The 243,793-nt window shown below is 44.8% G+C and overlaps 5 protein-coding genes across 14 annotated transcripts; 4 read left to right on the forward strand and 1 right to left on the reverse strand.

The window, feature by feature from the left end:
- Positions 1 to 22,561: 22,561 nt before the first annotated feature.
- Positions 22,562 to 124,114, forward strand: LOC139545327 (EMI domain-containing protein 1-like). Of its 3 annotated transcripts, XM_071352969.1 has the most exons (17): positions 22,562 to 22,954; positions 23,126 to 23,322; positions 38,289 to 38,402; positions 38,552 to 38,655; positions 96,514 to 96,624; positions 96,864 to 96,925; positions 97,224 to 97,356; positions 102,990 to 103,034; positions 103,133 to 103,222; positions 109,208 to 109,324; positions 111,818 to 111,907; positions 112,771 to 112,823; positions 112,970 to 113,032; positions 113,145 to 113,189; positions 113,498 to 113,542; positions 117,449 to 117,539; positions 122,551 to 124,114. In XM_071352969.1, the coding sequence occupies exons 2-17, from the start codon at positions 23,135 to 23,137 to the stop codon at positions 122,688 to 122,690; spliced, it is 1,491 nt and encodes a 496-aa protein (XP_071209070.1). In that variant the 5' UTR covers positions 22,562 to 22,954; positions 23,126 to 23,134; the 3' UTR covers positions 122,691 to 124,114. The 3 variants fall into 3 exon arrangements, with proteins under 3 accessions (XP_071209070.1, XP_071209069.1, XP_071209071.1); XM_071352968.1 differs by having other exon boundaries at positions 22,563 to 23,322; XM_071352970.1 differs by lacking the exon at positions 117,449 to 117,539 and adding an exon at positions 117,173 to 117,257 and having other exon boundaries at positions 22,566 to 23,322.
- rhbdd3 (rhomboid domain containing 3) lies at positions 123,456 to 128,324 on the reverse strand. 2 transcript variants are annotated; one of them, XR_011669041.1, is made up of 6 exons: positions 127,505 to 128,324; positions 127,019 to 127,402; positions 126,781 to 126,907; positions 126,349 to 126,594; positions 126,033 to 126,223; positions 123,456 to 124,470 (listed from the first exon to the last, which is right to left on the reverse strand). XR_011669041.1 is itself a non-coding variant. In XM_071352971.1 (5 exons), the coding sequence occupies exons 1-5, from the start codon at positions 127,665 to 127,667 to the stop codon at positions 124,302 to 124,304; spliced, it is 1,089 nt and encodes a 362-aa protein (XP_071209072.1). In that variant the 5' UTR covers positions 127,668 to 128,324; the 3' UTR covers positions 123,456 to 124,301. The 2 variants fall into 2 exon arrangements, 1 of the variants encoding a protein (XP_071209072.1); XM_071352971.1 differs by lacking the exon at positions 126,033 to 126,223.
- A 3,038-nt stretch (positions 128,325 to 131,362) lies between these two features.
- On the forward strand, positions 131,363 to 142,293 carry ewsr1b (EWS RNA-binding protein 1b). 4 transcript variants are annotated; one of them, XM_071352973.1, is made up of 17 exons: positions 131,363 to 131,647; positions 132,408 to 132,444; positions 132,606 to 132,657; positions 132,826 to 132,958; positions 133,096 to 133,110; positions 133,611 to 133,806; positions 134,637 to 134,902; positions 135,033 to 135,198; positions 137,811 to 137,848; positions 139,246 to 139,278; positions 139,478 to 139,593; positions 140,223 to 140,352; positions 140,520 to 140,639; positions 140,760 to 140,892; positions 140,987 to 141,072; positions 141,569 to 141,821; positions 141,918 to 142,293. In XM_071352973.1, the coding sequence occupies exons 1-17, from the start codon at positions 131,632 to 131,634 to the stop codon at positions 141,952 to 141,954; spliced, it is 1,827 nt and encodes a 608-aa protein (XP_071209074.1). In that variant the 5' UTR covers positions 131,363 to 131,631; the 3' UTR covers positions 141,955 to 142,293. The 4 variants fall into 4 exon arrangements, with proteins under 4 accessions (XP_071209074.1, XP_071209075.1, XP_071209076.1 ...); XM_071352974.1 differs by having other exon boundaries at positions 131,364 to 131,647; positions 134,643 to 134,902; XM_071352975.1 differs by lacking the exon at positions 133,096 to 133,110 and having other exon boundaries at positions 131,365 to 131,647.
- A 129-nt stretch (positions 142,294 to 142,422) lies between these two features.
- On the forward strand, positions 142,423 to 195,149 carry gas2l1 (growth arrest-specific 2 like 1). Its single transcript, XM_071352972.1, has 6 exons — positions 142,423 to 146,941; positions 147,948 to 148,916; positions 172,475 to 172,582; positions 175,762 to 175,858; positions 186,337 to 186,643; positions 188,494 to 195,149. The coding sequence occupies exons 2-6, from the start codon at positions 148,233 to 148,235 to the stop codon at positions 190,631 to 190,633; spliced, it is 3,336 nt and encodes a 1,111-aa protein (XP_071209073.1). The 5' UTR covers positions 142,423 to 146,941; positions 147,948 to 148,232; the 3' UTR covers positions 190,634 to 195,149.
- Positions 195,150 to 195,750: 601 nt separating this feature from the next.
- On the forward strand, positions 195,751 to 241,258 carry ap1b1 (adaptor related protein complex 1 subunit beta 1). 4 transcript variants are annotated; one of them, XM_071352978.1, is made up of 22 exons: positions 195,751 to 195,833; positions 198,230 to 198,290; positions 201,907 to 202,012; positions 203,913 to 204,048; positions 204,196 to 204,441; positions 204,680 to 204,870; positions 205,041 to 205,262; positions 205,552 to 205,672; positions 205,838 to 205,933; positions 206,239 to 206,354; positions 211,126 to 211,291; positions 213,581 to 213,679; positions 214,589 to 214,848; positions 215,244 to 215,451; positions 216,665 to 216,694; positions 216,805 to 216,942; positions 217,134 to 217,279; positions 217,412 to 217,541; positions 222,219 to 222,303; positions 222,934 to 223,020; positions 235,031 to 235,185; positions 239,348 to 241,258. In XM_071352978.1, exons 2-22 carry the CDS (start codon positions 198,254 to 198,256, stop codon positions 239,420 to 239,422), a joined length of 2,850 nt encoding a protein of 949 aa, XP_071209079.1. In that variant the 5' UTR covers positions 195,751 to 195,833; positions 198,230 to 198,253; the 3' UTR covers positions 239,423 to 241,258. The 4 variants fall into 4 exon arrangements, with proteins under 4 accessions (XP_071209079.1, XP_071209081.1, XP_071209082.1 ...); XM_071352980.1 differs by lacking the exon at positions 195,751 to 195,833 and adding an exon at positions 195,857 to 195,993; XM_071352977.1 differs by lacking the exon at positions 195,751 to 195,833 and adding an exon at positions 196,021 to 196,109.
- Positions 241,259 to 243,793: the final 2,535 nt, after the last annotated feature.

Consider the following 243,793-nt stretch of genomic DNA (forward strand, 5'->3'; position numbering starts at 1 on the left):
TAATGAGTCAAAAGTTGAGATTTTTGGATCCAACCGCTGTGTCTTTGTGAGACTCAGCCTAGGTGAACGGATGATCTCTGCATGTGTGGTTCCCACCGTGAAGCATGGAGGAGGAGGTGTGATGGTGTGGGGTTGCTTTGCTGGTGACACTGTCAGTGATTTATTTAGAATTCAAGGCACTGTTAACCAGCATGGCTTTCACAGCATTCTGCAGCGATACGCCATCCGCATCTGGTTTGCGCTTAGTGGGACTGTCATTTGTTTTTCAACACGACAATGACCCAACATACCTCCACGCTGTGTAAGGGCTATTTGACCAAGAAGGAGAGGGATGTATTGCTGCATCAGATGACCTGGCCTCCGCAATCACCCGACCTCAACCCAGTTGAGATGGTTTGGGAAGAGTTGGACCGCAGAGTGAAGGAAAAGCAGCCAAAAAGTGCTCAGCATATGTGGAAACTCCTCCAGGACTGTTGGAAAAGCATTCCAGGTGAAGCTGGTTGAGAGAATGCCAAGAGTGTGCAAAGCTGTCAAAATATATTTTGATTTGTTTAACAATTATTTGGTTACTATATGTATTATTTTATCGTGTTGATGTCTTCGCTATTATTCTACAATGTAGAAAATAGTAAAAAATGAAGAAAAGCCTTTGAATGAGTAGGTGTGTCCAAACCTTTGACTGGTACTGTAGGTCTGACTTTTCTGCTGCTAACATGCTCTTTTGATATGTTGTCCTTCTATCCCTGAGGCTAAGTTGTAGGCTCTTCTCCATGCCCAGAGACTAAGCATTTGTGTTGTGTGTTCCAGAACCTGGCCACCGTGGCAGACTTTGCTGTGATTCTGGACACCATCCCTCTGATGATGAACTGTCTGTACATGGTGTGGATCATCTCCAGCTACTACAACAAGGACGAACGCATGGAGCCCTTCACGGAGCGCATTGCCCGGGAGCTGTCTGTGTGCGTGGCTCATATCATCAATGTCCACGTGCTCTGTTTGTGCACCAGCTTTCTGCTATGATTATGAATACATGGGGCTGAATGGTCATCTGGTCATCACCCAGCTGACTGACCGCATCTACCTCACCCTCACACAGGTACATTACCTGAACCTCAACAAAGATTTTGTCTAACTTAGCTACTACTGTGTTTGTGCTTGCCTCAGGCCCTGTCCATGTACCTGGGTGGAGCCCCTGCAGGGCTGGCTGGAACAGGGAAGACAGTCCACCAAGGACCTTGCCAAGGTTCTGGTCCTCACGGCAAAAATAAAGTTTTATTTTCTCTATAATATCATATTTAAAAAATGCATAATATGCTTTTACATTATTAGCGCTGTTGCAGGTATGGTTATAACGGCAATTGTAGTCCATATTAATGGTTTCTTTATTTACCTTATGTATTAATTTCTCATATTTCTCCTCTCCTCTGTCTTCCCCCTCTGTGTCCAGGCTGTGGGTAAGATTTTGTCTGGCCTGGCCCAGTGTGTTGCCTGGGGCTGCTTTGATGAATTCAACCTCATCGATGACTCTTGCTGTCTGTCATCTACTCCCAGATCCAGACCATCCGCAATGCTCTCATCCTGCACCTCAAAGTGCTTCCATGTGGGTTATTATGGCACACAGTCATTTCTTTGATGTCTGGAGACTGCCTGGACAGTTCTGGATTGGGAGAGGCTGTTACAAAAACATTGCAATTTGAGTAAGTAGCTAGAAACAATTGCGACAGAACATCAATGATGTACTTATGGCAAGGTAATAACAATTTTAAGACGTTTTCCCTAAAGACTGTTGGTGACATTGACTCAGGAGGCTTTGAACTCAGTTGTGTTGTGGGTGTCAGTTTTCAGGGCCTGGAGATCAGCATGGACGACCGCATGGGAATCTTCAGCACTATGAACCCTGGCTACGCTGGACGCACAGAGCTGGACGCACAGAGCTGGACGCACAGAGCTGGACGCACCGAGCTGGATGCACAGAGCTGGACGCACAGAGCTGCCTGAGTCAATCAAAGTCCTGTTCAGACCTGTGGTGGTCATGGTGCCTGACCTGCAGCAGATCAGTGAAACCATGCTCTTCTCAGGGGGATTCCTCTTGGCCAAAATGAGCAGCATATCCTCTCATCAACACACACACACACACACACACACACACACACACACACACACACACACACACACACACACACACACACACACACACACACACACACACACACACACACACACACACACACACACACACACACACACACACATGCATACACTCACATGCACACACACATACACTGTTATAGATAAATAATGTATCTGACATTGTTAGACAGTCACTTTACTCAGTTAGTGATCTTCATTTGAATGCAGATTCTGGCCAAGAAGATGACAGTGCTGTACAAGCTGGCCAGGGAGCAGCTGTCTAAGCAGTTCCGCTTTGACTTTGGACTGCAGGCTCTGAAATGTGTGTTAGTGATGGCGGGAGAACTGAAGAGAGGCTCACCAGATCTCAATGAAGACCTGTGAAAGTCCACTGTTATCCATCCGATTCCTCTGTATTTTATTTACAGTAAGTAGACAAAGAGAGCATTCATGATTTTCTGGAAATTGTGGGTGGTTTTATTTCTATGCCCTTGAAGACATCTTAGACAATTGTTCTCTTTCTCTCTCCCTCTGTTTTTTTTATTATCTTTCCCCTTCTCCTTCCCCAACTCCTTCTCACCCTCTCTCTCTCTCACTGTTTCTCTCTCAGGATGTAGTGTTGATGCGTGCCCTGTGTGACATGGACCTGCCTAAGTTTGTGTTTGAGGAAGCGCCTCTGTTCCTGGGGCTGATCTCAGACCTGTTCCCGGGGCTTGACTAACCCCGTGTGCGCTACCCCAGCTTCATCGATGCTGCAGAGCAGACCCTTCTCTGTCTCAACGTTAAATCTCAGGGCATAGGAAACTTTGTGAAAATGACCATTAGCATTATACAATTGAAAAATGACAAATTCTGTTATTATTTCAACACATGAAACTGGAGATGTTAAGTCCCTATCCTAATGCTGTGGTGTGTCTGTGATGTTCAGGTGGACAAGGTGGTGAAGATGTACGAGACCATGATGACCAGACACCCTGCTATTGTCACGTTCGTCGTAAGGAGGAGACCAAGGCACAGCGTGATATGCATACATTCTTCTTTTAATGAAGAAATAACACAAAACAAACGAACAAAGTAACAAAACGATAGTGAAGCTATATAAGACGAGTGCTGACAGGCAACTAAACATAGACAAGAACCTACGAAAAACTAAAGGGAAAATGGCAACCTAAATATGATCCCCAATCAGAGACAATGATAAACAGCTGCCTCTGATTGGGAACCAATTCAGGCCACCATAGACCTACATATGCCTAGACTTACAATCACACCTAGACATACAAAACCCCTAGACAATACAAAACAAGCATACCCACCCTCGTCACACCCTGACCTGACCAAAATAATACAGAAAACATAGAATACTAAGGTCAGGGCGTGACAGCTATGCTGGTGGGCCCCACAGGTGGAGGCAAGTCAGTGGTCATCAGCACTCTGTGCCAGGCCCAGACCAGGTCAGTGTCACTCAGACCACTGGGACAGCTGGCTTCCCAACAGCTTGGCTTCTCAAAGCATTCAAAAGAGAGTGTTTTGGGGGATAGTAGCCCTCATGAGGTTATTTCGTACCTACAGGTTAGGCTTGGTGACCAAGCTGTACTCCCTGAACCCTAAAGCCATGAGTGTCATCGAGGTCTATGGCATTCTGGACCCTGTCACCAGAGACTGGACTAATGGGATCCTGTCCAACATCTTCAAAAACAATCAACAAGCCCACCGACGGAAAGGAGAGGAGGTAAAGATCATGTCTGACTGCATCCCAGTTGGCACCCTATTCTCTTTATAGTTCACTACTTGTGACCAGGGCCCATAGGGATCTTGTCAAAAGTATTGCTCTTTAAAGGGAATAGGGTGTAATTTGGGTTTCAACCCTTGTCACTGCCATCCCCTTGTAGAACCTAACTCGACTCCACTGTATGAAGCTTCTTGGTATTTTGTTAGAGCTGTCACGCCCTGACCTTAGAGAGCTTGTTATGTCTCTATTTTGGGTTTGGTCAGGGTGTGATTTGGGTGGGCATTCTATGTTCTATTTTCTATGTTTTATAGGGTATGGTTCTCAATCAGGGACAGCTGTCTATCGTTGTCTCTGATTGGGAACCATACTTAGGTTCCCTCCTTTCTGTGTGGGAAGTTGACTTGTGTTTGTGGCACTTAGCCCTCGTGAGCTTCACGGTTGTTTTCTTCGTTTGTTGTTTTGTTGGCGTCATTTTCTGTAATAAAAGGATAATGTACGATCACCACACTGCGCTTTGGTTCACTTCCTTTGACGGCCGTGACAAGAGCATAGTATCCAATGCTGTATATATACATATCTTGTTGAGACATGGCCATGACCTACAGGTACATTCTGTTTGATGGGGAAGGAGATGCTCTGTGGGTGGAGAACATGAACTCAGGAATGAATGACAACAAACTGCTCACCCTGGCCAATCGAGAGAGGATCCGTCTGCAGAACCACTGTGCTATGCGCTTCGAGGTTTGTCAGTATATGATCACGATGGTCTCTTCAGACCAAACGTTATTTGCACAGTTGTTAAGAATTTCTCCATGCGAATTGTAAGTCCAATTGTCCAGCATGTGTTGTAGGTTGGAAATCTGCAGTATTCAAAAATATTCTCTATACCCCCTACATGAAGAAATGGCTCAGCAACAGACCTCCAAAGGTAACGAACCTGGCATTATCAAAATGGATGTTGAAATGGCTCATCTTGCATCGTCTTGTGTTTTCCTGGACAGGAACCACCACACCTGGACAAGCTGTTTGTGTAGTACGTGCCCAACACTATTGACATGATAGTGGAGGGTATTGTTGATGGCAAATAGGTGGAGAAACTGAAGACCATCGTCTTTCAGACAGATTACAACATGGTTTGTACAGCCTGGCCTTCTCGAGTATTATAACACGTTGCTAATGATAAGAATATCTTAATTAAGGCAGAGGTTTTTCCCAAATTGTCTGTCTGTCTGTCTGTCTGTCTGTCTGTCTAAAGCATTGATGTACAGTTGAAGTCGGAAGTTTACATACACTTAGGTTGGAATCATTAAAACTCGTTTTTCAACCACTCCACAAATTTCTTGTTAACTTCTCTGCGCTACGGACCCATTTTACGGGATCATTTTCCTAAACAACCGCTGAATTGCAGGGCGCAAAATATTACTAAAATATTTATAATCATGCAATCACAAGTGAAATATACCAAAACACAGCTTAGCTTGTTGTTAATCCACCTATCGTGTCAGATTTTGAAAATATGCTTTACAGAGAAAGAAATCCAAGCTTTTGTGAGTGTATCAATCAATGCTAGAACAGCTAGCCCCAAATTAGCATGGTCACGAAAGTCAGAAAAGCAATAAAATTAATCGCTTACCTTTGATAATCTTCGGATGTTTGCACTCACAAGACTCCCAGTTACACAACAAATGTTCTTTTTGTTCGATAAATATTACTTTTATAACAAAAAAACGCCATTTGGGTTGCGCGTTATGTTCAGAAACCAAAGCCTCGTTCCGTTCGACGAAAATTCCAAAAAGTATCCGTAATGGTCGTAGAAACATGTCAAATGTTTTTTATAATCAATCTTCAGGTTGTTTTTAACAAACATAATCGATAATATTTCAACCGGACCGTAACCTATTCAATAAGAGAGAAAAAGAAAATGGAGAGCCACCCTCTCGCGCGCAGGAACTAATCAGAGGACACCTGACTGGTTTTAAAAATCTCGCTCATTTTTCAAAATAAAAGCCTGAAACTATGTCTAAAGCCTGGTCACAGCCTGAGGAAGCCATTGGAAAAGGAATCTGGTTGATACCCCTTTAAATGGAAGAAAGACGGGCCAGGAAACATAGATTTAAATTTTAAAAAATCACTTCTGGGTTAGATTTTCTCAGGTTTTCGCCTGCAGAATCAGTTTTGTTATACTCACAGACAATATTTTGACAGTTTTGGAAACGTTGGAAGGTTTTCTATCCTAATCTGTAAATGATATGCATATTCTACGATCTGGACCTGAGAAATAGTCCGTTTACCTTGGGAACGTTATTTACGTTTAAAATCTGAAACCTAGCGTCAAGAGGTTAACAAACTATAGTTTTGGCAAGTCAGTTAGGACATCTACTTTGTGCATGACACAAGTCATTTTCCCAACAATTGTTTACAGATTATTTCACTTATTAATTCACTGTATCACAATTCTAGTGGGTCAGAAGTTTACATGTACTAAGTTGACTGTGCCGTTAAACAGCTTGGAAAAATCCAGAAAATTATGTCATGGCTTTAGAAGCTTCGGATACGCTAATTGACATCATTTGAGTCAATTGGAGGTGTACCTGTGGATGTGTTTCAAGGCCTACCTTCAAACATCAGCCAAGACCTCAGAAAGATAATTGTAGACCTCCACAAGTCTGGTTCATCCTTGGGAGCAATTTACAAACACCTGAAGGTACCACGTTCATCTGTACAAACAATAGTACGCAAGTATAAACACCATGGGACCACGCAGCCGTCATATCGCTCAGGAAGGAGACGTGTTCTGTCTCCTAGAGATCAACTTACTTTGGTGCGAAAAGTGCAAATCAATCCCAGAACAACAGCAAAGGACCTTGTGAAGATGCTGGAGGAAACAAGTACAAAAGTATCTATATCCACAGTAAAACGACTCCTATATCGACATAACCTGAAAGGCCGCTCAGCAAGGAAGAAGCCACTGCTCCAAATCTGCCATAAAAAAGCCAGACTATGGTTTGTAACTGCACAGGGGGACAAAGATCATACTTTTTCGAGAAATGTCTTCTGATCTGATGAAACAAAAATAGAAATTTTGGGCCATAACGACCATCCGTTATTTTTGGAGGAAAAAGGGGGAGGCTTGCAAGCCGAAGAACACCATCCCAGCCGTGAATCACGGGGGTGGCAGCATCATGTTGTGGGGGTGCTTTGCTGCAGGAGGGACTGGTGCACTTCACAAAATAGATGGCACCATGAGAATGGAAAATTATGTGGATATATTGAAGCAACATCTCAAGACATCAGTCAGGAAGTTAAAGCTTGGATGCAAATGAATCTTCCAAATGGACAATGACCCCAAGCATACTTCCAAAGTTGTGTCAAAATGGCTTAAGGACAACAAAGTCAAATTATTGGAGTGGCCATCACAAAGTCCTGACCTCAATCCTATAGAAAATGTGTGGGCAGAACTGAAAAAGCGTGTGCGAGCAAGGAGCCCTAAAAAACTGACTCAGTTACACCAGCTCTGTCAGGAGGAATGGGCCAAAATTCACCCAACTTATTGTGGGAAGATTGTGGAAGGCTACCCGAAACGTTTGACCCAATTTAAATGATTTAACGGCAATGCTACCAAATACTAATTGAGTGCATGTAAACTTCTGACCCACTGGGAATGTGATGAAAGAAATAAAAGCTGAAATAAATAATTCTCTCTACCATTATTCTGACATTTCACAATCTTAAAATAAAGTGGTGATCCTAACTGACCAAAGACAGGGAATCTTTACTTGGATTAAATGTCAGGAATTGTGAAAAACTGAGTTTAAATGTATTTGGCTCAGGTGTATGTAAACATCCGACTTCAACTGTATGTGTGCTCAGCAGAAACAAATAAATAAGCCATCCACTGGATTCCTACAAACAGCAAATGTACTCTTTTTTCAAACCTAACTTTTTTCTCCCTCACCATAATTTTTATTTTCCCTCTTCCTTCCTTCCCTCCCTCTCTTTCTCTCTCCCTCCTCTCTCTCCATCCCTTTCTCTCTTCATCTCTCTCTCTTACAGTCCCTACCGTGGACACCACACAAGCCAGCTGGCCAATGGAACAGATGGTGAAGAGCAAGAGGCCTGTAGTTCTGGTGGGAGAGTCTGGCATCTCCAAGACAGCCACCACCCAGAATTTCCTGAAGAATCTCAACATGGACACTACTGTGAGTTTACATCATAGGATGTCACAGAGACACAGACAGAGCCAAAGGCTCTAAAATGGCAACCTATTTCATTCCATATATAGTGCATTACTTTTGACCAGGGCCCATTTAGGACACACAGCATGTGTATGAACTATGTTTAATGTTGCTTCCTTCAGCCTCCAGATGATGCTGATCATCAACTTCTCATCGCAGACCACCTCCATGGACCTCCAGAGGAACATTGAGGCCGGCGTGGAGAAGAGGACCAAGGAGATATACGACCCTCCCATGGGCAAGAGACTGCTGGTCTTCATGGATGATCTCAACAAGCCCAGGGTAGGTACCTGCCTGCTCTGGCACACCATCACCCTCTCTTCCATTCCTCAACTTTCTTCATCCTTTACATGTGTCTGTATTGATGTAGGTTAACATGTTTGTTTGGTTGTTTGTATGTTGGTGTATAACTTTATCTGTGTCCTATGAGGTGGATGAGAATGGGACCCAGCAGCACATTGCCCTGCTGAAGGAGGAACGAGGTGGGCACTCACTTAATTTCCCTCTTCAGGGTCTTCAACATCCCCTTTCCAGAGGAGGAGTACTTCCATCTCCTCTACTCCTCCATCCTCAAGACATACCAGGGTGAGACTGTCACAGCTTCCAAAACACAGCTGTTACCACCAAAAACAGCATTACCACACGTGAACTAAGAAGATGTTACTAACACCAACAAGCTCATGTTAAGTGTTGTGTCATGTTAAGTCTCTGAACGTTTCTCATTTACATTTACATTTTAGTCATTTAGCACGACTTAAGTAGTGAGTGCATACATTTTCATACTGCAGGTTTCTGACGGGCATCCAGTTTGTGCGTGTGTGGAGGAACAAGTGCCTGAGGGTGTTCCTTGACAGACTCATCAATTAAATAGACAAAGCTCTGGTAAATTAAGCTGCATGGTTCTGTTCTGCTTAATATTGAAAGTGACTTCAAAAGTTAGATTAAATTCTCGCTCTCAACAAGTCTGAGCCACGAGTCTATGAGGACATACAGGAATATGATGCTTTCAAAGCCTTGTTCCAGGTATTCAGAAGTCAGAATGATTACTTTCAAACATGTTTGATTTGTACCTTTTATAATTCGAGAGCTTCGAACTATAAGGTTCTATCTACCAAAAGATGATTCTGAGAAAAATTGCTTTAAAGTTCCGAACCCTCATTTGTTTGAATGGTGTCAGCAATTTTTATATTGTATTCTTGTAACAACATGAATTGAGGTATTTAGAGTACACTGAAAAAAATATAAACAAAATATGTAGTTGGTCCCATGTTTCATGAGCTGAAATAAAAGATCCCAGAAATTTGCCATCTGCAAATAAAGCTTATTTCTGTAACATGTTGTGCCCAAATTTGTTTACATCCCTGTTAGTGAGCTTTTCTCCTTTTCCAAGATAATCCTGGCAGGTGTGGCATACCAAGAAGCTGATTAAACAGCGTGATCATTACACAAGTGCACCTTGTGCTGGGGACAATAAAAGGTCACTCTAATGTGCAGTTTTGTCACACAACACAATGTCACAGATGTCTCAAGTTTTGAGGGAGCGTGCAATAACATGCTGACTGCAGGAATGCCCACCAGAGTTGTTGCCAGATAATTTAATGTTCAGTTCTCTACTATAAGCCTCCTTCAACGTCGTTTTAGCGAATTTGGCAGTACGTCCAACTGGCCTCACACCCGCAGACCATGTGTATGATGTTGTGTGGGCAAGTGGATTGCTTATGTCAACGTTGTGAACAGAGTGCCCCATGATGGCGGTGGGGTTATGGTATGGGCAGGCATAAGCTACGGACAACGAACACAATTGCATTTTAGCGATGGCAATTTGAATGCACAGAAATAACGTAATGAGATCCTGAGGCCCATTGTGAGGCCCATTTTTTTATTGTATCTGTGACCAACAGATGCATATCTGTATTCCCAGTCATGTGAAATTCATTGATTAGGGCCTAATGAATTTATTTTAATTGATTTATTTCCTCATAGTAAAATCTTTGAAATTGTTGCATGTTGTGTTTTATATTTTTGTTCAGTATATACAGTGCATTTGGAAAGTATTCCGACCCCTTGACTTTTTCCACATTTTGTTACGTTACAGCCTTATTCTAAAATTGATTGAATTAATATTTTCCTTGTCAATCTACACACAATACACCATAATGACAAAGCGAAAACAGATTTTGGGAAGTTTTTGCAAAATTATTTAAAAAATCAAAAAACAGAAATACCTTATTTACATACACTACCGTTCAAAAGTTTGGGGTCACTTAGAAATGTCCTTGTTTTTGAAAGAAACGCACATTTTTGCACGTTAAAATAACATCAAATTGATCAGAAATACAGTGTAGACATTGTTAATGCTGTAAATGACTATTGTAGCTGGAAACGGCTGATCGGAATATCTACGGAATATCTACATAGGTGTACAGAGGCCCATTATCAGCAACCATCACTCCTGTGTTCCAATGGCACGTTGTGTTATCTAATCCAAGTTTATCATTTTAAAAGGCTAATTGATCATTAGAAAACCCTTCTTCAATTATGTTAGCCCAGCTGAAAACTGTTGTTCTGATTAAAGAAGCAATAAAACTGGCCTTCTTTAGACTAGTTGAGTATCTGGAGCATCAGTATTTGTAGGTTTGATTAGAGGCTCAAAAAGGCCAGAAACAAATAACTTTCTTCTGAAACTCGTCAGTCTATTCTTGTTCTGACAAATCAAGGCTATTCCATGCGAGAAATTGCCAAGAAACTGAAGATCTCGTACAACGCTGTGTATTACTCCCTTCACAGAACAGCGCAAACTGGCCCTAACCAGAATAGAAAGAGGAGTGGGAGGCCCCGGTGCACAACTGAGCAAGAGGACAAGTACATTAGAGTGTCTAGTTTGAGAAATAGATGCCTCACAAGTCCTCAACTGGCAGCTTCTTTAAATAGTACCCTCAAAACACCAGTCTCAACGTCAACAGTGAAAAGGCGACTCCGGGATGCTGGCCTTCTAGGCAGAGTTCCTCTGTCCAGTGTCTGTGTTCTTTTGCCCATCTTAATCTTGAATTTTTATTGGCCAGTCTGAGATATGGCTTTTTCTTTGCAATTCTGCCAATTCACCAATCAGACCTCTATGGTAGAGTGGTCAGACGGAAGCCACTTCTCAGTAAAAGGCACATGACAGCCCACTTGGAGTTTGCCAAAAGGCACCTAAAGGAATCTCAGATCATGAGAAACAAGATTCTTTGGTCTGATGAAACCAAGATTGAACTCTTTGGCCTGAATGCCAAGCGTCACATCTGGATGAAACCTGGCACTATCCCTACAGTGAAGTATGGTGGTGGCAGCATCAAATCAAATCAAATTTTATTTGTCACATACACATGGTTAGCAGATGTTAATGCGAGTGTAGCGAAATGCTTGTGCTTCTAGTTCCGACCATGCAGTAATATCTAACAAGTAATCTAACAATTTCACAACAACTACCTTATACACACAAGTGTAAAGGAATGAATAAGAATATGTACATAAAAATATATATGGATGAGCGATGGCCGAACGGCATAGGCAAGATGCAGTAGATGGTATAGAGTAGAGTATATACATATGAGATGAGTAGTGTAGGGTATGTAAGCATTATATAAAGTGGCATAGTTTTAAGTGACTAGTGATACACTTATTACATCCAATTTGTAATTATTAAAGTGGCTAGAGATTGAGTCAGTATGTTGGCAGCAGCCACTCAATGTTAGTGATGGCTGTTTAACAGTCTGATGGCCTTGAGATAGAAGCTGTTTTTCAGTCTCTCGGTCCCAGCTTTGATGCACCTGTACTGACCTCGCCTTCTGGATGATAGCGGGGTGAACAGGCAGTGGCTCGGGTGGTTGTTGTCCTTGATGATCTTTTTGGCCTTCCTGTGACATCGGGTGGTGTAGGTGTCCTGGAGATCAGGTAGTTTGCCCCCGGTGATGCGTTGTGCAGACCTCACTACCCTCTGGAGAGCCTTACGGTTGTGGGTGGAGCAGTTGCCATACCAGGCGGTGATACAGCCCGACAGGATGCTCTCGATTGTGCATCTGTAAAGGTTTGTGAGTGATTTTGATGACAAACCGTAATTCTTCAGCCTCCTGAGGTTGAAGAGGCACTGTTGCGCCTTCTTCACAACACTGTCTGTGTGGGTGGACCATTTCACTTTGTCTGTGATGTGTACGCCGAGGAACTTAAAACTTTCCACCTTCTCCATTACTCTCCTGTCGATGTGGATAGGGGGGTGCTCCCTCTGCTGTTTCCTGAAGTCCACGATCATCTCCTTTGTTTTGTTGACGTTGACTGCGAGGTTATTTTCCTGACACCACACTCCGAGGGCCCTCACCTCCTCCCTGTAGGCCGTCTCATCGTTGTTGGTAATCAAGCCTACCACTGTAGTGTCGTCTGTAAACTTGATGATTGAGTTGGAGGCGTGCATGGCCACGCAGTCATGGGTGAACAGGGAGTACAGGAGGGCGCGTAGCACACACCCTTGTGGGGCCCCAGTGTTGAGGATCAGCGGGGTGGAAATGTTGTTTCCTACCCTCACCACCTGGGGGCGGCCCGTCAGGAAGTCCAGGACCCAGTTGCACAGGGCGGGGTCGAGACCCAGGGTCTTGAGCTTAATGACGAGTTTGGAGGGTACTATGGTGTTAAATGCTGAGCTGTAGTCGATGAACAGCACTCTTACATAGGTATTCCTCTTGCCCAGATGGGTTAGTGCAGTGTGCAGTGTGATTGCGATTGCATCGTCTGTGGACCTATTGGGGCGGTAAGCAAATTGGAGTGGGTCTAGGGTGTCAACTAGGGTGGAGGTGATATGATCCTTGACTAGTCTCTCAAAGCACTTCATGATGATGGAGGTGAGTGCTACGGGGCGATAGTCATTTAGCTCAGTTAACTTAGCTTTCTTGGGAACTGGAACAATGGTGGCCCTCTTGAAGCATGTGGGAACTGCAGACTGGGATAAGGATAGATTGAATATGTCCGTAAACACACCAGCCAGCTGGTCTGTGCATGCTCTGAGGACGCGGCTAGGGATACCGTCTAGGCCGGCAGCCTTGCGAGGGTTAACACATTTAAATGCTTTACTCACGTTGGCTGCGGTGAAGGAGAGCCCGCAGGTTTTGGTAGCGGGCCGTGTCGTTGGCACTGTATTGTCCTCAAAGCGAGCAAAGAAGTTGTTTAGTTTGTCTGGGAGCAGGACATTGTGGTCCGCGATGGGGCTGGTTTTCTTTTTGTAGTCCTTGATTGACTGTAGACCCTGCCACATACCTCTCGTGTCTGAGCCGTTGAATTGAGACTCTACTTTGTCTCTATACTGACGCTTAGCTTGTTTGATTGCCTTGCGGAGGGAATAGCTACACTGTTTGTATTCGGTCATGTTTCCGGTCACCTTGCCCTGGTTAAAAGCAGTGGTTCGCGCTTTCAGTTTCACGCGAATGCTGCCATCAATCCACGGTTTCTGGTTTGGGAATGTTTTAATCGTTGCTGTGGGTACAACATCACCGATGCACTTGCTAATAAACTCGCTCACCGAATCAGCGTATTCATCAATGTTATTGTCTGAAGGCTATGCAGAACATATCCCAGTCCACGTGATCGAAGCAATCTTGAAGCGTGGCATCAGATTGGTCTGACCAGCGTTGAACAGACCTGAGCACGGGCATTTCCTGTTTTAGTTTTTGTCTATAGGCTGGGAGCAACAAAATGGAGTCGTGGTCAGATTTTCCGAAAGGAGGGTGGGGCAGGACTTTGTATGCGTCGCGGAAGTTAGAGTAGAGAATTCGAAGAGAATTCTCTTTGTAGATAATGTGGTCGACATTTGATTGTAAGGAATTCTAGGTCAGGTGAGCAAAAGGACTTGAGTTCCTGTATGTTGTTATGATCACACCATGTCTCGTTAATCATAAGGCCTACCCCCCCCCCCCTTCTTCTTACCAGAGAGATGTTTTTTTCTGTCGGCGCGATGCGTGAAGAAACCAGGTGGCTGTACCGACTCCGATAGCGTGTCTCGAGTGAGCCACGTTTCCATGAAACAAAGAACGTTACAATCTCTGATGTCTCTCTGGAAGGCAACCCTTGCTCGGATTTTGTCTACCTTGTTGTCAAGAGACTGGACGTTGGCGAGTAGTAAACTCGGGAGTGGTGCGCGATGTGCCGGTCTACGGAGCCTGACCAGAAGACCGCTTCTTCTGCCCCTCCTGCGGCGCCGTTGTTTTGGGTCGCCGGCTGGGATCCGATCCATTGTCCTGGATGGTGGACCAAACAGAGGATCTGCTTCGGAAAAGTCATATTCCTGGTCATAGTGTTGGTAAGTTGACGTTGCTTTTATATCCAATAGTTCCTCTCGTCTCTGAATGTCCATGAGTGGCCCAGCCAGTGTCCGGATTTGAACCCGATCGAACATCTCTGGAGAGACCTGAAAATAGCTGTGCAGCGACGCTCCCCATCCAACCTGACAGAGCTTGAGAGGATCTGCAGAGAAGAATGGGAGAAACTCCCCAAGTACAGGTGTGCCAAGCTTGTAGCGTCATACCCAAGAAGACTCAAGGTTGTAATCGCTGCCAAAGGTGCTTCAACAAAGTACTGAGTAAAGGGTCTGAATACTTATGTAAATGTGATATTTACGTTTTTGCTTTGCTATTATATGGTATTGTATGTAGATTGATGAGGGGGAAAAAAATAACGTAACAAAATCTGGAAAAAGTGAAGGGGTCTGAATACTTTCCAAATGCACTATATGCTGTAGGTAGAGAACATTGAACAGCACAAGGCTATGTCAATAACTACATTTTGACAAAATAGATAGAACCTTATAGTCCCCAGCTCTCGAATTGTCCCCTATCTGTATTAGGCACAATTAAACAACACCCTTTTTTTCAAAATGTTCAAGATGTCAGAACTTCATTGTGTGTCCAGTCTGGATCCTTGTCTTTGTGTCAGTGCTCACCTGCCCCTGTCACTGTTCTGTAGGAGATCCTGGAGGAGTACAATGAGAACAAGTCCAGGATGAACCTGGTTCTGTTTGATGAAGCCGTGGAGCACCTGACCATGTGGAGGACAAAGCCAAGGATATCGAGGAGCAGAACAAGGTGATTGCTGTGGGGAAGAGGGATGCTGACTTGCTGAGAGCTCATTGGCTGAGGCCCTGCCTGCCTGCCCTGCGCCCCCCCCCCCCCCCCCCCCCCACCCCCCAGTTCTGTGTTCTACAAGTTCAACACAGCCTGAATCCCACATGGCACCCTGTTCCCTATAGTGCACTACTTTAGACTGCACACTATATAGGGAATAGAGTGTCATTTGGGAGGCACCCATAATGTACTGGTGACACTCATATCAGATAGCCGGGCCCAGAGTCAACAGTCTAGTCCTGATGAAGTGTTACGTTGTCATCTGGCCCGTTCCCCGGCTCTTGGTCCTCAGGAAAATAGGAAAATTGTGTCATAGGAAAATTACAGATGATTTGGGGAAATGTCTGATGTTGATTAATGGAACAAGTTGCTCAGTGGCTTTAACTTACACAAAGCATAGCAGACCTCCAGGAGCAGGACTAAACTGAACTAAACACACCTGGTTCAGACCCCTAACCTCCTAGATAGAGGAGGCAGCTGTGATTAGACACAAATCAATATAAACATATTATAATTAAACACAAATCAAATGCATGCCACTCCCACACTGTAAAAACATTCGCTCGGAATACGTTGTTTTTAATCCCTTTGTTGAAGGAGGATGTAAGTATGAACCTAGTGTGACCTATGCTTTTTTCCGTGATCCTAATCCTAATTCGTTGAAAACTCCATTTCAACAGTCCTCCAAAGAACATAAATCCTGTTTTACAGATCTTGCATTGTTGTGTTTAGAGGCTGTATATTCCTCCCTTGGGGAGGTGTAGGATTTGCAAATCCTATTCATTGTACACTTAAATGATGGATAAAAACAAAACAAATATTTTCTGGTTTAGATCGTTTTCCAGCTCGACTCCTTTATAGCTGGAATCCATGCTTGGTGAAAATGCCACGTCCGTTTTGGATATTATATTATTATATATTATAACAACCTGTTATACAACAAAGAAGCTACTCCTGAGTGGCGCAGCGGTCTAAGTCACTGCATCTCAGTGCAAGAGGTGTCACTACAGTCCCTGGTTCGAATCCAGGCTGTATCACATCCGGCCATGATTGGGAGTCCCATAGGGCGGCGCACAGTTGGCCCAGCGCTGTCCAGGTTTGGCCAGGGTAGGCCGTCATTGTAAATAAGAATTTGTTCTTAACTGACTTGCCAGGTTAAATATTTTTTTTATTTTTTTATTCTTCAAACAACGAACACTGTTTTTCCCCTCAGACATCATTGCATACGCAACAGAACAGCAGAGTATGTACTGTGATTTTTTTTACCATGATGACAGACTTTCCTCTCCTCCATTTCATTAGCAAAACAAAATAATAACAAATGCACTACGGCGAAACAGTGGCGCTGTTTTACCTTATCCAAATTGCCTTAGAGCTCCATTCATGTCCATTGATTGTTGTTTTCCTGTCTTGTCTCTCTAGTTGTGCTTCTGTTTACTCGTCTGGCACGCCACCGCTGTGCAAATCGTTTGTCAAGCCACCCAAGCAGGTCCAGGAGGTGTGTGAGTGCATCCTGGTTATGCGAGGCCAGGAGATCAGCTGGAAGTCAGCCAAGAGCATGATGGAAATGTACTGTGATGCCATCAACGCCAGCCAGGTCAAACCTGTCAGAGGTAGGTCACCTCTGTTCTGTGGTGTTCACACCAAACAGGACAACAATAGGTCTAACAAAATGCATATTGCAACTTTAACATGAGCCATAAAATAGCAAATACACCATTTTACATTAGTCTGACATATGTTCACTCTATTCGCCCTGTGTTTCCCCTTGGCCAAGCTTCTTGGAGAACCTGAACACCAGCTTTGAGGAGATGCAGACTATCAGTAAGGCTGGTTCTGGGATGTTCAAGTTTGTGGAGGCTGTCATGGGCTACTGTGACGTCGCCAGGGAGATCAAGCCCAAGAGAGAGAAGGTAACATGACTCAGGCAATATGATCGAGATAGTATAAACAGTGTACATTACTTTGACCGGCATTGGGGACCTTCCATAGTTATGAATCTCTTCTGTTTACGTAGGCATAACACTAGCCAGCACATGGCCCATGGCAGTTATCTGGCACCAGCCTATGAGAATGAGCAGTGTTGTGTTAGTTTGTGGTTTTTCACTCCCCCTGGCTGTCTGTTGCAGGTGAGGTGCCTAGAGAAGAACGTCTTCCAGAGCAAGCGTGAGCTGGAGAGTATTCAGAACCATCCATAGGGAGCTGGGGGTGCTGGGGGACAAGTACAATACTGCCATGGGGGAGATGCAGCTGCTGCACAAAGAGGCTGAGGCCATGGAGAGGAGGCTGATCGCTGCTGACGAACTCATCTCAGGCCTGGGCTCAGAGAACAAGCGGAGTGGATATATACACACACAGAGAAGACAGCATGGCTTACAGACAGTTGAAAGGCTGAGGACCATGTTGATATGTTCCATTTTCTGATGACCTTTTCTGTATCTTCCAGTCCTTCCACTTCTTCCACAACAAGGAGATGGACTACAAGATCCCTCCTGACGGGCCCAAGGAAAATGATGTTGGTCAGTGGATTAAGTTCATCACTGATCTGATATGCAGACTACAAATGTAGCTTTTTACACACGAGCTCTGCTGCACGACCATTGTTGTTATTAACTTGTCATCATTTTCCATGTTCTCTGATTGACTTGTTATGTGTCACTGGGGAGACTGAGACCCTGCCACTGGCCAATACTACAGAGGCTCATGATCTCATACGTTCTTTCTAACACATATCTCATAGAATATGCAATGAGTGTACAAAGCATTAGGAACACCTGCTCTTTCCATGACATAGACTGACCAGGTGAATCCAGGTGAAAGCTATGATCCCTTATTGATGTCACTTGTTAAATCCACTTCAATCAATGTAGATGAAGGGGAGGAGACAGGTTAAAGAAGGATTTTAAACGTTGAGATAATTGAGGCATGGATTGTGTATGTGTGCCATTTAGAGGGTAAATGGCCAAGACAAAATATTGTGCCTTTGAAAAGGGTATGGTAGCAGGTGCCAGGCGCACCGGTTTGAGTGTGTGAAGAATTACAACGCTGCTGGGTTTTCCACGCTCAACAGTTTCCTGTGTGTATCAAGAATGGTCCATCACCTAAAGAGCATCCAGCCAACATTGCACAACTGTGGGAAGCATTGGAGTCAACATGGGCCAGCATCCCTTGTAGAGTCCATGCCCCGACGAATTAAGGCTGTTCTAAGAGCGAAAACAGGTGCAACTCAATATTAGGAAGGTGTTCCTAATGTTTGGTTTAGTCAGTGTATATTTTTCAAAGTTGCACTGTCTCAGTATCAAAAGCAGCCATGAATATCCACGTCTCGTCATAAACAGATACAAAATAGAACACTGTGTATACAGTATGTGCATGCATGTTGTGTATGTACTGTGTGTGTAGTTATGTTGTACTGAATGGTTCTTCCTTCCAGGTGGATGAAGTGGAGGCCCAATGTGATGTGGTTATCTGGGTTGCAGGTCCCAGAGTCCTACCTGACTGCTCTGGTTCAGGCCACCTGCAGGAGGAACGGCTGCACTGCTCCACACTCTACACACAGGTCACCCAGTACAGCACTGAGGAGGAGGTCAATGTGAGACCTGGACAGGGTGAGAGTCCTTTAAAACACACACACACACACATACACACACACACACACACACACACACACACACACACACACACACACACACACACACACACACACACACACACACACACACACACACACACACACACACACACACACACACACACACACACACACACACACACACACACACACACACACACACACACACAGTGATGCTTTGATACTAAGGGTGCTGTTTGTGTTCCCCCAGGCTGCTTTGTGTCAGGCCTCTATCTGGAGGGAGCAGACTGGGACAAAGAGAGAGGTTGTCTGGTCAGGAGTAAACCCATCCTCAAGGTCATCCCCATAGAGGCACATCACCTCAAACTACAGTTAGGGGGCAGCACCACTCACCACCTTATCTGGATATCTGGCTGAGCTACTGTTCTCTCTAGCTACTGTCTCCTCTAGCTACTGTCCTATCTAGCTACTGTCCTCTCTAGCTGCTGTCCTCTCTAGCAAATGTCTATTTTGCCATTTTCTAACTGTGTCCATGATGTCAGTGTATGTGTCCCTTAGAACACTCTGAGGACTCCAGTGTACACCACGTTCACGACGAATGTTTTGGGTCTGAGGCTTGTGTTTGAGGCAGACCTCTTCACCACCAAGCACATCCCCCACTGAGTGCTGCTGGGAGTCTGTCTGTGCATCAACGCCAACTGTTTCTGTTTTTGTTTTATATTTATATGTAGATCATTTAAAGACACATTTTAAAGGCTGATTTTATTATATCACTACAACACAAATAAATGTTTGGGAAACTATCACATATCGCATTCGATGACATGCTTATAAACATACTATTACATAAATAGAAATATTTCAGAAAATGGATTACTCCACAGGTGTTCTTATTATCGCTCTAACACTAGGTGGCAGCCCACCACAGTCCCTGGTCCTCTCAGGGTGGTGTAGTAGAGCCCCACAGCAGAACTCCTGTCTCCAGTCAGTCCTCTGGAGAGGTGCCAGTGGATCTCAGAGCCTCTAACCCGAACCCCTGCTATTTTTAATCTCTGAAGACAGATTTCTTTATTAAGTCCTCTGTCTGCTTTATTCCTTGTGACATTTCTAACGCTCAGCATCTGTGCTCAGGTCACCCCGACCGACTGACGGGGGAGATAAATCCACAAGGAGAAGAAAGTCTGCTTTGTATTCGTTTTAATTAAAATCTTAACAATATTTCTTCAGGTTATATTTCATTCTCCCTCCTCCTTTTCCCTGACTACATAGATCTGGCGTATTGGGGGAGGAGGCCCTCAATTCTGATTCAGTCTGAAGGGAGACGTTTTAAAATATATATCCCCACAGATTAAATGTAGATTTAGGTCTGAATCTGATCGTACAGGTCAGATGTGTACGTGCTGTCTCCATATGTTTGTACTTGAGTTCTTAGAAACATTTCATTTTTTTTCATACATAATCCAAAATGTCTCAAAAGGAATTCAGTCAATGTTTAAAGATTAATGGATTATAGCTGTCGCATTGGGAAAACCAGGAGTCTGGAAAATGTGTATCTGAGTGAAACATTGATCAAAGTGCGCACTGTGAAACTTTTCCACAAACTTATCCTAGAACTCCTGTATTCTTATCCTTTTTCATTATTTGACTAAGCTCTGGCTATAATCTTTGCCTTTGTTCTCTCCCTTAGAGCTATTCAGAGTGAGCAAATAGACTTTATGATATTGACTAATCTCAGGTAGTGAGGTGAGACAGCAGTCTGGGTCACAGAGGGGCTCCAGGGTGACCATGACATCAACATACAGCACATGTACAGGCAGTTCTGTCTGGAATTAATTGGCTAATTCACCCAGCTCAAGCGCTGTACTGTATAATCCCACAGCAGTGAACAGTGAGCAATGTGACTGTAGTCCTCCTGACAGTGTGGGGCAATGGTAAGAGAGGGTGAGCCAGGCCTGAGAGCACTCACTGGTTTCACTGGTACTCTGTCATAAAGCAGACAGCACTGTGGAGCAGAGCAAGAAACACTTTTATTAGCCTACTCAGGAAGGGGGGGGGGGGGGGGGCAGTAAAACGTCTGTGTTGCCACTCCATAGAATAGAGCAGTGGGAAAGGTCTACCTTTTAATATATGTGCACAGCAAATTAGTCAAAGGAACTTCAGTAATTCAACCTTAGGGAGACAATAGGTAAAGGAACTCTTTATGTTTGATTGCACAGTGGAGAGAAGAAAAAAGGGTAGGAAAAAATCAATGAAAACGACCCCCACCTCCCCCTTCAGAGGCCAAGATTATTTTCAGCTGCGAGGGACTGGAGGGATTTACATTAACCCTAAACTCTTCCAGTTCCTTCTTGGCACCGCTCTGCACTGGCCTGCTGCCTTATAATATGCCACCAGCGCCCTGAATCAAAAAATACCGACACATCACTAGCCCCGGCGTGATTGGGAGCAGGTGAGCCTAGGAGAGAGTAGACCAGAGCTCCCACTGCGCTGCGAGGAGAGCCCTGCGCCAGTCCTAAACCATGCCCATCTGTGCCAGGGAGTCTCTGAGTCTGCACCCACCCTGTTACAGCCACAACTACAGACACTATATTAGGGAAGCTTGGCCAGTGGCCACCTAAGCGTTAATGTGTGTAAGTGCTACCTAATCGCATCATCACCAATGCAGTAGTGAACCACCACACAACATAATGTGTGCCCTCAGGAGGACAGGATGCCAAGATGTCTGTCCTGTGTTGTGGTGTAACTGTGCTGGTATGAATCATGCTCTTAGATGGCCTCTCTTCCTCTTTGGCGTCATGCCTGCCTGCAGTGGTGAACCCTACAGTGCTGCCCATTGGGAGACCTGAGAAGTGTAGTCACTCTGACCACAGATATAGATTACTGGTTTCCAGGCTGCCAGGTGTTTAGCTTGGAGCCGTCCCACAACCCTGTGGTTAGTGGCTGTTTGGACAGAAACCCTCCAAGTTCCACCTCCACTGGGCACGGGAAAGAGGTTACAGAGAGCTAACCTCCCCTGCTGTCTGGCTCTGTCTGCCTGGACCATGCCCAAACATTGGTGTTTGCCCGCACGGGCTGCTGAGTTATGATGCCAATGGCAACCACATAGCTCAAGGCTGGACAAAGGCCAAGATTAGGTGGGAGGAAGAAGGATACAGAGAAAAGAGAGAACAAATAGCATGTCTCTAAAAGGGTTAGGGTCAATTTCATTTAAATTCCAGTCAATTCAGGAAGTATGCTGACATTCCAATTAAAGTCAATGATTTTCAATTAGGAAAATGTGTAATTGGAATTTGGTTTACTTTCTGAATTGACTGGAATTTAAATGGAATTGACCCCAACCCTGGTCTCTACCCACTGTATGATAATATAAACCAGATGACACAATGCAAGAGTGTGTCTGGCATATGGGTCTTTTGTCCTACAGTAAAGGATGCAAATTTATATGACACTCAATGACAATCAATAACAAATACTTAAATTTAACGTCATCAACACCACCATAATATTAAACTACAGTATGTGTATGTATGCATGTTTATTATCATCAGTTTATTATCATCAGAATGCATGATCCTACTCACTTCTTTATTTCACAATCATGTGCACATGAATCCCACTTGTACCATAGTAGAATTTCTAAACTAAATGATTACTGAGGAATATCAGTCACTCTGGGGTAGTTCAGTGTTGTGTTTAGTGTAATGACGTGATGACAGATGCGTAAAGCGAATCCGTGTTGTTGTAGGCATGCCTTGTCCGCGGTGAAAGGTTGAAACGGGGAACAGGCAGGGTAAAAGACTGCAGGCTCTGCTTTTAAAAGACTCACGTAGAGTATAAAACTATAGTTTCTTGCCCATTGTGAGACGCTCGACACGAGACAGGCTACATTACGCACAGGCGGGGGGAGGGAGAGTTGATATTGAAAAGAAAAGAGACTGACCAGTCACAATTCCAAGTTTACTTCGTCTGGTTTCTTCGGAACACTGCTGATAGATTTGGGCATGCGGGGAACTTTCGGCTAAGTCCGTGTTTTTGTTTTTTGTGCGACATCACGGGGTGTCATTGTTACCTTTCTTTTCGTGACATTTAAAAGGCATCCACTTTATTTTTTGATATTATAACGGTACGTGTAATTTACATATTTACATTTTATGTATTTGGTTGATGATGGAATGCGCTTCCTCTCGGTGACGCAAAAACCTGGACTTTAAGGCATATATATATTTCACTCACTAGCTCTGCTTTCCAGTCAGCCTGAGCTTTTTAGGAACTTTTCTGCCTGTGCTTTTTTGAGGCCGCGGAAATGGGAGCGTGTCAACGGGACGTTGTGTCCGCGCTTTGCCGAAAAGGTTTCCGTTGGATTGTGCTGCTGCTGTGGCTGACCTCTGCAGCTCATGCGACCTGGAGGACGGGGCTTTACAAATATTCAGCTGGGACCCAACTCAACAGAGAGTCGTCCGCAGCGTCTCAAACCTCTATTTATCAAAAAAGGTATGGATACATGCATGATCATTTATTGTTGTTTATCTTCTAATTTCGTGTATTAGAGGCTAATTATAACATTTCATGGAAATGTTGATGATACTGTAAGTAGGTTAGATCATCATAAGGCATAATAAAACAAACATGTCAAAGTCTCACTCAAAGGTTCTGTGTCCTTGAAGCATCCTTTCAGGTGAACTACCTGCTTTAGTGTGCGTACCATTCATAATACTATTCACAATGTGACACATTCATAGACTGTGCTACATTTAATGCCCCTAAATAAATACTCTATCCACAATTCATTTTAGTTGACTAAAATGCAATTATTTATTTTCCAATATACTTATAATTAACCTCCTATTGTTATCAATTCCATCCATCTCCTCAAAGTCCCCTTTTCTGCTTGTTTATACAACCAACAATGACAGAGCTTTCCCATCCCTATCCTATCCATCTAGCAGGTCTCATTGTCTTCTTCACACTGGGTCTTCCTTTTTCCTGTCCAAGCAGCACACTGTCCCATCCTCATTGTCTCTGCGTTCCTGCCTGGCCTGCCCACTGTCGCTCTGGGTGGCCTATTGCCTCCTGTCCTGTGAGAGAAGCGCTGTCTCTAAACTGTGCTCTAGTCTGTCCAGCAGCACCTCTCTCTTCTCTCCAACATCTGCTGCCGCTCAGCTGTCAGGAACCTCCTCACATCTGACCAGGCTCAGTCCTCAGTCCTTTGAGGCTCTTCCCCGTTCACATCCTTAACGACAGGCACAAACCACCAACTCAACCCTCTCATCTGGGGAGTTCTACAATGGGAATGGGTAGTGAATGGACAACACTGGTCTGTTTTATGTTATAATAAAGTGGATCTGCTGAATAAAGGTACTACTTATCATTCTTTGCACAAATATACAAATATTTTGTGTGAACTGATAAGATCTCTGTTTAGTACTCTCTGTCAGTGTTTTGTATTTCACCCTTTGTGTGTTCCTCCCCTGTGATCCTCAGAGGTGAGTGTTCCACATGACAACAGTGTTGTTGATGAGGGTGGTTCTGTGAGCAAAGCCCTCAGACTAAACACAGAGGGGGAAAACACCAGCTTCCCTTTTGAACAAGTTTTTCACAGAGCCCAGACAGCCAATGTGGATGTGATTAAGTTCCCCATCACACTAATATTTACGCTCTCAGGTTCTGAGTGGTGGGGGGCAGTGGGTGGAGGATCCTCCTGATGGGTGAAGTGTCCCTGGGAAGTGTCCAGATGGTGCAGAGAGATCCGGATTTTGGTCCGCTGGTGCTGGGTTCACTACCCCACCCTGAGCCTCTCTCTGTCATTCATGTGCCGTGGTTGGTGGACATGTTTACTAAGCACATGCAGCTGCAGCCCTAATGCATCTGGGCTTGGAAGAGGTGAAGTTTACAGTTTACTCGGCTGCTGTTTGAAGGTTACTTGGGCTAGGGGGGAAGGGAGGGAGGGAGCATGGAGGGTGGAGAGGGGGCTATTCTAGTGAGTCAGCCCTGGTCTGAGGATGGGATCAGTGGGTTTGACATGGCATTAGAGGAGCTGCATAACTAATCTCCCTCCACCTGCTGTCTGTCTAGGCTGCTTCATGTGGACAGGCATGTTTATGGTGTGTGTCAACAAGACCAGTGGGGGGCATTACCATTAGCTCTATGTAGGACAGAGGGCTGTCCTCTCCGCTCACATGGCCATAGTAGGAGCACTGTAACATTCCTAAAGGCCCAAGTCCTTTGTCCACATACAAGGCATTGAACAATGTCTTGACAACAGAGGTACTGAGAGAGATAAAAGTTGATTTTAACAAGGGAAGGGTGGTCAAGAGATAATGAGTATTGGTCAAGAGATAACAATGACTGAAATAAGTCTCCAGTCATACCTACCTAGTGCTAGATTCAGACCAGCAACCAGAACGACATACAAATGAAAAATTAAGAGAGACCTGGACCAAGACCGCAGCATGAACACTTCAGCAGTGGTGTAAAGCACATAAGTAAAAATACTTTAAAGTACTGCTTAAGTCGTTTTTGGGGGTATCTGTACTTGACTTTACTATTTATATTTTTGACAAATTTTACTTTACTACATTCCTAAAGAAAATGATGTACCTTTTACTCCATACATTTTCCCTAACACCCAAAAGTACTTGTTACATTTTGAATGCTTAGCAGGACAGTAAAATGGTCTATTTCACACACATATCAAGAGAACATCCCTGGTCATCTACTGCCTCTGATCTGGCAGACTCAATAAACACAAATGCTTTGTTTTTTCATTATGTCTGAGTGTTGGAGTGTGCCCCTGGCTATCCATAAATTAAAAAAATTGTGCCATATGGTTTTCTTAATATAAGGATTTTTAAATTATTCGTACTGTTTCTTTTACTTTTGATACATAAGTATATTTAAAACCAAATACTTTTTGACCTTTACTCAAGTAGTATTTTACAGGGTGACTTTCACATTTACATGATGTCACGTTCGTCTAATGAATAAACGGACCAAGGCGCAGCGTGCTCTGAGTTCCACATCTTTATTTCGTGAAACTTACAAAACAAAAAAAGAAACAAACAACGAACCGTAACATAAGAGGTGCAACATGCACTAACTCCAAACAAGATCCCACAAAACAGTGGGGAAATGGCTGCCTAAATATGATCCCCAATCAGAGACAACAATAAACAGCTGCCTCTGATTGGGAACCATACCAGGCCAACATAGACATACAATAACCTAGATAACCCACCCTAGTCACACCCCGACCTAACCAACATAGAGAATAAAAGGCTCTCTATGGTCAGAGCGTGACACATGAATCCTTTTCTATTAAGGTATCTTTACTTTTACTCAAGTATGACTATTGGGTACTTTTTCCACCACTACACGTCAGTATCACACAAACAAGTACATGACATACAATCAGGCAAAAATTACATCAATGCAATAAGCAGCATGTCAGTAACGAACATGTACACGACACAAGCCAGAAAAATATCAGAGTGCAATACGTCAAGCATCAGAGCTTGCAAAAAATCACATGGCTATTACATTTTTCCAAAATATTTTTAAGTAAACCACTACGCATTCTTACAATAGAGGCATTCTGACTAGTGACGGCCAGTGGCAAGTAGAAACACTAAAGTATCAAAGCCTTACAGTATCAAAAATAATCGTAGTAAATAACTATGCTTTCTTACAATAAGGCAATGCAACTAATGACATTGGGTAATAACTAGAAACAACTGCATGCCTCAACAACCTGTTCAATAGAAATAGTACCACCTACGTAAATGGAAGGGATTAACCGTACTTGAGTGAGCTCTTGACTTGTACCATCCCTCTGTTGAGTAGCCAGCCCAATGCAGCAGTTTTTTCAACCTTGGGCTTAATGAGGGCTATTGGAGCCAAGCAGAGGGAAGGGTTAAGACAGCAGCTATTTCCTGTGCTGCCTGAGGAGGGGAAGTCATGGTCTGACTGCCAGACAGCCTACTCCCTGTGGGACCTCTAGAACCTGACCCATCACCACCTCCACTCAGCCTCACCACGCATTCTCCTGAACCACCCCCAACAGAGGAGCTGACAGTCACACACACACACACACACACACACACACACACACACACACACACACACACACACACACACACACACACACACACACACACACACACACACACACACACACACACACACACACACACACACACACACACACACACACACACACACACACACACACACACAGCAGTCTGACACAGTGAGCCTGAATGGACCCATCCTGTTGTCTTGGCCACAGCTGGGCTGGATGAGGATGGGTCCATTCAGGCTCACTGTGTCAGACTGCTGTGTGATACCCACTTGTCTTCCAAAACCCCTTCAAGGCCTTGCTCTGGTACTTTGATGGTGTCTAGGTGTTTTCATTGAGAGTTCACTGACCCAGAGCAGGGACGTTTATCCAGTATGGAGAGCCCTTTGGCCGGCTCTGCTTGGCCCCCTCCTCTCATTCACCTTGGCCTGACTGGCCCCTGACATGTCATTTGAACCTGATTGAACCAGCAGCACAATAGGCCACCGCTAATGTCCCCAATTAAACTCTCTCATTCAACACCTCCTCTACACCACTGCAGTATTTCAATCCACAGAGCATGAAACTCACTATACTACTATTACTTATCTCATCTTTACTTTTCTTCTTTTGCGTTTCTCTATCTCTATTAGTGTAGTTTTCTAATAGAAAATACCCTTCTTATCTAACTCTGTGGTATATTCTCTCATATCCTTGATAAAAAATCAGTCCTTCTAACTTTCCCTCTATCTTTGTGCAGAATCATGTATTTCATTTGTCGACTAGATAGTCTAGAAGCTCGCTCTCATTCTCTCCAGCTCGTTCTCTCCAGTATCAAAAGTAAAAGTAATTGCTAAAATATACTTAAGTATCAAAAGTAAAAGTGAAAATAATTTCAAATTCTTTATATTAAGCAAACCAGACAGCCTAATTTTCTTGTTTTTTATTTATTTACGGATAGCCAGGTGCACGCTCCAACACTCAGACATCATTTACAAACGAAGCATGTGTTTAGTGAGTCCATCAGATAAGAGGCTGCAGGGATGACCAGGTATGTTCTTTTGATAAGTGTGAATTAGACCATTATCAATGTCCTGCTAAGTATTTGTGGGTACTTTTGGGTGTAAGGGAATAAATATACATTAATTTCTTTAGGAATGTAGTGAAGTAAAAGTAAAAGTTGTAAAAGTTAAAGTTGAAATATAAATAGAAAGTACAGGTACCCCAAAAATCTACTTAAGTAGTACTTTCAAGTATTTTTACTGAAGCACTTTACACCACTGTTAATGTCACTGAATGTCTCTCTCCTTTGTTGCACCACATTTATCTCTGGCCTCTTACCTGTGCCTTTGGACCCACAGTGCATCCTAATTGGTCTATCCTCTAACCCCTTGTCTGTCCTACTGGGGGCTTCCTTTGTGACCTCTATGGTAAAATGACCTCTGCCTCCTCCTCTCCTCTTCTCCTCCTCCTCTCCTCTCGTCTGGCTGTCTGCCAAATCTGTCTAATGTCGTTTGTTCTCCACAAGGGCTTTTCCCACAGCCAGAAATCTAGAGAAATTCTGTGAGATTTTTATCATACTAAATTTCATATTTTTTTGCATTCTACCCTCCTCACACAGCATAGGGGTGGAGAAAGAGGGGACGAAGAGGGGCTGGGATTCTTCAACTTTGTCCCAAAGGCAGAGAGTTATTGAGAGGGAGAGGGACTGAAACAGGAAGCTCAGTGGGGAACGCACCTGGACGTTATTCACCCTAACCTGGCCTTCTTCTGTACTCTGTGAGCCTGCCTGCCTCAACTACTCTTTCTTTCTCTCTGCATCTGAGGGCTCTGGGGTTGTTCCTCTCTTTATCTCTCTCACTCTCTCTGTTGTTGTTCGTCTCTTTCCAATGTCTCGCTTAAAGCTTAAAGTGCTATTACCTAACTATATATGGTCTTGAAGGATCCTCCTTGTGTTAACAGTCCCCAGCCACACTGCAGTGAGGGGACAACAGCAGCAAATCTCTTTTTGAAGAGTAGAATCTTGTCATCAGCAGCACGCTCCCCCCCTCTATTTTACTGTCTTGGCGAGATCTTTCTCTCCCTTATGGATTTCTATTTTCTTTCTCCTTCTAAACATTGGCTGTGATCTGTTTGAGTGCTCATGGTGCTTTGTGATTTACTTGGTTTTGGCCCAGCATCAGGAGTAAAGGAGGGAGGCAGGGAGGGAGGCTGGCAGGAAGGGAGGGAGGGAGTGTGGGGTGTTTGCAGAGAGACCTGATACCCACTGTGGGCCTGCCTGCCTGCCTGCCTGGTGCCAGTGCCAGTTAAACACCTTGTACCCTTGGGAACAGCTCAACGCTGTACAAGGTTTGCACTAGAGGTCTTCACGGGTCCAAAAAGTTGGACCTGTTTCGAAATAGATCTGTAGCTTTCCCACCCGACCTAATGTGCATAAATATACTGTATATATTTTTAAACATAGACCCGATCCGAATGGACCCAAGGACAGTCAGACCTGTTCCGAAAAAGGCCCATTGGAAAAACAGACCCAAACAGACACGTGCCGGTTCGGATCCAAGAGAGCAGTATCCACATTGGATGTAGTGATCCTAATATAATAGCAATATCTAGAAAAACCAAAGTTCCAAAGACTGGAATCTAAAATTGTGTATAAACAATCAAACAAGAGATTTTGCAATGATTCCTATATCGAAGATGTGAAAGATATTTGTTGTTCTTATGTGTGTAATAAGGAACAGCCAAATCCGGTTACTGATAGGCATGCATCCATCAAGAAACTGACTTTTCGAACTGCCAAATCCCCATGGATAGATGATGAATTGAAAAACTGTATGGCTGAGAGGGATGAGGCAAAGGGAATAGCAAATAAGTCTGACAACACAGCAGACTGGCAAACACACAGTAAATTGAGAAATCACCTAACTAAACTAAACAAAAAGAAGAAGAAACTATACTATGGAACAAAAATAAATGATATAAAGAATGATAGTAAAATCTATGGAGTACTTTAAATGAAATTCTAGGCAAAAAGAAAGCTTTGCTCCATCCTTCATTGAGGTAGATGTCTTGTTCATAACAAAAGTCTTTGATATTACCAAACTAGTAACATTTTTGCTGACACGATTAGTAAACTTAGGTATGACATGCAAACAATAAATGCTGCGTCTTCATATTCATGCATAAAGGACCAAATAATGAAAGACCAGCGCTGTAGTTTGAAGTTCCACAAAGTGGGTGTGGAAGAGGTGAAAACATTGCTGCTGTCTATAAATAAGTACAAACCACCTGGTACCGACAACCTGGATGGTAAATTGCTAAAGTTGGTAGCGGAATACATTGTGACTACATATAGTGTTTATGTACTGATGATATGTAGGCTATGTTTGATGTTTTAAATGTATGTATTTCAGTCCTGGACTAATACTATTTTGTACTATGTATTGTGTCATGTTTCATGTGGACCCCAGGAAGAGTAGCTGATGCTTTTGCAGCGGCTGATGGGGATCCTTATAAATACCAAATATCCGTTAATATCCGAGAGTAGAAAGAGAGAATGTGAAAGAAATCTCCCACCGGACGCTGCCAGCGCCATCAATAAACGACTGAAAATGGCCAAATGATCCACAGTTACTTGTCCTTAAAACCTGCCTAAAACAAATTACAAAAAAATATTTGTTGTGTTTCGTTGTGTAGGATATTCAAAACTTTATAGCCTATTGTTTTATTGATTTTTACTTTCCTAAAACAATAATTGTCCACCTCACGGTTCAGCTGTCAGAGATTTGAGCACTAAATGCATCAGGGCATTGCATGCATAGACCTATAGGCTTAGGCATAAACTGTATGATATTAATATTTAAAATATAATGGAAGAGAAGCTTAGGCCCTAGAGAGACCGAGAGAAAGATAGAGAAATGCCGGCGCCATGTTCCTGACACCAACATGCATTTATACTTGTCAGATAGGCTACTATTGCTATAGAGATATAGGCGTACAGAAGGATACGCATTATTTTTTAGATTAAACTCTGGTAGGCCTAAAACCTTCTTCCTCACCTCAAGTTCAACTGTCGGAGTCAGTTGAAACACTGGTGCACATTGCCTTCATAGGCCTGCAGTAGTTAAACCTAATAATAGCCATACCACACCAAACCTTCACAAAAGTTTCTTAACTTTATTAGTGTAATACCAAAAGTAGACTTCAGTCAAGTCATAGAAGCAAGTTATTATATTGCAGCATTAAATTAAGTTTTGCATCTCGCCCTCTTTGGTTTTTCCTTTTTCTGGTTTGAGTGTGAGTAGCCCCAGGCCTACCAATAATTCTGTTATATTGCAGGAACATAACATGAACATAACATAAACATAACATGAACAAAGAAAATGACATTAGACAGGTGCACCTTGTGCTGGGGACAATAAAAGTCCACTAGAATGTGCAGTTTTGTCACACAACACAATGCCACAAGTTTTGAGGGAGAGGGCAATTGGCATCCTGACGGCAGAAATGTCCACCAGAGCTGTTGCCAGAGAATTTTATGTTCATTACGCTACCATAAGCCACCTCCAACATCGTTTTAGATAGCTTTTTTGTGTGCGTGATATCCAATTGGTAGTTACGAACTTGTCTCATTGCTGCAACTCCCCAACGGACTCGGGAGAGGCGAAGGTCGAGAGTCATGCGTCCTCCGGAAACATGACCTGCCAAGCCGCGCTGCTTCTTAACACACTGCTCGCTTAACCCGAAAGCCAGCCGCACCAATGTGTCGGAGGAAACACCGTCCAACTGACAACTGAAGTCAGGTTGCAGGCACGCGACCTGCCACAAGGAGTCACTAGAGCATGATGAGCCAAGAAAATTCCACTGGCCAAACCCTCCCCTAACTCGGATGACGCTGGGCCAAGCGTACGCCGCCCAATGGGGCTCCCGGTCATGGTTGGCTGTGACAGAGCCTGGTATTGAACCTGAGGCTGTAGTGGCACCTCAGCAGTACAATGCAGTGCATTAGACTGCTGCGCCAGTCGGGAGGTCGTTTTAGAGAATTTGGCAGTATGTCCAATCGGCCACGTGTAATCACACCAGCCCAGGACCTCCACATCCGGCTTCTTCACCTGTGGGATCATCTGAGACCAGCCACCCAGACAACTAATGAAACTGTGGGTTTGCACATCTGAAGAATTTCTGCACAAACTGTCAGAAACTGTCTCAGAGAAGCTCATTTGTGTGCTTGATGTCCTCACCAGGGTCTTGACCTGACTGCAGTTCAGCGTTGTAACCTACTTTAGTTGGCAAATGGCCACTGGCACGCTGGAGAAGTGTGCTCTTCATGGATGAATACCGGTTTCAAATGCACCGGGCAGATGGCAGACACCGTGTATGGCATTGTGTGGGCGAGCAGTTTGCTGATGTCAACGTTGTGAACTTGGTGCTCCATGGTGGCAGTGGGGTTATGGTATGAGCAGGCATGAGCTACGTACAACGAAAACAATTACATTTTATCAAAGGCAATTTGAATGCACAGAGATAACTGTGAGATGCTGAGGCCCATTGTTGTGCCATTAGTCCACCGCCATTGCCTCATGTTTCAGCATTATAATGCATGGCCCGATATTGCAAGTATCTGTACATGATTCCTGGAAGCTGAAAATGTCCCATTTCTTCCATGGCCTGCATACTCATCAGACATGTCACCCATTGAGCACGTTTGGGATGCTCTGGATCGACGTGTACGACAGCGTTTCCAGTTCCCGCCAATATCCAGCAACTTCGCACAGCCATTGAAGAGGAGTGGGACAACATTCCACAGGCCACAATGATAAACTCTATGCGAAGGAAATATGTTTCTTGAGGAAATGCGCTTCTTGAGGCAAATGATGATCACACCAGATACTGACTGGTTTTCTGATCCATGCTCCTACCTTTTTTTAAGGTACACTACATGGCACTATTGGAACTCAGTAGTGAGTGTTGCAACCGAGGACAGACAATTTTTATGCTCTTCAGCGCTCAGTGTTCCCGTTCTGTGAGCTTGTGTGGCCTACCACTTCGTGGCTGAGCCGTTGTTGCCTCTAGACGTTTCCACTTCACAATAACATCACTTACAGTTGACCGGGGCAGCTCTAGCATTGCAGAACTTTGACGAACTGACTTGTTGGAAAGGTGGCATCCTATGACGGTGCCATGTTGAAAGTCACTGTGCTCTTCAGTACGGGCCATTCTACTGCCAATGTTTGTCTATGGAGATTGCATGGCGGTGTGCTCGATTTTATACACATGTCAGCAATGGGTGTGGCTGAAATAGCCGAATCCACTAATTTGAAGGGATGTCCACATACTTGCTGCACGAAATCTAAGGAAGTCTCTAGATTTTGCACGCCTGAAGTAGAATATCTTATGATAAACTGTAGACCACACTATTTGCCAAGAGAGTTTTCATCTATACTTTTCGTGGCTGTTTATTTACCACCACAGATGGATGCTGGCACTAAGACCGCACTCAGTCAGCTGTATAAGGAAATAAGCAAACAGGAAGCCGCTCACCCAGAGGCGGCATTCCCACTATCCGGAGACTTTAATGCAGGGAAACTTAAATCAGTTTTACCTAATCTCTATCAGCATGTTAAATGCGCAACCAGAGGGAAAAAAATTCTAGATCACCTGTACTCCACACACAGAGACACGTACAAAGCTCTCCCTCGCCCTCCATTTGGTAAATCTGACCACAATTCTATCCTCCTGATTCCTGCTTACCAGCAAAAATTAAAGCAGAAAGCACCACAGTCTATAAAAAAGTGGTCAGATGATGCTAAACTACAGGACTGTTTTGCTATCACAGAATGGAACATGTTCCGGGATTCTTCCGATTGCATTGAGGAGTACACCACATCAGTCACTGGCTTTATCAATAAGTGCATCGAGGACATCATCCTCACAGTGACTGTACGTACCTACTCCAACCAGAAGCCATGGATTACAGGCAACATTCGCACTGAGCTAAAGGGTAGAGCTGCCGCTTTCAAGATGCGGGACTCAAACCCGGAAGCTTATAAGAAATCCTGCTATGCCCTCCGATGAACCATCAAACAGGCAAAGTGCCAATACAGGGCTAAGATTGAATCGTACAACACCGGCTCTGATGCTCGTCTTATGTGGCAGGGCTTGCAAACTATTACAGACTACAAATTGGAAGCACAGTCGCGAGCTGCCCAGTGACACGAGCCTACCAGACGAGCTAAATCACTTCTATGCTTGCTTCGAGGCAAGCAACACAGAGGCATGCATGAAAGCATCAGCTGTTCCGGACGACTGTGTGATCACGCTCTCCGTAGCCAAAGCTGACGTGAGTAAGACCTTTAAACAGGTCAACATTCACAAGGCCGCGAGGCCAGATGGATTACCAGGACGTGTGCTCCGAGCATGTGCTGACCAACTGGCAGGTGTCTTCACTGACATTTTCAACATGATGCAATCTCTGTTGCACTCCACACTGCCCTTTCCCACCTGGACAAAAGGAACACCTATGTGAGAGTGCTATTCATTGACTTCAGCTCAGTGTTCAACACCATAGTACCCTCAAAGCTCATCACTAAGCTAAGGACCCTGGGACTAAACACCTTCGTCTGCAACTGGATCCTAGACTTCCTGACGGGCCACCCCCAGGTGGTGAGGGTAGGTAGCAACACATCTGTCACGCTGATCCTAAACACTAGTGCCCCTCAGGGGTGCTTGCTCAGTCCCCTCCTGTACTCACTGTTCACCCACGACTGCATGACATACACGACTCCAACACCATCATTAAGGTTGCAGACGACACAACAGTGGTAGGCCTGATCACCGACAACGACGAGACAGCCTATAGGGAGGAAGTCAGAGACCTGGCCGGGTGGTGCCAGAATAACAACCTATCCCTCAACGTAACCAAGACTAAGGAGATGATTGTGGACTACAGGAAAAGGAGGACCGAGCATCGCCCCCATTCTCATCGACGGGGCTGTACTGGAGCAGGTTGAGAGCTTCAAGTTCCTTGGTGTCCACATCACCAACAAACTAGAATGGTCCAAAAAAAACAAGACAGTCGTGAAGAGGGCACGACAAAGCTTATTACCCCTCAGGAAATGAAAAAGATTTGGCATGGGTCCTCAGATCCTCAAAAGGTTTTACAGCAGCAAAATCAAGAGCATCCTGACTGGTTGTACCACTGCCTGGTACGTCAACTGCTCAGCCTCTGACCGCAAGGCACTACAGAGGGTAGTGCGTACGGCCCAGTACATCACTAGTGATAAGCTGCCTGCCATCCAGGACCTCTACACCAGGCAGTGTCAGAGGAAGGCCCTAAAAATTGTCAAAGACCCCAGCCACCCCAGTCATAGACTGTTCTCTCTACTACCGCATTGCAAGCGGTACCGGAGCGCCAAGTCTAGGACCATAGGCTTCTCAAAAGTTCAACCCCCAAGCCATAAGAGTCCTGAACAGGTAATCAAATGGATACCCGTACTATTTGCATTGTGTCCCCCCCAACCCCTCTTTTACACTGTTGCTACTCTCTGTTTATCATATATGCATAGTCACTTTAACTATACATTCATGTACATACTACCTCAATTAGCCCGACTAGCCGGTGCCCCCGCACATTGGCTACCTGGACTATCTGCATTGTGTCCCGCCACCCACCACCCGCCAACCCCTCTTTTACGGTACTGCTACTCTCTCTTTATCATATATGCATTGTCACTTTAACCATACCTACATGTACTATCTCAATTGGCCTGACTAACCGGTGCCTGTATATAGCCTCACTACTGTTATAGCCTCGCTACTGTATATAGCGTCGCTACTGTTATAGCCTCGCTACTGTATATAGCCTCGCTACTGTATATAGCCTCGCCACTGTTATATCTTTTTACTCTTGTTTTTATTTCTTTACTTGTCTATTGTTCACTTAATACCTATTTTTTACTTAAAAATTGCACTGTTGGTTAGGGCCTGTTAGTAAGCATTTCACTGTTTCACCTGCTGTATTCGGCGCACGTGACAAGTAAACTTTGATTTGATTTGATTTGCACTGGACCTTTAACCCTACCTGACCACAGCTCTGTTGAGACTGAATGGTACTACTGTGTTGCTTCACCTGGCTTCAGGAAGGTGGAGGCTCTTACAGTGTTAAACAAGGAAAAGTAACAGTAGCTGTTGTCGTGGTCTGTGTCAGGTGAATCAGTGTTTCCCCTAGGATTTTGTTCAGCAGCGGTGGCAGAGTTAGCAGGGTTGGGCGTCTTCCTGGGGCTTACATCTCTATAGCTACACAGTAGATGGTCCGCCACTGACTCTGCTTAAAGTATATAGGGAAAACACTGGGTGGAGGAATAAGAAACAAGAGTTTAGCACTAGCATCCAGAAGTATGTTAGTTAGACGAAAAACATGTAAAGAAAGACTTCATTGTTCTGCTTGTGCTAATTCCCCATGAAAGACTTCATTGTGTTTGCACAATTACGCATATTAAGTGTGTAGGTGGGAAGAAGACCTGTGCTCACGCATGGCCACTAGGAGCTGCCAACAGTGTCCTGCTGCATCCCACCTCCCCTCCTCTGTCTTCTAACGCCAATAAGGAAGTTGCATTTAGGATTTTATGCCCTTGGAAATTGCTCAAATATTTCAAACTGGTTCGCTATATCATACAGCCCTAGTAGGGGTTTGTGTACGGACACCACAGCATGTCTGGATTGTTACTGTGAGCTGCTTTAGGGCTGCTCAGCATCCTATGCCCTTGGCATTGTCCAGCAGCGTACACACACACACAGTCTCGCACACATTCAGTACAGTCATTGGTTGAAACATTGTGACTCCAGTGTTACTGTATCACATCTATTCAGTCCAAGCCATATGAGGGTAATCAGGGTATTTGTGCACTTCATTGTTAATAAAAGACTGCTAACACATGTTTCGTCGAATAGCCTCCGTATGTTCCTCATACATTACATTTCTCTAAGTGCGCTCCATGTTTCCTTGATTTATGGTTGTCGACTTGAGGGATGGGGGATGAGGAAAAAATATGATTTAATCCATTTTAGAATAAGGCTGTAACGTAACAAAATCTGGAAAAAGTGAAGGGGTCTGAATCCTTTCCAAATGCACTGTAGGACATGTTTAACGAATACCATGGAGAGGTTTTTCCCCTTTATTTCTGAGTATTGTTTCCCTTGTTAGCATTTTCTACCGACCAATAATGCAGTGATTGAAACCATCACATAGCTCCTCTCCTAATCCGACTCAGATATCTCCTCTACATGGCACACCACAGGGAAACAGATCTAGTCCTGGTTGACTAACATGGACAAGACCTGGTCCAGGCTAACTGATACACTACTGCACTGACTCCTTGTTCTTTGTCCTTGGCTGCATATGGTTCAAAAGAGGTCTGAAAACCAAGAGCTTTGTTAGTAGTGAGAGTAAGTATACAAAGCCTTTATAGAGACTACATAAAAACTGGAGGTAAATGTAACACTTTGTGTCTAACTTATTCTTAAAAGACACGCTTTGACTAAGGAGGGCTTCAGCATCTGACGTTGACCTGTGACCTCTGGGTAAGCTGTTTTCCTGAAAGGTCATCCCGCTCCCAGCCTTTCCAGCTGTGCAAAGCAGGTCCTGATAACGTATTACGAAAGGAGTCGTCTTGGAAAAAGAGTGGGCCTATGACCTACTATTAGCCTGTGTTTGAAAACTCACTCTATTCTCTGTGTGAGACCCTCCCCCCACTGTTCCACCCTCAGTGACTCTGCCTCTTCTGAGACCCAGGCGGGAAAAAGCCAGCGGATGTGTATTGATAGGGGAAAGACCGCAATATAAACACAGCCTACAATGCACTCCCGCAAGTCTCACGGCTGATTGAACTCATGTTAACACCATAAGGACTTTGAAAAGAAAGAGGTGCGAGAATGAGAAAAGAGATTCAAATCCCAGAGTAGACGGTTTACGGAGTGCGAGGGCACGGCTAATTTCCCTTTATGTGTGTGTGTGTGTGTGTGTGTGTGTGTGTGTGTGTGTGTGTGTGTGTGTGTGTGTGTGTGTGTGTGTGTGTGTGTGTGTGTGTGTGTGTGTGTGTGTGTGTGTGTGTGTGTGTGTGTGTGTGTGTGTGTGTGTGTGTGTGTGTGTGTGTGTGTGTGTGTGTGTGTGTGTGTGTGTGTGTGTGTGTGTGTTTGAGAGAGAGAGAGAGATTGCAGGGTTTGTGTGTTTTTACCAGATAATGATACGACCACCTGTGGCTTGTATTATTTTTTTTTGAACAGGTGTGGAGCCAATAGTGTGTTTCTCTTACCTTTTGTCTTGTTGAATTTGAGTGTGCATGCTAAACCTGCTCTGTGTGTATCCCACTTTCTCCCTCTCTCTCTCTTCCTCTTTCCTCTCTCTCAGGAACTGGTGTCCCCATACAGTCACTAAGACGGTGACTTGCCAGGTGCAGAATGGGACAACCCTGCAGCGTGTCTACCAGACATGTCGCTGGCCACAGGGATGCACAGGGGGCAGGTGAGTCTGGGACCTCTTATCCAAAACACTGCATGTCAAAACCTCACCAAACACACCCGACATCTACACCTTGATGAATGAGCCACAAGATCAGAGGAACTGTTTCCTCCTTACACTGTTTGTGATATTGGCCTGTGTGTGTTCCCCAGCTACCGGACAGTGGTCAGACCCTCCTATAAGATGGTGTACCGTACCATCAACTCTCTGGAGTGGAAGTGCTGTCCAGGCTACAGCGGCACGGCCTGTGAAGAAGGTAAGAGGGCAACAGAGGTCAACATCTTCTGGGATTTATGCACTTACAGATTTCGCTGTTCTTCACCAGCTGAGCACATCTCTGTACTTCTCTGTAAATCTCTGTACTTCTCTGTACATCTCTGTACTTCTCTGTACATCTCTATACTTCTCTGTAAATCTCTGTACTTCTCTGTACATCTCTGTACTTCTCTGTACATCTCTGTACTTCTCTGTACATCTCTGTACTTCTCTGTAAATCTCTGTACTTCTCTGTACATCTCTGTACATCTCTGTACTTCTCTGTACATCTCTGTACTTCTCTGTAAATCTCTGTACTTCTCTGTACATCTCTGTACTTCTCTGTACATCTCTGTACTTCTCTGTACATCTCTGTACTTCTCTGTAAATCTCTGTACTTCTCTGTACATCTCTGTACTTCTCTGTACATCTCTGTACTTCTCTGTACATCTCTGTACTTCTCTGTACATCTCTGTACTTCTCTGTAAATCTCTGTACTTCTCTAGCTTCTGGTCCCTGTAGTGCCTTTCTCTCCTCTCTCTGCATCTCACCCCCCCTCCCCCCTCTCGCTTTCTATCTGCTCCTCTGATTGACTGGCAATGCTCACAACTGAAAACACATGAATGTGAGCAGAACAATGAGGACATGAGATTTTGGTGCGAGGAGAGAGAGAGACCCGAGGAGGTGAGGGTGATTAACTTCTTAGCTTGGATGAAAAGGTGCCCAGAGTAAACTGCCTGCTACTCAAGCTCAGAGGCTAAGATATGCATAGTATTAGTAGATTTGGATTGAAAACACTCTGAAGTTTCTAAAACTGGTTTGAATGATGTCTGTGAGTATAACAGAACTCATATGGTAGGCAAAAACCTGAGAAAAAATCCAACCAGGAAGTGGGAAATCTGAGGTTTGTAGGTTTGCCTATCCAATATACAGTAGGATATTGGTCATTTTGCACTTCCTAAGGCTTCCACTAGATGTCAACAGTCTTTAAAACCTTGTTTGATGCTTCTACTGTGAAGAATGAGGGAAGGAGAGCTCTTTGAGTCAGGTGTCTGGCACGAGCTGAACATGCGCGGTCACGTGAGAGCGACCTGCTTTCCATCGCATTTCTGAAGACAAAGGAATTCTCCGGTTGAAACATTATTGAAGATTTATGTTAAAAGCATCCTAAAGATTGATTCTATACATCGTTTGACATGTTTCTACGAACTGTATCGGAATTGTTTGACTTTTCGTCTGAACTGGTGCATCATGAATGTGGATTACTGGACTGAACCCGCGAACAAAATGAAGGTATTTGGACATAAATTATGGACTATATCGAACAAAACAAACATTTATTGTGGAACTGGGATTCCTGGGAGTGCATTCTGATGAAGATCATCAAAGGTAAGTGAATATTTATAATACTATTTCTGACTTCTGTTGACTCCAAAAAATGGCAGATATCTTTATGGCTTATTTGGGCTCTGAGCGCTGTACTCAGATTATAGCATGGTGTGCTTTTTTCGTAAAGTAAAAAAAAAATCTGACACAGCGGTTGCATTAAGGAGAAGTTTATCTAAAGTTTTATGTTTAATACTTGTATCTTTTATCAATGTTTATTATGAGTATTTCTGTAAATTGATGTTGCTCTCTGCAAAATCACTGGATGTTTTGGAGGCAAAACATTACTGAACATAACGCGCAAGATTTTTGGATATAAATATGAACTTTATCGAAAAAAACATACATGTATTGTGTAACATGAAGTCCTATGAGTGTCATCTGATGAAGATCATCAAAGGTTAAGGATTAATTCTATCTCTATTTGATTTTTGTGACTCCTCTCTTTGGCTGGAAAAATGGCTGTGTTTTTCTGTGAATAGGTGCTGACCTAACATAATCGTTTGTGGTGCTTTCGCCGAAAAGCCTATTTAAAATTGGACACTGTGGTGGGATTAACAAGAAGTGTATCTTTAAAATGGTGTAAAATAATTGTATGTCTGAGGAATTTTAATTATGAGATTTCTGTTGTTTTGAATTTTGGCGCCGTTAACGGGATCGCAGCCGTAAGAATTAAGGGCTGAGGTAGTGAATCCTGTGCATGTGATATGTAGTCCTGGAGCCTGGTTCTGACGCAGCTCTGAGCGGGAGTCAGCCCCTCAGCCATGTTGTGGTCAGAGAAACCATGAAGACCAGATGGCTGCCAGGACTGCCTTGGCTCTCCCCCACTTCCTCCTTCTTTCCACACTCTCACTTCCCCTTCTCACTCTCTCCCGTTTGGTTCACTTTCTCACTCTCAGGTTTGATATCTCTCTCATTTCTCTCTTTTTTTGTCATTTCTTTCTTCCTGTCTGTAAGTTATCTTTTCTCACTTATCTCAAGTTCAATAATGTATCTTTGTCTTCGTTCCATTGCCCATTTCAACATATCTCTCTATCTCTATCTTCCTCTGTGTTATCCAGTATCCCCAGTTCCTCACTGTTAGCCTCTTATGAGTTCCTCAAAACGAATAAATGAGTAACATGGATAAACACTAGGATACCCCTCTGTTTGCCTGCATATCAATACACTCACTCTCCAATGGTCTAGAGAAACCTCACATCAGCATTTTAGGGCAGAGCCAACAGCCTCCAGTTTATTCATCTTTTAGGTTTTTTAAGTGTCCAACTTGACTGTTATTGAATTGCATAAGGACAATTATTTTGTATGGTTTTGCATTTTATGGTCCATCTGCAAGTATGGTTTCATCCCCTTAAAATGCTAACACTCTGTTATTGCTATTCTGATCCTTTCAACTCCAGTAACTCCCCCTGCCTACACAACACACACACTTCTCCTCACACCACTCACCCAGAACAGAGCCTAATGATTTCCCTTGGCGCTGGCTGGCCCCGTCTGGTGTAGAGGGTGGAGTGACTGTTTGCCCCAGGACCCAAGGCTGATTACAATAACCCTTTACTGTGATAAAACGTTGAGTTCTCAGTGGTGTTGACATAGGAATACTGTTTCCCTCACCAGCCAGCCCATTCCTCCCAGGTGAGCTAACCGTCTCTCTGGGGGCCTCACAGGGGCCCACTACCTGCCCCCCTACCTGAAGGGTGCTGTAATAGGGCCTCATTTGGGAGAAATTACTCCACTTTTCCCACCAGCAACCCCTTTACACATGTGCCTAGGGCTGTGGTGGTCACGAAATTTAGTCAGCTGGTGATTGTCAAGCAAATAACTGTCGGTCTCTCTGTAATTGACCGTTAATTAACATAACACATTTAGCATCTCCTGGCTTCCACACAGTGGCCTACAAGCCACTGATGCAGACCGTTGGAACATCTACATTTTGAAAAGTCTAATAAATCTATATAATATAGCCTACACCTTCACAATAAATCCATTCTTTATTTTAGACAGGTCAAAAGAAGCATGATATGAAGAAAATGTAGTCTATTTATTGGGGCTATTGTTACGGCAGCATAGCCTAGTGGTTAGAGCATTGGACTAATAACCGAAAGGTTGCAAGATCGAATCCCCGAGCTGACAAGGTACAAATCTGTTGTTCTGCCCCTAAACAAGGCAGTTTAGGTAATAAAAAAGGTAATAAAAAATTCAGAAGAACAAAATAGCATTCTCTGAGATGTCCTTATGTTAGGTCCTATGCCAAATGGCTATACTAGTTCATTTAGCAGACAAGATTTGCTTAGAATCTCGTGGCATTATTTTATATTATTTTATAGTATGAAGAATACAATTGAACAAAGCTGAATAAGATATAAAGGATATTTTCTACAAATTATTTGAGGGAGTGCGCACATTTCTGTGTTGAGCGGTTAACGAAGATATACTGTATGTACTCCTATATGCTTCATTTTGAGTTATTCATGTAATTTTAGCTGTTCTACATACGTTAAGCTATATGTTTTGATTTTTAATACATTGTAAGGCTGCGTGATGTGACTCTAATGATGATTTGAAAAAAGTTGCTTGAAGGGCATGAGCTCTGCTTTGTTTTTTGCGCAGGCTGTACACACTCAGTCTCCCATTCACAATTTGGCAAGCACTTGATAATGCTTCGGATTTCACGGCGGCATCCCCTATGTGTGGACATAATGCACCCTACAAAAATCCATGCTTTTTTAAGGCCAGTGGCTGTGGTGCCCTTGGCCCGGAGTGCTGCATTGTGCCCTTCTCCCTGAGTGCTGCGCGCGCCGAAGCACCTCTCACTCACATGGCTCTCCATCCGTCTTTCTCACAGGCTACAAGTGAAGACAGACACATCAGGGATGCAACTGCATGCGTCCTTATCCAATTCCGAGGTGCATATTGAAGATATTGGAAGAACTGTCCACATTTACTTTTCGTCAGCCAACAAGATGAGTAGGCCTAACGAACAGCAAAAGCACTAGCCTATGTCAATCTACTATCCCCCATAGTACAAAAGTCGACCTATTCTTTTCTGTGTTAGAAATAAAAATTCCAAACATAGTCTGGGACAGTTGTGGGATGCGATGGATCCCAAATGAATACCACTAGCATCAAAAATACTTTTTTACGCAATGTGGCTGACGCAACAGTTCAGAACATTTAGCTTCAAATGTTGATAAACTATTTCTTCACATTATAAGCGCAGCAATGCGTACATGGCAGGAGGCTATAAGCGCAAATGTTCCATTAGCGGGAAAACACTATTATCAAAAGTGACCGCAAATGTGATTATGCATGTAATGCTTTTATTATAAAGGTGCATTTTTATGGTGAAAATGATCTTCCCCAAACTTGAAACTCACGCGCTGCTTATATATATATATATATACACACACACACACACACACATCAGTTAGGCTCTACACTCCTTGTAAAGCAGATTAATGTGTCACGGCTCTTGTCATAATGAGGATCGGACCAAAGCGCAGCGTGGTAAGTGTTCATGATTTTATTTGATCACAAAACAAAATAAACAAGAGGGAAAACCGAAACAGTTCTGTAAGGTGCATAAACTATACAGAAAACATAGAAATAAAGAAACTAGAATGCCCACCCTAGTCACACCCTGGCCTAACCAAAATAGAGAATAAAAGCCTCTCTATGGCCAGGGCATGACATAATGTGCTTAATTTTAAGAAGTTATTTGGCCACTTTAGTTGTGATACAAACCTTATCAAAACATATAGCCCTATGGGCTAGGCTACATGAGGTGTGACACTATGATTAGAAAAAGTCGCAAAAAAAGGCATTGTTTCTTATGCTGGGCATCATTCATCCTTGATTTAATCTTGTCTTAACATATACTAAATAATATATGTGTGAAATTTGTTTTGATTTAGAATGGACCATTATCATGCACCTGTCTTGATATACATACATGCCATCTATGCACTTAAATAGTGAATGGAGGATGCTTTTCCCATGGTTTATTTTCATGCCAGCCAGGTAGCCTTTACTCCTGTTGTAAAGATAAGCAATGTGCTTAATATTAGGAAAGTTGAGAAATAAATATAGTAGGCCTAGCCTATAGAAAGCTGATGGGAGCCTCCTCTTTTTAGTAGAGGCCATCCCTCTGTTTTCTCGCACAATTGCATAGCCTACAGAAATGTTGCACAACATGAGGTCATGGGCTCTCATGAAGTGTTTGATTCGATTTTCGATTACATTTGCATTGATGTCAGAGTTATTAGAGGGGCAATAGACTGCTGAGTACCAGGCAGTTAGCAAGATTGGTAGGCTATTAATGACCATCAGCAGCATCAGAGCTTGGAGAAGCCTAATTACCGTGACTGCCTTCATGAGTCGTGACAGCCGGTGTGCGGTAATGGTCACCGCAACTGCCCTACATGTGCCTACACATGTTGACACAAGGTGTACCAGTGGAGGCTTCTCAGAGGAGGAAGGGGAGGACCATCCTCAATGAATTTCATAAAAACACAATTTTTAAAACATTGAAAAAGTTATACTTTTTAGATAAAACTATACTAAATAGAATCACGTCAGCAAATAATTGATTAAAACACACTATTTGGCAATGAATGTCTACAGTAGCCTCAACAGCACTCTGTAGGGTAGCACCATGGTGTAGCCGGAGGACAGCTAGCTTCCGTCCTGCTCTGGGTACATTGACTCAATACAAAACCTAGGTGGCTCATGGTTCTCACCCCCTTCCATAGACTTACACAGTAATTATGACAAGTTCCGGAGGAGGTCCTCCAATCTATCAGAGTTCTTGCATCATGAACATGTTGTCCACCCAATCAAAGGATCAGAGAATTCATCTAGTACTGAAAGCATAAGCTACAGCTAGCTAGCACTGCAGTGCATAAAATGTGGTAAGTAGTTGATTCAAAGAGAGAGAAAGACAAAAGTTGAACAGTTTTGAACAAATCAATTTCTTCCAAAATGAAGGAGAAGCAAGTGAAAGATAGAAATGTCATTTATTTTTTTACTTTCAGTTTCACTTACTTAGCTAGCAAATGCAGCTAGCTTGTTTAACCTACTCAAACACCCTGCTCAAAAATAAGGATGCTATGTTAGCTAGCTGGCGATGACTATCCAACAAAACACTAGAACTCTTCAAAATCAAGATAAGCTTTTGGTTTTACTAATTTATTGCTACCGGGGCCTGCCGGTGTAGGAGCTAAACTGCTTACTGACTGTACACTGTAACGTTACTGTAACGTCTATTAGCTATGTTGACTATGACGTTACTTTAGGTAATATGGTGACAACGATGTATGCTGTGTGTAGTGGTTATGATATGGTTTGGCTTGGAAAGTTTTTTTTGCCTGGTCACATACAGCTGATGTGTTGTGCATTGAAGTCTACAAGTGAAGGGACAAGGTGACAGAAGGAGAGAAGGAATACAACGTGGCTGCTATGAAAGTGAACTGTGTTTATATGTAATCAGAGGTGTATTCATTCTGCCGATTCTGTTGAAAAGAGTTTCTTAAACGGAAGCAAACGGAACAAAACGGGGATAAACATACCTAAATTTGTCGAATAGAAACTCTCGTTTGCAACTGTTGGACTAATGATAACACCTTATATCAGCTAGATGCAGGCAAGACTGTGCAAGGCTGTATTTAATGTGTCACTGTCTGTCCATGTGTCACTGTCTTTTACCTCAAATGTTTCTCTCGACCTGTGTGCACCTACTTTGTAAACTTTCATTCATAGGCTAGGTTGTAGCAACCTCGTGATGACTATAGGGACATTTTTAGTATCATGTAGTAGCCTAAACCTCTCGCTGTTACATTGAACTGGGTGAATGGGATATGAATGACAGTCATCCAATATGCTGTAAATATAGGCCATGCTCATGAAAAAAGAAATCTTAAACGCCACTGACCGCCACTGAGGTGTACATATGTCAGAAGCCCTCTGATACAGTGTATGAGACTCAAAAACTCCCACACACGCATGGACAGACTACCGAGATACACACACACAGAAAACACACACACACACACACACACACACACACACACACACACACACACACACACACACACACACACACACACACACACACACACACACACACACACACACACACACACACACACACACACACACACACACACACACACACACACACACACACACACACACACACACACACACACACACACACTGTCAATAGACCTAGAATTATCCATTTAAGTAGTACTAGAGGGCCGTGGTGGGGGTTTGTCTGGGGGGGTTGAGACGGGGACAGGGATTCTGAGATTAGACACTTATGAGAGCGCCGTTCCGGGTGTCTCAGATCACAAGCAGCGCTGAGTGGAAGTGTCAGCTCGTATTCAGAGAGCCCTGCTATGCAGCGCGGTGGATAGCATCCAAGACCGCCACCGGGATTGTGTAGGAAGGGCCCCTGCCAGCACTCAACCTGATACCCCTCCTCTCAGCCCCCTCTTCCTATACCTTAAGGATAAATAAAAACAAGCGACACTGGATGACTGGAGATGGGACAGCACATGCACAAATTGTTGCCATAGCGTTGCCAAGGGAAGTTAGCGCAGCATTCTCAGTTGATGCAGCATTCGAGTGCGAGGTCAAAGATGAGCTGTGTGTGACGTTGTTGTGATTGTTAGGCTCTGGCTTTGCGGATACATGGCCTAGAGAATGTATTTGTGTGTTTTAGACACATAACATAGATGTATGTTATTAGTTATTCATTGAAGTGGACATACGGGATATATCTTTGGTCTGAAGTTAAACTAATGTGATGTCCTGTCCTCTTGATCTATGACCCGTTCAAAGTTCCAGTTAAGAGTAGTCTTAGGTTTTCCCCTCCTTCCTTCCATCTACACACTCCCTCTGCTGCCTGTCTGCTGTCTGCCTCTCACAGACTGTGGAAAATGTGCATGATCCTTTGATTTACTTTACCTCCCCTAACTTCTCTGTACTGTACCACTACCCTGACTGACCCCCCTCCCAGGGCTGGTCTGCATTACTGCAGCCGTCACCACAGCAGACAGACAGGCCAGCTGCAAACTGGGACTAGGACTGGGACTCTCACTGGGAGGGTGAGAGTTAAGGTGAGACTGAATGATGGCAATCCTCCCCACTCAGGAAAGCCAGAGCGGTGAGGGCGCTGTATTTGTAGCGTTGATTGTTGAGAGTTGTTTTCGCTTTTGTTCCTTCACTCACTTAGCTGAGTTATTTCCCTTACATGCGTGTACTCTCTGACCTTGTTAGGTGCTTTGGAGTTTGGTCCCCTGCCTGTTGTCAGAGTGGCTGACTAGGGTCCAGTCTGTCTGGTGTGTCTGACCTAGAGATAACACGTCTCTGTTTTAGTTTAGAACCTCTTAATGTGTTTCCCCCAGTCCCAATGGCCCGGGTGCAGAGTGTACAGACCCAGGATGAGTGAATGAATACTATTGGATGGGTTCAAGTCACTCAAGTCACTCCAATCAGAGGATCCCGTGGGATCTGTGGCCCGTTGGCTCCATCACATCCAGCCCATGGGCTCCAAAAACAAAACATTACACACACAGGCTGATAACAGACAAACCCACTGAGTCAGAGAGAGTCAATGTGGAGTAAGATAACACTGTATTAAGACAGCCACCCCTCATATTTCTCTCTGTTTCTCAGGCCTCCAACCAAATCTCAAGCATTGGCTTAAATTCCAAACCAGTGGTGTAATTACCTCATCGTAATTGTTTTCTATGAGGTTGGGGAGATATTGTCTTACTGCTGGACCTGCAACACAATGGTCTTTATCTCTGATTGAGCTTGAAAAAACATCTAAGTATTTGCAGATGGAAGTACTTTTATAAACTGCCAGAGAACATGGATATAATGTATGCCTAGATCGCATCACCCTTCCAAGCAACACAACTCTTGTTTTCACTGGGGATATCCCAAGTTACAATACATCAAATAACGCTATCAAAATTATACCCCATTTTATTATAACAGAATATCAAACATATTCCGTATTCCTTATATTTGATTATGACATTGGAGTTTATGGTTCACTTCAGGAAGCATAGAAGGGAACATACCCCGATCCACATCAATGGGACTGTAGTAGAGAGAGTCACAAGTTTTAAATTCCTCGGCGTCCGCATCACCGAGGACTTTCATGGACCAACATCACCACCGCCCTTGTCAAGACGGCGCAACAGCGTCTCTACTTCCTATGGCGGCTTAAGAAATACGGCATTCTGCCCCGGGTCCTCTCAAAATACTACCGCTGCATCATCGAGAGCGTCCTGACCGGTTGCATCACAGCCTGGTACGGGACTTGCTCTGTCCACGAAAACAAGACCCTCCAGCGGGTGGTGAAGACGGCCTAGTACACCCCTGGGATCGTGCTTCCACCCATCCAGGACATCTACTGGAAACGGTGCCTGAAGAAGGCCGCAGCATCATCAAGGACCCCACACACCAGTCACAAGCTGTTCACTTCTTTACCATTGGGCAGAAAGTATTAGAGGTCTGATACCAACAGGCTCAGAGACAGTTTCTATCTACAAGCCATCAGACTGCTTAACACTTGAACTGGACTGACCACCTGCTCTGATTCTCCGCATCTTAGCAAACATCACAGCTGCTGCTACCAGACTCTTATTATACTGCTCAATTTATACACTTGCCCCCCATCCCCACTTCTCCAATACACGTGTAAATATTGGACTATAAATTGTGCCTTCCTGTATTATACTGATGCTAAAATGTTTATTCTATTCTACTGCCATGTACTTTATGTTAGTATTCTTATGTTTTACTATTTCTTATTGCTGTTACATTGTCGAGAAGGAACCTGCAAGTAAACATTTTGTTGGACGATGTACACCATGCGTATCCCGTACATACGACTAATAAAACTTGGAACTTGTAATGGAGATCATAGTCTCCCTGGCATATACGTTGTGATAGTATTCGTGTCTCCCTCAGGTCAGGTGTGTTAGTTGGCCTCCTGCCCTTCTCCCCTGCTGTGACTGAGTTATGTGAGGATAGAGTGTGAGAAAGAGAGGATGACAATGGGAGGTTCCAGTTGATATCACAGACTGAACATGATTTATAAAGACAGACACGTGAAACAACACAACACCGGGCAGCTTACCTCAGGAGGGGACCGCAGGCAGCACATTGAGACATTAGGGAGGTAGTGGAGGCTGCTGAGACACATAATAATGGAAATTATAAACATGGAACCCATGTGTTTGACATATTTGATACCATTGCACTCCAGCCATTACCAGGAGCTCCAGCCATAACCAACCTCCTGTATAGGGAGGAGGTTTTGCTGAATTAGTGCGGCTGAAAGAGCCCCTTCAAGCCATGTTTCTCAGCCAAGCGGAGGCTGCGGTTTCTGGGCTGCAATTACAGCGTGGCCGACAGGCAGAGGCTCGGCATCTTTAATAAGCCGCAAAAGTGTAATCTGTGTTTTCACAGCTCAGCTCGGCTTATCAGAGGCCTACATTCTAAGCCCCTCACTTTAAACATCGCTGGGCTGCAGCTTGCCATTAGCAAGGGGAGTGTGAGAGTACGTGGGGGCTGGTGGGTGTGTGTGTGTGTGTGTGTGTGTGTGTGTGTGTGTGTGTGTGTGTGTGTGTGTGTGTGTGTGTGTGTGTGTGTGTGTGTGTGTGTGTGTGTGTGTGTGTGTGTGTGTGTGTGTGTGTGTGTGTGTGTGCGTGCGTGCGTGCGTGTGCGCGTGCGCGTGCGCTTGTGCGTGTGTGTGTGTGTGTGTGTATGTATATATGAGTGTGTATGTGTGGGTAGGAGAGCGAGGTGTTGAGCATTTGTATAGTGAAGGATGCAGCTGTTAAGCGTGATTAGCCGTTTTAATGTCTGTAGTTTTTAGTAGCTGTAAGTGGAAAGACCCCAGTGTGAGGTCACGGGTGTGGGAGCCGCACGAGACCAGTTCCTCTCTCTCTGAGTGCTGACCACTCCCACTCCTCTTGGATCACACAAAGGAACACTGTCAAAAACAACATATTATGACCCAACATAAAGCCACCACTTTCCAGAGCTGTCTCTGAAGTGGCCCTTCTCTCTCCTCTCAACCCCCCCCCTGGTCCCACAGTCTCCTTGTTTGCATTAAACAGGTTGTAAAACCACTGGAACACTGACACGTGACATACACATACACCCAAACACACTCACACATACACACTGATTTATTTAGAAGGAAACGTAGACACACACGTCACGATTTACACACATAAGCACTTTCAGATGCACACACATACTCCTGCACGTACACAAACACACACTCACCGTCAGCCACAAAACACTATTTGCATAGACACACATAGCCATGAAGGCATCCTATACATCCACACAGACAGGCATGCTCCCAGCCGTATGCAGACAGGCCTGTGCTGCGGAGATTCATGGCTGTGTAAATGGCAAGCGACAGCAGCACAAGTGCTGAGCCCAAATTGGAAGCAGCTGAAGCCAGGCGAGGCAAGGGGAAGAGAGCAAAGTGCCCCAGATGAGATTAGAGACGAGAGAGTCCAGCCCCTGGCACCTCGCTTCTCTACTCAGAGGGGATTAGTCACAACAGTCATTCATTACCATACGACACCAGTCAATTTTTCGTGGGACCAGCCATCAATTAACTAAAGCAAACAGGGGAAAGGAAGCTTTTTTTCTCTCTCTGTCTGTTTCGCGCGCTACTCTGTTGTTGTGTGTTTGTGCTCATTTGTTTAGACGGAAATGGTAAAGAGTTGTTTTAGACTATTTCAAAGTATATTTTAGAGGAAACCAACTATTGCCACAGGTCAGATGAGGGTTGAGATTCCCTGTGCTGCATGAAGGTCAGTTTATTTATGGTTTCCCTGGCCTTCCTGGAGTCCTGAGGCGTTGTGGATTATTGAAAATCATGCTTCTTCTTCTGGGGAAATGGACCCAGCAGGCAGAGATAGAACTGTGTGCATGCCTGGCCTCTCCACCACGCACGCACGCACGCACGCACGCACGCACGCACGCACGCACGCACGCACACACACACACACACACACACACACACACACACACACACACACACACACACACACACACACACACACACACACACACACACACACACACACACACACACACACACACACACACACACACACACACACACACACACACACACACACACACACACACACACACACAGACACTCCTGCCCTAGCCCAATGGCAGCCACTATGCACTCCTCTGTCCCTAATAAATGAGAGGCATGAGAGGACGGGGGAGAGTGGGGGAACAAACATAAATTGGGTTTAAACATATAAAAGAGAACCGTCAGATATCCTATTCTTTTTGTTTTGGGTCAGTGCTGCTAATGACCTCACCCTGATCTCCCTGTGTTAGCCTCAGTTCTCAGGAGAAGCTTGTGGTGTAAAGAAGGTCAGCCATGGTGTGGAATTGTGCTGCAGCCCTCGACTGTCTCTGCTCTACATCCTGACTGAGTGATGTCATCAGAGGCGCACTAGGTCTGTCTGATGTCCCGCAACCCCGCAGAGTCTAAACCTATTACCTTTACTGTAGCTTTGATGGATTATGACAAAGTCATGAGATATATTTCTAAATGTTTTGACATTGTTGAGGTTGAGACAATGGCAGCATTAATGGCCTGTGCTCTCAGGGTGCTGGCCTGTGCTCTCAGGGTGCTGGTGGTAATGTGCTGTACATCCCTGATGAGTTCCGGTGCCCAGCGCTGGCTCCCAATGGGATTGCCCTCCCTTCGTCTGTGGATCTCTTTCACGGAAGGACATCCACTCATTCCCTCTAGTTGGGGCGGGCGCACAATTGGCACAGCATCGTCCGGTTAGGGTTTTGCCAGGGTAGGCCGTCATTGTAAATACGAATTTGTTCTTAACTGACTTGCCTAGTTAAATAAATAAATAAATAAAACCTAAACTATCTTTTCTCTTTTCTCAATCTATCTTCTACCTCTCTCCTCACCTTACCCTGTCAGTCTCTCCACTCACTTCTTCTCTCCTGTCTTCTTGCATCCTCATTCCTCGCCTCTCCTCTTTCCTCTTATCCTTTCGTCTGTTCATCTCTTATCTCTACTTCTCTCTTCCCTCTCGCTGTGCAGTGCGTCAGTCCTGGCTGCCTCTCAATCCTCCACACTGCCAACTCTCTCTCTCTTTCTCTCTGACTGATCCCTTTATTATTTTAATACAGCCCTGGGCAGCTGCAGATATTAATCCAAATGAAATCGAATTATGCCCCTCCCTCCTCCTCTCCTCTTTCCTCCCTCCCTCCTGCAGTTGTCCAGATGCTGCAAAGCAAAATGTTTAGTATGAAACCAGCATGGAAACTATGCTAGCAGTTGCTATGCTGGTGCTGTGTATCATAGTGTATATGCAGTATCTGTTTGAGGTTTTGCATACTCCCAGAAGTCTTAATTGTCTGATTGCACATTCGTCATCTTTACAAGAGTTCATAAACATATACAACGCCACATGAAAGGGACTCAAAGAATTGTGGTCCAATTGGTGTGGATTGAGAAACCAAACCATGCCTCCCCCTATTACACTCCCCTATCCCAAACCACAGACAGACAGACAACCACAACAAAGCATTGGGCTGCGGTGGATGGATGGGTGGTGTTGACATTTATGACCCCTCATTTCAAGGATCATTTCAAGGACCTCCCAAAACCCATCGTCTTGCTGTTCCTCTAAAACCCAATCCTTCAAACCTGCAGCCACTGGATGAGTAAGTAGACTCAGGTTGCAGTCACATTGCTATCCCCACTCCATCCTTTGTGAACACTATTTACTGTTCCTCTCCTCTCGCCTGCGTATGTGGTGGAGTGAGGTGGTGCTGAGTCAGAAAGAGAGAGGTTTGGTGATGGTAGTGATTCATTCTGGTTTGGAGCTGGAGAAGGGGTTTTGGATGAGCTGCACTTGCACACAGGCTAATTAGAGACAAGCCTGGCTCTGTGAGCAGCAACCAGAGACTACAAAGGACAATACTTCCCTCTGGCCTCTGTGGAACCAATCGCCTTGACTGGGGGAAAATTACTTAGCCTCATAGGCTGGAACAGGGAACAGTAAAAGGTATAGGAGTGTCTCTAAAGATCCGATAACTGATATACAGTATGAGGCCAAATTAGGGGTGTGAACATTTAAACGTTTAAATGAATTTGGGATCCTTAAAGCTGCAATATGTAACTTTCACATAGAAATCAGTGGAGGCTGCTCAGGGGAGAACGACACATATTAATGGCTGGTATGGAGTAAATGGAATGGTATCAAAAACATAGTTTTCATTTGTTTGATACCATTCCATTTACTCCATTCCATCCATTATACTCCATTCCAGCCATTATTATGAGCCGTCCTCCCAAGTCTAAGAAGCGGTAGACATACTCTAATGGCGATATTTCTATGCTTCTCGTGCTTAAGTTTAGTTTTTTTGCATCTTTTACTTTCGGTTTTGTACACCAGCTTCAAACAGCTGAAAATATATATTTCACAGAGGTTTAGATGGTACAATGATTCTCTACGCTATACTTGCTTGTTTTGTCACATAAACTGAAATTAGGTGAACTATTCACATTTTTGAAACCAGGAAATGGCGATTTCTGCATAGGGCATATTTAACGTTAAGAAAAATCCCTAGCCGACAATATGCTGGGTAAAGTTGTGTCATTTCAATAAAACCAGAGAGGAAGAGCTAAACTAAGCTACTTTGGTGAATCTCTCTCCCTGGCGCTGGCTCGCCTGCTTTTGATCTTCGCTAATGATTGCAAGTGTGTATTCAGTCTTCGGTCTGTTGCGTGTAAAATATCTTCTCCTATTAATTGATGTTAGGCCCTGCTTTACTGAAATTGCAAGATACAGCATTCCATTGTGAGATACAGCTTTTGATTGCCGATAGATAGCCCTAATGCACGTTTCTGACTGTCTGCCTTGTGGCGACCTGCTTATACTGTGCCCCTCACCTCTCTTTCCATCCCTCGCTAGCTCGCTATGAAAAGATGTGTGTTCTCGGAAGTATGGCAACTAATCAGTGTTAGGGTTAGAATTAAGTTTAGGGTTAGGGTTCGGACGTAGAGTTAGTTTTAGAGTTAATGTTAGGGTTAGGGGTTAGGGAAAATAGGATTTTGAATGTGCCTGAATTGTGTGTCCCCACAAGGTTAGTTATACAAGACTGTGTGTGTGTGTGTTGTCAGGCCCTGGCTGTGAGCTCAGTGTGAATGAGTGAGAGGATCATAAACACCTGAGGAGGCAGGAACACACAGCTCTCTCATTAGGCTGTATTTATGTTCCTGACCAGAGGGGAGCGGGGGAGTCCACTGTTGGCTCTGCATGGCCGTGGAAGGCAGGCGGGGTCCAACCATAACACAGGGCCATTAACCCATTCTGGATGAGTCCCAGAGGGTGGTAGGGCGGGGCAGGCGGAATGCAGGCCTGGGATTGGAGGTTCAGGGGTACGTCCTCTTGTTAATGATCTCACCCTTCAGAGACTCTCTGGCCAATAAGTTCTCACAGTTTCACTTCAGAATTAGACGTTCATCCATGTTTCTCAAACGTCAAATTTCTATGTTGTCCCAAAAGTCGAATTTCAAAGTGTTTAAGGTTAAGCTTAGGCATTAACTCGGTAATCTTAAGGTAAGGTTCAAAAACAACTTTCTATGGCTGGATTCAAACTTGCAACCTTTTGCACCAGAGGCAGATGCTATGCTTACACCCATCCGCCATCCCTGTCCACAATGCCCTAGCAAAACCGAAACCTACTTGAAGGTAACAGCGCTCACTGTTGCCCCTAGTGGCTGGTTTCCACGTCAACTCCTGACGTCGTCAGACACGGATGGACATCGAATACTGACTTGTATCACGGGTGACCTGGCTGCTCGGGCACACTGCTCTGACACAGTCACACCATCCTTCTCTTCCTCCAGCCCTGAACCCATGACCTGGGAGCACAACACACTACCTGACCATCACTTGAAAAGCTCTGTACCACAGATCTAATCCTCTTCACCAACAAAGTTATATTCTCTAGTGAGGCAGAAGGCAAAAGACAGTGCTAAAGTTTGGTTCTGCCAAAGTCCCCGCCCCTCCATTCTGTGCATAAAGGAGAGAATATATGTGTGTGTGTGCGCGTGTGCGTGTGTGTGTGGATACATGCGTGTGTTGTTTGTGTGTGTTTGTGTGTGTGTGTGTGGTGTTTGTGCATGTGCGCGTGTGCACAAGGACAGTATGATGGAGTCCAGAGGACTCTGAGGTGTGACAGTGAAGGAGTCAGGACAGAGGAGGAGATATGAGCTCTTTCTTAAATGATGCATGTCTTACACGCTCTATTAACGCAGGGTAAACCCTGCAGAGGGAAACGCTCCTCTGTCTGACACGTGTGTGTGTGTGTGTGTGTGTGTGTGTGTGTGTGTGTGTGTGTGTGTGTGTGTGTGTGTGTGTGTGTGTGTGTGTGTGTGTGTGTGTGTGTGTGTGTGTGTGTGTGTGTGTGTGTGTGTACAGACTCAGACAGACACACACTCACTCTCTTAAGAGCCAGATACAGTGTCTGATACATGGCTGTGCTGAGGAGGACTGGCACAATCCTCCCCCCACACACACACACACACACACACACACACACACAAACATGTAATGCACACCTGCTCAGACCCGACACAGATAATACTTAACTTTCGTACATATACACACAGTATGACAGGGAGGTCAGTAAATCAATGTGTTGGGTGAGGATCTGTGACAGGAGAGAGAGAGAGAGATAGACAGAGAGAGAGAGACAGACAGAGAGAGAGTGAGAGAGAGAGAGAGAGAGAGAGAGAGAGAGAGAGAGAGAGAGAGAGAGAGAGAGAGAGAGAGAGAGAGAGAGAGAGAGAGAGAGAGAGAGAGAGAGAGAGAGAGAGAGAGAGAGAGAGAGAGAGAGAGAGAGAGAGAGAGAGAGAGAGAGAGAGAGAGAGAGAGAGAGAGAGAGAGAGAGAGAGAGAGAGAGAGAGAGAGAGAGGCAGAGAGAGAGAGAGGCAGAGAGAGAGACAGAGGCAGAGAGGGATAGAGAGAGAGGCAGAGAGCTAGAGAGAGAGAGACAAAGAGAGAGAGGCAGATAGAGAGAGAGGCAGATAGAGAGAGAGAGGCAGAGAAGCAGAGAGAGAGATAGAGAAAGAGAGAGAGAGAGAGGAGGTCTAGACATAGTGTAGTCTCAGTGCTACTGGGTGGGAGCAGAGCAGGGCCTCCCATCACAGCCCTGTCTATCTGCTGCTGTCGTTGTAGTGAGGCAGGGAGAAGGGTGGCTGTATTATTTATGTCGGCTCACCTCCATGTTTTCTGTCTGAAGGGTTCACCTGACAGGGACTGCACTGTCTGGGTCTGGGAGACAATGGGACTGTCAGTCAAATAACTGCTTATTCTGGAGATAGATACCTGCCTCTCACCTAATAAAGAGCTGTGAGTTTGGATGAAATAATGCCCTGGTTCTCAATCAAGCATTCATGCAAAAATAAGTCTGAGTATCATCAGTCTGTGAGACTGTACACAAATATCTCTCTGTCTTAGTCTCCTTAAAGATGATTATTCCTCCCTGGACATAAATCCTTCATTACATCCTATTTAGAAATGAACTGAAACCTTATTCCCAGCTAATACGTTTTGTATGACACCTCCACTTTGGCTGTGTAAATCTAGCTGCTGGTGTAAACAGAGACACATTCAGGCTGTGTTACTGAAGCTGCAGCCAGATGGGTTCAGAACCTGAGACTGTTGAGAAGTGCTGAAAGTCCAAGCTCAGTTTAGATCCTCCTCTCATCTCTCTCCTCCTCTCTTTCTCCCTCTCTCTCAGACAGGTAATAATCTATTCACCCCATTGTAGATGGAGAGAGAGAGGAGCTATTTTGGCAAACTGTAATTCATTTCTCCTGACTGCACCTGACAGAACAGAAACCTCACCCACCCCTAACAGTACAGCAGGTTTCATAGAGCTGCGGTGTTCCATAGTGTTCCATAGAGCACCATAGTGTTCCATAGAGCACCATAGTGTTCCATAGTGTTCCATAGAGCACCATAGTGTTCCATAGTGTTCCATAGAGCACCATAGTGTTCCATAGTGTTCCATAGAGCACCATAGTGTTCCATAGTGTTCCATAGAGCACCATAGTGTTCCATTGTGTTCAATATAGCTCCTTAGTGTTCCATAGTGTTCCATAGTGTTCCATAGAGCTCTATATTGTTCCTTTGTGTTCAATATAGATCTATAGTGTGCCATAGTGTTCCATAGAGCTCTATAGTGTTCCTTTGCGTTCAATATAGATCTATAGTGTTCCATAGAGCTCCTTAGTGTTCCATAGTGTTCCTTAGAGCTTCATAGTGTTCCATTGTGTTCAATATAGATCTATAGTGTTCCATAGAGCTCCATAGTGTTCCTTAGAGCTCCATAGTGTTCCATTGTGTTCAATATAGATCTATAGTGTTCCATAGAACTCCATAGTGTTCCTTAGAGCTCCATAGTGTTCCATTGTGTTCAATATAGATCTATAGTGTTCCATAGAGCTCCATAGTGTTCCTTAGAGCTCCATAGTGTTCCATTGTGTTCAATATAGATCTATAGTGTTCCATAGAGCTCCATAGTGTTCCTTAGAGCTTCATAGTGTTCCACTGTGTTCAATATAGATCTATAGTGTTCCATAGAGCTACATAGTGTTCCTTAGAGCTTCATAGTGTTCCATTGTGTTCAATATAGATCTATAGTGTTCCATAGAGCTCCTTAGTGTTCCTTAGAGCTCCATAGTGTTCCATTGTGTTCAATATAGATCTATAGTGTTCCATAGAGCTCCATAGTGTTCCTTAGCGCTTCATAGTGTTCCATTGTGTTCAATATAGATCTATAGTGTTCCATAGAGCTCCATAGTGTTCCTTAGAGCTCCATAGTGTTCCATTGTGTTCAATATAGATCTATAGTGTTCCATAGAGCTCCATAGTGTTCCTTAGAGCTCCATAGTGTTCCATTGTGTTCAATAGATCTATAGTGTTCCATAGAGCTCCATAGTGTTCCTTAGAGCTTCATAGTGTTCAATATAGTTCCTTAGAGCTCCATAGTGTTCCATTGTGTTCAATATAAGTCCATAGTGTTCCACAGTGTATTAGTCTTACAATGGGACGGAGCATGTCATGTCAGCACCGTGGCAGGCAGCTGTCCTCCTCTGTGAATGTGTCTGAAGGACAGACGGAGGCAGGACATGTATCATCACCTCCCCCCTACTCGCTTGTGCCTGTGATAGAATGTTGAGGTGAAACAGCCCGCCAGAGACAGACAGGGGTGTTGACAGAGGATGGCAGAACATGGTACAGTGTGCTTCAGCTGCTAGAAAGGAAGGGAGCATGGAGCAAAAGGGCAACAACAGAAGAGGGGAGTAGAGAGAGGGCAGGGAAAGAGAGGGAATAGATCTGATTGCACTAACCCTTCTCCTGCTAATGTTGATGTTACAGCAAATTCAATTGAGACGCTATTCTGATTACTGTGCAGATTCTTTGGTCTGGATACAGTATAGGGCCCGTGGCAATATGGCTGCCAAAGAGGCAAGTAACTCCTTTTTTTGTAGCTCCTTTGTAGAGAATGCCTGACTACTTGGTTTGATCTTGCAATAGTTGAATTTGAACTTTCTTGTGAATATAATATGTTGTTTTCTATAATGTCTTGTAGTGAAATGCTGGTGTGCATGTGTGCTCTCCAGACTACTGTCTCCTCTGACTTTTAAACTGTGAAATAATTCCACCAAGCCTGACTGATATGGTTTTATATGAGTCAGTCATGGCAGAGATGGGGATAATCATGAACCATGTCGCTATGGAAGCAGCCAAGGAGCCTGAGGGTTCTATCACAACATGCCCCTCGCCCCCCTTTCCACCCTCATCCACCCACAGAAATATGGTCAAATGCTTTAGTGCTGAAATTGCTGTAAATTACTTTAGCATCTCATCTCACCACCAAGTGATGTCATTTACAATTACAAATCTTTTATAAAGATTTTTAATTAAATACTTTTTACGACGGCTCTGTGTAAAGACCATTTTAATATACAGTAGATAGGAGTATAATGACTTTAAAATACTTATTTTAACATGATTGTCCTAACTTGTCACTTGTGATTTTTACAGCTTTCATGAGTAGTTTAACAGGCTGCTGATAAAACATCAATAGTTTGCTAAGTCAAGGACCTTGTTCTTATTAAACTCTACCAAATATATCAAAACATTTTATACTCCCTGAAAAAGGACTTAGGAACTTCAGTTCAATTATACCTTCATAAACCCATTAAGTCCCAACAAAGAGTGTAAGATAGAGAAGGAGAAAGGGACTCTTTAGTCTTCTTCCTCTTCCCACTGTTGTATCGTTTAGATTAGAGTTACTGTCCAATGGTTTGTATGACAGCTGGATCCAGTAGAACCCCATCACTCAAAGCTGCTCTCACCATGTAGACACATACTCACACACTCTCACTTATCCACATCCACACACCTTGTCCTGCTTACAGTACCAAACATTCTCTCACTCAGAGACACATGAACACACACACACTCTCTCTGTCTGTACCTGGATGTCACTATGTTTGATTTATCTTTCTTGTCTCACCAGTTCCTGGGCCAGGAGTCAGTGTGAGAGACAGTATACTATATATCCATTCTGCTTTACTACATTACACTGCCATACGCCTAGGGACCTAGGTCTCTCCCAGCCAAGACCTCTGGGCCTCCTCCAGAACACAACACACACTGCCAGACACACACACACACACACACCCACACACAGAGGAGAGATACAGTGGAGCAGACAGACAACGTTATGGCTGGATGTTTTATAATGTCTCTGTACGTGTGTCACAGCACTGCGTCTGGCTGAGTGAAGAGTGCTAGTCTCTGTACGTGTGTCACAGCACTGCGCCTGGCTGAGTGAAGAGTGCTAGTCTCTGTATGTGTGTCACAGCACTGCGTCTGGCTGAGTGAAGAGTGCTAGTCTCTGTACGTGTGTCACAGCACTGCGTCTGGCTGAGTGAAGAGTGCTAGTCTCTGCACGTGTGTCACAGCACTGCGCCTGGCTGAGTGAAGAGTGCTAGTCTCTGTACGTGTGTCACAGCACTGCGCCTGGCTGAGTGAAGAGTGCTAGTCTCTGTACGTGTGTCACAGCACTGCGTCTGGCTGAGTGAAGAGTGCTAGTCTCTGTACGTGTGTCACAGCACTGCGCCTGGCTGAGTGAAGAGTGCTAGTCTCTGTACGTGTGTCACAGCACTGCGTATGGCTGAGTGAAGAGTGCTAGTCTCTGTACGTGTGTCACAGCACTGCCCCTGGCTGAGTGAAGAGTGCTAGTATCTGTACGTGTGTCACAGCACTGCGCCTGGCTGAGTGAAGAGTGCTAGTCTCTGTACGTGTGTCACAGCACTGCGCCTGGCTGAGTGAAGAGGGCTAGTCTCTGTACGTGTGTCACAGCACTGCATCTGGCTGAGTGAAGAGTGCTAGTCTCTGTACATGTGTCACAGCACTGCATCTGGCTGAGTGAAGAGGGCTAGTCTCTGTACGTGTGTCACAGCACTGCGCCTGGTTGAGTGAAGAGGGGCTAGTCTCTGTACGTGTGTCACAGCACTGCGTCTGGCTGAGTGAAGAGTGCTAGTCTCTGTACGTGTGTCACAGCACTGCATCTGGCTGAGTGAAGAGTGCTAGTCTCTGTACGTGTGTCACAGCACTGCGTCTGGCTGAGTGAAGAGTGCTAGTCTCTGTACGTGTGTCACAGCACTGCGCCTGGTTGAGTGAAGAGGGGCTAGTCTCTGTACGTGTGTCACAGCACTGCGTCTGGCTGAGTGAAGAGTGCTAGTCTCTGTACGTGTGTCACAGCACTGCGTCTGGCTGAGTGAAGAGTGCTAGTCTCTGTACGTGTGTCACAGCACTGCGCCTGGTTGAGTGAAGAGTGCTAGTCTCTGTACGTGTGTCACAGCACTGCGTCTGGCTGAGTGAAGAGTGCTAGTCTCTGGAGCGTGTGTCACAGCACTGCGTCTGGCTGTGTGAAGAGGGCTAGAATCTGTACGTGTGTCACAGCACTGCATCTGGCTGAGTGAAGAGGGCTAGTCTCTGTACGTGTGTCACAGCACTGCGTCTGGCTGAGTGAAGAGGGCTAGTCTCTGTACGTGTGTCACAGCACTGCGTCTGGCTGAGTGAAGAGTGCTAGTCTCTGGAGCGTGTGTCATAGCACTGCATCTGGCTGAGTGAAGAGGGCTAGTCTCTGTACGTGTGTCACAGCACTGCGTCTGGCTGAGTGAAGAGGGCTAGTCTCTGTACGTGTGTCACAGCACTGCGTCTGGCTGAGTGAAGAGGGCTAGTCTCTGTACGTGTGTCACAGCACTGCGTCTGGCTGAGTGAAGAGGGCTAGTCTCTGTACGTGTGTCACAGCACTGCGTCTGGCTGAGTGAAGAGGGCTAGTCTCTGGAGCGTGGAGCAGAGCTGGGCAGGTTTCCACTGTGGCGGCTTAGAGGGACTGGGACCACTCCAATAAATCACACCGACCCCAGTAACCATGGGGGGTCCTGCCTGCACAGGATTTAGACCTTATAAACAGTTACAGTTAGCAGCCAGAAAACACTACTTTAACTGCAAGTCTCTAATAACTCATAAATGCAGGAGATTTTCTCTGGTGACCATATTTGTGTCCAATAAAATCAGGTAATGAAATTATACCCAGTCCCCTACTCTACTAGATATCAATGATTTGATAATATTACACCATGTTCCAATTTCCATGTTCTTTATTATGTTTTCCCCCCCCTGCTACATGAAAGCATATGGCTAACATCAATGGGTCATTCACATTGGTTCACCCTTTCACCAAGGCTGATGTGTGTGGGAGGGAATGTAGTACTTAGTGGTTAAGGGCTTAGAGTGGGGGAGCATGTGTTCTTTTGAACCAGTGTGCTGAGATAAGGGCCCCGTCCCACACGTATTCCCCTGCTGGGCCCCTGAGGGTGAGCTGACCCATGTTGACCCTGAGTTGTGATCAAACAGACCCTTTTTTATTAGCTGACGAGAGAAAAGCTTTCCACAGATTGATGGCTCTGGATATATATTTTTTAAATTTCCCTTTGTTGTCGTTTTCTCTACAGTAAAGCCAGTGATAGTTCTATTTTTGTTCCTTTTCCGTTTAGATCTGCCTCCTCTGTTGTCCCTCTCTCCTGATCCTCTAATCCTCCGCTCTGTGTGTGTGTGTGTGTGTGTGTGTGTGTGTGTGTGTGTGTGTGTGTGTGTGTGTGTGTGTGTGTGTGTGTGTGTGTGTGTGTGTGTGTGTGTGTGTGTGTGTGTGTGTGTGTGTGTGTGTGTGTGTGTGTGTGTGTGTGTGTGTGTGTGTGTGTGTGTGTGTGTGTGTGTGTGTGTGTGTGTGCGTTCATGGCGCACACATTTGAGTGTGTGTCCTTTATCCCTGCATGTCTTCACATACACAGCTCTGTCTGAAGGCATGTTATGTTAATGTGCTTTTCAGAGATAAGATAAGACCCTCATCATTCTGCCTGCTGGGAAAAGGAGGGAACAAGAAGGGGGCGAAGACACAATGAATAGAATCCTTCCGCATTCTCTCTCTTACTCCTGTCCTTCTTTCACTCTCATTCAGTTTCCCTGCCTCAATTTCTCTCTGTCTCTTCCTGTGGTTGACGTGTCGTGTTGAGGTGGTCCCGTGTATTGAGAGAGCAGGCATGTGTCTCCGTCATGCTGTTATTGAACCCCAGCCTCAGCCTTATTGCTGCCTGGCGCTGGGGCTAAGAATGAATGTCAGAGGAAGGCTAGATCACTTTATCACTGCAGCAGCATCTCAACAGCTCAGGCTGCGAGATGGAAGGGAGTTGGAAGAAGAGAGAGAGAGAGGAGAGAGAGAGAAAGAGAGAGAGAGCAAGCGAGAGAGACAGCGAGAGGGAAAGGGAGAGAGAGGGAGAAAGAGAGAGAGAGAAGGGGGAGAGAGAGCAGCCGTCTCTATGGGCCCCTCTATGAGTCCTCTACTGGCCTTGGTGTATTTCAGCCAAGACGCTGAGAAAGCCTAAAACCCCACGTCTGCTATAAGACTCTGAGAGCACTCATCACACGCTTAATAAATTCGACCTTTAAAATAAACAACTCCCTCTTTTAGCCACAGTAAAACAATAATGACAGGGAGGGGTGCATGCAACGAGGGCATTTCGTGTGTGTGTGTGTGTGTGTGTGTGTGTGTGTGTGTGTGTGTGTGTGTGTGTGTGTGTGTGTGTGTGTGTGTGTGTGTGTGTGTGTGTGTGTGTGTGTGTGTGTGTGTGTGTGTGTGTGTGTGTGTGTGTGTGTTGTGCGTGTGACTGGTGAAATTTTACTGGTGGCTACGCCTTGTTTTATTCACGCTTACATTTACATTTTAGTCATTTAGCAGACGCTCTAATGCACAGTGACTTACAGTTAGTGCATTCATCTTAAGATATCTAGGTGGGCCAAGAGACCAGAGGTGGCAGAACGGAGTGCTCGGGTTTGATCATAGCCTGAAGGTGGGGGGGGGGGGGGTCCGTAGGCAAGCACCATGATCTTGTAGTGGATGCGAGCTTCGACTGGAAGCCAGTGGAGTGTGCGGAGGAGTGGGGTGACATGGGAGAACTTGGGAAGGTTGAAAACCTATGCTTCTAGGATGCAGAGCAGCTTAGGCATCTAGACACACACACACACACGCATGCACACACACAGCTCTGGCACTTTTCTCTCCAGTTACTTAAGTGTCTACATTGCAGTCTGCCACTGAGTAAAAACTGATTTGGACACTTAACTCTGAGAAAGACCCCATGTTGAACCAAGTAGCCATCCCCAGTCCTCTCTTCTGATCCACTGGCCCCCGCTGACCCCTTCTCCCCCAGCTCTTCTCTCCCTCCCCAGCCCTGGTCTCTCCCCAGCCCTGGTCTTTCCCCAGCCTTCTCTCTTCCCCAGCCCTGCTCTTTCCCCAGCCCTGCTCTCTCCCCAGCCCTGCTCTCGCCCCAGCCCTGCTCTCTCCCCAGCTCTGCTCTTTCCCCAGCCCTGCTCCCTCCCCAGCCTTGGTCTCTCCCCAGCCCTGCTCTCTCCCCCAGCCCTGCTCTCTCCCCCAGCCCTGCTCTCTCTCCAGCCCTGCTCTCTTCCCCAGCCCTGCTCTTTCCCCCAGCCCTGCTCTCTCCCCAGCCCTGCTCTCTTCCCCAACCCTGCTCTCTCCCCAGCTCTGCTCTTTCCCCAGCCCTGCTCTTTCCCCAGCCCTGCTCTCTCCCCAGCCCTGCTATCACCCCAGCCCTGCTCTCTCCCCAGCCCTGCTCTTTCCCCAGCCCTGCTCTCTCCCCAGCCCTGCTATCACCCCAGCCCTGCTCTCTCCCCCAGCCCTGCTCTCTCCCCAGCCCTGCTCTCTCCCCAGCCCTGCTATCACCCCAGCCCTGCTCTCTCCCCAGCCCTGCTCTCTCCCCAGCCCTGCTCTCTCCCCAGCCCTGCTCTCTCCCTCAGCCCTGCTCTCTCCCCCAGCCCTGCTCTCTCCCCAGCCCTGCTCTCTCCCCAACCCTGCTCTCTCCCCAGCCCTGCTCTCTCCCCCAGCCCTGCTCTCTCCCCAGCCCTGCTCTCTCCCCCAGCCCTGCTCTCTCCCCCAGCCCTGCTCTCTCCCCAGCCCTGCTCTCTCCCCCAGCCCTGCTCTCTCCCCAGCCCTGCTCTCTCCCCCAGCCCTGCTCTCTCCCCAGCCCTGCTCTCTCCCCAGCCCTGCTCTCTCCCCCAGCCCTGCTCTCACCCCAGCCCTGCTCTCTCCCCCAGCCCTGCTCTCTCCCCAGCCCTGCTCCATCCCTTCCTCTGTCATGTTTTGGATGCCTGTCCTCCTCTTATCATCCATTTGTGCTCTACACAGAGCATGCACACTTATCTCCAATGGTGCAAAACACAAACAGCTTGCGGGCCAGAGGGCTCTCTCTATTTCTGTCTGTCAGGTTCAGATTGGGATGAGATAAAAGGTGTAGATGCATAGATCTGTAGCACAAAGGACCAGTGTGGAGATTAAATGAGATGAGAGGGCTTCCATCTGGGCTGATATCAGTGAGACAAGAGCAGCACACACAGAGAAATAAGATAACACTATACAACCATCCACACACACACACACACACACACACACATTCTCAGTATTTGTCTTGGCTTACCCATTCATTAAATGCCAGGGAGGGGGAGTTGTGCCAGCTCCCGCCTGCCCGCCTGCCTGGTCTCGCTCACCTGGTGCTGAATGCTCAGGTCCTTTAAAGGTAATTTAACTGCTATTCATTCTTCTCACAAAGCCATTGGATTTAGTTCAACTAGCAGAGTTACACTTATGAAATAAGGTATGTAATAGTCTTGTTACATTTATTCAGTGCCGACATGTTACCCACCAGAACAGCAGAATGTGTTGTGATTATTATTAAAGTGTGTTCTGCACAGACCCCCCAGTCTATTGTATGGTTCATTTGTGTCCATGAGCCAATGTGCCAACTATTTGAATGACTCCTATTATCTCTCCAATCTGTTTGTTGTCGTAGAGCAAGTGGCTGTGTGTGTGTGTGTTCGTGCACTCATGCGTGTGCATGTGTGTGTGTTGATGTCTGTCACATTGTTGTGCTTTATTTAGGTTGAGGTAGAGATGCACCGAATATCTAAGGCTATACGTGGATAATCCATTGAAATTCCTGTACGCAAAGAGAACAAGGTTGTGAATGTGTGTGTGTGCTTGTGTGTGGGTGTTTTCCCTCTGTGTGTGTGTGTGTGTGTGCATGTGGACACACTGAACTGCCATGTATCATGTGTTGGTGAAGGGGCCTATAGGCACAGAAGAAGCAGGTTTATTTCCAGAGTGTGCCCAGGGGGGCCTCATAAAGCCATGCTAATCTTCCTCTTGTTCATCTCCATGTGTTCCCGGCCAGAGGGAAGAGAGACAGACAGAGTGCTAGGCTTGAGATCTCTGCCAACTCCACCTCTAGTTAAGCTGCTTCACTTCCTGACTTTTACGCTGTCTATTTTGATGATAAAGACTTGTCATTTCAGAACAGAGGAAAACCCTTCAGTTAGACATACTATTGAAAAATCTGCTCTTTCTCTCTCTGTGTCCCTCTGAGAGTACCTGGGTAAAGGTCTAAAGCACATGTCAAACTCATTTTTATGTATTTATTTTATTTGACCTTTATTTAACTAGGCAAGTCAGTTAAGAACAAATTCTTATTTACAATGACGGCCTACCCCGGCCAAACCTGGACAATACTGGGCCAATTGTGCGCCGCCCTAGGGGACTCCCAATCACAGCCGGATGTGATTCAGCCTGGATTCGAAACAGGAACTGTAGTGATGCCTCTTGCACTGAGATGCAGTGCCTTAGACCGCTGCACCACTCGGGAACCATTCCACGGAGTGTCTCCTGGTTTTTGCTCCAACCTTGTACTTGATTGATGAATTAAGGTCATTAATGAGTAAGGAACTCCCCACACCTGGTTGTCTAGGTCTCAATTGAAAGGAAAAAACTAAAACCTGCAGACACTTGACCCTCCGTGGAATGAGTTTGACACCCCTGGTCTAAAGTAATGTCACTCTATGACAGTGGTTCTCAACTGGTTTTTCCTCGGGACCCAAATTGAACCAGGTTGTCTCAGTGGCAATCCAATATTTATGTTGCCAAACTGCAATCTGGAAAACTATGTTTAATGCTGTATTGATAGTAAATGTACCAATTATATGACAAGGGAACAACAGTACCACCTTTTTCATTGTCAATAATTCCATTTTGCCCATATTCTTGATGAAGAATGTTAAGTTCACTGGTTTGAGACCACAAAATCAAATCCGCTAAATTGCGTTGCTAATAACTCTATGTTGAAAATACATTGATTGAAGAAAAATAGTTGAGGTTATATACAAAATATACAGCCCTGGAAAACATTAAGATACCACTGCAAAATGATCCGTTTCTCTGGTTTTAACATTTTTGCTTTATTCTATAAACTACTGACAACAATTCTCCCAAATTCCAAATAAAGATATTGTCATTTAGAGCATTTATTTGCAGAAAATGACAACTGGTCAAAATAACAAAAAAGATGCAGTGTTGTCAGACCTCGAATAATGCAAAGAAAATAAACAACACAATACTAATGTTTTAACTTAGGAAGAGTTCAGAAATCAATATTTAGTGGAATAACCCTGATTTTCAATCACAGCTTTCATTCATGAAATTTGGTGGCGGATCGGTGATGATTTGGGGGTGCTTCAGCATGGCTGGAATCGGGCAGATTTGTCTTTGTGAAGGTCGCATGAATCAAGCCACGTACAAGGTTGTCCTGGAAGAAAACCTGCTTCCTTCTGCTCTGACAATGTTCCCCAACTCTGAGGATTGTTTTTTCCAGCAGGACAATGCTCCATGCCACACAGCCAGGTCAATCAAGGTGTGGATGGAGGACCACCAGATCAAGACCCTGTCATGGCCAGCCCAATCTCAAGACCTGAACCCCATTGAAAACCTCTGGAATGTGATCAAGAGGAAGATGGATGGTCACAAGCCAACAAACAAAGCAGAGCTGCTTGAACTTTTGTGCCAGGAGTGGCATAAAGTCACCCAACATCACTGTGAAAGACTGGTGGAGAGCATGCCAAGATGCATTAAAAATCTGGGTTATTCCACCAAATATAGATTTCTGAACTCTTCCTAAGTTAAAACATTAGTATTGTGTTGTTTAAAAATTTTTATGAACAAATTTTCATTGCATTATTTGAGGTCTGACAGCACTGCATCTTTTTTTGTTATTTTGACCAGTTGTCATTGTCAAAATGCTCTAAATGACAGTATTTTTATTTGGAATTTTGGAGAAGTGTTGTCATTTTCGTTACAGCCTTATTCTAAAATTGATTAAATGGTTTGCTTTTTCTCGTCAATCTACACACAATACCCCATATTGACAAAGCAAAAAAAAAATGGAAATGTTTGCAAAATTTGTAAACAACAACAACTTAAATAACACATATCACATCACAGTTTTCAGACCCTTTACTCAGTACTTTATTAAAGCACCTTTAGCAACAATTACAGCCTCGAGTCTTCTTGGGTATGACACTACAAGCATAGCACACCTGCATTTGTGGAGTTTCTCCCATTCTTCTCTGAAGATCCTCTCGAGCTCTGTCAGGTTGGATAGGGAGCGTCGCTGTACAGCTATTTTCAAGTCTCTCCAGAGATGTTCGATAGGGTTCAAGTCCTGGCTCTGGCTGGGCCACTCAAGGACATTCAGAGGCTTGTCCCGAAGCCACTCCTGCATTGTCTTAGGATAGCTTAGGATAGTTGTCCTGTTGGAAGGTGAACCTTCGCCCCAGTCTGAGGTCCTGAGTGCTCTGGAGCAGGTTTTCATCAAGGATCTCTCTGTACTTTGCTCCGTTCATCTTTCCCTCGATCCTGACTAGTCTCCCAGTCCCTCCCGCTGATAAACATCCCCACAGCATGATGCTTCCACCACCATCCCTCACTGTAGGGATGGTGCCAGGTTTCCTCAAGACGTGACGCTTGGCATTCAGGCCAAAGAGTTCAATCTTGGTTTCATAAGACCAGAGAATCTTGTTTCTCATGGTCTGAGAGTCTTTAGGTGCCTTTTGGCAAACTCCAAGTGGGCTGTCATGTGCCTTTTACTGAGGAGTGGCTTCCGTCTGGCCACTCCACCATAAATGCTTGATTGGTGGAGTGCTGCAGAGATGGTTGTCCTTCTGGAAGGTTCTCCCATCTCCACAGAGGAGCTCTGGACCTCTGTCAGTGACCATTGGGTTCTTGGTCACCTCCCTGACCAAGGCACTTCTCCCCCGATTGCTCAGTTTGGCCGGGCGGCCATCTTTAGGAAGAGTCTTGGTGGTTCCAGACTTCTTTCATTTAAAAATGATGGAGGACACTGGGTTCTTGGGGACCTTCAATGCTGCAAAAAAATTTTGGTACCTTTCCCCAGATCTGTGTTTCGACACAATCCTGTCTTGGAGCTCTACGGACAATTCCTTTGACCTCATGGCTTGGTTTTTGTTCAAACATGCACTGTCAACTGTGGGACCTTATATAGACAGGTGTGTGCCTTTCCAAATCATGTCCAATCAATTGAATGTATCACAGGTGGACTCCAATCAAGTTGTAGACACATCTCAAGGATGATCAATGGAAACAGGATGCACCTGAGCTCAATTTTGAGTTTCATAGCAACTGGTCTGAATACTTATGTAAATAAAAATGTCTAAAAACCTGTTTTCGCTTTGTCATTATGGGGTACTGTGTGTAGATTGATGAGAAGAAAACAAAATATTTACTAAATTTTAGAATAGGACTGTAACGTAAATATGGTATTTCTGTTGTCATTATGGGGTATTGTGTGTAGATTGATGAGGGGAAAAAATTATTTAATCCATTTTAGAATAAGGCTGTAACGTAACATAATGTGGAAAAAGTCAAGAGTTCTGAATATTTTCTGAATGCACTGTATTTACAGTACCAGTCAAACCTTCTCATTCAAGGGTTTTTCACACACTTACTCATTCAAGGGTTTTTCTTTATTTTTTACTATTTTCTACATTGCATAATAATAGTGAAGACATCAAAACTATGACATAACACATGTAGTAACCAAAAAAGTGTTAAACAAATCAAAATATATTTTACATTTGAGATTCTTCAAAGTAGCCACCCTTTGCCTTGATGACAGCTTTGTTCACTCTTGGCATTTTCTCAACAGCTTTACTTGGGATGCGTTTCCAACAGTCTTGAAGGAATTCCCACATATGCTGAGCACTTGTTGGCTGCTTTTACTTCAATCTGCGGTCCAACTCATCTCAAACCATCTCAATTGGGTTGAGGTAGGGGGATTGTGGAGCCCAGGTCATCTGATGCAGCACTCCTTCAATCTCCGTCTTGGTCAAATAGCCCTTACACAGCCTTCAGGTGTGTTTTGGGTCATTGTCCTCTTGAAAGTCCCACTAGTCCCACTAAGCGCAAACCAGATGGGATGGTGTATCGCTGCAGAATGCTGTGGTAGCCATGCTGGTTAAGTGTGCCTTGAACTCAGAGTTGCAAAGAAAAAGCCATATCTCAGACTGGCCAATAAACAGAAAAGATTAAGATGGGCAAAAGAACACAGGCACTGGACAGAGGAACTCTGTCTAGAAGGCCAGCATCCCAGAGTCGCCTCTTCGCTGTTGACGTTGAGACTGGTGTTTTACGGGTACTATTTAATGAAGCTGCCAGTTGAGGACTTGTGAGGCGTCTATTTCTCAAACTAGACACTCTAATGTACTTGTCCTCTTGCTCAATTGTGCACCGGGGCCTCCCACTCCTCTTTCTATTCTGGTTAGAGCCAGTTTGCTCTTATAATCTCTACCCGGCACAACCAGAAGAGAACTGGCCACCCCTCAGACCCTGGTTCCTCTCTAGGTTTCTTCCTAGATTCCTGCCTTTCTAGGGACTTTTTCCCTAGCCAACATGCTTCTACATCTACATTGCTTGTTGTTTTTGGTTTTAGGGTAGGTTTCTGTATAAGCACATTGTGACATCTGCTGATGTAAAAAGAGCTATATAAATAAATGTGATTGATTGATTGATTAAAGAAATCCCAGATTAAAATAAAAATAATTTCTCATTTGTGTTCCTTGTTTGTGTAACCTCCAGTAACGGAGGTCTAGAATACTTAATTTATTGTGTAAACCCAGACCCAGGGCCTACCTCCCAGGGCCAAGCTGTCAGTCATCACAGCTGAGGTTAGCAGTGACACGAATTAGGTCAGATTTGACCCCCACCGGGTGTGTGTGACCTGTGTTAGTGTCTCATGTCTTTGCCTTGGTGTCAGGTTCCCATGTCCCCCTGTCAGTCTCAGGTGAGTATGGGCTCAGTGTTCCTCACACCACCACCCTGGAGGCCACAGCCCAATCAGCTTTGATCCCGCCCCACTGCCACTGGAAGTAAATGGGTTCTAATCCCCAGAGAGCCCTATAAAACACAGAGGAATGCCTGGCACACAGGAGACCATTCAAGCAGGGATTTCACAGAAAGCAGCTCAGTCTCATGCGACCATTACCCCGCTGTGTGTACGTCCGTGCATATATACTGAAGAAAAATATAAATACAACATGCAACATTTTCAAATATTTACTGAGTTACCATTCACATGACTGGGACTCCAGTCTAAGGCACTGCATCTCAGTGCTATAGGCGTCACTACAGACCCTGCTTCGATTCCAGGCTGTATCACAACCGGCCGTGATTGGGAGTCCCATAAGGCGGCGCATAATTTGCTCAGCGTGGTCCGGGTTTGATCACAAAACCAGTCAGTATCTGGTGTGACCACCGTTTGCCTCATGAAGCGCGAAACATCTCTTTCGTATAGAGTTGATCAGGCTGTTGATTGTGGCCTGTGGAATGTTATTCTACTCCTCTTCAATGGCTGTGTGAAGATGCTGGATATTGGCGGGAACTGGAAACGCTGTTGTACACGTCAATCCAAATCATCCCAAACATGCTCAATGGGTGACATGTCTGGTGAGTATGCAGGCCATGGAAGAACTGGGACATGTGTACAGATCGTTGCAACATGGGGCAGTGCATTATCATGCTGAAACATGAGGTGATGGCGGCGGCTGAATGGCACGACAATGGACCTCAGGATCTCGTCACGGTATCTCTGTGTATTCAAATTGCCATCGATAAAATGTGATTGTGTTGGTTGTCCGTAGCTTATGCCTGCCCATACTATAACCCCACCTCCATCATGGGGCACTCTGTTCACAATGTTGACATCAGCAAACCGCTCGACCCACACAACGCAATACACGTGGTCTGCGGTTGTGAGGCCAGTTGGACGTACTGCAATATTATCTGGCAACAGCTCTGGTGGACATTTGTGCAGTTAGTATGCCAATTGCGCGCTCCCTCAAAACATGAGACATCTGTGGCATTGTGTTGTGTGACAAAACTGCACATTTTAGAGTGGCCTTTTATTGTCATGTTGCGTTTATATTTATGTTCAGTATATGAGTGCCAGTACCAGATCACTGTGCAGGGGTATGAGGTATTTGAGATAGATATGTGCATGAATGCAGGGTAAAGTGACTAGGCATCAGGATAATAAAAAGGGTTTTGTGTGAGACTGTCAGTGAAGTGAGTGTGTATATCAGGGTTTTCCAACTGTCGGGCCGGATTTGGCCCGCGGATGATTTTATTTGGCCCCCCAAGTTTTCTGAGCAAAAAATCAGCTCTAAGTGATTTTAATTTTGGAAATCTGTTCCAAAAGTATTCCTATGCATAATATACCATATATATTTCGAAAGTGTTCCATAGGGATACTGGCCCATGTTGACTCCAATGGTTCCCACAGTGGTGTCAAGTTGGCTGGATGTCCTTTGGGTGGTGAATATTTATCAGTGGAGGCTGCTGGTTTCAATGTGGTTAATACCATTCCATTGACTCCATTCCAGCCATTATTATACATACACTGAGTGTACAAAACATCTTTCAATGACAAACTGACCAGGTGAATCCAGGTCAAGCTATGATCCCTTATTGATGTCACCTGTTAAATCCGCTTCAATCAATGTAGATGAAGGGGAGCAGACAAGTTAACAAAGGATTTTTAAGCCTTGAAACAATTGAGACATGCATTGTACATGTGTGTCATTCAGAGGGTGAATGGGCAAGACATGAGATTTAAGAGATTTAAGTGCCTTTGAACGGGGTATGGTAACCAGTGCCAGGCACACTGGTTTGTGTCAAGAACTGCAACGCTGCTGGGTTAATCACGATCAACAGTTTCACATGTGTATCAAGAATGGTCCACCACCCAAAGTGGCACAGTGGTCTAAGGCACTGCATCTCAGTGCTAGAGGCGTCACTACAGACCCTGGTTCGATCCCAGGCTGTATCACAACCGGCCGTGATCGGGAGTCCCATAGGGCAGCGCACAACTAGTCCAGCGTCGCCCGGGTGTCACGATCGTTGTTGTATGAATCGGACCAAGGCGCAGCGTACTTAGAGTTCCACATGTTTAATAAATATGAAACTCACCAAAAACAATACAGAAGAAAACGAAACGTGACGTTCTGGGCTGCTCACAGGCAGCTACACAAAAACAAGGTCCCACAAACAACAGGTGTGAAAAGGCTGCCTAAATATGATCCCCAATCAGTGGATTGTCGTTGGAGGCTCCGGACCGTGGATCATCGCCGGCAACTCCGGATCGTGGATCGTCGCCGGAGGAACCGGACCGTGGATCGTCGGAGGAGGCTCCGGACCGTGGATCGTCGCCGGCGACTCTGGACAGTGGATTGTCGCCGGAGGAACCGGACCGTGGATTGTCGACGGAGGCTCCGGACCGTGGATCGTCGCCGGGGACTGCGGACCGTGGATCGTCGCCGGAGGAACCGGACCGTAGATTGTCGCCGGGGTCTCCGGACCGTAGATCGTCGCCGGGAACTCCGGACCGTTAATCGTCGCCGGGGACTCTGGACCGTGGATCGTCGCCGGAGGAACCGGACCGTAGATTGTCTACGGGGACTCCGGACTGGGAACCCTCGTTGAAGGCTCCGGACTGGGAACCGTCGCTGGAGGTTCCGGACAGGGAACCGTCGCTGGAGGCTCCGGGCCATGGATCGTCACTGGAGGCACCGGACCATGGATCATCACTGGCCATGGATCATCACTGGAGGCTCCGGGCCATGGATCATCACTGGAGGCTTCGGGCCATGGATCATCACTGAGGGCTTCGGGCCATGGATCATCACTGGAGGCTTCATGCGTGGAGCTGGCACAGGATATACTGGACCGTGGAGGCGCACTGGAGGTCTGGAGCGTAGAGCTGGCACAACGCGTCCTGGACAAAAGACCACCCTCGCACGGCAAGTGCGAGGAGCTAGCACAGGGCGCACTGGGCTGTGAAGGCGCACCGGAGATACAGCGCGTAGAGCCGGCGCAGGATATCCTGGACTGAGGAGGCACACTGGAGACCAGGCGCGCTGAGCCGGCACCACCCGTCCTGGACAGATACCCACTTTCGCACGGCAAGTGCGGGGAGCTGGCACAGAGCGCACCGGGCTGTGGATGCGCACTGGAGACACAGTGAGTATCACCGCAAAACATGGTGCCTGACCAGTCACACGCTCCCCCCGTGTACCACCCCGTGTACCACCCCGTGTGCCCCCCCCCCCAAAAAAATTGGGGCTGCCTCTCGGGCTTCTGTCGTGGTCGTGAACCCCGGTGTTGTCGTTGTTGCTCCTTCGCTGCTTCCGCCTGCTTCCCCGGCAGGCTTTCGTGTCTTGCCAAGGCTTCCTCCCAAGTCCAGGATGCCATCTTCTCCCGGGCACGCTGCTTGGTCCGGTTGTGGTGGGATCTTCTGTCAAGATCGTTGTTGTATGAATCTGACCAAGGCGCAGTATACTTTGAGTTCCACATGTTTAAAAAATATGAAACTCACCATAAACAATACAGAAGAAAACGAAACGTCACGTTCTGGGCTGCTCACAGGCAGCTACACAATAACAAGATCCCACAAACAACAGGTAGGAAAAGGCTGCCTAAATATGATCCCCAATCAGAGACAACGATAGACAGCTGCCTCTGATTGGGAACCATACCAGGCCAACAAAGAAATAGAAAACATAGATTGCCCACCCTAGTCACACCCTGACCTAACCAAATAGAAAATAAAAAGGATCTCTAAGGTCAGGGCGTGACACCGGGTTAGAGGAGCGTTTAGCCGAGGTAGGCCGTCATTGTGAATAAGAATTTGTTCTTAATTGTTCTTAACTGACTTGTCTAGTTAAATAAAGGTTAAATAAATAATAAATAAAAAGGACATTCAGCCAACTTGACAACTGTAGGAAGCATTGGAGTCAACCCTTTCGACACCTTGCAGAGTCCATGCCCTGACGAATTGAGGCTTTTCTGAGAGCAAAGGATGTGTAGTCTTGTGAGTGTGCATGGTCTTATGAGTGTGCATGGTCTTGTGAGTGTGCATGGTCTTGTGAGTGTGCATGGTCTTGTGAGTGTGCATGGTCTTGTGAGTGTGCATAGTCAGTACAAGATACGATTCGTGTAGATAGTCTGGGTAACCATTTAATTAACTATGTAGCGTTCTTATGGCTATTTGTCTTCTTGAGAGTAGAAGAGTAGAAGCTGTCTCAGAGCCTGTTGGTCTGAGAGCCGATGCTCCGGAGTCGTTTGCCGTACGGGGGTAGAGGGAACAGTCTATGGCTTGGGTGGCTGGAGTCTTTGGCAATTCTTCGGGCCTGACACCGCCTGATATAGAAGTCCTGGATGGCAGGGAACTCGGCCCCAGTGATGTACTGGGTTGTCCGCATCACCCCCTGTAGCACTTTGTGGTCGAGGGCGGTGCATTTGCCATACCAAGCGATGATTCAGCCAGTCAAGATGCTCTCGATGGTGCAGTTGTATAACTATTTAAGGATCTGAGGGCCAATGCCAAATCTTTTCAGCCTCCTGAGGGGGAAGAGGCACTGTCGTGCCCTCTTTACGACTGTGCAGATGTGTGTGGACCATGATATGTCCTCAGTGATGTGGACGCCAAGCGCTCCACTACAGCCCTGTGGATGTGGATGGGGGTGTGCTCTCCCCTCTTTCTCCTGTAACCCACCATCAGCTCTTGCTATTCTTCATATTATCTAGTGGAAGAGACATACCTTTCTTTTACATGTAGCTATTCCTTCCTGCGTTTTTAAGCATTAAGGTTTTACAGACGGCCCACACCGACTGTGACGTTTTTATCTGTGAAGAGTATACAGGCTATCTAAATCAAGGCCTCTGAGACCCAGCTATCTGTCCGCTGTAGTCTGTGTCTCTGTGAGTCAGGACCACAACAAGATCTTCTTCTGTTAACATAATGACTGGCTGCCTTACTGCCTGGCTGCCTGGCTGCCTGGCCCGCAGACACTGTAACCATCCAGTCTTCCATGTCTGTCTTCCATAGCCACATCCTCTGCTAGGAAACCAGAGGACCTAGAGTGCAGAGCTGTATACACAGATGGACCATAAGTGTTATTGTACATGTCAGTGTGGTGCCATCTCTGCCTGAATACTTGGGAGACTTATACATCAGCATTATGTCTGGAACTACTGATGCATAGCACTGAATTTACAATAACACAATGAATATAATCTCAGTCCAGGAAGTACTGTGTGCCTAGCACTCTCCCTCTGCTCTGTCCAAGCCTCAAAGAAAGAACGTTCAAAAAGTAGTTTTTGGTTTTTCACAATATTAGATTGTGTTTATCCTGAGAGTAACTTAAAGGTCCAGTTTCAGTGGAAATTCCCCTGAAAGGTTAAATGTCTGACCAGTGCAATAATCCAAGCTTTTAACAATGAGAGAGACATTTGGGTGCCTTGACAGAAGTCCCATTGGAACTTTTCAATTATGGCCTATAATGTGGAGGAAGCGAAATGGGCAATTCCCTAAAAGGAGCTGAATCTGCTTGGCCCCCTTCAATGTGCCTGTCTCTGCTGCTTGGCCCCCTCTCACCGTGCCTGTCTGCTGCTTGGCCCCCCTCACTTTGCCTGTCCCTGCTGCTTGGTACCCCCTCAATGAGCCTGTCTCCGCTGCTTGTCCCCCCCTCACAGTGCCTGTCTCTGCTGCTTGGCCCCCTCTCACTGTGCCTGTTCCCTGCTGCTTGGCCCCCTTCAATGTGCCTGTCTCTGCTGCTAGGTCCCCCCTCACCGTGCCTGTCCCTGCTGCTTGGCCCCCTCTCACCGTGCCTGTCCCTGCTGCAAGCCCCCCCCTCACTGTGCCTGTCCCTGCTGCTTGGCCCCCCCTCAATGTGCCTGTCTTTGCTGCTTGGCCCCCCTTCACCGTGCCTGTCCCTGCTGCTTGGCCCCCTTCAATGTGCCTGTCTCTGCTGCTTGGCCCCCCCTCACCGTGCCTGTCCCTGCTGCTTGGCCCCCCCCTCACCGTGCCTGTCCCTGCTGCTTGGCCCCCTTCAATGTGCCTGTCTCCGCTGCTTGTCCCCCCCTCACAGTGCCTGTCTCTGCTCCTTGGCCCCCTCTCACCGTGCCTGTCCCTGCTGCTTGGCCCCCCCTCACTGTGCCTGTCCCTGCTGCTTGGCCCCCCCTCAATGTGCCTGTCTCTGCTGCTTGGCCCCCCCTCACCGTGCCTGTCCCTGCTGCTTGGCCCCCCCTCAACGTGCCTGTCCCTGCTTCTTGGCCCCCTTCAATGTGCCTGTCTCTGCTGCTTGGCCCCCCCTCACCGTGCCTGTCCCTGCTGCTTGGCCCCCTCTCACCGTGCCTGTCCCTGCTGCTTGGCCCCCCTCTCACTGTGCCTGTCTCTGCTGCTTGGCCCCCCCTCACCATACCTGTCTCTGCTGCCTCGCCCCCCTCACTGTGCCTGTCCCTGCTGCTTGGCCCCCCTCTCACTGTGCCTGTCTCTGCTGTTTGGCCCCCCCTCACCATACCTGTCTCTGCTGCCTCGCCCCCCTCACCGTGCCTGTCCCTGCTGCTTGGCCCCCCCCCCACCGTGCCTGTCTCTGCTGCTTGGCCCCCCCTCACTGTGCCTGTCCCTGCTGCTTGGCCCCCCCTCACCGCGCCTGTTATTTAACCTTTATTTAACTAGGCAAGTCAGTTAAGAACAAATTCTTATTTACAATGATGGCCTACCAAAAGACAAAAGACCCCCTGCGGGGATGGGGGCCTGGGATTAAAAATATATAACACATAAATATAGGACAAAACACACATCACAACAAGAGAGACAACACAACACTACATAAAGAGAGAACTAAGACAACAACATAGCAAGGCAGCAACACATGACAACACAGCATGGTAGCAACACAACATAACAACAACATGGTAGCAACACAACATGGTAGCAGTAAGGGAGGTTTATGGTTTGCTGTTGGAGCAGAATTTCACAGAGAGGGGAGTTGGAATAGCTACGTCTGGCAACCGCTGCCTGGCTTGGGGAGCTGTGCAATCACTCTCATATAGTCAGTCAATGCATTAAAGCAAAACCTTTGGTTTTCGTTGCCATGGATACAGTTGCGCTGTTGTCATAGGGGGCTCTTGATTTTTGTTGGTTGTTTAGGTGGGTGGTGACGGGAGGGGAGGCTGGAAGTGTTTTAAGCTTTTTATTAATAAGCCTTGCCCTCATCTGCTCTCACGTACAGATCAGCTCTCTCTGTAAGGAAAACACAGTGCTATGGGCTGATGGAGCAACACCAGGCACCAGAGCTATAACGAGTGATCTGGGTTTTACTGTGGCATATTTACATTTACATTTACATTTAAGTCATTTAGCAGACGCTCTTATCCAGAGCGACTTACAAATTGGTGCATTCACCTTATGACATCCAGTGGAACGGCCACTTTACAATAGTGCATCTAAATCTTTTAAGGGGGGGGGGGTGAGAAGGATTACTTTATCCTATCCTAGGTATTCCTTAAAGAGGTGGGGTTTCAGGTGTCTCCGGAAGGTGGTGATTGACTCCGCTGTCCTGGCGTCGTGAGGGAGTTTGTTCCACCATTGGGGGGCCAGAGCAGCGAACAGTTTTGACTGGGCTGAGCGGGAACTGTACTTCCTCAGTGGTAGGGAGGCGAGCAGGCCAGAGGTGGATGAACGCAGTGCCCTTGTTTGGGTGTAGGGCCTGATCAGAGCCTGGAGGTACTGAGGTGCCGTTCCCCTCACAGCTCCGTAGGCAAGCACCATGGTCTTGTAGCGGATGCGAGCTTCAACTGGAAGCCAGTGGAGAGAGCGGAGGAGCGGGGTGACGTGAGAGAACTTGGGAAGGTTGAACACCAGACGGGCTGCGGCGTTCTGGATGAGTTGTAGGGGTTTAATGGCACAGGCAGGGAGCCCAGCCAACAGCGAGTTGCAGTAATCCAGACGGGAGATGACAAGTGCCTGGATTAGGACCTGCGCCGCTTCCTGTGTGAGGCAGGGTCGTACTCTGCGGATGTTGTAGAGCATGAACCTACAGGAACGGGCCACCGCCTTGATGTTAGTTGAGAACGACAGGGTGTTGTCCAGGATCACGCCAAGGTTCTTAGCGCTCTGGGAGGAGGACACAATGGAGTTGTCAACCGTGATGGCGAGATCATGGAACGGGCAGTCCTTCCCCGGGAGGAAGAGCAGCTCCGTCTTGCCGAGGTTCAGCTTGAGGTGGTGATCCGTCATCCACACTGATATGCCTCGACTGATCGAGGCATATAAACTATGTGTGTTGGAGTTGACTTGTCCTTCAAACATTTAGGCCACAGCGTTTACTCCCACAGAACCTTCTGTATATAGCACTAGACGTGGGGCAGGATGTTTAGCTGCATGGCTGGACTGGGCTGCTTTATGCTTGGCTGGCGTTGTGGGCAGAGTGGGCTCATTTGAGTGTGTCCCAAATGGCACCCTATTCCCTATATAGTACACTACTTTTGGTCAAAACTAGTGCATTACACTGGGGCCCTGGTCAAAAGTAGTGTACTAAATAGGGAATAGGGTGCGATTTGGGACTTAGACCATGTCACCCCCCCAGGGTAATGAGCAAGGCCAGAGTACAGGGTTCACTGGCCAAGAATTCTCCCAGCGTCGTGTTGTTGCAGGGTGTCTTTGTGCAGCAAACCAAAGTGTGTGAAATAGCCCTCATCGCTGTTCTTACCTGGGTTTAAGATCAGTGTTCTTACCTGGGTTTAAGATCAGTGTTCTTACCTGGGTTTAAGATCAGTGTTCTTACCTGGGTTTAAGATCAGTGTTCTTACCTGGGTTTAAGATCAGTGTTCTTACCTGGGTTTAAGATCAGGGTTCTTACCTGGGTTTAAGATCACGGTTCTTACCTGGGTTTAAGATCAGGGTTCTTACCTGGGTTTAAGATCAGGGTTCTTACCTGGGGTTAAAATCAGGGTTCTTACCTGGGTTTAAGATCAGGGTTCTTACCTGGGTTTAAGATCAGGGTTCTTACCTGGGTTTAAGATCAGTGTTCTTACCTGGGTTTAAGATCAGTGTTCTTACCTGGGTTTAAGATCAGTGTTCTTACCTGGGTTTAAGATCAGGGTTCTTACCTGGGTTTAAGATCAGGGTTCTTAGAATAAAAGCAACAAACTTTCCTTTTCTCACAGTTTTCAAAAATGTTCAAGCCAAGAGTGCAATACACTACATGCCTCTTAAGGCGCTTCTAATTACTGTGTGTATATTTACTATGTGTTGTAAAATTTAGCTAATCAATTCCTCAGTGGGTGTGATTTTGTTTTAGAATTTATGCATCGTGAGCATGGACTTCATATCTCATTGCAAAGTATTAATACATAGTAATGTATAGTAATGCATAGTAATGCACAGGATCGGAGCTGCTCTGTACTTGCTGTGTCCAACCTCAGTGAGCAGGGAAAGGTTGTGGTTATATGTGTCTGTGTCTGTGTCTGTGGTTATATCTGTGGCCGTGTATGTGGTTATATCTGTGGCTGTGTCAGTGATTATATCTGTGGTTACATCGGTGGGTATATCTGTGGCTGTGTCTGTGGTTATATCAATGGCTGTATCTGTGGTTATATATGTGGTTATATATGTGGCTGTGTCTGTGGTTGTATATGTGGCTGTGTCTGTGGTTATATATGTGGCTGTGTCTGTGTCTGTGGTTATGCCTGTTGTTATATCTGTGGCTGTGTCTGTGGTTATATCTGTGGTTATATTTCAGCTCACTGGTCACCATAGCAGCACCCATCCGTAGCACGCGCTCAAGCAGGTATATTTCACTGGTCACCCCCAAAGCCAACTCCTCCTTTGTCCGGCTTTCCTTCCAGTTCTCTGCTGCCAATGACTGGAACAAATTGCAAAAATCACTGAAGCTGGAAACTTATATCTCCCTCACTAACTTTAAGCATCAGCTGTCAGAGCAGCTCATCTGTAGCCCATCTGTAAGTAGCCCACCCAACTACCTCAACCCATATTGTTATTTAATTTTTTCTCCTTTGCACCCCAGTATCTCTACTTGCACATTCATCTTCTGCACATCTATCACTCCAGTGTTTAATTGTTAAATTGTAATTATTTCGCCACTATGGCCTATTTATGGCCTTACCTCCCTAATCTTACTACAGTTTCACACACTGTATATAGACTTTTCTATTGTGTTATTGACTGTACATTTGTTTATCCCATGTGTAACTATGTGTTGTTGTTTGTGTCGCACTGCTTTGCTCTATCTTGGCCAGGTCGCAGTTGTAAATGAGAACTTGTTCTCAACTGGCCTACCTGGTTAATAAAGGTGAAATTCAAAAAATATTTAAAAAATCTATATATCTGTGTCTGTGGTTATATCTGTGGCTGTGTCTGTGGTTATATCTGTGTCTGTGGTTATATCTGTGGCTATGGAGAGTGTGTGTATGGAAGTGAGTAGGCAGGCCTATTCCTGGACCCAGTTATTTTTGGAACACTTGCTTGTTGAGCCGTTTGTGGCTGTGTGTTGGCTGAGAGGACTGGGTTTTAATTGCTGTGCTGTGTCAGGACAAGAAGGGAGGATGTCACAGACATCACTCTAAACACACAACTCTAAACACACACCCAGGCACTGTCAGTAGTACAATGCTCCTGGTTTTAATGGTCTCCCTGGTGACCATTAAAGGGGAATGAGGGGAGGGGGAGGATGAGGAGGGAGGGAGGGAAATGCTAAGACACATCACAGGACAATACTCTTCTTGGGTTCAGAGAGAGAAAGAGAGAGAGAGAAAGAGAGAGAAATTTGACCCCAATAACTAACGTGGGATATGCGTCAACAGCAACCTTGGGAAAATCCTCTGCATTATTATTAACAGCAGACTTGTACATTTCCTCAGTGAAAACAATGTACTGAGCAAATGTCAAATTGGCTTTTTACTAAATTATCCTACGACAGACCGCATATTAATCCTGCACACCCTAATTGACAAACAAACAAACCAAAACAAAGACAAAGTCTTCTCATGCTTTGTAGATTTCAAAAAAGATTTTGACTCAATTTGCCTTGAGGGTCTGCTATACAAATTGATGGAAAGCGGTGTTGGGGGTAAAACATACGACATTATAAAATCCATGTACACAAACAACAAGTGTGTGTTTAAAATAGGCAAAAAACACATTTCTTTCCGTAGGGCCATGGAGTGAGACAGGGATGCAGCTTCAGCCCCACCCTCTTCAACGTATATATCAAAGAATTGGCAAATTAGAACTAGAACAGTCTGCAGCACCCGGCCTTACTCTACTAGAATCTGAAGTCAAATGTCTACTGTTTGCTGATGATCTGGTGCTTCTGTCCTTGACCAAGGAAGGCCTATAGCAGCACCTAAATCTTCTGCACAGATTCTGTCAGACCTGGGCCCTGACAGTAAATCCCAGTAAGACAAAAATAATGGTGTTCCAAAAAAGGTCCAGTTGCCAGGACCACAAATACAAATTCCATCTAGACACCATTGCCATAGAGCACACTAAAATTATACATACCTCGGCCTAAACATCAGTACCACAGGTAACTTTCACATAGCTGTGAACGATCTGAGAGACAAGGCAAGAAGTGCCTTCTATGCCATCAAAAGGAACATAAAATTCGACATCCCAATTAGTATCTGGCTAAAAATACTTGAATCAGTTATAGAACCCATTATCCTTTATGACTGTGAGGTCTGAGGTCCGCTCACCAACCAATAATTCACAAAATGGAACAAACCAAATTGAGACTCTACATGCAGAATTCTGCAAAAACATCCTCAAATATCAAACATATATCCAAATCCAGAAAAGAAACGTTAAATTCTACAACCACCTAAAAGGAAGCGATTCCCAAACCTTCCATTACAAACCCATCATCTACAGAGAGATTAACCTAGAGAAGAGTCCCCTAAGCAAGCTGGTCCTGGGGCTCTGTTCACAAACACAAACAGACCCCACAGAGCCCCAGGAGAGCAACAGCAACACAAGTAGACCCAACCAAGTCATGAGAAGAAAAAGATAATTACTTGACACATTGGATAGAATTTACCAAAGAACAGAGCAAACTGGAATGCTATTTGGCCCTAAATAGAGAGTACACAATGGCAGAATACCTGACCACTGTGACTGACCCAAAATTAAGAGAGGCCTGCTATTGAGAGAGGCCATCGTAGGCAGACCTGGTTCTCAAGAGAAGACAGGCTATGTGCACACTGCCCACAAAATGAGGTGGAAACTGAGTTGCACTTCCTAACCTCCTGCCAAATGTATGAACATATTAGAGATACATATTTCCCTCAGATTACAAAGACCCACAAAGAATTTGAAAACAAATCTAATTTTGTTAAATTCCCCTATGAATTGGGTGAAATACCACAATGTGTCATCACAACAGCAAAATGTGTGACCTGTTGGCACAAGAAAAGGGCAACAACAAACAGCATTGTAAATACAACCCATAATTATGTTTATTTATTTTCCCTTTTGTACTTTTACTATTTGCACATCGTTATAACACTGTACATAGCCATAATATGACATTTGAAATCTCTCTATTCCTCTGAAACTTCTGTGAGTGTAATGTTACTGTTCATTTTTTATTCTTTATTTCACTTTTGTTTATTATCTACTTCACTTGCTTTGGCAATGTAAACATATGTGTCCCATGCCACTGTATCTTTTTGAATTTAATTGAGAGAGGAGGGAGAGGGTGATGAGGGAGGCGTCTGCATGCAGGTCAGCTGGGGTCACGAGACGGGGGCATGAAAGGAAGGAGATTTTATAGTTTTCCAATGTTTTTGTGTCTGTCTTAATAAAAAGTGATGGTTGGGATTTGGTAACGTCAGCCTTTGCCTCACGTATTTATTGGACATCTGTTACTTTCAAGCGGAGGAAATGTTTAAAAAGCGTGGAGCGAATTTGTGGTGCAGCACATCCCAACCGCACGCCGTCTCAAACACAGCATGCTTCATTTCCCCAGATGTACCCGCCGCTAATGTTTGCCACTTTACACAGACCACAGCGCTGTTTGTTTCCGCGGCAACAAGATAATTGTTTCCATTGTGCCGTACACTAACAATCCCTATGTTTTGGTGGATGAAGGGGAGAGCATTGTCTTATTATGTTCCTACTTTTAAACTTTTTTAAACCATGTTTAGCTTTGTATTTTCACATCTGTTTTTTGGAATATAGGATTTCAGAATAGTTTTATTTTCTGTGGCTTGCTCTATGAACACACCCAGTTGTTGTTGTTGTGGGCATCCAGACATCATGTCGGTGAGATGGAACTTACTGAGAGGACTGACAGAGTGCTGAAGCAGATAAGAGAAAAAAAGGGATATTTTGGAGAGAGAAATAAAGTGGTCAGGCAGCAAGCGAGGGAGGTACTGTAGTTAGTATACTCAAAGGTCAGAGGGAAAGTGAGGGGAGAGAGAGATTATGAAACAGCCCATGGTTTCTGTATTCACTATTATAGTCATTATTATTTATGAGAGCGCCTTGGAGCGATTCTCAGCAGTGAAGACTTTCAGGGGGGCCAGAGGACTGCACTCCAGTGTAGGTAACCACAGACCAGGCAGTTGGGAAATAATAAGCAGAGGGTCAGAGAGGAGTGGAGGGAGAAGTGGGAGGGGAGGGAAATTAAGTTAAAGGCTGTCCGTAGAAACCAGTCAGTCGGACAGGGTCCCAGTAGGAGCAGATGTAAATGTTCTAGACAGACAGATGAACAGACAGATAGGCAGGCAGACAGGCAAGCAGATAGATACCAGTGCAGCATACAGCCAGGCCAGGCTCTACTCTGTAGTTGTAGACTGCTGCCTGCCAGGGAGAAGGGGGGGCAACCAGGCTCCACAGAGCCGTCTGGGACCCTGCCCCTGCCATCAGCCTCACCACAGGTATGGGAGAGAGAGGGAGGGAGAGGGAGAGGGGGCAGGAGAGAGGAAGAGAGGGGGCAGAAGGAGCAGCCCCTGTCTGGGAAGAGGAGGCGGGAGATTAGAGGTCTGTCTGCGTGCACATCTGGATGGAATAGATGAGCTGACAGGGCTGACAGACCAGCACTACACTAGTGTAGGAACTTATGTGCATGTGCGTGTGCACGGGAGCTTGTGCGCGTGTGTGGATGTGTGTGTGTGTTTGTGTGTTTGGCTGTGCTCCATATTATGGGACCACTTGGGCATAGGCTGCTTTAGTGTTAGTGCCACCCTGCTGAGTCTGTCTGTCTACTCTGTAGAGGCCAGGTGAAGGTAAACTCAGCGATATGACGTAGGTGCACAAAGTAAACAGCATAGTGGGTCAATTTCTGCAACAACTAAGAGTGTTGGAGTGCGATGCTAAACTCCCCACTGTTTTGGTCCCGTACTAATCTCTCGTGGACAGATTCATGTGTAAATGGGAAGTGACAACTTTTCAAGATTTTTACTTCTGGGTAACCGAGATTAGTCCCGTACCTACCACACTCTAACAGCATCGAAGCGAACCCATACACATGCGCAGATACTGTGTGTGACAGTGTGGGAGTGAAGTCTTGCATCTCACTTATCGCAATATCTGCGGTGGTACTCGTGGGCAATGTAATTTAGCTGTCTACCTTTAACATCTTATCTGGAATCAGAACACACAGGTGTGTTCTAGAACAAGAGGAAAGCATTAGAAGGAAGTGAGTAACTGCAACCACACAAGTTCCAACACTCCATTGAGTGGCCAAGCGAAGTGTTTGTTAAAGATCCCAGGCAGTCTTAGTCTGTTTTCAGACCCATTAGCGATGGAGTTGTGGAGGTGGAGGGAGAGGGGGTGTCTGGAGGCCAGGGTTCTCCTGTCTGACTGTCTGGTCTGCCTGCCGGCCTGCTGGTGTTGACTGATGAAGTGAGATGTGTCTGTAGGAGGTGAGAGCCTCTCCCTGACCCCCCCACCACCCCACCCCTCACCTCAGGGTTCTAAAGGCCACGTCTGGTTTCAGTTGCAGTTTGGCTGGCCCAACACCTCTGCAGCAGGTCTGCTCACAACAACAGCCGTAGCAGTGTGTGTTTGTGTGTGTAGCCAAATATGTGTGAGTGTCCGTGGAAAGACTCTCTGAGCTTAACCTACCCTTATAGTGAATTCTGGAGATAGTCCATGTTGGCCCAAGGACCCCCCCTCCCCCTTCCCCATACAACTGCCCCTAATTACAGAGTCCCACAGGAACCCAGCGGGCACTGCAGTGTGAGAAGAAATTGTGGGCCTCACCACTGCAGGCTGAGGTGGGGGGTCACTGGAGAGTGGCAGTTCCAATCACCTAATAAAAGCAAAGCTGGAATCCTGGGAAAGCACTATAAACGCTGGGGTGCATGGCAGTTTTGGGTTGGCCCACTGAAGATGAGCCCCGGGTTGGTCACAGTGACGATACCATGGTCCCAACGAAATTTGGGAGATGGAAGCCATGTGTAAAGAGAGAGCGAGAGAGAGAGAGAGAGAGAGAGAGCGAATGAGAGGAGGCAGAGAGACAGAGAGAACTGGAGGAGCATCACCCCAATTTGCTATCATATGCCCTTTTTGGTCACACTAATAAACCAGTGAAACTGCTGGGTCAGCACTTATAGACAAAGGGTAGCCAGCCACTCTGTAAGGAATATTCGCAGGATCATACTTTTGTCTAAGAGGAATGCATCTAGAGATGCATCCAAATCTTTGTCCACATGCACCAGTGGTCTTTAGTCTTCATGAAGGCTTCAACAGCAGCGTGACAGAGACAAACTCCCTGGCCTGGCTGGTCAGCAGCACCCGGTCACTCTCTGAGCAGACAGAGATGGATCAGATCAGGAGGATTCCTCCCCTCCCCAGCCCGGCCCAGCCCTGTGTTGACTGGATGGTCTGTGTCCACAGCTGCTCGCCGCTCCCTCAGACCCCATACCTCCTCCTGGGAACCTCTGGCTCTGAACTAAACCAATCTTATGAAACTCAAGCTAAAGGAGGAGGAGGAGGAGAAGGTGTAGCCAGAGCCCCAGTCAGTCCCCTGTGACAGAGTTCATTCTCAGGTCTGACCTGTGCTGTGGTAAAATCACATAGTTTAAATGTACACCTCATTGTTGATTAAACTCCATCAAGGCCACCACTGAGACGAGATGTGTGTGAGCTTGCATATAATCACCCTCCCACCATTACAGACCATATGTATTGAGAAACAAAGAGACATTTTAGCCATAGAAATACCTTCACAAGACAGGCCTTCCTAGCACGAGGGCTGTGTCTGTCTGCACATTGCTACGTCTTTTGCATATCAAAGAGAGAATAAATAAACCAGGGCAAATAATGAGCTAAGGAGAGGGAGCCTAGAGTGAGTTGGAGCATTAGGAGGAAATGTGTTCTCTGGGCAGGCTGGCTGGGCTGGCTGGGCTGGCTGCAGAATGGTCTGGTTTATTTTCACTGGGAAAGTAACACTGGAGGACTGACCATTAAACACAAATACACACACAAATACACACACACAGTCACACACACACATTTGTTGTACTATCCTTGAGGGGACCAAAACATGTATTCCCTAACCCCTAACCTTAACCTTAACCCTTAATGTACGTAGTGTACACTACTGTTCAAATGTTTGGGGTCACTTAGAAATGCCCTTGTTTTTGAAAGAAAAGCAAATTTTTTGTGCATTAAAATAACATCGAATTTATCAGAAATACAGTGTTAATGTTGTACATGACTATTGTAGCTGGAAACTGCTGATTTTGTATGGAATATCTACATAGACGTACAGAGGCCCATTATCAGCAACCATCACTCCTGTGTTCTCTTTGGCACATTGTGTTAGCTAATCCAAGTTTATTATTATTATTTTGTATTTTTCACCCCTTTTTTCTCCCCAATTGGTAGTAGTTACAGTCTTGTCTCATCGCTGCAACTCCCGTATGGACTCGGGAGAGGCGAAGGTCGAGAGCCATGCATCCTCCGAAACACAACCCTACCAAGCCGCACTGCTTCTTGACACAATGCCCATCCAACCCGGAAGCCAGCCGCACCAATGTGTCGGAGGAAACACCATACAACTGGCGACCTTGTCAGCGTGCACTGCGCCCAGCCCGCCACAGGAGTCGCTAGTGCACAATGAGACCGGCCAAACCCTCCCTAACCCGGACGACACTGAGCCAATTGTGCACCGCCCCATGGGCCTCCCGGTCGCGGCCGGCTGCGACAGAGCCTAGACTAGACACTCAAATGTACTTGTTCTGTTGCTCAGTTGTGCACCAGGGCCTCCCACTCCTCTTTCTATTCTGGTTAGGGCCAGTTTGCGCTGTTCTGTCGAAGTGAGTAGTACACAGCGTTGTACGAGATATTCTGTTTCTTGGCAATTTCTTGCATGGAATAGCCTTCAAATCAAATCAAATTGATTTATATAGCCCTTCTTACATCAGCTGATATATCAAAGTGCTGTACAGAAACCCAGCCTAAAACCCCAAACAGCAAGCAATGCAGGTGTAGAACCACGGTGGCTAGGAAAAACTCCCTAGAAAGGCCAAAACCTAGGAAGAAACCTAGAGAGGAACCAGGCTATGAGGGGTGACCAGTCCTCTTCTGGCTGTGCCGGGTGGAGATTATAACAGAACATGGCCAAGATGTTCAAATGTTCATAAATGACCAGCATGGTCAAATAATAATAATCACAGTAGTTGTCGAGGGTGCAGCAAGTCAGCACCTCAGGAGTATATGTCAGTTGGCTTTTCATAGCCGATCATTAAGAGTATCTCTACCGCTCCTGCGGTCTCTACAGAGTTGAAAACAGCAGGTCTGGGACAGGTAGCACGTCCGGTGAACAGGTCAGGGTTCCATAGCCGCAGGCAGAACAGTTGAAACTGGAGCAGCAGCACGGCCAGGTGGACTGGGGACAGCAAGGAGTCATCATGCCAGGTAGTCCTGAGGCATGGTCCTAGGGCTCAGGTCCTCCGAGAGAGAGAAAGAAAGAAAGAGAGAATTAGAGAGAGCATACTTAAATTCACACAGGACACCGGATAAGACAGGAGAAATACTCCAGACATAACAGACTGACCCTAGCCCCCGACACATAAACTACTGCAGCATAAATACTGGAGGCTGAGACAGGAGGGGTCAGGAGACACTGTGGCCCCATCCGATGATACTTTCATTTCTCAGAACAAGAAAAGACTGACGAGTTTCAGAAGAAAGGCCTTTGTTTCTGGCCACTTTGAGCCTGTAATCGAACCCACAAATGCTGATGCTCCAGATACTCAACCAGTCTAAAGAAGGCCAGTTTTATTGCTTCTTTAATCATCACAACAGTTTTAAGCTGTGCTTACATAATTGCAAAAGAGTTTTCTAATGATCAATTAGCCTTTTAAAATGATAAACTTGGATTAGCTAACACAACGTGCCATTGGAACACAGGAGTGATGGTTGCTGATAATGGTCCTCTGTAAGCCTATGTAGATATTCCATACAAAATTCATCCGTTTCCAGCTACATTAGTCATTTACAACATTAACAATGTCTACACTGTATTTCTGATCAATTTGATGTTATTTTAATGGTCAAAAAAAGTGCTTTTCTTTCAAAAACAAGGACATTTCTAAGTGACCCCAAACTTTTGAACGGTAGTGTATATGTATATTTATATTCCGGAATTTTTCTGGATTATGTGTGTATCGTTTTTTTTATATTGCTAGGTATTACTACATTTCACTACACCTGCATATACATATGCAATAAACATTGATTTAATTTGACAGACACACACAAGCCTGCTGGTTGGTGAGACTTTGGCTCACAGGGAGAGGATGGCTCCCAGCCCCCTCTCCCTGTGACCGTGTGCTGTCAGGGGCCTCCCCCGGACTGCCATGGAGGGCCCTCAGGGGCTGCTTAAAGGGTGTTGGAGGGAGTTATTTTGGTAACCACAGTCACAAAGGGGGAAGGCGTTATGCTTTTTTGCAAGATTGTCAGTAAGACTGCCAAGACCCCCTTCCCCTGCTCCTACTGCCAGTACTGACACACACACACACACACACACACACACACACACACACACACGCACGCACGCACGCACGCACGCGCGCACGCATATATACGCCAGTGGAGGCTGTTGAGGGGAGGATGGCTCATAATGGCCGGAACGGAGAAAATGGAATGGCATCAAACACCTGGAAACCATGTGTTTGATGTATTTGATACCGTTCCAATGATTCCACTCCAGTCATTACCACGAGCCTGTTCTCCCCAATAAAGGTGCCACTAACCTCCTGTGACACACACACTCACAGCTGTGGATAATTGTATAACACTAATGAGATTTTAATTAACCCTGACACTGCAGTGGTGTGACCTTCACCCCTCTCCCTCTGTCTCCTGAGAGAGTTTCACCAGGCAGTCCAGGCCACTGGGGAGGAAATCACTTGTCAGTGTTTGTAAACAGTGGAAAACTCCCCCCTGTGCTGTGCTCTGTGTCCTGTCCTGTCCTGTCAGCCACAGAGCTTGGAACCAGACACAGAGCTGATGTCAGGACAACCTCTCCTCTCTCCACAGGGGTCTCTTCTAATGAAGAGCTCTGATTCAAACCTTGATTAGGGCCCAGAGCATCACAGGGTCAAGGGTCATACGCACTCAGGCAAATCTCTCTGACCCCCCCTTTAGCCGAGAGAGAGACAGAGAGAGAGACAGAGAGAGAGAGAGAGAGAGAGAGAGAGAGAGAGAGAGAGAGAGAGAGAGAGAGAGAGAGAGAGAGAGAGAGAGAGAGAGAGAGAGAGAGAGAGAGAGAGAGAGAGAGAGAGAGAGAGAGAGAGAGAGAGAGAGAGAGAGAGAGACCAGTCATAAGCTCCGACATTGTTACTCTTGGCCCAGATGAATAGATCACACTCAGCACATTCAAGTCAACACACACTGCTTCACAGACACTGTCTATGGGAATATAGGGATTAAGTTGACTTGTTATCCTTTGATTTCTCAAACTTGAGACATGGACAGGCAGAGTGAATGAAAGAGAGAGTGAGAGAATGAAAGTTAGGCATTTGGGGTGTGTGGGGGATGGTTGTCTGAGTGCCAAAACCAGCTGAATATTTTATACAATGTGTTTAAGTGTGGGTGGGTGGATCTTGGCACTTGAATGGTCTATAATCTAAAGAGAAAAGAAGTGCTGTCTGTCAGAAAGGGAGTCTGGGTTAGAGGTGCCTTCAGTGCGTTCTGGAGCAGGGGTATGTTATCAATTCCGAGCCTATTTGAAATCGGACACCGTCATCAAGGTATAAAAAGGCTTCTAAAGTTTGTAATTTTCCCTTTAAAATGCCAGACTTGATTTGCCCTAAGAAAAATGTATCCATTAATTATAATCCACATAATAATTCACATTTCCTGTTGTTGCAGGATTATTTCCTTGCTGTAGCAAACTGGCTCAAATTAAGATCCTACTTCTGTAGGATGTTTACAGTATGGTATTTGGTATTTTATTAGGATCCCCATTAGCTGTTGCGATAGCAGGAGCTACTCTTCCTGTTGTCCTCACAAAATATGAAACATGACATAATACAGAAAATAGACAAGAATAGCTCAAGGACAGAACTAAATATATTAAAACAAGAAAAATATAACTGAAAGGTTCTGTACTGACTCAATTGTGACTCAATTCAGTAGCATCTAGACTATGAGTTATACATTCATATCAGTACATACACATCAAATAATTTGTGTAAATAGGGGAGAGGCGTTGAAGTGCTGTGAAGCTGTTTTTTAAAGCCAGGTTTGCTGTTCACTTGAGCAATCTGAGATGGAATGGAGTTCCATGCAATCATGGCTCTATGGATGGGGTACAGGACAGAGATAAAAGTCAAGCATGCTCTAGCATTATCATCCCTCTTTCTATCCATTCCTCCATCCGTCCATCCCTCTCCCCTGTGTGTAACGCACTGGGCGTAGTGGGTGCGGAGTCAGGCGCAGGAGGCAGGAGGACAGAAAGAGCGCTTTATTACGCACAGGAAAAATAGTACTCGCCAAGATACTGGGCTCACATACACAAATGCCCAAAACCAGGACCTAACTAGTCCGGAGGGAAAACCCCAAAACAACACGCACTACCACACAATAACACAGTGGAAAATCAATAAGCCCGCACAAAGAGCAGGCGGGCCTACCGGCTTAAATAGCCCAACTAAAACCCAAACAAGAAACAGGTGTTACTAATCAGACAAAAACAACAGAAAAGGGAAATGGGATCGGTGGCAGCTAGTAGGCCGGTGACGACGACCGCCGAGCGCCACCCGAACAGGAAGAGGAGCCACCTTTGGTAGGAGTCGTGACAGTACCCCCCTCCTGACGCGCGGCTCCCGCAGCGCGCCTACACCGGCCTCGAGGGTGACCCGGAGGGCGAGGCGCAGGGCGATCCAGATGGAGGCGATGGAAATCCCTCAACAGTGACGGATCCAAGATGTCCCCCACCGGTACTCAGCACCTCTCCTCCGGGCCGTACCCCTCCCAGTCCACGAGGTACTGCAGGCCCCTCACCCGGCGTCTCGAGTCCAGAACAGCACGTACTGTGTACGCCGGGGACCCCTGTCCAGAGGGGGCGGAGGAACCTCAGACACCTCACCTTCTTGCAGGGGACCAGCTACCACCGGCCTGAGGAGAGACACATGAAACGAGGGGTTAATACGATAATAGGAAGGGAGTTGTAATCTATAACACACCTCGTTTATCCTCCTCAGGACTTTGAAGGGCCCCACACACTGCAGCCCCAGCTTCCGGCAGGGCAAGCGGAGGGGTAGGTTTCGGGTCGAGAGCCAGACCCTGTCCCCCGGTACGAACACGGGGGCCTCACTGCGGTGGCTGTCAGCACTCCTCTTCTGCCGTCCACCGGCTTGCTTAAGGGATTCCTGGACGGCCCTCCAGGTCTCCTTGGAGCGCTGCACCCACTCCTCCACCGCAGGAGCCTCGGTCTGACTCTGATGCCACGGCGCCAGGACCAGCTGGTAGCCCAACACGCATTGAAATGGTGACATGTTCGTGGAGGAGTGGCGGAGTGAGTTCTGGGCCAACTCCGCCCATGGAACGTACCTTGACCACTCCCCTGGCCGGTCCTGGCAATACGACCGCAGAAACCTACCCACCTCCTGGTTCACTCTCTCCACCTGCCCATTACTCTCGGGGTGATAACCAGAGGTCAAACTGACCGAGACCCCCAGACACTCCATAAACGCCCTCCACACTCGGGACGTGAACTGGGGACCCTGATCAGAGACGATGTCCTCCGGCACCCCGTAGTGCCGGAAGACGTGGGTAAATAGAGCCTCCGCAGTCTGTAGGGCCGTAGGGAGACCGGGCAACGGGAGGAGACGGCAGGACTTAGAAAACCGATCCACAACAACCAGAACCGTGGTGTTCCCCTGAGACGGGGGAAGATCGGTAAGGAAGTCCACCGACAGGTGAGACCACGGCCGTTGTGTAACGGGGAGGGGCTGTAACTTCCCTCTAGGAAGGTGCCTAGGAGCCTTACTCTGGGCGCACACCGAACAGGAAGAGACATAGAACCTCACGTTCCTAGCCAAGGTGGGCCACCAGTACTTCCCCCTAAGACCCCGCACTGTCCTTGCCACACCAGGATGACCCGAAGAGGGTAGTGTGTGAGCCCACCGAATCAATTGATCACGAACACCAAGCGGCACATACTTGCGACCTGTAGGACATTGTGGAGGCGCAGGTTCCACCCGTAACGCCCGCTCAATGTCCGTGTCCACCTCCCATACCACCGGTGCCACCAGCCTAGAGGCTGGAAGGATGGGAGTAGGATCGATGGGCCGATCCTCCGTGTCATAGAGACGGGACAGCGCGTCGGCCTTCGTGTTCAGGGAACCTGGTCTATACGAGATGGTGAACCTAAATCGGGTGAAGAACATGGCCCACCTTGCCTGATGCGTATTCAGTCTCCTAGCTGCCCGGATATACTCCAGATTCCGGTGGTCAGTCCAGATGAGAAAAGGGTGCTTAGCCCCCTCAAGCCAGTGTCTCCACACCTTCAGGACCTTTACCACAGCTAACAACTCTCGGTCCCCCACATCATAGTTACGCTCCGCCGGACCAAGCTTCTTCGAAAAGAAAGCGCAGGGGTGGAGTTTTGGTGGCGTCCCCGAGCACTGTGATAGCACGGCACCCACCCCAGCTGCGGACGCGTCCACCTCCACTATGAACGCTAAAGAGGGGTCCGGGTGCGCCAACACGGGCGCATCAGTGAACAGCGCCTTCAACCGATTGAAGGCTCTGTCAGCCTCTGCCGACCACCGTAAACGCACCGGCCCCCCCTTCAGCAGTGAGGTAATGGGGCCGCTACCTGGCCAAAACCCCGGATAAACCTCCGGTAGTAATTGGCAAACCCTAAAAACCGCTGCACCTCCTTCACCGTGGTTGGAGTCGGCCAATTACGCACGGCCTTAACGCGGTCACACTCCATCACCACCCCCGAGGTGGAAATGCGATAACCCAGGAAGGAGATGGCTCGTTTGGAGAACACACACTTCTCAACCTTGACGTATAGATGCTCCAGCAGTCTACCAAGCACCTTGCGCACCAGAGACACATGCGCGGCGCGTGTGGCGGAATAGATCAGGATATCATCGATATATACGACCACGCCCTGCCCGTGCAGGTCCCTGAGAATCTCGTCTACAAAGGATTGAAAGACGGCTGGAGCATTCTTTAACCCATACGGTATGACGAGGTACTCATAATGGTCCGATGTGGTACTAAACGCGGTTTTCCACTCGTCTCCCTCCCGAATACGCACCAGATTATACGCGCTCCTGAGGTTCAGTTTCGTGAAAAACCGCGCTCCAAGAAATGATTCCACCGCCGTAGCGATGAGAGGTAGCGGGTAACTAAACCCCACTGTGATGGAATTGAGAACTCTATAATCAATGCGCACAGTGGAAACCTGGTCTGGACTCTCCACCGACGTGGCACCGATGGAAACTCCCATACACCTACCTGAACACTCCTCTGACCACCCCTGGAGAACCCCCTGTCTCCACGAAATACTGGGATTGTGACTGGCCAGCCAGGGAACCCCCAGCACCTAGAAACGCAGGTGAATCGATAAGGAAGAGACTAATCCGCTCCCTATGATTGATCCCCCTGCATTACCATGTCCAGTGGAACCGTGGCCTCCCTGACCAGCCCTGACCCTAATGGCCGGCTATCTAAGGAGTGCACGGGGAAGGGGGGATCTATCGGCACCAGTGGAATTCCCAGCTTGAGGGCGAGTCCGCGATCCATAAAGTTCCCAACTGCGCCTGAATCGACTAGCGCCTTATGCTGGGAAGAGGGAGAAAAATCAAGGGAAAAAATGTATACAAACATGTGACCAACAGGGGGCTCTGGGTGAGTTTGATGCTGACTCACCTGGGGTGACCGAGAAGTGTTCTGCCTGCCCTCTCGACTCCCAGACGGGCTCCTCCAGCACCGGTCGGCCGTGTGTCCTCTCCGACCACAGCTGGTGCAGGAGGAGCCTCCTCCTCCGGTACCCCTCGAAGCGGCCCCCCCTAACTCCAAAGGAATGGGAGCGGGAGGGCTAGGAGGTGGAACTGACAGGACTCTTTCTGAACGCCCGCGGGCAGCTAGCAGATTGTCCAGCCGGATTGACATGTCTATAAGTTCGTCGAGGGAGAGAGTGGCGTCCCCACACGCTAGCTCCCTGCGGACGTCCTCCCGGAGGCTGCACCGGTAGTGGTCCATCAGGGCCCTGTCGTTCCACCCGGCCCCAGCGGCCAAGGTCCGGAACTCCAACGCAAAGTCCTGTGCGCTCCTCGTCTCCTGCCTAAGGTGGAATAGTGCTCCCTCGCCGAGTCTGGGCCATTCCAGATGGCGTTGGCCCACTCCAGAGCTTGACCCGTCAGGCAGGTCAAGCTCTCTCGGGGGAGGATGCTCACACTCTCCTCCCCCGAGGGAGTCGGCCTCACGGTGGCCAGGTACAACTCGAGCTGGAGTAGAAACCCCTGGCATTCAGCCGCCGCTCCATCGTACTCCCTCGGGGGGGCAAGACGAAGTGCGCTGGAGCCGGACCACTCCTCTCCCATTGGTCCATTCTCTCCATCATCTGGTCCGTCGCAGACCCAATCCGATGGAGGATGGAGCTATGATGTAGGACGCGTTCCTTGCAGTCACAGGACACTTCCTTGCAGTCACAGGACACTAGATAGTTTTTGCCCAGGGCTTTCAGAGCAGAACTCTCATGCAGTCCAACTAGCCTGCCACTGTGCTTCATCATAATCAGAATGCCAAATCATGTGAATAAAAATAATGGAATAAAAAAAGAATACTGAATTGACAAGGGAATATTGACACCACTGAGCATTCTGAAATTGAGTGAAAATACTTTGAGGGAGGGTTGGTATTTTCTTGTTGATGTGGACTGATTGTACTGTTGTCTGGAAGCCCCACTGCTTATAAGGGCCATTTGAATGACTGACTTACTGCATCATAACGGAATGACGACTGTATGAACTCACTGTGTGGTCTACGGAACTGACTCCTCTTCATCCTCCCCTTCATCTTCCGCTGCAGAGTCAGGAAACCAGCTGGTGGCTCAGGAGGCGGTGAGGAAGCCGTCCACTCTCCGCCGACCTCCTGCCTCTGCCCGCACAGAAGCAGGAACAGGGGAGCAGCTCTCCACCAGTAAGAACCAGGACCCTAACACTCTCTCATACAGTACTATGACACCTGTAACCATATTTCTCTTTTAAATATCATCAGACTCAGAACACCTGGGATCCAATTTATCTCCTTTACAATGTTTTGCTTTAACACTCAGGCCCCATGTTTCTCATATTCACTGAAGTACATTTTTGGAAGTGCTTTTTGCAGATATCGATACTTGTCCACGTATAGTATTTTTTTCTTTGTCTGTTCTCCAGATTGCCTCAACTGTAGTCGATTCACAGCACTGACAGACAGACTCAGCTCACTGGAGGAAAAGGTACAGTCATGGACTCTTCTACTGAAAACTGTGCTGCAGCGAGAGGCTACAGTCTCTGATCATGAACACCAGTGTTTGAGTCCATTTGAAAGGCATTGGCATTTCTCTGATAGATGAAAACACACATGCACACTACAATAAATTGTAAAGTATTTTATCTGTATTATCTGTCTTTTTCGTTATGTGTCGGGCCCAGGAGGACTAGCTGTCGGCACTGGTGTTGGATAATGGGGATCCTAATGAAAATTTAAATTAAAACATCTCTTCAAATTTCTCTCTTTCTTACTTTATCCAATAGGTCCAAGTGCTGTCCTCTCCTGCCTCCACTTCTCACCGCCACCTACAGGGTGAAGAAGGAACGGCACCGGAGTCTTCCTCACAGACAGGGGCTCCACAAACCAAAGGAGCCCCTGGCGAGCAGGGACCCGTAGGTACGTACAAGTCTCCTATGCACATGTATGGGCAGGTTTTAGGAACAGCCATGTATTCCTACTGATTTGAGTGAAGCAGGTTATGTTTGATAATTTCTTAGAAAATCACTCTGCACGGCTCTCTTCGTTCTCCATTGCATCTCAACCTGCTCTCCTCCCCCATATCATATTTCTTCTGTCGCTAATAGAGAGACGTGCATGCACACACGCACACACACACACACACACACACACACACACACACACACACACACACACACACACACACACACACACACACACACACACACACACACACACACACACACACACACACACACACACACACACACACACACACACACACACACACACACACACACACACACACACTGCGCTGCTCTCTTTCAGGGTTCTGTTGTGTGGAAAGTGAACACTTCAGGGCATGAAAGCCCTCTCCTTCCCTGGAGCTCAGCCCAGCGTTGGCTGCAGCTAGAAAGATAGAGTGTTCTGCTGGTGCACTTTCAAAAGGCTTTTCAATAGTGTATCAACTTCCACCCAATTACATTCAAATCTGTTTTAGCCAAAGGCTCTCTCAGGTTAAGATCACCACTGGCCTTCTGAGGCCTGTAGAAGAATGTAAATGCACCATTATGTTTGTCCTGCCACACAGACAATGTTTGTGGGTCAGTCTTAGTAGTTTTGAGAGAGAGAGAAATTAGCTGTTCTGTGTATACAGTAGCAGTCAAAAGTTTGGTTTTTCTTTATTTTATAATTTCTACATTATAGAATCATAGTGAAGACATCAAAACTATGAAATAACAGATATGAAATCATGTAGTAACCAAAATAGTGTTAAAAAATCAACATATATTTTCTATTTGAGATTCTTCAGTAGCCACCCTTAACCTTGATGACAGCTTTGCACACTCTTGGCATTCTCTAAACCAGCTTCACCTGGAATGCTTTTCCAACAGTCTTGAAGGAAATCCCACATATGCTGAGCACTTGTTGGCTGCTTTTCCTTCACTCTGCGGTCCAAACTCATCCCAAACCATCTCAATTGGGTTGAGGTCAGGTGATTGTGGAGGCCAAGTCATCTGATGCAGCACTCCATCACTCTCCTTCTTGGTCAAATAGCCCTTACACAGCCTGGAGATGTGTTGGGTCATTGTCGTGTTGAAAAACAAATGACAGTCCCACTAAGCACAAACCAGATGGGATGGCGTCTCGCTGCAGAATACTGTGGTAGCCATGCTGGTTAAGTGTGCCTTGAAATCTAAGTTAATCACTGACAGTGTCACTAGCAAAGCACCCCCACACCATCACACATCCTCCTCTATGCTTCACAGAGGGAACCACACATGCAGAGATTATTCGTTCACCTATTCTGCGTCTCACAAAGACACAGCGGTTGGAACCAAAAATCTCAAATTGGGACTCATCAGACAGATTTCCACCGGTCTAATGTCCATTTCTCATGTTTCTTGGCCCAAGCAAGTCTCTTCTTCTTAGTGTCCTTTATTTTTGGTATATATTTAACCTTTATTTAACTAGGCAAGCCAGTTCATTTACAATGACGGCCTCCCCCTGCCGGACAACGCTGGGCCACTTGTGCACCGCCCTATAGGACTCCCAATCACGGCCGGATGTGATACGGCCTGGATTCAACCAAGGGACTGTAGTGTTGCCTCTTGCACTGTGATGCAGTGCCTTAGACCACTGCGCCACTTGGGAGCCCTTTAGTAGTGGTTTCTTTGCAGCAACTCGACCATGAAGACCTGATTCACACAGTCTCCTCTGAAAAGTTGATGTTGAGATGTGTCTGTTACTTGAACTCTGTGAAGCATTTATTTGGGCTGCAATTTCTAATGAACTTATCCTCTGCAGCAGAGGTAACTCTGGGTATTCCTTTCCTGTGGCAGTCCTCATGAGAGCCAGTTTCATCATAGAGCTTGATGCATTTTGCAACTTTTTTTTTAGCAATATGGCGCCGACAGAGATGGTCGACTCGCTTCGAGTCCTTAGGAAACTATGCAGTATTTTGTTTTTTTATGTACTATTTCTTACATTGTTACCCCAGGAAATCTTAAGTCTTACTACATACAGCCGGGAGGAACTATTGGATATAAGAGCGACGTCAACTTACCAACATTACGACAAGGAACACGACTTTCCCGAAGTGGATCCTCTGTTTGGAACACCACCCAGGACAATGGATCTAATCCCAGAAGCCGACCCAAAACAACGGCACCGCAGAAGGGGCAGACGGAGCGGCCTCCTGATCAGGCTCCGTAGACGTGCACATCGCCTACCGCTCCCGAGTATACTACTCACCAATGTCCAGTCTCTTGACAACAAGATAGATGAAATTTGAGCAAAGGTTGCCTTCCAGAGAGACATCAGTGATTGTCAAATTCTGTTTCACGGAAACATGGCTCTCTCAGGATATGTTGTCGGAATCGGTTCAGTCACTGGGCTTCTCCATGCATCGCGCTGACAGAGATAAACACCTTTCTGGGAAGAGGAAGGGCGGAGGTATATGCTTCATGATTAACGACTCATGGTGTAATCATAACAACATACAGGAACTCAAGTCCTTCTGCTCACCGGACCTAGAATTCCTTACAATCAAATGCCGGCCATATTACCTCCCAAGAGAATCCAACCGTCTTCTAGGCAGAAACTCAAACAGGATGTACCAGTGACTAGAACCATTCAACGCTGGTCTGACCAATCGGAATCCACGCTTCAAAATTGTTTTGATCACGCGGACTGGGATATGTTCCGGTCAGACTCAGAGAACAACATCGATCTATACACTGACTCGGTGAGTGAGTTTATAAAGAAACGCATTGGAGATGTTGTACCCAATGTGACTATTTAACCTACCCTAACCAGAATCCGTGGATGGATGGTGGCATTTGCGCAAAACTGAAAGCGCGAACCACCGCATTTAACCATGGAAAGAGGTCTGGGAATATGGCTGAATATAAACAGTATAGTTATTCCCTCCGCAAGGCAATCAAACAATTGAAATGTCGGTACAGGGACAAAGTGGAGTTGCAATTCAACGGCTCAGACATGAGACGTATGTGGCAGGGTCTACAGGAAATCACGGACTACAAAAAGAAAACCAGCCACGTCACGGACACCGATGTCACGCTTCCAGATAAACTTAACACCTTCTTTGCCCACTTTGAGGATAACAGTGCCACCGTCGTGGCCCGCTAACAAGGACCCCCCCCTTCTCCTTCTCTGTGGCTGACGTGAGTAAAACATTTAAACATGTTAACTCTTGCAAGGCTGCTGGCCCAGACGACTTCCTTAGCCGTGTCCTGAGAGCATGCGCAGACCAGCTGGCTGGTGTGTTTAAGGACATATTCAATCGCTCCCTATCCCAGTCTGCTGTCCCCAAATGCTTCAAGATGGCCACCATTGTTCCTGTACCCAAGAAGGCAAAGATAACTGAACTAAATGACTACCGCCCCGTAGCACTCCCTTCTGTCATCATGAAGTGCTTTGAGAGACTAATCAAAGATCATATCACCTCCACCTTACTGGCCACCCTAGATCCACTTCAGTTTGCATACCGCCCCAACAGGTCCACAGACAATGCAATCGCCATCACACTGCACACTGCCCTATCCCATCTGGACAAGAGGAATACCTATGTAAGAATGCTGTTCATTGAATACAGCTCAGCATTCAACACCATAGTACCCTCCAAGCTCATCCTCAAGCTGGAGACCCTGGGTCTCAACCTCGCCCTGTGCAATTGGGTCCTGGACTTTCTGACTGGCCACCCCTAGGTGGTGAAGGTAGGAAACAACATCTCCACTTCGCTGACCCTCAACACTGGAGCCCCACAAGGGTGCGTGCTCCGCACCCTCCTGTACTCCCTGTTCACCCACGACTGCGTGGCCATGCACGCCTCCAACTCAATCATCAAGTTTGCAGATGACACAACAGTAGTGGACTTGATTACCAACAACGACGAGACAGCCTACAGGGAGGAGGTGAGGGCACTCGGAGTGGGGTGTCAGGAAAACAACCTCTTGCTCAACGTCAACAAAAGAAAGGAGATGATCGTGGACTTCAGGAAACAGCAGAGGGAGCACCCCCCTAGCCACATCGAAGCGACAGCAGTGGAGATGGTGGACAGTTTTAAGTTCCTTGGCGTACACATCACAGACAATCTGAAATGGTCCACCCACACAGACAGTGTGGTGAAGAAGGCGCAACAGCGTCTCTTCAACCTCAGGAGGCTGAAGAAATGTGGCTTGTCACCCAAAACCCTGACAAACTTTTACAGATGCACAATCGAGAGCATCCTGTCGGGCTGTATCACAGCCTGGCACGGCAACTGCACTGCCCTCAACTGCAAGGCTCTCCAGAAGGTGATGCGGTCTGTGCAACACATCACCGGGGGCAAACTACCTGCCCTCCATGACACCTACAGCACCCTATGTCACAAGAAGGCAAAAAAGATCATAAAGGACAACAACCACCCGAGCCACTGCCTGTTCACACCGTTACCATCCCACTAGTTACTTTGAACAATGCCACTTTAAATAATGCCACTTTAATAATGTTTACATATCTTACATTACTCATATGATATGTATATACTCTATTGCACCTTGCCTATGCCGCTCGGCCATCTCCCATCCATATATTTATATGTATATATTCTCATTCACCCCTTTAGATTTGAGTGTATTAGGTAGTTGTTGGGAAATTGTTAGATTACTTACACTGTCGGAACTAGAGGCACAAGCATTTCGCTACATTCGCATTAACATCTGCTAACCATGTGTATGTGACCAATAAAATTTGAGTTGATTTGATTTGAAGAAACTTTCAAAGTCGTTTGTCTTTGCTTATTTGAGTTGTTCTTGCCTTAATATGGACTTGGTCTTTTACCAGATAGGTCTATCTTCTGTATACCCCCCTACCTTGTCACAACATAACTGATAGCCTCAAACGCATTAAGAAGGAAAGAAATTCCACAAATGAACTTTTAACAAAGCACCCCTTGAAACGCATTCCAGGTGACTACCTCATGTAGCTGGTTGAGGGAATGCCAAGAGTGTGCAAAGCTGTCATCAAGGCAAAGGGTGGCTACTTTGAAGAATCTCAAATAGAAAATATATTTTGATTTGGTTAATGCTTTTTTGGTTACTACATGATTCCATATGTGTTATTTCATAGTTTTGATGTCTTCACTATTATTCTACAATGTAGAAAATAGTAAAAACAAATGAAAAACCCTTGAATGAGTAGGTGTGTCCAAACTTTGGACTGGTACTGTACGTTTTGAGTTTCAATAGGAGCTTTAATTTCGCAGAATCTGCTGCCCTGTGTGGGACTCTTGGGTTTTAGTCTCCCATGACTAGCTAAGGGGTTTGTTCCTCTCTGGCACCTCTGTGGCCCTAATTAACATCTCAGTGCTTAGTCTTTCAGCGAGTCTATCTAATCCAGTGCACGGCTCAGCTGCTCTGCCACCTCCATCTGGTAACCCTTCACCTCAAGAATCACTCAACGTCTAGTCCATTTTTCCACACAAGGCAATGGACGCCCCCTTTCTCTCCCTCTTTCCTTGGGCCCTTGTCTGCTCTCTGACGCCTGTCTATTTCTTCCCAAACACACAGGTCCACAGGGCGATAGAGGCAGAGACGGTACCCCTGGACAAGATGGTAGGTTTGAGGTGTCAAGTCAGTCATTGCTTTGTAACACAAGCTATATTTTGTGGCTGTATCAGTATGGCTCAATGGTTACTAGTGTCTTTGTTCAGGGAAGCTCGGGTCTCGGGGACTGCCGGGCCCCAGTGGCCCCAGGGGTGAGGCTGGGGTGAGAGGCCCTTCTGGGACCCCAGGACCAGTGGGTAAGATACTTTCTGTAACTAGACAATGACAGAGTGTATGATTTATAACAACCACTGATTTCACTGTAAAATTGTGTAAGCCTCCAAATGTGTGACAGTCATTCCTTTTGGCTGAAATATGATAATAACAGACTGTACTCAGTAGATGTTTGTTTCATGAATAACAGATAATTCCAGATTTACAGTTGATTAAGCAGGGTGCACCGATGTCAAACAAATGCTTCTTGTGTTACAAGACATTGACACTGTTTGTCAATAAATACGCTTGTGGTAAAGATGGTGAAGATCAGTGTAGGGACAGGGGAATTGTATACGTACCCACCCACTTAACCCATTATCTCTAAGACAACTATGACAGTACTCACACTAGGCCAGGGCAGACAAGAACCTGGAGTGTATGTCACTACCTGTTGACTTAAGGCCTGAAACAATTATGGAAAAGTCACTCAGATCTATCTCAACAAATTGCATCATGACATCCTGCATCAGAGTGTTTGTCTTTCTGTGAAACCACTCGGCCATTCCACAAAGCCATGTGTAGTCCATAAAAAACACAGCAGTTCCTCTGCGGACAACATGGTGATAACTTACACTTTTCAACCATAAGACTTACTAAATACAAAGTTCGCTGATTCAGCATGGTTTCCAGCAGCCCGCCAAAAAATATTTATCTTCAGACTACACAAAACTCCCCTATGGCTCGCAATACTCGCTGTTGTTCCTGCCTGCTGACCAACCAGAGTCGATTCGTTCAGCAACATAAAGACAAGCATAAATCTGTTGCTTATATTCGAGGGTAAATGGTTATGGACAAATAATAAATAACAGTCCGAAAACAAGAAATCCCTAGGCATTCCTGAGCAGTTATGAGTTTAATGACAATAAAATACATAGTAATATAAGTTTCTCATGCATGTGCTCCTGTAAGTTGCTCTCGATAAGAGCGTCTGCTAAATTACTCAAATGTAAATGTAGAATGTTGGAGCTGGTGGCTGTGGTTCTGGTTCCTCTCTGTATGGAACAAGCAGACAGTGTACCCCTCCCTCTCTGAGGGACATATGACCCCTGCTCTCTGCCTGCTGCTACTGCTGCTGCTGCTTGGTAGAAATGAGATGTAGAGCAAAAGTTAAACTACAAACCCACTTTTTGAGAAACACCATGTGAATCCAATCTGAAATGAACATGAGCTATGTGTACAAGTCCTGTCTCCTTATGTCTCCATATGTCTGCGGTGTTATTGTTGTCCCCCACGATGAAATCGGGGAGGGAACTGTGGATCTGTCTCCATCCGTACGTACATTCGTTCGTACGATAGTCACACGCGATATCTCAGACAGCACTGGGCTGATTTTGACCAAACTTGGGTGAATGATGTGTCTTGCCATAGAGATCCGGCATTTACAAAATTGCACTGATTGGCCCAAGGCGGGAGCTGTAGTAATTCACAGAAATGTGTTAGTCACAAGCTGCATCAGTGGTGGGGGACGACGTGTTTACTGTTGCGTGGTTTTTGCTATCTCTGTTATATTATGTGCATAGGGTTTCTATTACAAACTATTTTCTCCCCTATATGCTGAATTCGTCCTGTACATTGCACATACTAGAAATGATAACATTGACAAAAATGTGTTTGATGTTACTGAAACCCTGAGCCTTATGAGAGCATGTTTGGTAGCAAGAGTTTAGGAGGAAGGGAAATGAATGAACTCAGCAGTTGTGTAAAAGTGGTTAAGACAGATTCATAAAGAGTCAAGGGGAGACTGTTGTCACACAGGGACTTCCGCAAGGAGGGAAGCAGTGTGAGGTTGGAGTTAGGGTTGGGGTGTGTGGAGCCGTGCACTGATGTATTTTGGGTTGTTTTTCCCTGAATCAGCGCAAAGACAGGACATGTGTTTCCTGTACAGAAGAACTACGATTCCTTTACACGCATGCACGCACACAGGCACCCAAACACACACACACACACGCACGCACGCACGCACCAAACGCACATATGCACACACACACTTTTACTCACACCTTGACACTGGAGCCCACAGCTGCTCCAGGGCCCCATTATCCTGCTGGAAAAATAGAGCCTAGTTTGCCCTAACGTCATGCTAACACACAGACTCTGGAGATGGAGCCACTTTGACTACCCAGCTGTGCCACTGTGCTGCTGACCATGGGTCATGGTCCTTCAGGTGGAATTGAGTATGTGCAGAACCACAACACAGCCAGTCTTTGCTGCAATGTTTACCAAAGCAAAGTGAAAATGAATCAATGAGGTGTCAAATCCAATTAGAGCTGTAACAACACATTACAAATGACCCTCTCCTATGCCAAGTTACTCATAGTTGATAATACAATCAATGATAGCTGTTGTCAGTTGCATCACCCTCCAGAGCATTATTCAGGTTCACAGGACAAAGAGATGGTGTGTGTGTGTGTGTGTGTGTGTGTGTGTGTGTGTGTGTGTGTGTGTGTGTGTGTGTGTGTGTGTGTGTGTGTGTGTGTGTGTGTGTGTGTGTGCGTGCGTGTGTGCGTGTGTGTGTGTGTGTGTGCGTGCGTGCGTGCGTGCGTGCGTGCGTGCGTGCGTGCGTGCGTGCGTGTGTGAGGGGGGGGTCATGTTGAGCACAGCATTACCTCAGGAAAGTGCAAACAATGAGGTCAGATGTTGCTGTGGTGGGGAGGTGAGGTGAGGCACTTTGTTTGGGTTTGTGAATGGAGCAGGCCAATCCAGCTGGGCCACAGGGACTAGTCACATCTCAGCTTTTCTTTCTCACCTTTTTTCAACAAAAGGAGAAACCGATGTGGGAGGGAGAGAGAAACACTTTCACGAGCTGGCTTGTTGGGACTGGTAATGCACACACACACAACAGTGAGCGCTCTCACACTCCGGCTCATGCAGACGCAGGCAGCATTTATTTTATTGCGCACCAGTGCCGCTAATATGCTCCAACGTTTAATAGTGTTTATTTGAGTTTTCCCAGGTCCTCCTTTGAGCTCCCGCACAGCCATTAAGAGCCTGTTAATTAAAGCTGAACAGCAGTCAGTCGCTCAGCCCGCTCTCTCCTCTCCTTGCCTGCTGATGTTAACCATCAAGCACGGAAACCTAATACACCATGCATCGCTCACTCTTTCTCTCCCCCATTCTCCCTCCCTTCAAATTCTCTACTATACATCTATACATCCCTGTACCCTATCAATTTGTCTAGGTTCACCAGCGCTCCCCTGCCATTGTGCGGCATGCCAGGAAAGGCAACACAGGGTGAAACCTCTTCATCATAGGTTCACCTATCTGGTGCCCTTTGAAATGATGAAAATACTCAATGAAAAATCTAATGATATACCAAAAGAGAATAAAAGTTTCTCTCCGGTCACCGGGCACTTTCCCCACTGCACTAAAAACTAAAGAAACTTCTGAGGAAAAGTAATCTAGATTCTTAGGCTCTTAGCAATTTTCGGCCAAAATACCTTCCATTCTTAAGCAAAATTCTGGAGAAATTGGTTTTCATACAGCTAAATAATTTTTTAAGTGCCAACTGAATTTTCTTTTTAAATTCCAATCTGTTTTTTGTGGTTTTTGTGCCCACCACAGCACAGCCTTAGTTAAAGTGGTAAATTATCTAAGAGCCAACACAGATGCAAACAGCTCTCTGTCCTTTTACTCTTGGATTTAAGTGCTGCATTCGACACTGTTGACCATGATGTCCTTCTGGACAGACTGGAGAGGTGGGTTGGCCTCTGGTCCAGCTCTAAATTGGTTTAGAACCTATTTAACCGGTCAAGAGTTTTTTTGTAACCCTTGGTGAAGATAACTCAGAGAAAATGCATATCACATGTGGCGTTCCACAAGGTTCCGATTTTGGGTGCGGTACTGCTCAGTTTATATATGTTAACCCTTGGCAGCCTTGTAAGAAAGCACAGCATATCACGACTCAGGATATGACCCAGATGCAGACAAAGGATGTGGATAGTACAGTTCTCAATCATTTATTATAACACGGGGAAAAGGCAGGTCGAGGACAGGCAGAGGTTCGTAATCAGGTCAGAGTCAGGCAGGTACAAGACAGCAGGCAGGCTCGGGGTCAGGGCAGGCAAAATGGTCAGAATTGGGAAAACTAGGAAACAAACACTTGAGAAATGGGAAACCGGGAAAGCATGCTGGTAAGACCTGACAAGTCAAGACGAACTGGCAACAGACAAACAGAGAACACAGGTATAAATGCTCAGGGGATAATGGGAGGTGGGTGGAGACAAGCTCAAAGACAGGTGAAACCGATCAGCATTGATTTTCACTACTATGCAGACGATACAAAACTTTACATTTCTGTGTCACCAGAGAATTTTAACTCCACGGATAAATGATTAGACTGTATTAGTGATTTAAATACTTGGATGGCTCACAACCTCCTCCAGCTAAATCAAGACATGATGGGGGTACTTATTGTTGGAGCCAAAGCACTGAGAGAAAATCTGGCTGCACATTTTAATTCACGGGCAATAAAGATAAAACACCAGGTAAAAAACCTAGGTGTTGTTTTAGATTCTGAACTCAATTTTGAATCACACGTGACCAAAATTGCTTTTTACCACCTGAGGAAAATTGCCAAGGTGCGGCCATTTCTCTCTCAGGCTGATACAGAGAGCTCATCCATGCTTTTTGTCACGCTTCTCGTGGGCTGAAGGAAGAGTGGACCAAGGTGCAGCGTTTAAAGTGTTCATGATTTAATCAAAAAAAACAATCGATCAAAAACAACAAACAGGAGAACGAAAGCGAACAGTTCTGTCAGGCAAACAAAACAGCTAAACAGAAAATAACTACCCACAAAAACCATGTGGGAAAAAGCTACCTAAGTATGGTTCTCAATCAGAGACAACGATAGACAGCTGCCTTTGATTGAGAACCACACCCGGCCAAACACACAGAAATACAAATCATAGAAAAAGGAACATAGAATGCCCACCCAAATCACACCCTGACCAAACCACAATAGAGACATAAAAAGCTCTCTACGGTCAGGGCGTGACACTTTTATTACAAGCAGGCTTGACTACTGTAATGCTCTCCGGTCTAGTCTACCCAAGAAAGCCATTGGTCAACTGCAAAACATACAGAATTCTGTAGCACGAGCACTGACCAAGACCAGACGGAGAGCACACATTACACTGGTTTTAAGGTCTCTGCACTGGCTGCCTGTGAGTTTTACAATATATTTAACATTATTTTATTGGTTTTTAAATCAATCCACGATTGTGCACCCCAATACATGTCAGACATGCTTTTAAGTTATGTACCCAGTGGGTCCTCAGGTCATCTGGCACTGGCCCTTTAACTATCCCAAAGCCTAGGACCAAGAGGCATGGAGAGACAGCCTGTATGTAAAGCGTCTGTGTGTAGCTGGTGAGATGAGTCAGGCGCAGGCCAGCAGGTAAGAGTAATGAAAGCAATTTTACTCAATAATATCACAATACACGTTGTATAAATACAAGGCCACAAATACGGACCGCAATACAATAAACAATTACTCACAAACAAACATGGGGGAACAGAGGGTTAAATAATGAACAAGTAATTGGAAAATTGAAATCAGGTGTGTAAGACAAAGACAAAACAAATGGAAAATGAAAAGTGGATCGGCGATGGCTAGAAGGCCGGTGACGTAGACTGCCGAACGCCGCCCGAACAAGGAGAGGTACCGACTTTGGCGGAAGTCGTGACACTGTAGATATTATGCCACAACCTCTGGAATAGCCTGCCAGAGAACCTGAGGGGGCCGAAACTGTGGACGTATTCAAAAGACATCTTAAAACACACCTTTTTAGCTTTGCTTCAGTTTTTATTGGTATTCTTAGTTTTTTATCCTGAAGCTTGATTTGATTTGAATGCTGTCCCAATGCTGATTCTTGCTTTTGTCATTAAGTTTTTTCCTACCCTTTCCATTGTTGTCATGCCAATGCTGTCCCTCAGTGAAACAGTGTGGTGTATCTCCCCTCCCCCAGGACCCAAAGGTCCATCAGGTCTCCCAGGAGAGAGGGGTCTACCTGGGCTTCTTGGACCTCCTGGACCCCCTGGACCCCCGGCCCCAGCCAGCGCCCGCATCCCAGAGCCAGACCGGGGTAAGAGAAGCACCACTATACCCTACAGACATATCCATCACCACACACACTCAATGAATCAGATTAACAGTTGTGTTATGGAACACCCAAAGAATTTGTTTATAAATATGATGTCATGGGCAGTGGCGATTTTGGCATGTAAATCTTGGTGGGGCAAACTATTATTTACTTTTTTTCATGCATGGGCTACTAACAGCTTATTACACAACATACACTTATTATTACTTTCTTAGCTACAGTATACATGTCTCCCTGGCATGTTACATCATTTATGCAACAGCATACAATACATTTTTGAACTCACCTTGTTGTGCTGTGCTCACTTGAACAGGAAGGTGGGGTGGTGGTTCTTCGTGGGCAAATTTTGTCATCAAACTTTGTCATCAAAGTCATTCTCTGGATTTATTATATTTTCAAGACAACTGGGAACTCTGAAAAAGGTCCAATCATGATGACGTCAGAGATCTTCAGGTCGGAGCTCTAGAAAGAAGCCCAAGTTCCTGACTTGGAATTCCGAGTTGGATGACCGTTCAAAACGTATTTTCCCAGTAGGAGATCGTTCCCAGTTGTCTTGAACTCACTCAAATCAGATTTCCTAGTTCTGAGTTTCCACTGAAAATCAACATGTTCCCAATGTCTATTACATTACATAGAGTCATGATGAACATCTATTTGAGTTAGAAGAGAGGGAGAGAGAGAGAGAGAGAGAGAGAGAGAGAGAGAGAGAGAGAGAGAGAGAGAGAGAGAGAGAGAGAGAGAGAGAGAGAGAGAGAGAGAGAGAGAGAGAGAGAGAAACTGACGGAGAAACAGAGAGAATGGCAAAGGGAATAAAAGTAAGGATATTGGGAAAGAGACAAATGTATGCAATGTGTTTTAACGGACGCTCCCTCTCCCTTTCACCTGTCATGTGTATCTGCCAAAGGCCCGAGAGGAAGGTGATTGAGTGGTTGAGAGGGTCTGAGTCTGGGGAGAGAAAGAGAGTGGCAATGGCTTGACCCAAACGTCACATGCTGGGATAAGGACCTGTCCGCCGCTGATGTCACTCAACCACTTCCAGATATGGAGTTGAACCAGCTGAGGGGGGTTCATAAAGCCTCACTTAAGGGTTGGAGCCCAGGCAGTGAGAAGGAATGAGGACTGAGACGAGGAAATATGTTGAACAGTAGATCCCAAGCAGTGAGAAGGGATTAGGACTGAGACGAGGAAATGTGTTGAACAGTGGAGCCCAGGCAGTGAGAAGGGATGAGGACTGAGAGGAGGAAATGTGTTGAACAGTGGAGCCCAGGCAGTGAGAAGGGATGAGGACTGAGAGGAGGAAATGTGTTGAACAGTAGATCCCAGGCAGTGAGAAGGGATGAGGACTGAGAGGAGGAAATGTGTTGAACAGTGGAGCCCAGGCAGTGAGAAGGGATGAGGACTGAGAGGAGGAAATATGTTGAACGGTGCACAGATGTGTAGGTTGACAGAAGAATTCTAGCTGTGGATAAATTAAGGTTGGCATTGAGAATTCTGAGACTGTGAACTGTTTATTTCACATCAAAGTGAAAGCAGCAGATGCAGGGGTTCTGTGCTGGCCTTCCTTTGGAAATCCCTGGCTTATTGGCTGTCCCGTCTGGATCTGGAGGCTGGAATCTCCTGCAGCAGAATCGGACTGAACCCTCCAACTTTAAGGTGGGACAGGGTCACAGGTAGAGAGGACGAGGATAAGGGGATGTAGGAACCCAGCCATCTTAGAAGATCATATGCATTACATTGTAGAACACTGTGGGGTTGGAAAGTACATGGACAGAGACTCACTATCAGAGAGGGTGTTGAAGTACAGGAGCTGGAGATGAAGATAAAATAATGTTTTAATAGAGACAGACAGGCAGGTGGACAGACAAGCAGACAGGTAGGCAGGCAGACAGACAGACGGACACCTCTTTTCCTGGGCTATTGTTAGCAGGGTTATGTGGGGCGGGAACCGGGATCAGAGTCAGTCTGGCAACTGGAGGATGTGTCTCGTTGATAGGCCTTCCCCTCACTGCTCTCCCCCTCTGTGGTACTCCATCAGCACAGTGCTACCTGTCAGCCTGAGACAACCCTTTAAAACCACACACTTCCACCTATCACTGGACATTTCCTACCCCTCTCCCTCTCTCTTTCCCTACAGATAGATATAGGTCAGCTCAGAAGTGCTCTGTCAGCACAATGTCAATGGAGGTGACACAAGTCTTTCTTAATAAATGCTGTACCATGTGTACCTGTAGGACATTAAGTACACATACAAATGAGTGCAAACAATGTGATAATTATGATTTTCAGCCATATATATATATATATATATTACATTTACCTTTATGAAAGATGGACAGTGTAAAGGTTTGATACTTTATGGTGCTGAAAGAAGCCTGAACATTTGTGCGAGAACATCGCCCCCTGTAGGTACTTTCAGGTATGTGGTTCAGCCTTCTTTTGTCCTTTTTATTAACCACTCAATCCTCTGTATTCCAGGTCAGGGCAAGGAGCTGCTCCTCTCCAACACCTTCCCTGACCCACGAGGGATGCCTGTCCAAGACCCACAAGGCCCTGCTGGACCTGCTGGTCAGTATGTCTGTTTTTCTCTCCTGGTCGCTAGCCACTAGCCAGTAACATATTGCTTTCATTATACTGTAAGTGTAGTGATTAAATTGAGTATTAATTTGGGTTAATACTCAAAAGTCTCCATTCTCTGTCAGATTCACTGAAACACAACTCCCCTGTCCTCAACTCTCATCTGGAGATGCCTGACTTCCTCTTTAGAGGAAGTTGGATTTGCTCCCAGTCTCTCAAATGTTGGATTGATTTGTTGTTTGCCTGTCCCTCTTGCCTCAGTTTGCATCAACAGTGTTCCATCAAATCATGTGTCAACATGAGCCTTTTCCATTCTCATTTTTAAAGTGGACTGTGAGAGGAGTGAGCTTGGGCCAGCTCCTATGATTGATCGGATTTTGGATAAGACTTATCCAGCATCACTTCTATCATGACCAAACAAGGAAGATTTCATTATAACATTATAACAAGCATGTCCATATTTGTAATGGTTTGCCAAGGCCAGTAATTCTATACACACCTATGGTGGGGGTAGGAATAGAAAGACTTAATGTGGACACAGTTGTTAGTATTCATCTGAGATTTCTGGATATTTTCTTACTTTTTTTATAGTGGTTTATGTCATAGTCCAAATACCTTTGCATAATCTGATTGTCTTAACCCTGCATCTGTTCCTCAACACACATGTAACATGAAACCCTTTCCTATCGTTCATCCATAATTCATCATTTTTTCCTCCTTTATTTTGTCTCTCTTTTCATTCTCAATTTGCCTTGTGTGTCTGAGAAGAACCTATCTTGGCCTATAAAGGCAACCTGACCTAAAGGCTGCCTATTACGTTGATGCTCACAGTCCTTATGTATCCCATCATACAGGTCCTCCAGGCCCCAAAGGCCCCGTGGGACCCCCTGGCCCAGCAGGACAGAACGTAAGATTTTGCCTTAGGACTATAGTGGGCAGTGTGTAATGGTGCAATGGAAATAATAATCATATGAGTGAGATTAGATCCACTTACTGTACACTTTAACAAATGTGTATGTGTCTGTTTAAACCTTTTCTCCTGTCTCTCTACAGGGGAAGTCGGGTGCCCCCGGGTTACACGGCCCGGTGGGGCCGAAAGGAGAACGTGGGGAGAGAGTGAGTACCATGCACAGGCCAGGGCCCAACCACACCTAATGTTTCCTCCCCATTCTTTCCATCACCTAAATAGAGAGACAAAACTCCTTCTAACTTGCCTCTGGCTTCCTAGGGTCCTCTGGGTTATCCAGGAGAGAGAGGTTTCAGAGGAGAGCCGGTAAGCCACCTACTTCCTGTCTAGCTGTGGCCCTAATGAGTGTGGCAAAAACCAACATGTCGCACCTGATTACACCATGGTCAACTATACAAACCAGTGATCTCACAAACTCGGAGAATGGGTTTTACTGCTGCTTTTTCATCAAAAGAAAGGAAAAGGGAGATACCTAGTCAGTTGTACAACTGAATGCATTCAACTGAAATGTGTCTTCCGCATTTAACCCAACCCCTCATAGTCAGTACTTTCATGCCAGTGATAACTAGTTATCACTAGTGTGCCATTACTCTTGACTCAATGTTTCTATACAGGGAGTAGCAGGAGCCAAGGGAGAGCCAGGACAGAAAGGCCTGCCGGTAAGACCACCAGAGATGGGGCCGTAGCTCACCCTGTGCCTCACTGACTCTCACTGGGCTGTATAGGACCAGGAGCCAGGAGGGGAAATAGTGGCCCTTTCCCAATGTCTTTCCTTGATTCCTTGTGTCTTCTATCCTTGCGTCCTTCTCAAAACTCATAGGAGGAGAATGTCTGAGGGGAGGAACCTTGGGTCTTCTCCTCCAATGGGGTTTGATAAGGATGCGAGGAAAGAGGATGCCAGCAATTGAGAAAAACACATTGAGAAGTAGTCCATTTCCCCACTGTATGCTGTGTAGACAATTATTCTGTGTCTGTCTAATCACTTATTTTCCTTTGCCTCTATCTCATTTTACAAGAACAATCTAAATGTAAGGGATTTATGAACCAAGTCACCGCTTGGTCATTTTTATGATCCATGTCCAATCATCACATTTACATATTTATGTTTGTGATTTTACTTTTTTATAAAGTTTACTTTCCATTTATCTATATTGTTATTAGTGTTGTTCTGCAAATCGTCCTGCACTTGTTTTAAAAAGTACTCAATTACCCATAGTATGTCAGTTTGCGGCATGTGGGATTGTGGTTTTTGTTGTTTGTGTGGGCTTTGTTATGATGCTGTGATTATTGTGGTTTTTTGGTCCTCGGGTGTGCTGTGGGGTGCTGCCCCTTGTTGAAAACACTGTCCTACTCCTGTCTGACCCTAAAGCTGCCTGACTCCCTCTGCAAGCTACTGTCTCCATGGTTACCTTTCACAGTCATATTCTGAGCATCTGATGTTGGCATATACACACACACACACACACACACCTGCTGTTCCTACATCACGCATACTAAGTAATTTGCTGATTGAGGGAAAGAAAATAGAATCTATAAGAATCTGTTGAGTGGCATGTAATACAGCATTGTATTGAGGATCATTATCTGGTCATGCCATGCTTTTACAAACACTTCTACCAATGATATAAATGATGCCAAGGATGACATGTTCATATGTCAAGTCAACTTGTGTACAGCACATACTGTTTATACATAGTATAAATGAACGTTGGTATGTGTGGAATGTATATGCCAAATCACTCCATGTAGAGTTATTGTGGGAACAGTGGTGGTGGGTTAGTGCTGGGTGGACTGGGGTTGGAGATGTGAGTGGATACAGCTATCCTCCAGTGTCCCACAATGCATGGCTGCATGGTCCCATCCTTAGTTACTGCACTGTTTGCCATTTAACTCTTGCTTGCCAAACTCATATGTAAACTCTTTAACTTAGTGTAACAATTCATCAATAACACAGGAACCAGGCAAGGTCACTCTAAATTCTATCTCAAACCAAAAATATATTTCTTATCTCCTCAATGGTCTCATAATAGCCCCGTTATCCCTTCAGCTCTCATCTGCTCCTCATCAATCAACCATGACCCAGAGGATCTTGTTATTATGGAATCGTACAAACTGGACAAACACAAACACACTGGACATTAGTCTTTGATATGATTTATTGATATAGCTTAATGAAATCTTGCCTTTTGTTCCGTAGAGCTTTGTCCTTTGCTCGTTAATCAGTTTATTTCTTGACCCAAGAGAAAAATACTCAGGCATCCATACTAACGTCATATTGTGCATGCATTCTTTATCAACTGTCACTGACATGATTGCTTTGTCTGTTTTCTTTCTGTTTCTTTTTTTCAATGTTTCATATTTATTTATTAGGGGTTGACTCATAAAGCCAGTGGGCCTTTCTTGACAAGTAGATATTGATCTGTTTCTCATTTTAAACAGACTCAATAAAAATAGTAAAGGTTTACTGGCTTTATTTGGTGAGCATATTTTAATACAGTGAGTGATGGATGGGCAGCTATTGTGAACTCAGCTCTAATAACCGTTATGTAGATACAGTATACTGAGACTTCAGAAGGTTATTTTCAACCGTTTTAGAAAATCACTCTGAAATGCAACAGAAACTTGTCTGGCTGAATAGCTGCTCATCTTGATCAAGTCCAGAAGGAATGCAGATGGCATGGTCAAACATGAGGTCCTGGACCGTCTCCTCCACTTCTGTTATGTCAACAACATGGGAATGTCCTGTGATGTGCATGCTGTTTTTGCACAGCATGGCAAAGGCTGGCCTGGTATGGCAGCATGGCCAGAGAATGAGGGAGACAGAGAGATACAGGGGAGGGATAAGGTACAGATGTAGGATCTTAATTTGATCACTATTTTGTGGCTGAGAATCTTCCTGCACAGCAGGAAATGCAAACTTATAGTGTATTCAAGGTTTAAAAAGGCTTCTAAAGTTTGTAATTTCCACTTTAAAATGTCAGACTTGATTTGCCCTAACGGAAAATGTATCAATCACTACAAAAAAAATTCATTCACATAATAATTCACACATTTCCTGTTGCTGCAGGAAAATGTTTTCCTGCTGTAGCAAACTGTCTCAAATTGTCACGTCTACTCCTGCTCCACCTCTCTGGCACTCGTTGTCATCAGTTTACTCATTATTACGCACACCTGCCACCATCGTTACGCGCACCTGCGCCTCATGAGACTCACCTGGACTCCATCACCTCCCTGATTACCTCCCCTATATCTATAACTCCCTTGGGTTCTTTCCCCAGGCGTTATTGATTCTGTTCCTGTGTTATGTCTGTACGTTACTCGTGTTTCTTGTTTTGTTCCATGTTCGTTTATTTATTAAATTCACTCCCTGTACTTGCTTCCCGATTATTAGCGTACTCGTTGGAGAATAACGGCTCGCCAAAGGAAGCAACAGGGATTTTTCCCCTTCTTTTTACTGGTGAAGTTGGGTCCAAGGGCGGCTGCTGACGCAACCGGGGATGCCTCAGCTAGCTCGTCAGGTTCTCAAGCCTCGGTCAGCTTGTCAGACTCCCATTTCTCGGTCGGAATCGTCAGGCTTCCATGCCTCGGCCGGCTCGTCAGGTTCCCATGCCTCGGCCGGCTCGTCAGGTTCCCATGCCTCGGCCGGCTCGTCAGGCTTCCATTGCCGAAGCTACCAGGATGCCTCAGCTGGCTCGACAGGTTCTCAAGCCTCGGTCGGCTCGTCAGGCTCCCATGCCTCAGCCGGCTCTACAGGTTCCTGCACCTAGTCCTCGTGACCGTCCCTCTGGTCGGCGTCCTGCGGCTGGTGCCGCACGTCAGGGAGGGGGTACTGTCACGTCTACTACCGCGCCCCCTCTCTGGCACTCATTGTCGCCAGTTTATTCATTATTACGCATATCTGCCACCATCGTTACGCGCGCCTCATGAGACTCACCTGGACTCCATCACCTTCCTGATGACCTCCCCTATATCTGTAACTCCCTTGGGTTCTTTCCCCAGGCGCTATTGATTCTGTTCCTGTGTTATGTCTGTACGCTACTTGTGTTTCTTGTTTTGTTCTATGTTCGTTTATTTATTAAATTCACTCCAGGTACTTGCTTCCCGATTAGTAGCGTACATGTTACACAAATTAAGATCCTACATCTGTAAAGGGTGCGGGGTGGGTGCGTGGACTGGTTTTAACCTTCTAACTGCTGTATTAGTTTGACAGAGAGAAAATGACTTGCACCTTGGCGAACAATTTGTTTGGCTTGTGCTCCTTACCTTGACGGCTATATCTATCTCCACAGGGGGACGGGATACATCAGATCAGAGAAGCGCTGAAGATCTTAGCTGAGAGGGTTTTAATCCTCGAGACTATGATCGGTATTCATGGTGAGTAGGAGGCCTGAGGCAGCAGGGTCAGCTTTAGGCAGGGGTCAGACGAGGCTGGGTGTCACCCCACCCTCCTCCACTCCTGGGCCGTGGGACAGTGGGTATGGCCAGAGGCAGACAGCCCCAGGACCAGGCCTGGTGTGTCCACTCCCCACCCCTCACCCAGTCCCCTTGTCACTGTTCTCTGATAGGACATTAGTTTGAAGATGTTCCAAGACTTGCAGGCAGACCTGGAGCTTCTGGCTCGCAGGGTGACACTGCTGGAGGCTATCATCTGGCCAGGTAACGCTGGTAACCATCCTCACCCCCAGGTCACACTAGTACATTATCTACTGCATTAGGCATGCAAGTACCATATGAAAAATATATATTTTATGTCTGTTTTGATTGAAGAGTTGTTTGTGTAACTGGACTCGCATTAGTAGGCACCTACTAGTACAATCTTATTAATTCTCTAAATGGCTGATTTAACTCAAAGATTTAGACTTGTCTAGATCACTTTCATAGTTAGGCACATCATAATGATGGATACAGTGCATTCTGAAAGTATTCAGACACCTTGACTTTTTCTAACTGTTGTTACATTACAGCTTTACTCTAAAATTGAAAAACAAATCCTCATCAATCTACACCCATACCTCATAATGACAAAGCAAAAACGGGTTTTTAGTAATGTTTGCAAAAATAAAAAAACGGAAATATTACATTTACATAAGTATTCAGACCCTTTTCTCAGTACTTTGTTGAAGCACCTTTGGCAGTGATTACCTGCTCGAGTCGTCTTGGGTATTATGCTACAAGCTTGGCATACCTGTATTTGGGGAGTTTCTCCCATTCTTCTCAGCAGATCCTTTCAAGCTCTGTCAGGTTGGATTGGGAGCGTCGCTGCACAGCTATTTTCAGGTCTCTCCAAAGATGTTCGATTGAGCTCCGGCTGGGCCACCCAAGGGCATTCAGAGACTTGTCCCGAAGCCACTCCTGTGTTGTCTTGGCTGCATGCTTAGGGTCATTGTCCTGTTGGAAGGTGAACCTTCGCCCCGGTCTGAGGTCCTGAGTGCTCTGGAGCAGGTTTTCATCAAGGATCTCTCTGTACTTTGCTCCGTTTATCTTTCCCTTGATCCTGACTAGTCTCCCAGTCCCTGCCGCTGAAAAACAACCCCACAGCATGATGCTGCCACCACCATGCTTCAGCGTCGGGTTGGTGCCAGGTTTCCTCCAGGCATGACGCTTGGCATTCAGGCCAGAGTTCCATCTTGGTTTCGTCAGACCAGAGAATCTTGTTTCTCATGGTCTGAGAGTCTTTAGGTGCCTTTTGGCAAACTCCAAGCGGGCTGTCATGACCCTTTTACTGAGGAGTGGCTTCCGTCTGGCCACTCTACCATAAAGGCCTGATTAGTGGAGTACTGCAGAGAGGGTTGTCCTTCTGGAAGTTTCTCCCATCTCCACAGAGGAACTCTGGATCTCTGTCAGAGTGACCATCGGTTCTTGGTCACCTCCCTGACCAAGGCCCTTCTCCTCAATTGCTCAGTTTGGCCCGAGCGGCCAGCTCTAGGAAGAGTCTTGGTGGTTCTAAACTTATTCCATTTAAGAATGATGGAGGCCACTGTGTTCTTGGGGACCTTCAATGCTGCAGAAATGTTTCGGTAACCTTCCCCAGATCTGTGACTCGACACAATCCTGTCTCAGAGCTCTACGAACAATTCCTTCAACCTCATGGCTTGGTTTTTGCCCTGCACTGTCAACTGTGGGACGTTATATAGACAGGTGTGTCCCTTTCCAAATCATGTCCAATCAATTGAATTTACCAAGTGGACTCCAATCAAGTTGTAGAAACATCAAGGATAATCAATGGAAACAGGATGCACCTGAGCTCAATTTCATAGCAAAATGTATGTAAATAAGGTATTTACAGTGGGGCAAAAAAGTATTTAGTCAGCCACCAATTGTGCAAGTTCTCCCACTTAAAAATATGAGAGAGGCCTGTAATTTTCATCATAGGTACACTTCAACTATGACAGACAAAATGAGAAAAAAAATTCCAGAAAATCACATTGTAGGATTTTTAATGAATTTATTTGCAAATTATGGTGGAAAATAAGTATTTGGTCACCTACAAACAAGCAAGTTTTCTGGCTCTCATAGACCTGTAACTTCTTCTTTAAGAGGCTCCTCTGTCCTCCACTCGTTACCTGTATTAATGGCACCTGTTTGAACTTGTTATCAGTATAGAAGACACCTGTCCACAACCTCAAACAGTCACACCCCAAACTCCACTATGACCATGACCAAAGAGCTGTCAAAGGACACCAGAAACAAAATTGTAGACCTGCACCAGGCTGGGAAGACTGAATCTGCAATAGGTAAGCAGCTTGGTTTGAAGAAATCAACTGTGGGAGCAATTATTAGGAAATGGAAGACATACAAGACCACTGATAATCTCCCTCGATCTGGGGCTCCACGCAAGATCTCACCCCGTGGGGTCAAAATGATCACAAGAACGGTGAGCAAAAATCCCAGAACCACACGGGGGGACCTAGTGAATGACCTGCAGAGAGCTGGGACCAAAGTAACAAAGCCTACCATCAGTAACACACTACGCCGCCAGGGACTCAAATCCTGCAGTGCCAGACGTGTCCCCCTGCTTAAGCCAGTACATGTCCAGGCCCATCTGAAGTTTGCTAGAGAGCATTTGGATGATCCAGAAGAAGATTGGGAGAATGTCATATGGTCAGATGAAACCAAAATATAACTTTTTGGTAAAAACTCAACTCGTCGTGTTTGGAGGACAAAGAATGCTGAGTTGCATCCAAAGAACACCATACCTACTGTGAAGCATGGGGGTGGAAACATCATGCTTTGGGGCTGTTTTTCTGCAAAGGGACCAGGACGACTGATCCGTGTAAAGGAAAGAATGAATGGGGCCATGTATCGTGAGATTTTGAGTGAAAACCTCCTTCCATCAGCAAGGGCATTGAAGATGAAACGTGGCTGGGTCTTTCAGCATGACAATGATCCCAAACACACCGCCCGGGCAACGAAGGAGTGGCTTCGTAAGAAGAATTTCAAGGTCCTGGAGTGGCCTAGCCAGTCTCCAAATCTCAACCCCATAGAAAATCTTTGGAGGGAGTTAAAAGTCCGTGTTGCCCAGAAACAGCCCCAAAACATCACTGCTCTAGAGGAGATCTGCATGGAGGAATGGGCCAAAATACCAGCAACAGTGTGTGAAAACCTTGTGAAGACTTACAGAAAACGTTTGACCTCTGTCATTGCCAACAAAGGGTATATAACAAAGTATTGAGATAAACTTTTGTTATTGACCAAATACTTATTTTCCACCATAATTTGCAAATAAATTCATAAAACATCCTACAATGTGATTTTCTGGATTTTTTTTCCTCATTTTGTCTGTCATAGTTGAAGTGTACCTATGATGAAAATTACAGGCCTCTCTCATCTTTTTAAGTGGGAGAACTTGCACAATTGGTGGCTGACTAAATACTTTTTTGCCCCACTGTATGTTTTTATGTTTTATACATTTCCAAACCTATTTTCGCTTTGTCATTATGGGGTATCGTGCGTAGCCTGAGGAAAAAAATGTATTTAATCAATTTTAGAATAAGGCTGTAATGTAACAAAATGTGGAAAAAGTCAAGGTGTCAATACTTCCAAATGCACTGTATGGCAACATCATATAAACTCAGCAAAAAAAGAAACGTCCCTTTTTCAGGACCCTGTCCTTCAAAGATAATTCGTAAAAATCCAAATAACTTCACAGATCTTCATTGTAAAGGGTATAAACAATGTTTCCCATGCTTGTTCAATGAACCATAAACAATTAATGAACATGCACCTCTGGAACGGTCGTTAAGACACTAACAGCTTACAGACGGTAGGCAATTAAGGTCACAGTTATGAAAACTTAGGACACTAAAGAGGCCTTTCTACTGACTGGAAAAACACCAAAAGAAAGATGCCCAGGGTCCCTGCTCATCTGCGTGAATGTGCCTTAGGCATGCTGCAAGGAGGCATGAGGACTGCAGATGTGGCCAGGGCAATAAATTGCAATGTCCATACTGTAAGACGCCTAAGACAGCACTACAGGGAGACAGGACGGACAGCTGATCGTCCTCGCAGTGGCAGACCACATGTAACAACACCTGCACAGAATCGGTACATCCGAACATCACACCTAGGTACAGGATGGAAACAACAACTGCCCGAGTTACACCAGGAACGTACAATCCCTCCATCAGTGCTAAGACTGTCCGCAATAGGCTGAGAGAGGCTGGACTGAGGGCTGGTAGGCCTGTTGTAAGGCAGGTCCTCACCAGACATCCCCGGCAACAACGTCGCCTATGGGCACAAACCCACCATCGCTGGACCAGACAGGAGTGGCAAAAAGTGCTCTTCACTGACGAGTCGCGGTTTTGTCTCACCAGGGGTGATGGTCGGATTCACATTTATCGTCGAAGGAATGAGCGTTACACTGAGGCCTGTACTCTGGAGCGGGATCGATTTGGAGGTGGAGGGTCTGTCATGGTCTGGGGCAGTGTGTCACAGCATCATTGGACTGAGCTTGTTGTCTTTGCATGCATTCTCAACTCTGTGCATTACAGGGAAGACATCCTCCTCCCTCATGTGGTACCCTTCCTACAGGCTCATCCTGACATGACCCTCCAGCATGACAATGCCACCAGCCATACTGCTCGTTCTGTGTGTGATTTCCTGCAAGACAGGAATGTCAGTGTTCTGCCATGGTCAGTGAAGAGCCCGGATCTCAATCCCATTGAGCACGTCTGGGACCTGTTGGATCGAAAGGTGAGGGCTAGGGCCATTCCCCCCAGAAATGTCCGGGAACTTGCAGGTGCCTTGGTGGAAGAGTGGGGTAACATCTCACAGCAAGAACTGGCAAATCTGGTGCAGTCCATGAGGAGGAGATGCATTGCAGTACTTAATGCAGCTGGTGGCCACACCAGATACTGACTGTGACTTTTGATTTTGACCTCCCTTTTGTTCAGGGACACATTATTCCATTTCTGTTAGTCACATATCTGTGGAACTTGTTCAGTTCATGTCTCAGTTGTTGAATCTTGTTATGTTCATACAAATATTTACACATGTTAAGTTTGCTGAAAATAAACGCGGTTGACAGTAAGAGGACGTTTATTTTTTTGCAGAGTTTAAATGCTTTATCATATGTAATAATGTGCTCTATTAACTAACTATTTTATATTTATGTCTCATATATGTATGTATAGGGTAGCATGGCCCCAACTCTTTGTTTCTTCAACAGAGCCTGATCTAGGGTCTGGAGATGGTCAATTCGGGACTGCGTCCCCAGGTGGTTTCTACAGGGATAAGCGAGCAGGAGCCGAACCCTATCGGCTCGTCTCCCCTCCTCTGTCCTCAGACACCAAGGTTCAGGGGAAGTAGCATTGTTCCCTGCTGCATCTCTGAGGATCACAGGCTGGGTTTAACTACCCCCTCCCTTAGGTCTCTCTGGCACTCTACTGATCCAGACCTTATCTGATACCCTCTGTGGGCTGTACCATCAGACGAAAGGTGGGGGACACCTCAGGGAAGCTCCACTGGTGTTCCGGAGTCTGCCCACCTCCATTGGGAACCAGTACCAGCCACCTTTACCCCAACATACACCTCCCCGTAGACCCATGGCTCCCCCTGTGTCCCATCCCTGTGGCTACAGCTAGGAAATATTTCAAGAAAATATCCTATAGGCCTCTGGAAAACATGCAAACATTAAAAAGCTTGATATGTTAAATGGTGCTCAATCATCTGAAAACAATTCTGGACTATAAGGGTCATTGCAGGATAGTATAAATTGCTGTAAATTAAAGGAGGAATTAAGTGTAAAAGAAAAGACTGGCTCCGAGAATTTGTTTGGACTATAACAATGTTGGCAATCTGAGGTTTACTTATTTAAATATATTGAGCATGTACAGACTGCAAGGCACACGTACACAAAAAAACTCTTCCTCTTATATTCCTTTTGTTTTGTTTCTATAATATTGTGTTACTCCTTACTATGTAGTGCACTATCAAGATGAAGACATGACACACCTTTCCTATTGAGATGTCAGTTAGTAGTACCATGTTATGGAAAGCATTGCTTATCAGTGCACAGTATTTGTCTTGGTGTCTGATAACCACCTTTTTAAATCAAACAAATCCAACAAGAGATTGAATTGTAATTATTTTATTCACATTTTATTGTAGATTTGTTGGTGCACAAAAAAAATGCAGTTATGTGCTACCTGTTTTTGTTCTCAACAGCAGTGCTGGAATACAAAACTCATACCCATATAGCTAAGTATCTCCTTTACCAAAACTGATATGTGATCATATTCCTGCATTTATTTCAAACCCCAAACTGCAGCTCCTGCATAAACTGGCAGTAGTTCACTTATTTTAAACCCACAAGCTAAAGCAATGACATCTCTAAGAACCCCCACTCATGGGACAGGTGTATCTTTCTCCTGCAGCAGCTTCAGTCCTACGCACACACATCACACAGTAGTACAGGACCTGTTGATGCAACTTGAATACATGTTTGTGTAACTTTGTACCACTATTACATTCTTATACTTAGACTGATTTCCGTCACAGTAAAAAAAAAAATGCTTCTTTGATAATTTGTTTCATTATCTTATAATACAAATGTTGTGAATTATTTAAAAATATATAAATAGAAGCTTATTGTTTTGTATGCTGATATACAGTATGTAACATCATATGTATTTTCCATTTGGGGCATATTTGATATTGCTTGCTAATGTGTTATTGTGCTAAAATAATATTCTAGATGGTTTTTATAATAAATAATTGTTTTGCTTTTTTAACGGGCCAATTTACTTTTTTTTCATAATTACATTTATTTGGGTACTATGTCTTTTCCTTTTAGCCCACAGGGTACATTTTAACACAAGTTCAGCTCAGCAAAACTCAAGAAAATACCAATATCATCATGCTAAATCACACCTTCTGTTCCAAGGTCCAGTTGGCCACCATGTGCTGATCTGACAGGCCTCAGGTATTTCTTGGTGGCAGGGGGATCTTCCCTTTGGATGTCATCACAGCCTCCTCCCCAACTCTGTCATCAATGAGCAGGGAGATGGCGCCATCTAGCTGTCTAGTTGCAGCCAGTGCCACCACAGCTTTATCTGTAGGAAACCCCATCTTCTCCAGTTGCTGAAGCCTGAGAGGGGAAAATAATGTTAAAAAAATACATATACCGTACCAGTCAAAAGTTAACACACCTACTCATTCAAGGATTTTTCTTTATTTTTTACTATTTCCTACATTGTAGAATAATAGTGAAGCCATCAAAACTATTAAATAACACATCTGGAATCATGTAGTTACCAAAGAAGTGTTAAACAAATATTTTATATTTTTGATTGTTCAAAATACCCACCCTTTGCCTTGACAGCTTTGCACACTCTTGGCATTCTCTCAATTTACAGGTGTGCCTTGTTAAACATTTATTTGTGGAATTTCTTTCCTTCTTAATGCGTTTGAGCCAATCAGTTGTGCTGTGACATGGTAGGGGTGGTATACAGAAGATAGCCCTATTTGGTAAAAGACCAAGACCATATTATGGCAAGAACAGTTCAAATAAGCAAAGGTAAACGACAATCCATCATTACTTTAAGACATGAAGGTCAGTCAACCCAGAAAATTTCAAGAACTATGAACGTTTCTTCAAGTGCAGTCACAAAAACCATCAAGCACTATGATGAAACTGGCTCTCATGAGGACCGCCACAGGAAAGGAAGACCCAGAGTTACCTCTGCTGCAGAGGATAAGTTCATTAGAGTTACCAGCCTCAGAAATCGGCAATTAACTGCACCTCAGATTGCAACCCAAACTAATGCTTCACAGAGTTCAAGTAACAGACACATCTCAACATCAACTGTTCAGAGGAGACTCTGTGAATCAGGCCTTCATGGTCAAATTGCTGCAAAGAAACCACTACTGAAGGACACCAATAATAAGAAGAGACTTGCTTGGGCAAAGAAACACGAGCAATGGACATTAGACCGGTGGAAATCTGTCCTTTGGTCTGATGAGTCCAAATTTGAGATTTTTAGTTCCAACTGCCATGTCTTTGTGTGACGCAGAGTAGGTGAACGGATGATCTCAGCATGTGTGATTCCTACTGTGAAGCATGGAGGAGGAGGTGTGATGGTGCTTTGCTGGTGACACTGTCTGTGATTTATTTAGAATTCAAGGCACACTTAACCACCATGGCTACCACAGCATTCTACAGCAATACGGCATCCCATCTGGTCTGCGCTTAGTGGGACTATCATTTGTTTTTCAACAGGACAATGACCCAAAACACACCTCCAGGCTGTGTAAGGGCTATTTGACCAAGAAGGAGAATGATGGAGTGCGGCATCAGATGACCTGGCCTCCACAATCACCCGACCTCAAACCAATTGAGATGGTTTGGGATGAGTTGCACCGCAGAGTGAAGGAAAAGCAGCCAACAAGTATCCAGCATATGTGGGAACTCCTTCAAGACTGTTGGAAAAGCATTCCAGGTGAAGCTGGTTGTGAGAATACCAAGTGTGCAAAGCTGTCATCAAGGCAAAGGGTGGCTACTTTGAAGAATCTTAAATATAAAATATATGTTTTTAACTTTTTTGGTTACTACATGATTCCATATGAGTTATTTCATAGTTTTAATGTCTTCACTATTATTTCTGTAGAAAATAGTAAAATGATAGTTATGATAGTAGGTGACAGGCAAACCGGTTTGAGTGTGTCAAGAACTGTAACACTGCTGGGTTTTTCACGCTCAACAGTTTCCCGTGTGCGTCAAGAATGGTCATCCAGCCAACTTGACACAACTGTGTGAAGCATTGGAGTCAACATGGGCCAGCATCCCTGTGTAATGCTTTCAACACCTTGTAGAGTCCATGCCCTGACAAATTGAAGCTGTTCTGTGGGCAAAAGGTTGAGCAACTCAATATTAGGAAGGTGTTCCTAATGTTTTGTACACTCAGTGTATAGCCTGCCACAAATGTGCTCTTCTATACTAGTAAATGTCAGAGTAAACCTGACTGACCTCAGAAAGGACACTGACGACTTTGGCACCTCAACTTTGGTCCCTGGTTCCTCAGGAGCATCCTGTAAGGAGGCCAATATCCCCGCCCTCAGCATCTGCTCCTCCAATAACTGGGCCTCTGACACTGCTGCAGACCCGTCCAGCAGCCAATGAGGAACAGACGCTAACCAAGGCTGTGGGTTCACGGGTGGAAAGTCCTCCATGGGGGTTCTGTTAGAGGGAGCTACCTGAGGGAATGGCCCAGATCTGTAATAAACAACAAAGTCTCATTGTTTTATTTCACTTTGTCCTGCATTCACTGTACAACACTGCAACCCTGTACATGTGACTATTAAATTCTCTAATCTCACTCATGCCACCAACTCCATTCCCAGGATAGGTAGTAGTAAATCAGACTTCAACAAGCTACTGTAACTTATGAGTTGTTCTCACCTCTGTGAGGTGTTATAGGTGGGAAGCCTTAACCTGGAGTAGTAAGGAACATAGGCCCAATCAGGGAGGAAGTTGAAAATCCCAATATTCTCTATTTTCTGCAAAACCCCAATAAAGGATGGACGATCTTTAAACAAAGGTAAGGTACATAATCACAGAATGTAAAAGATATAGCAGAGACAATGGGGACAAAAACACTTTCCAATAATTTGTTGTATTTTTTGTCAGAGAAGGATACAGTTGTGTCCTATCAGTATGGCACAGAAGTGGAGCAGGCCCGGTGTGCTTGGAAGCAACACCAGATTGAGGAGTAAGAGAAGCCAGGGCAGGAACCAAACTGGTACACATCTGAGCAGCTTCCTCTGGGTCACCTGACGACACTGGGCTGTAAACAGAGCCAGTTGGGTGGCAGAGGAACCACAAACACGACTAGCCTCATCCCCACTGATGAAGAGTAGGATGGCATACAGTGGAGGCAGGAGAGCTATGGAGAGGAGTGAGAGGGCAAGGAAAGCCACTGTGCCCCAGCGTCGCTCCTGGCATGGTCCAAGCAACAGCAGGAGAATTGCGTTGTAGAGAAGAGAGGGCAGCTCCTCATGACTAAAGGCATAGAGTGATAGATCTGTGTGTGAGAGAGGGAAGGTTACGTTGTATTTTCTATTCGGGGGTAACAAATCAAATTCCATACCTGCTTTACTCTAGGTGTGTCTGGCAGATGACCTACCTTGGCACCCTGGGTACTGTCCACCTGGGCCTAAACTCAGACTGGCTGGAATACCACCAAGCCACATCAGCGCCATCAGAGTTAACAGAAACGTTGTTCCAAGAAAGAATCCCGGACGATTCGAGCCAAACCAAAACCATATTGAGCAAATACGGTCAACCATTGTAGCTGACTTACTAGTGCTTGTCGTAGAAGCACTGTAGTAAGCTCTCTAATCAAACAGTTTCCCCATTCAAACGATATTCAGGAAACACAGCTCATGCTACGAAGTTCTAATATGTTTTATGGCCAATAAAGACAATGGCACATATTTGACTTGAATATTTCTAAATATGACAACGCCATCTTCGCTTTTTAACTGACAATATTCGCTTCATTAACTGACTGACAATTTTCAAAATAAGATTGCACGACGTATCAGAAAGCGAGCATGATAGCAGCGAGAGGATTCCCACTTGTCCAAGGGTCGAAAGATGTACAATAAGTGTCAGTTAGTTCAATGACATTCAGTTTTTCGTGTTAAAATTCATAAATCATGAACACTCAAGTATTTCCTTAGCCGATAGAAAATGTGCCACTTTGCAATGTATCAACACTTCCTGTTTACGTTCTTGGAAGAGTTCATTCACGACTACCTTGACGTAAAACCTCATATTAAATCGAGTTATTATCATTGACTACATACGGAAAATATTTTTGGGGTGTTTCTGTAATTATTTGATTCATAAAATGTTTCTGCACCCTGATTTTTGTAAATGTGTTGGTCCCCACTGAAATATGGTGTATGCCAGAGACACAGATTGAACCGTATCTCAGTGGATTACCACAGCCACAAAGTCACACCCCCCTTATTTCTACAATGTATTTGATTAAAATCAGACTTCAAACCTAGCCCTAACCTTAACCACACTGCTAAACGTATGCCTAACCTTAAATTAAGGCAAAAAACATTTTTGTTTTCATACATTTTTTCGATACAGACAATTTGACTTTGTGACTGTGGTAACTAGTGAAAACCTTATAGTCGGTCTTAAAAACCGGAAATGTGTTACCTCCGATTCGTTCAGTCAATCCTATGGGGAACATGAATTGGGAAAGAATCCGTTGGGTTGCAAAGTAGGGTTTTGGCATAAACGCCGAAAATAAGGTCTGAGGCTTAGGATATCTTATACGTTTTGTTTTATGAGATAATATCAGTCAGTTAACATTACATTTATCAATTATGAAGACTTTATGCGCATTTTTTAAACTAAACAATCGTACCACAATTCACAAAAAGTGACGTTTGCTGATAAAGATTATAGCATAAAACAAAATGTAGGGTGAGTATTGGTTAAGAGGGACACTTAAGCTTTGTAATGTATATCGTTGAATGTGTACAATAACACAACCACCAATCAATGCCTGTATGTTAGTAAGGAAGTATGTGATATAAAAATACAAAAATCATAACACAAAAATCAACAACTTACATTGCTACATCAAACATGTCAAACAAAACAAAACACAGGTATTAACAAGAAAATACTAAAACATTTTTTTTAAATCTATAAAAATACTAAAAAAATAACATTTCGAGTGCAATTGTATTCACTCTGAAAAATTATCATTATAATGATTCAGGAAGATGTTATTCTGGTTATTATTCACGAGGCATAATGTCTAAACAAGATTATTAAATTCAATCAAAAATGTGTGTAATTTTGGTATAAAATTCTGAAATGTTTGTTTATATATAAACTATTTGGCAACAAGAATTAAAAAAAATCACAATAATTTCAATGGTCTTGTTATCATTGCAGTAGTAACATATTATATCATTCATGTCAAAAACATGGGTAGTGTTCATAATGGTAAATAAGTATTCTGCAAGGTTTTCCCCAAATTCTGACACAAATTTACATTCACGGAACAAGTGACTCAGATTCTCACTTTCTTTTTTAACAGAAAACGCAGATATCATCAATAGCCACACATTTGGACAACATAGAATTACATGGATATATCATATGTAGGATTTTAAAGTGCACTTCCTTAAATTTGTTTGGTATACAATATTTGCAGGAAGTATACGAAAATAAAAAATGGGTTCAGTGGGTGTGACGTCATCACTGTGTCGTCATCACGTGTCTCTATAGGGTACTGAGGTAAATAATGTTAAGGTTATACAAAACGAACAAAGGATATTCAGTGCATCATTACAACATGTTTGTAATGGGATGTAATTGTAAATCAAAATGACTGTAAGTGGTTTTCTTACTACTCTCACCTTTTTAGAATATTGACATTTTGAGACTGTCCCAGTATGCCAATAGCCTAAAGTTACTGTCAAACTGGGACAGCCTGTTACTGTCAAACTGGAACACTGCCCTGGGCCATTTTAATGCAGAAAAAATATTTTGGAGAATTATGAAATAAATGTTCTCTTAACAGAAATCAATTTTCTAAATAGGATAAATGTTCAATTTCATATTCCTAAAATCTGAAATTAGCTAGCTTGCTAGAAAAAGCTAGCACAGCTGCATTTTACTCACCAACATATTACCTCACCAACATAAAAAATCCAAGCTAGCTATATTCCTAACTTGTACTCCCGCACATTGACTAAGTACTGTTACCCCCTGTATATAGCGTCATTATTGTTATTTTAATTTGTAACTTTTTTGTATTTTAAAGTTTTACTAGTTTATTTAGTAAGTATTTTCTTAACTCTTATTTTTCTTAAAACTGCATTGTAGGTTAAGGGCTTGTAAGTAAACATTCGGTTTATTTTGCTGTATTTGACTCTGGTGACAATAAAACAGTCATTGAAATTGTTGAGGGGTAAGGTGTTTCTGGTTTCATTCTACAAAATTTCCATTTAAAAAAAGGAGGGCCAAGCATTTCCCCATTCTCATTAATGGGGCTGTAGTGGAGCAGGTTGAGAGCTTCAAGTTCCTTGGTGTCCACATCACCAACAAACTGTCATGGTCCAAACACACTAACACAGTTGTGAAGATGGCACGACAAAGCCTATTCCCCCTCAGGAGACTGAAAAGATTTGGCATGGGTCCTCAGATCCTCAAGGTTTTACAGCTGCGCCATTGGGAGCTTTGTCACTGGTTGCATCACTGCCTGGTATGGCAACTGCTCGGCCTCTGACCGCAAGGCACTACAGAGGGTAGTGCATACGGCCCAGTACATCACTGGGGCCAAGCTTCCTGCCATCAAGGACCTCTATACCAGGGGGTGTCAGAGGAAGGCACTAAAAATTGCCAAAGACTCCAGTCACCCAAGTCATGGACTGTTCCCTCTGCTACCACACGGCAAGTGGTACCAGAGTCTAGGTCCAAAAGGCTTCTTACAGCTTTTACCCCCAAGCCATAAGACTCCTGAACAGCTAATCAAAGGGCTACCCAGACCCCTCTTTTACGCTGCTGCTACTCTCTGTTTATTATCTGTGCATAGTCACTTTAACTCTACCTACATGTACATATTACCTCAATTACCTTGACTAACCGGTGCCCCCGCACATTGACTCTGTACCTGTACCCCCTGTATATAGCCTCGCTATTGTTATTTTACTGCTGCTGTTTAATTATTTGTTACTTTTATTTTCTATTTCTTTTTACTTAACTTTACTTTTACTTATTTAAATTCAAACTTAAAAAAAAAAAATTAATATAAAATGTACCTTTATTTAACTAGGCAAGTCAGTTTTAAGAACACATTCTTATTTACAATGACGGCCTACCCCGGCCAACGCTGGGCGAATTGTGCGTCGCCCTATACGACACCAATCACAGCCTAAATTCGAACCAAGGACTACATTGACCCCTCTTGCACTGAGATGCAGTGCATTAGACCGCTGTGCCACTCAGGAGCCATTTTCATGTAGTCCACGATCATCTCCTTTGTCTTGATCACGTTGAGGGCGAACTAATAGAATTTTAGCAACCAGGAAATGCCGGAGCGGTTACTACATAGTGCGTTTTTAAAGTAACGGTTAAGGTTAGGGCTAGGTAAAGGTTATTGTTAAGGTAGGGACATCCCTAGTACCGTCATAGCGTTTACCGAACATCTTTGCCAGAGAGGCTCGTCTACTTTTAAGCGCATGCGCTATTATCTGACTAAACGAAGAAACGAAGATGGCGTCAGCTCCTGGTGGGTTTCGTTAACGGTCTTTTATTTTCTAATTTTGCACGACTGCATTACTTATTGTTGCATATCGAAAGAAAGTTATATGTAATTCTGCATAGTTACATCAATTTTGTTATCCAACACTCAAATCTAATGCGAACGTTTAAATCTGTATAGTAGTCGGTAGCTAGCTACTAAGCTAGCTAACGTTAGTAGTTAGCCAGCGCAATTGACCAGTTTGGTGAATTGACCAGTTTACTACTGTAGCTAGCTTAGCTAGAATCTAGGGCAGTAGGCCCTAACTAGCCACGATGCCGGGCGAAGGGTACAAATTCACCACACACGTTTATCTGCTTTGTTAATTCGTGCCTGTGCGTATGCAATTCCGTTGGTCATGCGGCCTTGCTAATCTAGCCGCACGTCGTTTCTTTGTCTGCCAATTGAAACGTGTGGCTAGTTTAAATAAAAAAATAAAAAAGTTTGCTGACGTTAGCTACCGTAGTTATGCAAGCAACGGCGGGATGTCCTCCACTACACAACGCCGGAAAACGGCCTCTAGTCGGACCTTGCTTAGAGGGAATAGCAGTTGTACTTTTGTCTGTTTTCAAGGTCTGTTGAACTTGAAATACTTTCCATTGTGTGCCGTTGTTGGCAATGCAAAAGGTTTACACAGTATTGTTGTCGAGCAGTTCCATCTCACGAGTCCCAAACTGAATTTGATACTAGGACTGTTGCTGAAAGTTAGGCCTAGGCTAGTCTTTTATTTTGTTATTTTCTTTTAAAGATTACAGTTCCTACAACCAGGCCAGTGCCCAGCAGGGGTAAGTCTTACTACATGGGTATTGTGCTACCAGGATATGACTATTCAAATCAATGCAGTGGGATGGGTGTTTTGTGTAATTAGGTCAATTCATTATGATTTACTAAGACACCAACATCAGAGATGGGTACTGAATGATTGAATGTTCTTGTGTCCCTGCAGGTATGGATCCTATGCTGCTCAGCCCTCACAGGCCTATGGACAATCTGCCCAGGTGAGTTTTATTAGAAGTAATTTATAAATTATTCAAACTGGAATAATGGTCAGTTCTCATGACATGTTTGCATACAGCTTGAACTAAAGCACAGGAAAACGTGTACCTTGGGAAAGCAGACGTGTTATTCTATAGACTAATAGCTTATGGCCTTTTGTATTTCAACAGGGTTATAGCCAGCAAGCATATGGGTCCTATGCCCAACCAGCTGCAGCTGAGACCAGTTACCCACAGGCAGCACCCTCTGCTGGCGGCTATACCCAGCAGCAGTATGGTTCCTCCTATGGGCAACCAGCATCAGGTCAGTTCCAGAGAGACCAAAATGTTTGGTCAACTGTATTTTTTGGGGGGACGGGAGGGAGAATTTCCATCAAATGCCTCTAACTATTGACCTCATGTAATGTGAACATTTTCTCCTCTATTGCTATCACGTTCCAGCTGGGAGTAAAACAGGTTTGACACAGATTCCCTTTCATGCATCTCCATCCATTTCATGGCATTTAGGCTAAGTCTTCAATGCTTTGATGGAGTGATCCATATAATATTCTGTATTTAGAATCATATGTAGTAGACTATAGTATTGTGAGTAGACTAGATGAACCCTGGACATGCTAGATTTCTTTGACATTGTATGTACTCATCCTGAATCATGATTGTAACAGACATGTTAGTGATACAAGACGATAGTCCCTTCATAATATTATTTATCTAACACTTATTCTAATACTCTTAATCACACAATGGTATTCTTCTGTGCCATAATATTCTTCATCAGTTCTCCTCACGGGCACTTGTTTTTGAAGTCCTGGGTATAGAGTGATCCAAATAAGCAACATATTGCTTCATTCATTTGGGTAGTTCAGCCTCTGGTCTAAAATCCCAACAGTGTGTACCTGTAATTATCCATCTAAAGTGTTTTGGTTTTAGTTAAACCATCTCCTCTTTGTCTACAGCTGGGTACCCTGCTGCCCAGCCCAGTGCCCATGGCTACTCCCAGCCTGCCGCGGGCTATGGAGCCAGTGGATATGAGAGCGCTGCTGCTGCTGCTCCCGCTGCCTCTCAGCCAACCTATGCATCCCAGCCAGGCTATGCAGCCCAGTCTGCCTACGCTGGCTACAGCCAGCAGGCTGCCTCCACTGCACCTCAGAGGTAGGCTAACTAGTGTTACATTAAGACCCGAGGGTATACTACAAAGCAGGATCAAGGAGTTAGCCATCTAACTTGCCAAAATATTCTGACAACTTTTTATTTTATATAAAGTTGTTTGAAATGGACATGGTCTAATTGATTGAACAAACTAAAAGACATCTAAGTTTAGCTATTTTAATTCATCATAAAATCAGTAGTTATTTCTGGTTGCTTATCAAAGTTAGCTGATTCTGCTTTGTAGTAAATTCATCTGGGTGTAATGGAGGTCGTTGTGCAGTGGATGTTACACAATATTTTGTTAATGATTGTTCACATTAGAAGACAAGTTGCAGCTGTCAACCTATAAGAACCATCTACCGTGTAGAGCTTTTTTTACCCCTTTTTTTTCTCCCCAATTTCGTGGTATCCAATTGGTAGTAGTTAGTCTTGTCTCATTGCTGCAACTCCTGTACGGAAGGCGAAGGTCGAGAGCCATGCGTCCTCTGAAACACAACCCAACCTAGCCACACTGCTTCTTGACTCAACGCACATCCAACCTGGAAGCCAGCCGCACCAATGTGTCGGAGGAAACACCGTACACCTGGCGACCTGGTCAGCGTGCACTGCGCCCGGCCCGCCACAGGAGCTAGTGCGCGATGAGACAAGGACATACCTGCCGGCCAAACCCTCCCTAACCCGGACGACGCTGGGCCAGGCTGCGACAGAGCCTGGGCTCGAACTCAGAATCTCTGGTGGCACAGGCCACTGCGCCACCCGGGGGGCCCCGTGTAGAGATAGTTATGTAGCGCTCTTTGACCCGTTCAATCCCTGCCTGTCCCTAATCACTTTAGTTACAGTGCCAGCAGCCAGCCCGCTGGCTACAGCCAGAGCAGCTACTCTCAGCCAGGGGGATATGCCGCACCGCAGAGTGGGTACCAGGCCCAGCAGGGAGGCTATGGGCAGCAGCAGAGTGGATACCAGCAGCCCCCACCGCAGCAACAGGCTCCTGCTGCGGGCTATCCCCCTCAGGCCTCGGGCTCCTATGGGCAGCCTGCAGCCAGCCAGTATGGACAACAGAGTGGACCTCAAAGTGGTTACAACCAGTCAAGCCATTACAGTAAGAGCATCAGTCTCCTGCTATTTCAACACCCACACCATCATTGTAGTATGCCTACCTGCTATTTATTGTCATAGTCATGTGATGTTGCCTCCTTTTCCCCTAACCTTGTTGTTATGCTATTCTGTAGATAACTATGGGCAGGAGGGCAGAGGCAGCTCTGGCTACTCTGGCTCTGAGCCTGCTGGGTTCCCAGGGTCAGGGGAGAGCCGTGGGCCTCCCAGGGATGGCTATGACAGGGGCGGCATGATGCACGGTGGCCGGGGACGTGGGGGCATGGGCCGTGGAGGCATGGGGTAAGTGACTCTCCTTATTGCTTAACTTAACCTCCATCCACTCTTACAAGTGCTGCGTCAAGGCTGAGCAGGGCTGAGTCTGAAGTTTCCCTAAAACATAAGTGGGCCCCCGAGATATAACCCTATAAAAGGATGACAGACAACAATTTATTAGTGGGGAAAGTCCAACTGTTCACTTGTGTAAAATTAAAGATCTAATGCCTACAGAAAGTTAGATGAAGGGACCCTCCATAAATGTGTACTAACTCTCAGCCCTGCCATAGTGGCCAAAGGTAAGAAGGGAATATGTTTTCATGAATCAAAGAGTTGGGACTGACGTGTGAACAGAGAGCTGGCCTCGTAAACTATTCAATCGGATATCCTTTGTTGCTGTACCACAGCATATCATCCATAGCATTGATTATGGTAAATCTATTCACAAGGCTTCACAGGGTCGCTGCTGTGGGCACACCTCACCTTCTAAAATTATTGCTTTGATGTTAAATACATTTTAAGATGGTTTAGGAAGGTATCATTTTCAGTGTTATTTAATCCATCCTCTGGTTTTCCTTTTAAAAAGCTGATCCAGAAGGTACAGTATTTGAGAGTATGCACTATGGAAGTTTAGGTAAATTAACTGATAATTTTAGGTTTTGGCTTGTGTTGACTATTGTTTATATAAAGGTATTATTTCACATTAATCTATGACTTGCTTCTTCAAACCACAAAGTTCTTATCTTTAAGCTAGCAAACCGTTGCAATAAAATACAATATCTTTTCACATTGGTGTTGGGAGGTGTGCCCCTTTCTGTCCAATGAGGTAATTTCTGGACAACATTTCTGGCCATTTAAGGGACCATTTTTGGCTCGTGACCTGCGGGGAAGGTCTTTTAAAAAATATATTTCTGTTTAATAAGCAAGATGCATTGATTACTTATTCTAAGGAATTTTTTTGCATATTAAGTTGAGGTCAATGCACATTGAGGGTTTTTTGTTGTTGGGAAAACCGATAAAATACATTTCTTCAGGGCGCATCCATGCAGAACTAAAGTTATCCCCCTTATAGGTTGTTGGTACTGTACTTGCCACCTGTAGCCTTTCATGTTTAGTTAAAGCTGTCTCGGCATTATGATAGGACCTCGAGAGTTTGAGTCGATGTTGATTCCATTGAGTATCAGACAGCTCAAGGTAATATTCCTGTAACAAGAAAAAACAGATCACATGTTCACTAGGTCACACCAGACTCCTATCGTGTTCAATTGTGTTTTGCCCTAGGCTTATATTACATTAATAGGTTATTCAGTACATGGCTGTGTGTGTGCCCTAAAAGGATAATCAAAGTGAATAATACTGCTCTGCCAACAGCACAATATTTAATAAATTACATGTGTCACATTTTTTACCTCAATTACATAATGTTATTGAATTAGTCCTGTTTTAAAGTTGAAATTATATATCACAACCCTAGCTCTCAGCTGACATCGGTTAAAGTAGTCTAGAAATGTAGCGTTTGTCATCCATATGTTACTCATTCATTTACGTTCATGCAGGATAGTTTTTTGTTCAAATGTTTTGGGTCCGGTTTCCCAGACTCAGTCAGCCTAGTCTTCTGAAAAGAATGCTTTTTAGCCTTTGGACTAGGCTTAATCTGTCTGGAAAACCACCCCCTTGTGTGCTTTTGAAATGTGTTTTGGATTACAACTGTTTTGTTTAATCAAATGAACACCGTTTTTAACATGCTTTGTCACATTTACGCTACAGGTAACACAGTGAGAGCCATGTAAACCCAGCTATATTCTATAAAGTACCTGTACTCACTAAAGAGCCAGCATCTTAAACAACAAAGGGGTTAAACAACAGAGATTTGGGTTCTGCCTTAAATCCAAGAGATGAGGATGGTGCTGTCTAAAGCGTGCTGGGAAACTCAAATTATAATTATACTATACAAATGTAACTTATTACTTTTACAGTTTAGCATTGTAACTTGGTCAAATTAAAATCTGTATTAGAATTGTGTAACTTCAAATCATCTTTGTAAAATGTACGTGGATTAATTATTTTATTTTTTTCCCCCAAGGTGGCTATCACCTGTTTGTAATATTTCAGATCCATTGCATTTGACAACTTAAATAAATACAAGTTTTTTTTTTACTTGTTTAGCTGGTTGCTTCAACTGTAAAGTGGACATAATGCATAATCCACATATTTAACTGTAAATGTAAGTTTTCTCCTAAGCATTGTATTATCTCCAGGCTAGACATTTAGCCTTTGTCTACATATGGAATGAATCTGAAATTGTTTTCTTTTGTAACAAATACCTGGGATTCTGTCCCATATTTCCCAAACGTAACAGATTTAGCACCCCTTGGCTACCTCCAAACTAGCCAGTATCTGCTATTGAATGCTGTCATTAAGAGGCCATTTAGTAAAGGAGTCATGCCACGTAGTTGCTGTTAATACCGTAATTCCCAATTAACTGGATTGCATAGACTGTATAGGCATGTTGGGGGGTTGTTAAATGAGCTAGTCAGAACTGTGTCCGTCAACCTCCCCAAACGAGCCACGAGGCTCCAGACATGGAAGTGGCTGATAAAAGGGAAATCGCCTTCATATCTCCATTTATTCCCCCATAGCGTCGCCGGAGACAGAGGTGGCTTCAATAAGCCTGGTGGTAAGTTAACGAGTATTACACTGGCTAGTCCACTCCAGACCTTTACCTACTAGAGCATGTACGCTCTAAGCATTTACCTAAGCCCTTACATTACATTGGTGTGTGTGTGTGTGTGCAGCGTTTTTTGGGTAGCCAAATATCTATATAGGTGGCTATTAGGATGGATGGAAATAGAGGGGGATCCAGTTTAAAATATCTGAGACATCTGTTTGGAAAAGGGTACTTTTAACTCATTTTGGTTTATCACTCACTGCTTAAGGTAACCTTGAAAAGCAAGGTACTTATTTTACAATGACAAGTTAAGGACAAATGCCTGCTGCTAAGAAACGTGTCGGGTTTGGAAAAATGGTTTTGCATTTACAATTTCATGGAGCAAACTCCTGGTATTTTTTGGGACTCTGTGGTGGCATAAGAACTTTTCTTATGGCACACATTTTTATACGGAAGGGTCTGAGGTTTTATTTTACATCATTATCAATATACACTCAGTTGCCAGTTTATTAGGTACACCCATCTAGTACGGACCCCCCTTTGCCTCCAGAAATGCCTGTATTCTTTTGTGGCAGGGAAACGTTACTCAGTATCAAGGGACCTAATGTGTGCCAGGAAAACATTCACGACAACTGGCACAAGCATGTACTGTTGTCAGCAGGCAGGCTGGGCCCATGTACTCATGTTGATTTACCCAAAATCCTAACTGCCATTAGCACGATGCAACAGGAACTGGGTTTGGTCAGACCTGGTAATGTGTGGTTGTCTGCTGCTATAGCCCAGCCGTGACAAGGACTCACTAGTTGTGTGTTCCAAGATGCCGTTCTGCAAACCACTGTTGTACTGCGTTGTTTGTGGCATGCCTGTCAGCTTGCATGATTCTTGCCATTCTCCTTCGACCTCAACGAGCTGTTTTTGCTCACGTGACTGCCGCCAATTTTTTTTAGTTGTCATACCAATTTCGGTAAACCCTAGACACTCGTGCGTGAAAAGCCCAATATGCTGGCCGTTTCTGAGATACCGGAACCGGTGCACCTGACACCTACGATCAGTCTCTTAGGTCACTCATTTTGCCCATTTCTAAAGTTCAATCGAGCAGTAACTGAATTCCTCTTTGCCTGTCTGCTTTATATAGCAAGCTACAGCCATGTGACTCACTGTCTGTAGGAGCGAACCATTTTTGTGAATGGGGTGGACTCCTAATATACTGGTTACTGAGTGTCTTCCACTTAAGAGGGAAACATGGTTTACCACTACCATTTTCAATTTTCCCAAATGTCTGACACCTGTGTTTTTGGAGGAGTGTGTCTGGGTTGTCACTTCAAATTCTCTTCAGCAGTGGACTTGAGTGGCACAAACTGACTTTTCTTTGCCTTTATCTCTCTACCTTGCCTGGTGGACAACAGGACCCATGAACAACGGGGCAGAGCGTGACATGGGTAAGTAGACACCAACTGACCATCACAAACTTTCAGCGTTTATCTTACTGATTTGGTAGTATTGCATCCACCTGAAAGCCTTTGTTGCGTTTATCTTGAAGTGGCTTTGCCTAATGGCGTATGCTATGAATCTGAAATGAAGGACAGTATAGTGGCAGTGTGTTCAGGCTTGTTTTAAACAGTAGTTCTGTCTGTTCAGGGCGCCCTGAGGAGCAGGATGACTCTGAGAACAGCACCATCTACATCACAGGACTCACGGAAAGCGCAACTCTGGAGGAGATGGCTGTTTTCTTCAAACACCCTGGACCTATAAGGGTGAGGATATGCTCTGAAACAAAATTTCAATTTAAACCTGTATTAGGTCTCATGCATTCCATTTGTTCCCCTGTATTCATCTAGCATCGGTGTACCGCAACTGCTAAATTGTTCCCACAAAAATGTATTTTTAAAACTCAATTGTTCGCATAGTCAACTTACACACACTTACCCCACCAGACATGCCACCAGGGGTCTTTTCACAGTCCCCAGGTCCGGAACAAATTCAATGAAGCATATGCAAATTCAATGAAGCATATGCAAAATGTATAGAATTGTAGGAAATTTGGTTTCACACTACAGAATTCTCAGCTCCATGGAGAAATGGATACTGTAGGAAATTGTCTAAGAAAAGGCACATTTCTCTCGGCTGTCAATTCCGGACAGATTCAAGTTGTGCCCTCCCCCTTTCACGACCGTTGCCACCACGGCATAAATAAATAGGGCAAACACTGCATTCCTTCAGTCTTTCCCAAAGAATGCTTTTATATCTGCTAATCTCTTGTATTGTTCTCATTTTAATTGGAGGATTGAACAGTTTTAGAAATGCTATAATAAAAAAAAAAATGCAGGTGTCAATGGTGTGGTAGTTTGACTTTTGAGTGATTCATTCCTCTGTTATTATTCAGATGAACCGGAGGTTGGGCAAGCCTGCCATCAACATCTACACAGACAATGATTCAGGGAAGCCTAAGGGAGATGCCACTCTGTCCTACGAGGAGCCCGTCTGTGCCAAAGCTGCTGTGGAGTACTTTGATGGTTAGTCTCACTGGCCCAGTTAAACCTACATCAGCCTACTCTCTGACGCTACCCTTGAACTGTCCAGATTAATGCATAAATCTACTTTAGAATACAAGAAATGACAAGTAACTCAAACCTCTCCATTTCTATTTATTCCTGTTTCCTTCTGTTCGTGATCTCTACAGGGAAAGAGTACCAGGGAAAGAGGCTGAAGGTGTCCATGGCTCGCCGTAAGCCCATGATGGGTGGGATGAGAGGGGGCATGCCCATGAGGGGTGACATGATGGGCCGTGGAGGACCTGGAGGTGAATGTCCAACTATATTTTGTGGGATTTAAATTTTCAGTTTTGAACAAGAAGGTATTGTCCCACGTTGCCATGACTATTAAGTGAAATACTGAAACGACCTCTGGTGTGTGGTGTTAGGCATGATGGGCCGTGGAGGGGAGCGTGGAGGTTTTGTCCCACGAGGAGGACCACGTGGCATGGGCAGAGGTGGGCCAGGGGGCCCAGGTGGCAACATACAACAGAGAGCTGGAGACTGGGAGTGCCCCAGCCAGTAAGTACCTCAAGAAAAATGTATTTTCCCTTTCCCCTTTAAATGTACAGTTTTTGTGTATAACGTGTACTGACTGAGTGGTTGCCTTTCTCAGGGGCTGTGGCAACCAGAACTTTTCCTGGAGGATGGAGTGTAACCAGTGCAAAGCTCCCAAACCAGAGGGCTTTGGGCCCCCTTCAGGTACAGCTCTCCCCGGCACAGCAGCGCTATTGTCAGGGCCTGATTCATAACTCTAGACGGGAATCATTATAAGTGTTATTTGAGCAACACGGGCTGATTTACCTTCCTATTTCATATATCTTAATGCTTGAAATGTAAACAAACCGGTTTGATTTGGCAATCACCTTGACTTCGTGGTCCATGTTTAGCGGTTGTACTTGATTAGTGTCAACTCTGGGGAAACATGAAATCATCCATGTGCAGCAGTCAGCTCACTGTAATGAAACGCTTTGGCATTGGAGGGCTTGTTCACTTGGAGTGCCACTTATGTTTAGTAGTCATATTTCCCTCCCTGTGAAGTACTCCATGATATGAAGTTCAGCCTTTGGACGTTTGGAATTTCCTGGTACTATCATTACCAGCAGCCCAAATTATATCTACACTGTGTAGCATACAATGTATGTCTACAATAGTCTGTGGTGGCAAGCTGAACTGGGCCTTGTGTGGTTTTGTTCAGGTGGTGAGCGAGGCCGAGGTGGCATGGGGATGCGTGGGGGCAGAGGGATGGACCGTGGCGGACCAGGAGGGCCCGGTGGTCCTGGCGGCTTCCGTGGAGGATGGGGAGGTGACCGTGGCGGTGGCTTCAGAGGGCGTGGTGGAATGGACCGAGGGGGATTCCGAGGGGGTAGCAGGGGAGGACCACCGATGGACAGAGGAAGAGGAATGGGGAGAGGAGGAATGGGGGGGCCCCCAGGCAAGATGGATATGAGGTAAGGGATATGTTGGACTGCTTTCATCATACTCAAATATTATTTGCTTACTTAATTTAGTGTCTAACAAACATGTATTGTTTTTTCCTCTCATAGGGACCATCGCCAGGAACGCAGAGACCGACCCTACTAAAAGAAAGCAATTAAAATGTTCCATCTGACGCAGGATTAGATTTTTAAAATGAAAATTTTAATTTATGATTCCATATTATAAATGGTTATAGAACTGCTTTTGAAATACTCTGCAGTTTCATTCAACTCCTAGTTAAACGTTTTATGTTTTTTAGTTTTGTTAACCCGTGGTTCAGTTATTTTGACTTGTGCACGTTTATTTTTGCATTTCTTAAATGTACAGACTGATTTTTTTGGACAGTGTATTGTAAAACATGACACGTTTCTTTTTTAATTGTAATTGCTTTTCCTTCCCACAGTTGTGTAATGAAGAATTTTGAAAATAAAATTTCCACTCCTATTTGATGCTAAGAGAAGTTCAGATCCATTGCTGTTATGAGGCATCGTGATTGGTTGACTGTTTGCATTTAGATTTAACTCTGTTCTAGAGTGGTAGGAAAACTAGGAATTATACAGTATTTGACAGCTCTGCTCCTTCAGCAGGTTTCTCTTAATGAATTGTCCACAAGGAGGCACTATGTAGTCTGCAGCTTTGTAACAATAGCAGCATTCATTTTCCCAAGAACTTTGCTAAAGATATAGTGGCTGTTAGAGGATATGTAACTGTGGTCTGTGACACTTCGTTGCGTTTGTAATCATACAGTGCATTCGGAAAGTATTTGGACCCCTTTCCTTTCTCCATTGTTTTATGACATTACAGCCTTATTCTAAAATGGATTAAATAAAATTATCTACACAGGATACCAATACCCCATAATGACAAAGCGAAAAAAGATTTGTAGAAAATGTTAAGGCGTTGTTTATTTGTAATACTTTATTTACTTAAGTACTCAGACACGTTGGTATGGGACTTGAAATTGAGATCAGGTTAGTCCTGTTTCCATTGATTATCCTTGAGGTGTTTCTACAACTTGATTAGAGTCCCACCTGTGGTAAATTCAATTGATTGGACATGATTTGAAAAAGCACACACCTGTATAAGGTCCCACTGTTGACTGCTTGTCAAAGGAATTGTCTGTAGACCTCAGACAGGATTGTGTTGAGGCACAGGCCTGGGGAAGGGTACCAAAAAATGTCTGCAGCATTGAAGGTCCCCAAGAACAGTGGCCTCCATCGTTCTTAAATGGAAGAAGTTTGGAACCACAAACTTCCTAGGAGCTGGGCAATCGGGGGAGATGGGCCTTGGTCAGGGAGGTGACCAAGAACCTGATGGTCACTCTGACAGAGCGCCAGAGTACTTCTGTGGAGATGGTTGTCCTTCTGGAAGGTTCTCCCATCTCTGCAGCACTCCACCAATCAGGCCTTTATGGTAGAGTGGCCAGACGCAAGCCACTCCTCAGTAAAAGGCACATGACAGCCCGCTTGGAGTTTGCCAAAAGCCACCTAAAGGACTCTCAGACCATGAGAAACATGATTCTCTGGTCTGATGAAACCAAGATTGAACTCTGGCCAGAATGCCACGCCTATGGTGAAGGCAGCATCATTCTGTGGGGATGCTTTTCAGAGGCAGGGACTGGGAGACTAGCCAGGATCGAGGGAAAGATGAACGGAGAAAAGTAGAGTCATCTTTGATTAAAACCTGCTCCAGAGCACTCAGGACACAGCCAAGACAACGCAGGAGTGGCTTCGGGACAAGTCTCAATGTCCTTGAGTGGGCCAGCATGAGTCCGGACTTGAACCTGATCGAACATCTCTGGAGAGACCTGAAAATAGAAGTGCAGCGATGCTCCCCATCCAACCTGACAGCTTGACAGGATTTGCAGAGAAGAATGGGAGAAACTCCCCAAATACAGGTACGCCCAGCTTGTAGATTCATATAAGAGGACTCGAGGCTGTAATCGCTGCCAAAGGTGTTTCAACAAAGTACTGAGTAAAGGGTCTGAATACTTATGACATTTAAAAAAAAATATATATATATATATACATTTCTAAATGTTTTTGCTTTGTCATGATGGGATATTGTGTGTAGGTTGAGCAGGAAAAACTATTTACACATTGTTACATTAGCCTCATTTTTAACAATGTGGAAAAAGTCAAGGGGTCTGACTACTTCCCAAATTAACTGTGTAATGACTAGTGAATGAAGAAGTACTTGGTCAAAAATGACTGAACTAAATTGTACATTTGCCGGTGAGAATAGACATTGACTGCCTTCAGGCGTTTGCTTTTTTACAGAATTGTGTTGACGTCTTTGCGAGTTATTTTTGTCGTTTGAGAAATTCTCAATCAAATCAAGAGGCAATGGATGTTATTAACCACATGTCAGCCTCCCACCACATGTCTTAATGCATCTGTTCAGCATATGTCCAGACATTCTCCGAGCACTTTTGATAATCACTCTTCACTTCCCAATGAGAATGAATTGAGCTTTGTTTAAATTTAACAGTTGGGTCTGCTTTTATAATCCAGTCTGTTTGTATACCTGTAATCACTTTTGACATCACAGACAGGGTGCATTCATTGTACTTTGTTGTACTGTGTCCTAGTTATCAAATGAAATATGAACGCTCTAAATGCTCCAGCCCTAATGTCTCATTTCCAGTTAAAGAGCAAAGCCCAGTGTTTGTGTGTGGGTGAAGTCCGGTCACAGCTGATGAGAGTTCTCTCTGATGACTGGGAGCCAGTTGCTCATGCTGGGGAACTGAGCATGGTGTGTGAGTTGTCTGTGTCACAGAAAAGCTGATTCATCCCGACCCAGAAAATGATCTCATCCAACCAGTCTCTTTCTCCCTCCCTCCACCACCCTCTCTCTCTCTTAAAGAAACAACTGTATTTTTTAAATCAAAACAAGGCCCTCCTTTTTCCATACTGAAATTCAAATCATCACATAACAGCAGAGCAGCATGTGCAGAGACAAGAATGGTGCAGCTGTTTGACAGTGCTTGTCTGGCCCTGCCTGTGAACTGGAATAGCAGTGGAAATCCAAAATGAAGTTTGAATATGAACAGACTAGGTATCAGTGTAACTACTAGGTTTATTTTATATTAACACAGAGCGACCAATACTATAGGTCTTCTATATTGAGGTGTAACTTGGGAAGGAACTTTTTTCCCCTGCCCTGACACTTTGACCCATGAGGATTACACTACATGACCAAAAGTATGGACACCTGCTCGACAAACATCTCATTACAAAATTATGGGCATTAATATGGAGTTTACTTTACTGCTATAACAGCCTCCACTCTTCTGGGAAGGCTTGCCACTAGATGTTGGAACATTGCTGCAGGAACTTGCTTCCATTCAGCCACAAGCATTAATCGAGGTCGGGCACTGATGTTGGTCGATTAGGCCTGGTTCGCAGTCGGCGTTATAATTCATCCCAAAAGTGCTCGATGGGGTTGAGGTCAAGGCTCTGTGCAGGCCAGTCAAGTTCTTCCACACCAATCTCGATAAACCATTTCTGTATGGATCTCGCTTTGTGCACAGGGGCATTGTCAAACTATTGCCACAAAGTTGGAAGCACAGAATTATCTAGAATGTCATTGGATGCTGTAGTGTTGATTTCCCTTCACAGGAACTAAGGGGCCTAGACCAAACCATGAAAAACAGCCCCAGACCATTATTCCTCCTCCACCAAACTTTACAGTTGGCACTATGCATTGGGGCAGGTAGTGGTGTTCTCGCATCTCCCAAACACAAATTAGTCATTCGGACTGTGAGATGGTGAATCGTGATTCATCACTCCAGAGAATGAGTTTCCACTGCTCCGGAGTCCAATGACGACGAGCTTTACACCACTTCAGCCAATGCTTGGCATTGCGCATGGTGATCTTAGGTTTGTGTGCGGCTGCTTGGCCATGGAAACCCATTTCATAAAGCTCCCGACAAACAGTTATTGTGCTGATGTTGCTTCCAAAGGCAGTTTTGAACTCGGTAGTGAGTGTCGCAACCGAGGACAGACGATTTTTACGCACTTCAGCACTCGGCGGTCCCGTTCTGTGAACTTATGTGGCCTACCACTTCGAGGCTGAGCTGTTGTTTCTCCTAGAGGTTACCACTTCACAATAAAATCACTTACAGTTGACCGGGGGAGCTCTAGCATGGCAGAAATTTGATGACCTGACTTGATGGAAAGGTGGCATCCTATGACTGCCACGTTGAAAGTCACTGAGCTCTTCAGTAAGGCCATTCTACTGCCAATGTTTGTCTAGAGATTGCATGGCTGTGTGCTCGATTTTATACGCTTGTCAGCAACGGGTGTGTTTAAAATAGCCGAATCCACTAATTTGAAGGGGTGTCCGTGTGTGTATGTGTGTGTAATAGATATATATATCTCACTGATTTCCCCAGAATGCTTAATGCACATGCTCGTCTGAGGGACGGATTACATCACTGGTAGAGAGGACTTCCCTTACACTGCTTTCTCCTCCTCACCCGGTTTTACATTCAGCTTTCAATTCTACATAATGAACCACAGCTAAAATAATTAGCCCAACACAATCTGCCTAAATAGAATTGCTTTCGCCACCCGACAAAGATCTCTACGGCACAGCAAACTAAAGTGGAGTTAGTGTGTTGATAATCTTTGAAGGCTACACTGTAGACTTTTCTTGCTCGTTACTTTGTAATATTAATTTCTGCTTCCTTTGGAGTAATCTGGATACTAATTTGGACCAATTTGTCCTATGGTAAAATGGGCATGCCTGACTTTGATGCAGTCTTCGGAGTAGGCTGCCTGATGATATGCTAATAATGTTTCCTTGGCAGTTTTTGTCTGGCTTTTCAAGCCGGAGGAAATAGACTCGCCTCTTTTTTTCTTGCCCCGTGTCCTGGTGTTGAAAGTGATTTGGTGTTTTAGCAATGACATAAACAAGTGTAAGAGCAGATGGTGAGGGTGTCTTTTAAAACGACTAGGGTGTCATTAATGATACACTTTTGAACTCGTTCGAAGTGTAGGCAATATTACAGCTCTTGTTCTGGGGGATGGTTTCGATTTGTTTCTTTCGACAAACGTCGTCCTTGACAGAACATGTAGACATGTCAAAGGTATGTAAAGAATTAAAATGTTTCTATTCATTGCGTTATGAGAATGAAGTTGTATAATTTAGTAAATCTTGGTCATGTACATTAACCACACATTGTGGTCATTGCGTCATTTGAAATAGCCTATTGTCAAGCTAGTATAATGATGGTATTTTCTTTGACGGCTTATGATGTGCATTTAAAGACGGTGGTCGCTTACCCGTGGTCCGTTAATTCTCGTTGTCATGTTTTTTCTCACCATGTGAACACTTATGTTCTTTATCTTCTGTTATGATAGCTGTAGCCTAATGTAAACATGCGTTCCACCCTTTTATCAGTACACTGACTTCACGAGCTGATATTACATTATTATAGGCTAAAGCAGGTAATAATGTAGGCCTTTGTAGCCTAACAACCTACTTGATCTTAAATGCCCACAGGTGATGTGCCATCAATCATATCCAACTTATTAATGCACATCTGCATGGTACAGTGTGACAGGTTGTCAATTGTCAACTCTGCAATTGATGGCTTTAACCTACGCAATAGGTGTGTTTCATTCAAAAAGAATGGCTACCATTTTTCAGTGGTATAAACCCTAGGCTATGCTATATTATTGTCAAGCGGTGGATACAGGGTTAAGTTTTTTTTCTCCTTCTACCGGCGCTTATCCCTCATAATGGGATATGCCACTGAATCGCTCTGCCTGTCTCTTGTCTAAGTGTCTAAGCTCGAGCCGGTCAGCATGCTTATAGCAGGAGGCGGTGCAATATGGGCCGAGCAATTAATGAGCGTTAATGGACGATGTTACTCGGCAAGGGAACTGTGAAGCCTGCCACTGATCAGTGTGGAGTCTTTATGTTGAGGGAGACTGCGAAGAAGTGATTTGGACCATCCAGGCAAACCAGCAACATGACTATCGCAACGCATTGTATATTCACCGGGGTAGGATCTAGGGCACCGGGAAGCTTTATGCATTGGGTGTGTATCCATCTGTAGCTAACCATACCGGTTTCTCTCTCTCCCGCAGTTGGAGTTCGGTGAGAAATAGCGATGCTATCATTATAGGAAACTGATATCACGCAGACATCCGGAAACGCATCCACGCGCCACGGTTTTCTAGCATGATGTCAACATGCTTTAACAATACAAAGGACTCCTTCAAGGACCTCGATTGAGATGCCGTATATGCGCGCTTGTCATGGGTGCGTCGACGCGGTTAATTTGCTCTGCTCCATACGGTTTTGGACTGCGTTTATGGAATGAGACAATCTGGAATTATTAAATAGCCTGCATTGATACATATTCCGACAATATGGCTGATCAGAGTAACATCCAGTCTGCTGCTTCCAAAAGCATCCGGCCATTCAAGTCCAGCGAGGAATACTTGTATGCCATGAAAGAGGATCTGGCCGAGTGGTTTAACACGCTGTATGACCTGGATATAACTGCGGACACCTTTATGGAAGGGCTGGAGACTGGCTGTGCCCTCTGTCGGCATGCCAACAACGTGAATCGCGCAGCGCTGGACTTTCAACTGGAGTACCCAGAGGCTGCACAGTCATTGAGGATGCCAACCAAGGATGTGGTCTTTCAGTCAAGAAACGTGGTTTCTGGCTCGTTTTTGGCTCGGGACAACGTGTCCAATTTCATCGGCTGGTGTCGTCAGGAACTGTGGATCAAGGATGTTCTCATGTTCGAGACCAACGACATAGTGGAGAAATGCAACGAGAAGAACTTTGTGCTATGCCTGCTGGAGGTGGCGAGGCGTGGTGCTAAGTTCGGCATGCTGGCCCCGATGCTGATCCAGCTGGAGGAGGAGATCGAGGAGGAGATCCGGGACCAGGAGAACCTGGGGGAGCCCAACCCAAGCCTGCTTCCAATAAGCAGGGCTTTCGTTAGGAAAGAGAGTGTGGTGGATGAACCCGAGCCTGCCCCCTATGAACATTGGCAACAGAAACAGAGGGTGCTGTGTGACATGAGAAACTTAGATGAGTTGGTAAGTAACACCTCTCAGGTGTATTGTTTCACTGATATACCTAAAACTGAGTTTGGGAAAAGGAAAGGAAAAATGACTGCACATTACACTATACTGCACTATAACATTACATTTCCATAATGTTGCTGGTTCAAATCCCCGAGCCGACTAGGGGAACAATCTGATGTGCCCTTGAGCAAGGCACTTAACCCAAATTGATCCTTTATGTCACTCTTGATAAGTGTGTCTGCTAAATGACTAAAATTTCAAATGTAGGATGCAGACAGTTCTTAAATACATTCTCCCATATTGACCAAAAATAATAATTTATCAAATTTCCTAAAACAACACATCCCCAGCCCTTGTCCAAGAGAAAAACACATTCAATGTTGTTTCATGGTGCAAAAGCAACCCATGGAACAGTTGAATGCAGTCCTGACCTATAGGGATGCTCTCCCAGAGTTAAAAACATTACTGTGCCAAAAGTGAGGTCCCTTTCGTAAAAACGAATCTCCCTGATATGTTGACTTCCTGCTCTCCTGTGTGTGTTTAGAGTGCATGCTGCCTTACTGTGTGTTTGCCTCCTAATCCACACATTCTCTCACACACAGGCTCTAAAAGGTTATGTAGGTAGGTAGCTAGTGACATTTTAAGAATTCCTCTAGGGAAATGTCACTTCAGCCCTGCCCCTATGAGGTGGTTGGCAATCAGGGGAGCTACTGCTCCTTCTTATTTGTTCATGTGGAACAGTGCAGCTGTATGGTAAGTGTTATGGTAGCTGGACACATTCTGTCAGTGTTATACACAATCTATTATCCCTTTATAACTTGATGCTTCCATTTGCATGCAGATGGGGTGTAGTGTTTTCCCCCTGGGAAAACTGTGTGTGTATGTGCATGAGAGAGGCATTGTTAGAGACAGAGAAACTAGCAGGCAGACAGGGGTTAGCTGCTGGAACGCGTGCTTGGGTTACGAGTGGAGAGGAGTTCATATTTTGGTGCAGATGAGCAGAGTGAGGACAATGACATCCTTTCACACCACAGATAGGAGGGGGAGGTAGATAGAGGGAGAGCCAGTCAATACTCATGCCCACTTGGCCCTCTGTAGTCCTTCTCACATGGCCAAGCACTAATTGCTTGATCACAACCATGAACACTGGCTTCTGAGGGCATACAGAGGTACGATGCACCCAACCCCTGACCTAGTACTAGTGCCCACATACACTCACTACCATAACTGGATACGCTGATATTACTATTACAAACTTTAATCTTGGTTGACTGCTGATGTTCCTATGAGAATGTGCGAGGGCAAGGGGGTGAGACATGGTGTCTTACCTCATCACCCACTCACACCACTAAGGGATAGTGAGGGGACACAGCAAGTCAAGTGCCTGTCCATTTTCTAAGGGGCAGTGTGACTCACCGTGCACGCTGAGTGAACTTCATACGTTTCAGCTACCCTGAAAGCCTCTCTCTGTCTACCTGAATAAAGTGCCTGGATGCTGGAGGGAAACTACCTGCATCAGCTACATGAGGCTCTCACAGTAAGAAACCAGGAGGGCACAGAAAGGGGAACACACCAAAGCAGCATTATTAGTTACAGTCCTGCATAGTACAAGAATATAGCATTACTATACTGCACTGTGTTCCTGTAAATGTGCTAAAGCATCCTGTTCCAGTTAATGCAGCTCTTTGAAATCCCTTTTGGTCTATAGATCTGCTCATACAGTATTTGATTTCTCTTTTAGAACTGACCTTGTCTGGATCATAGTGGCATTGAGGCAGGCCAGTCAATGCTGGCCCATATCCGGACTAAATGGACCAGTAAATGAACTGAAATCCTACTTTTGTACAACTGGAGGGGTTTTGATCTAATAACAGTCAACAAAGCCAGCCACTGAATATCCACTAACCCGCAAGGCATCATGGGTCATCCACAACCTTAGTCACCGGTATTCTCTGCATTGCACTTGCCTCGGCCTTCCCATACTCTTGTATTTCCAATATAGATGCTTCCCAGGAGATTGGTCTCTGTGTAATTACTGGAAACGTCATGAGAGCTAGATGGGGAGGTAGAGAAAGTAAGTCGAAGGGCTTAGTGATATTATCATTGGTCCACAGCTGTGTCACCTGCCGTGTTTCCAGTGTGCAGAGCAGTCAGTCATGCAGCCACGGCTGTTTTCCTGCATTGTGCTGGCCTTGTGGTGTGTCAGGAGGTTGGCCCTCTTGCTTCATTTTTCATGTCTCTCTCTCTCTCTCGTAAGTCTTTTACTTTGAATAAAGGGAATTTTCATTTAAAGCTCTAAGCCCCTGGGTTTGAATAGTGTCTTTTGGCAAATCAGTGATAATCAAAACTATTTTTGAACGGTTGTCACTAGTTACCACAGCCACAAAGTCAAACATGTCTATTGTAAAAAGTAATTCAAACAAAAATGATAAATTAAGAAAAACAAGGTTAGGCATAAGGATATAGGTGTGGTTAGGTTTAAAATTGTATTAAGATATTGTAGAAATAGATGGGTTTAGCTATAATTATCACTGTGGCAACTAATGACAACCGATAGCCTCCTTCACACTAACTTTATTGGCAAAATGTCTGTCTTGATGACAATGATTCAAAGGGTTATCATATGAGCAATTATGAATCAATGACACTCAACTTGCTCTATTAATTAACCACCAGACGGCTAAGGACAGGAGTTCACTAACCTGGTGATCAGCTTTGCTCTATGGGTTAACTGACTTAGGCCTAAACTGTTTAAGTGCCAGCAGGAGTCTGGCTCAGGGATAGTTTCCTGATCTCTCCTATGATGCCATTCAAATTGTGGATAACAGAATGTGCTTACTATCATCCATTACATTAAACTATTTATCAATCCAAGCAACTTCTCTTCTAAAATGTATTACACTCTTGAATAATGCAACAATTCACCAGCACGTGCAGACAATTAAAGGGTTTATTTTCTTGTCCGTACACATTAAATTAGCTGACCATTTTTAAAATTTTTGATTTAACCAGGAAAAGCCCATTGAGACCTTTTTCAAGGGAGACCTGGTCAAGAAGGCAGCAACAATCAATACATTACAGAATCAAAACATACAACATGATCCAGCCTAAAAAAAAGCATTTACACTCCTCTGTTAGTCTCCCATCAATATTTTAAATTCATTCAGTGGCACTAATATAACTAGATGAAGCATGGATTGTAGACTATTCCATGCCTCTTGTGCACAAGACGAGAAGGCAGTCTTGTCTAATACTGTACATTTCCTAGCAATCACCTAGCAGACCGGGTATGGTAACTGCTGGTGGTGAAGGAGACCAGAATACAGAGGTAAAGAGGGAGTTTAACCAAAAGGGCTTTGTAGATGAATCAAATTGTATTGGTCACATGCGCCGAATACAACAGGAAAATAGAAAATAAATGTAACAAATAATTCAACCGCAGCAGTAAAATAATAAGTAAGGCTATATACAGGGGGTACCGGTACAGAGTCAATGTGCGGGGGCACCGGTTAATTTAGGTAATATGTACATGTAGAGTTAGTGACTGCATAGATTATAAACAGAGTAGCAGCAGTGTAAAAGAGGGGTCTCTGTAGCCCTTTGATTAGCTGTTCAGAAGTCTTATGGCTGGGGGTAGAAGATGTTTAGAAGCTTTTTGGACCTAGACTTAGCGCTCTGGTACTGCTTGTTGTGCGGTAGCAGAGAGAACAGTCCATGACTAGGGTGGCTGGAGTCTGACAATTTTTAGGGCCTTTCTCTGACACCGCCTGGTATAGAGGTCCTGGAAGGCAGGAAGCTTGGCCCCAGTGATGTACTGGGCCATACGCACTACCCTCTGTAGTGCCTTGCGGTCGGAGGCCGAGCAGTTGCCATACCAGGCAGTGATGCAGCCAGTCAGGATGCGCTCGATGGTGCAGCTGTAGAACATGTTAAGGATAAGAGGCCCCATGCCAAATCTTTTCAGTCTCCTGAGGGGGAATAGGCATTCTCGTGCCTTCTTCATACTGTCTTAGTGTGTTTGGACACATACAATGTAGCTTTCATGCTCATATAAAGTGAGGTACAATCTATTATTTGGTACAAGGTGCAATGGTGGGTGAGTGACTTGACATTTGTAATAAAGTGCAAGGATGCATGATAAACAGAGTCCGGTCTCTGTAAGATGGAGGAGGCTGTATGCATATACAACAAGTCACTATAATCAATTAAAGAGAAAAGTGTCCTGTACAGCCAGCTTCTTTCTAGCCATAAGCAGAAAGCAAGCCTTATTACAAAAATAACACCCCAATTTCAATTTAGGCTTCCTCACAAGATTATCCATATGAACTTTAAAGGACTTGTCATCCAACCATATACCTAGGTATTTGTAGGATGACACTTCAATGGATAAGCCGCCAGATGTGACCATGCTAACCTTCTTTGGCTGAGTGCTAGCTCTGGTAAAGGTCATGCATTTAGTTTTTTGTACATTCATACCAGTTTGAGACCATAAAGGGAGGCCTATAGTGACTGAAAAGCAGTCTGGTGCTCTTCAACAGCCTGAACCAGAGAAGGTGCACATGAATATATGACTGTATCATCTGCATATAGATGCAGCTTTGCTGGTTGCATCCCATTTCCCAAATCATGAATAACCATTGAGAACAACACAGGAGCTAAAATGGAACCCTGGGGCACACCTCTATTAATCTTAAGAACACTAGACTTGTGATTGTCAGTATATACACATTGTGTTCTGTCAGAAAGATAGTTCATAAACCAATTTACTGCCCCTTCACTGAGACCAATGTTACTGAGTCTAGCTAGCAACAATTCATGGTCAACTGAATCAAATGCCTTTGATAAATCAACAAACAGAGCAGCACAATGTTGCTTTTCATCAAGTGCATTTATGTAATCTTCCACTGCCATAGCTGCAGTTGTGGTGCTGTGCCACAATCTAAAGCCAGACTGAACCCTGCTCAGTATGTTATTTTCAGTTAAGACGTTTTCTAACTGTGAGTTCCCTAGGGATTCATAGACTTTGGCCAGGATAGGGTTTGGACATAGGACGATAGTTATTAGTATCTGAGGGATCTCCACCCTTTAGCAGTGGGAGAACATAAGCTGATTTCCAAATGCTGGGTATGGAATTGTTCAAGAGACTCAAGTTGAAAATGTGAACCATAGGTTCAGTAATAATACCAGCTGCAATCTTTAGGAGATAAGGATCCAAGTTGTCTGGACCTGCAGACTTTTTAGTGTCTATTACCTTTAGTGCTTTATAGACCTCAGCACAATACACAGCTAACTCCTGCTAGCTAACAACATGCTTCATGATCACGTTACGTTAGCATATCAATAATGAACGTTTACCACTCCCATACGAATATAAAGGTTCAGTAACGTTATCATGCAGTATCATTCATATTATAATATAGCTAGTCGACACCAGAGATGTTAGAGAAAGGAGATGATAGGAATCCCATTGGCAATAAATGGAGAAACATATTGTAACGACCCTGGGTAAATAAGCGCGGAAATCGACTCTGCCGCACGAGCATGCTTTTGCGGCACAGTCGATAGCGCGCCGGACCTCGGGCTAGAAGGTCGAGGGTTCGAGACCTGCTCCCTGCTGTTTCATTACATTGGTGTCGGAAGTGATCGGACCTTGCATCCACGACAGTGCGTGTGCTTGGCCGGTGAGCGCGTTCCTGTAAGACGTAGAGTCGCAAGCTAGCGCGAGGACGCGCTCTTTGAAAGGAGGGAGTAGTGTAACGACCCTGGGTTTATAAGCGCGGAAATCGACTCTGCCGCTTGAGCATGCTTTTGCGGCACAGTCGATAGCGCACCGGACCTCGGGCTAGGAGGTCGAGGGTTCGAGACCTGTTCCCTGCCTGTTTCATTACAATATAACCGCCCACCCAGCACTGTCGACCAGTCGCGTTGTCACGCGGTTGCTAAGCTAATCATCACGCAATCCCTTCTCAAACTCCGGGTATATGAGTTGATAAACCTGTCTATTTTTCTTTAAAGAATATAATGTCACGAGTCCAAGGTTATACGATAATACTGAGAAGTTAATTATCTCACAACTCTGAAAAGTTTTGTAATGTTGTACTTCTTAACAAAATGTATGCTGATGTTGGGTTTTTGAGCTAGCACCCAATTGACGTACATTCACTCGTTGAAAGAGCGCTCTCCTTGTCCCAGAATCACCCAGAATGCAACGTACGGCCCATTGATGACGCATGGGAAACATAAACATTGGGCGTATATACGATTCCAATGGTGTTTCCCATCCCCTCAAAATTATTTCTGGCTACATAGCTAGGTAACGTTAGCTAAACCAAATCATTTCTGCATCTTTCTCACATCAAATCAAGCTTTATTTTTACAGCACATTTCAGACATGGAATGCAACGCATTGTGCTTTACAAGAAAAACTATGAAAATAAAAGCTGAAATATTTACTACACAACAAACATAAGATTCTTTTTTTTTAAAGAAAATTTAAAAAAGAATGACAACTGAATGACTAAAAAGCACCCTAAGGAAATGCAAAGCTACAAGTATGTTTGAAGATCTCTTTTAAGAGAAAGTTTCGACCGGCTTGGGGCATAATAACTAAATGGCTGCCTCTCCATGCCTCTTGGTCCTAGGCTTTGGGATAGTTAAAATATCAGTGCTGGGCCTCCCGAGTGGAGCAGCGGTCTAAGGCATTGAGGCGTCACTACAGACCCGGGTTCGATCCCAGGCTGTGTCACAACCGGCCGTGGCCGGGGGTCCCATAGGTCGGCTCACAATTGGCCCAGCTAGGTCTGGGTTAGGGGAGGGTTTGGCCGGGGGGGCTTTACTTGTCTCATCACGCTCTAGCAACTCCTTGTGGCGGGCTGGGCGACTGCAGGCTGACTTCGGTCGTCAGTTGAACCATGTTTCCTCCGACACATTGGTGCAGCTGGCTTCCGGGTTAAGCGGGCAGGTTTTAAGAAGTGCGGTTTGGCGGGTCATGTCTCAGCCGCATGACTCGACCTTCGCCCGTTGGGGAGTTGCAGTGATGAGACAAAATCACAAAATTGGGGAGAAAAAATTGTTTTTTTTTTTAAATACAAAAACTCAATGCTAGAGGACCTGAGGGACCTACTGGGTACAGAACTTAAAAGTATGTTTGACATGTATTTGGGGTGCACAATCGTGGGTTGATTTTAAAAATCAATAGAATAATCTTTCAAATGTATTCTAAAACTCACAGGCAGCCAGTGCAGAGACATTAAAAGTGGTGTAATGTGTGCTCTCCGGCTGATCTTGGTCAGTGCTGGCTGTTAGCTGAATGCTGACATTTAGCTGAACCTTAGTTATCTCTTAGGCTTAACTACCTTAGAACAATCCAGGCTTCATTTTATCAATATTGCGACTGAAAATTATGATCATTCCCTGGGTAGTTGCTTCTTGCCTGGATGTGGACGTCAGTGGCTCAGTGCAGTCAAGCAAAACAAAACGGACGTGACAATTCTGTTTGTACACTTGTTTACACGGATATGCTTCTTAATAAAACGTATTTGAAACGAGCCATTACACTTCCTTATTATCATGGCATTTAATTATTATTCAGGTTATTACTTAATCAACATATGAAGAAAGGCCAAATTGGAGAGGATCTGTCGCATTTTCGTATTGACACAACATTAATGGGTCAATATAAAAATGCACTATACAGTACCAGTCAAAGGTTTGGACACACCTACTCATTCCAAGGTTTTTCTTTATTTAGACTATTTTTTACATTGTAAAATAATAGTGAAGACATCACAACTATGAAATAACACATGGAATCATGTAGTAACCAAAAAAGTGTTAAACAAATCAAAATATGTTTTATATTTGAAATTCTTCAAAGTAGCCACCCTTTGCCTTGCTGACAGCTTTCAATACCCTTGGCATTCTCTCAATCAGCTTCATGAGGTAGTCACCTGGAATGCATTTCAATTAACAGGTGTGCCTTGTGGAATTTCTTTCCTTAATGCGTTTGAGCCAGTCAGCTGTGTTGTGACAAGGTAGGGGTAGAATACAGAAGATAGCCCTATTCGGTAAAAGACCAAGTATATATTATGGCAAGAACAGCTTAAATAAGCAAAGAGAAACGACAGTCCATCATTACTTTAAGACATGAAGGTCAGTCAATCCGGAAAATTGTAAGAACTTTGAAAGTTTCTCCAAGTGCAGTCGCAAAAACCATCAAGTGCTGTGATGAAACTGGCTCTCATAGGGCCGCCACTGGAAAGGAAGACCCAGAGTTACCTTTGCTGCAGAGGATAAGTTTATTGAGTGGCGCAGCGGTCTATGGCACTGCATCTCCTTGCAAGAGGTGTCACTACAGTCCCTGGTTCGAATCCAGTCTGTGTCACATCTGGCCGTGATTGGGAGTCCCATAGGGCTGCGCACAATTGAACCAGCGTGGTCCGGGTTTGGCCGGGGGTAGGCCGTCATTGTAAATAAGAATTTGTTCTTAACTGACTTGCCTAGTTAAATAACATAAATGAATACAAATTAGAGTTACCATCCTCAGAAATCGTCAATTAACTACACCTCAGATTGCACCTCACAGAGTTCAAGTAAATGACACATCTCAACATCAACTGTTCAGAAGAGACTGTGTGAATCAGGCCTTCATGGTCGAATTTCTGAAAATAAACCACTACTAAAGGACACCAATAAGAAGAGACTTACTTGGGCAAAGAAACACGAGCAATGGACATTAGACCGCTGGGAATCTGTCTGATGAGTCCAAATTTGCGATTTTTGGTTCCAACTGCCATGTAAGATGCAGAGTAGGTGAATGGATGATCTCCGCATGTGTTTCCTACTGTGAAGCATGGAGGTGTGATGATGTGGGGGTGCTTTGCTGGTGACACTATCTGTAATTTATTTAGAATTCAAGGCATGCTTAACCAGCATGGTTACCACAGCATTCTGCAGTGATACGCCATCCCACCTGGTTTGCGCTTAGTGGGACTATCATTTGTTTTTTAACAGGACAATGACCCAAAACACACGTCCAAGCTGTGTAACGACTATTTGACCAAGAAGGAAAGTGAAAAGCAGAGTGAAGGAAAAGCAGCTAACAAGTGCTCAGCATATGTGGGAACTCCTTCAAGACTGTTGGAAAAGTATTCCATGTAACTACCTCATGAAGCTGGTTGAGAGACTGCAAAGCTGTCATCAAGGGAAAGAGTGGCTACTTTGAAGAATCTCGAATATAAATATATGTTGATTTGTTTGACACTTTTTTTGTTACTACATGATTCCATATGTGTTATTTCATAATTTTGATGTCTTCACTATTATTCTACAATGTAGAAAATAGTAAAAATAAAGAAAACCCCTTGAATGAGTAGGTGTGTCCAAACTTTTGACTGGTGCTGTATATACAAAAGTGCATCTGGAAGCAATGTCAGCACAATAACTGTTTGTCGGGAGCTTCATGAAATTAGTTTCCTTTGCCAAGCAGCCCCACACAAGCCTAAGATCACCATGCGTAATGCCAAGCGTCGGCTGGAGTGGTGTAAAGCTCGCCGCCATTGGACTCTGGAGCAGTAGAAAAGCATTCTCTGGAGTGTTTATTCAGGCTTCACCATCTGGCAGTCCGACGGACGAATCAGGTTTTGGCGAATGCCAGGAGAATGCTACCTGCCCGAATGCATAGTGCCAACTGTCAAGTTTGGTGGACGAGGAATAATGGTCTGGGGCTGTTTTTCATGATCCGGGCTAGGCCCCGGATGGGGTGGGGCTGACGGACAGCCGGCTGAGACCGGACCAGAGACTGATGGAGGCAGAGAGATGGGACGAGGCCAACTCTGAGAAACAGAGCTGTGAGGAGGAGGAGAGAGGCAGAGGCCACAGATGCATTGGACAACGGTAAGACACACAGAGAAAGTGGGCAAGGTGGAGAGAAAGGTAAAGGGAGAGTTGATAAAGAAAAAGACTGATAGAAAGGGGCTGGGTGGAGAAGTGGGGAGAGAGGACACTTCAGACATTCCAGAAGTAGGGCTGGATTGATTGAGCGATTTCTATAAAGGTATTTTTTCAGTCACATAACTTTGAATCATTCCTCCAGGTCCCATGACCTTTATGTAAATGATTATGAGAATAACAGTATTACCTGGAGTGAGCCTCAGGGCAAATGGAGGGGTAATGACAGATCAAGTAGAGGAAAAGAACAGATTCGGATTGAAGTGAAGAGCTACTGGAGGCTACCAGGGGGAGATTGTAGAGAGGACACAACAGACACTTCTAATCCTGGTAACATTGTTAAAGTCCAACACTCTGTGTAGCACTGTGACCTATTGTAGGCTGTATTTGATGTACCCATGACACGTCTCTCTTTTCCTCCCTCTGTTGATGGTCAGAGTGTGATTATGATGACTCTGGTGAGTGGGGGTGGCCTTGCGTCCCCCTGTTGTGCATCACCCTCCCCCACCCCCATATTTTTTGTGTTGACCCTCCCATTTGTGGTGGGAAAAGTACCCAATTTTCATACTTAGGTAAAAGTAAAGATACACTATATATACAAAGTATGTGGACACCCCTTCAAATTTGTGGATTTGGCTATTTCAGCCACACCGTTGCTGACAGGCTATTTCAGCCACATCATGTGCAATGCCAAGTGTCTGCTGGAGTGGTGTAAAGCTCGCCGCCACTGGACTCTGGAGCAGTGGAAATGTGTTGTCTGGAGTGTTGAATCACGCTTCACCATCTGGCAGTCCGATGGACAAGTCTGGGTTTGGTCTGGGGCTGTTTTTCATGGTTCGGGCTAGGCCCCTTAGTTCCAGTGAGGGGAGATCTTAACGCTACGGAATACAATGACATTCTAGACAGTTTGGGGAAGGCCCTTTCCTGTTTCAGCGTCACTGATAAATAGGCTATGGACATGTTGCATGTATTTGTTTCTATTTTAATGATCGTCATTTTCGTCTTTGTATTATAGCATAGCTGTCCCCATCAGGAATAATGGGACCTATGTCATCCAAAAAGTTCAAATTTGGACTCATCTGTCCATAGAACATTCTTCTAAGAGTCTTGATGATAATCCAGGTCCTTCCAGGTGCTTTTTGGCAAACTTGTGTCAACTTTTTGGATGACATTGATCCCATTATGTCTGGTGAAAACCAAACACTGCATTCCACCGTAAGAACCTCATACCAACGGTCAAGCATGGTGGTGGTAATGTGATGGTTTAGGGATGTAAAGTAAAGAATATTTTTGTTGTTGTTTGTAAACTCAGGTTCCCTTTATCTAATATTAGGTTTTGGTTGAAGAGCTGATAACGTTCAGTATCAAAATATGCAAAAATAGAGAAAATCAGAAAGGGGCAAATCCTTTTCACGGCACTGTACACGGGGTACCAGTACCGAGTCGATGTGCAGGGGTACAAGGTAATTGAAGTAGATGCTGTATGTATATATAGATAGGGATAAAGTGACTAGGCAATAGGATAGATGTTGAAAGTAACAGCAGCGCATTTGATGAGTCAAAAGAGTTAGTGCAAAAAGGGTCAAATCAGATAACCAATAGCTACCCAGGCTAACTATTTAACTATCTATTTAGCAGTCTTATGGCTTGGGGATAGAAGCTGTTCAGGGTCCTGTTGGTTCCAGACTTGGTACATCGGTCCCGCTTGCCGTGCGGTAGCAAAGGGAACAGTCTATGACTTGGGTGGCTGGAGTCTTTGACAATTGTTAGGGTCTTTCTCTGACACCACCTGGTATAGAGGTCCTGGATGGCAGGGAGCTAGGCACCAGTGATGTGCTGGGCCTCACGCACTCTGTAGCACCTTGCAGTTAGATGCCAAGCGGTTGCCATACCAAGCAGTGATGCAGCTAGTCAATATGCTTTCAATGGTGCAGCTTTAGAACTTTTTGAGGATCTGAGAGCCCATGACAAATCTTTTCAGCCTCCTAAGGGGGAAGAGGCGTTGTCGTGTCCTCTTTACGACTGTGTTGGTGTGTGTGTGTGTGTGGACCATGATAATTCCTTAGTGATGTGGACCATGATAATTCCTTAGTGATGTGGACCATGATAATTCCTTAGTGATGTGGACACCGAGGAACTTGAAGCTCTCGACCTGCTCCACTACAGCCCTGTCGATATGGATGGAGGCGTGCTCGGCCCTCCGTTTCCTGTAGTCCACTATCAGCTCCTTTGTCTTGCTGACATTGAGGGAGAGGTTGTTGTCCTGGCACCACACTGCCAGGTCTCTGACCTCAGTGTAGACTGTCTCATTGGTGATCAGGCCTAACACTATCGTGTCGTCTGCAAACATAATGATGGTGTTGGAGTCATGCACGTACACGCAATCGTGGGTGAACTGGGAGTACAGGAGGGGACTAAGAAGGCACCTCTGAGGGGCCCCTGTGTTAGCGTGGGGGATTTGTTGTTGGCTAGCCCATAGTACCTGGGGACGGCCCATCAATAAGTCCAGGATCCAGTTGTAGATGGAGATTTTTAATCCCAGGTCCTTAGTTTAGTGATTAGCTTGGAGGGCACTATGGCGTTGACCGCTGAGCAGTAGTCAATGAACAGCATTCTCACGTATGTGTTCCTTTTGTCCAGGTGGGAAAGGGCAGTGTGGAGTGCAATAGATATTCCGTCTGTGGATCTGTTGGAATGGTATGCGAATTGGAGTGGGTCCAGGGTGTCTGGGATGATGATGATGTGAGCCATGACCAGTCTTTCAAAGCATTTCATTGCTTCAGATGTGAGTGCTACAGGGCGATAGTCCATTTAGATAGGTTACGTTGGCATTCTTGGGCACAGGGACTATGGTGGTCTGCTTGAAACATTTAGGTATTACAGACTGGGTCAGGGAGAGGTTGAAAATGTCAGTGAAGACACTTGCCAGCTGGTCAGCGCATGCTCGCAGTACACGTCCTGGCAATCCATCTGGCCCTGCGGCCTTGTGAATGTTAACCTGTTTAAAGGTCTTACTCACATCGGCTACGGAGAGCGTGATCACACAGTCGTCCAGACTAGCTGGTGCTCTCATGCATGGTTCAGTGTTGCTAGCCTCGAAGCAGACATTGACGGTATTTAGCTCGTCTGGTAGGCTTGCGTCACTGGACAGCTCAGTGCTGGGTTTCCCGTTGTAATCCATGATAGTTTGCTAGCCCTGCCACATCCGACGAGCATCAGAGCCGGTGTAGTAGGATTTGATCTTGGTCCTGTATTGACGCTTTGCCTGTTTGATGGTTTGTCGGAGGGTATAGCAGAATTTCTCATAAGCATCCGGATTAGTGTCCCGCTCCTTGAAAGCTGCAGCTCTATCCTTTAGCTCAGTGCGGATGTTGTCTGTTTTCCATGGCTTCTGGTTGGGATATTTATATATGGTCAATATTGTCAATGCACTTATTAATGAAGCTGGTGACTGATGTGGTAAACTCCTCAATGCCATGGGCTGAATCCCGGAACATGTTCCAGTCCAGTCTGCGAAATAGTCCTGTAGCTTAGCAACCGCTTAATCGGACCACTTCCATATTGAGCGCTTCACTGGTACTTCCTGTTTGAGTTTATGCTTGTAAGCAGGAATCCGGAAGATGGAGTTATGGTCATATTTGCCAAGTCGAGGGTGAGGGAGAGGTTTGTAGGCGTCTCTGTGTGTGGGGTAAAGGTGATCTAGAGTTTTCACCTCTTGTTGCACAGGTGCCATGCTGGTAGAAATGAGGTAAAACGGATTTCAGTTTTCCTGCATTAAGTCACTGGCCACTATGAGCGCTGCCTCTGGGTGAGCATTTTCTTGTTTGCTTATGGACCTATACAGCACGTTGAGTGCGGTTTTACTGCCAATATCGGTTTCTGGTGGTAAACAGACAGCTACGAAAAATATAGATGAAACGCTCTTGGTAAATAGTATAGAATCATGAGGTATTCTAACTCAGGTGAGAAGAACCTCAAGATTTGCTTAATATTAGCGATCACGCACCAACTGTTGTTAACAAAGAGACACCCCCCCCCCCGAGCTACGGTTTTGTTCTGTCTGCTGATATATAGAAAAAACGGAGTTATATTTAAGCCACGACTGAGAAACAGGATGTTACAGTTTTTCAGATCACACTGTCATGCCCTGACCTTAGAGAGATGTTTTATTTCTCTATTTGGTTAGGTCAGGGTGTGATGTGGGGTGGGCATTCTATGTTTTTTGTTTCTATGTTTTGGCCGGGTATGGTTCTCAATCAGGGACAGCTGTCTATCGTTGTCTCTGATTAGGAATCATACTTAGGCAGCCTGTTTTGCCACCTTAGGTTGTGGGATGTTGGTTTTTGTTAGCTCTGAGAAGCCTTCAGAACGTGACGTTCGTTATTCTTTTGTTGTTTTGTTTGAGTGTTCTGTGTAAATAAAGTATCATGAACACGTACCACGCTGCACCTTGGTCCACTTCTTCCGATGGGCGTTACACACGTTGATTGGATAGTCTCGAACGGAGCTCATCCAGTTTATTCTCTAGTGATTGCACGTTCGCCAATTGAACGGATGGTAGAGGCTATTTATCCACTTTAATACATGCATTAACAGAAATTAATGTAACCAAATGGAAGGGATTGACAGTAAATAGCCTGTTTTTCAAAAGGTAGGCTACCACATGGGCATTCATAAAATTGCATTGTGGGCTGACAGTATAGCCTAGGCTATGCATTCTACTTTGCAGGGATAGGAGGATGCCATTTTTTGTTGTTGTCTTGCCTAGGGTGGCATATCGACCAGGACAGGGCCTGATCAGTGTTGATTAGTCTATAAATTAAGAAAAGATTCAGTATCAAGTTATACCATGCCAGGTTGGAGAGGATTGGGGCATTGTCCATTTGACACAACATTGGCCTCAGAGCCATAACAACCTTGTCGACTGCTGTTGAATAATTAATGAATAGTCCAAACTTTTTTAAATACCTATTTATTTATTTACTAGCAAGCATTGAAAAAGTGTATTTGTATAAAAGAAAGTTCACACATTAATTTTTTGCTGAAGTGCCATAGCCTATAGCGCTCTACACCCCTGCACATCTAGCAGATTAGAACCTGCATCAAAGAACACTTTTAAATTTGTATTTCTTTATTTAACTAGGCAAGTCAGTTTAAGAACAAATTCTTATTTTCAATGATGGCCTAGGAACAGTGGGTTAACTGCCTTGTTCAGGGGCAGAACGACAGATTTGTACCTCGTCAGCTCGGGGATTTTGCAATTTTTCGGTTACTGGTCCAACGCTCTAACCACTAGGCTACGCTGCCGCCACTTTGAAGAGGAGATGTAGAACGTTTAATAGACAGATTAAGTTAGCTAAACAATTTCTTATAATCATTTAGTAAACACTCCCACTAATAGGTAAATTTAATCTACATGAAAAGAAAGTTAATAAAATAAATATCCTAAAATGAATGTAGGGCTATTTAAACGGTTTTGACAGTTATTTTATTTTCATAACTGTCAGTTACACAGTTATTCAATTACCGTCACAGGCCTACCTACAGTGTGTTGTTCTCTCAGCTGTGGGCTTGGAAAGCACACAGGCCCTGGAGTTAGTGGCCTACATAGAACTCTAATACAGGCTCATATACAATAACACATACATAACATACTTGGCCGCTAATGCACTTACACAGCCATTAAAACTGTCCCTGCGTAAATCAAATTAGCATAATAAAAAAATGACCGTCAAAATCTGAATATAGAAATCTGTTTTTGGCATGGGCTGCATCTCAATCCACCGCATGTGCCGATGTCAGCCTTCCGCATCTGCGGTGGAAGGTGGCAGAGCTACATCGATGTTTGTCAGACCAGGCGACATCTTGAAAATTGGTCTTCTCATGAAAACGTTGGTAGTTTCCCAACGGTTTAGACTACAAAATAATATGACCCCTCTATGGAAACATCACCAACATGATGGTGTTTTGCTCTACGACCCCCAGCGTCACGAGACTGAAGTCGGTACAGCCGATCTGCCAACTTCTGTCTGCAGCGTCCATCGATAGTAGGCTACATGTCATTTGTTTTGTTCTCGGACACCCACAAGACTCATCTGAAGGTAGCCCGGTACCAGTAAAAAAAAATATGAGAGTATATATGGAAGTAGTTTAGTGCCCTTAGACCTTAGGGGTGCACATTCACTTACTACATTCAGGTTTTACACACACATACTGACACATACATTTTGCTGGCCAGCATGCACCCTCAAGGACAATAATGGCAGACGCTGGGAGCTCTGCCTGTGTTCTAAAAGGAAGCCTTTCTGCTTCTTCCCCCCCCCCCCCCCCTCTCTCTCGTTGTTTCCACAAAATTGTTTGTGTCTACTCCTCACCCTCAGGCTTAAACACTCGGCCTCTGGTTTATTTCATAAACGCACAACGGCCCCCCACAGCCCCCATCCCCCAACTTCTTCCCTTGGAGACGATAAGGCAACAAACAGTATGATTTGTTGGTGGCAGGGGAGAGGAGAAGGGAAGAGACTGCCAGTGATGCCAATGCTGTAATCTATGGCGGTCATCTCACACTGAGATGGTCTGATGGGCCCTGATGGTCTGGGAGTAGACACAGGAAGAGGAGCAGGCACTGGGGGGGAGGGGGCTGCTGTATGACCACTTATGGTATAGTTCATGCATTCAGAAAACAAGGAGAAACACAACAACAGATAGTATGCCTGGAGTGTCTTTACTGTACACTCTGCTCCACCCGACTAATGAATTTTACACACAGGGAAAGATAGAGGGAGGGTGAGAAAGAGAGGAAAAGTAGGTCATCATGGCTTGCAGTGTGTCAGGCTCATGGGCTTTGCTGGGAGAGCATGTCTCTGTTTCTGTTTGCAGCGTCACCCACACACACACACTTCTTGGGATAGTTTTCTATATGAGATCAGTGTGCAGACTGACTGGGCCCGAAGTGTTTTATCATTTTATGGTGATTTATTAGTTCAGCTGACTCTTATACAGAACAGACCTCTGTCTCTTCTGCTCTCCATCATGTGACAGGACACAGACCAAAGGGCTGACTTCACAGATTGGTGTTGGTTATATGTCAATATTGTAGTGTCTAGCTACATTTACAGTTGAAACTGTGTACTTGTGCACGTGCTTAACATTCATGTGTGTTTTTGTTTGGGTGAGTAGTCTTGTTTTAAGGCACCTCCCCCAGCTGAGCCTTGCCTGGAGTCTCAGGTGTAGACTGGCAGAATCACGAATCACTGTCTATTGCCTGTCACTCGTATAACATTGGCTGAAAACAGACAACAGTCTAGTCTGATGATAAAATAGTAAAGCACTGTTCCATAGTAAGGTATGGACTGAGATTAGAGTGGTCTGGCTCCTCGATGGTGATCAGAACAACTAACCAGTTCAAGCATCCCTCCTTTATTTGATTTTGAACTGGAAATTACTCCAACCCTGTTTCTGAAATTGTCAGTTTCTCCTAAAGTCAGATACACATTCCTATTTCTGCACAAGGAATAAACAAGGAATAAACATGTTTCTGTTTGAATTGTAAAGAGTCCAGTTACATACAGTGATACTAGGTCTGTCACTGTGTCCTCTGCATGGCAATGTGATGTGTTAAGATGGAGGCAGTGCAGTGTTGTTATCACGGCTGGTTTCAACCCCTCCCCCAGACACTTGTTTTTTATTTTGTCACACAGCGCTAAGCAGAAGGGCTGGCATGTGGTCAAAAGATAGGTTTTTTTGGGAAACCTATCTTGAAATTCTAGGTAGGCCGTCCCCCTTAAGCAACGTTACTAATACAATTCACCTTACTAAAATACAGAGCTGTTTATTGTTGTGAGTGATCGCTTTTATAAAGGTTGCAGCATCAACCAAGAAGCTAAATAAATCTAATTATAATTGTACACTTCATTTCTAAGTAACAGCGTTGCCATTCTTTCCATAGTCCCAAACGAAATGTTCTTGGTTTTAGTTTACATTTTTAGTCCCTGTTCTCACCATCCTCAGCTGGTCTACTCTCTTGGTGTAGCATACAGTAAGGAATAGTGTTCTTACAAGTACCCACATCAAATCAAACTTTATTTGTCACATGCGCCGAGTACAACAAGTGTAGACTTTACCGTGAAATGCTTACTTACAAGCCCTTAACCAACAGTGCAGTTCAAGAAGAAGAAAATATTTACCAAGTAGACTAAAATAAAAAGTAATAATAAAAAGTAACACAATTAGAATAACAATAACGAGGCTATATACAGGGGGCACCGGTACCGAGTCAGTGTGCGGGGGTACAGGCTAGTTGAGGTAATCTGCACATTTAGGTGGGGGCGAAGTGGCTATGCATAGGTAACAAACAAACAGCGAGTAGCAGCAGTGTACAAAAGGGAGGGGGGGTCAATGTCAATTGTCCGGTGGCGATTTTATGAATTGTTCAGCAGTCTAATGGCTTGGGGTTAGAAGCTGTTGAGGAGCCTTTTGGTGTACATGATCACTCCAACAGTGCTGCTTCCCTCAGGGTATTGGTTCAACAGCACACTTTCGTCACCGTAAACACAAACATTTGGTTATTCCTTTCTATTTAGATGAGCACATTTTTTCTTAACCTGTCCAGCATAAATTAGGCTCAATTGGAGAAAAATGGCTGGCTGAGAAGGCCAATTAAATGTACTTTGATTGCACCCACAACTGTTTGTCTTTTGAGGAAAGTGGATTGCATAAGAAGATATGGTTTCTGTGTCCAGTGTTTTTAGTCCAGAGTTACGTGAGAGGCTAAAAGAGTAATCCTCCCTGAAATTCCAAATATGCTCCTCCCTGCCAAGAACCCCCTGTGGCCTAGATTCAACTCGAAGAAGATTCCATTACTCATCTGATTGTATGGTTTGTGTTGGGACGTGTCCAGTCATTTCTAGAGACCCCCAGCAGGAAGCAGATTAACACAATGTCCCCCCTGTTCCTCTTTTTTATGTCATTTATTAGAGAGCTGCTCATTATGTTAGATAATCTATTCACTCTCTTCCATTTCCACAAGGATTTTATCTTTCTGGGACAGAAATCAAACCCTGAAAATGCCTGGAACGTAAAATCCCATGGTGTAAAGTGTTACATCACTCAGTTGGATTGTTGTAGAGGCTGGGACACAGTCATCACAGTCATCCCTTTATTGAACATAAAAACAAGCAAAAGCAGATTAGCACGTCTGTGGTCATTCACAATGTACCAAACTACTGCAAAGCTTTGTGGCTAAAGGAACAATCAATTACTCTTATTTCAAAACTCAGCTAGACAGTCATTAACTGTCAAAGTTCCTTTCACATGCCAATAACTGCTACATTCCAAACTGTTGAAAATATCACCTGAAGAGTGAACTTTGACATACACAAATCACTCTCTCACCCCCACTCCCATTTCCTCTGTGTCCCAATTACGTATGTCAATGGTGTGTCTCCGGGGATTGGACGAGCCTCACTCCTCACCTTATCTCCTCCATGGCCTACCTTGTGCTTTCCTCCGTCCCTATGTAGGACAGGAAGGAATGCAATAAATAGTCGATTACTTCAATCTCTGTTGGAGGCGGAGTATCAGAAACCACAGATATGGTGTGTGGACTCAATTATCAAAGGAGGGAAAATATATCCTGCAAATACTCCCTGTTCGAAGGCAAACCAGGGAACACTAATTAATCTGAATTTCACAACACTTTCTCTAGTTGTTCATGACTGAACAAAGCAGATTGTTGTGTTTACGTAACATCCCTCCAGATACATGAGCATTCTCCAGCTTGAGATGATTACAGAATTCCTTCATAGTATAGGGGTGTACTGTGGGGCTGTCTGATTCTTGCTGCAGATGTAGGGCATTGGTTTTCTCCCTTTCTCTCTCTCTCTTTTTCTCTCTCTTTTTTTTCTCTTTCTCTCTTTTTCTCTCTCTCTTTCCATAATTCATCTCCATAATTCATCCACTAGCTCTCACACATCACTCCAGTTCCATTTCCACATGCTTCCTGTGTGACCTTGTGGCCCCTAGCACGGTTCAATATCTTACACTTTTGTGTGTATACAGTGTGTGTGTTTTAGACAGTTGACAGTTGAAAGGCTTCTTAAAGTACGGGTAAGCTGCAGGGGCCACCTTAAAGAACGGGTTAGCTGCAGGGGCCGCCTTAAAGAACGGGTTAGCTGCTAGGGCCGCCTTAAAGAACGGGTTAGCTGCTGGGGCCTTCTTAAAGAACGGTTTAGCTGTTGGGGCCGCCTTAAAGAACGGGTTAGCTGCAGGGGCTGTGGCTTGAGGGTCATCAAGATCTAGCCTAGCAAAGGCCGGACGTAGGACAGTGCGTAGTGAGGCAGAGCTTTCTTCTGACTCTGTGTGATCAGAGCCTCGGAATGACTCCTCTGACCCATCTTTAGCGTTCAGACTGAATGGGTCCACAACACTGGTTGGTACCTCCTTCGCCATGTTGGGTGTGTCACCATCCTGGTCACTAAAGTGCCGGTTGGCTGCCTGAGTGGAGAGCAGGTCATCATCACGGCTATCTGAGTCCTCTGTTGCGTCCCCCATGTCTGAAGGAAGTGCTAGAGGGCCCCGACTCAGAGGGCTTGAAGGAACGCAAAAGCGTTTTTAGCTGCTCTATCTGAGAGGATAAGGAATCGACCTTCACAAGTGAAGCTCTTGTGTTTTTACCAGGGGGGCGCCATCGGCTTTGTGGGTTTTCCCTCTTTCAGTGGACCAGGGTGGGTCCTGGCAAATAACGTCTGACGCTGGTAAATTATATTTGAAAACCAGGCCCTCAACTCTGGCTCGCCGCGCTTCCCTCACCTTCACAGGCAGGATGGCGCAGTTAATGCAGGGGTCAGAAAGGCCTCACGCAGGTGGCCAACACCTAGGCAGGGGGGGCATAGGTCATGACCGTCTTCTACTTGTAGTTCAGCTTCACAAGAGGAGCAGCAATGCACGCCCAGCATCATGGTGATGCTGTGTTCTCTCAGCTCAGAATGTGAAGAAAATGTATAAAACAAATAAATATAAAATATTTCTTATGCTAATTACGGATTCATCAAATTAACTAATATAATAGTAACCGGAGACTGTATAAAACAGCTACCACAATACACAGTAAGGGTAGAGAGCTACAATAGTCTGGTGGGAGCTGTACAGCACCCACAAAATGATTTTGGGTGAGCCTAGCTATGACCACAGGGCTGGAGCAGGAGAGATATCATGCGTTCTGCCTACAACAAAATCTCTTCCGTAGTTTGTTTTGTTTCGGTATGTTGCATTGAATTGTATTAGTAAAGGGAAACGTTGATAGTGTTAACTAACAGGGAAAACTCTAGAAAGTTGAGTGAAGTTCAATCTCTTGCTTCTTTCCATGGGCTGATATTTCTTCTGCGCTCTGCGTGGCAATCCTGGGGAGCTGCGCAGCAGTCTCTGGGCTACTGCACACCCACGCATGCACACAGTTTAGAGGGAACACAGTTTAGGGGGAACACTGTTTAGAGGGAACACAGTTTAGGGGGAACACAGTTTAGAGGGAACACAGTTTAGAGGGAACACAGTTTAGGGGGAACACTGTTTAGAGGGAACACAGTTTAGGGGGAACACAGTTTAGAGGGAACACAGTTTAGGGGGAACACAGTTTAGGGGGAACACTGTTTAGAGGGAACACTGTTTAGAGGGAACACTGTTTAGAGGGAACACTGTTTAGAGGGAACACAGTTTAGAGGGAACACTGTTTAGAGGGAACACTGTTTAGAGGGAACACAGTTTAGAGGGAACACAGTTTAGGGGGAACACTGTTTAGAGGGAACACAGTTTAGGGGGAACACTGTTTAGGGGGAACACAGTTTAGAGGGAACACAGTTTAGGGGGAACACAGTTTAGGGGGAACACAGTTTAGGGGGAACACTGTTTAGAGGGAACACTGTTTAGAGGGAACACAGTTTAGAGGGAACACAGTTTAGAGGGAACACTGTTTAGGGGGAACACAGTTTAGGGGGAACACAGTTTAGAGGGAACACAGTTTAGGGGGAACACAGTTTAGGGGGAACACTGTTTAGAGGGAACACAGTTTAGAGGGAACACTGTTTAGAGGGAACACTGTTTAGCGGGAACACTGTTTAGGGGGAACACTGTTTAGGGGGAACACAGTTTAGAGGGAACACAGTTTAGGGGGAACACTGTTTAGAGGGAACACAGTTTAGGGGGAACACAGTTTAGAGGGAACACTGTTTAGGGGGAACACTGTTTAGGGGGAACACTGTTTAGGGGGAACACAGTTTAGGGGGAACACTGTTTAGAGGGAACACAGTTTAGGGGGAACACTGTTTAGAGGGAACATTGCCTGCAACATTGATACAGCCTCCAGCTAAATATATACTGTACATGGATGGTACACTGTCTTCTTCAATCGATACCTGACAGTCTCACATTTCATCTATTTTGATCTAATTCAATCTCTCTTCATCTGATTTATGTTCTTAATGTGCTTCATTCCTTGGGAGACTACTGAGAGCCTTTCCCTTGTTTCACTGTGTTTGTGTTTGTACTGTACATGTGCTTTCTCTGCATTGTTGGGCCCGTAAGTAGTCCACACCTGTTGTTTATGAAGCATGTGACGAATAACATTTGATTTAATTGATTTGCTGCTGTATATACAGTACATATGGAGTACAGGAGTCCCTGTTTCTTTGTCCTTGCTCAGCTCGCCTATTTTTGTCCTCTGTGATGTTTGTCTCTCTTTCTCTCAGTCGACAAGTGTGCACACGCCTTTGTCTGAGAGAGCTGCCAAGAATATCATCAAAGCTGGCCAATCCCAGGCGAGAGAGAGAGCCCGCACAACACAGGCCTCTCTCGCCCCACCCTAGAGTTCTGTCTGACTCCAATGTGCTAAATAAGCACCCCCAACTGCACAGTACAGTACCGGAGCGTGTCTCTCTCTCAACCCACAGACTCAAATTAACGTCATCCCTCTGGCTTTAGTTAGGGCCTCTCCTTATTGCTGCAGTCCGGAGGTCTTCACAGCAGTGTATGTGTGTTTGTGCGTATGCGTGCTGTAATGTTTATTTGTGTGTCTTTTATTACTTTTTGCACTGCAGCAATGAGCTGGACTAAGCGTTCCAGGCAGATGAGGCAATAATTGGTGAGGCAGGGAGAGATGGGCCCTCCATTACACAGGTACTCAGAGGGACCTCTGCTCTGCTTGAAGCTAAGACACACACAGACAGCCAGGGCTAGCCATGTCTCACCCTAATGTAATATAATCACTGTACTGTTGACACACACTCACACTCACACACTCACACACTCACACACACACACACACACACACACACACACACACACACACACACACACACACACACACACACACACACACACACACACACACACACACACACACACACACACACACACACACACACAGAGAGAGAGAACTCAGGACCAGAGGGGATTTTGTCATGGATATGAGTAAGCATGATGTCATAGGAAGAGTTGAAATGAAGAAGACGGAAGGTTGAACAGAGAATGAACAGTTTATGCCTGTTGTTCCTTTCTGTAGCTGTGTGAATGTGCAGTGTCATGTTTCGTAGGCTGTGGGTGGTAACCAGGGTTCTGTTATGTCTCTGTAGGTGCGGGAGATCCTGGGCCGCTGCTCCTGCCCTGCCCAGTTCCCCATGACCAAGGTGTCTGAAGGGAAATACAAAGTGGGAGACTCCAGCGCTCTGATCTTCATACGGGTATGAACCGACCATCAACATCAACCCCATCCACTAAACCAGACCATAAGAATAGGCAACAATCAGCCTTGAGTGTAGTGTGTGTGTCTATGTGCGCGTGCATGCGTGAGTATGTCTTAAACCTGTGGATGCATTAGTAACCAGGTTAACCATTGCACCTTTACACAGTCCAAGAGTCCATAGATAGGTTCTTTGTCTTTTTCACAGCTCATGGACGTGACTTTGGATTACTCTAATATCACTTAGATTGCATTGCAGTTTTATAGTAGGCTACAGTTAATATTTTGGATAAATGCAAATATTATGCCCAGGAGAAATTAGATTGTCAAATGTTCATATGCTGCTGTTGTGATGACTGCTTACACAGTATTACAATGGAGGCATGCAGTGTGTATATTTAGCTAAATTTGTTGCTGCAAGGAAAACCAGAACAGGGTCAAACAAACAAACTATTCTGTAGATATAATCAATGTCCCCTGAACTACAGTATGTACAGTGATCTCACTCTCCCCAGTCCAGGCTGCATATTGTTTATAATCTGAACTGATCTGACCTATTCCCAGTCCACTGCTCTGCCTCTTGGTACCTCCCTACTGGCTGGCCCAGACCTCCCAACTCCCATACACGCTGGCCCAGCGTGACACAAATAGAGTTTTGGGTCATTTCCTGTACGGGCCATTATCTGTCCTGCTCTGCTGCTTGCTTCTGCTAGGCTGTGTGCCTCAGTCTGGGCTCTGCCCGGTGTCGCCACTGCAACTTTATCTTGCCCTCCGGGCCTCTGCCTGCAGGTAGGCTCCCTGCCAGATAGATCGATTCTGTTTCTTACTTCCCATGTACCTCCGCCCAATTAATGGACTCAACGGATGCCAGTCCAAATCGTATGCATTTCCAGGATGTCTGCCTTACTTCCCAATGCTCTCAAAATGTCCACTCTTCTTTTGAGCAGCTCAAACTTTCCCCGAGTTTAAAATGGCTAGTCATGTAGGTCCGTTAGTGTGTATGTTCGGATCTGTGGTATGCTTTTACACCTCAGTGAGATGTTTCTGTTAAAAGTTTCTTAAAGATTGGATGACTGACTGTGTGTTTGGCTGTATGGTATGTAGTGGAGTGCCAGTTTTAGTAGGGTCTTACTTGTATAGTATGTTATAGTGTAGTGGCTATTTTGGAAGCAGATAACGTAGAAGTGTTAACTTTAGTGCCGTGGCTTTGTTGGAAGCAAATAAAGTGTTAAAACTAAAGTGTAGTGGCTTTTGAAGCAGGTAAAGTGTTAAACTTAAGTGTTGTAGTTGCAGTGTGTTCGAAGCGTGTCACACATCTTAGTGTAAAGCCTGTCTGGAGATTGTATGTAGGAGTCATTTCTCTGTCAGATTACCCCCCCCCCCCCCCCCTGCACTGTCTCCGCATTCTCCTCCACTCACTGAGGAGGACAGTGATTATACATATCCCCCAGCAGCCACTAGTGCAGCCCAGCCAACACGCTTCCATATTTTTCTTCAGGGAGGAAGCTAGCCTGCTGGCTGCCACCATCAAAGCCAACAGGCCTCATTCAGCTGCCAAAGCCTGACTAAGAGTGCAGGCTAGAGGATGAGGTGTAGGAGAGAGGGAGGAAGTGAGGGGATAAAGGGGGGATAAATAAATGGAGGAGAGTGACTGGGGCGGACTCCCCCAGGGAGGTCGCCCATGTTCAAGGGAAGCGTGCTTGGGGTTGTAGTACAGTGTCAGCTGGCCATGAGCTTAAAACTTCAAGCCTGATTTGGGAGGGAATTGGTTTACTCCACCCCCATCGTGATTACAAGGAGTCTCTGTTTGCCGTTGACATAGAAACAGGGGTTGGCTCTATGGAGTTGTGGAGTGTGGGATACCCCATCACTGATGGAGTGGCTGCTGGGGCAGAGGGCTGGGGCATCACTGGTTCCAGGGAATCAACTCATCCTTATCATGGTACTCACAGCACAGAGGCTGGGTCAGGCATAGTGGGACACCACTAGTGGACCAGACAATAGACAATAGGCCAACAGTTTACCATCACATAGCCTCTCTGGGAACAAGACCAAAAGTTTCAGGAGTAGAGTGGCAGCAGTAAAGGACTAGAGCTAGAAAAGAAGAAGGAAGGCAGAGGACAGCTGTTTTGCAGACAGGCAGTGTGTTGTGTTGGCGGTGTGGTGGGCATGTTGAAGAGCAGCAAAGGACAGGTGGTAGATGTCCTGAGTCAGTGTGGGAGGCCTTGCATGGCCACGTGATTTAGTGCAGTATGGCTCCCCGCAATATCCAGCTCACCCAGAGCACCCTCATGGCACTGCCTGGCCTGGCCACAGAGACACGGGCCCAGCCCCTGAATGAAACATGTGGCTGGCAGCAGTGACTACACAATCCAGAGAGGAGGCAGGCTGGCGAGGTTGCATCCACAGGACTTTCACATCAAGCTAAATATACAGCCTCTCTCTCCCTGCTGTGAGGAATGCATCTGCCTGCAGGGGAAAGAGAGAGACAGAGAGAAAAAGACTCTGTCTGGGCTTCATACTCTGGGTCTGTTTGCCTCAATGAACAACCCCCTCTCCTCTCTTCTCCTCTCCCCCTCTCTTCTCTCGCTCAACCCCCTCTCCTCTCTTCTAGCTGAAATTGTAGAAGAGAGGAGGGGCAGGATGAGTTGTTACCATGCTAATTCACCCCCCCTCTCTAAAAGCATGGTTACGCCAGCTGAGAGGAGGAGAAAAGGAGTGTCTTTCATAGCAGTGTGCGTCTTTATTCTTCTCCCCTCTCTTTTTAATTGTGTGTTGGCATGGCGATGAAATGTGGGAGGAGGCGGAGGCATGGGCACTGGCAGGGGTGCATCTGATGGGAGTGTTATGTCATTTTGGGGGAAGGGGGAGGGACTCCAGGCCAAGCACTCAGCATTCTGCCCCACTTGTCGGATTTACATATCTATTGACTTGATCTGCAGTCTGTGTGGTATCGCACCGTGTCACTGGGTTTAAACATCACTTTAGTTTTTTTAAACATTGTGTGTGCGTGAGCGGTTGTGTGTGTGTGTGTACGCAGGGTTTGGTTTTGTACGTGTGTGCTAAGCTTCATAGTATATAGCCTCCTGCTAGTCTTCATTATGAGAGTGAACTTGTGAATTGATGCCATGTTTGTCAGGGTTGTAACCTTGTCTCCTTTCTCTCTCTCTCTCTCCTCAGGTCCTTCGTACTCATGTGATGGTGCGTGTGGGTGGGGGATGGGACACATTAGAACACTATCTGGACAAGCATGACCCCTGCCGCTGTGCCGCCTTCGGTGAGGTCACCTCTACCAAAACAACCAGCCCTTTACCCTTTATAGTCACTGAGTTGTATTGTATTATATTGTACTGTATTGTATCTAATTCTGGTCAGTCTGCACGGTTCACAATTGTTTTACAATTGTATCCATTTGAACCGCTTATCTGATACAACTCAGGTCAGGAGTTGTACAGCTCACACTGTGGTACCATAGTGTTACCACAAAGTTACCATAGTGTTACCACAAAGTTACCATGGTGTTACCATAGTGTTACCACAGTGCTACCACAGTCTTACCATAGTGTTACATTGTGTTACAACAGTGCTACCATAGTGTTACAACAGTGCTACCATAGTGTTACAACAGTGCTACCATAGTGTTACAACAGTGCTACCATAGTGTTACAACAGTGCTACCATAGTGTTACAACAGTGTTACCATAGTGTTACCACAGTGCTACCACAGTCTTACCATAGTGTTACATTGTGTTACAATGTTAGGACGAAATATGCTGTACAATTCATCTCAACTACAGTAGCAGAATCCATTTCAGTCTCCATTTACACCCGTTCTCAGATTTACAAAACAAATAAAATAATCTCCTTGCATCTTACATAAAATAGAGTCTCCATATTATTTAGCTATTTACACATAGAATATTTACATTACAGCTTTATCGTACAGTGTTAGTGTTAGAGTAGTGCTAACATAGTGTTACCACATTGCTACCATAGTGGTATTGGTATTTTATTCGGATCCCCATTAGCTGTTTTTGAAACCAGGTTTGCTGTTCATTTGAGCAATATGAGATGGAAGGGAGTTCCATACAATAATGGCTTTATATAATACTGTACTGATTCTTGAATTTGTTCTTGATTTGGTGACTGTGAAAGACCCCTGGTGGCTTGTTTGGTGGGGTAAGTGTGTGTGTCAGTGCTGTAAGTTGAGTGTACAAACAATTTGGAATTTTCAACACATTAATGTTTCTTATAAAAATAAGTGATGCAGTCAGTCTCTCCTTTACCCTTAGCCAAGAGAGATTTATATTAACTCTCTGATTACAATGAAGAGCAAGACGTGCCACTCTGTTCTGGGCCAGCTGCAGCTTAACTAGGTCTTTCTTTGCAGCACTTGGCGCACAGCTTCAGGATAGTCCTCGTTGAAGAAGATGTATGTTCCTCTCAAGTTCTTGGCTCTTTCCAGAACAGCTACCTTGTCCTTGAACCTCAGGAACTTGACCACTATCGGCCTGGGCCTGTCAACTAGGCCAGTGGTGGTTTTTCCAGTCCTGTGGGCGTGCTCCACATCAATCTTCCTGTGGTCCATCTTCAGTTGCTCCGAAATAATTTCCCTCCCTTTGTCCTCAGACTCCGTCCAGGTCTCATGCGGAGATTCTGCAATTCCGTCCAAAACAATTTTGTTCTGCCTTGTTTGTGCCTTGAGATAATCTGATTTCTCCGTCATTGTTATCATGGATTCACATACAGAACTGATGTCCTCTCTCAATGACTTACAGATTGCTGTCATCTTGCCGTTCTCCTGTTTAAACTCATCGAGCTGACCCTGGGAGAACTGCAAGCTGTTCTTCAGGTCCATTCTTTTATTAGTTGACTCCACCAGTATTTGGACACAATTTTCTTGTTGTAACAGCTGCTTGTAGAACTATTTCTGTTCATTTAAATGATCCTTCACCTGTTGTCCTCAACGGTACTCCCACCAGCCTTGGTCTTTGTCATGGTAGCAATGTAGGCTACGCTGTTACACCTTGCAGTTCCAGACAGGGCAGGTCGCAGGGAAGATGGAAACAGAAACAAACAGCAGGGATCTAGACAGAAACAACCCCGGGACAATCCGCGGTCCCAGCCACAAACTGTGGCTGGGACCGCCACAGTTTGCTAACTGTGTCACGGGCTGCGTTCAAGCCCTCAAGGAAACCCTGCTAGCGTGTAAGGCAGCTAACAGTGGCAGCTAGGCTAGCTGCTACGCCAAGCAGCTCACCAGACCCTTGATCGGCAGGAACCCTAGACAAATAGCAGCGGTCCCAGCAACTGATGCCAACCGCATCACAGGATCCAAACTCAAAAGGTAGCTAGCTAGTAACCAAAGCTTGTAACCAAACTAGTGCTACCACAGGTACAACCCCAAATCCGTAAACACAGGCACCCTCATAGATATCATCCTAACCAACCTGCCCTCTAAATACACCTCTATCTCAGCGATCACTGCCTTATTGCTTGCGTCCGTAATGGGTCTGCGGTCAAACGACCACCCCTCATCACTGTCAAATGCTCCCTAAAACACTTCAGCGAGTGTTTTCAACGATACCTGGCCCGGGTATCCTGGAAGGATATTGACCTCATACCGTCAGTAGAAGATGCCTGGTTATTCTTTAAAAGGGCTTTCCTCACCATCTTAAATAAGCATGCCCCATTCAAAAAATTTAGAACCAGGAACAGATATAGCCCCTGGTTCACCCCAGACCTGACTGCCCTTGACCAGCACAAAAACATCCTGTGGCGATCTGCATTAGAATTGAATAGCCCTCGCGATATACAACTTTTCAGGGAAGTTAGGAACCAATATACACAGGCATTTAGGAAAGCAAAGGCTAGCTTTTTCAAACAGAAATTTGCATCCTGCAGCACAAACTCCAAAATGTTCTGGGACACTGTAAAGTCTATGGAGAATAAGAGCACCTCATCCCAGCTGCCCACTGCACTGAGGCTAGGAAACACTGTCACCACTGATAAATCTACGATAATAGAGAATTTCAATAAGCATTTTTCTACGGCTGGCCATGCTTTCCACCTGGCCACCCCTACCCCGGTCAACAGCCCTGCACCACCCACAGCAACTTGCCCAAGCCTCCCCCATTTCTCCTTCACCCAAATCCAGATAGCTGATGTTCTGAAAGAGCTGCAAAATCTGGACCCTCTCTTTCTAAAATTATCCACCGAAATTGTTGCAACTCCCATTACTAGCTTGTTCAACCTCTCTTTCGTATCGTCTGAGATCCCCAAAGATGGGAAAGCTGCTGCGGTCATCCCCTGTTCAAAGGGGGAGACACTCTAGACCAAAACTGCTACAGACCTATATCTATCCTACCCTGCCTTTCGAAGGTCTTCGAAGCCAAGATAACAAACAGATCACCGACCAGTTCGAATCCCACCGTACCTTCTCCGCTATGCAATCTGCTTTCCGAGCTGGTCATAGGTGCACCTCAGTCACGCACAAGGTCCTAAACGATATCATAACCTCCATCGATAAGAGACAATACTGTGCAGCCTTATTCATCGACCTGGCCAAGGCTTTCGACTGTCAATCACCACATTCTTATCGGCAGACTCAACAGCCTTGGTTTCTCAAATGACTGCCTCGCCTGGTTCACCAACTACTTCTCAGACAGAGTTCAGTGTGTCAAATCGGAGGGCCTGTTGTCTGGAACTCTGGCAGTCTCTATGGGGGTGCCACAGGGTTCAATTCTCGGGCCGACTCTTTTCTCTGCATACGTCAATGATGTCACTCTTGCTGCTGGTGATTCTCTGATCCACCTCTACGCAGACGATACCATTCTGTATACTTCTGGCCCTTCTTTGGACACTGTTAACTAACCTCCAGACAAGCTTCAATGCCATACAACTCTCCTTCCGTGGCCTCCAACTGCTCTTAAATGCAAGTAAAACTAAATGCATGCTCTTCAACCGATTGCTGCCAGCACCTGCCCGCCCGTCCAGCATTACTACTCTGGACGGTTCGGAATTAGAATATGTGGACATCTACAAATACCTAGGTGTCTGGTTAGATTGTAAACTCTCCTTCCAGACTCACATTAAACATCTCCAATCCAAAATTAAGTCTAGAATCGGCTTCCTATTTCCCAACAAAGCATCCTTCACTCATGCTGCCAAACATACCCTCGTAAAACTGACTATCCTTCGGCGATGTCATTTACAAAATAGTCTCCAACACTCTACTCAGAAAATTGGATGCAGTCTATCACAGTGCCATCCATTTCGTCACCAAAGCCCCATATACTACCCACCACTGCGACCTGTATGCTCTCGTTGGCTGGCCCTCGCTTCATATTCGTCGCCAAACCCACTGGTTCCAGGTCATCTATAAGTCTTTGCTAGGTAAAGCCCCGCCTTATCTCAGCTCACTGGTCACCATAGCAGCACTCACCCATAGCACGCGCTCCAGCAGGTATATTTCACTGGTCACCCCCAAAGCCAATTCCTCCTTTGGCCGCCTATCCTTCCAGTTCTTTGCTGCCAATGACTGGAACGAATTGCAAAAATCACTGAAGCTGGAGACTCATATCTCCTTCACTAACTTTAAGCACCAGCTGTCAGAGCAGCTCACAGATCACTTCACCTGTACATAGCCCATCTGTAAATAGCCCATCCAACTACCTCATCCCCATACTGTTATTGTATATATATATTTTTAGCTCCTTTTCACCCCAGTATCTCTACTTGCACATTCATCTTCTGCACATCTATCACTCCAGTGTTTAATTGCTAAATTGTAATTATTTCGCCACTATGGCCTATTCATTGCCATACCTCCCTTATCTTACCTAATTTGCACACACTGTATATAGACTTTTTTTCTATTGTGTTATGTTTTGTTTTTTCCATGTGTAACTCTGTGTTGTTATTTATGTCGCACTGCTTTGCTTTATCTTGGCCAGGTCGCAGTTGTAAATGAGAACTTGTTCTCAACTGGCCTACCTGGTTAAATATAGGTGAAAAAATAAAATAAAAAAGTGCTTCCACAATGCTATCACAGTGCTACCACAGTGTTATCATATTGCTACCATAATGCTATAATAGTGTTACCATAGTGGTACCACAGTGCTTACACAATGCAACCAAAGTGCTATCACAGTGTTATCATAGTCCTACCATAATGCTATCATAGTGTTACCATAGTGTTACCACAGTGCAACCATAGTGCTACCTCATTCAATATCATCAATGGCCTTTCAGACAACACTACACTACACTTCACATAAAGCCCTCATCACGCTGTCATAAACATGACATGACGGCTGCCATAACCATTCATATCAGTTAATGTTTACCCTCGTGTGTGATAGCTTTGAATCCAAGATGGCGTAGCAGTCGGACGTGTCTTTGTCTTGTCTTGTCCCGTGTAAATAGTCTTCGTATTTTTCGTATACATTTCGTATATATTTTAATTTCACTTTCCATCTAGGAACTGAATATACATTCCTACATTCCGCCTCACCCAATGTGGTACGGACCTGCTATTTTTTTATACTTTAGAACCGTAACCCCAATCAGAAGCTAGCCAGATAACTAGCTACTAGCTAGTAGTCAGTTAGCCACTGCTGCGGTCTTCACCCTCAACTCGGACACAGCCAGCTTCAATACCGGGCCAATACCTGCCAGTCTGCAAGCGCGATATCAACCCAGAGCATATAGGACTGCTTTTTCTCTACCACATCACCGGATTCCTGACGCAAGCTCTGGACAATTACACCGTATCATCACAGCTAGCTAGCTGCAACCGAGTGGCTACTACTGGCTAACACCTCTGTCCCGAAGCAAGCACCAGTTAGCCTTGAGCTAGCCTCGAGCTAGGCCCATCTGCCGGCTAGCCGAAGAGGTCTACCAGCGAATTCTTGGGCTACAATACCTCTTTTGCCAATTGGACTGGACCTACCTTCTGCACAGACACCAGCCCTGTTATTAGCCTGGATATTACTCACCAATTTACCAGCATCGGACTGTCTCTCGACAACAACGCCGGATTCCTGCCGTAATCCCTGAGCCACTACTTCTGATCCTCACAGCTAGCTTGCAGCTAGCGCAGATAGCGCCACTGCCACGAAGCTAGCACCAGTTAGCAAACACAATTCTACAATTCACAACCTCTCTTTCGCCATCCGGCTTGGATTCTCTGTCGACACGACCACGTCTGAGCAGACCCCCTCCTTCTGAGCAGACCACCCCCCGGGCTACTAACTTTAAACGCCGCGTGCTAGCTTAGTGGAGGCCTCCCTGCTCCATCTACGGCTGCCCCCTGGACACTATGATCACTTGGCTACATAGCTGATGCATGCTTGACTGTCCATTAATTCACGGTACTCCATTCTGTTTATTTGTGTTTTATCTGTCGGCTCTGTGCTTTAACTCAGGATCTGTGTGTAGTTAATCCGACCCTCTCTGCCTAGTCGTCGCCATTTTTACCTGTTGTTGCTGTGTTAGACTAGCACCCTGTTATTGCTGCTGTTATCTTACCTGTTGTTTTAGCTAGCTCTCCCAATCAAGACCTGCAATCACTTTATGCCTTATTGTATGTCTCTCTCATATATCAATATGCCTTGCATACTGTTGTTCAGGCTAGTTATCATTATCATTGTTTTGGTTTGCAATGGACCCTGTAGTTCCACTCTCCGTACCTCTGTTACCTCCTTTGTCCCACCCCCCACACATGCGGTGACCTCACCCATTGAGACCAGCATGTCCAGAGATACAACCTCTCTTATCATCACCCAGTGCCTGGGCTTGCCTCCGCTGTACCCGCGCCCCACCATACCCCTGTCTGCACATTATGCCCAGAATCTATTCTACCACGCCCATAAATCTGCTCCTTTTATTCTTTGTCCCCAACGCTCTAGGCGACCAGTTTTGATAGCCTTTAGCCGCACCCTCATCCTACTACTCCTCTGTTCCTCGGGTGATGTGGAGGTAAACCCAGGCCCTGCATGTCCCCAGTCACCCTCATTTGTTGACTTCTGTGATCGAAAAAGCCTTGGCCTCATGCATGTCAACATCAGAAGCCTCCTCCCTAAGTTTGCCTTACTCACCGCTTTAGCACACTCTGCCAACCCTGATGTCCTTGCCGTGTCCGAATCCTGGCTTAGGAAGGCCACCAAAAATTCTGAGATTTCCATACCCAACTATAACACTTTCCGTCAAGATAGAACTGCCAAAGGGGGAGGAGTGGCAATCTACTGCAGAGATAGCCTGCAAAGTTCTGTCATACTTTCCAGGTCTATGCCCAAACAGTTCGAACTTCTAATTTTAAAAATTAATCTCTCCAGAAATAAGTCTCTCACTGTTGCCGCCTGCTACCGACCCCCCTCAGCTCCCAGCTGTGCCCTGGACACCATCTGTGAATTGATCGCTCCCCATCTAGCTTCAGAGTTTGTTCTGTTAGGTGACCTAAACTGGGATATGCTTAACACCCCGGCAGTCCTACAATCCAAGCTTGATGCCCTCAATCTCACACAAATCATCAAGGAACCCACCAGGTACAACCCTAAATCCGTAAACATGGGCACCCTAATAGACATTATCCTGACCAACCTGCCCTCCAAATACACCTCTGCTGTCTTCAATCAAGATCTCAGCGATCACTGCCTCATTGCCTGTATCCGCCACGGGTCCGCGGTCAAACGACCACCCCTCATCACTGTCAAACGCTCCCTAAAACACTTCTGCGAGCAGGCCTTTCTAATCGACCTGGCCCGGGTACCCTGGAAGGATATTGACCTCATCCCGTCAGTTGAGGATGCCTGGTCATTCTTTAAATGTTACTTCCTCACCATATTAGACAAGCATGCTCCGTTCAAAAAATGCAGAACCAAGAACAGATATAGCCCTTGGTTCACTCCAGACCTGACTGCCCTCGACCAGCACAAAAACATCCTGTGGCGAACTGCAATAGCATCGAAGAGCCCCCGCGATATGCAACTGTTCAGGGAAGTCAGGAACCAATACACGCAGTCAGTCAGGAAAGCAAAGGCCAGCTTTTTCAAGCAGAAATTTGCATCCTGTAGCTCTAACTCCAAAAAGTTCTGGGATACTGTAAAGTCCATGGAGAACAAGAGCACCTCCTCCCAGCTGCCCACTGCACTGAGGCTAGGTAACACGGTCACCACCGATAAATCCGTGATAATCGAAGACTTCAACAAGCATTTCTCAATGGCTGGCCATGCCTTCCTCCTGGCGACTCCAACCTTGGCCAACAGCCCCGCCCCCCCCGCTGCTACTCGCCCAAGCCTCCCCAGCTTCTCCTTTACCCAAATCCAGATAGCAGATGTTCTGAAAGAGCTGGAAAACCTGGACCCATACAAATCAGCTGGGCTTGACAATCTGGACCCCCTATTTCTGAAACTGTCCGCCGCCATTGTCGCACCCCCTATCACCAGCCTGTTCAACCTCTCCTTCGTATCATCTGAGATCCCCAAGGATTGGAAAGCTGCCGCGGTCATCCCCCTCTTCAAAGGGGGAGACACCCTGGACCCAAACTGTTACAGACCTATATCCATCCTGCCCTGCCTATCTAAGGTCTTCGAAAGCCAAGTCAACAAACAGATCACTGACCATCTCGAATCCCACCGTACCTTCTCCGCTGTGCAATCCGGTTTCCGAGCCGGTCATGGGTGCACCTCAGCCACGCTCAAGGTACTAAACGATATCATAACCGCCATCGATAAAAGACATTACTGTGCAGCCGTCTTCATCGACCTGGCCAAGGCTTTCGACTCTGTCAATCACCATATTCTTATCGGCAGACTCAGTAGCCTCGGTTTTTCTAATGACTGCCTTGCCTGGTTCACCAACTACTTTGCAGACAGAGTTCAGTGTGTCAAATCGGAGGGCATGTTGTCCGGTCCTCTGGCAGTCTCTATGGGGGTACCACAGGGTTCAATTCTCGGGCCGACTCTTTTCTCTGTATACATCAATGATGTTGCTCTTGCTGCGGGCGATTCCCTGATCCACCTCTACGCAGACGACACCATTCTATATACTTCCGGCCCTTCCTTGGACACTGTGCTATCTAACCTCCAAACGAGCTTCAATGCCATACAACACTCCTTCCGTGGCCTCCAACTGCTCTTAAACGCTAGTAAAACCAAATGCATGCTTTTCAACCGTTCGCTGCCTGCACCCGCACGCCCGACTAGCATCACCACCCTGGACGGTTCCGACCTAGAATATGTGGACATCTATAAGTACCTAGGTGTCTGGCTAGACTGCAAACTCTCCTTCCAGACTCATATCAAACATCTCCAATCCAAAATCAAATCAAGAATCGGCTTTCTATTCCGCAACAAAGCCTCCTTCACTCACGCCGCCAAACTTACCCTAGTAAAACTGACTATCCTACCGATCCTCGACTTCGGCGATGTCATCTACAAAATAGCTTCCAATACTCTACTCAGCAAACTGGATGCAGTTTATCACAGTGCCATTCGTTTTGTTACTAAAGCACCTTATACGACCCACCACTGCGACCTGTATGCCCTAGTCGGCTGGCCCTCGCTACATGTTCGTCGTCAGACCCACTGGCTCCAGGTCATCTACAAGGCTATGCTAGGTAAAGTGCCGCCTTATCTCAGTTCACTGGTCACGATGGCTACACCCACCCGCAACACGCGCTCCAGCAGGTGTATCTCACTGATCATCCCTAAAGCCAAAACCTCATTTGGACGCCTTTCCTTCCAGTTCTCTGCTGCCTGCGACTGGAACGAATTGCAAAAATCTCTGAAGTTGGAGACTTTTATCTCCCTCAACAACTTTAAAAATCTGCTATCCGAGCAGCTAACCGATCGCTGCAGCTGTACATAGTCCATCTGTAAACTACCCACCCAATTTACCTACCTCACCCCCCATACTGCTTTTATTTATTTACTTTTCTGCTCTTTTGCACACCAGTATCTCTTCTTGCACATGATCATCTGATGATTTATCACTCCAGTGTTAATCTGCTAAATTGTAATTATTCGATTTATTGCCTACCTCATGCCTTTTGCACACATTGTATATAGATTCTCTTTTTTTTCTACCATGTTATTGACTTGTTTATTGTTTACTCCATGTGTAACTCTGTGTTGTCTGTTCACACTGCTATGCTTTATCTTGGCCAGGTCGCAGTTGCAAATGAGAACTTGTTCTCAACTAGCCTACCTGGTTAAATAAAGGTGAAATAAAAAAAAATAAAAAAAATAGCCAGGCCTGGGGCTGGTGTTACTCTGTGCTGTGGGTAGAAGAGCTCTTCCCTCTCCATGAGTCCACACTGCTGCCAGACCAATGATGTCAGTGGCCTTGTGTCTGGACAACTGACTGGGGCTGAATTAATGCTTGGTGTTGCATTTCTAACCCAGGAACTCATATGAAAGGGTTTTTACAGGTCTCCAGGTTTTTATGAGCTGTAGGCCTACCCTACACCAAAGTCAAGATCATGCCTTCAATCATTCATCTGATTGCATCAGTCGCTTCATCTCTTGCAGTCATAAGACATGCATATGCGCTGTGACTGCCACCAGTTGTGAGGGGCTGTTGCAATGTGTGCTCTGCTATGTTGATCCTTGGATCAACCCTGGATCTATTCTATTTCTACACTGATTGTTGTCTGTTTGATGCCAGAGTCATCTGCACAGTTGTTCTGATTCTCCATGGTATATAACCTATGCCTCTACTAATATTGTGGTTTCCTGTGCTTGTTCCCTGCAGCTCACCGGTACCACCAGGCCAAAGCCAGCGGGCAGGGTGCCCACAGCAAGTCCTCCAGTGCCCACTCCTCCCGCTCCACCAGTCCAGGCCCACACTGGCGTAACGAGGGCATTGCCCCATATAAGCCCCCTGACAGACGCACCCAGGGCCTGGAGCCTCCATCATGTACCCCATCCTCCTCCACCCGGCCTGGCCGCTCCCACCACCCCTCCCTCCCCACAGAGCTCGACTCAAACGCAGGACGCACCCCCCTGTTACCACGGCCACCGCGGGAACGCTCAGAACCCCGCCACTTCAACCCTGTCAGGTGAGTGAGTGACTGTGTGTGTCGTGCTAATAACACTTTGTCTTTGTCTGCATCACCAGCACTCATCCACTTTTCACCACACACACACACACACGCACACACACACACACAGCGCACAGCACAGCGCACAAAACTGGAAAGCGACAGATTATACAAGGAAGAGGGAGATTTTCCTAATCTCAGGTGACATTCCAATGAGACGTTGCGCTGACACTGTCCTGCCGTCCCGGCCGTTCCACTCTGCCTCCTGGTGGCTAGACTGGGCACACACCTTGATTGCTGCTGTCGCCTCACTCCCTCTCTTCCCCTGTCCTCCTTCCCTCCCCCTCACTCTCCCTTCCCCTCCCCCTCTTCCCCCTGTCCTCCTTCCTCTCCTTTGGTTCTGTTAATTACACTAATGACTGTCTGAATTCGGATGGGATTCAACATCCAACAGTGTTGCTGTTGGTGATGTTTCTGTTCTCTCTCCAAGGCCCAGAGCTGATGGATTGAATTAGGCTCCATGTCGACTATACTAGAGGAAAAACATGTCTCTCCTTTTTTCTGCTGTCTCTCACTGAAGTGGCATGACAGTCAGAGTACTGGATTTCATTGGCTATAAAACTATTTTCTGGATAGTAAAGAGAATGCATTCCCTCAGCTCTCCACATAAGGTCCCGTTGAGTTGGTCTCACATACCTCCCTCATACGTCAGTGTGTGGAGACGCCATTGTTCAACACAATTAAGGGCTGTGGGCTCGTTTACTTTGGCTCCCGGGCAATGAGGGGCTCAGTATCCGGAGTGAGTGATGGCTCAGGCCTGGCGTCACGGCAACAGGCCTCGGGACAGGTTAACCCCTTCAAGGTCGGCACATCCAAGTGCACCAGACTAGATAAGGGTTAATCTGACTGACAACTGTTGCACCCCTAGGAAGTAGATCACAGGTGGGCTAACCTGGGAAGGAAAACACCATGTGCTTCGTTATGTCAAGCCGTCAGAATGCAGTCATCCTAAGTCAATATTGGTTTGCCTACGTCATTATTTTAAAAGGCAATATTTGATTAACATTTCAACCTTGTCACTAATTTATTTTGCCCTGTTTATATAACGTACAATAATCTTTTCTTGGTTGTTTGTTCTGGTTTCACAGAGCATTATAGAAGTGGTTACATAAAGAATGTCAGTAAAGAAAGCGGATATAGTTAATTCTTCTTACAGGATATTACCAGAGAGCACATGATTCTGAAAGACTGTTGTTTTGGCCACTGATACAGAGCTCTACTGATTATGCTCTATCTTGCTGTAAGTCATTAGTTGTATCCTGTCTTGGATGGTACGTTGTCCCGAGGGGCCCCACCGGTGCGTGTCAGTGGAGTGGTGTGGTGAGCTCTGGGAAAGCAGGGCAGGCAGCGCTCTCTGCGGCTGTGTGTGGGGTCAGTAAATCCACAGGGCCTATAATCCTGCCCCCACTTGCTCTCATCTTCCCTGTAATCCCTGAGCCTGATCCAGCCCAATGTTCTGAGAAGCACCCGGCCCTACGTGTGTCCGTCAGGGTAGGCAGCAGCAGAAGCCTGCAGGGAGGTTCCTCATGATCCCTGGGGGTCACAGATCCCATCATGAACTGGAGGTGGATGGTGTTTACAATAAACCTTTCTAAGCCAGGGGAGTGGGGTGAGGCATAGGCACTATGGTGTGCTGGGTTGGAGAATGGGCTCTGAGCAAGTTGTTTTTCTCAAACTAGTATGAATGTAAAAAAATATATATAATGTTATATTTATTTTATTTCAATGATACAATTTCAGGCCAGAAATAAATCAAAGATACTGCAACTATAATTAACTCCTTGTCTGTCTTCCTCTGTGTTCTGCAGGTCTAAGGACTCGTCATTGTTGCCAGTGACCCGCCGTCTATCAGGGGACAGCGACTCCTCTACAGCCTCCTCTAAGGGAGTAGGAGGAGGGACAGGGGGAGGCCGCTTTTCTCTGGGGGGCACCCGCCGCTCCGGAGAGGAGGTGGTGCTGCTGGTTAACAGGAAGGAGGGGAAGCATATAATCGAGAGGCCTAGAGAAGGCGGACAGGTCCCATCCCTGTGCCCCCCAATGCCCCGCACACGCAGCCACTCCCGGGATCGCCCTGCCCCCGCCTCCATCCTCAAACCCAGCCCCCCACAGGGCCCCTCTGACGGGCTCAGGAGCAGCCATGGGGAGAGGGGCCGCTCTCTCGGGCCCGAAAGTCCTCGCAGGCTCCAGGCCCTGCGCTCCCACAGCCAGGGGAAGATGCCCAGCCGGAGTCGGACCAGCGATGCCAGCCCTGGACCCTCTCCCCGTCACGGGTCCTCGCAGCCCCCATCCTCTGACAGACGAGAGGAGCTGAGGACCAAACAACTGCCCCCCGCCTCCCCCAGAATCAATGGAGGTTTCTCCAGGAGACAATCGTCCTCCTGCTCTAATTCACCTATCAAAGGGCTTCAGAGCAGCAGCCTCAGTAAGAAGATTATAGTGGCTCCCAGGCCCCCCGCTCCACGCTCCCCCTCGGTGGGGAGGAGTAGGCTGCTTCCCACAGTCACCCAGGCAGGCCGGCGCTCTCCTCACTCCTCCTCCCCCCGCTCCCCTCACCACCATGGGCATGGACCCCGCTCCCCTCGAACCTCCCACGGCACTCGCTCCAATGGGCATGGCCACAGGGGGTGGGCCAGCTCTGAGCGACAGGAACCTGAGGAGGAGGGGCTAGGCTATAACTTCCAGATCCTGCCCAACCTGGACCCCCAGAAAGAGCAGGACCTGTACCGCAGCTTCGAGGCTGAGTTCCTAGCTAACACAGGGCAGTGCAGAGGGGGGCCTAGTAGACCCACAGGGGGGGGGGCCCTTCAGCTTCCCGCCTCTTCACACCCACAGCAGGGGGTTGGGCCCCAAACCCTGCCCACGCCTGCCTCTGCTGACCCTAACGTCACTGACTCGGCCTACTCCTCCTCCAACTCCTCCACCTCCTCACTCAACGTGGGGGGTAATGTAGGAGTTCTGCCTGACCTCCGGGAGTCCAAAAGAACTAACCCACGTTCCTGTGGAGGCCTGGAGGATACCCTGGCCCCACTGCATGGCCATAGCCCTGGCGGACAATCCAACGGTGGGCACGCAGAACCAGAGCGCTGGGGCGGGCGAGGTGGAGGTCTCAGGAAGCTCCCTGCCATCTCCAGTTCCATAGAGGAAGGGGAGCTCCTGTCCTCCTTGCCCGGCCGGAGAGACTCGGAGCTGGGCATATCTCTCAGCCATGCCCCCTCACAACTTCCTTTCCACCGCAGGAGCATGAATGGGGGGGGCCATGTCAGTGGTGCTCTAGTAGAGGTGCTGATGGAGAGCCAGCAGGGTCAGCTGGGCTGGGGCTCAGGGCCTGAGGGAGACGTCCCTCTGGAGGATCACCAACCAAGCTTCCCCTACGACCTGGAGGATGGAGACCCCAACGATGACCTCCCTCCCCCAGAGTCTTGTCCCTCGCCCATCCCCCTACCCCCCTCGGAGGACTGCTCCTTCCAGGAAGACTCCTCCAGTGAGAGCTCCTCCATGTGCTCAAGCCTGAGTGAATCACGCTCAGAGTACTCTCCCCCACCTCCCCCCCTGGCCAATGGGGATGCAGTTGATGGGGGTGTAGTCTTCCGGCCCAAGAGGGCAGGGAAGAAGGTTGACAGGGTGCCCTCCATCTACAAGCTCAAGCTGAGGCCCAGGATCAGACCCCGTACAGACAACCGGCCAGGGAACAGCCCGTCACGTATCCCCACCCCAGTAAGCTACAGAGACCTTCAGGCCAGGGGCAACCATACTCCCCTCCAGACCCCCACCCCGCCACAGTCCCCTCAGAGCTCCCATTCCAACGATCATCCACCCTCACGAAAGGCCATGCACCAGGCCTTTGCCGACCTTATCCACCCCCAGTCACGCTCCCCCGCCATGGGCAACAGGGACCGCTCCTACTCTGTGGAGTCAGAGAGCGGCTTGGACACTGAGGCCTGGATGTAACACACAACTAAGTAATCCTGATGATGCTGATATAGAAGAGTCTGTTGTCAAATGAAACTGACTACTGTCTAAAATAGACTGGAGACCGGGCTACAGACTATTTTTTTTATAGAGCATGTCGCACACTCCCTCATTTTGTCATGCAGTCAGGTCCTTTCCTACCTATAACAGTCAGGGTTTCAGTATCCAATTCTATTCTTTGCACTCTAAGCCAAATTATTTATTACCAAAGGATCGATCCCAAATCGAATACTATTGTTTAAGTTGAATGGTTTTATTGTCATTATATGGGGATGCTTTGTTCAATCATAAAGTGTCTAATACAAAGCAGGCACTGTCTTGAAAGCCCTGTGCTATATGCATCGCTGAAGAAGTGTCAGGGCTGAGGGGGAGGAAAGAACCCCAGGCAGGAGCAGTGAATCACTAGCATCATCATCAAGTCAACTGGACCGACTCCCTCTAGTGGACAGTGTACGCCACAGCAGCTCTGTCTGCTTTGATTGTCACAATACTGGTGTGGAGAGCGTGATACTTTCTCTCATTCTCCATGCTGCCACTCACCCTCTGCTAGTTACCTTCTGTGGACATCTTTACAGATCTAATCTGTATTGGACTTATATATCAATACAATACTCTACAATAATTTACTGTACAATGTTCACATCTAACAGTCCTTTGGACTTTATATACACTTCGTATTCCATATGTGCACTTCTACTCACCTTCCCCCACCAACCCTCTGCATCCTGACTTGTTCATTGCCATACATGTATGATGTCACTTTCTCACTGCCAATCCACATGGCCATGATTGAGTGATGTCTTCTGATTAGTTTTTGAGCTTTTATTGTGGAAATATACAAAGTAGTATTTTTCACGTTATGTTCTATGTGTTAACTGCAGTCTGGGGCAAGAGTAAGATCATATGTCATTGTCACTGAAACATACTTCCAATGATCAAGAGTTATCTCAACTTGAAAATCAACACTAAAATATGTGTACAAAAGACTACGTTAAGTGGATGAATGTGTTTATATATGTACATGTGTATATACAGTGCCAGTTAAAAGTTTGGACACACTTACTCATTCCAGTGGTTGTCTTTATTTGTACTATTTTCTACATTGTAGAATAGTAGTGAAGACATCAAAACTATGAAATAACACATATGGAATCATGTAGTAACCAAAAAAGTGTTGAACAAATCAAAATATATTTTATATTGAAAATTCTTTGAAGTAGTCACCTTTTGCCTTGATGACAGCTTTGCACACTCTTCTCTCAACCAGCTTCATGAGGTAGTCATCTGGAATGCATTTCAATTAAGAGGTGTGCCTTGTTAAAAGTTAATTTGTGGAATTTCTTTCCTAAATGCGTTTGAGCCAATCAGTTGTGTTGTGACAAGGTAGGGGGGTATACAGAAGATAGCTCTATTTGGTAAAAGACAAAGTCCATATTATGGCAAGAACAGCTTAAATAAGTAAAGAGAAACAACAGTCCATCATTACTTTAAGACATGAAGGTCAGTCAATACAGAAATTTCAAGAACTTTGAACGTTTCTTCAAATGCAGTCGCAAAAACCATCCAGTGCTATGATGAAACTGGCTTTCATGAGGACCGCCACAGGAAAGGAAAACCCAGAGTTACCTCTGCTGCAGAGGATAAGTTCAGTAGAGTTACCAGCCTCAGAAATGAGGCTGAGATGATCTCCGCATGTGTGGTTCCCACCGTGAAGCATGTAGGAGGAGGTGTGATGGTGTGGGGGTGCTTTGCTGGTGACACTGTCGTTGATTTATTTCGAATTCAAGGTACACTTAACCAGCATGGCTACCACAGCATTCTGCAGCCATACGCCAACCGCATCTGGTTTGCGCTTAGTGGGACTATCATTTGTTTTTCAACAGGACAATGACCCAAAACACACCTCCAGGCTGTGTAAGGGCTATTTGACCAAGGAGAGTGATGAAGTGCTGCATCAGATGACCTGGCCTCCATATTCACCCGACCTCAATCCAATTGAGATGGTTTGGGATGAGTTGGACTGCAGAGTGAAGGAAAAGCAGCCAACAAGTGCTCAGCATATGTGGGAACTCCTTCAAGACTGTTGGAAAAACATTCCTCATGAAGCTGGTTGAGAGAATGCCAAGAGTGTGCAAGGCTGTCATCAAGGCAAAGGGTGGCTACTTTCAAGAATCTCAAATATAAAATATATGTTTCCAACTTTTTTGGTTACTACATGATTCCATATGTGTTATTTCATAGTTTTGATGTCAGCACTATTATTCTACAATGTAGAAAATAGTAAAAATAAAGAAAACCCTTGGAATGAGTAACTGTGTCCAAACTCTTGACTGGTACTGTACATGTATATGTATACTTGCATAAAGATGTGGTTATAGTGTATATAACAAGACATAATTATGAAATGTGTAAATATTTGCTGTATGGGGTTATATGCTGCCTTAGCTATGCAATATTGCTGTTGGAAATGCCTTGACAATTACCTTTGCCTTAAAATGTGTGTTTGAGTGTGGTTTGAGAATGTTAGTGCCCAACAACAACACCCATCCAACGTGAGTGTCATTACCATCACCATCAGTTTGTTTCTCAATGTAGAATTGTTCAACGACACTAAATTAAAAGAACCATTTTATTTGAGATGTATTATAATCTATTTGTATAATAGATACATAGACAAACCAATCTCTCATGAAAGTGTCTTCAGTGACATCTAGTGGTTGTAAAAAGTGTCATATTTGGATGAAAGTCCTTCACAGATTGAGTTTTGAATCATGTGCATGTTTTGCTGGATTGGTTTGGAGTAGATGATTGTTCATCGTGATGTATTCTGTGGTGTATTGAAATGGCTTAAGAATATGTGTAGGTTTTTCTTGAGTGCTTTTATGTGGAGAATGTACATGAATAATTGAAAGTGTAATGCTTATGTCTCTCCCCTGTTATGGACTCTTGCCTTATTGGCACTATCAATAACAGAGCAGGCCAGGGATCTGACTGTGGGGTTGACACTTTAACAAGGCTTTAGAGCTTGTAAAACTACTATGAATGGTTTTACAGTGGAATGACAGGGACTTTTGCTGCAGTGGGTTTTCAGTAATCGGATTGCACAAGCAGAGGTGGTGTGTGCACACCAGCAATCTGAATCTGAGTACATACTGTATAGGAATATGTACCAGGTGTTCTGATGTCAATGGGAACGTAGGTAGCATTGTTGATGAAAAGAAGGGAGGGATGTTGTTGGTCTTATTTATTTATTTATGAATTGGTCTCGAGTTACAGGTATGGCTCGAAGTGAAAAACAATGATGTATGTAGAGTCTGAAGGTGAGGGCCCAGAATAAGTCATAAAAGGAAAATAAAAAATGTTGTTAGAACTGTGGCTCTCCATTATCCTAATGGCTTTAGCCAGAGCCCATAGTTCAGTAATGCACAGGGTTCCAGGGACCTTATCAATTCTCTGCAGACACTTGAGGCCATAGGTGGTGTTGTACTATTTCTGAGAATGTTTTCATGTATTTTTGTGTCTTTGACTTGAGGATTTTGGTTATTAAAATATTTGCTTTTAACATGTTTTATCATGCCAATTAATGTCCACACATCAACCAAATAGTCACAATACAGCAGATGCTGTTATGCTTTTGCTGTATTAAGGGAACACTCCAGCAATGAATATAGCCAATCCAAGAGGGTCACAGGTTTTGTTGATAACTACACAGGGAGGAGCCAACCTACACACTGCCTATTCTTTTAACTGCTCAAAGATACAGTTGCATTTTTATTTTACCCTCCACTGGCATAAGTAGGCTCTGTTTGCATTATTAGCCAATATATATTTTCTCTCTTCACTGACCCAATGAGAAGTTGGGTCAGTGAAGAATACCATTTGATTGTATTGCTTTTACATGTAGCTGTCTTTTAAAAAAAAAAGTACTATTTATATATTTGTTTTTGATACATTTTCAATTAAAATGTTCAATTATCAAATGGGTTTGAAATATTAAAACATGCATGATGGGTAAGCAAGTGACAGAGGTTTTACCAGTAAACATGTTGAAAACCATGGTCTATTGATTGACTTTGGCAATTCAACTGTAATTGCAAAATTATTTTATAGTTTAACTTTCTCCTTAGGGTGCAACGTTGCTTTTGGTTTTTGTTTGTCAAACACTGCTTTTAAAATAACTAATTATCTCTCTCTCGCTCGTTCTCCCTTTTATCTCTCTGATATCTCTATCTAAATGGTATAATAAAAAGTAATGAAATGAAACGGATCGTCACATCAATTTTGAATGTCCATTTGAATTTATTTTTGTGTTGAAGCGTCTTTTGCTGATGTTATTTTCTATCAAACAATGACAATTAAATGTACTGAAGACGAGTACTTTACATTTGTGGAATTTGTCTGTATTAAATAGCAATACTGCAATACCAAGACCTCACTCTTCCTTGAAAAATCAATTGCTGTCAAGCTGTTCTTGTAATAAAATATGTTCCTCTGATTTGTCTCTTATCAACTGTGTTTTATTGTTGAAACTTTTAGTGAAATGATGGTGAAAGGCCCTCTAATCATGCCAATGGTGACTGAAGTTAGTCTATGCACTAGGTTTTGAAGCAACTTTTTAAATGAGACTAGAAAGTCCATGGGCTATAGGCCCTATAACCAAAAGTCATGAAAAACCTTTTCCACAGTGCTGAGCACCATAACATCCAGGGAAGATGAAGAGGATGAAGCGGAAGCATTCTTATATCTCACATTGCTGACCTTATTGACATGGCACATTGTTTCTATTTAGCGTACACATTTTTTTTGTTTAATGCAGGTGTCTGCGTGTTTGTGTGTGACACAGAGAGAGAGAGAGACATTTTGGTATTCAGATAAATGTTTTCATCTTTTTAAATAAAACTGTGATCAAGCTTCATCTCAGTTTTGGCATAATACGGCTAGTTTACATTTTTGTCTGAACATTCAAGAAAAAGGCTTGATTGGTCTATTTACGATGTGAAAAAAATGTGATCTGATACCCACTTAATGATAATCTTCTCACCAAATTAGTAATTTTCATAATTATTATCCACCTAAAATTACCTTATTGCGGAAGTCGGAAGTAAAAAAACACCATGATTGATGATAGCTATTCAAGTGGGAGGGAACGAAGGCCAAGTTAAACACACACTTCGCAACGGTAAGCTGCTGTCGATTTTCCTTTTCTGTTTTATTCTGTGTCGTGTCTAATTTTAACTTCAGTAGGCACGTTCATTCTGTGGGGTTGGATTTGAAAATAGGTCGATAGATTAAGAGCTTTACTAACCCGGCAAAGGCTCCCTAAGCCTCTACTTTAGAAGGTAATTTCTTTAGACAGCAGCATAGCATCAGCTACAGTACCTAGCAAATTGAACAGTCGTTGTTGAGCAGCAGGTTCATTCATCAAGCAAATATGGAGTGGGCTAATCAATTATGCGTGAGTAATCAGTCGAAGTTAGAAAGAGCCGTTTTAAATCTGATTTGTGCCATTCGATTTGTCTTGATACAATTTTAGCTTTAAAGATGAACGAGAGTAAAGCCGATGAAATGCTAACCATTCTGGCTAACTAACGTTAGCTAGCAGTTGTTGACTATTACTGTTTGCTAGCGATGCTAGGAATGACAAGGAGGAAGTGTGAACATGTGTAGCTAGTTAGTTATGATAACAATAGTTTGCCAGGGTTTTTAACACTACCGTATCCACATAGGTCATAGCTAAGTAGCTAGCTAAGTTACAGGGTATTCAAATAGTTTAGTGGGGCCCCGCGTTAAACTAGCATTTGCTATTGATTAGTACTAGGTTAGCTAACGTTACTATACATTGTTGGGTTTAACTAGAGCTTGCAAGAAATGCATTTCACTGTACTTGCACATGACATTGAAACTTGAAACGGTTGTAACTAAGTTTCCAGCCAATTAGCGAACACTATTAGTAACCTAGCTGTTTGCTAACTAATAACAATCTGTCAATAGCTTTTGACAGCTGTCAAATGCCTTCTGTTCGCTGTCAGAGATACCACTCAGTTTGTCAATTTCAGCTCATTTACTAGACCTTGACAAATTTGCTAACTAGGTAACTGTTGAAAATATTGATTCATTTACAGACAATTGTGTCTTTGGGGAAGTATTGACTTCATGCTAAATGCAGTCAGTCAGTGTTTTAGGCTACATTTGCATTATGACCGCTGGCCGTTGCCTGCCAGTTATTGCCATAACACAGAAATTAATGTAGGCTTACTGTTAGTTGATATTTCTTCACAAAGGGCTACAGATCTGATTGCCATGATACAGTTACAGTTTATACCTACACTTTGGATGTAGGCAACACGTTTTATTCATGCGCCTCAATTCAATAAAATGTTAACTAGCATAACTATTTAGGTGTAACCTAAATATATTTCTCCAGCTTCTGAATCAGATTGACTGACCACTGCTCTTGCCTGAGTTCTAGCCAAGCTAGCGACTAATTAGTCAGCAATGACAGCTTCCCAGTAGCAAGGAGGCTAACATTGTGAATTATTTTTTTCTTCTGGTGAGAGCATGAGATTGGGAAGAGAGTAGTGGGGGGGTGGGGAGAGAAGAGAGTATCGAGTTTAGTCCCAGGGAATTTGATGAGGGTCCTGTCAAATGAACCACCACAGCACTGTAATTTACAAACTTGTCCAGCCAGTGTGGTGGGCAGCAACATTGTTATCAATGCCCGACCAGACAGACTCTCAACAGGCATTGTGCTTTCTGCACTATCTCTTTGGGAGCAGGGTGTGATAACATTGTAGTAATTTGTGCCATTTTTCTAGTACTCTGGTTGTTTTGTATGTCTAAATGATTTTTCATACTGTTAATACTTTTGATATCTATAAGATTACCTCATGCAGAAAAAAAGTAAGTACTAGAATTGGGTAAATGTTGATGGATGAAATAGTCAAGAGTCAATGCACTGACTACTCACAGCATCATTTATATTGCATTATATCAACATGTGAGACCCATTGCCCAATCTCATCCTGAAGTGCTAAAGTTGGGTGTGGAATGGGGGTGTTAATCCAGTGAAATAAGAGACAAATGTTTTTAATTTTGCAGGAGCTTTGTTACTTTCAAGGCCTGCTACTTTGCAGTGTTGTTTTTTTAGTGCAGAGAACAGTCAGTTTTTTTCTTAGTGGGAAGATCCATCACATGAAGGTGGAGGATCAAGTGTGGTATTCAACAACAGGAAAGGGATAATGCTGTGTGCTGCAGACTGAGATTCCGTGGACCCCAAACGACAGGTCCAGTCAGAGGCCTACTTAATCAGCCAGCCTATGTGCTGACTAGGAGGGTTTTAACTTTTTTAGGGGTGGTCGACCAATGTGTTTTAACACAATGGACAATGTCTAATCGCATTTTAAAAAAACATCAAAGCTAAGTGTCCAAGTGATGAAGACTTCCTCCTATTTTGCCTGCACTTGCACTTCTACAGTTTCCTGTCTTCTTTGCAGATCCCTCTCCTTCTAGGAAAAATATACCTTAGTGTCTGTTTTTCATTCATTCTTTCGCTCTCTCTCTCTCTCTCTCTTGCAGGAGAACCGGCAATTTGGATCCAAGATGACGGACTCTAAGTATTTCACCACTACCAAGAAAGGTCTGGCCCACTTTGACTTTCAAAAGTGAATTTTAAATATATATATATATATATATTTACAGTATCAAAATTCATTCAGAGTTGCTGTTTTTAGCCTACTCTTATCATATTAGTCATGACTTGATTTTAGGTCCTAATCTAAATGGTGTGTAGGCCTAATCAAAATATGGTAACAGGCTTCATGACCCCACTTATGGAAAGAGCCACCATGTGTTACAATGGTTGACTTAGAGAATGTTCTAGAAATGAATTGTTCCCAACAACATACTGTCACAAAAAATACATGTCAGGTTCGGGGTATTTGCAGCCAAGAGAAAGCAACAAAAGGAGTAGAAAACAGGGCTCAGCAGCAGCCTGGCTATGTGTGTTTGGCTGATGAAAGCAGGAATAGAACAGCTGAGGTTGTCCTCTAAATAAGATTAGGGCCTCAGGCTTTAGCACTCCTTAAGTTAGCCCTCCTGCTGTCCCTCTGGCTTTCCCCGGCTCTCTGTCTCGCTCTGCATCCTCTCTCACCTCTTCAAAAACAGCCCCCAAACAGCCAGCCAATCACTACCATTCAAACTGATATAGTTCTTATGAAGGAGACTTGTCTCTTCATGTCTGTTTGCCTTATATGAGACATTGGAGTCAGAAGTGCTGTATAAGCATCCCTTCGCTTTGATTTATTGTCCGTCAGGCAGATCATCACTACTGTCTGTGTGTAGGTGTGAGGGAGGCTCATTAATGGGTTTTCTACCCTTGGAACCAGGGGGGAAGTTCTGCTCAAGGTTAAGCCCTCAGACAGAGTGCTGTTTGAGAGTTAACACTCCTATCCAAGCCCAGAGAGAAGCTGAACTGATCTGTAGTGTTACCTGAGGACAGGCTGCACTGCGGAGAGGTTGAAGTCCAGCCTCTGCTCTGTCTGTGTTTGTCTTTGCACCTATTGCACATGCAGTGGTGGAAAAAGTACGCAATTGTCATACTTGAGTAAAAGTATAGATACCTTAATGAAAGTTACTCAAGTAAAAGTCACCCAGTAAAATACTACTTGAGTAAATGTCTAAAAGTATTTGGGTGCAAATATACTTAAGTATCAAAAGTAAAGTATACATTTCAAATTCCTTATATTAAGCAAAGCAGACGGCACCATTTTCTTGTTTTTGTAAATTTACGGATAGCCAAGGGCACACTCCAACACTGACATAATTTGCAAAAGATGCATTTGTGTTTAGTGAGTCTGCTAGGCCAGAGGCAGTAGGGATGACCACGTGTTCTCTTGATAAGTGCATGAATTGGACCATTTTCCTGTCCTGATAAGCATATAACATTTAATGAGTACTTTTGGGTGTCAGGAAAATTTTTGTAAAAAGTACATAATTTTCTTTAGTAATGTAGTAAAGTAAAAGTTGTCAAATATAAAGTCAAGTACAGATACCCCCAAAAAACGACTTAAGTAAAAATATTTTAAAGTACTACTTAAGTACTTTACACCACTGCCTACATGTACAGTAGGCCCTTCAAATAGAACAAGTCTGCAGATGTACATGGTTTGTTTAACTTAAAAAAAAATATAAATATATATTTTTTTTATTAACCCATTCACCACCACCCCCCTCTTCGGAGGACATATTTTTAGTTTTTACAGCTTTTCTGCTACATATACAGTGGGGAGAACAAGTATTTGATACACTGCCGATTTTGCAAGTTTTCCTACTTACAAAGCATGTAGAGGTCTGTAATTTTTATCATAGGTACACTTCAACTGTGAGAGACGGAATCTAAAACAAAAATCCAGAAAATCAAATTGTATAACTTTTAAGTAATTAATTTGCATTTTATTGCATGACATAAGTATTTGATCACCTACCAACCAGTAAGAATTCCGGCTCTCACAGACCTGTTAGTTTTTCTTTAAGAAGCCCTCCTGTTCTCCACTCATTACCTGTATTAACTGCACCTGTTTGAACTCGTTACCTGTATCAAAGACACCTGTCCACACACTCAATCAAACAGACGCCAACCTCTCCACAATGGCCAAGACCAGAGAGCTGTGTAAGGACATCAGGGATAAAATTGTAGACCTGCACAAGGCTGGGATGGGCTACAGGACAATAGGCAAGCAGCTTGGTGAGAAGGCAACAACTGTTGGCGCAATTATTAGAAAATGGAAGACGTTCAAGATGACGGTCAATCACCCTCGGTCTGGGGCTCCATGCAAGATCTCACCTCGTGGGGCATCAATGATCATGAGGAAGGTGAGGGATCAGCCCAGAACTACATGGCAGGACCTGCCCAATGACCTGAAGAGAGCTGGGACCACAGTCTCAAAGAAAACCATTAGTAACACACTACGCCGTCATGGATTAAAATCCTGCAGTGCACGCAAGGACCCCCTGCTCAAGCCAGCGCATGTCCAGGCCCGTCTGAAGTTTGCCAATGACCATCTGGATGATCCAGAGGAGGAATGGGAGAAGGTCATGTGGTCTGATGAGACAAAAATAGAGCTTTTTGGTCTAAACTCCACTCGCCGTGTTTGGAGGAAGAAGAAGGATGAGTACAACCCCAAGAACACCATCCCAACCGTGAAGCATGGAGGTGGAAACATCATTCTTTGGGGATGCTTTTCTGCAAAGGGGACAGGACGACTGCACTGTATTGAGGGGAGGATGGATTGGGCCATGTATCGCGAGATCTTGGCCAACAACCTCCTTCCCTCAGTAAGAACATTGAAGATGGGTCGTGGCTGGGTCTTCCAGCATGACAACAACCCGAAACACACAGCCAGGGCAACTAAGGAGTGGCTCCGTAAGAAACATCTCAAGGTCCTGGAGTGGCCTAGCCAGTCTCCAGACCTGAACCCAATAGAAAATCTTTGGAGGGAGCTGAAAGTCCGTATTGCCCAGCGCCAGCACCGAAACCTGAAGGATCTGGAGAAGGTCTGTATGGAGGAGTGGGCCAAAATCCCTGCTGCAGTGTGTGCAAACCTGGTCAAGAACTACAGGAAACGTTTGATCTGTGTATTTGCAAACAGAGGTTTCTGTACCAAATATTAAGATCTGCTTTTCTGATGTATCAAATACTTATGTCATGCAATAAAATGCAAATTAATTACTTAAAAATTATACAATGTGATTTTCTGGATTTTTGTTTTAGATTCCGTCTCTCACAGTTGAAGTGTACCTATGATAAAAATTACAGACCTCTACATGCGTTGTAAGTAGGAAAACCTGCAAAATCGGCAGTGTATCAAATACTTGTTCTCCCCACTGTACATACATTTTACATACATGGTACTTTTATGTGCAATAATACATTACTGAACATGAGCTCTTTAATCCCACCCCTCAACCACTTTGTCCATCCCACCTATCACTATAGACCAGCCTCTATGGAGTGTTTAACCAAGCTTCGTCCAGTGTTTAAGCAATTCTAGGTCAACCGTATCTCTATAACAATACACGTGTTCCTGTCATGAAATGAATTGTAATCAAAGTAACAGTAGTGTGTGCAGTGCACCCTTCACTGACTGGTTATAATACACGCTCCGGTCTTGATCTAAAGAATTAAGCATGACTACTCCACGTACACACACTTTTGCTATCTGTTATAATGGTATGTTCTGTTTCCATCTGTGTAGGAGAGATCTTTGAGCTGAAAGCTGAGCTGAACAGCGATAAGAAGGAGAAGAAGAAGGAGGCTGTGAAGAAGGTCATTGCCTCCATGACCGTTGGGAAGGATGTCAGGTGAGTTGTGTTAGACCCGCGCTCGGGTTTCACCTCTGAACATGTGACAATGCGATGGATAGTCATGGCCCATACTAGAGGTTGACCGATTATGATTTTTCAACACCGATACCGATTATTGGAGGACCAAAAAAAGCCGATACCGATTGAGCGACCGATTTTTAAAATTAATTAATTAATAAAAAATAAAAAAAATATGTATTTGTAATAATGACAATTACAACAATACTGAATTAACACTTAACTTAATATAATACATCAATAAAATCAATTTAGTGTCAAATATAAAATGAAACATGTTCAATTTGGTTTAAATAATGTAAAAACAAAGTGTTGGAGAAGAAAGTAAAAGTGCAATATGTGCCATGTAAGAAAGCTAACGTTTAAGTTCCTTGCTCAGAACATGAGAACATATGAAAGCTGGTGGTTCCTTTTAACATGAGTCTTCAATATTCCCAGATAAGAAGTTTTAGGTTGTAGTTATTATAGGAATTATAGTACTATTTCTCTCTCTACCATTTGTATTTAATTAACCTTTGACTATTGGATGTTCTTATAGGCACTTTAGTATTGCCAGTGTAACAGTATAGCTTCCATCCCTCTCCTCGCTCCTACCTGGGCTCGAACCTGGAACACAACGACAACAGCCACCCTCGAAGCAGCGTTACCCATGCAGAGCAAGGGGAATAACTACTCCAAGTCTCAGAGCGAGTGACATTTGAAACGCTATTAGCGCGCACCCCGCTAACTAGCTAGCCATTTCACATCGGTTACACCAGCCTAATCTCGGGAGTTGATAGGCTTGAAGCACAGCGAAGAGCTTCTGGCAAAACGCAGGAAAGTGCTGTTTGAATGAATGCTTACGAGCCTGCTGCTGCCTACCACCGCTCAGTCAGACTGCTCTATCAAATCATAGACTTAGTTATAACATAATAACACACAGAAATACGAGCCTTAGGTCATTAATATGGTCGAATCCGGAAACTATCACCTCGAAAACAAGACGTTTATTCTTTCAGTGAAATACGGAACCGTTCCGTATTTTATCTAACGGGTGGCATCCATAAGTCTAAATATTCCTGTTACATTGCACAACCTTCAATGTTATGTCATAATTACGTAAAATCCTGGCAAATTAGGCGGCCCAAACTATGGCATATACACTGACTCTGCGTGCAATGAACGCAAGAGAAGTGACACAATTTCACCTGCTTAATATTGCCTGCTAACCTGGATTTCTTTTAGCTAAATATGCAGGTTTAAAAATATAAACTTCTGTGTATTAATTTTAAGAAAGGCATTGATGTTTATGGTTAGGTACACATTGGAGCAACGATACGCACCGCATCGATTATATGCAACGCAGGACACGCTAGATAAACTAGTAATATCATCAACCATGTGTAGTTAACTAGTGATTATGATTGATTTATTTATTTTTTATAAGATAAGTTTAATGCTAGCTAGCAACTTACCTTGGCTTCTACTGCATTCGCGTAACAGGCAGGCTCCTCGTGGAGTGCAATGTAATCAGGTGGTTAGAGCGTTGGACTAGTTAACTGTAAGGTTGCAAGATTGAATCCCCCGAGCTGACAAGGTAAAAATCTGTCGTTCTGCCCCTGAAAGAGGCAGTTAACCCACCGTTCCTAGGCAGTCATTGAAAATAAGAATGTGTTATTAACTGACTTGCCTAGTTAAATAAAGGTGTAAAAAATAAATAAAAAATCGGTGTCCAAAAATTGAAACTTGAAATCGGCCCTAATTAATCGACCATTCCGATTAATCGGTCGACCTCTAGCCCATACTGGCTCTGCTGCCTCCATAGGGAATCTATTTTTCACTAGAGGGGCTGCTGTCATTCCTTCATGATTCTATATGTAATTATCTGGCACCCCCCCAGTGCCCTGTTTCCAGATGTGGTGAACTGCATGCAGACTGACAACCTGGAGCTGAAGAAGCTAGTCTACCTGTACCTGATGAACTATGCCAAGAGCCAGCCTGACATGGCCATCATGGCTGTCAACACCTTCGTCAAGGTAAAGCACAACACCAGGTCAGACAGACAGCACTGACCTATTGCACAAAATATTTGTCTCACTGTCAAGTGAGAGAACTGGGGTAGCTACATCTCAATACTCTTCAGTGTGTAAAACTAACATAGAGAGACTCTCCTCCCCTTTCAGGACTGTGAGGACGCTAACCCCCTAATCCGGGCCCTGGCTGTTCGTACTATGGGCTGCATCCGCGTGGACAAGATCACTGAATACCTGTGTGAGCCTCTGAGGAAGTGTCTGAAGGACGAGGACCCCTACGTGAGGAAGACTGCAGCCGTGTGCGTGGCCAAGCTCCATGACATCAACGCCCAGCTGGTGGAGGACCAGGGCTTCCTGGATACCCTCAAGGACCTCATCTCTGACTCCAACCCCATGGTGAGGCTCCCACGGCAGGCTGACCAGACTGCTAGACTACCTCCCCCTGGGCTAGACTACTGGCTCTAGGGCTGTAGTACTATTTGTCACGAATGGGAGGTTTATCCCAGTATAGAAAAAAGGGTACTTGCGGTATCAGATTTGTATCGCTGTTTGGAAATGAATTCCTTCCGTCATCTCATTGCCGCCTACTAGGTTATGTGTTCTTGCAGTCTAACTTACCCTCTCCTTCTATCAGGTGGTAGCGAATGCCGTGGCAGCCCTGTCTGAGATTGCAGAGTCCCACCCCAACAGCAACCTGCTGGACCTGAACCCCCAGTCCATCAACAAGCTGCTGACGGCCCTCAACGAGTGCACAGAGTGGGGTCAGATCTTCATCCTGGACTGCCTGGCCAACTACACCCCCCGTGACGACCGCGAGTCCCAGAGGTCAGAAAGCACAGGATGCCACCTCATTCATTACACTATCTATGACGCACTGATTCTCCCTGTCAGTTTCCACATCATCTGCTGTATATGAAGTGTAATGTATATCAATTTCCCCATAATCTGTACTCATCCCTTGTCTCACTTCTGCCCTTTTCTCCCTCCTGCTGTAGTATCTGTGAGCGGGTGACCCCCCGTCTGTCCCATGCCAACTCTGCGGTGGTGCTGTCGGCGGTCAAGGTGCTGATGAAGTTCATGGAGATGCTTCCTAAGGATCTGGACTACTATGGCACCCTGCTGAAGAAGCTGGCCCCGCCCCTGGTCACCCTGCTGTCTGCAGAGCCTGAGCTGCAGTATGTGGCCCTGAGGAACATCAACCTCATCGTACAGAAACGGTAGGAAGGCCTGAGGATAAATAGGGGGCCTACCAACAGAAATTATTCACAGATAATTACAGCTGTTCAGTTTGTGCAGTCCAAATGGCACTCTATTCCGTATATAGTGTGCTACCTGGGCCCTGGTCAAAAGTAGTGCACTCTATAGGGATTAGGGTGCCATTTGGGACCCTACCAGTGCTTCCTCAGCACATTCAAAGTATTTAATGTGTTGGCTGTATTCTACTAATTTATTGAAAATGCTAGTTACTTTTCTTTTGATATCAACTGTACCTGTTTCTCTGTGCAGCCCAGAGATCCTGAAGCATGAGATGAAGGTGTTCTTTGTGAAGTACAACGACCCCATCTATGTCAAGCTGGAGAAACTGGACATCATGATCCGCCTGGCGTCTCAAGCCAACATCGCCCAGGTGAACCACACACACACCACAATCTCATTAGAGCATTTCTTCCAATGGAAGCCATGATGTTTGATTGTAAGTAACATTTGGTAGGTAACATGGACAAGCAGTAACGTGTGATTCCTAGACAACATAAAAGCCAGTATCAGTGACCTCATGCTGGGGGTTTCATAGGTGCTGGCAGAGCTGAAGGAGTATGCCACTGAGGTGGATGTGGACTTTGTGCGGAAGGCAGTCCGAGCCATCGGCCGCTGTGCCATCAAAGTGGAGGTGAGAGCGAGGAGATGATGGAACGCTGTCATGATATACTGTACACGGGTCATATACTGTAGTATAATGTTTCAAGTCGAGTACAACAAACTGTCAAGCTAGCTGTAGTATTTTTACTGCTAGCCTTATGACTGTGTCATGAGTTTACTGCAGCATGTGTAGTATAAATGTCTATGAAAGGTTGGGGCTTTTTCATGCATCTGGTAACAAAAGCCTGAATAATGCCAATTGTTACTGTAGTGTCTCCCTTGACTGCTCTGTGTTTGGCTGACAGCCTCTCTTCTGTCCGTCTGTCTGTCTGTCAGCAATCAGCGGAGCGCTGTGTGAGCACCCTGCTGGACCTCATCCAGACCAAGGTCAACTATGTGGTGCAGGAGGCCATCGTGGTCATCAAGGACATTTTCCGCAAGTACCCCAACAAGTAGGTCACCTGTTGATGGCCCCATGTCAGGTCTAGGCCTGGTTATAACACAGTGGCATAGGGCTCTGGTCAAAAGTAGCACACTACAGTGCAATCGGAAAGTATTCTGACTTTTTCCACATTTTGTTACGTTACAGCTTTATTCTAAACTGGATTAATGTTGTTTTCACATCAAATCTAAACACAATACCCCATAATGACAAAGCAAAAACGGGTAATAGAATGTTTTGCAATTTGTTTTTATTTGTTTTTGTCACACATTTACAGAAGTATTCAGACCCTTTACTCAGTACTTTGTTGAAGCACCTTTGGCAGTGATTACAGCCTCGAGTCTTCTTGGGTATGACGCTACAAGCTTGGCACACCTGTATTTGGGGAGTTTCTCCCCTTCTCTGCAGATCCTCTCAAGTTCTGTCAGGTTGGATGGGGAGCGTCGCTGCACAACTATTTTCAGGTCTCTCCAGGTTCAAGTCCGGGCTCTGACTGGGCCACTCAAGGACATGCCGAGACATGGCTTGGCTGTGTGCTTAGGGTCGTTGTCCTTTTGGAAGGTGAACCTGCGCCCCAGTCTCATTAAGGATCTCTCTGTACTTTGCTCTGTTCATCTTTCCCTCGATCCTGACTAGTCTCCCAGTCCCTGCCGCTGAAAAACATCCCCACAGCATGATGCTGCCACCACCATGCTTCACTGTAGGGATGGTGCCAGGTTTCCTCCAGACGTGACGCTTGGCATTCAGGCCAAATAGTTCAATCTTGGTTTCATCAGGACTCTAGGTAGAGCCTTGCTGGTTCCAGCTGTCTTTAATTTAAGAATGATGGAGGCCACTGTGTTCTTGGGACCTGCTGCAGAAATTTCTTGGTACCCTTCCCCAGATCTGTGTTTCAACACAATCCTGCCTCAGAGCTCTACAGACAATTCTTTCGACCTCGTGGCTTTGTTTTTGCTCTGACATGTACTGTCAACTGTGGGACCTTATAGACAGGTGTGTGCCTTTCCAAATGATTTCCAATCAATTTAATTTACCACAGGTGGACTCCAAAGTGGAGGGCATACACTTAATCACTACTTGTATGTGTGAGAGGTATTGACATGTTGAATGCACCAAGTTGTTTGTTTGAACTACTGGCACACAACTCGGGCACCCATAAACACCCCACAAGACATGCCACCAGAGGTCTCTTCACAGTCCCCTAAGTCGAGAACAGACTACATACTGTAGAGCCATGACTACATGGAACTCTATTCCACATCAAGTAAAAAAATTCAAGATAAAAATACATCTTATGGAACAGCGACAACTGAAAAGCAACACAAACATGCAGTGGCAAGAAAAATTATGTGAACCCTTTGGAATTACCTGGATTTCTGCATAAATTGGGCATCAAATTTGATCTGATCTTCATCTAAGTCACAACAATAGACAGTGTGCTTAAACTAATATCACACAAATTATTGTACTTTTCTTGTCTATATTGAATACATAGGTTGGGAAAAGTATGTGATCCCCTAGGCTAATGACTTCTCCAAAAGCTAACCTGGAGTCCAATCAATGAGACGAGATTGGAGATGGTTAGAGCTGCCCTGCCCTATAAAAAAATAAAAAATAAAAAACACAACATTTTAGTTTGCTATTCACAAAGCGTTGCCTGATGTGAACCATGCCTTGAACAAAAGAGAACTCAGAAGACCCAAGATTAAGAGTTGTTGACTTGCATAGAGCTGGAAAGGGTTACCAAAGTATCTCTAAAAGCCTTGGTGTTCATCAGTCCACGGTAAGACAAATTGTTTATAAATGGAGAAAGTTCAGCACTGTTGCTACTTTCCCTAGAAGTGGCCGTCCTGCAAAGATGACTGCAAGAGCACAGCACATAATGCTCAATGAGGTGAATAAGAATCCTAGAGTGTCAGCTAAAGACTTACAGAAATCTCTGGAACATGCTAACATCTCTGTTGACGAGTCTACGATATGTAAAACACTAAACAAGAATGGTGTTCATGGGAGGACACCACGGAAGAAGCCACTGCTGTCCAAACAAAAAAAACATTGCTGCATGTCTGAAGTTTGCAAAAGTGCACCTGGATGTTCCACAGCGCTATTGGACAAATATTCTGTGGACAAATGAAACTAAAGTTGAGTTTGAAAGGAACACACAACACTGTGTGGAGAAAGAAAGGCACAGTACACCAACATCAAAACCTCATCCCAACTGTAAAGTATGGTGGAGGGAGCATCATGGTTTGGGGCTGCCTCAGGGCCTGGACAGCTTGCTATCATCGACGGAAAAATGAATTCCAAAGTTTATCAAGACATTTTTCAGGAGAATGTTAGGCTATCTGTCCGCCAATTGAAGCTCAACAGAAGTTTTGGGTGATGCAACAGGACAACGACCCAAAACACAGAAATAAATCAACAACAGAAGAAAATACGCCTTCTGGAGTGGCCCAGTCAGAGTCCTGACCTCATCCCGATTGAGATGCTGTGGCATGACCTCGAGCAGTTCACACCAGACATCCCAATAATATTGCTGAACTGAAACCGGTTTTAAGAGGAATGGTCCAAAAATCCTCCTGACTGTGGTGAAGGTCTTATCCGCAACTACAGAAAACGTTTGTTTGAGGTTATTGTTCCCAAAGGAGGGTCAACCTGTTATTAAATCCAAGGGTTCACATACTTTTCCCACCCTGCACTGTGAATGTTTACACGGTGTGTTCAATAAAGACATGAAAATGTATAATTGTTTGTGTTATTAGTTTTAAGCAGACTGTGTTTGTCTACTGTTGTGATCTAGATGAAGATCAGGACCAATTTATGCGGAAATCCAGGTAATTCAAAGGGTTCACATACTTTTTCTTGCCACTGTTGGGACAGACACATGCATAGAAACATACACACACGTACACATTTTGTGTTGTAGAGTAGGGGCCTGAGGGCACACACTTAATGTGTTGTGAATGTATTCTAATGTTTTAAATTGTATAGCTACCTTAATTTTGCTGGACCCCAGGAAGAGTAGCAGCTGTCTTGGCAGCAGCTAATGGGGATCCTTAATAAATACAAATAAAGTTGTAGAAACATCTCAAGGATGATCAATGGAAATGGGTTGCTCAATTTCAAGTCTCATATCAAAGGGTCTGAATACTTATGTAAATAAGGTATTTGTTTTTTAAATTTTATATTTGCAAAAATTTCAACCTGTTTTTGTTATTATGGTGTATTGTGTGTAGACTGAGGATTTTTATTTAATACATTTTAGAATGAGGCTGTAATGTAACAATGTGGGATGAACATGAGGCGCAATCCTAGTAATCCAGTTCGTGTTTTGTTTTCCTATGAATGGATTTTCAAATGGTTTAGAAGTGAATGACTTTGATGGAAGAGGCACTGCATATATCACAATTTTAATGAATCAGTGAATGAGTCTACTCAGGAAGCCAGTACAGTTCTAAATAGGCTTGTTATTCTTCTGTGGGTGAGGTGTTTACTGGTAAACCATTCCATCCATCAAAATGGATTGTCTGTCAAAATTTCACAGCCGTATCAGTAGTGTTCAAGGCAACCAGGGATATAGTGCTGTAGTAAACCAACCATGGACGATTGTGATGGAGATTGATATTCAATTAGTCATATAGAGGCTGTATTGCACATCAGCAGAGCTTGCCATGCTTGTTAAAATGGCCTATGCTCTCCCGTTGTCACTTTGTATGCTCTGTTTGTGTTAACGCAAGCAAATGCATTCGTACTTGCACATATTCGCACCCACACACCCTGGAGCCCTGTCTGTTCCAGCTCACTGCCCCCAGATCACATTTTCTTGGTCTGGAAGAGGCAGGGAGAAAGCTCATTACCATGACACAGGGTTTTCTGCTTGACTTTCATTGTGAAAGGTATGAAGATAAGCTTTTGAGGCGAGTGAACGCTCCTCTAACCTCTCCCACACATGCAGGGTGTCGGTCCTTGAGAATGGCGTAGCACTGAAACCCTTCCCCAGATAACTCCCAAGCAGTCCCAGTCAGAGAAGAGGACAGGCTGAGGCAGTCACAGCTTGACTCCGGCTCTATCTAGGCCCAGGAGACTGGATCCATATGCTGCACAGACAAACAGACCGACAGAAACGTATACCCTCAGGCAGCCCAGTCCACGTTGCCCTGTGCTTATGTTACTGTACTGCTGTTTCCTGACCATGTTCTCACAGCCATGAGTCACTCAGTGAACCTTCATTCGCGTCTCAATTAGCTGGTGAAATGGATTATTGCATGCTATTTGGTCTTTCTTTGCTTTGCCGTCTTTTTAATTGTTTAATAGGGAATCATTTAAATTTATTCTGAAGACATTGCGTTCCCTCTCTTAGTTTTTGTCAGCTAAATGTAATTCAGAAAATAACACAGTTCATCCAGCATAAAGTTTGGTAATTGTGTTGAGGGCCCACAAAATATTTGTATGATGTGCAGTCATGTAAATATTCAGAGGCACACAATACAAATATGCTAGAATTTAGTGAAGTGAAAGTTCAGAAGCTGTGAAGTTTCTGTTAGTCTTCGCAACAGCACGAACAGATTGTGTTGCGTTGCCATTTTTTTTTTTTACTGGCGCTAGGCTACCTGCCGCCTCCTTGCCCTCGCATTACTGCTCCAGCACATCCTGTTTTAAATGCTATGTTGGCATTTAACCAATTTCCCATTTGGGACTAATGAAGTACTACAACTATTTGTAGTCCCCTTTTGAAAATGTTTTTCTGTCTGTTAGTTCCTGACCGTGGTATCTGTTCCCAGGTATGAGAGTGTGATCGCGACGCTGTGTGAGAACCTGGACTCTCTGGATGAGCCAGAGGCGCGGGCGGCCATGATCTGGATCGTAGGAGAGTATGCTGAGAGGATTGACAACGCTGATGAGCTGTTGGAGAGCTTCCTGGAGGGCTTCCACGACGAAAGCACACAGGTCTGACACTCACACATTGCTTTTGTCCCAAATGGCACCCTATTCCCTGTATGGGCCCTGGTCAAAAGTAGTGCACTACATGGGTAATAGGGTGAAATTTGGGACACAGTCAAGATTCCATTTACCTCTTACTGTCTAAACAGGGATTCAATGGAACCATTCTGTGTACACTGGAAGAGATTGGGGGAGGGGTGGGGGGCTGCATTTAGCAGCCTATACGCAGATACACAGAGAGAGTAGGCCTATACTTGACTGGCCACTCTGTTCTTTCATGTGATAACTGTTTTGGCTCTCGAGAGACAGCAGCAGGTCTGTGCAAATGCTGACTGGCTGTTTATGGAACGCTGAAAGGCACTGCTTGTGAAAGAGCATTGATTTGATTTACTTTAGGAATTCAACCTGTTTGTGATGTAGATAAAAATAAAACTGAAGAATTCTGGACAGACATTTAAATGCCTAGTTGTTTCCTAAAAACGTCATAATCTAAACAGAGTCCAGATGATGATGTAAAAAACATAACACTTTAATTGGAGCACTTCAGTAACAATTGAAGTATGGAGCGGTTGGTATTCATTTACATATTTTCCTCAGTTGCTCTGTGTATACAGAGTAGTCTTTGTTAGGTGTGCAAATGTTTTGTACATAGGGCTTTTTTGTACTGTATGTACAGTGGGGCAAAAAAGTATTTAGTCAGTAACCAATTGTGCAAGTTCTCCCACTTAAAAATGAGAGAAAAATGAGAAAAAATCCAGAAAATCACATTGTAGGATTTTTAATGAATTGATTTGCAAATTATGGTGGAAAATAAGTATTTGGTCAATAACAAAAGTTTATCTCAATACTTTGTCATTGCCAACAAAGGGTATATAACAGAGGTCAAAACTTTTCTGTAAGTCTTCACAAGGTTTTCACACACTGTTGCTGGTATTTTGGCACATTCCTCTAGAAGCAGTGATGCAGTGATGTTTTGGGGCTGTTGCTGGGCAACACGGACTTTCAACTCCCTCCAAAGATTTTCTATGGGGTTGATATCTGGAGACTGGCTAGGCCACTCCAGGACCTTGAAATGCTTCTTACGAAGCCACTCCTTCGTTGCCCGGGCGGTGTGTTTGGGATCATTGTCATGCTGAAAGACCCAGCCACGTTTCATCTTCAATGCCCTTGCTGATGGAAGGAGGTTTTCACTCAAAATCTCACCATACATGGCCCCATTCATTCTTTCCTTTACACGGATCAGTCGTCCTGGTCCCTTTGCAGAAAAACAGCCCCAAAGCATGATGTTTCCACCCCCATGCTTCACAGTAGGTATGGTGTTCTTTGGATGCAACTCAGCATTCTTTGTCCTCCAAACACGACGAGTTGAGTTTTTACCAAAAAGTTATATTTTTGTTTCATCTGACCATATGACATTCTCCCAATCTTCTTCTGGATCATCCAAATGTTCTCTAGCAAACTTCAGACGGGCCTGGACATGTACTGGCTTAAGCAGGGGGACACGTCTGGCACTGCAGGATTTGAGTCCCTGGCGGCGTAGTGTGTTACTGATGGTAGGCTTTGTTACTTTGGTCCCAGCTCTCTGCAGGTCATTCACTAGGTCCCCCCGTGTGGTTCTGGGATTTTTGCTCACCGTTCTTGTGATCATTTTGACCCCACGGGGTGAGATCTTGCGTGGAGCCCCAGATCGAGGGAGATTATCAGTGGTCTTGTATGTCTTCCATTTCCTAATAATTGCTCCCTCAGTTGATTTCTTCAAACCAAGCTGCTTACCTATTGCAGATTCAGTCTTCCCAGCCTGGTGCAGGTCTACAATTTTGTTTCTGGTGTCCTTTGACAGCTCTTTGGTCTTGGCCATAGTGGAGTTTGGAGTGTGACTGTTTGAGGTTGTGGACAGGTGTCTTTTATACTGATAACAAGTTCAAACAGGTGCCATTAATACAGGTAACGAGTGGAGGACAGAGGAGCCTCTTAAAGAAGAAGTTACAGGTCTGTGAGAGCCAGAAATCTTGCTTGTTTGTAGGTGACCAAATACTTATTTTCCACCATAATTTGCAAATAAATTCATTAAAAATCATACAATGTGATTTTCTGGATTTCTTTTTCTAATTTTGTCTGTCATAGTTGAAGTGTACCTATGATGAAAATTACAGGCCTCATCTTTTTAAGTGGGAGAACTTGCACAATTGGTGGCTGACTAAATACTGTTTTGCCCCACTGTATGTAGCTATGAGCTGAGTTGATGTGAGTAGTACGAGTGAGTTTAACCTGGTCTTGTCTGCTCTGGGTTCCCAGGTGCAGCTGCAGCTGCTGACAGCCATAGTGAAGCTGTTCCTGAAGAAACCCACTGAGACCCAGGAGCTGGTGCAGCAGGTGCTCAGCCTGGCCACACAGGTGAGTGCCCCGGGACACATACAAAGACAGTGAACAGCTTGGATCTAATTAACAAGTCTCACAACAGCACTCCTTATGCCAGGGCCTTCAGGCCATGTCAGATGTCACTCCAACCGCCCAATAGAAGAACAGAAACCAGCATGTTATCATTGTCTTGTCTTAGAATTGCTCTAATTAAGTTGGAGAGGTGGGACGTGTATAGTCCAATCTTTCAACAGCTAGGGTACCCCATTCCCAGAAAGTGTGGAACACCTCCAAGTGTTATCCTAAATAGGCCAATCAGCCAAGCAACACAACAGGAAGAAGGGAAGGTCAAAAATAAGAAGGATTAAGAGTTTGATTGTATTCTGCTCAAAGGCATTGGGAACAACCCAGTTTAAAAGTGGGCTGTGATCTAAATACTTGTAGCCTTTCATTGGTCTAGTTACTGTGGGATGTGCTTGACTGAACATGACAACGAGGGCACATTACTTATTATATATGGGTGTTATTAGTTTCTCTGTTTTGCAGAGTGTTTTATGAGTAGTTAATCTCCCTCCACAGACTCCTCAGACTGTCTAACTTTGGAGTTTAGTTTCAACACTGCCAGGAAGCTACCAGGACCAGAAATATTAAATATTTTCCCCACGTTCTAGTTTTATGCCCTTGTTCCTCATGTCTTACTTCTAAGACTTTCTTATGCTGTTCCCTAGGATTGTCTTATTGTTATTGACTGACTTACAGACTGGGTAAATTATTCTAACTCTACCCCTCAGGGAACCGAACCTAAACTGACCCTTAGATTATTTGCTTAGTATCTGACTTGACATGAGTGAGAAGAACAGACTGAGTAGCAGAGAGAAGAGTCTGAAGCAGCAGTTAGTATTTATTATGCACCACATCAGTCATCCTGTCTATCTGTGTCTGCAGGACTCTGACAATCCTGACCTGCGAGACCGTGGCTACATCTACTGGCGCCTGCTCTCCACTGACCCCGTGGCTGCCAAGGAGGTGGTACTGGCCGAGAAGCCCCTGATCTCGGAGGAGACCGACCTGATTGAGCCCACCCTGCTGGAGGAGCTCATCTGCCACATCGGCACGCTGGCTTCCGTCTACCATAAACCCCCCAGCGCCTTCGTGGAGGGCAGCCGCGGTGTGATGCACAAGAGGCTCCCCGCCCGCACTGGATCGTGAGTCTCATACACACGGATCACTTAGGGCCCACTTGATGTGACCCAGAGCAGTCAGATAGATCTCGTATGAGGCTGTGTTCCAAGCAGACATCAAGTGCAGCCCACTGCACAGAGCAGATTAAGTTTACTGACATTTTAATTGTTATTTTCATTAGATTTAAGATGTGCCGGTGGTGTTCCCTAAAATTACTTTAGGATCAATTTTAAGCAGGTTTGGTTTATTGAATAGAGTTCCAGATAATTTAGCTTGGCTTGGACTAGGCCTATATGCATTTTGGCACAAAACACTGCATTTATGAATTCAAACAAGGTTAAACAAGTAAAAAAAACTTTTTATTGTGTGAATCTTAGTTCTCTCTAACTCCCTCTGTCCTTGTGTCTCCATCCCCCAGAGGAGAGAGTACGGAGAGCCCCGACGTGGGCACTGCTGCTGGGGGCTCTGCCCCTGAGGCTGCTCCCTCTATCATCCCCTCCCAGGGAGACCTCCTGGGGGACCTTCTCAACCTGGACATGGCACCCCCCACCACCAGCGGCCCACCCCCCACCACCGGCATGCAGATGGGGGGCATGGACCTCCTGGGTGGAGGTCTGGACAGCCTGGTAGGTATTTCACATAGTGTAGACCCCTATGCTGCTACCCCTGGTCAACCAGTGAACCCTTTCTGGGTCAAATGGTCTCTGCAAACAGTAATTGTAGCCAGAGGTTACGGTTATTATACCCCCCCCTCTCTTTTTCCCCCAAATTCTTCTCTTTTCTATTTTTGACTGAGTTTTCCTCTGTTTATTTGATGCCACACCTGCAGATGGGGGATGAGTCTGAACCGGTAACTACATGGAGGGAGAGGGCATAGCTCTATAGTCACACCACATTATATCATCATTAGTTAGATGTAGTAGCTCACTTTTATTGCTGTATCTACAAATATATACTATACGTATCATACTGTGTGCTGTATTCACCTCTTCAATATTCTTTCTCTGTGCTTCATGCATCCTGATTGTTACATGTCAATGAATACATCTGACAATCCTACATTATCCTGCCATCAGCCCCACGTTCCCCCGCGGACGGACACTCGTCGCTCTCCGTCACCTCAGCCCCCGTCGCCAGTGTACACCCACACTGACTACACCTACACTGACTACAGTCACACTGACAGTCCTCCTGACCACAGCCCTACTGAGCACAGCCCCCCTGCAGAGGTTGGTTGAGGGGCATCAGTAGAGGCTGCTAAACAATCTAGACTAGAGTCCCCCTCTGGTACCCTGTGCTTCACTGTGACCTCTCACCGTCTTTAGCAGCAGTGTCACTGTCTATTTCCTCTTGTCTCAACATGTTTCTTTCAGGCCTCTGAAACTCTTGTAGGTCCTGTTCTTATTGTGTTTGTTGTTCCAAAAGCCCTTACTTACTTTAGCTAGCTAGCTGTATTTTTATCATTTGTTGATTTTTACATGCTACTCTAAACTTTTGCTCTGCGCTCTTCATGAAATGTTTGGGAGTAATATGTATTTCAATACTGAATTCTCTGTGAAACCACCTAACGGACCACTGTGCTGGCAAACAGTTGGCGTTTAGTTTCAGAGGGATGTCAGAATGAACCTGAATAGATGATGCTCGTTCTGCGCTCTTCAATCTCCCTCCTTTCATCCACAGTTATAGAACACTGTTATATTGTCTCTGCTCTCAACCACTCATCACCCCCCCCTCCCTCCCTCCTTCAGTCTTCCTCTAGCATCTCCCTCTCAACCTGCTGGGAATAAGGTGTAACATTCTAGTAATTTAAAACCTGAACCTCTCTCTCTCCCCCCTCAGCTTGGAGGAGATATTGGTGGGAGTCCTGCGGTAAGTCTACTTGCCTGGTTGTTTAAACATACACATTTTGAAGGTTGTTATTTCAGTGCCGTTTTTGGATGCTCAGGTCTTACATGTTAAACATGTTCTCTCATCCACAGATGGGGGCAGGTTTTGGGGCGGCTCCTGCTGTGATGCCAGCCTCGCTCAATGCCCCAGTGGGGGGTGGCCTAGGAGACCTGTTTGACCTGGGAGGTGGGGTTGGCATGCCAATGGGAGCATATATTCCTCCTAAAATAGTAAGTCTCTCTGTACAGTATTAGTATGATAGTATATTATTGCAGTGTCAGATTAGTATGCAGAATAGAATAAGTGTTTTGTATTTATATGATGGCCTTGTCCTCTGCAACAAGCAGTTAGATGGATATAGCTGCTATATGATACTGCTGCAGTGCTGTAGAGGCGTTCTGATGGCGTCCTGTGTCTTCAGGTGTGGCTCCCGGCCATGAAGGCTAAAGGTCTGGAGATTTCTGGGACCTTCGCTCGGCGTGCTGGAGTCATCCAGATGGAGCTGATCCTCACCAACAAGGCCATGAGCATCATGACTGACTTCGCCATCCAGTTCAACAGGAACAGGTGAGAGGACCATACTGTGACTGATGTGAGCTCACATTCTGAATGACTGTCATTGAACCCATCCATCTCTGGTCTGAATGTGATTTCCTCTTGGGTGGTTTCTGGTTCTGACTTGGACTCATCTTTCTCTAGTTTTGGCCTGGCCCCTGCCGGCCCTCTCCAGGTCCTTACCCCTCTCGGCCCAAACCAGACAATTGAAGTCAGCCTCCCCCTCAGCACTGTCGGGCCAGTCATGAAGATGGACCCTCTCAACAACCTGCAGGTAACCTTCCCACAACGTTAATTGTACAGGATGTTTCAGAAAACTAGGCTGCTGAAGAGTTAATTGTTTTAAATGTCAGTTTGACATATTGTTACCACGTGATGTCAGCTTTGGCCTTGACATACAGTGGCTTCAGAAAGTATTCACACCCCTTGACTTTTTCCACATTTTGTTGTTACAGCCTAAATTTAAATGGATTACATTGAGATTTTGTGTCACTGGCCTACACGCAATACCCCATAATGTCAAAGTGGAGTTATGTTTTTAGTAATGTTTACAAATTAATTAAATGAAATGCTTAAATGTCTTGAGTCAATAAAAATTCAACCCCTTTGTTATTGCAAGCCACATAATAAGTTGCATGGACTCACTCTGTGTGCAATAATAGTGTTTAACATGATTTTTGAATGACTACCTTATCTCTGTACCCCACACACACATTTATCTGTAAGGTCCCTCAGTCGAGCAGTGAAATTCAACCACAGAGACCAGGGAGCCTTTCCAATGTCTCGCAAAGAAGGCCACCTATTGGTACATGTTTTTTTTTGTTTTTTTTAAAGGACATTCAAAATCCTTTTGAGCATGGTGAAGTTAATAATAACACTTTGAATGGTGTATCAATACACTCAGTCCCTACAAAGATACAGGCGTCCTTAACTCAGTTGCTGTAGAGGAAGGAAACCGCTCAGGGATTTCACTGAGGCCAATGGTGACTTTTTAAAACAGTTATAAAGTTTAATGGCTGTAATAGGAGAACTAAGGGTGGATCAACAAAATTGTAGTTACTCCACAATACTAACCTAAATGACCGAGTGAAAAGAAGAAAGCCTGTACAGAATAAAAATATTCCCAAAACATGCATCCTGTTTCCAATAAGGCACTAAAGTAAAACTGCAAAAATGTGGCAAAGAAATTAACTTGATGGAGTACCACTCTTAATATCTTTAAGCATGGTGGTTGCTGCATCATGTTATGGGACTGCTTGTCATCGGCAAGGACTAGGGAGTATTTTTTTTTAGGATAAAACTAAATGTAATCGCATTAAGCACAGGCAAAATCCTAAAAAAACCTGGTTCAGTCTGCTTTCCAACAGACACAGGGATACAAATTCACCTTTCAGCAGTACAATAACCAAAAACACAAGGCCAAATATACACAGGAGTTGCTTACCAAGACAACATTGAATGTTCTGGAGTGGCCTAGTTACTGTTTGGACTTAAATTGTCTCAAATCAATGGCAAGACTTGAAAATGGCTGTCTAGCAATGATCAACAACCAACTTGACAGAGCTTGAAGAATTTGAAAAAGTGTGCAAATATTGTACAATCCACGTGTGTAATGCTCTTAGAGACTTACCCAGAAAGACTTACAGCTGTAATCGCTGCCAAAGCTCATTCTACTTATGTAAATAAAATTTCTGTATTTAATTTTCAATAAATTAGCAAGCATTTCTAAAAACATGTTTTTACTCGTCATTATGGGGTATTGTGTGTGTAGATGGGTGAGAAATCTATTGAATCCATTTTGAATTCATGCTGCAACAAAAAAAAGTTGAATAAGTCGAGATGTATGAATACTTTCTGAAGGAACTGTATGCCTTGTTAATTATACAGTACAGCCCCCAGTTGATGTTATTCGCTTCACATTGTCTTAGCTAGGGCTGGGCAGTATACCGTATTTTATGATATACCGGTATTGATGCAGGGACCGATTTGGGTTTTTACTTTACCTTCTATACCGGTATACGACATGTGTAATATCAATGTGTATAGTTTATTTCGCTACTTGAGTCATCTCTTTCTCTCGGTGCCACTTTCCACACAGACCTAGCCACGCCCCCTGTCACTCAAGGAGCGCATTTGATGTTCCTCAACCACGAGACACTTGTGTTCAGTCTGAATGGTCAATGTTGACGACAACAATGCTGTTTTCACTTTGCTTCTTAATATAAATCCACTAGCGTTCAGTAATGACACTATTAGTTTGTTTCTTACATCAGCAAACAGCTAGTTTATTTTATTGGCAAGTTGCCCTAAATCTTGTGACGCTAATTGTTAGCCGCTAATAAATGTACTGAGTAAGAGCAAACGTAGCTAGCTAATACAGCCTGATAATACCAGTGATGGTGTAGACCTAAATCAGCATGTTTGTGCAACAGTATCTTCTAAATCAAAGAGGAATATGCAAAGCAAGAATATGTTAGCTACATGAAGTAGCTAAAAGAGAACATGCACTGTAGCCTAGGAAACACGTATCAACACTTTAGTTCCTACCCTGTCACAATAACTCCTCCCTGGCATTTTAATTCGTTGTCATCTCAACCAACACTGTATTCAAAGTGCCCAATATTATATTCTAACTATAAAATTATATTATTTATTTCCACGATTCCAACAGTTTTGCTCTTATTCGCAAGTCAAATCGCAGTTGCAACATTTGGTTAAATATAAGTCCTACATTATTAGCCCATATCCTGCAGCCCTATGTGGCAGTGTGGAAATTTCATATTGAGCAGTGGTGTAAAGTACTTAAGTAGTACTTGAAAGTATTTTTACATAAGTTTTTTTTTTTTTTTGGTATCTGTGCTTTACTTTACTATTTTGATTTATGACTTTTACTTCACTACATTCCTAAATAAAATACTGTACTTTTTACTCCATACATTTTCCCTAACACCCAAAAGTACTCGTTATATTTTGAATGCTTAGCAGGACAGGAAAATGGTCCAATTCACGAACTTGTCAAGAGAACATCCCTGGTCATCTACTGCCTCTGATCTGGAGGATTCACTAAACACAAATGCTTTGTTTGTAAATTATGTTGGAGTGTGCCCCTGGCTATCCATTTAAGAAATAAAAAAGAAAGGAGAAAAAAAGATAATGGTGACATTACTTTTGATACTTAAGTATATTTAAAACCAAATACTTTTAGACTAACTCAAGTAGTATTTTACTGGGTGACTTTCACTTTTAGGTGAGTAATTTTCTGTTAATGTATCTTTTACTCAAGTATGACAATTGGGTACTTTTTCCACCACTGCAATTGAGTGCAGGAAATGCAGAAATGATAAAAGTGCTGAAATGTATTTTGGTTGAAGTTGAATTGAACAGTATAAAACAATCAGAATGGAGAAAGACTCATTGAAATCACTGAGAATGTATGTGTTGCCACCCTAGGATCACTCACTACTCCTAAAGCAAATGTATAACTTTTATTCAACAACTAAAAATACCATCAAACACAGTCTTAGCATCCATTTTTTTATTTTTTATGCTGTGATGTAATATTTTGGACATATCGCCCAGCCCTAGTCTTAGCTGTGTCATAGCTTCACCTCAAATCATGTTCAAATAATGTCAGGTTATTTAAATTCCTGTGCTACAGAAACTAAGGATGAAATATGACCTAAGAAAGTCTCAAACTAGTTTTTAGTTTAGAAACATAACTGAGACGGGGCCTCTTTGGATCAGAGCAGTCCTCCGATGACTTAGAGGGACGAGAGGCTGGAACAAGGGTGGAAGGATGGAACGTTGTGCACCTGGTGAGAGGAGATAAGAGGGTCCAGGAGAAATGAGCGAGAGGTGGGGGATAGTCATTAGAGGTCACCCCACTCTGTGGTATTAGTCTACACCACGGCTCTGCTCTGTTTCCCTTGGCGCCAACACTGCTCCTCCCAGCCAGCTGTATTCCTACAGGAGGAGGAAAAGCTGTGGCCTCTGTACTGTACCTGCTGACAGTTATTTAGCCAACAGTTACTTTCTCATATCAGCTGATGGAAATGCTTTACTCATCACTGCTAAACTATTTGATCCATACAGGCCCAGGACTTGTATGATGGTACTGTAGGCTATAAAAACAAATAGTTTAGCAGCAGTGATAATTAAAGGGTTTCCATTATTATCCAGTCAGTTGTGTGATGGTTCGAGAGAGACGTAGGGCGACCGAGGGATACAGAATAGCCCCACTGCAGTATAGACAGCCTGGCAGGCAGAGGCACTCTGTCCACACAGCACCAATATTCCCTTATGAATTATGCAAGAGTTTCTCCTGTCATCCCCTTCCTGCCACAGGCTCAACTCAACCTCATTGTCCTCATCACTCTTCTATAGAGCAGACTGATCAATACGGTGACTGCTCCAGGCTCCACAAAGTTCTTAGAGTAGACGGTGGTTTAATCCCAACTGTTCCCTATATTGTGTGGGCCCTGGTCAAAAGTAGTATACTATAAAGGGAATAGGGTGCCATTTGGGATGGATCCTATGTCAAGCTTCAATGAAGATGTAGTCAAATGGCCTTTTATGCATCATCTGGTCCATGGACAAATATTCTTTTTTTTTTTATAGCATGTTATCTTTATTCTCCAGTTGTCAGAAGAAAAACAGAATGGATAAACGTTGAGGAATAAAATGTTGCCTTAGCAAATAGGCCTCACAAATACAGAGAAAGGGATGGAGAGAGATCACATTGTGTAGTAGAATACAGACTGCAGTGGATGCTATCGTGTGTGTCGTCGTCTCCACAGGACAGTAACCTCTTGTTCAATAACCCCACACATGCCCTGCAGTGTCTGTCCTTTCAGACCACTTGAAAACAATTAGTCATAGATTGCCCTCTTCATCTCTCCGTCCTTTCCCTCCTCTCTCTCTCCCCCTCCCCTCTGTATAATCACTCTCACAGGTGGCTGTGAAGAACAACATTGACGTCTTCTACTTCAGCTGCCAATACCCCATCAGCATGCTGTTTGTGGAAGATGGAAAGATGGGTGAGTGTCTGAATAAACTACTCAGTGAATCAGTGCGTCACTGTTGATTTTAGAGTTTTTTGATTTATTAGGATCCCCATTTGCTGACGCCAATGGCGACAGCTAGTCTTACTGGGGTCCGACACAAAACAAAAAATACATTACAGACATAATACTTTACAATTGACATGCATTTAAAAACATGAACATATAGTGGTCTCCTGTCAATAGCCTCAAACCAGGATAAGGTCAGCTCCTGACCATTACATCAATCACCTAGAAGCTGTGTGTGTGCACACTTAAGTATCTTGTCATGCATTTGCTCTCAGATCACACAATCCTGACGTTGGGTCCAATTTTCCCTGTTCTTTTCCCGCTCTGGTTGATTGGTTCTGGGGGAATGTGGTGGTGTCTGTCCCCCTGTGGAGACTGCAGATGGGGGAGCAGCAGGAACGCTGCTGGGACCTAATGTTCCGGATCCTAAAAGCGCAGCAGGAACCGCACTGTTCAGCACAGCAACAAACTGTTTACCTTCCATTTGTTTTTTATTTCCATTTGCTCTCTCGTCCTCTGTCTCCCTCGTATTTTGCTTTATTTCTCTGTTTCTCATTCCTTCCAACCATCTTAACTCTTCTTTGTATCTCTCCCCAGAGCGTCAGGTGTTCCTGGCAACATGGAAAGACATTCCTAATGACAACGAGTCTCAGTTCCAGATCAAAGACTGTCATCTCAACTCAGGTGAGACAGACTAAGACGAAGAAGGGATTAGAGGGATAAAAGGAGAGGGGAGAGGAGGAGAATGTGTACCTCTACATGCTTTATGTGTTAAGACAGCTTGACATGTAACCTGGGCTGTGGAAACAGAACCATGTCCGGTCAGAGCTCCAGTCTATCTATTTAATGGATATACAGTGCATTTCGAAAGTATTTAGACCCCTTGACTTTTTCCACATTTTGTTAAGTTACAGCATTTGTATAAAATTGATTAAATTGTTTTATTTCCTCATTGATCTACACTCAATACCCCATAATGACAAAGCGAAAACATGTTTTTAGAAATGTTGGAAATTTGTTCTAAATGAAAAACAGAAATAACTTATTTACATAAGTATTCAGACCCATTGCTATGAGACTTGAAATTGAGCTCTGGTGCATCCTGTTTCCATTGATCATCCTTGAGATGTTTCTACAACTTGATTGGAGTCCACCTGTGGTAAATTCAATTGATTGGACTTGATTTGGGAAGGCGCACACCTGTCTATTTAAGGTCTCACAGTTGACAGTGCATGTTAGTGCGAAAACCAAGCCATGAGGTTGAAGGAATTGTCCGTAGAGCTCCGAGACAGGATTGTGTCGTGGCACAGATCTGGGGAAGGGTACCAAAAATTGTCTGCAGTATTGAAGGTCCCCAAGAACACAGTGGCATCCATCATTCTTAAATGGAAGAAGTTTGTGACCAAGACTCTTTCTAGAGCTGGCCTTCCGGCCAACCGGAGCAAGGGCCTTGATCAGGTAGGTGACCAAGAACCCAATGATCACTCTGACAGAGCTCCAGAGTTCCTCTGTGGAGATGGGAGAACCTTCCAGAAGGACAACCATCTCTGCAGTATTCAACCTGCCAAAATGCACCTAAAGACTCTCAGATCATGAGAAACAAGATTCTTTGGTCTGATGAAACCAAGATGTGACGCTTGGCATTCAGGCTAAAGAGTTCAGTCTGGAGGAAACCTGGCACCATCCCTACGGTGAAGCATGGTGGTGGCAGCATCATGCTTTGGGGATATTTTTCAGCACCAAGGACTGGGAGACTTTTCAGGATCGAGGGAAAGATGAAGGGAGCAAAGTACAGAGATCCTTGATGAAAATCTGCTCCAGAGCACTCAGGACCTCAGACTGGGGCGACGGTTCACCTTCCAACAGGACAACGACCCTAAGCACACAGCGAAGCCATGTCTCTGAATGTCCTTGAGTGGCCCAGGCAGAGCCCGGACTTGAACTCGATCGAACATCTCTGGAGAGACCTGAAAATAGCTGTGCAGTGACGCTACCCATCCAACCTGACAGATCTTGAGAAGATCTGCAGAGAAGAATGAGACAAACTCCCCAAATACAGGTGTGTCAAGCTTGTAGCGTCATACCCAAGAAGACCTGAGGCTAATCGCTGCCAAAGGTGCTTCAACAAAGTCCTGAGTAAAGAGTCTGAATACTTATGTAAATATGATATTTCATTTTTTATTTATTTTTTAAATAAATTTACAAAAATTTCTACACCTGTTTTTTACTTTGTCATTATGGGGTATTGTGTGTAGATTGGTGAGGGGGGGAAAAAACAATTCAATCCATTTTAGAATAAGGCTGCAACATAACAAAATTTAGAAAAAGTCAAGGGGTCTGAATACTTCCCCAATTTCGTCAGGTAACCTGCTGACCTTATTTACATGTGATAATTAGATTTTACACAAGCATGAAAACAGTTGGGTCTGAGCTAAATGACTAATGCCAGCTTATAGTATATTTTCCTGAATAGATTTAATTTCCTTTCGAGTGAAAAGTGATGGTTTAGACCTTCCTGTAGTGTGACAGAGACAAGGGCAAGTTAATTAAGGATTATATCTTTGCTATGCAGGTAGTTTAAACAGAGTGACTGTAATTGAAAATTTAGAGTTTAGCTTTTGAATGAAAAAGCAAGAGCTTAGTTAGACTATGGCAGAGTTTTATCAGTGCTCTGCAGATGAATAAAGCCACAGACATGAAAAGAGACTTGTTTCAGAAAGAAAGAATTCAGAGAAATGGAGCTATGCTGGTTATACACTATATATACAAAAGTATGTGGATTCGGCCATTTCGGCCACACCCGTTGCTGACAGGTGTTTAAAATCGAGCACACAGCCATGCAGTCTCCATAGACAAACACTGGCAGTAGAATGGCCTTACTGAAGAGCTCAGGGATGCCACCTTTCCAACAAGTCAGTTTTTCATGGTTCGGGCTAGGCCCCTTAGTTCCAGTGAGGGGAGATCTTAACACTACAGCATACAATGACATACTAGACTATTCTGAGCTTCCAACTTTGTGGCAAAAGTTTGGGGAAGGCCCTTTCCTGTTTCAGCATGACAATGCCCCTGTGGAAAAGAAACGTGAGGTCAATACAGAAATGGTTTGTCAAGATCGGTGTGGAAGAACTTGACTGGCCTGCACAGAGCCCTGACCTCAACCCCATCGAACACCTTTTGGGATAAATTGGAACGCCGACTGCGAGCCAGGCCTAATTGCTCAACATCAGTGCCCGACCTCACTAATGCTCTTGTGGCTGAATGTTCCAACATTTAGTGGAACGCCTTCCCAGAAGAGTGGAGGCTGTTATAGCCTCAAAAGGGGGACCAACTCCTTATTAATGCCCGTGATTTTTGGAATGAAATGTTTGACGAGCAGTCGGTCATGTGTGTATATATTAGCCGAAGAACTGAAAGAGTATGGTTTATGGACTGAGAAGGGAAAGTTCCACTAGGACACAGAGCTTGGTCTACTACCTGCCTTTCCAGAGCAGATGATGAAGGACAACCGCCTGGTTCCATTATGGTCCTGATTGCAATGCTGTCCCCAAACCCCTTCACATTTAAAGTTGAACAGTAAAATAGCTGAAGGTCCAGGCCTCTGCATGGAGGCCTATTAGATAGCCATCATATTGCTTCATTCTGATTCTCTCAGTTATAGTAGATAACCTGTAGATAAAACAGGAGCTGGCGGATACCTAGAATAATAGTTTGTGTGGAGGTGCTGACTGACAGCGAATAAACTATCAAAATAAAGAAAGTTGCACACTCCATGTATAATCTCCCAGCAATGTAATGGGTATTTACCAACGTTTTGGCATCACTGTGCCTTCCTCAGGGTAATGTCATGAATACTTGAACCAGGTTATGTATGCACACAGTGCAATTAGTGTAACCAAGGACAGTAGTAAGGGGTGTGTCATAATGATTAAGTTAATTAAAATTCATTAGTGAAACTGTTAAATAGTATATGGCATATTAAATATATTACGCTATTGTTATCATATAGAAACGTAATGGAATATTGTACATCATATTAGCATCAACATACATTATTGTTTCATTGAATTTCACATAATAATCTCGTATTTAATTTTTGTTACATGTAATATTGGTTCAACCTTAATATTACTACATGATGCCAAAACGTTGGTAAATACCCATTACATTGCCGGGAGATTATACATGGGGTGTGCAACTTTCTTTATTTTGATAGTTTATAGTAGACAACCTGAAACACAAGCCTAACAACACCCAGAGGCTACTTATCAATGCTTTATTTAGTGAACATGTGGCAATGAACCAGTGTTTGCCTGGGAGAAAATTATTGAATAAAATGTATATATTTATTTTTTCCAATTTTCTCCCAGGAAAACACTGGTTCATATACACTACCGGTCAAAAGTTTTAGAACACCTACTTGTTCAAAGGTTTTAATTTATTTTTACTATCTTCTACATTATAGAATAATAGTGATGCCATCAAAACTTTGAAATAACTCGCATGGAATCATGTAGTAACCAGAAAAGTGTTAAACAAATCAAAATATATTTTATTTAAGTTTCTTCAAATAGCCACCCTTTGCCTTAATGACAGCTTTGCACACTCTTTCATTCTCTCAACAAGCTTCATGAGGTAGTCACCTGGGATGCATTTCAATTAAGAGGTGTGCCTTGTTAAAAGTAAATTTGTGGAATTTCTTTCGTTAATGCGTTTGATCCAATCAGTTGTGTTGTGACAAGGTAGGGGGGTATACAGAAGATAGCCCTGTTGGGTAAAAGACCAAGTCCATATTATGGCAAGAACAGCTCAAATAAGCAAAGAGAAACAACAGTCCATCATTACTTTAAGACATGAAGGTCAGTCAATCCGGAAAATGTCAAGAACTTTGAACGTTTCTTCAAGTGCAGTCGCAAAAACCATCAAGCGCTATGATGAAACTGGCTCTCCGCCATAGGAATGGAAGACCCAGTTACCTCTGCTGCAGAGGATAAGTTCATTAGAGTTACCAGTCTCAGAAATTGCAGCCCAAATAAATGCTTCAGAGTTCAAGTATCAGACACATCAACTGTTCTGAGGAGACTGTGTGAATCAGGCCTTCATGGTTGAATTGCTGCAAAGAAACCACTACTAAATGACACCAATAAGAAGAAGAGACTTGCTTGGTCCAAGAAACACGAGAAATGGACATTAGATCGGTGGAAATGTGTATTTTGGTCGAGTCCAAATGTGAGATTTGTGGTTCCAACTGCCGTGTCTTTGTGAGATGCGGTGTGGGTGAACGGATTATCTCTGCATGTGTATTTCCCACAGTAAAGCATGGAGGAGGTGTGATGGTGTCTGTGTTTTGCTGTTGACACTGTCTGTGATTTATTTAGAATTCTAGACACACTTAACCAGCATGGCTACCACAGCATTCTGCAGCAATACGGCAGCCCCACTAAGTGCAAACCAGATGGGATATCATTTGTTTTTCAACAGGACAATGACCCAAAACACACCTCCAGGCTGTGTAAGGGCTATTTGACCAAGAAGGAGAGTGATGGAGTGCTGCGTCAGATGACCTGGCGCCACAATCCCTGACCTCAAACCAATTGAGATGGTTTGGGATGAGTTGGACTGCAGAGTGAATGAAAAGCAGCCAACAAGTGCTCAGCATATGTGGGAACTCTCAAGACTGTTGGAAAAGTATTCCAGGTGAAGCTGGTTGAGAGAATGCCAACAGTGTGCAAGGCTGTCAAGGCAAAGGGTGGCTATTTGAAGAATCTCAAATACAAATACAAATATAAGTGTTTAACACTTTAGGTTGCTACATCTGATATGTCATAGTTTTGATGTCTTCATTATTATTCTACAACGTAGAAAATAAACCCTCACAGCGTTGATATTAGCAAACCGCTCTCCCACACGGCGCCATACACGTGGTCTGCGGTTTTGAGGACGGTTGGCCGTACTGCCAAATTCTCTAAAATGATTTTAGAGGCGGCTTATGGAAGAGAAATTAACATTAAATTATCTGGCAACCACTCTGGTGGACATTCCTGCAGTCAGCATGCGAATTGCACACTCTCTCAACTTGAGACATCTGTGGCATTGTGTTGTGTGACAAAACTGTCCCCAGAAGAAGGTTCACCTGTTTAATGATCATGCTGTTTAATCAGCTTCTTGATATGCCAGACCTGTTAGATGGATGGATTATCTTGGCAAAGGAGAAATGCTCACTAACAGGGATGTAAACAAATTTGTGCACAACATTTGAGAGAAATAAGCTTTTTCCTTATCAATCTACACCCAATACCCCATAATGACAAAGCAAAAACAGTTTTTTATAAATTGTACTAATTTAGAAAAAATCTTCAAATTAAATTTGACATAAGTATTCAGACCCTTTACTCAGTACTTTGTTGAAGCACCTTTGGCAGCGATTTTAGCATAGTCTTCTTGGGTATGACGCTACAAGCTTGGCACACCTGTATTTGGGGGGGGTTTCTCACATTCTTCTCTGCAGATCCTCTGAAGCTCTTTCAGGTTGGATGGGGAGCGTTGCTGCACAGCTATTTTCAGGTCTCTCTAGAGACGTTCGATCGGGTTCAAGTCCGGGCACTGGCTGGGCCACTCAAGGACGTTCAGACTTGTCCCGAAGCCACTCCTGCGTTGTCTTGGCTGTGTGCTTAGTGTCATTGTCCTGTTGGAAGGTGAACATTCGCCCCAGTCAGGTCCTGAGCGCTCTGCAGCAGGTTTTTATCAAGTATCTCTCTGTACTTTGCTCTGTTCATCTTTTCCTCGATCCTGACTAGTTTTCCAGTCACTGTAAAACATCCCCACAGCATGATGCTGCCACCACTGTGCTTCACTGTAGGGATGATGCCAGGTTTCTTCCAGATGTGACGCTTGGCATTCAGCCCAAAGAGTTCAATCTTGGTTTCATCAGACCAGAGAATCTTGTTTCTCATGGTCTGAGAGTCTTTAGGTGCCTTTTGGCAAACTCCAAGCAGGCAGTCATGTGCCTTTTACTGAGGAGTGGCTTCCGTCTGGCCACTCTACCATAAATGACTGATTGGTGGAGTGCTGCAGAGATGGTTGTATTTCTGGAAGGTTCTCCCGTCTCCACAGAAGAACTCTAGAGCTCTGTCAGAGTGATCATCAGGTTCTTGGTCACCTCCCTGACTAAGGCCCTTCTCCCTCGATTGCTCAGTTTGGCCGGGCGGCCAGCTCTCTGAAAAGTGTTGGTGGTTCCAATCTTCTTCCATTTAAGAATGGTGGATGCCACTGTGTTCTTGGGGAACTTCAGTGCTGCAGAAATTGTTTGTTACCCTTCCCCAGATCTGTGCCTTGACACAATCCTGTCTCGGAGCTCTACGGACAATTCCTTCGACCTCAGGGCTTGGTTTTTGCTCTGACATGTACAGTCAACTGTGGGACCTTTTTTTTTTATTGATGGGTGTGTTCCTTTACAAACTATTGCTTCTCTTTTGACCCAATGATCACTCGGCTACACAGCTGATGTCCCCTGGACTGTTTCAATAACACGGTACCTCATGTTTACCTGTCGGCCCAAGCCTCAAACTCCGGTTCTCTATGTACCTAACTGACCCGCCCATTCATCGCCATTTACCCGTTGTTGTCTTAGCTCTCCTGATCAACACCTGTGATTGCTTTATGCCTCTCTCTGTCAATATGCCTTGTCTACTGCTGTCTTGGCTAGTTCTTAATGTTGTATTTCACTGTAGAACTCTCAGTCCAGCTCAAAATGCCTTAGATAGCTCTTTTGTCCCACCCCACACACATGCGGAGACCTCACCTGGCTTAACTGGCGCCTCAGAGACGAAACGTCTCTCATCGTCACTCGACGCCTAGGTTTACCTCTGCTGTACTCACATCCTACCATACCCTTCTCTGTACATTACGTCTTGAATCTATTCTACCACGCCCAGAAATCTGTTCCTTTTATTCTCTGTCCCCAACGCACTAGATGACCAGTTCTTAAAGCCTTTAGCCGTACCCTTATCCTACTCCTCCTCTGTTCCTCTGGTGATGTAGAGGTTAACCCAGGCCCTGTAGTCCCCCAGTTCCACTCCTATTCCTCAGGCGCTATCTTTTGTTGACTTCTGTAACCGTAAAAGCTTTGCATGTTAACATCAGAAGCCTCCTCCCTAAGTTTGTTTTATTCACTGCTTTAGCACACTCTGCCAACCCTGATGTCCAGTCTGAATCCTGGCTTAGGAAGGCCACCAAAAATTCTGAAATTTTCATCCCCCAACTACAACATTTTCTGCCAAGTTAGAACTGCCAAAGGGGGTGGTTAGCCTGTAGAGTTCTGTCATGCTATCCAGGTCTGTTCCCAAACAGTTTGAGCTTCTACTTTTAAAAATACACTTTTCCAGAAATATGTCTCACGATTGCCGCTTGTTATAGACCCCCCCCCCCCCCAGCTGTGCCCTGGACACCATATGTGAATTAATTGCCCCCCATTTTTATCTTCAGTTTGTAATGTTAGGTGACCTAAACTGGGATATGCTTAACACCCCTGCCGTCCTACAATCTAAGCTAGATGCCCTCAATCTCACACAAATTATCACGGAACCTACCAGGTACAACCTTAAATCCGTAACCATGGACACCCTCTTAGATATCATCCTGACCAACCTGCCCCCTAAATACACCTCTACTGTCTTCAATCAGGATCTCAACGATCATTGCCTGCGTCCGTAATGGGTCCGCGGTCAAACCACCAACCCTCATCACTGTCAAACGCTCCCTAAAACACTTCAGCGAGCAGGCCTTTCTAATCGACCTGGTATCTTGGAAGGATATTGACCTTATTCCGTCATTAGAGGATGCCTGGTTATTCTTTAAAAGTGCTTTCCTCACCATCTTAAATTAGCATGCCCCATTCAAAAAAATGTAGAACTATAAACAGATATAGCCCTTGGTTCACTCCAGACCGGACTGCCCTTGACCAGCACAAAAACATCCTGTGCATTAGCATCGAATGGCCCCGGCGATATGCAACTTTTCAGGGAGTTTGGAACCAATATACACAGGCAGTTAGGAAAGCAAAGGCTAGCTTTTTCAAACAGAAATTTGCATCCTGTAGCACAAACTCCAATGTTCTTGGACACTAAAGTCTATGGAGAATAAGAGCACCTCATCCCAGCTGCCTTCTGCACTGAGGCTAGGAAACACTGTCACCACCGATAAATCTACGATAATAGAGAATTTCAATAAGCATTTTTCTACGGCTGGCCATGCTTTCCACCTGGCTATCCCTAACCCGGTCAACAGCTCTACACCACCCACAGCAACTTGCCCAAGCCTCCCCCATTTCTCCTTCACCCAAATCCAGATAGCTGATGTTCTGAAAGAGCTGCAAAATCTGGACCCCTACAAATCAGCAGGGCTAGACAATCTGGACCCTCTTTTTCTAAAATTATCCACTGCAATTGTTGCAACCCCTATTACTAGCCTGTTCAACCTCTCTTTCGTATCGTCTGAGATCCCTAAAGATGGGAAAGCTTCTGTGGTCATCGGAGACACTCTAGACTCAAACTGTTACAGACCTACAGTGGGGAGAACAAGTATTTGATACACTGCCGATTTTGCAGGTTTTCCTACTTACAAAGCATGTAGAGGTCTGTAATTTTTATCATAGGTACACTTCAACTATGAGAGACGGAATCTAAAACAAAAATCCAGAAAATCACATTGTATGATTTTTAAGTAATTAATTTGCATTTTATTGCATGACATAAGTATTTGATACATCAGAAAAGCAGAACTTAATATTTGGTACAGAAACCTTTGTTTGCAATTACAGAGATCATACGTTTCCTGTAGTTCTTGACTAGGTTTGCACACACTGCAGCAGGGATTTTGGCCCACTCCTCCCTACAGATCTTCTCCAGATCCTTCAGGTTTCGGGGCTGTCGCTGGGCAATACGGACTTTCAGCTCCCTCCAAAGATTTTCTATTGGGTTCAGGTCTGGAGACTGGCTAGGCCACTCCAGGACCTTGAGATGCTTCTTACGGAGCCACTCCTTAGTTGCCATGGCTGTGTACTTCGTGTCATTGTCATGCTGGAAGACCCAGCCACGACCCATCTTCAATGCTCTTACTGAGGGAAGGAGGTTGTTGGCCAAGATCTCGCGATACATGGCCCCATCCATCCTCCCCTCAATACGGTGCAGTCGTCCTGTCCCCTTTGCAGAAAAGCATCCCCAAAGAATGATGTTTCCACCTCCATGCTTCACGGTTGGGATGGTGTTCTTGGGGTTGTACTCATACTTCTTCTTCCTCCAAACACGGCGAGTGGAGTTAGACCAAAAAGCTCTATTTTTGTCTCATCAGACCACATGACCTTCTCCCATTCCTCCTCTGGATCATCCAGATGGTCATTGGCAAACTTCAGACGGGCCTGGACATGCACTGGCTTAAGCAGGGGGACCTTGCGTGCGCTGCAGGATTTTAATCCATGACGGCGTAGTGTGTTACTAATGGTTTTCTTTGAGACTGTGGTCCCAGCTCTCTTCAGGTCATTGACCAGGTCCTGCCGTGTAGTTCTGGGCTGATCCCTCACCTTCCTCATGATCATTGATGCCCCACGAGGTGAAATCTTGCATGGAGCCCCAGACCGAGGGTGATTGACCGTCATCTTGAACTTCTTCCATTTTCTAATAATTGCGCCAACAGTTGTTTCCTTCTCACCAAGCTGCTTGCCTATTGTCCTGTAGCCCATCCCAGCCTTGTGCAGGTCTACAATTTTATCCCTGATGTCCTTACACAGCTCTCTGGTCTTGGCCATTGTGGAGAGGTTGGAATCTGTTTGATTGAGTGTGTGGACAGGTGTCTTTTATACAGGTAACGAGTTCAAACAGGTGCAGTTAATACAGGTAATGAGTGGAGAACAGGAGGGCTTCTTAAAGAAAAACTAACAGGTCTGTGAGAGCCGGTATTCTTACTGGTTGGTAGGTGATCAAATACTTATGTCATGCAATAAAATGCAAATTAATTATTTAAAAATCATACAATGTGATTTTCTGGATTTTTGTTTTAGATTCCGTCTCTCATAGTTGAAGTGTACCTATGATAAAAATGACAGACCTCTACATGCTTTGTAAGTAGGAAAACCTGCAAAATCGGCAGTGTATCAAATACTTGTTCTCCCCACTGTATATCTATCCTATCCTGCCTTTCTAAGGTCTTCGAAAGCCAAGTTTACAAACAGATCACCGACTATTTCAAATCTCACCGTACCTTCTCCGCTATGCAATCTGGTTTCCAAGCTGGTCATGGGTGCACCTCAGTCACGCTCAAGGTCCTAAACGATATCATAACCGCCATCGATAAAAGTACTGTGCAGCCGTCTTCATCGACCTGGCCAAGGCTTTCGACTCTGTCAATCCCTGCATTCTTATCGGCAGACTCAACAGCCTTGGTTTCTCAAATGACTGCCTAACCTGGTTCACCAACTACTTCTCACACAGAGTTCAGTGTGTCAAATTGGAGGGCCTGTTGTCCGGACCTCTGGCAGTCTCTATGGGGGTGCCACAGGGTTAAATTCCCAGGCCAACTCTTTTCTCTGTATACATAAATGATGTCGTTTTTGCTGCTGGTGATTCTCTGATCCACCTCTACGCAGACGAAACCGTTCTGTATACATCTGGCCCTTCTTTGGACACTGTGTTAACTAACCTCCAGACCAGCTTCAATGCCATACAACACTCCTTCAGTGGCCTCCAACTGCTCTTAAATGCAAGTAAAACTAAATGCAACTCCTGCTTTGGCTGCCTTTCCTTCCAGTTTTCTGCTGCCAATGACAGGAATGAATTGCAGAAATCACTGAAGCTGGAGTCTTGTATCTCCCTCACTAACTTTAAGCATCAGCTGTCAGAGCAGCTTACCGATCATTGCACCTGTACATAGCCCATCTGTAAATAGCCCACCCAACTACCTCATCCCCATATTTTTTTTTCTTTTTTTTTCTCCTTTGCACCCCAGTATTTCTACTTGCACATTCATCTTCTGCACATCTATTACTCCAGTGTTTAATTGCTAAATTGTAATTATTTCGCCACTATGGAATATTTATGGCCTTACCTCCCTAATCTTACTACATTTGCACACACTGTATATAGAGTTTTCTATTGTGTTATTGACTGTACGTTTGTTTTTTCCATGTGTAACTCTGTGTTGTTTGTGTCGCACTGCTTTGCTGTATCTTGGCCAGGTCGCAGTTGTAAATGAGAACTTGTTCTCAACTGGCTTACCTGGTTAAATAAAGGTCAAATAAAAAATGTCCAGTCAATTGAATTTACCACAGGTGAACTCCCAAGTTGTAGATACATCTCAAGGATGATCAATGGAAACAGATGCACCTTAAGCTCAATTTCGAGTCTCATAGCAAAGGGTCTGAATACTTATGTAAATAAGGTATTTCAGTTTTTATTTTTAATAAATGTGCACACATTTCTAAACCTCTTTTTTCTTTGTCATTATGGGTATTTTGTGTAGATTGCAAAAAATATATATTTAATACATTTTAGAATAAGGCTGTATAGTAACAAAATGTGGAAAAAGTCGAGGGGTTTGACCTTTCTGAAGTCACTGACAATATGTTTTAAAATGTGAACGGTGTATTTCAAGTTTAAGAAGTGACACAGATTGTGTTTGAGGGTTATTCTCTTATCCCCCTAAACAGATGCAGCCAGCAGCAAGCTGCAGGGCAGTAACATCTTCACCATAGCCAAGCGCACTGTGGAGGGCCAGGACATGCTTTACATGTCCATCAAACTGTCCAATGGCATCTGGGTGCTGGCTGAACTGAGGGTGCAGGCTGGAAACCCCAACTACACGGTGAGCACAGGGGAGGGACGGAGAACAACTTTTTATTAAAGGAGAGAGATGTCTAGGAAAGGGGGTGGATAAGAATCACTTCATTGACAGCAGAGCGGAGTGTAGGGATGGAGTGGGGGTGAATAGAGATAGGGATGATCTGGCGTGTAGGGATGGAGTGGGGATGAATAGAGATAGGGATGATCTGGCGTGTGGGGATGAATAGAGATAGGGATGATCTGGCGTGTGGGGATGAATAGAGAGAGGGATGATCTGGCGTGTGGGGATGAATAGAGAGAGGGATGATCTGGCGTGTGGGGATGAATAGAGAGAGGGATGATCTGGCGTGTAGGGATGGAGTGGGGATGAATAGGGATGATCTGGCGTGTGGGGATGGAGTGGGGATGAATAGAGATAGGGATGATCTGGCGTGTAGGGATGGAGTGGGGATGAATAGGGATGATCTGGCGTGTAGGGATGGAGTGGGGATGAATAGAGATAGGGATGATCTGGCGTGTGGGGATGAATAGAGATAGGGATGATCTGGCGTGTGGGGATGAATAGAGAGAGGGATGATCTGGCGTGTGGGGATGAATAGAGAGAGGGATGATCTGGCGTGTAGGGATGGAGTGGGGATGAATAGGGATGATCTGGCGTGTGGGGATGGAGTGGGGATGAATAGAGATAGGGATGATCTGGCGTGTAGGGATGGAGTGGGGATGAATAGGGATGATCTGGCGTGTAGGGATGGAGTGGGGATGAATAGAGATAGGGATGATCTGGCGTGTAGGGATGGAGTGGGGATGAATGGATGATATGGAGTACGTATGGGTGAGTTTGAGTCATCACCACCAACCCTGCTGGCTAAGAATATTTCACCTGGGGGGGGGGTGTCTGTGTGTGTATTGTTTAATTTGTGACGCATTGTGTGTCAGTGTACTGTTGTCTGCTTACTTGGTTATTAGCAGTAGCCCAGGACATTGTGCATGACTTTTTCAGAACAGTGACCTTGACGTGACTCCTCAGCCCATCTCGTTAGTCAATGTGCTTTAGGATCATGTTTTTATTCATTATACAGGCATTTACTGTCTTCTTTCCCCAGCCCAGATGAGTCCATTTCGGTCAGTCAATCTGTTTTAGTCCATCACTCTCAAATTTAGCATTTTAAATTGAATTCTTCCACAGTTCATTGTGCATTCAGCTTGACTCATCTGTCAGTGGTTGAAGCCTCTGTATTTGTTGGCCTATGGGTATTTTCGTTCAGGAGATAAATTAGGGTTTTCAGTCTGTGAAATGACTCAACTGAGGTGTTTGATCAGCCCTGGACTGTTTGTCTTGTTCTGTTAGTATGTCTGTAGTCATTTTTGTAGTTGATGTGTTTTTGTCCTTGTTTTTCTGTCTCCACTTGTGCTGTTCTTAATTTGTCTAGGATTTTGATTTTTGATTTCTTTTCATATTTATATCTCTCAGCCTGAACTGTCAGGATACGCCCTCTTTCTGTTGCTTTCTCCTATTCCTACTACCCCTTAAGGCTCTCTTCCTCCCTACAGATGACAACCATCAGAAGATCTGGATCCTCACTGAAGATGCTAACATTTTTCACATGTGCAGCATGCACTCTCACCTCTCTGTGCTGCTGCATGGATCTGATGCTCTCTCAGTACAACACGTGAAAGTCAACCTGACACATGCTTGTGTTGAGCAGTTATTTTTAGCATGAGAAAAGAACACTGTGGATCGTACTCAGCCTGTGGGAAGATTCCACAGCTCTCTGTAGAAAGGCAGTAAAGCTGACATCGGTTAAGAAATTATGCCATCCTAACTCTATAGATTGGCTAGCTGACAACGTCACAAGCGATGCGCGTGATTCAGTGGGGCAAAAGTCTGCGTGTTGTGATTCTGGATGGACAGATAGCTAACAATAATGCCAAGAAGCTGCCATGTGGGGAGTCGTAAGTGGCTCGTTTCAGCTAGTTTTGTCTTGTTCTTGATACCATTTTGAGGTGTCTTGACTGATGTCATGTCTATGCTAATATGGCAAAAATTGGCTAGCTAACCAACAACTGTAATAATGTATTTGAGAGAAGTGCTCATTGTGCAAATGTATTTGTTTTCAATAAACATTGGACACTAACTAATGTAGTTTACATGTCAACAATCTAAGCCAACCGTGTCTCTTTTGCCTCATAGTTGAGCACAGGTCGGTTTGGTTGCTAAACAACCAAACCTTCTATACTAACTGGGACTACTCTAACGTAACATTGCTAACCCCAATGCTCCTCCATCACCCCACCTATTTGGTCCCAGTTATCCCATGATGCTCTGCTTCTTAGCTCTACCTTTTGAAGTGGAGCACTGGGCCCTCACCTCCCGTCCCCATGGCAACAGTGTGACCAATGTCAAGGGCTGGTTCACTCCCCCCTCTCCGAGAGTGGCTAATTGCAGGGGTTTGTGGGAGAATGGTGCTCTGGTACAGCCAGCGCCACGACCGTGCCACCATACACACCTTCTATTTACTCAACTTTCATCTCTCCTTCTTCCTCCACTCATGGCTCAATCTCCGGTACCCTTATATGGTGCAGAAATCTCAGCATCTTTGTCTTCCTACATCTTCTTCCATACTCCTAAAACACTTCCACCACCCACCTGCACTGTTTCTACCAGTCACTGTTCTCTACAGCTAGTTATTTTTCTCCTCTGTCCTTTATTCTCTCGCTCTCTCCTCCACACGCCACCCTCATATTGACTCACAGGCAGATTATTCAGCAGCATTTTACAAAGCCTTAAGCAGAATGCCCACACACCATGTAACCTAGTTGATCAGAGCTTTTCTACAACCTGGTTTAATAAGCTGATCCAAATGACAGCTAGCTAGGCTGCGTTTTCTCCAACTTGGCCTAGGTTGTTTGTTTCTGACTAATCATGCCAGCACCATTATGCATTAGTAAAGAGCCAGCAGTACACAGAGCAGCGGCAGCCCTGGAGGGAGGAGTTGTGTAGTGTTCCCACTCGTCTAGCGCAGCACTGTGGAATGTACCAATGCAGTGCTGGGGGACACTCTGTCACCATGGTACAGCAGTGTGATCTCCTGTCCCATGGGTCAGAGAGGAACCTGGTGTGAACCTCTGTCTAATGGGACTTCAAATGCTTCTGGCCAGTTTATGACAATTGCTATTAGAACTGCTAAGCACGAGCCAGCCGGAACTGTCTAAATCGCCACACAATCACGCTACAGTAGTACTGCTGCAAACACGGCTACACACAGAATTTGAGCTTTTCCTGCATGAGCTCTAATGAAGGAAACTGCCTCTAAGAGCTATATTAGTTCCTGCAGCAACAGACTCAACTTCACAAGCAGAAGGGGGGAAGGAGAGAAGGAATTAGATTTTTTTTCGCTCCAAGCTAATAAGATTTAATAAAAGGCAGCATTTATAATGCTAATAAATTCTCCCCTGCAAATAAAATGTAACAAAATGCCTGCTGAAATGGTGGGAATAGAGGAGGTTGGGAGCTATTCACTCTTCTTTTCAGTCATGAGTCAGTGAAGCTGCTGAAATAATTACCATGCTTATTAAACAGACGGTGCTTAAAGTCCTGCCATTACATTTGCATTGCACTAACTGACTAGACGAGCATATCGAAAGGAGTTTTTCTTGAATGTATGAAAAAGTGGCCTGGCGAATTAGCCTACATCCCGTACATACAGCTTCCTCATCCCTGAAAAGGCTCTCTCTCTCTAAAGGATGTTCGGTCAAATGATGACCAGGAAAAGTGTGATTCTGTTTGAGATCACTGAACTATAGTTCATCTCTCATAGCACTTGACTCCTGAGATAAAGACGAGGGCAGCAGCTACTCCACATGAGAGATTTATATTTGTTGTTGATGATGAAATGACACTGAGCTGTTTTGTTGATTTTAGTTAGTAAATAGAAATGTACTGTATATTGTTGACTGCTTACCTAGCTTGTCCATGTCTTTCTAAAACAATAGTTTCTACCTGACGTTTGTTCTCCAGCATGTCACGCTGGCTTTTGAAACTGTTTTGCTTTGGCTGAACATCTGAACTAGTGTTCTTATTGACCAGGTGCTCTCAACACCTAACACCTGCTAACAGAAGGACTACCATCTCCTTGCCCAGCCAGACCATGTAGTAACTAACTCTGTCTCTTCTCTCTCCTCAGATCTCTCTGAAGTGCAGAGCACCAGAGGTGTCCCAGTGTGTGTTCCAGTGCTACGAGGCAGTGCTGAAGAACTGAACCCCTGACAGGGCTGAAGTAGGGGGTGCAACCTGAGGTCTGGAGACTGGCCCTGACTGGAGAGAGCTCCTGGACCCCAACCCTCCTGACCCTCTCCTCTCCTCCCCCTTCTCCTCCTGACATACAGGCTTCTGAAAGACCCTTTCCTTGTAGAATCTCCAACTCTGTCTGTCTGTCTGTGTGCCTCCCTGGGGACTCTGGTTTCTATCTGTTCTGTCTGTCAAGCACTAACCCTCCACTCTACAAGTCCTTATCTGATTCAAGTCTGAAGTCTCTAGACCAATCCTGTCACTCACGTCAATAGTTGGGAATGGCCTTTGTCTTCTTCACCTTGAACATGGTTGGGGTTGTGTTTCCCATAACCCACCAAGTCTAGTCGGTCTTCAATGAGAGATCACTACCCTATCAGATCTCCCTTACATGATGGCCTAACTCCAGTCCAGCCTCTGCTGATCTGATTCAGTCCACCCTTCTCCCATGAGCCTCTAATCTGGGGCACACCTGGTAGGGGTTTTCATCCAGTGCTGTTGGAGACTGTGATGCGATGGACTCTTGTTCCTTGTGACTGTTTCTCCATATCTCCCCCCTGATGTCTTCTCTTTTCACGATTATCTCACCTCGCGTCTCTGCAAATTAGTACCTATATTTAGTGTGTGTAATCAGCAGTTAAATCTCTGTCAGCATACCTTTTGGTACTTCAAATTAAAATGTGGCAGTACAGACACATTGTTTCCCCATATCTTGGGGCTGTGAAGCACCTGCTGTGTTCCTGTTCTGTCACTTCACTGTTTCTCTCTCACAAACACTTTCCTCCTTTTTAATTTAAAGGGATGTGATGTCCCAGCTAGTAAGAGACACTAAATGTTTTGGAACACACCATGTCACATATGTGTTTAGTTTGTCGTTTGCTCTTGATGTGCTCATTGGGCTTGTTTGTTGTTGTTGTACTCAATCTCTGCTGTCTCTTGGAGCCGGTCTCTCTCTCCCATGTGCATGTATTTGTGTGTTGGGGTGCCTGTGTGCTATTTGTTATTAGAAAGGGTTGGAACAACATCTAAGGCTACATTTACACAGGCAGCCCAATTCTGATATTTTGCCCAATTATTGGCGGAAGATCTGATTCGTCAAAATACCAATTATTGCCAAATAGATCAGAATTGGGCTGCCTGTGTAAACTGAGCAATATACGCCTCACTACTACATACAATACCTTTTCTTTCCCTAATTATTTGCCCCTTCTTTAAAGTAATTCCATTATGTATTCCCAGGTTTGTTTGCAGTGTAATTGAAGTTTTAACTCTGGGCATGCAGGCGGGCGAGGGCCACAGATGTTTGGATGTTGTTTCTGCTGTGTGCGCTCTGTTAATCAGGGCTGCTTGGGCTCCCAGCCAGGTTGTTGCATTCTCCTCCCCTCTTAGTTGGTCAAGTACCTCTGCCACCTGTCATAGAGGCTTCAAACCACCTGTATGTTCTATACTTTATCTGTATAGGAAACTAACTGTAGAGGTAGCACACATCATGAAGTCTTTTGTATGAAGAAAATCTGACCAACTCAACTTCACCATTCTGTTTTACCTAGTCTCTTTGGAAAATTAATTGGATATTTAAACTTTTGAGTCATTGAATCAGAACCCTCTGGAACAGCTCTACAGTGAGCATGCTCACACTTTCACTACTTGGAGATGAGTGGATTTACTTGGTCTGTGTGTGGTGAAAACTGACTAGTGTGTATGTGATGAGAAGCTGTAAAGTAGCTGGTGAAGGAGAAATCTGTTTTTGACGTTTGTGTGTACATCATTTGAAACAGAACTATTAAAAATCGGATATATTCACAAATGCCTCAAGTGCATTTTCTGAATTGACTTGAATCATCAATTAAGAATGGTATACCACGTTGTTTAGTTCCGTCCTATAAGGATTCCATAAGATATACACTGAGTGTACAAAACATTAGGAACACCTGCTCTTTCCATGACAGACTGATCAAGGGAATTCAGGTGAAAGCTTTGATCCATTATTGATGTCACCTGTTAAATCCACTTCAATCAGTGTAGATTGAGGGGTTAAAGAAGGATTTTTAAGCCTTGAGACATGGATTGTGTATGTATGTGTGCAACTAAGAGGGTGAATGGGCAAGACAAAAGGTTTAAATGCCTTTGAACGGAGTATGGTAGTAGGTGCCAGGTGCCCTGGTTTGAGTGTGTATGTGATGAGAAGCTGTAAAGTAGCTGGTGAAGGAGAAATCTGTTTTTGACATTTGTGTCAAGAATGGTCCACCACCCAAAGGACATCCAGCCAACTTGTGGGAAGCATTGGAGTCAACATTGGCCAGCATCCCTGTGGAACGCTTTCGACACCTTGTAGAGTCCATGCCCCAACGTATTGAGGCTGTTCTGAGGGCAAAGGAGGGTGCAACTCAATATTAGGAGGGTGCAACTCAATATTAGGAAGGTGTTGCTCATGTTTTGTACACTAAGATCTTACATTGTAATATAAAGGACTAAGCCAATCGCAACACTGGTTAGTATTGTACTAGTAGAATTTAGTCTTCTTCCACACTTGGCCATCTATGCAGACACTGCTTGATGGACAGGGAGAACATGTCTGGTTTATAAGTCTCTGAAGTAGGGAAGATGATCAGAAGTTGTTTTAAATCCTTTTTTGTCCTTTTGTGTAATATGTACATACAGATTCCATCTTAACAAATGGGTTCATGTTGTGTATTATAGGCATATCTACAGTTATCTTTACGATGACCTTCGGAAGGTATAGGGCTGTCCACACTCGGTTGAATGAGATGACTTTTTTTTTTACAGTATTGTTGGGCAACCTTAAAAAAACAGCTTTGCATACTAATTTGATGTTCCCTTCCCCCTCTACCCTCATCCCTGTTCTCCTCTACCCGAATTCCTTCTCACACTTTCTCTCCTCTCCCTTCATCCCTGCCCCTCTCTCTGTCCTCACCCCTTCTTTCTCCATGAGTCCAGAGTGAAACCCAAGGTTTATCTGGGAGCTCAGTGCTTTATTTATCCCTCTGACAGACTGGGAGCAAGAAGATGGTGAGGTTTTGAAGTGAGAGTAGATAGAAGCTTTACATTCTCTGAGCTGTACCCACTCAATCTAGCAGCTGCCAAGAGTGACTGGGGTGGGTGGATAAGCTAAACTGCTCAATTTTGTGGTTGGTTTGTTGACTGGAACCCAAATCTTGTTACCAGCAGTGGGTTGAAGAACTTAAATGAATATTCCTCAGCACCATACACAGTATAGGCTACTACAGCACATGGAACAGCCTGTGGAGCAAGGTGTGAATTACGGGGGTGCCGGGGGGGGGCTTGGCTCCCCTGAATGAGACGTTAGCTTTTTGTTGCATTTAGGAGAGCTAACTTTAGGAGGGTTTCTAAATAATGCTAATTGAGCCATTCTCTATTTGTTTGAAATGTAGTGGGAAATTAAAGCGTCCAAATTAAACAAACGCCCCCACCTCTGTCATGGTTTAAACCAGGGGTGTCAAACCCGTTCCATGGAGGGCCTACTGTCTGCTGGTTTTTGGTTTGTCCTTTCAATTAAGACCTAGACAACCAGGTGAGGAGATTTCCTTACTAGTTAGGGACCTTAATTCATCAATCAAGTACAAGGTAGGAATGAAAACCTGCAGACACTCAGCCCTCCTTGGAATGAGTTTGACATCGTGGTTTAAACTATTTTTTTCTATGTAGCGGTGCTGTCCACTCAGCAGTGCTGAATTTCGACCTCAGCTGAGCACCTGTACGTATAGACTTTCCTTTGTACGTGCTCATTTGTTTGCAATTTGTCCCAGATTTTTTTTTAAATAGCCTTCATTCCAAATTCATTTGATTTCTTCGTTGATTTATCATTGTTTACTTTAGTCAATAATTTGTTTAGAGCGCTCATTGCGTTGTTTTTCAGGTGCGCACAGGTACTGGTGTTCTCTGTGCCATTGTAGGCCAGAAGAAGTAAACCATTAATTTGGCTTTTTTTTTGGTAATTTCTTTGCTTTCATGGATCAGATGATGATGGTCGACAATATCAGTAGACAACTACCCTAAAGCAAGACACCAATACACATCCAATCTATCCAACCAGTAGGCTGGCTGTACTTGTATGACGGTAGGACTGACTATAAGGTGACTCTTTCGGTTAGAGGTTTTAACGTTCGGTTAGAAGCATTAGATTTTGCAATGGCATAGGCATACGTTATTGTGGATTTGTCTCCCCATGATAACTGTTTTCAAGGCAAAATGTTATGTAGGCATAGTTACACTTACAGTGCATTTTCCCAGACCTCCAAGATCCATGATTCGTGCAGGGTTTAAGTTCAATGTTACATGCTTCATAATGACAAATAACCCT

The sequence above is a fragment of the Salvelinus alpinus genome, chromosome 19, assembly GCF_045679555.1.
Source record: "Salvelinus alpinus chromosome 19, SLU_Salpinus.1, whole genome shotgun sequence".
NCBI lineage: Eukaryota > Metazoa > Chordata > Actinopteri > Salmoniformes > Salmonidae > Salvelinus > Salvelinus alpinus.

Coding starts and splice junctions, on each gene's coding strand:
- ewsr1b (XM_071352973.1), top strand. Junction 137,849..139,245: donor TGGCTTCAATAAGCCTGGTG/GTAAGTTAACGA, acceptor GGTGGACAACAG/GACCCATGAACAACGGGGCA. Junction 141,073..141,568: donor GGGCTTTGGGCCCCCTTCAG/GTACAGCTCTCC, acceptor GGTTTTGTTCAG/GTGGTGAGCGAGGCCGAGGT.
- ap1b1 (XM_071352977.1), top strand. CDS start 196,086: ATGGAGTGGGCTAATCAATTATGC. Junction 217,542..222,218: donor ACCCTCTCAACAACCTGCAG/GTAACCTTCCCA, acceptor TCACTCTCACAG/GTGGCTGTGAAGAACAACAT. Junction 223,021..235,030: donor AGACTGTCATCTCAACTCAG/GTGAGACAGACT, acceptor CCCCCTAAACAG/ATGCAGCCAGCAGCAAGCTG.
- rhbdd3 (XM_071352971.1), bottom strand. CDS start 127,667: ATGGTTGACCGTATTTGCTCAATATGGTTTTGGTTTGGCTCGAATCGT. Junction 126,908..127,018: donor CATACTGATAGGACACAACT/GTATCCTTCTCT, acceptor CTTTGTTTAAAG/ATCGTCCATCCTTTATTGGG. Junction 126,595..126,780: donor ACCTATAACACCTCACAGAG/GTGAGAACAACT, acceptor TGTTTATTACAG/ATCTGGGCCATTCCCTCAGG.
- gas2l1 (XM_071352972.1), top strand. CDS start 148,233: ATGGCTGATCAGAGTAACATCCAGTCTGCTGCTTCCAAAAGCATCCGG. Junction 148,917..172,474: donor TGAGAAACTTAGATGAGTTG/GTAAGTAACACC, acceptor ATGTCTCTGTAG/GTGCGGGAGATCCTGGGCCG. Junction 172,583..175,761: donor GCGCTCTGATCTTCATACGG/GTATGAACCGAC, acceptor CTCTCTCCTCAG/GTCCTTCGTACTCATGTGAT.
- LOC139545327 (XM_071352969.1), top strand. CDS start 23,135: ATGGGAGCGTGTCAACGGGACGTTGTGTCCGCGCTTTGCCGAAAAGGT. Junction 103,035..103,132: donor CGGTACCCCTGGACAAGATG/GTAGGTTTGAGG, acceptor GTCTTTGTTCAG/GGAAGCTCGGGTCTCGGGGA. Junction 113,190..113,497: donor GAGGTTTCAGAGGAGAGCCG/GTAAGCCACCTA, acceptor GTTTCTATACAG/GGAGTAGCAGGAGCCAAGGG.